This window comes from Talpa europaea, assembly GCF_964194135.1.
Source record: "Talpa europaea genome assembly, chromosome: 3".
In the NCBI taxonomy this organism is placed as follows: Eukaryota; Metazoa; Chordata; class Mammalia; order Eulipotyphla; family Talpidae; genus Talpa; species Talpa europaea.
In genome coordinates, this window is record NC_140069.1 from 108851959 (window position 1) to 109140316 (window position 288358).

The following is a 288358-nucleotide window of genomic DNA, read 5'->3' on the forward strand; positions in this document are numbered from 1 at the left end:
TGGTTTTCTTGCTGTCTTCCAAATGGTATTCCTAAAAGTTTAGTTCTTGTGTTTTCAAATGAAAGAGCATATAAGCAAATTATTAAATGGTAGTTAACTCCTTCTGGGTCAGAGAGAGAATATGCCTCTGTTTTGGATTGGGTTTTTTTTTTTTTTTAGCAAAGGAAAATTAGGGAAGAAAATCATTATTTCTTGGTGAATGGTATGAAATGAATAGAGAGAGACCTGAGAACCCCTGTAGGGGGTAAAGACTTCAGTACAGCAAGAGTGTTAAAAGGTAAGTGGAGTGAGTGTGAGACTGGAGGGTATGCTACCATGTGGGCAGAGTGGATCAGCTTTCAGTGATGGCAGACTGGAAATAACACCTGTGGGATGAGCTTATTGTAAAATTGTATTGGTCAACTTCCTGGCAGATCTGTCTATTGTTTATCTGTACTTAGCTTTTAATATTGGATAATTCACTAATTTCTTGGTGTTCTTGTAAACTCCCTCATTGAAGTGGACTGCCAATCACCATGAAAGCTAATTTATATCTAGGAGATATGGTGGTGCTGGCTGGCAGTGGCTTTGGAGAGCTGATTGTTAATTTGAAATGGTCCATTGTGGATTTTTTACTCCATGGAAATTGGTGAACACTGTAAGTCAGGAATCTCACTTTCCTTAGAGACCAATTGTTAAACAGTTTACCAACATGTAACTAAATAAATTATTTGGCCAAAAGTTCAAAACTTTATTACAGAAATGATGCCTAATTACTAATCTCTATCTGAATACTAGTTTCTATTTGAATATTTCCAGGGACATTTTGGCTCATTATTTACCATAATCTTCCATAGATAATGTTTCGTACATGAAACTCTACTAGGACTTTTCTACAAATTTCTAAAAGTAATTAAGTCACCATTATTACTAATGTTAAAAAAAGATACAATTTACTTTAAAAATGACTTTACTTATGTGGTGACTGGACATTTTTTAAACCAGTAGATTGTCTGAAATCATTCTGAATTTGCAATTATTTCACCATTAATATACTTATTATTATTTTTTTTGGAAGCTGTTAGTCTGGTCTTTGATATGTGACTTTTCCTTCATGTGGTAAAAGCAAGTTATTTTAAAAGTTACAACTTAATAGAGCTAAATAACTTACAAGCTCAGTTAATTCATAACATTAAACATGTTAATATTTACCCTATTACTACTCATTAAAGTACCGCTGAAGGCAGTTTTCTTCAGTGGCTTAGGTATTCTCTTGCTAATAATAGTTGCCATTTCTCATGTACTGATTCCGTGCTAAACATTATGCTTGGAGCTTTAACTCAGTCTCCCATTACAACCACCTTACAATTCTCTCAGAGAGCTACTGTTAGTGTTTCCATTGTACTGATGAGAACAATAAGAGTTAGAGTGGTGTAATAAGTTACCACAGATCATATAGCTAACATGTGGCAAATCTGGATTCAAAATACACATGTCTTATTCCAGAGCCTGCCTTTTACCCTCACTTAAACTGCCACTTGAACATGCCAGCCTGGAACAGCTTCCAAAGCCCCAGCTGGGGGACTCACAGCTCTGTTGGTGGACATCTTCAAGGGAGATTGTAAAAACTGTGCTTCAAGGATAAAAGAGGGAAGTGACCTACCAGCAGAGAAGGTGTAGCATTGACACAGTGGTTATATCCCCTTGTTCTGGAGAAGACAGGGTTATTGTGGTCTAGGTTCCTTGCCAGCCATGCCTGAGTGATGTCAAGACCGTGGGTGGTAAGTGATGCCCATAGACTAGACTCAGCAGTTGTGCTGTAATGATGTGCCCCAACAGCTGGGCCATATAACAAGAGAATATAAAAAAGTGGAACATAACAACTTCAAGTAGGTGAAGAATATTTAAGGCAATTGTTGTGTGGGGACATATTTTCCCCCAGATCTTGATGTCTCCAAATGAAGTTGGATCCAAAATTGGGCCTCAGCTGAAAATGTTATATAGTCTTCAGAATGTAACAGGGTAGCTTCCCTACTCTTAATAGAGGAGGCTTTCCCTCAGTAGTAGTTGTAAATTTCTCCGAAAATTGATAGGTAAGCTTTATTATAAATTTTTATTTTTAAAGAAATCATATAGAATCTGTTTGTAAGGCTCCTCTGAATGAAGTCAATGAGAAGACACATAACAGTTTTTGTTGCATTAGAACTCTGGAGTATATGTGAGCTTGAAGTGTATTATAGGGTTCAGGAAATGGGTTAGAGAGCTCTTACTAACTGACACTGGTCCCTGTTGTCCTCTTGCCTCTTCTGCTGTGGAAAACTCCTCAGTCTCTTGTAGTGCTGCTTTAGGCAGGCCATAGAGATTACCCCATAGCTCCTTCTTTTTTGGTAGCTCCAGGCTTAGCTACTGGGAACTTTGATGCTTTCTTCCAAGTCTGGGTGCTAAGAATCTTGTGTGTGCATATCACCCATAGTTTGAGGTCTTGGTGTCATTCAAGCACAGTGTGCATGAGCATGCCATTCCTGAACCACAACATTCCTGGTTTTCTCCTGGAACAAAGGGAGAATCCTGTACTAGTTATAACCCTTCTCCACTGATGGGTCACTGTTCTTGCACAAGCATTTGGAAAATCTTCCCTAATTCTTTGGGTCCCTGTGAAATTCTTTTTTTTTTTTTTCCTGTGAAATTCTTAAATCATCAAAAACAAGTTATTTTGGAATGGTTGCCTGCGTGGGATTCATTCATTCATTCATTCATTCATTCATTCATATTCTCTATCACACTCCTCTTTTCCCCATTTATTTTAAACCAAATCTTAAAAATAAAAGCCTGTCTTCCAGTAGTGGTGAGATAATTTCTTTACCTGTTTCCTCACATATTTACTAAGTCCATGACACCAATTACAACCATAACACATCATTTTCTAATTCATAATCGTTATTTAAGATATCTGTAATTCAGTTTGGTATGTTTATATCAAATTGGTTATAGTCTTGTGCGAATTGCTTAATCTTGAACTTTAATATTTATATTACTTCTAATATTTGGTTTTCTTGAATCAAAAGTTCTATGTTCAGATTAGAAACAAAAGTCCTTTCATACAAAAAAGATTTTTTTCCCTTAGATCTATTGTTATAACCTACATTTAATGGACCTTAAGGAATAAATAAATAATCCCAGTTTGAGTCAATAGCTTTTAATTCCATTTGGAAGTGTCAGAGGAAGGATTTTTATGGAAAAAGATGGTTTTAGCTTGGTGGGTGAGATATTTAAAAATCCATATCTTGGGATCATAGTACTTCCAAGTGTAGACTTTTCCCCAGTATTCAACACATTGTCTATTTAAATTGTGTTAGAAGAGTTGATACTGACATAGCAACCTGTGCATCAGCCAGTTGAATGGAATGGCACAGAATGAAGATTACAGTCATACATTAAGTCTGTTCTATAGACTACCATTCCCAAGAAACACTACCCATTTAGAAAAAAAGTGCATCAGGATTTTATGTGGTGAAATACTTGTGTGTTTGCAAAGTGATAAATGCTGTGACCCCTTCTTGGAGGTATACACTGCATATTTACATATAAATATCTCTGAGAAATATAACAGGTATTTATTTATATGTTGCTTGTTGTAGTTACATGCAGCCTGTTTTACCCAGAATTTCCCTATTATTTTTGATAATAGGATTTTTATCTAATGTGTAGTTGGAATCCTTGGGCTAATTTCTGCAGGTATTATTTTTGGAAACCACAGATTTAAACATATATACCTTGCTAATTTTGTAAATGTTTACATAATGTTACTTGTACTGTGACTTAACTAATTTCATATAGTCTGCTTGCTCTACAAGTTTAATTTGCGATGTTGCTGCTTTGGTATCCAGTTGAAGACCCCCACAATTGGTAGCTAAGTGTAGCATACACCTGAGATTAGCCCAAGATCTACAAATGACTTACATATTTAGGCAAAATATTGATCACAGCTATTTATTAATCTTAATTCATCGAACAAACATGGAGTGTTTCCTGTGTTCTTGACAATAGGGACAAACATAATAAAACAAAAGGTGCCTATTTTCCAGAACTTTCCTTTTAATGAGAGAGCAATCGGGTCAATATTTATAGGTGTAGTGGCAACGTAGGCAAACTGCATGATGGATATACATACCTCAGGTGTCCTCACCAAAGAGAGAGGGGATGACTTCTCATCAGAGGGTCTTATAGTGTAGCAGGTATAAGTTTGAAGTTCAGACTCATCAGTTACTAGCTAAATAACCTTGGAAAATTATCTGAGACTTGTCAGGTTCATGTGAGAAATTGTGTTCTAACTTAATTGAATCAGGATTAAATGCCATACTTAATGGGCCAATGTGTTAATTTTCTTAGCGTCTGTGAGGTGCATCCTGCAGGAAGAAGTTCTTTAACTCCATGATACAAAGTGGCATTGGAGGCATAGCAAACCTGGGCAGAGCTGCAAGGGGCACCACCTTGGGCTTTTCTGCGTTTTGCATGGCTGCTCTCAGGCAGGATGTGAAAATGGACGGAGATTCTAGCAGATCTTACAGGCTCTTATGTGTCATACCAGTAGCTCTTACCTGGAGACAGTCATTCATATGTGTTTGAAGGGCTTAAATGAGATAATAAATACAATCTATAATGCAAGAAATCACAATTGTGTAACAGTATAACTTCATAGTAATAATGAAAAGTCATAACAGTGAATCTTTACTTGCTATTGCCAGACACAGTTATAAATGCTTTCTATGAATTCACTCAAGTTCATTTAGTCATCCCAACAATCATTTAAAGTAGGTATTTTTATTACCTCACATAAATAAGTCCAAGGCAGAACTGGAATTTGAAACCTGGGTTCATGTTTTTAACCCTTCTAGTGTACCGCCTCTTTGGAATACACTATACTATATGCTGTGTCAGTGTTAGTCCCCTTCTTGAGTCATCCCTGCCCCTCACATTTATCTCCTGGAGAGTTAAGTGGATTATTTTTAAAAGATGACATCTAAAAGCTGACATATGTTGCTTGTGAAGCATTTTCATTGAATACTGATCCCTACAGATATTATTCCTAATTGTAAGTACTTTTCTGAAGGGTAAGAGGATAACATCGTGAATTTAGGGGCACATTTTGTAATTATAACTTACTATACAATGAGAGGTTGGTTAGTGTTTTTTTTCTATGCCTAACATGTTGAATTATAAAATTTTATAAATGAATTATAAAATAAAAACATTTTATTATTTAACATGTATTAGAAAAAAATTGCTGCCTTTTTTAACTTAAAAATTCGCACTTGGGGGCCTTCCCAGTGGCGCAGTGGTTGAGCGCTGGGTTGCGAAGCTGCCCGCAACGTCTGCAGCGCCTGTTCCATCCCCGACTGCTCCCCAACCACCAGAGGAGGGTCCCACATGGCACGCAGACCTCTCCTGTGCCCGCTGCTCCCCTCAGCAGTGTACTTCGGTCCTTCTGCCTGCTCTGCTCACCGCTCTGGCTCTGGTGAATTCTCTCACCCTCCCGCGCTTCTGACTGTACCCAGTGCTTGTATAAATAAATAAATAAATCTTAAAAAAAAATTTGCACTTGGGAATAGAGTTCTATTTCATTCTTCTGAAGAGCAGAGGATCTCTAATCCCCTCGTGATTCCCAAGAAAGCACTAGAACACGGGAACATTTGTTGACAGAAAAATTTTGGTGTTATCAGAGACTCATTGACCTCAGTGTTTCATTTCTGTATATAAAACACCGAGATCTAATCAGATTTGTAAGGCTATGCTTTTCAAATATTGATGCATTGAGTTCTAAATGGGAACAGTGTTGAAGTTAAATGTGCTCAGTAACACAGATGGTAGGTGAAAGGCAGGAACAAATGCGATTTAGAGAACAACTCAAATCAGGCTTTACATCAGTTGTAGTGTTTGATGGGAGCTGTGGCTGAGGGAACCTCTGAAAAAAAATGTTTTATAAGGAGATGAGAAAACTCAGCTCTCAGAACTACAGAATCAAGGACAGAGAGACTATCAGGATGTAGGGGGTGACTGACACTTTCTACTGAACAGGAAAAGTTCAGCATGATAAAGGATCAAAGTGTTAGGATATAATTGGAATTTGAGAAAACTGATTTCACAGATGCATTGTTCTGCTCTCTTAGGTGACCTCATCAAATACTCAGAACATTTTCCTTCCCCTGACCTTCGCTGTTATGTTTTTTATATAAACCTGTGTCATCCTTTGTGCACTCAACTGGAATTGGTTCCTACCCTATCAAACACTAAAGTCAAAATGCCACAATAGAATACATTTGTATTGTTTTTAAAGATGAAAACTACTTTAGTTAGCTTTTGCTTATCCTTTTGTCTGCTACGAATTAATGATTTTTGTAGTGGAGGATAAGGTGTGTGTGGGGGGACTGGCATTGATGTTCTGGCTCATCAGTTGAGAAGTATGGTGATGATCGTACTCTATACATCCTGATAGGGCTGTGTGGCATGAGGACCCATTCATTAGAAAGGTTGTAGGGGTAAAAATTAGTTTTCAGTGTAGAGATATTTTTAAATAACAGTGATTAGAGAGAATTAACCAAAATAGATTTGTATTAATATGTTCTTTTCTGTATCTTCTCTTTCACTTTTGTTTTTGTAAAATGAGAGGTGAAAATTACTTCTTTTCTCTGTCAAAGAATTTCATAAATGTGAACTTAAAAAAATCACTTCTCTGTGGCCTTCCACTTCATCCTTGAGCCTTAATGAAAAGTTAAAAATTGATTTTGATGGGATTGGGCTCTAAGAAATCAGTTCTAGTAATTTTATCTTTGACATTCCAGTTCTAGAAATTTATCTTTTATATATATTTTTTTCCTTATTGAGGTAACAGTGGCTTACAACACTGTACATGATTTAGGGGAGTAGGTCAGACTTTAGGTGTGTCTTACCACACCATACTCACCATCAATGCATTCATAGCCTTTTATGTCTTAATATAAATAAGGGGACATCAGCAGGGCATAGCCTGTTTTGGCATCCTCCTGTCTTGCTTTCATTTTTGTAAAATGAGAGTTCAAAATTATTTTTCCTTCTTAGAATTCCAGAAACAATTACTTAAAAGGATAGTGTTTGAGTTTTCTCATTACTAGCATTGGAAGAAGAAGAGGTAATTGAGATTTGCTGGTTTCTATATGATAGTTTCTTAGATCACATTTCCTATGTTCTTGTGTTTTCTATGAGAGGAATTATAAGCAATTGATGGTTATAATTATATGACAATGATAAGTGATTGGCTAAATTATTGATAAAGCTAAAATTTATCTTTTTTAAGGTCCACAGTATATGCATTATTTTCCCTGTTTGTACTGCCTTTAATATAAGTGACAGAAACAGTAGTTACAAGTTCCTATGCAGTCAATAACAATGTCTACAGCTTTAACCTAATTTTATTGCTCTCATTTTATCAAAATTTAGAAATTGAAGGAAAATTGATAATTGTCCTAAAGATGTATGTATATTTATTTATTTATTTATTTATTTATTTATTTATTTATTAAGATTTAGTTATTTATACAAGCACTGGGTAAAGTCAGAAGCGCGGGAGGGTGAGAGAATTCACCAGAGCCAGAGTGGGGAATTGAACAGGCAGAGTGACGAAATACACTGCTGAGGGGAGCAGCGGGTGTGGCAGGAGAGATCTGTTACGCCATGTGGGACCCTTGCCTGTGGCTGGAGATCGAACCGGCACTGCAGAGGCTGTGGGCAGCTTTGCAGCCCAGCGCTCAACCGCTGCGCCACCAGGGGAGGCCCGTATGTATTTTTATATAATTTTTAACAGTGTTAATTTTACAGTGAATTTAACTTAGTAAAATGTAAATTATATATATTTTTAGGAAGATGAGTCTAGATAGAATAGAAGCTCCAAGACAGTAGGGACTATTTCCATTTTATTCATCAAAATATTCTTGGTACCTTAGTGTTTGCCTACTAAATCCTAGGTCCTCAAAAAATATTTGTTAAGTGAATTAATTTAATATAGTGTGTTTCCCAGAAACTTACCAATACTGAGATTCCATAGTCTCATATACAACATCAATATCTTATTAAACGAGTACATCCAAAATCCTTTTACTACTACTAATTGTTGTGTGACATTTAGAAAATACATTTTAGTAATAAAGAACTTTGATTAAAATAGCAAAAATGGATGAATTATGAATAAATGTAATTGATAGCCATCATCTGTCTAAGCATGTAGTCTCTGGAGGAAAGGAAAACAAAATTAAGAGGCCCTTGTGGTGAAAAGATTAAAAATAGATGTTCTTTATTGTTAGGCATAAATCATAGATGATTATCAGCATATAAATGATTTAGTTCAGTAGCCATTACTTTGTACATTGTCCCAGGTGGTTGCATGATCATAGCAATGCTTTGAATTTCCTTGTCATTTTTTGCTATCAGAGAAGTTTACACAGCCTCTTGTAACACCATAGGCAATCCAATGAAGGAAGATTGGAAAGTGGCATTCTCACTGAAATGTGAATAAATGGTGGCACTGAGGATTAAGTAAATTTTCTCAGCTGCTTGCTGGTTGGAGACAAACTAATATAAAAACCTTTTTTTTCATATCTGATTTTTCATACCTACATATTTCAACCTTTATTGATCCAAAGAGGCAGAAATAAATTTAGAAAAGAAGAGGCATAGAGCTGAGAAAAATAACACTGAATTAAGCACATGACCTTGGTTTATACTTCAAGAGGTTAGGTTTTTAACCATCGCTCACTGGGTACTTAGGTGAACTATTGTAAAATCCCAGGTTAAACCTACTGTTTATACTATATATTCTTACCCAAATAAGGTCTTTCTGTTCTCATATCAGAACTTTGGAATTTGTTTATCTTTAGTTCCATTCACTGACTCTGAGGTTTGAGGTTGTTGAAAAAAAAGTATTGTTTTAGAAATGACCAAATGTTTACCTGAATATATTCAACTAACAGTTTCAACAGCTATTTACAATAATTGCCTATTGTCTACATCCTTCTTTTGTTAAGGGAGTCCTATGTTATATTCTATATAAAATCTAAAATAAAAAGAGTATAGTCCCTAAAGTGATGGTGGCAAAGATAGAATATGAAAAGAAAAGTTGGTCATTGATGATTGCCAAGAGGTCAGCAGTGCTAATTGTGTTGATACAACATGAAGTAAGTAAATTGTGTTTAACAAGAATGTGTGGCTTTTTTCTTCCTTTGATATGTCTCTAGAGCTTCCAGGATGGGAGAAAAGATTGAGGAGTAGCAAATGATAAAATAAAAAAAGCTTTAGACACTTTAGCTCTCCATTATTATATCCATCTGACTAATTTTGATTCATAATTATTCTGAAGAATAATTTAGTGGCAAATAATAATGATCAGTTTAGTGGCAAAATTCTTATTACCCAGATCCCTGAATTGTATTACTAATAATTGTAGCTTACATTAGTGGTATATTTTATGTCAGGCATATTGCTAAATGCTTTATATGTAATATCTATCCCCACAACCACTCATTGGGATATTATCTAATACCATCTTCCTTTTACAAATGAGGGACAGTGAGATGTGGAAGTTAGTAACTTACTAAAATGTTATTTGAAGGTGTGCTTTTGGTATGGTATGTTAAAAATTCACAAGAAATCTGAGGGTAAGGAATAGCTAATGCTTTATAATGGTCACAAATATTGTTTAATAGTTCAGGATAGGAAATGACAATGATATGAAATATAATAAATTTGGATAGAATTTCTTGCCTTTTTTTGTATTGATTATACGTAATTGTCTGAATCAGATGTTCACGGGTCACCTGGTTCGGAGTCAGACTTAAAAGTGAATATTGACTTTGCCATTGGCTAATTAGGTATCTTTTTATTTGGGATATTTAAATGTATTGTGCCTCAGTTTCCTCATTTGGTAAATGGGCATAGCATCCTTTTCCCCACAGGTCTATTATAAATATAGTTGATCTTCATTATTCATGGAATTCATATTTGAAATTTTGGACTCTTGGTAAAACTAATTTATAATCCCCAACTCAATACATATTATACTTTGATGGCCATTTGCAGATAAGTGCAAAGCAGTACAACTTTGAATCACTTGACCACATGCTCCCATCTGAACTCAAACAAGGTGACACAATGTCTTCTTATTTCTCTTATTGTCAACAGGTATCCTTTTCACAGTCTATTTAGTGCTATGTTGTCTGCATTTTTGTGGTAATTTTATTCTTTAAAATGGCACCCATAATGATGACTAGTGATCAAAGTTCAAGTAGACTGTGATGTACCTTTTGGATAAAATGAATGTGTTAAATAAGCTTAGTTCAGTTATGAGTTGTAGTGCTCTGGACCATGAGTTCGGTGGTATGGAATAAACAGTATATATTAAGATGTTCTTTTTTTTAAGATTTATTATTTATGCATACAAGAGCTAGGGTACAGGCCAGAGATGTGGGGGTTGATTTACCAGAGACAGAGTGGGGAACAGAACAGGCAGATAGACGGAAGTACACTGCTGAGGGGAGCAGCAGGTGAGTCAGGAGAGGTCTGCTGCGCCATGTGGGTTGCTCCCTGGCTGGCCGGGGATCGAACTCGTGCTGCAGAGGCTGCGGATTGCTTCATAGTGCGGTGCTTAACCCCTTGTGCCACCAGGGAGGCCCTATTAAGATGTTCTTAAATGGAAAAACACAAATCAAAACTATACATTGATCAGGAACCTTAATCTGCTAGTTTCCTTAGGAACAATGATTTAACTTTGGTTAATTTAGTGTTTGTAACAACTTTAGGTAATTACTATGAATACCAAGAATTGACTGTGAAATGTTGTTCAGTATACTCACTTTTAACTTAATCTCTCACATTTCCATCTGGTGTTACACAAGGAAATACTGCTGAAAGAATTAGGGATGTTATTAATGATTTTGATTGTAACAGATCTCTGAATACTCTGAAATACCATTATTCTATTTAGAAGACAAGTTTCACAAACTCACTTTTATTTTTTGCTTTGAGTCCCTTATAACAACTTATCACTTATTAATTTAAAAGTTCAATTTTGGACATAAAACTAATTTGTCTTCCAAAATAACTTTATGAGAAAGAAAGTATTTTCAAATTAGCAGGTGATGCAATCTCTGTCAAAACTATTCAACTCTGCCATTGTGGTATGAAAACAGCCCTCAGCTAAATGTAAAAGAATGGTGTGTTTGTGTAGCAATAAAACTTTGAGGGATTTGACCTGTGGACTGTAGTTTATTGACCCTCGATATAGTGTAATGTTGCCTCTTAGTTTATGATATTACTGATCATGTTAGGGAAATATGTCTGATTCCAAGTTTGCTAAAGATCTTTGAACCATAGAAATTAAACTTTTCCCATATCTGTGTCTGTTGGTAGTGCTGTAATGATAATAATAGCCTCTAGAAGCATTTGTTACATGCTAAGCATTGTGTTAACTACTTTTTCTATACTTTATCTTCTCAATGTAACCCCATGCAACAGTATGATGATCATTATTTCATTTTTCAAAGATAGAAACAGAGGCCCAGGTATATGAAGTAACCCACCAAAGAATTTAGAAAGTGGTATAACCTGGTCTCAGTATAGTTTTGAACTTGTAGTCACCCTGCAATATTCTTTGACTGACCTTTTCTAATTTTCTAATGATTTAATAATTTGGGAATATTGAATTCAAAGTTAAAAGTTCATTGTACAGCATCTTAAGTTTATCTAAGGAAAAACATTTCTTTAATGTATAAGTAGATAGGTGAGTGTGGGTTCTAGTTGTAATTCTTGAATTACTTTTCAAAGTTAGTTTGTTTTTATTTCTTGCTGAGTTTCCAATTGTATTGTAAAAGAGGAGTCTACCTAAATGTGAGATTTTGCTGCCTTGCACTCTGCTGGGAGATTTGTTTTTCTTCATCAGATAATTTGGAGGTTTTATTTTGTTCTTATTCCTTTAGTATCTTGATTAAAGGATTAGAAAGCCTTTTGCTATGCTTGAGTTGCTAATACCACCCTGAGCATAGAGGCACACACTTGGGGGACATAGATTTGAGTTGTTGAATGAACAATAACTTAGCAGCAAGACTGCCTTCTTTTCTGTAATTGTGTCAACTTTTCTTCACACTGCCTGTGCCTGCTGTCTCCAGGTACAGTTCTCAGAATCAACATAGAACTTGACATCATTAGTTAAGATGTAGGCTGCGGAAATTACTAGTTTTGAATTGCAAATATTGAACAAATGGGCGTATGATTTCAGAGTGGAGATGCTTATTAGGTATTATAGGAAAGCACTGCCCTCCTCTTACTCCCTTTATGTTTAGTTCCCACTCACTGGATCGACCTTTTATTTGGACTTAATATTTGCCAGATGCAAGTAATCCAAAAATAACGATCCTTATTTTCTGCAGGCTCAGTGTCAACTGGTGAGTGATACATACATACTGAACATACATACATGTACACACACACACATAGCAAGTGCTTTACTATGGGCATGATCAGAAGAGTATTCTGGGAGCTCAGAAGGGAGACACAACTGTCTAGTGTGGGCAGAAATGTCTATTATAAATAATTTTTGAGTTAGGAACAGGAGTTTTCCAGGTAGAGCTCTTCAGAGAAAGAAGACCACACAGCAAGAAAAGGCATAAAGTAGTTTGGGAATGATATAACTGTTGTTAAAATTGGAAGAGTGGGTCAAGGGATGAGCCTGGTAAAATCAGTGGGGGTCAGATTGTGAAATATGATTATTGATGAAACAAACTTTGGGAAGGTTGAATTAGAGTGTGTAGATCAGAGCTTTATAAGTATAATTCTGATGACAGTGTGAAGGAGAAGGAAATGATGGCCGAGTGTGGTGATGAGGTATACATTCTCTGCCTTCCAGCTTTCTCCTGTGCTTCTGGAGAATATCTAGAAATGAAGAACCAGGTTTGCAGTAAATGTGGAGAAGGTACCTACTCCTTGGGCAGTGGCATCAAATTTGATGAATGGGATGAATTACCAGCTGGATTTTCCAACATTGCAACTTTCATGGACACTGTGGTTGGCCCTTCTGACAGTAGGCCAGACGGCTGTAACAAGTAAGAATCCAAAGGGGTCTTTGAATCTTGACTGAAGGCTTTAGAAGGGTGTGTTGCTCTTTTCCAGAATGAAGTTGAGGATAATATGGGTATTGATTGGGATTATAAAGTAAATTGCAAAAAGTTATTTTTGGGACAGTCATTAGGAATAATGAGGCTGACTTTTTTTTTTTTTAGCACGTTTGAATGTAAAAGTCTTAGCCTTTAAACATTTTTCTATTAGCTAAAAGAAAAGAATTTGGCAAAAATCCCAGTGTTAATATCCATATCAGAGTTATATCTGAAGAGAAGGATATTAAGTTGTGCTAGTGTACAATTGGTTAGAATTTTTTTTTTTGCCTAAAATGTCAACATGCGACCTATGTGTTAATTCCATGAATTAGCTTATGGGATTTACAATTGATATCTTGTTCCCCAAGATATTTTCTTAAATTTTAAATTTTAATGTATTTTCCTAAATTTTAGCCCCATTTTTATATTTGGGTAAAATTCAACTCAGACTTCTACCTATATACATGAAATTGTAATATACATTTGATTTAGGTTTATTTAATTATTCCTATTTTAATTTTTATTGAAGTAACATTGATTTATAACATTATATAGGTTTCAAGTGTACAGCATTGTGATACAACTTTTGAATATGTTATATTATGACTGTCAACAAAAGTCTAGTTGCCGGTCACCATATTTAGGTACATTTAAAATGGACTTTTTCTAGGACTTTCTTCTCTTGTAGCAAAGAATCGCCTTTCTCCCCACTATATGTTCATGTTCATAAGTAAAACTTAAAATGTTGTTTGAAAGAATAATTGCACCTGGGCCTACTAAAAATCAGTGGTCGTCTATCTAGTGAACTAATTTTTGGTTTAAGTTTCATAGAAAATTATCACATAACTTTACCAAGATTTAAGAAGTCATGTGCCACATTAAACGAACTGTTCTGCAGAAATGATGTTGGCCTTTTAATTCCAGTAAATCTCTGGTCTACCCTGTGCTTTGCTTAATGGAATTACTTTTGAATCTGAGTTACATAACTTGTGAATAGAAAGGGATTTTGAATGTGAATGTTAAATGCCTCCTGGCTTTTGATTCCTCAGTTCTTCTTGGATCCCACGTGGAAATTACATAGAGTCAAATCGTGATGACTGCACCGTGTCTTTGATCTATGCAGTGCACCTGAAGAAGTCGGGTTATGTCTTCTTTGAGTACCAGTATGTCGACAACAACATCTTCTTTGAGTTTTTTGTAAGACCTTTCATATTCTGGAATTTACTTTTTAAGGCACATTCATGTAAAATTTCATGTGTCTCAGCTGTTCTTACTCCATTGTATGGCTCCTCTGTTTTTGTGTTAACTAAGCCTTTTGATATTAAAAGAAAACTATGTTTTCTATTAAACTTTATTTTCTTGTTAAGACTGTTTCTTTGTCTCTGAGCTCACACTTTATAGAGTAACTATTGAGCATTTGGTTGAGATTTTTTGTGTGACAAATATTTTACCCCAAGAGTCATTTTAATTTTTTTTATAGCTACAGATGCAATTTTGCATCTGTATGCAAAAAGTATGTTTTCACCAATTTCAGTTTTCATTGGAAGTTTTTTTTGTAGTTTTAAATACATATATTATTTATGTTTGTTTTTATGTAATATTTTGGAAGTAGAAGTGGCTATATATCTGATTCTGTCAATTTTATATGATCAAAAGAAATCAGTGGATGGCAACTTGATCTGTGATAGGGATTAAGTAGCATTATAAAACATAGACTAAACTAATAGTCTAATAAAATAGACTGTTAGCATTAAAATTATTTGACTATCTTATATAAACTGTATCTAAGATAGCAAGTATCTTTATGGCAGTTACTCAAATACGTGAGAAATTGTTTTCAGATTGACTTCTTATAACAAACAAAAACAAAAACAAAAACAAGTGTGATTGTGCAAGTAAGTGGGAAAACATCTTAAAGGACATTTCTGCGCTCCAGATCTCAGGAGCAAATATATTAACAATTCTCCAACAAATTTTTATTGCTTTTTATAGCAGAAATTTCTAAATCAAAAGTTGATCAGGAAGAGATGGTCTCCATGAAAGAATCCTGCTCTGTTTCTGTCTTTTCTGCTGCTAGCTGTGTATTCTTGGGTAACTAAGTTAACTTGCCACCCCTCAACATTCCTTTTTGTAAAGAGTATTGTGTGACAAGACCTTTGAAGGGGACTCCTATATCTATTATCCTTGTTGAAATTAAAATATTAAGCAACAGTCAAGCAGATTTGCTTTTAAGCTACATTTTGTTGCAAAACACTGCTCAGAGTGAATGATTTCCTAATCCATGGGATATTTTTGCAATATTACTAAAACTAAACAAAATTAAGCACCAAAGTAATTGTATAATTGTTAGAGTAAACATTTAATTTTGTATTGTCCATTAAGTTCTCAGGGAGTTGTCAAAAAGGTACTCCTAGAGGCCTGGCGTTCATTGCTTCCTTTCCTTTTTTTCTGGTTATAGACTGAAAAGGGATGGCAAGTTCCCATCCTTTCTTTGATGTTTCAGTTTTATGGTTGCAGTTTATTTACTCAAAGGGTCAGAACTTCATATGTATTAGGCTAATGGTTTTTTGGACAGGCAATATCTCAAGGCTAGAAGATGAGTTTGTATCTGTGGGTATTATATAATATAAAGCAATAAAGTATTTAATTTTAGAATTAAGTAGAACTTTGGTTCTGTTCTCTCCTATCTTTCTTTAAATGATGAATCTGAAACCTACAGAGAGTAAGTGATTGTATGAAGTTTATACCTTTACTAGTTTTAAAATTAATAACAGAACTCAGGCCTCCAGAATGCCAGTAGAATGTCAAGTAACGGACAGTATCTGATTGCCGCTGAAAAAATTTTCAGCTTATCAAACAGTACTCACCAAAGCTATTTCCCATCTCTGTTTTAAAATGGTTTAACACTTATGATGGTCATTATACTTATAAATAGAACAGTTAATTTCAATTAAAATAAATATCTTGAGTAGCTGATACTTTTTGACATTTGTAGGGTTAAAGAATCTATTTTTTTTAAGTCTTTAGGAAATACTTCTTTTGAACATTTTTTTTTATTTCAAGAAAGGATTATATGTATTTTTATTGGAGTGCATAATTTCTTTTTTTTTTTTATAAATTTTATTGTTATATTCCCCATACAATTGCAGCCCCCCCATTCTGACCCCAATCCCTCCCCTCCCGCCCCCGCCCCCGCCCCCCTAAAAGTGTCTCTGGTTCATAGTTTTTTGTTGATTTTGATTTTCACTTTCTTATAGTTATTCATTTTCCTGGTCCCTTATTTAAGTTTTCTAGATTCCTGCTATGAGTGAGACCATCCGGTATTTTTCTTTTTCTTTTTGGCTTATTTCGCTGAGCATGATCCCTTCCAGCGCCATCCATGTTGCTGCAAATTGCATGTGTTTATCTTTTTTGAATGCTGAGTAATATTCCATGGTATATATGTACCACATCTTCTTGATCCAGTCATCTATTTTTGGGCATTTGGGTTGTTTCCAAAGCTTAGCAATTGTAAACAGTGCTGCTATAAACATAGGGGTGCAGGTGTTGTTTGGAATTGATGTTTCTGTGTCCTTTGGGTAAATACCTAGGAGTGGAATTGCTGGATCATATGGAAGCTCTATGTTTAGTAGGTCCAGAAATCTCCACACAGCTTTCCACAGTGGTTGGACCAGTTTGCACTCCAACCAACAGTGCAGGAGAGTTCCTTTTTCTCCACACCCTCGCCAAAATTTGTTGTTGCTAGTTTTATTAATATGTGCCATTCTCACTGGTGTAAGATGGTATCTCATGGTAGTTTTGATTTGCATTTCCCTGATGACAAGTGATGTTGAACATTTTTTCATATGCCTGTTGGCCATTTGCATTTCCTCTTCAGAGAAGTTTCTTTTTAGCTCTTCTGCCCATTTTTTGACTGGATTATTTTCTTTGTTGTTGTTGAGTCTCATCAGCTCTTTGCAGATTTTTGTGATCAGTCCTTTATCATTAGTGTTGGGTGCAAAAATGTTCTCCCAGTTGGTGGGGTTTCTCTTTGTTTTTGTTATTGTCTCTTTTGCTGTGCAAAAGCTCTTTAATTTGATGTAGTCCCAGCTGTTTATCTTTGCCTTCACTATCACTGCTTTGGGTGATGTGTCTGTAAAGATGTCTTTGATGTGCAAATCACGTAGTGTTTCGCCTATATTTTCTTCTGTATATTTTATGGTTTCAGATCTTATGTCTAGTTCTTTAATCCATTTTGAGTTGATTTTTGTGTATGGTGTGAGGTAGTGGTCAAGCTTCATTCTTTTGCATGTAGCGACCCAGTTTTTCCAGCACCATTTATTGAACAAACTTTCTTTGCTCCAATGCATATTCTTTGCTCCTTTGTCAAAGATTAGTTGACCATAAATCTGTGGGTTTATTTCTGGATTTTCTATTTGATTCCATTGGTCTGTATGTCTGTTCTTGTTCCAATACCATGCAGTTTTGATGATTATGGCTTTGTAGTATAGTTTGAAGTCTGGGAGTGTGATGCCTCCATTCCCTTCTTTTTTTTTTCAGGAGAGCTTTGGCTATTCGGGGTTTTTTGTGATTCCATATGAATTTCATCAATAATTGTTCTATTTCTTTGAAGAATGACATTGAAATTTTGATTGGAATAGCATTGAATCTGTATATTGCTTTTGGAAGGATGGCCATTTTAATAATGTTTATTCTTCCAATCCATGAGCAGGGGATGTCTCTCCATTTCTTTGTGTCTTCTTCTATTTCTTTTAACAGTGTTTTATAGTTTTCTTTGTATAGGTCCTTTACCTCTTTTGTTAGATTTATTCCCAAATATTTGATTTTTTTTTGTTTCAATAACAGAAGGGATGGTTTTTTTGATTTCTTCTTCTTCAGATTTATTGTTTGTGTATAGGAAGGCTACTGACTTTCACGTGTTGATTTTGTATCCTGCCACTTTACTGAACTGATTGATGAGTTGAATTAGCTTTTCTGTGGAGTTTTTGGGGTTCTCTATGTATAATATCATATCGTCTGCAAATAGTGATAGTTTGACTTCTTCTTTTCCTATTTGGATTCCTTGGATGTCTTTCTCTTGTCTTATTGCCCTGGCTAGGACTTCCAGTATTATATTGAAAAGCAGTGGTGAGAGTGGACATCCTTGTCTTGTTCCAGATCTTAATGGAATTGCTTTCAGCTTTTCACCATTGAGAATGATACTGGCTGTTGGCTTGTCATAGATGGCCTTTATGATGTTGAGGTATGTTCCTTGTATCCCAAGAATTTCAAGGGCTTTTATCATGAATGGGTGTTGCACTTTGTCGAAAGCTTTCTCAGCATCTATTGATATTATCATATGGTTTTTATATTTCTTTTTGTTGATGTGTTGGATAACGTTGATTGATTTTCGGATGTTAAACCATCCTTGTGTCCCTGGAATGAATCCTACTTGGTCGTGGTGAATTATCTTATGGATACATTGTTGGATTCTGATAGCTAAAATTTTATTGAGGATTTTTGCATCAGTGTTCATTAGGGAGATTGGCCTGTAGTTTTCCTTTTTTGTGTTGTCCTTGTTTGGTTTTGGTATTAGTGTAATGTTGGCTTCATAAAACGTGTTTGGTATTGTCCCTTCCTTCTCAATTTTTTGGAAGAGATTGTGAAGGATAGGCACTAATTCGTCTCTGAATGTTTGGTAGAATTCATTTGTAAATCCATCAGGACCTGGGCTTTTGTATTTGGGGAGGTTTTTGATTACCATTTCAATTTCGCTAATTGTAATTGGTCTGTTTAGGTGTTCTATTTCTTCTTTATCTAGCTTTGGGTGATTGTAGAGTTGTAGGAATTTGTCCATCTCCTCTAGATTGTTAAACTTGTTTCCATATAACTGTTCATAGTAGTTACTGATTATTCTTTTGATTTCTGCTGTGTCCGTTGTGATTTCTCCTCTTTCATTGATGATCCTGTTTATTTGTGCTTTCTCCCTTTTTTCCTTTGTGAGCCTGGCTAGGGGTTTGTCTATTTTATTGATTTTTTCAAAGAACCAGCTCTTGGTTTCATTGATCTTTTGGATTGTTTTTTTAGTTTCAATTTCATTTATTTCTGCTTTGGTTTTTATTATTTCTTTTCTTCTACTGGTTTTGGGGTTTTTTTGTTGTTCTTTTTCTAGATCTTTGAGCTTCGAGATTAGGTTGTTTCTTTGCGTTCTTTCTTGTTTCTTGATGTGAGCTTCTATTGCTATATATTTTCCTCTTATTACTGCTTTTGCTGCATCCCATACATTTAGCATATAGGTGTCCTCCTTGTCGTTCAATTCAAAAAATTTTTTAATTTCTTCTTTGATCGCCTCATTAGTCCAATGGTCTTCCAGTAGTGTGGTTTTTAATCTCCATGAGGTAGGAAAGTTCCTTGCCTTCTTTTTATGGTTTATTTCTAGTTTGATGCCTTCATGGTCAGAAAAGATGGTTGATATGTTTTCAATCTTGGTGTATCTGTTGATGTTTGTCTTGTGCCCCAGTATGTGATCGATCCTGGAGAATGATCCATGTGCGCTTGAGAAAAATGTGTACTCCATTTTTTTGGGGTTTAGTGTTCTATAGATGTCTGTTAAGCCCAATTGCTTTAGGTCCTTATTTAGAGCTTTGGTTTCTTTACTTATTTTTTGTCTTGTTGATCTATCCATTGTTGATAGTGGTGTGTTGAAGTCTCCCACTACGTATGTGTTTTCTCTGATGTCTGTTTTCAGAGAGGACAACAGTTGTCTGATATATTTTGGTGCTCCTTCGTTTGGTGAGTATATGTTAATGAGTGTTATTTCTTCTTGAAGTATTGTCCCCTTGATCATAATGTAGTGACCATTGGGGTCTCTTTTTATCTTTTTGAGTTTGAAATCTGTTTTATCTGATATAAGTATAGCTGTTCCTGCTTTCTTTTTTGGTCCATTTGCTTGTAGCATTGTTTTCCATCCTTTGACTTTGAGCCTATTTTTATCTTTTGTAGCTAAATGTGTTTCCTGGAGACAGCAAAAGGTTGGGTTTTGTTTCTTAATCCAGGCTGCAACTCTGTGTCTTTTTATTGAAGAGTTTAGTCCATTTACATTTAGAGTTAATATTGATATGTTAACATCTGTATTTGCCATTGTGTTTGTCTTTCCTTTGATTTTATTTATTTATTCTTTTAATAACTTTTATTTTTTTGTCCTTCTTTCATTGTTATTCGTCCCTCTGAGTTTCTGGCTTTAGGACTCCTTGTAGTATTTTTTAGAGTGGGGGTTTAGTTGCAATGAAATTCCGGAGTTTCTGTTCGTCTGGGAAGGTCCATATTCTTTCTTCAAAGAGGAAGGAGAGCTTTGCGGGATAGAGTATTCTTGGTTGGCATCTGTTTTCTTGGAGTCTGTTGACTATGTCCCTCCACTCTCTCCTTGCCCGTAGTGTTTCTTCGGAGAAGTCTGATGTCATCCTGATTGGTTTTCCTTTGAATGTTATCTGTGTCTTCCCTCTTGCCAGCTTCATTATTTTTTCCTTGTCCTGGATTCTTGGGAGCTTTACTATTATGTGTCTTGCTGTATTTTTCCTTTCGTCGTGGAAGTTTGGTGTTCTTCTTGCTTCTTGTATATCAATTTTCAGCTCCTTCTTCACATTTGGGAAGTTCTCTTCAATTATCTCTTTGAATATTTTCTCTGTTCCTACATCTCTCTCCTCTCCTTCTGGTATTCCTATAACTCTTATATTTCCTTTCCTCATGGAGTCAGATAGTTCCCGAAGTCTTTCTTCGTTCTTTTTCCTTCGTACTTCTCTTTCCTTTTCTGTTTTGGTTCTTTTTATTTCTGTGTCTTCAAGATTACTTATTCATTCTTCCATTTCATCTATTCTGCTTTCATTGCTTTTCCCAGAATTCTTTAGTTCTTCCATTAATTCTTTGATCTCCTGCATTTCTTTTACTTCCCTCTTTAGGGACTCAGTTTCTTTCTTCTGACCATTGTTTTCCCTCTCTAGGGACTCAATTGCATTCTTCTGATCGTTGATTATTTTTCCCTTATCATTGTTTTCCTTTATGACTTCTGTCAGTTTTTTAATCACGGCAATTTTAAATTCTCTTTCTGGAAGGCTCAGAAATTCTTCCTAGTTATTGTCGTTGCAATCTGGGGGGGGGTTTTCTTTTTGTGGTGTGCTTTTTCTCTGGAGAGTTGCTAGGTTGCGTGTGGTTCTTCTCCTCCCTACTGTCTGTTTTCTAATTTGCCGTATGCGTTGGGACACTGTGTTGTTGGGACTGGCCAGCATCTTGGGTGGGCTTCTCTGTTCCCCTCTGGTTCCTCCAGGAGTCATCTGTCAGTTTCAAGCAGTCTTTACTGGAGAAAGGTCCCTGTTCTAAAATGCCGATGTGGGGACACACTCCCATGTGCGCCTGGTCTGCCTCGGCGGTGGGTTCCTGTTCCCCTCTGGGCTTGGACTGCAGGCCAGAGGGGGTCTGACGTGGGCGAACTTTCCCCCCGCTCACCTCTGGCTCCCGAGGAAGCCTTCTGCAGGTAGTCTTTACTGAAGAAATGTCCCTGTTCTAAAATGGTGATGTGGGACACACTCCCTGCGCGTCTGGTCTCAGGCACACTCTTCTGCGCACCTGGTCTGCCCCGGCTGTGGGTGCTCGCTCTCCCTGTGAGCTCAGACTACTTGTTCTGAATGGGCCCGGTGTGGGCTAACTCCCCAGCTGGCCACTAGCTCCTTCAGGAGCCTCTGCTGGCTTCAAGTCGCTAGGTGGCGCCAGAGATCTCTCCTAGAGCCCTTGGGGAGCTGATTTTCCACCCCGTGGGACAGGGAGCAGAGCGGGGATGGTAGGGTACACCTCAACGGCTTTGGGGTGCTGTGTCTGCCTTGTGCCCCACCGTCGTGGGAAACCCACGCCCCTAATTTCGTGCCCCGGTCTCAGTTCCAAAGCCCTCAGTTCCAGGACGCGGGCTGTAGCCCAGATCAGTGGCTTGGGAATGGCGCCTTTTGAATCCCACTTCCCTGCCTGGGCGCCTTGTTCCTGCTCACTCAGGGAGGGCCTCCGCGGTCTCCCCGCAAGCCTAGGTCACAGGCGCGGGGACCTGGGCAGCTGCGATCCGATCCGGATCCGCGTCTGCTTTTTCAGCGCGCCGCTTTCCGCGCAAGCTTACCGGGCAGCCGGGGCTGTGTGCTGGTGCTGGTCTCCTCCTGGGGGGCGGGGCTCTCTTTAATGGCGCCTGGAGCTCACCTCCGCGGCGGATCCTACAGGGTTCGCCTCAGCTCCCGTTCACGGGGTGTGGTGGCTGAAATAGTTCCTTTCCACTCACAGTCCCGCTTGCTGCGTCCTTTGTTCTTGTTGGCCGTTTTGGTTTGTTGTTTCCCTCCTCTCTGCCGGTCGGAGAGTGCCGACTTTGTGGGCGGGGGAGGGGTGCAGGGTTCTGCGCTTCCCTCCCTTCTGGTCCTCTTTTATGGCCACTTTCTTCTTCGGGCAGTTTGCTGGAGTCGTCTGTTTATCTTCCGTGTCCCAGTTCTCACTGGGACCTGCTGCTTTTCCTCCCTATTAACTTTTTTTAATGGGAGATCTTACTCGCAGCGTCTCCTCGCCGCCATGTTGCTCCGCCCCCTCGGCCTGGAGTGCCTCTTTTGAACATTTTAATGTTATTTGTAAACTGATCAGGAGGATGAATGAAGTAGCAATATGATTTAGCTAAGAAAGAAATATCCACTTGGGTGGAAAGCAGGTGATAGCTTTTATTTTAATCCCACTCTGCTAGCTGACTATCATGCAATATTATAAAGATGGCCTACTTCTTGTCATCTCTGTATTCTTCGTAGGCTTGGAAAAGTAGTGTCTTACTGTCTAGGCATTTTGTAATAATTGTCTGGAAAGTTCAAAATGTTTGGTGTGAATAATGTTATCTGCAGTCATTTGAATTGGCAAGGCAAATGATTAACATTTACTCCAAGTAAAAATGTGGAATTTTGATTTTGGCAATAGCCACTTACCTAAAAATTTGCATTAAGTCTGAGGGAACTGAAAAAGGTTTCATTTATTTGTAAGTTCAAATTTAATTGCTCCCAATATTATAAAATAAATATATTTTTTTACTATTGTGCCTACATGGTGAACATAAACTATTAACGTTTTGATAAATTGGGTGGATTTTTGCTATGATCTTTTCTTCTTTATGTGAATTTTCAGTGTTAACTGTTCTCTCCTTCTCTCCTTCCTTTTTCCTACTTATTTCTGGATTAACCTTTTTGTTAAAAAAATAAGGGTGGTTTACCTAGAACCATTGTCTTATGCAGCTACCATTTAGACGCCACAGGTTTTACTGTGTTTACTGGTCGAGAATTACTCATGGCCATTTCTTAGTATATATTGAGAGAAGTTCTTGTAGCCTTTCCTAATGAGCCATTATTCAAGAAACTTTACTGAGGTCCTTGTGTTTATTCCACAGATTCAAAATGATCAGTGCCAGGAGATGGACACCACAGCTGATAAGTGGGTGAAACTCACAGACAATGGAGAATGGGGCTCTCATTCTGTAAGTCGTCTTTGTTCTGCTTTCTCACCAACTCCACTCTTGTACTTCCTTTCCCAACCTTTACGTTTGTTTTTTTAAGAAAAGAAAATCAAATTATTTATTAATTTAGACCATTTCCAGCCAGGGGAAAAAGTTGTAACTTTCCAGATGTGCCTGTCACAGGGGAGAGAATCAGTGACTCTGCATGGGAAGGATCCTCGAGTTCCCTTCATTCAACTTTCTAGTCTGTGCAACAGATGATTTTCAAACTTGCTTGTTGGGAACTCTGCTGACTTCATTGTTAGACTGCTCTAATATTATCACAAAATTCATCCTTATTGGAGCCTAAACCCACATCTTACCTATTTGCCCTTATTGGTCAAAGTTCTAGACTCTCTGATCACGTTGAGTAAAATGTGACCTACTGCCTCGCCAAAGAACATTTCTTGATATTTGAAGGCAGTTTTGGGTATATTCAATGAATCTGTAGTATTTGAGGCACTGTCCCTTTGGAGTGAGATATGAATTTAAAATTTAATTCTGGCATGTAATAGTTTTGTTTCTTTAGGCAACTGGACTAATCTCTTTGAGCGTTATTTTTCATTTGAGAGATGGGAGTAATCTTGCAGGGTTAAATGAGATGACATAGGGAAGGACTTGTTACCATGTCTTGCAGTGTAGATTGAACTCTGTTTCAATAAGTGATCATCCATCCTTTGTGTTGTAGTGCGTGCCTCATCCTGGAGTGATGAATACAATGCACCCTTTTGGAGTTTTTTTTTTTAAAATCTGTCTGCCTAGAAATGATATTAGTACTGCTTTAGATCCATTCACCTAAGAATTCATTCAGATGAGCTTTGAAATTACAAGTAACCCTTGGCAACAAATATTCTTTCTTCAATTATAAACAAGGAGAAAGTACTTACGCACTACTTCTCTGACTCTCCAGCAGGGTGAACAAGTTGAATACATTTAATTTCATGCAGCTTGAATTTGGCCAGCCAGATACTGCACAGAAGAATATGAGTGGCAAATGAGAAAGCAAGCACCCCTTAAAATTAGTTTGCGTGTCTGAATTAGCATGAAATTTCCTTAGGAAAGTCATTTGACTTGTTAGAAAAATGTGCTGGTGGCAGAGGAAGCAGGTATTAGACATAGTGTCATTTAAGTCAGGTTATTCTGTTTTTCCCTTGTTGCTGTTACCTTTGTTGATTATCAAATAATTTTATTTTATTTTATTTTATTTTTTTTTATAGAGGCATGTTTTATTTATTTATTTGTTTGTTTCTTTGTTTCTTTGTTTATACATGCACTGGGTACAGTCAGAAGCATGGGAGGGTGAGAGAATTCACCAGAGCCAGAGTGGGGAGCAGAGCAGGCAGAAGGACGGAAGTACACTGCTGAGGGGAGCAGCGGGCGGCAGGAGAGTTCTGCGCGCCATGTGGGACCCTCCTCCGGTGGCCGGGGAGCAGCCGGCACCGCAGAGGTCGCCGGCAGCTTCGCAACCCAGCGCTCAACCGCTGCGCCACCGGGGAGGCCCTGATTATCAAATAATTTTAAAAGGAAGCAGACTCATTCTGTTTCCTATTTGCTTTCAGATGTCAAAGACCTACTTATAAATTGTGGCCGCATATAAATATACAAGTGGGCTGAGTGACTTTTGCCCTCTAAGATGAGCCCCTTTTAAATATAAATAAAGACTTTATGCAAATAGTCTGAAAGTCACCATATCATTTTGTTCAGACTTAAGGCTTTTTCTTCTTTCTTTACTACTATATTTCTTGGGTTGCCAACTTTTTTTTTTTTTTTTTTTAAGAACATATGAACTTCAGCAGACCTTAGGGCTGAATTAACAGTAGACTTAACCTTGTAGTTCCAAATTAGGGTGGTTCATAATAATACATTGAAAAAGCACATGAAGGATTCATTTATATGTGTTTGGAAGTACTATGGTTTATCTTATCAGCGTGTGTTGCATTTTTTTTTAACAGGTCATGCTTAAATCAGGTACAAACATACTGTACTGGAGAACTACAGGCATCCTTATGGGTTCTAAGGCGGTCAAGCCAGTGTTGGTAAAAAATATTACAATTGAAGGTATTTCATGGTAATATGTTTTAGTATTCATGTATTACATTTTCTATTGAATTAAATTGTTTGACTGGCTTAAGGGTAAATGTGAAAGGAATTAGCATATTAGGCTTTGTACATAGAAATATTCAGGGTCTAAAAACATTAGTTTTGTTTATGGCAGGTTGATGAGTTTCTTTTTTGTCTGTGTACATAAACTGAATTATTTAATCTGTGTGAAAAACAAACGTGATCACATTCGTATCTTTGAATAAAATGAAACAGTCTTTCTCAATAAGAGATTATTATTCATTCCAGAACTGTCTATTATGACAAGTATGGAGCTTACCCAGATCACTGATATATTCACAAAAATAGTAATTGTCCGATTATCTGCTAAACCTCTTATACTTCTCTGAATCAGCTGGGCCTTTTCTGGCCCAGGAGAGCGTGCATTAAACCCTGGCACTGTTCATACTCAATTAGGGCTGCTTTTAATTAAAGCAGGATTCTCCTTTATTTTAATTTGTTGCAAGTGTGCTTATTCCTGTCACTATCGCATTAATAATAGGGGCATCTGCTGGCAAAGGCTGGAATTACAAACCAGAATAAAACTGAAGCCATTTTCTTGGGCCTGTTAAGTCTTGCCTGTGACCAAATGAGCAATGAAGAAAAAGAGAATGGTAGCCACAGAGATAAGAGAATAGTAGACTTTTAGACTTGGAAGCATCCAAAGAGTTTATCCTTCTGAGTTAGCATGGTCAGTCACCTTTGACAACTCATTTGATATATTTTATTATACTTTCATCAAACCTTAGCCTCTTTAAGTGTTTGAGCTACTTGTTATGTATAACTCAGTATCTACCCTGGATTCTCCCACATACTTTTTTGGTGTTGAATTAATGAGATAAAGTGTTCAGAACGAACTTGCTGCTATTATTTTGCCCTCACTTCTGGGTGTAAGCAGCAGGAAGGTGCTGATGTGATTGTATTTGTTAGATCCTCTTCTGAGGCTGTTTTCCATTTCCACACAGGGGTGGCTTACACATCAGAATGCTTCCCGTGCAAGCCAGGCACCTTCAGCAACAAACCAGGTTCATTCAACTGCCAAGTTTGTCCCAGAAATACTTACTCTGAGAAAGGAGCCAAAGAATGCATAAAGTGTGCAGAGGATTCCCAATTTTCAGGTAAGACTTAGCCAATTTAAACACTGGGTTGTTTTCTTTCTAAATTTATCAAGTGTATATTCATAAGCCAGAAGTCACACACAAGGTGTGATGGGGACATTGGGCCAGAAATGAAAGTGCTGAAGTGGATCACCATTAAATGGCTCAAATATGAGTTATTATCCCTTTCTTCATGACTTTTCCTTTCCTATTTTTTTGTCTGTTCCACACCCCATAGGTAACTGCTTTGGATACATTTGTACTGATCCTAAATATTCTAATTTTACTTTTAGGTGATTCATACTTAGAATCGTTAAATTTGTTCCAGATTTCCAGTGCTCAGTGATAATGGCAGACATCTAATATTTTTTTTGGAAAAACTATGATATAACCCTTGTGTATCAGGGAAAATGTATTGTTCTTTGTGAAATAAAAATGTAGGCTTTTATTTTCTGTAGACCTAGCTAGTTCTATCTAAATTCCTTGAGTAAAGTTATTTTCACTTTTTAGTTGTCCTCTTTTTTGTTGTTGTTTTGATTTTTGCCTTTCTTAGAGTCACAAAGGAAACAATTCATTTCTGAAATATACTTTTATGTTACAGAAGAAGGATCCAGTGAGTGTATGGAGCGCCCTCCTTGTACCACCAAAGACTATTTCCAAATCCATACTCCATGTGATGAAGAAGGAAAGGTATTAGCAGCATTCAGTCAACTTTACCCCATATTTTAAGTGCTTTTCCTAATTTTAGCAAGTGCTAGTTTGTTCATGAGAGAATTAATGTGTTGATTTATAGCACAGGTATGGAGATAGTATAGGGGAAACTTAAGAATTTAGATTCTGAAGCTTGGTTTTCTGGCTTAGATTTGTTGAATGTGCTACTGTTTAGTGCTGTGGGCAAGTTATTTACTGTCTCTAAGATTCAATTTTTTCATTGGTAAAATGGGAATAATATCAGCACCACTTCATAAGGCTACTATGAGAATACAAGAGAGTCAGTGCATGGTTCCTGGCACAATGTGTGAGATAGGAAATTACTGCTGTTTCTAAGTTCTATTATTTCAGAAGCAGTATCAGAACAGCCTTAAAGTATGTATTGTGACTCATGGAAATATCGTTCTCTTTAATTATTTGGCTACTCAGTAGTTTTTGTCAATAAAAGCTATGCAGCCATAGGCTAATTCAGTTATAGCAGATTACTGTGTAATTGCATTTAGAAAATGTAAAGTAATTACCATATAAAAGGCACTTAACCAGAGGAAAAATGTGCATATGAACTCTGTGGTTGACCTGCCATTTTCTTAACTAAAGAGTTAGCCTATATAAGCCTATATGAGGAGAAACTAAGATTTAGGTGCCTGCGCTGTGGCATTCTTTCTATACATTTTAATCTTTGAAATAATAACATTTATCTTCTTGATCTAGTTTGGAAAATAAATATAGATGTCAGTATTCTTTTCTTTTAGATTTTTCTCACCAAACAATGCACCCAGCTAATTTTGTGTCTTTATTATTATTATTTTTTAATAGAGGCATGCTTTTATTTATTTATTTGTTTGTTTGTTTTGTTTATACATGCACTGGGTACAGTCAGAAGCACGGGAGGGTGGGAGAATTCACCAGAGCCAGAGCGGGGAGCAGAGCAGGCAGAAGGACCGAAGTACACTGCTGAGGGGAGCAGCGGGCGGCAGGAGAGGTCTGCGCGCCATGTGGGACCCTCCTCCGGTGGCCGGGGAGCAGCCGGGGATCAAACCGGCGCTGCAGAGGCCGCGGGCAGCTTCGCAACCCAGCGCTCAACCGCTGCGCCACTGGGGAGGCCCCGTGTCTTTATTTTTATATTTATATTTATTCTATAATTTTTATATCCAATGATTGTTAATCTTACCTTTTGTCCTTAATTATTTTTAAAGTAACATAGTTTTGAATACTTAAGCCCCCATATTCTAGTATTTAAAGTAAAGCAAACATTAGCTTAGAATAATTAGAGGAACAAGTCTGTTTAAATTGGTGGAAAACTTCAGTGATAAGAAGTAGAACTATGACTGTTAATAACTCTGCTAACTCTTTAGTAACTCAAACTAACAGCTCTTGAAAGACATAAGAAGTAAGATCTTGATGAACCTCCAGTAATGGCCAAGTAAGGGCTATTTCTATTAAGAAACTATGTATGTGGTGGGTGGGGGCACTGTTGGATTGAAAAATAACTTAGTATCATGTTTATTTAATTAAATTTTTCTTAGTTGAACTTGTATTATTAGTAAGGAAAAGTAAATTAGTTTATTCTGTGTGATAATCATTAATTCAGCATTACTGAAACTTGAGCAAATTAGGTCTAATATGCAATGGAATCTTGTCTTTGTTATAATGAAAATATTCCAAAGTACTGTTTTTACAATACCAATGAATAGAGGAAGGAAGTAAGGCTATATTTTAAGTGTAGAATGCACAGAATATACACATATGCACATGAACTAACACACATACGTACATATTTGCACATCCACCCACATATGTACAGTACGAACATGGTCACATATTATGTTTTACTGTTAAATCTGGGTAAACTCTGACCACACTTTCAGTAAAGAACAAAATTATATACTGGCAATTTATAAACTAAGTGATTCTTTGAAAATCATTTAAGACTTATTTCAAGATAAATGAAATTAAAAGGTTTCAGAAGTAAACAAAAAGCAATGGAAACTTAATGAAATAAATATATATTGAAGAAGCTTAGATTACACCTGAGAATTTGAGATCTTTGCTGTTGTTTGTTCCAGTATTTTCACTGGTTCTCTTTCTATTAAAAAGTGATTTTTGTTCTTGCTTGGAGTAGCTGGGAGATAAGCCATTGGTTTACTGATGTTTCACAGGATTGTAGGCAGTGTTTAGAAAACAAGATTGGATGGGAAGGACAAGAGAGGATATGAATAATCATGAGACTGCTAACTATCATCCTTCTGTCAGTAAGAGAAGATGTAAGTGAGTGATGGCAAGGGACCAGAGAGAAGAATGTGGATCAGAAAAATAAGTAGGAAGTAAATTTCACAAGATGATTAGCGCTAGATTGATTAGTGCTAGAGAGTGGGAGAGGAAGTGTTAAAGATGGGTAGGCAGAGGCATTATTTGCTGAGAAAGTTTGGAGACAGGAAAGTAAAAGCCTTGAGTATACTCAAAATAGGATGTATAAAATGTCACAAATGAGAAGACTTCTCCCAAAGTGGAGATATTGGAAAAGAAGTTTTGTGCAACCCTGGGCTGGATTTTTGTCTCTGAGAGTCATCAGTAAATAGATGTAATTGAAACCTTGAGCTTGGGTGAAATTTTGTAGTAGAGAACATAGAGTGGACCTAGAAAAGATGAACAAGGAGAGTATAGTGACTGAGAAAAGTGGCTGGAAAATCTAAGGGAGTGTAATATCAGATCATATTAACAGAGGTTGGATAGATTAAACTGATGTTGCTGAAGGGTCAACTTCAATGAGGACTGAAAATATTCTTTGGACTAAGTAAACTGAAGTCTGTAGTTAATTAATTAATGTTTTCTTAATTTTTTCTTATCAAGGTAATATTGGTATACAGTACTGTATATGATTTAGAGGTATAGGTTCATACCTCTTCAGGTGTATGTTACCACTCCATTACTCACCACCGAGGCCTGTAGTCATTAACTTAGTCCTCTAGGCTCCTTACCCCCTTTATGCTCTACCTACCCCTTCTGGTAGCCTGAGTTTTACAATAAGATTTCTAAAGTTTGATTCTGGTTTGGTTTTGTCTGACTCTTTCTTTCTCTATATTCTACATATAAACAAAATAATCCAGCATTTGTCTCTTTCCTTCCTTATTTTGCTTAGCATAATTGCTTCTAGTTCCATTTGTGTTGTCACAAATGGCAAGAGTTCGAGACAGCCATTTTAAAATAGAAACCAGACTGAAATAGGTAGAAGAGATACAAGGATTTAGTTTTCTAATGTGTACAGTAACGCAGCAACATTCCTTCATTCACTCACCAGTTATTTGTGGGACCTACTGTATATCAAGTATTGTGTATATCAGTGTCCCTATGTAGATGCAGAGATACACAAACCTGAAGAATTATGTTATTTTACTTATTTAGAAGTTTTATTTTTTTAGACTCAGAAAGATATTTTCTTTCATTACAAAAGTGGCTTCCTTGACTAGAGTTTAGTAGGTATGAAATAGGATGTATAAAATGGAAAAATTAAAGAATATTTACTTTTCAGCAAGCACTATAAAATTATTTTAAGTAGCGATTTAACTAAAAAATTTCATGTATGTTTTGGTTTCAAAAATTTCCTTAGGGCCCACTTTTTACATGCATTATAGTATTTAACCATAATACTGCATCAAACATTTACATAGATCCATTGCTTGAGATGTGATCTCAAAAGAATGTTGACCAGAGATGACTGGCAGGTAAGTACTCATCAAGAACTCTCAAAAAAAAAAAACCTAAATAAGGGGCTAGGAAAAAGACTAATTATAATAAAGTGAAAATCAAAATCAACAAGCAACTATAAGCCAGAGACACACTATGGTGGGTGGGAGGGTAGGAGGGTTCACGGTCAAAATAAGGGGGGGAGTGGGAATTGTATGGGGACTATAAACAAGATGAAAAAGCATACATTGTGTAAAAATGAAAAATGATGTAAAAAAATAAAAATATATAAAAAATAAGAACTCTAAAAAATTAAAAAAATAGAAATAAATGAAAAAAAAGAAAAGATATCTTCTGATGTTAGCAAGGTATGTGATAGTTTCACATGATACCCTTATGGGTAATATAAAGAATTGTGGACTAAATGATATTGTTAAGTGGATATGTGACTAATTGTAAATGTGAAAGGTTTGCTTTGAATGGATGTCATCATGAGGGTCCGGATTTAAAACTAGAAAGGGTCAAAGGCAGGGTAGCAAATCATAGCCTGCCTGTCTGAGAACATCTAGGCAAGAATGCCACAGGGCACAAGGCAGGTAGGTTGCAGTGGCAGTTTTAAACTATCTATAATTTGACTCTGGTGAATTCAGCCCATCTACAAAGTATGAGTGCATTTGTGCAGGGACATTTGGAGGAAGAAAGTTGGCAACCATGGATAAACCCACTTTCAAATTTTAAACCTGTCCTTATTTTTGAATTTTATTTTGACATAAGAACCAGCTTCCAATTGATACCTTCAGATGTTTTTTTAAAATGTGTTATATTGGGCCTCCCCGGTGGCTAAGCGGTTGAGCACTGGGTTGTGAAGCTGCCCGCAGCCTCCACAGCTCCTGTTCCATCCCGGGCCTCAGGTGAGGGTCCCGCATGGCGCCCAGATCTCTCCTGCCTCCCACTGCTCCCCTCAGCAGTGTACTTCTGTCCTTCTGCCTGTTCTGCTCCCTGCTCTGGCTCTGGTGAATTCTCTCACACTCCTGCACTTCTGACTGTACCAGGTGCTTGTATAAATAAATAAATAAACAAACAAATAAACAAACAAACAAACAAACAAATAAATAAATCTTCCAAAAAAAATAAAATGTGTTATATTCATGCCTAATATAAATATACTTGGGCATCAAAGTTCTTCTGTGATCTTAATGGAAATCTGATAACTTTTGTTTTATTTGCATTTTGTTTCATAAAATATTTTGTAGTTTTATCTCAATTTGTTATACAATGGATTGTTGGTTTTTCACCTGCACAGCAAGCCATCTGGGGCTAAGTATCATTAATATTAATTATTATCTTTTGCCAGTCAGCCAGACATGGAAGCATCTGTCCCCATTAGAAAAGAGAGGCACAGAATCAATCTGTCAAGTGAACCAAGTAGCTTTGTAAACAAAATTTTACTGCCGAGTATTGGAAATTTGACTTCTAAATGTTTAAATGTTGGTCCACATTTTCTAATTTTTAAACATTTACCATACCTGACTTAAAAATCATGTTGTTAGCTGACGTGTCAAAAATATATTTGCATATTTTGTGATTGTTACCCTTACCAAACTGAGTTTCCTTGATTAGTGCTACTTTACCATTTACTAACCAGGTGTGACTTTTGGGCAAGTTGTTAAACAGCTCTAATCCATACTTGCCTCCTTCATGAACTTTAAGGATAATGATCTTGCACTCTCAAAGTGATGAGACTTTGAGACCACCAGGATTGGTGGTCTGTATTCAGTCTTAGCACTGCCCCTCTCCCACATAGGAACCAACTATTTTCATCAATGCAGTAGCTCACTGTAACTCAGTAGTAATGTTAATTAATGTCAAAATGTTAATGTCAAAAATAATTCAGCAAATTTGTTAATTGACTAAGATTGGAAATTTGTTTTCTGTACTTAAGCCGGAATTAAAAAAAAGACAATCCCCCCTATGTAATGATGTTTCATTTGCTTCAGTTGTCTGAATTTTATATTATCTTGCTCGGGGGAGTTTAGAATTCCTTATGGGCATAGGATCTAATTTATTTTTTTAGTGATTTAGAAACTCCAGCAGGAAGAGTCATCATTTTACAGATGGTGAGAGAGGCAGGTGGGTGAAGTGGCTGGTTAAACTGAATGCCATAGGTCATAAAATAAATGCAGGGAGAGTTGTAAAAAGGAAAATAAAAAGTTACTTGTAATTCTGTTGTTCATGCATATTTAAATCATTTTCTTAAGCATCTTTCTTAAGATAAGGTAATTTAGACTTTCAAAAGTGAATAGCTGAGAATGAAATTGAGCGTCCTAAAGGGCTTACTAAATGTGACTTTCTATTAACTGAAGTAACTAGATAATTGCCTTTAATTTTGGTTCTCCAGCTTCAATATTAGCCTTATTATTGCAGAAATTGTTTTAAAGGAGAAAGAATACTATCAGCAAATTATATGCCTAATAAAGGAAACATGTAGTCTCTCTGTAAAACCTGTATTTGTTTATGAGAAAAATGTTTATCTTTCTCTCTGCATATAGAATATCTTTATTTTTCTATTGAGCATATCAATTTTGTTTTTGATATGACTCACCCATTGAATGTTTTTGGTTTCAAAATGATAGTAATTTTATTATCAAAATATTCTGGATGTGCTTGAGTTATAACTGTTTTGTTATGTTTTGTTTTGTGTGGGGGTGTTTACATGAGTGAGAATAAAAAGAGTTTCAAAGATTATTCTCCTTGCAGACAGAGTTCCCTTATTATTAATGTCCAGAGCACATGCAATAGAGCTTAGGAGACTCAGGATAAAATGTTTTAGCTATAGTTCTTGTAATCTAACATTAGGCTATTGGATAAGACTGACAGAAATGACTAGTATTTATGAAGTAACAGAACTGAAATAGATAATTCTTTAAAAAAAAAAAAGTTGACATTTTGTTGTGTCATCGCTATTTGCAAAGCCCGATAATATATGCTATGGGTGAGGGAAAGGAAGAGCGTAGTGGAAGTCAAAATGAAATAGTGTCAGCGCAGAAATCTGCATGAGTTATGGAATTGGGTGAATGAGTGGCTAGAGATAAAGGTCTAGAATCATGTATTCTGTGTTTTAAAGTGGTAGTTCATGAAGAGACACATGATATATATGAAGTAAGGCTGCCAGTAGCTTAGGGTTAAAGATTTGGAAATAATAATTTTTTCCACCAAAGTAGTTTTCTTTTGTCTCTTTTGTTACTATTTTACATTTTCTACAGCTGACCCTTTTATTCTGTCCCTGTTTGGAGTTTTTTAGGCTGTCAGTTTAACATTTTGTGACAAGATGTTTAAAGCAAATAAAGCGTGTTTGATAGCAAGTTTGTTTTCGTCTTTTTTTTAATTTCCCCCCCAGACACAGATAATGTACAAGTGGATAGAGCCAAAAATCTGTCGGGAAGAACTCACAGATGCTATTAGATTGCCCCCTTCTGGAGAGAAGAAGGATTGTCCACCTTGCAACCCTGGATTTTATAACAATGGATCTTCTTCTTGCCATCCCTGCCCTCCTGGAATGTTTTCAGATGGAACAAAGGGTAGGCTGTCATTTGGTCCAAGAACTGAACCTTTAGCAAAATAATTTTGTTACTTTGTTATACATTATTTTTATGAAAGAATTATTTAAATCACATAATTTTCTGAATTTTTCTGAACAAGAGTTGAGAAATACACTAATGGAATTGTGAGATGGCAGTGACTTCTTAATCATCAGGAAAGCTTTTTAATAGATTTTTGTGTGATACCTTCTTAATGGGATGATTTTCTGCCTCTGGATAAGATAATTATACCAAATTTGTGACTAAGAACAAGTACTACTTTTCTAGTGTGTGTGTACATTTATGGTTGCAGGTATACAATATTATTTTTTCTAATCAGCCTTGCAATAATAAATCACACTTTGTGCTATAACAATTGCAAAAATTGTTCATTTTGATGGTGTGGCAATTAAAAAGTTCCTAAATATATTGTTTCAAAGTGTGCATTTATGAATAATTTTGGTATTTACAAAATAATAAATAAAGTGGTTATAGAATTTGTTTTAGTTTTAGTAGACAATTATTACAAAACATTTTAGTTGCATATATCTATCTTACTTGAATGTATCCATACCATATGCTTAATATCCAGATTCCTGGGAAATTGGCATAAAAGAACTGGGGAGTCAAACTGACTTGGGTTTGAATCCACATCCTTCAGGCAACTAATATTGTGGTTTATCTAAGTTACGTAATGCTTTTTATCCTCAGTTTTTTCATATATAAAATTATGGATAGTAATGTCTGGCTTATCATCATAGAGTGTATTATAGAAAATGTCTCCTTAGTACTCTGGTACCAGGAAGTGTTTGCTCAATGAACATTTTCTCTCCCTACCCCTGCTCTTAATGATGTGATAATGGAAAGTGTCTTGGCTAAATTCAGAAATGGTTGTAAAAGTCCATCCTTTTCAGTGTTGCAGATAGTTAGATGAGCTTAATTTGTAAACCAAACTTTTCCCAGACTTCTCAATTCCCAGCATCACTTCCAACATAGGCAATGAGTTTAATTTCAAGTAAAATTAAAATTCATATTCAAATTAAATAGTATAATATTCTATTATGTTTAAGAGGCAATAGAAAGGGTAAGATGTTCCCTCCCTTGTGGTGAAGGGAAATGCTTTTAATATCACACATAAGAGAACTTGCTTCAGAATTTCTTTTCTTGTGAAGGGATAATTCAGTATTAGTTGTTATTCCCAGAAGTTAAGAAAAACTATTTAAAAGTATTTTATATTTATCCTTTTTCATGTTAGTCAATTATCAATGTATATGTTATCTCCAGAATCATTTTTCTTTTCACAAGTTACTCTTTTTTTAATTTTTTTTAAATAATGATGTCTTTTTTAAAAAAGATTTATTTATACAAGAACTGGGGTACAGGTCAGAGGCGCCAGAGGGTGAGGGAATTCACCAGAGACAGAACAGAGAACAAAACAGGCAGACAGACCAACGACACTGCTGAGGAGCGCAGCGGGCGAAGCAGGAGAGGTCTGCCGTGCCATGTGGGTATCTCCCTGGCCGGAGGTGGATCGAACCCACGCTGCAGAGGCTGCGGACAGTTTTATAGTGTAGTGCTCAACCCACTGTACCAACGGGGAGACCCAGAAGTTACTAATTCTTAAGGGAATTATTGGTTCAATATCTCTTCTTCCCATTTCCCTCTTTGCTAATTCAAATTTAGTAGTCCTTGGAAGAGAGGAAGAGAAAGTTGTTCAGATGTATTTTAAGTGTAACTGTTGGTCCCACTTCTCTCCTATAGAATGCAGATCATGTCCAGCAGGAACAGAACCTGCACTTGGCTTTGAATATAAATGGTGGAATGTTCTTCCTGGCAATATGAAAACTTCCTGTTTCAATGTTGGGAATTCAAAGTGTGATGGAATGAATGGTGAGTTTGGAATCAGCCTGCTTGATATATTTTTGGCAGCACTCTTGCACTCAACTCTTCAAAAAGCAAACCAAGGATGAGGAACTTTAGTTTTATCATTTGACCACTGACCTCAATTCCAGCCCTTACATAAAATAGTAAATGTGGTGTCATGGTCTGATCATTTACATATAAGAATATAATTTATTTTTGCGTTTTTTTGAGTTTTGGGTAGCTGGTGGCTGGACTTTATCACAGTAGTTCCGAGTTCAGGGTGGGAATCACTCATGGGCAGAAGCCTGCTCCATCATAGGACACACTCACACCCATGCTCATGCTCATTCAGACTGGGACAATTTAGACTTGCTAGTTAACCTGAGAGTGTCATCTTTGGGATGTGGGAGGAAACCTGAGTACCTGGAAAAATGGGGAGAACTTATAAGCTCCACATAGACAGTGGCCCTGGCAGGGAATTAATTTTTTTCTCATCAATGTTATACTGAAATGATGTTGGACAAAACAGTGCTATTTGCAGACCTGCTGTAGTCTAATATTCACCAATAAAGTAATCATTTTGAAAATTATGGTATACTAATTCGGTGAAAAGTTACACAATCATTAGAAATGGCAGTCATATTGGAGAACAGTTTGGTGGTGTTTTGACCATTTTGGATGTTCTCATACTCGAACTCCTTAATTTCACTTGTGATATAAAGAAAGAAATTATGCATTATTATGTTAATTTAGTGTTATTTATGAGTGAAAGCCTAGGAGAAATGTGTTTTCAATGATGGAATATGATTAAATAAAATAATGTATTGTGTATTATAGGATCATTAAAATTGGATGTAGAGGTAATTTTTAATTGGAAATTTTTTTTGCTGTAATGATAATTTAGGAAAATGAGAAGACAATGTAAATGGAAATATCAGAAAATAAAGTAGAGAATACAGCAAAAACTCTGGTATGTTTAAACAGGTGTGCACTAGGAAAAGTTGGAAAAGGAAAACAACAAAATTTGAAGAGATTATCACTTGGTTGTGGGAGGGTTTTAAGTTTGAATTACCATTCCATTTAGTTTAATACATTTTATTTTTAATTCAATATACACAATAAATATTCCTCATTGACTCCCATTGCTTTCAAAATCTGAAAAATGGTGCAAAATATTGGTTTAAAATATATGTACTTCACCCTAAAATTTTTTTATTGGGATTCTTTACTGGATAAATGCTGAAATATGGAAAAACTACGTCACAAAAATGTTCACTGCAGTGTCATCTATAGAAGCAAAAAGGCAGAATCAATCCAAATGGTTAAATTGATGTGTGGTCAGCAAGAGGCAATTACTGTAGGGTAGACAAATCAGTAAATTTTGGAAATAAATGACATCTGTTTACATGATATTTATTCAGTCAGTTATATGTTGGTACAGTATTTACTAATGAAAAATGCTTAGGAAATAATGTGAATTTCTAAATCTATGATAAAAAATGTTAATAGCAATAAGCTCTCAATCATATAAAAATTACTATGCATCAAAAGATAGTGGAAGAAACACCCAGAATGTTACCAGCATTTTTTTTCTGGGTGGTAAGATTATAAGGAATTTTAGTTTTCATCACTGATTTTTTTGGCTTTCAAAGTTTTATAATCAATATAAACTTATAAGAACATAAAATCTTAAAATATAAAATGTATATAGAAACATAGATTTGCTCTAAGGAAAAAAACAAAATACAAAATTGCATGCATCTGTGTAAAACTATGCATGTAGACAAAGCCTAGAGAGGAATGAATAAAAATAAAAATATCTGTTGGTATATTGAGTTGGTCTTTTTAAATTCACATTTTTATCAACACTATTCTATATAGTTTTTATAATTAAGAATGGATTAAAATGATGAGAGCTCAGTAAGTGGCAGTGTTCCTAGGTTTCTGCTAACATCAGTGATCCGTGCTTTCAGATGTCTGCCTTAATATCCTTGAGATGTGCTGTTCCACACAACGGCCATTAGCCACAATGTGTACTTGAAATGTGGCCAGTCTGAATTGAGATGTGCTGATAATGTAAATTGCACTCTAGCTTATCTAGATTTATTACGAAAAAGTAAAATGCCCAATAATTACAGTGATAATATAGTAAAAGGACATTTTAGGCATATTGGATTAAATAAAAGATATTAAAATTAATTCTACCTTTTTTTACTTTTTTTAATGTGACATTGGCACATTCAAACTGACATTTGTGGCTCACATATTTCTACTGGATGGTGATGGTCTGTGGCTTAAACCCCCATCTGCCCCAACCCTATTTTTCATTCTAGGCAAGTATTGTCCTTCTCTTCTTATTCAATAATTATCCTGGGTGTACCTTTCTACTTGCAGCTTTTCTCTCACATTAGCAATCTGGAATTCCCTGTCTGGAGTTATAAAGCTTTGGGTTCTCTTATTGTTTCTATTCTGTATCTTTTTTTGCTAAGAGTATTATGGATCTTAGTAGTTTCATTGTGGTGCAATCAGGCACCAAAAATGGGGTTATTTGAAAAGCAGGAATTGATTCTTTCACAGGTGTGGAGACTAGAAACAAAGTCCAAAATCCAAGTAAAGCCAAGGCAATGTTGCTTCCAAATCTTCTAGGGGAAGATCTTAGTGTGTGTCTGTCTTTCACATTCTGCAGACTCCTCAGTGTGGATGGACCTAATCTTGTCTTTCTATCCCTGTGCATATCATGATTTTTACACTCAATGAATGTCAGTGGATTGATTAGATAAGTGAGTGATTGCAGAACTGGAGTCACACTAGAAAACAATGCAGAGAAATATAAGAAAGAACTCTAGAAATCAAATATTTATTAAGTAATTTCTTGTATCTATTTCCCTTTTGTAACCTGAAAACTATAATTTTTCTAACTACAATAGAATGAATAAAGACCATCTGCTTTACTTAAGAAAATGATCATACTTGATTGAGAAAGCTGTTGTTTCATGTGACAATATGCATTACTTGATTCTTCCAGGGGAATCAAATAGAACATCTTTATTGGTATCTAGTTGCAATTGGCAACTATGGTTTAATAAGGGACGCTTTTGGAATATTTCTAACTTTGTACATAAACACAATAGTCCTTCTCTTTAAAAAAACTTATTTAAAAAGATTAATGGACATGATTAATGAAATATTACTAATAAAATTTACTTTTATCATTTCTAGGTTGGGAGGTGGCTGGAGATCATATCCAGAGTGGGGCTGGAGGTTCTGATAATGATTACCTGATCTTAAACTTGCACATCCCAGGATTTAAGTAAGGAAAATCAATTCTGATTCTCTTCTGTAAGAATTTTCATGCCTGTTTCCCAACAAAAAATTGATGAAGTGAGACTGCCATTGTAAAAATATATTAACGTTGTGATGTACTTAGAAAATTACAAGCTGTTATAGGATAATGTGTTATATTCAAAACATCTATGGAATCAGCGATTGAGAAACTGTAACTGTTAATTGTATATTACATGGCTGATGCTGAAAGATTTTAGCAATATCTATCCAAATGTTACAATAACCACGGTCTTACATGCTTAATGAAGAGGTCTTGTTCCAAGATATTTGCAAAAGTACCTTTTGATTTATGAATTAAGTTTTCTTTAAGTGTCTTTTTTTAAAGTGATTTGTTAAAAATTTTTATTTTTTAAAAATATTTATTTATTTATTTATTTTTGGTGGGACCCTCGCTGTTGGCTGGGGAGCGAACCAGCGCTGCAGAGGCCACGGGCAGCCTCGCAGCCCAGAGCTAAACCACTGCGCCACCAGGGGAGGCCCTATATTTTTTTTCATTTTTTTAAAGATTTATTTATTTATTTATACAAGCACTGGGTACAGTCAGAAGCATGGGAGGGTGAGAGAATTCACCAGAGCCAGAGTGGGGAGCAGAACAGGCAGACTGATAAAATACACTGCTGAGGGGAGCAGCGGGCATGGCAAGAGAGGTCTGTTGTGCCATGTGGGACCCTTGCTGGTGGCCGGGGATTGAACTGGCACTGCAGAGGCTGTGGGCAGCTTCGCAGCCCAGCGCTCAACTGTTGCGCCACCACGGGGGCCCTGTTAAAAATTTTTAGATCACATTTTGCCTTAGTCTTTCATGTTGAAATTTACCAGTAGGAGTGTTTTCTTGCTTTAGGATGAGCAATAACATTTACGCCGGGAGATTCAGGAATCTTTCCAATGTTGTGCAGACTCCATGTTAGAATGAAAGGTATGGTTTTGCAGAGATTGAATGAGGAAGGAGCTGGAGGAGCAATAGATTAGGGGAAGAGAAGAACATGATTTTTGACTTAATGAAAAAAAGTGACTAAATTTTGTTTAAGATTGTGTTTAGAGTATACTATAAATACCATCATTTAACTCTGTCAAATAGGCCACCAACATCTATGACTGGAGCCATGGGTTCTGAACTGGGAAGAATAACATTTGTCTTTGAGACCCTCTGTTCTGCAGACTGTGTTCTATACTTCATGGTGGTAAGTGAAAGAATGGTTTTCAAAGGCAGATTTTTAATCTTAGCATTATCTTTTAAGTATGAATTTATTATGCCAGTTGGGATAAAAATCTGATTTTTTCTTCCCATTTTAAGGTATTCCAAAAGCAGTAAAAATGTCTAGAGAAGTCACTAAGAATTGTGTAATAAACTTCACAACAAAGCATTCATTTCTATGGAGAGGACAGAGTGAGGAGGCTCGGGTAACTGACAGAAGCTGCAGAATATTTATCTTGTAGAAGCCACAGAATATTAATCTTGTAGAAAATTTCTTCATAAAATATGCTGCCAACAGAATGAAAATTCTCCCCTAATTCAGCAAGTCAAACTATTAGTAGGGAAAAAACATGTATTGATAAGTGAGGTCAGAAAATAATGGAGGTATAGAGCACTGGGAAGAATGAAAATGCTTCCTTGTTTTCCCCATTTTTTCCTAAATGTCATATAAATTTCAGGTATTAGCTTGAAAAAAAAATGCAACACAAAAATTATTAACACCTCATGTGGTGTTAGCAGGTATTGGCTAAGATATTAGTATTTACAGTTACGTAGCAACTTCATAGACATGCTTTGTTTTTGCTCTTTCCTTTTAGTATTAGTTAACACTAATAGTTTCCTCCATGCATGATCTGTATTCATGTGTACAGACCATGAACTCATATTCATTTATTATAGAAATAAACACCCAGTAAGAAAGTGTTTAATAAAGTACTACCTAGATATTATGAGCTACTTTTGGGAAGTGGTCTGTATGGTGATTTGGTTGTTTGGTAATGAGGGGTTTTCTGTTAACATGTGGCAAACACATTTTGTTTTATTTTATTTATTTATTTATTGCTGTGGCATGAATTCAAGATGCATCTCTTGATAGTATGTTTGATTACCTTATAACATATTTGACTTCTATGTTTATGGTGAAGAAAAGAAAGAAAGAGACTTGTCTTGGGCTCATGCCACTATACTTACAATATCCCTGCTAACTAATGGAAGCCCATCCAGATTCCTACATTATCTATGAAGTCTTTTTCAGGGAGGTCTAATTAGGAAATTCAGGGATAGGCTTAGTTTTCCTTTCAGATACATTAGATGTTTGTTACATATTTTAATTGACTTATTTTTACTTTCTAACCATGCTAATAATTAGCATATTGGTGGGGATATCATGCATTATATGATATATTAAACACCAATTTTAACTAAAGAAATAAGAAATAAACTATTACACATTTCATTCAACATATTGTAAAAAATATTCAAAAATATTACACTTTTTGAAGTTCAAATGTAAGCAAAAGAGTATTTCATAAACATAGAATAACATTCTGGTTAGCTGGTACTTGTGTCAGCCTAGAAGCTGCAAGTGTAATCCAGGGGAAACTAATAATACTTATGCAAGAGCTGCTAATCAGAATTTCTCAAGGAAAAAGATAAAATTGGAAACCTTGCTATTCTGTGAGAATCCTCGAAGTTTACTGTGATAAGTTTGAGAGATTGTTTCCCCTTCTAAATGTATTTCTTGCTTTCTTTCTCCCAGCCCCCACACAAACCTTTTAACTATTTTAAAAACTCTTTCAAGTTGTATTTACAGCATGGCTAACAGATTGTAATTTCTAAGCTAGTGAGTGCTTGAATGGAAATTTTGAGAATTCTAGTGTTTTGGGAGTTCCAGATATATATTCACAAGCCCTATGTGGTTTACTGTAAATGCAAACACATATTTATAATATATACATGTGTATATTAATGCTGTTTGTGTTTTTTGTATTTTTTATTTTATTTAAGGATATCAATAGAAAAAGTACCAATGTGGTGGAATCATGGGGTGGAACCAAGGAAAAGCAAGCTTACACCCATGTCATCTTTAAGAATGCAACATTTACATTTACCTGGGCATTCCAGAGAACCAATCAAGGTCAAGATGTAAGTTCCCAACACTTTTCTTTCTTTCTTTTTTTTTTTAAGATTTATTTATTTATTTATTTATTTATTATTATTTATTTATTTTATTTTATTCTGGGTACAGTCAGAAGCGCAGGAGGGTGAGAGAATTCACCAGAGCCAGAGCGGAGAGCAGAACAGGCAGAATGACAAAGTACACTGCTGAGGGGAGCAGCAGGTGGCAGGAGAGGTCTGCGCGCCATGTGGGACCCTTGCCGGTGGCCGGGGATCGAACCGGCGCTGCAGAGGCCGCGGGCAGCTTCGCAGCCCAGCGCTCAACCCCTGCGCCACCAGGGGAGGCCCACTTTTCTTTCTTTTTTAAAAAAAATTTATTTATTTATTTATACAAGCACTGGGTACAGTAGGAAGTGCGGGAGGGTGAGAGAATTCACCAGAGCCAGAGCAGGGAACAGAACAGGCAGATCGACGAAATACACTGCTCAGGGGAGCAGAGGGCGCTACAGGAGAGGTCTGCGCATCATGCGGGACCCTCCCCGGTAGCCAGGGATGGAACCGGCGCTGCAGAGGCTGCAAGCAGCTTCGCAGCCCAGCGCTCAACCGCTGCGCCACCAGGGGAGGCCCCCCAACACTTTTCTTTTTGTAGAGATTTATATAAAGTGATTGTTCAGACCTCTTGGTGAAAAAGATTTGTTATAATTGATGTTGAATCAGTCTTTTAGTTATGGAGTATATTGGTATGAAACAGTACATTTTCGAGTTAAAAAATGTGTGATGTGGAATGACATAATATGTCTGAGTTTCTGTGTACTCTGAACAAATATAGTTGCCAAACTTTTAAGAGCAAGATCTAATTTTGTGGTTATAAGGTTTGTGTAAAGCTTACTCTTAAAGTTTTCTGAGACTATAGGAAGGCCAGTGACTGACTTTGATCTGACTTTTGTTTCAGAGCCATTAACTGGTGTTGATTTGTTATTTCACTATAGTAATATCTCCTTTTATAGCTTGGAGAGTATGTATGTACTCGTGATTGGGTTATCACGCAGAATTATTTACTCTCTCTAACTTTCCTTGCTAGAATACAACTTAATCCTCCTCTAAGTAAATTTCATTGTATGTTTCAGTAGTAGAAGGACTGTTATTTTTGTGGATCTCCATAAATGTGACCTTCCCAAGGTGAGAACAAGGTAAATCACTTGTTCAGAAGCTGCCTTAAAGCTATGGTGGCAAATGGAACATTTCTTTTTCTGTTCAGGTTTTCAGTGGGGGACCATTCTCCAGATTTTACTTGACTCTGTTGTTCTTTATACTTGTTCAGATTACTGACATGTGCAGCTTGGACATATAATGGAATCCTACTTCTTCCTTGACTGCCTTTGTTTTTTTCCGAGACAAAAAGCTTTGTTTAAGCAGTTTAGGCCACGTGCCTTTCTGTACTGATAGAGTGGTGCCTACTACTTGGTTACAACTAGACTTCACTTAACTATGTCACAATAAGGGCAAGTATAGTAAGACCCCATGTTTTGTTCTCTACTTTATAACCTCTCAATAGAAATCAAAGTATGTTGGCTAGGGAAGGTACTAGAGTGGGAAAGGAAGGCATGGGGAAGTGGTGTAACCATCAATATTGCACATTGTTCGGGTAAGGACCAATTCCAAGTCTTCCAAGACTTTCTAAGCCATAGTCCAAGTTTTCCAGCCTGCCACACTGATACATCTTATTGTATCATTAGACTTAAGCTTCATTTAGTTCTTTTCTTTTTTACTTTTTTTGGAATAAACAATGAGAGATAAGTTGCTCCTTTATTAAATGAACTAGTTCTTCTAAATGCAAGTCTTATTATGTGCTCAAGTTTGTAGCAATTATGGCATATCTCAGGGTGATTGCAGCAAAACTCCCAGAGCTCCATTATTGTGGAAATCGGCTTGTAGTGATAAAAGAACTATCAAAAAGCAGGGGTACTAATCCTTTCTCAGTGACAAATAACTAGACTGCTTATTTTGGTGATAGCAACATAAACAATCTGGTTGTCAACCTAAATACTAAGGCAGAAGTCATTACTTTCTGCTCTCTTTTTAGAATAGACGGTTCATCAATGACATGGTGAAGATTTATTCTATTACTGCTACTAATGCAGTTGATGGGGTGGCGTCCTCATGCCGTGCCTGTGCCCTCGGTTCTGAACAGTCGGGCTCATCGTGTGTCCCCTGCCCCCCAGGCCACTACATTGAGAAAGAAACCAACCAGTGCAAGGAGTGTCCACCTGACACCTACCTGTCCATACATCAGGTCTATGGCAAGGAGGCTTGTGTTCCCTGTGGGCCTGCGAGTAGAAGCACTCAGGTAAGTACATCAGTTATCACCAGGAGAACATTGTATTAGAGGAAGGCAAAGATTATCCTACTGTTTCTCTAGGAGCTATGGAAGTTGATACGAAGTTGATGTTTTTATTTGCTAATGACTTGTATTTCCCTTTGATTTTTCTCCTCTTAAAAATTTTTAGCAATTAATATGTACCATCAAAGTGCTAGATCCTGTGACATAAAATTTTAGGAAAAGTACCCTATAATACTTTCTAAAAGCAGTAAAACTTATTTCTTGTGTATTGCATTAAAGTGGAGCAAATAAACTACTCTGTGGTTTGATTGTAGGAGTAAAGGGAGAGCAGCAGTATCTTAAGACATTTTAAGGGGAAAGGTTAATGCTATATTGTGGATGAAGGAGAATGTAGTTTTATTGAACTTTAAACTGGCATAACAAAATTTGGGCTATTTATTAAAATACCTTTTTATAAGAAGGTAACATGAGAATAACTTTACTCTTAAAAAAATTCTTAGTCTTAACTGTAGCTGGAAAAATTTAGTTGGCATTAGAAATTCTCTGTAGTAGCATGGTAAAATACATTATTCCTGAGACAGTATTACTTAATTTCTAGATTACTTTTGAAACACATTTTTCACAGAAGGTAATACTTTTTGTTCTGTAATCTTTTTTTTTTTAATATTTCTTTATCTTTAATCAAAGGACCACTCGGTTTGCTATAGCGACTGCTTTTTCTACCATGAAAAAGAAAATCAAAGTTTGCACTATGACTTCAGCAACCTCAGCAGTGTGGGCTCGTTAATGAATGGCCCTAGCTTTACCTCCAAAGGAACAAAATACTTCCACTTCTTCAATATCAGCTTATGTGGGCATGAGGTAAGTTCTGGATACCACAGCAAGATGGAGGTAGCATTTGGCTCTGAGTGACTTGATATTTTCAGTTGATGGCCCAATAAAATCGCCATGGGCGATTAACAAGAAGTATCAGAAACCAAACTTTGATACTTAAACCCTTTGTTGCCTCCTAGCATTTTGTCATCTTTCTACACCAAGGGCAACCTCTTCTGATTCTAATAAGAACTTCCCCAGTTAGTTGAACTCCAAAGCTTGGAGCTGTGGTATTATTGTTATGAGGATCTTTCATTTTTGTAAAAGTAGCTCAGACTTGTCAATCCCACCTGCTTTGTAGAAGGCAGTTATGGTTTGAGAAAGCTTTACTGTTGTTAATATTGTTAGTTTCATGTTTTAGAAAGCAGAAGTTGTTGGTCCAAAAATAAAATGCCCGTAATAAAGGACAGATGTCTATATCTGTACATTTCACATGTTATGACACTTGTCCTATTGTGCTTTCCCATGGGGCAATCCAACACACACCAGGCAAGTCTGGGATGAAAGGAGAAAAATCAATGTACAAATCAAGGTAATGGCTGCCATTGTCAACCTTCCCATGTGTCTCTCACCCATGTCTCTTCCAAGTGTCTCTACATGTCTCAACTCCGCTTGTCTTCTTCCATGTCCCCCAAGTCCCTGTTGGGTCCAAAGCTGAGAAGCAAGCACCACTTCTTCACGTCTCCAGTGCTTCCTCCAACTACTTTTCCAAGTCTTTTCCATGTCCTCTTCAGCTTCCCCTCATTGCTCATTTACCCTCATTAGGTGAAGCAGGGAAGATAGAACCCTCCCCTTTCTGGAGATTATACTGTAACATTTCCTCTCTCATTTTCTTTCATCATCTCTCCTCTTCCCTTTTGTTATCTTTGTCCCCCCTTTTTTATTCTCATTTCTTTCCCATTACCACTGTTTTCCTCGTTTATCTCTGTTGTTTTATATCATTTATTTCTTCTTGATGTTCCATTGCTTCTTTCACCTTCATTAATTCAATTTAAGCTTAGTGAAAATATATTGCATCTGTAATATAGCTACAAGGTTTGGTATAGGGAGAAAATTTACAGGTTTAGATTGCTAGCTACTTTAAGAAAAATATTTATTTTTTATTTATGCCCATCTGTGCATGCTGTATACCTCAGACTAATAAAATATTGTTCATTTATACATTTTTGTCAGAAATTATTCAGCAGTGGAATCACAGGATATTTAAGCATACTGTAAAGTCATAATTTTTATAGGTTATATCCTCCAGTTACTCTGAAATGATTAAAATTGTAAACCCCTATATTTATTTCAACTTACTGTGGTGTTGAGCAGGTACATATTATTAAATCTAACAGGAGGATGAGAAAGACACTTGATGTGACCAACCTTTTAGAATTTAGGTGTTGTCATAGGCATTTGCTGCAATATGGCTTTTATGCTTTCTCTTCCAGGCTTCATATAACCTTTCTGCCATAGGTGTATGAAGGAGAAAGAAGAGCATGTGTTTTTCCTTGGCATTTAAAACTTCACTAGCAGTTTTCTGGTATCTTTGTAGGCATTGTTAATGAATTGAAGGTTTCATAGGTGACTTTTCCCCCCTTAACTTTAGGTGGCTTTCATCCAGCACAAATGATGCTTATAGTAGGAAGAGCAGTTCAGCCTTGAATTACTGTATTCATTTTAACTTCAGGAACAACCAGCCCTGATTGAACATTGGAATTGCCTTTAGAATGTTTTAAAAATATCGGTATACCAATACTTTGACCTATACCAATATCATTTAAATCAGAATCTGTGTGGTAAAGAAAGAGCCACTGCTCACTAGAATCACTGACTAACTGGGATCCAATTTAGAGACTGACCTTCAATATAACTTTGCCTTTATGACTTTGTTTTCCTAGGGGAAGAAGATGGCTCTCTGTACCAACAATATAACAGACTTTACAGTAAAGGAAATGGTGTCAGGGTCAGATGATTACACAAATTTGGTAGGAGCATTTGTATGTCAGTCAACTATTATTCCTTCTGAAAGTAAAGGTTTCCGTGCAGCCTTATCATCACAATCTATCATTCTGGCAGACACATTTTTAGGTAAGCTTCATTTGGCCTATACATGCATGTGTGCATTTATTCTAAAATTATGCTATACTGATATCTTTTCATTGCCCTGGTGTTTACAATAGATGATTAAGACCTGCAGGTAATTCCGAACCATAACTTCATAAAATGGTTAAAAAGCCTCTACAAGAAAGGTCTATTATGGCCCTCTCTGCTGGTGCAGGAGTTAAAAACACAGCACTATCAATCTATCGCCAGTTGCTGCAACATTGAGTTTGATCCCCGGCCAGCAAGCTAACCCACATGGCACAACAGACCTCTCCTGTCTTGCCCGCTGCTCCTCTCAGCAGTGCATTTCAGTAGATATGCCTGTTCTGCTCCCCACTCTGTCTCTGGTGAGTCCCCTCAACCCTTGTATCTCCGGCCTATACCCTGGTTCTTGTATGCATAAATAAATAAATCTTTCTAAGAAAAGGTCTATTAGTCAATATCAGTGATTGCAAGAAGCTTCTGATTTTTTGGGTTAACTCATATGTGATTTGATTTCTGAGAATCAGCTAATAAATTTTCTGGGAATTTAAGAAGCAAAACAATTCTTAAAAGTAAAAACAAAATATGAGCAGTAACCAAACATAATATAAACCTAAATCATGATATCTGCCACCACTTTTGATTATTTTTCTCATTCCAGAAGTGAACTGGTAACAAGTAGCAAAAGAGAAAGTGTTGAACTTTATTCCCCATCTGCTCTTTCTCTCTGTGGTCTAGAAGATATAGGAAAGTTTTAAGAATTCAGATCCCTAATTAGTGATTCTTAAGGACCACGTTTATTAGGACATCTGGGGTAGGGATTAGAAATCTAACAAAGCATCTAACAATCTAACAATTTAGCAAGCTTCTGAGGTCATTCTCGTGTGAAGCCAGATTTTTTTTTAAGTTAGAATTATTTATTTTTTATTTTTATAATTTATTTTATATAATTCTTACATCATTTTTCATTTTTTTAAAGATTTATTTATGCATACAAGAGCTGGGGTACAGGCCAGAGATGCGGGGGGTGAGAGGATTCACAGAGACAGAGTGGGGAACAGAACAGGCACACTGACTGAAATACTCTGCTGAGGGGAGCAGCGGGCAAGACAGGAGAGGTCTGCTGCACCATGTGGGTTGCTCCCTGGCAGGCTGGGGATCGAACTTGTGCTGCAGAGGCTGCAATTGCTTCATAGTGCAGTGCTTAATTCCTTGTGCCACAAGGGAGGCTCATCATTTTTCATTTTTGCACAATGTATGCATTTTCATTTTGGCTATATTCCCCATATAATTCCCACCCCCCTTATTTTGACCCTAATCCCTCCTCTCCTTCCCCTGCCCTCTGCCCCCATAGTGTGTCTCTGGTTTATAGTTGCTTGTTGATTTTGATTTTGAGTGCAGTGCTGTGAAGCCACGAAGCCAGATTTGAGAACCATTGTCAGAGGTTCCAGAGGAATGCAGTTTTAATTTTCAGCACCAAGGCCAGTGCTGAGCTTGTGCTCTGCATAAGATAACGTTGCTGTTGTACTTTGCATATGCCATCATTTTGCCTACAAGAATAGAGAAAAATGGCTCACTTTTAGATTACTTTTAGATTAGGCATAATTTGGAGTTACTTTCTAGAAATTACTAGGACACAAAAACTTTTGTTTCCTCAAATATATCCTTGTTGAATGTTAGTGAAAAGTTGTATTCACAAAGTAGCTCAGCTCATTTGACAGAACTTGAGAATTTTAATAATAAATTGCTCAAATGTTAGAACTGAAAGGATTTTAGGGATCATCCAAATTATTTTGTGAACTTTACTGATTCAGCACATAGGACCCAGGGAAGTAAAGTGACTTAAGTAAAATTGCAAAGCTAGGGAGCAGAATCTTCTACTTTTTATTGTGGAGACTTTGAAAAGTTTCTTATTTTTACCATGAATGCATTAATTTAATTCAATCCAATATTTTTTTTTTTTTGTAAAATGACAGCATTACAGTAAAGCTACTTTCTGTTCAGATATGCAGAGACCAAATAGACCTAATTTTCCCACATTGCTTAGTAGTCTATTTTTTATTGTTCTCTAGGAGTAACCATTCAGAACACATTGCAAAATATTAATATTAAAGAAGACATGTTCCCAGTTTCACCCAGCCAAATACCAGATGTGCATTTCTTTTACAAGTAAGTGTAGATGCTATTTACCTAGATTGGTTTTCAGTCAAAAGGCTGTCACTTCTGTATGCCTTGAACAACAGCTTCTATTTACCCAATAATTAATAATTGGTTCTTAAATGAGAAACTTAGTGAAAAGCAGGAAACAGAAAATTTTGAAAACCTTATTTAATTTCTCTCACATACATCGTCTGTTAAATTTGGCCTTAAGGAGACTGTACTTCATTTTCTAGGTAGTTATTACACACATCAAATCATCTGTCTAAGTAGATATGACCTCTATTCCCTTTTTAAAAATTACATTTTTTGTGCTTTCCAATGCAATCAGTATTTATCATAGGAAATGTAAAGTGTGTAGTCATGAAGTATCTCCAAGTAGCAAAAAAACCATGATTGAGGGAGAAGCCAGAGCCATAATAAAATAAATCTTAATTACAATTTTCGTTATGATTATAGTGACTTCACTAACCACCTTGATGATAGCTTATCACTTTACCTTTGGAAGTAGTAAAATTTTCCTAGGGAGTAAAAGTCAGTGGACTCAATTTATATTAAAATTCTAAATCAGAGAACTTTGATACAGTTTTCATTTCTTCATGCAGCTTGGGTGCAATTATACATGGGATATTTTTGTCTTTGTAATCTTTGTCATATCTTTTAGTGAAATGTCATTTCCCTTTCAATAGATCTTCTACGACCACAACATCTTGCATTAATGGCCGATCAACTGCTGTGAAAATGAGGTGTAATCCTACTAAACCAGGAGCAGGACTGATTTCAGTCCCCAGGTATTTTCATTTCTTTATAATTGTTTCACATTGTGTTTATCATGAGGAAGAAAAACTCTATAGAATATTTTAAAACACACTCTATTCCTTTAAAACAGAAAGGTGACAAGAATCTCTAGATTTTTGCTGTCATGATGTGACAGATTCAGAGGAATCTGTCCCTGCCTATCTCAACACTGCTCAGTCACCTCAATTTCATAGTCTTCTCATGTTTGCCTGAGTATCTCATTCTCTTGAAGATTACTTATTATTATGTAGTTTGTATCCCTATTCTTATTATGTTCTAGTCTCAGTAACTTTCCTGGATCATAGTTCTCTATCAACAATCAGCTATTTGAGTGATACAGATCAAGCAGTCTATCCTCTAAGTCATGTTTTATTTTTCTGTGAGGAATAATGATAGATACTTAGATGCATTTCCAGCTGTTCAGTTTTCTGATTAATGGTGGTAGAATCTGACCTATAGAATGCATAATGCAATTCATTTAATTTACTGGCATTGAGAAAACAGCTCATCATGATCTAGATACTGATTAATATGGTATGCTTTGGGTAGGAACATCAGGAGAAAAACATCAGTTTCATGGACTGCTTTAATGGCACAAGAGACACTTAAATTGCTGTTGACTTATTTTTCATAGATATATGTTGTTCTGTAGATAGATTATTTTTAATCTTTTTAGTATTAAGGTGTCTTTGTATCAGTTTGATTTACAGAATTAAACCCACATGGTTCAGATGCTTGTTCTATTTACAGCAGCTGCCTGAGGTTCTATTTTGAACTTAGCAACATCTCTGGATTTCTGAGAAGTCTACCTGGATAGCTTTTGAAGAGTCCTCCAGATTTTAGACTGAAGCAGATAATGTTACTAAAGACTATGTCTGTCCTTTAGAAAATAAGTCACTAGCTCTCCCAAGGTAGATTCTAATGTTTAATTCAGCTAAAAAGAACAGTTTCATGACTTTTTTCCCTTGGAGAGTAAGAATTAAGTTTCTCCTTCAACTTTTCAGAAATTTTTTCTATTTAAGAAACAACTATTTTTGCCAGGTTTCTCGAGATCACCTCCAGCAGGACACCTTAGGGTGTCTACTTTAAAACCTATTTATGGACTTTCTCTAACACCTAAAGAATCTCTGAGTGTTGAATATGGGAATATTTTTAAAAATACAAAGCAAGTCTGATGCACATGAGAATTTGAGAACCATTGAGAAAAACATTTCCGAGATTTGGCTTGTTTACTTCTGAGACACATTCTTAACCTTTGTTCTGCATTTCAGCTTTCTAAAAATCTAGGTTAAAATGTCATGGTTTATAGGTGGAGTCTTTCATCCATGTCTCAATAAAACATTATTTATGATTATGAAGCACAGTGAAGTTTGAAGACTGCTTTGTGAAACTGCTTACACACCACAATCTAAATGTGCTGACTTTGAGTTCTTTCTTGAATCAATTTCCCGTCAGTGCACAAGAGGGAGCTCTGGGATAGGAACACAAGAAACAACAGTTTGGCCTGAAGTATATATATATTTTTAGCTGTAGAAATGAATAGAAATTTATTTACTAACTATAAAAAAAAGACCAGAGACAGATATCTTAGGATACTATAGTAGAGGACATTCTTTGCCCCCTTTTTTTTTTTTTGAGATCTTTATATAAGTTGCCTTATTATAAAGCTTTGAAACTTTAATATCTTTAGGGGAGCGATAAGAAGGTGCTCGCCAAGTATTTACATTGAGAAATCTCATATACTGACCACAGCATCTCAAAAGGGAGACGTAGGCAGCTCAAGACTGATGCAACCCACAGGTGTTCTCTCTTGGCCAGTAATCTTAGCAAATCAGCTTAAGCTCACTTTTTTTGGGAGCGACATAGGTAGCTGCTCTATCTGGGTGACCTGGGAAAGTGATAATGTCTTAATAGAAAGTTCATGGAGCAGGAAAAAGAAGGAATTGTATATTCTCTGTCTATCGCATCAGAAATTTAGAGGGAGCAGCAAATTCTTTGGGCCGCCTACTGCAATTGGATTTCCAATCTGCAATTGGAAACGCCAACCTGTCTGTTTGGTCTGGCATATGCAGTTGGTTTCTAATTCCAAAGAGTGTCTGGAAGGTGTGAGACATTTTAGATAAAAACTTAACAGCACGATATCTGCGGCAGATGAAATCTCAGAGCTGGAGTGGACTTTTGAGATTATCTAGTATAGTCTGTACCTTTAGTAGAGATGAAATTACTAAAACAAAACCCACTAATATCCCTAAATGTATCCCCCTACAGCCTTTGCCTAACAAGGCTTCCTAAAATTCTAATCATGATCCTAGGCACTTAGAGGAATTCAAGGTTCTCTTTCCATTAGGAAAACATTTAAAACTAAGCATTGTGTCCATAGTACTCCTTCAAAAACCTAAGAAATTCGTGATAGTGAAAGGTTGTATAAAAGCAAACTTTTATATAAGTTGCCTTATTATAAAGAAAACAGACAGAGGGAACCATCTTACTCTGCTAATGCAGAAGTTATAGTACATTAGAGATCCTTGTGTCAAACTCACTTACTTTACACAGTAGGAAATACCGAGGACCCAGGTTTCAGATTGGATACTGTACAGTGACAAGTAGATGGAAGAATTTCCTGACAATGTCTATTGACTTGTCATGCCAATAAGCTTTTTTCATCTTGCCATATCCCCTGCTCCAGTTCCTCCTAGACAGAGATTTATGAAGGAGCACACTAAGCAAAGAGGCAAATATCACTTTTATCCCCAGGGGGAATAACTCAACTGATTTGCAAGTTATTGGTGCTCCTTTTAAATGAGCCATATTTCCTCAAATAATGTCTTCTTTATTAATGTTCTAAATTAGAAAGAAAATCATCATTCATTCATTCTCTCTCTCTTTCTCTCTTTTCCTCTCTCTTTCTCTCGCAGACACATGACCATATTTAAATATTTGGATAGTTTATATATCAGCCTCAAATTGTTTTGCCAAAACCTCTTTCAAAACCCAAATTCTTCTTTTTTATAAGTGTGGCCTCTGAGAATATTGCATTTCACAAAAGGGATGCTTCATAATTCTGTCCTGTAGTGTTCAGAGGTCAAACCCACCAGGGGTTTATCCCACAGGCTCTGATCTAGTCTTTCTATCCAAGTTACTGGATCTATTAGACACTAGTGGAATGTTTTCTTCGGTCTTTGGGAAGGACTGTTCCATACATTTCAACTTGACAAGATGAGAGGAAAATTATTGGTTAACTGAATTCATCTTTTTCCTCCACACCATTTATAGACAGATAATACATACCTAAATCTGTATAAGTCAAAGTCAAAATGCAATAGAACTCAAAAGATTAAAACCAAATATCTTCTTAGAACATGAAAAAGCAAGGAGGCATATAAAAGCCCTATGAGCATAAGTAAAACAAAAGCTGTTATGTTGAAGAAATAGAAAAACTCTGTTACAGAATTGTTTAAATTACTTTCAAACATTAATGAATAATCTTAAGACATGACATAAAAATAGCACAAAGCAGTCATTAAGTCTTAGGGTAAATTTCGGAACAAGGGTGATAAAACTTTAACAGATTTTTTTTTTTCACTAAAGATGATGTAGAATCTATGGGTAAAAGGAACTCCATAGTGTCAGTTAATTTATTTGTCCAGTTCTTAATCAGATGCTGACTTTTGGTAATGAACCCAGAACAAAATCTTTTACAGGTTCTTAGAGGAGAATAATAGAACTTTATATCTTTAGATTTCAGAACTATGCATCAAAAATTTTATGTTCAAACATAGTTATAAGTGATTTATACTCTTCAGCCTCAAAGCAAACACAGTTGGAACAAGATGCAAGAGTATTTTATGGACCTCACACAAGAAGACTTTCTGTCAAGGCAGCTACAGCAGAGAAAGGCTGAGCTTCCTGTGATGCCTAAGCCAAGGGGAGTCACCAGCAGCAGGTCAGAGAACATCTCCCATGCCAGAGGGTGCCAGTCTGTATACCCATAGACCAGGCAACCCCAAGAAACACATAAAAGCCTTACATGAAAGAAGCTCAGCTCCAATAGTGTTCTGAGATCAAATGATAGATGTTCTGAACACACAGACTCCACTAATCCTGAGACTACTTCCAGAAGGGTCAGAAATGTTTTGAGAACATAAGTGAATTCATTTTGACTTTGAATTTTGAATGAAATTTAGACAAAAACATTTTACATGAATTTATTATCTAGTAAAACAATAAGAGGTTGAATATTAGGTCCTAAGAGTTCACTAGCAAAACAAGATACAAACCAAGTAGCTCCTGCATTAGGTAGGAGGATTAATTTAAAAGAGGATGTCAGTCTGTTTACCAATAGACCAGGCAACCCCACGAAACTAATAAAAGCCTTACATGACACTCATAACTCACAATTCAGTCCAGTTATCCCTTCAGGAAATATGTCTCATTGTAGAATGCAAGACATGTAACTCCTAAAAATACGTGTTTGAGTCTTTACACATTGTTAGTGCCCTCCTGATTCATTAGGCCATACTAGAAGCAAAATAAAGAAACCAGAAAGTCTGTTCCTCATTTGCCAGGAAAATCAAATTGAGGTCCACCTGGTTGTCCTTTGAATCAATAATGGTTTCTCTTCTTAGAATTCACACCACATTTGTCCTTCTGGAGAACTCTAGGCTCACATGCCTCAGCTACAGTTTCTTCAGCCATTTACTCATTGGTTTCTATGGTGATTTTGTAGATTCAAAGTTGAAAATTAATCACAATTAGCAACACCTTAAAAAACTGGTAGAAGGGAGATGGTGATGGCCCCAGTAAGACAAGGGTAAGGTATTTCAAGTATTTAGCAATAAAACATTTGTCTGCTTTGTTATTTGTTTTTTTGTTCTCTTGGTAGCAAAAGGTATTTTTTTTCTTTTGAATCTTTTTTTCTTTTCATATTTAGGCATTATTGAAATTATTATTGCTTCATGCATCCTTGATGTTTTGTGGGGAGGACCTGATTCAGACTGTGAAACTTATGTTTATAATAAAGAATCATATTAGGATGTGCTGCATTTTAAGTGATTCATTGGGTTAAAAGAATTAAAGAATTGTTTTAAACCTATAATCACAAAGAAGATACAATGGCATAAACCAACTTTATCTCAAAAAACATATTTGGAGAAAATGAATTAAGGAATTATTTCTAAACTAAGCTACTTTAAAAATTATTTTTATTGAAGTAACTCCCAATTTTATTGAAGTATATAGACAACATATACAACATTGTATATAAATTGGGGGTCAAGATTCTTCAGAGGTATGTTGTACCGTATCTTTACCAAAACACATAATCCTCTACCATCATCCATTGGGCCCCTTCTCCCTTTTGATCCTCTTCCTCTACCCTCCCCCTCTGGTAGCATCAATCCTACAATTAGATTTCTAGGGTTTGTTTTGATTTTCATTTTCTGTTCCTTTGTTATTTTCTCCATGTTCCACTTATGAATAAAGTCATCTGGTGTTTTGTCTTTCTGAATTTGACTTATTTTGATTGCCCCCTCCGCCATATTTCTGTAGATTTACAGTTCTTTAGAAAATTGAAACACATTAAAGGTCTTTTTTATTCTCAGTGCTTGAAACTTTTCCAAATTGTTTCTCATTTTATCCTTTGTAACTGCTCTATGCAGTCAATATAGCAGACATTCTGCTTTTGACAAATTACATAAATGAGACACAAGCCTTTGAAAGTCCAGTTAGAATTGTAACCCAAGTCTCAATAGAATTTTTTGCAACATTTGATTATTTTATTTTATCCTTTTTTTTTTCATTTTATTTGTAGTTCTTCTCAAATTTTAACTGACTTCTTTATCCTTTCCCAGGATAAACATGTTTTCACCTTTTAAAACTTCTCTGTGGTGGAGAGATAAAATAGAAAATTATTTGGGGAGGAGAGGTTTGAGCCAGAAAGCATGTTAGTAATTTGTGCTAAACAATCAGAAGTGTAATTAAAATTGAAAATCATTGTTGTACAAATAATAGTTGTGTTCCTGAAGAATTTTTCTAATTGGTTACCTAATTTTTTTCAATTAAGAGCTGTTTTTACTGATCTAGAATGTGGAAAGTAGGGAAATTTTTTAAATAACATGGTTTTCATTGTACTTAAAAAAAAACCTCTTTCTTAGTCTGAATATACTCACTATGTTCTTTTTACAGAGAAATTAAGGTAGATCAGAGTAAAGTAATTTTTCCTAAGTGTCATCATTCACTATTGTTTTCAATTGACAGCATTGGGCCTTTGTTTCTGAAACATGTTATAAAGAACTTTATTTTCATTTCACCTTTGTCTACAAGTCTAAAGCACTCTTTGGAAAGACAGGCATGTAAAATGTAGTCAACTTTTAGGCACATAGATAAAGGAGAGTGTGAAATTTTACTTTGCTGGTAGACTGAAAATTATAATTTTGGACTGTGTATCATCAGAAAGGTATTTGAAATTAAAACTTAAGGAGTGGTGTCTTATGGATTCTCCCTATTATGATATGTCCCTCTTTTTACTATTAGGTGTTTCAGGAAAACTGCATTCAGCACCAGCTAAGATCTAATGGAGTGGGGGTTTTTAGGGAAATGCTCTATGTTTACACAGTTCAACTTGAGGGAAGTGAAGTAGACAAATAAAGGGAGCAATCTTCTCTAACTTTAAATGATTTTATGAACAAAAATAGCCATCTCTATTTGAGTCTTCCCAAATAGCTTCTTGCTTCAATCAGTAAGGATTCTGTACACAGTAAGAGTTGGTAGATTTTTGAGACATGCTGTGGTTGTTCCCTAAATAAAAAGAAATATGTTATCATAAATAAATAGATGTATGTTATCATGCCCATCTACCACAAAGCAGAGTTTCAAAAAGTCTCTTTTTAGGTCCTTTTTGAGAAATTCCATTGTGCACCCCATTTATCATTTCCTAGTGGTGAGAGTAACCATTTCATTAAAGAAATTATCCTCAGCTGAGGAAACTGAGGATTGCAAAATCATTTGTAACATATAGAGCTATTTGTGGACCTATTGGTAGTTTTGTTTGTGTTTTCACTTTGGACAATTTTGTTTTCTCTCCCTTCCCATCTAAATGCAAGGACCTGTGCAACATTGAGTCCTTAAAACCTGTCACCTAAGTACATTACCTTATACAGAAAAGTAGAAATCATGCCTCCCTTTACTACCTAGTTTTTCTGGTATATTCGGTTGGCATGCCCGGTGCTCATTCACTGCTCTTGAAGTTCCTGGGACAGTGATCTGCTTGTAACTTTATTCTGATTCATCTATCACTTCATCCCTTTGTCAGGAATTCTCTTTCTTTCTTCAATTCTATTATGGGTAACACCTATTGGATATATTAGATTAGGTTTATATATCACTTCTATCCAGAATCGTCTGTCTTTCCTTTAAATTTTTTAAAGATGACATTATAGATATATAATTCACATACTGCATACTTCACCCACTTAAAATATACAATTCAACTGTATGCTAGTATATTCATATTAGTATATGTGCAGCCATTACTATGGTCAATTTTTGAACTTTTTTTCACCTTCAAAAAAAGTGCCATACATATTCTTTCACTTCCACTTCCCTGTACCCTTGCCTGCTTCGCTGCCTTAAACTACCACTAACGTACTTTCTGTTTCTATAGATTTTCCTATATGGACTTTCCTATCAATAGCATTATATAATATATGGAATTATTGGTTAACTTCTTTTACTTAGTGTAATATTTTTGAGATGCATTCTTATTGGGACTTACATAGTGTGTTCATTTTATAGCTAAGTAATATTCTCTTGTATGGCTAGACCACATTTGTTTATCCATTCGTCTGTTGATAGACATTTTGGACCGTTTCCATTTTTTGCCTATTACGAATAATGTAACTGTGAATATTTGTGTATTTTTGTGTATGGATGTATGTATGTTTCCATTTCCCTAGGAGTGGAATTACTGGATCATAAGATAACTCTGTGTCTACACTGCTAGACTCTTCCACAGCAACTGTACCATTTACATTGTTATAAGCAGAGTGTGAGGGTTTCAATTTCTCTGTAATATTTTATTCTGTTTATATTAGTAGGTATGAAATAGTGTGTCACTATGGTTTTGTCGTCTTCAGTTTTATTTTTCATGTGTGTTTTTTCAGAATACACACACTGCTTCCACATATATAATGGTCACTCATATATTAATTGGACTCTATTGAATGTGCTACAAGGGCTATCATTTTTTGTTGTTTTTCATTTTTTTAATTTCAGCAAGTGCCCAGCAGGCACCTGTGATGGATGCACATTCTACTTCCTGTGGGAGAGTGCAGAAGCCTGCCCTCTGTGCACAGAGCATGATTTCCATGAAATTGAGGGGGCCTGTAAGAGAGGATTTCAGGTAAGGGACCAAGCTACATAAGAAAAACTGGTCACTGAAGTTAGAATTGGTTAGTCTGGTATTATTTACATTAGAGAAACTCAGATTCAGGGACATGGCTAAAACTTACAGTTAATGTGACATTAATATGCCTTTAAAATCAAATTTAATAGCTAAAATCTCACATTTTGGTGTAGCTAAATATATACACTGGGCGTGTGGGAAATGAATTATTGCAAAGTAATTGTAGGTTGTGTATATGTACCTGGATAGGTATAACTGACTTACCACACAAGTATATCTAAAGAGTCAACCATATACATATATTTGAATCAAGATCTTACTCTATGTTTTTTCTATAATCATTTGTTTATTTAATGTTCATAAAATTATCTTTTTATGCTTCACAATGGAAATACTTTATTTTCACTATAGAATTGTTATAAACTTACAATCACCTTTTAGAGAAAATGAAAAAGTATGATTTTACAAAGTGAAAAGATCTTATATCAAAAATTCTTTAATATTTCTCTTCTGGAAAGTGATGATGATTAGATGTTTAAAACTGAGGTTGCAACAATTTCTCATTCAAACTGTCTTCACTGATAAATCTCTGTTTAATCTTTTATGAGAATGTGGGAACAAAGGATTGTGAAGTGGTTCTTTTAAATATTAATTTTTTCTTTATGAGTAATGTCATTTGGACACTTTTTTGTATTTGATGTGTTAAAATACCTAATTTCCCTCATATTCCAAATTAAATTTGAGAAATATCAAAAATCAGTTAAATATACCTTTCTCTTATCATTTAGATGTTAATTTTGAAAATATTTGTCAAATGATATAGAATTTCAATTAGAAAAAATGAATGCCATTTCTAAGTTCATATCACTGCTTATTACACTCTTAGCACATTGCAACAACTAAAAAAATGGTATATAATAAGAGGGTATGGACAACTCTAATCCCTGAATGAAATATTTCAAAAAGTCAGCTCTTCAGTGAGCCTTAATAACAGTGATAACTCTCACCATTTTCTATTATCTCTATGAACAGATGTGGATTTCTTTGGATGCCAAAGTTTCATGATAAGGAAAAAGTGATTCCAAAATGTTACTGTGATATCTTTTAATGTTTCAATAATCCCACTGTGTTTCTGCCCTATTTTCTGCTCTATTACTTACAATTTTTCACTTTATATTGACTGAGAAGGGACATCCCAATTCTATAAGTATATCTAATCCAAATGGATATGAAGTGAAATTTACATATTACAACAGATCTTCCATATGTAACTGATAAAAACTAAAAGAACTGTAGAACTTGTGATAAAACTGCTCTCATCAAATTGAATCTCAAAAATCTATATCTGGCTCTAAGAATGTATTAAGCATTATTTTTTTTTAATTAGTAGACACTGATTTTATTTATTTTTAAAGATTTATTTATTTATTTATTTATTTAATTTATTTATTTATACAAGCACTGGGTACAGTCAGAAGTGCAGGAGGGTGAGAGAATTCACCAGAGGCAGAGCGGGGAGCAGAGCAGGCAGAAGGACCGAAGTACACTGCTGAGGGGAACAGCGGGCGGCAGGAGAGGTCTGCGCGCCATGTGGGACCCTCCTCCGGATTTTTGGGAGCAGCCCGGGATTGATGGGGATTGAACCGGTGCCATAGTGGCCGCGGAGAGCTTCGCAACCCAGCGCTCAACCGCTGCGCCACCGGGGAGGCCCCTGTATTAAGCATTATTTCTAAATGTCATATAGTACTAAAGATTTGAGGAGATACTTTGTTATTACTAAGAGGAATGCTTTAAAATTTATCATCAAATTTATCTCACCCTATTCACAAAGTATCTCCAAATGCTGGAAAAATAAAAATTTCAGTTGCATTCTTAGTCATTTTCTTGCTTGCCAATGACTTCATTTGGTCACATGTCTTGAAGGGGCAGTTTAAGAAATTTGGCCAATCCTTTGGTCTCTTTCTTTAATAATTTGAAGAATTTATTGAAAAGTTAATTGTTCTGGGTTTGCAAGCAAGTCTCTTTAATTTTGAAGTTTTAAGATATTATGTACAAGACTGTCTTTAGATGTTAGAACTTGACAATTTTATTGGGTGTTGTGGATTTGGTAAAATTATATGAACTCTTGCATAGTCTTTTTTTTCTTGTTAGAATTCCCTTCAAATGAACTCAACATTTGCTGACAAGAGTTAATGTTTTTCTCTGTAATGTCATTTTTATACTTAGAGATACAGCAGTTGATCTTGAATATGTTTCTTCATTTTTACCTTATCATTCTTATAAAAATAATATGACCCATTTTAAAAGTAATTTATTTGCAGTGTTTAATGAAAATTTACAGTTATCACACACTGAAGCTTTTTCAATTTATAGTTTCTAAAAAACTATGCTAAATTTCTTACCCAAAAGATGGTCAAAGTTTTCTTCAATATAACTGTAATTCTCCTGCACAATAATTAGTTCATGACAAACTGCAAGAAAATGTGTTTGTGCCTCTAAATGGAATCAATTTTATTCAACCTCTTTAGCATGTAGCAAGTATTCTGATCTGACAATGAATGTTTCATTTGGTTTTGTTCAATTTTCATTATTTTTTTATATAGCCCCTTCTATATATTTTCCCCTCTCTGGAGGTTCTGTTAGATAAATACTTAATAATTTGCTATGCCTACTTTGAATAAAAAGTTAGCAAAATCCTTTTTCTGAACCTCATTTGTTATGTCACCTTCATGGTTTTTTTCCCCAAGGAAACCTTATATGTCTGGAATGAACCTAAGTGGTGCATTAAAGGGATTTCTTTGCCCGAGAAAAAGTTGTCAACCTGCGAAACAGTTGACTTTTGGCTGAAAGTGGGAGCAGGTGTGGGAGCATTCACAGCCGTTTTGCTGGTAGCTCTAACTTGCTACTTCTGGAAAAAAAATCAAAAGTAAGTTATGTCTTTGGAGTGACCATATGAGAACTGCAAGATCTCTTTTGTTGTGAATGATTTTAACTTAATTGTTGGATCCAACAAGTTTTTTCAGAGACACAAGAAATTTTTCCTAGTGAAGGAGTTAATAAGAAATGTATTTAGGTGAACAAATAGAAATGATTGTTTTTCTGATAATAGAGAGCTTATAGAGTATTAGAGATTATTGATTTAGACACACTTATAAAATAAAGAAAAACACAGTCCAGATCACTGAGATAAATGGAAATAGAGCTAGATTGGAAGGCAGATTCTATTCTGTTTTTGTTTTCATAGTATTATATTGTCTTTTTGGCCCACCATTTCATTTCATTTCTTGTGGGAAGATAATTTGCAAAGAAACAGACTAAATTTACCTTTATTTACTCCAGGATTTGAAAACTCTGGAGTTCACTATTGAGTCTAACTCCTTAATGTAAATTGATGTTACATGATTTGACTAACTATGGTTTACTGGTCAGTGGAGCTGTAATAAGAGTTCTATATTGTAATAATTAGGGACAAAGTAATATCTGGAATAGTAAACAAAGGAATGAATGATATAGAGAAAGAGTAAAGACTAAGTTACTTGCCTGTATCATCTTCTCATCTTCATGAACTTAATTTTGTAAAGCCATATAATGAATTAGCTTTTAAATATTGATAAATGAAGAAAATATAGTCACATATCCAGTTTCTCCTTGCTTTTCAAAAGGTCTCCATAATTGGACAATTAAGTCAATTAACTGTATTGTACCAATTCTCTGAAATCCTGTAAAACATTTGTGTGTACATGGTGGTAAATGAGAACACATAGCACTGTGGCATTAGGTGAGGGCAGTTTGTTGTAGAGCAACTATACTGCAAGGCAATTTTACAAGCTGATGTATGACCACTTTCTTTATTTACTACTATTAGACTGGAGTACAAATATTCCAAATTAGTAATGACAACTAATTCAAAAGAGTGTGAGCTCCCAGCTGCAGACAGTTGTGCTATCATGGAAGGAGAAGATAATGAAGAAGAAGTTGTATATTCTAATAAACAGTCATTACTGGGAAAACTGAAATCCTTGGCAACAAAGGTGAGAGCAGAATGTTTAACTTGGTATTACTATACATTTATAAATCAGGGGCATATTAACTTAACAGCAGCATTCATATAAGCCCTGTCACTCAGCTTGTCTGTATTTCCATGTGTTTTATACAACAAAAATACAAAGTTGTAAAAACAAAAGTATTGACTGCAGCATTGTTTTGCTGGTTAGCTAAGTTGAAACAACTTTAAACTGCATTAATAGGGCATTAGGTAAGAGATTTCCATATATTGAAGCAATGGAATACTGTGCAACTGTGTGGTTGTTAAAGATATCTGTGTGTACTAAAAAGTCAGTATGTCCCAGATAAGTAATGTGAAAACCACAGATATGTAGACTATCATATTGCTATTAAATCTGTATTTATGTTAATATTTATATAGCAAGCTATTAACAGTAGCTGCTGAAGTCTTGAACTAAGAGGTATTTTTAGCCTTGAAGCACAAAGAGTCTATTATTAGTTTACAAAATAAAATTTTGATTTAAGAAAAAATCTCTTATTCATAATTTTCCTTTTTGTTTTTATTTTATGATATGATAATTTCACATGGAGAAAAGTTATATAAACTTTTGTGGTATTAAAGGCCTCTTACTAGGTGCCATTATATTTGTCAGCTTTTAAATGATTCAAACAGAGAACGTCGAGCCTTAAATATCTTGTAAACACAGTTTTATTTTATTTTTATTTTTTTCTAATTTTATTGAGATATTATTGATAGGCATCACTATGTAAGTTTAAATTGTACAGTATTATGGACTGACTTACAAAAATTATGAAATGATTATTGCATTAAAGTTTAGTATCTATCATCTCATAGAGAAATAATAAAAAAAAGTTCTCTAATAAGAACTCTTAGAATTTACTCTTAAGAACTTACATGTATATTACATAGCAGTGTTAACTATAGTCATCAAGCTATATCTTACATCCCTAGTGCTTACATATCTTGTGACTTGAAGTTTGTACTTTTTGAAGACCTTCCTGTAACCTCCCCTCTCCACCTCTGGTAACCACAAATACAATCTTTGGTAACATATTTTATTGACATTCTTCATTGTTGACTTAAAAGATGAGCAATTACCAGCTTACCCACTCAGGATTAAAAATAGAATGTAACAGGAGAAAGAAAATGCATTTTAAATGATTTTCAACAGGAAGGACAAGTGGCAAAAAAAATTACATTTATTGAGAATATTTTAGTAATCATTTTCTTTTAACTTTCCTAATTTAGGCTCATAAATATATTATAAAAAACCTTTTAAAAAATGAATAAGTCATATTCCCCTTCGGATGGTTATTTCATTGTTCCCTTCTTAATATAATATTTTAGGGAGGATACTATTGCTATGGGATAACAAATAGACAGTGATTTTCAGTAACTGAGATTTTATCCAAGTCAGATTACCAAAGTTTCATGAACATTTTAGAGGACATCAATATCCTGGTCAGAGGCAAAGTACAGTTAGCCCTCAGAGCAGAAGCAGTAGCTGGAATATCAACATTTATACCAGTTGTGTGAATAGGAATAGATGTCTCTTGCATACACAGTGGGTTGCATTGTTACCAGAAAGGAACCCAAAGCTTTGGGAACCAGAATCTTTTAGAGTGGCAGTAAACATGCCTGTCTTTTGCTCCAAAGGGAGATATTATTGCTATTGTATTGGACAGGTAGTGTGTCTGTTTATTGCTACAGAGAGAGATGGTGTTTTCAAGACTGCAAGAAAACCTGCCCTTTGCTCTAGAAGGAGAAAATATCCTTTATCTTCCAAGACAGCTTTCTTTACAAATACACTGAAAGTCTAGAACAAAGAGAAATCAATGTCTTAGTCATAAGATGTGCAAAAATGTTAGTCTCCTAATAATAGCCAAATCTCCCTTCTATACCATCTTGACTTCTGATGAATTTTCCTACTAGCATAGCATTCCAGCACCTATTATGATTTATCAGATGACTAAGGCTGGAATCACATTGATTCATTTGGCCAATCTGATTCATACAGCACTGAAATAAAGTTGCTACCATCACAACATCAAATAGGAAGAGGAGACCAACCTTTGTTATTAGCCTCAACCATACACCCAGGGTCCCAGACCCAACTCGCTGGAAAAAAAAAAAAAAATCTCACAGATCATCAGGATCTACCTTTGGAAATGGAGTGGCTTTTTCTTTAATTCTTTGTATTGATCTTTCCACCCAACCTGAGAACTGAAGGTCACACTTGACACCTACATCCTTTTTCTGTAAGATTCAGGTAGAAGAGTGTCAAGCTCATTTCAAAAAAGCTAGAGATTTAACACATCACCATAAGGACCATGGGAGAGGAACTTGATGAGTAGGGTACTAAATCAAATGGCCATTATGATTTTGATCTAAGATGATGACAATCCAGTAAGACAACCCAGACACAGAAAGATATATTAGTTATTACAGAGACTTTGTCTTGGCCCTCAAGAGGAAGTATAGGGCAATTATATTGTCCATAACAATGTGCTGATAGTGAGTTGATGTTGACCTGAACACCTTGAAAAACTTGAATGGTACCATTCTCGACTTGAGCTAAAGTCAGAGACCATTTTTGTACCATCTTTTCTAATTGAATAACTGCCCATGAGGTGAATGTGAATAGTGAATCATTTATCCCTCTAGAAACCTGCTCTGAATAACCAAGGGTACTATTATTTTGGGATGATTCTTTCAGCGAAGGGTTACATGATTTATTGGGAATGTTTCCATAAATAGTGGAACTGTGGCCAGCTATGACCATTGCTAGCACTCAAGCGCAAGCCACCATGTTTTTAGGAGGGAAGCAAGTTAATGGTTGGCTTCTACTTATGTTTTACAGTCCTGGAAGTACACACGATACATCTGAAAAGAAACTCACATTTGCACTTGTTGAGCACGCCAAGTGGGATCTATATTAGTTAGGCATTAGTTAGGATCTACATTAGTGTAAGCTGATGGTAACTGTAATCTCCTTGCTGGTTAGTAAAATGTCAGAGTTCCCAGTTTACTTCAGATAATTGTGTTTCCTCTGTGTCACTGGAGAGACTGCTTGAGGTTAGTCTAATTTTTCCTGCTTGTGCCCACCACAGGTGTTTTTCTACTTTTGGTCTAAAACCATGACAACCCACAAAAACAATACAGGTGGTTAGACCAGAATTATGGTAGAATCACCTAGGCTCAATTCTTGTGAAACTAGCACCAAATATCCTAAAGGTTGCTGTTAGGGTAAATAACACATCATGCCCGGTATTTTCATATCAATGTATACAACCTTAGATAGGATGAATATATATATATACATATATATATATATGTATAATTTTCCTGATAAATATTCCATGAAGCAGCCAAGAGAAGGCGATTCATTTCTGGGATGGCCATGTTTAGTAACTCTCTCACTAAGATGTGTGAACTAGGAGGAGGTGAGGGAGTTCTCAGGTGTCTTTTCATGTCAGTTTTTGAGATTGCCATTCCAGTAACCATCATTACCATGTGCCTTCAGTGGTAGGATGCATGAAAGAATCTCTGAATATCTCTGCTTTCAGTTCATTTCTGGGTAGTTTTATGATAAAAGGTGACTATTGTCAGACTGAAAATGGTCCTTAAAGCCACAAATATTAAACATTTTTTCCAGGGATCACAGAGGTGTGCCTGGAGTTAGCTGATCAGACTGGATAGCAACTCCAAACCTGAATAGGCTTCAACAGTGGTGAGGGACCAGCTATAGCCCAAAGAGGTGATCAAATATATGATGAAATCAATTTTCCAGGGAAAATCTAGTCAACCTTTGGAATGAATTCCAAGTCTGGCAAGCTATGATAACCTGTGCATCTTCTGTTTTGTACCCATAGTTAATTCCCATATTGGGCAGGATGATGGATCCACGCAGCATTTGTGGAAGTCTGGTGCAGTTTGTATTAGTTACTTAATCCTATTTGGTTTTTCAAAGTAGGGGTCCTTGTTTGGACATATATGTGCATGGCCCAAGTTATTTGATCAGCAGTTAAAATTGTTTCTAGTTTGTTACCCTAAGAGGTAATTTTAGCATACAACAGTTGTAGTTTTCCAAGTGGCAGACTAAATAGCTTATTGACCTTTGGCAATAACTTAAGAATCATTAAAATTTAACAAGCTTATTCCAGGGAATTATTGGTCACAGCTATGAGAATGGCTTTGGGTTCTGCCCACTGGGCTGAACAGTCTTGTTGCTCTACAGTATGCATATTTGGTGCTGAGATTGGACAGCTGCAGCAGCCAGTAAACGCCATAGGGTTTCAGCTCAACCAGCTTAACAGTGAACTAGGCCCAGGCATACAGTAGAGCCCCAGTGAATCCACAGCCCATGAGCTAGTGGCTTTGTCTTAGGTGGTGGAGAAGGGAAAAAAGTTTCCCTCATGGCAATGTTGCCACATTATCAGGTGAGGATGAGATGTTGCTTGCCAGACCAGCTGTATTCTTGAATATACCATTTATATTTGACATGTGAATCATATTGGGTCCTACCCACCATGAATGGAACTATCAGGCTATAGAATCACAAGTTATGTGTGGGAATGGCATTTAGTTTTTACAGGAGCTCAGAAACAAGCTTAGTATCTCTTCTTAAAAGGGCTCTGCATGGTAGTCATATCAAGGAGGGACTGAATCTAAAATCCCAAAAGATGCTTCTTGGGGAAAACTGTTAGTGTCTAATTGGCAAATTATTAATCACAGAAAATTGTATCACAGTGTGGTCATTAGAGTTGTGAATTCACAAGTTAGAGGATGATTCAGCTTGCTGGTCAGATCTTTAACAGCCTGTTAGTTTGGGTCCAACTCAAAGAAAGCACTTTGTGGGTTAGCTGATATAAAAAGGCAAGTAAAATGCTTGCGTGATGCCATACTTTCTCTATTTGCAAAGAATCCACTAAAGTGCAGGGCTATTTTTACACTGATCAGTGGATAGATTAATTTAGCATTAGAAATATATCCAAATAGTCTCAAGGAACTTTACATAGGAGGTCTCAGAATTTATGGGGATTTATCAGCAACTGCTGATAGAAGTCTGACAATACAGTCAAGGGTGTTGGGACTGAAGCTGCTGACTTGACAACAGGGTAATAATATAGTGACAGCCTTTGGACTCAGAAGGTAGAAGAATTTGTGTGTAATACTGAGTCACACATTGGTTGCAAAGGACAGAGGAGTTAGGACCCTGGAGTATCCCATTAGCCTTCTTTATATGTGGCTGCTCTTGATCAGCCTCCTCTGGTACTTATGAGATGAGCAAATACAAGCATATACCATCAATTCCTGAAATACACTCACATGTAGACGCAACAACAACAGTATCTTCAATGGACAGTTTGAACCCCTCCCACAAGGACACTTTCTTGTCCCTTTCCCACTTTAAACTTTGCTTAAACCCCATCAGTTGAATTTGCATGTATGTTCCTCTCCTTCCACAATTTCAGGTTAAACAGTGACTCGTGTTCCTACAACCAATAGATTATAAATTTTTGAATTCCTCCCCTGCCCAAGGCTCCCTGGCAGACTAATGTGGTTGTATATGACCTGCAGTCCCTCTTACTAACAGATAAACTTTGTTCTTCCCCTAATCAATCATCTTTCTCCTTTAAACAGTTAAAGTCACGGAATGTAGGGGGATGCAAATAAAGAGCCTCTGTGCTAGCAAGAAGGTTTTATACTTGCTTTTATTTTTGAACAACACATAGTTGATTAACAAAATTTCAAATTATTTTTGGTCTACCCCAAGTCTTTTGTTAATTACAGAGGTATCATTATTGTCTTCATCTATTTCAGCTTTGGGGACCTCTTGACTCTGAAGTCTCTCTGGGTTTGGAGGATTTAGATCCTTCTGTTGATTTTGGCTTGACTTACATAAAGGAACACACTTTATTTCTTGATCATTTGTCCCAACATCTAAGTTTATGTGTGATTTGAACATAAGTGATAGAGGAAATCTCATTCTCTGGTCACCTTCTATTTGTAAATCCTACGCATGGTAGTAGGTGCCCCAATAGCAGTCACTAAGGTTTCCTATGGGAATTAGACTCAGGGCAATCAGCCAGAAAAAGCAAAGCTCTGTTGTCATCATGAGGACCAACCACAAAGTCTCTGAGACTTTTACTGTCATCTTTGAGTTGGATCTAAAGTTGTCATGATAAGCTGGAAGAGGTATTGAGTCCTAGGATGGCCCAGCTATTGTCAATGTTACTTAACAATAATTTAGTCCTGGTGTATCATCTCCAAAGTGAATCAATCCAAATTCTCACAATTCACCCACCTTTTGTCCATAAATGGCTTCCATATTTTCTTTAATGTTCATCAGTGCACATCTCTTTAATTGTTGTCTGAAAGGAGGTAACACCTACTTTTTCTCTCAGAATGAATTTTATACTAGTTATTATCATGGATTTCTCTCAAATCTTGTTAACCAGTATGTGAGGCTCTTGTCTTTCCTTTTCTGGAAAGATACCTCTCTGTCAATTTCCCATCCTTATCAGCAAAACAGTGAAGAGCTTTGAAGGTTATGAAATTGCACTCTACTCATTAGTCAACAAATTAGTCTGCTGTAGTTTCATGGACTCTTTGGGAGATACAAGTCTCCTGGATCAGAGACAAAACACAATTTATTACTCACAGCAATAGTAGTAGCCAAAATGACAGTGTGTTTTCTTTGGTTCTTCAAGCCCCACTTCTCACAGACTGAAGTGGACCAGATGACATCAGTATACATATGGAGTTAGATTATAGAAGAGGAACTCTTAGTTGGGGACCTGGATTTTTCATAAGAGGAAGTAAGCAAGTCTGCCATTTGCCTTCCAAGGGGAGATACTATCTCTGACATCCAGGACTGTAAGCAAACTTTTTATTTGTTCTGGATGGAGACATTATTTTCATCATCCAGGCTTTTTATAATATAAATATGTTTAAGAAGATTATCTAGAACAATAGACAAGCAGTGTCTTTCTCACAAGCCATGCATAAGCAGAACAGAGACTCATAGTGAATTATCTCCCATCATCAGTTTACTTATACTTCTTTTGCTTGCTATTTATTAATCTTGTGTTTCCATATCTACAAAGGCATGATCTTATAAAGAAGGAACTGTTTAGGTGCTAGGAAGATTTTCAAGAGAAAGTGAACTCTAAGGTGAGTGAAGGAATAAGTGGAAATTATTCAGGGGAAAGAGTAGGTTAAGTATTACATAAACTTTTAAGTGTTTCCTCAACAACTTTTAATTATTTTTTAAAAGATGTATTTATTTATTTATTTATACAAGCACTGAATACAGTCAGAAGCGCGGGAGGGTGAAAGAATTCACCAGAGTCAGAGCTGGGAACAGAGCAGGTAGACTGAGGAAGTACACTGCTGAGGGGAACAGCAGGTGGCAGGAGAGGTCTGCTTGCCATGTGGGACCCTCACCTGGTGGCTGGGGATCAAACCTGCACTGCAGAGGCTGTGGACAGCTTCACAACCCAGTGCTCAACCACTGCGCCATCTGGGAGGCCCATCAACAACTTTTAAGTACTGTTATTTTATAGCCAGAGAATTGAAACGAATAACTATAAGAAAGTGAAAATCAGAATCAACAAAAAACTATGAAACAGAGACACTTTTGGGAGGGTGGGGGGCGGGAGGGGAGGGATTAGGACCAGAATGGGGGGGGGGTTGCAATTGTATGGGGAATATAAAAATAAAATTTATTATTTAAAAAAATAAAAAAAATAAAATTGAATAAAAAAATAAATAAATAAATAAAATAAAAACAATATGGAGAATAGAGTTTTTCTCCCTGAAAAAATTCAATGTACCACGTTTTGTTTTGAATAGCAATTTTAGTAAACAATTTTTTTTTAAGTTTTTAAAATGAGAGATATCAATATTACAGAAAAGTTTAAAGAATTGTATAATGGTGCAACTTCATACACACCACCTAAATTTTACTGTATTTGCTTTATTACCTCTCCATATTTCTATCCCTTCATCCATTTATCAATACATCTTTTTTGGGGGATGCATTTCAAAGTAAGAGCATACTTCAATGCATTTTACCCCTAAATGCATCAGGAAAGTTGTAAGTGATGAAAAGATTCAATATTTTCAATTTTTTTTAACATTTTCAATTTTTAAGATAAAATGTTTACATAGAGTGAAATGCCCACATCACAAACGTGATTTGATGAATGTTGATATATGCATAGACCTGTGTAACTCTAAATGCTATCAAGATATAGAACATTAGCATCAACCCTGAAAGTAAACTTGGGTCCTTTTGCATGCAGTCAATCCCCTTCATCATCTCTTAAAGGAAATTGCTGTCAGGATCATTTTAATCTATGGATTAGTTTTATTTTAGAATTTCATATAATTGAAATTATACAATAGGTGTATAATTTGTGTAACTTTTCTTTCATTCAGGAAAATATTTTTGAGATTCAGCTACCTTGTTATGTTAATCATTATTTCAGGAACAATATTCTATAGTTTGGATATTTTATCCTACAAGATGTATTCACTCTTCTGTTGATACATACTTGTGCTATTTCTAGTGTCAAATTGTGAATGAAGCTGCTATGGATATTATTATTATACAAGTATTACTGTGTGTTCTATTTTTTAAATTTTGTTATACATGGTCTCATGGAGTGAAAATGTTTGCAAGTCTCTTACATATGTGTCATATAAGATTTGTGTATCTAATGTATCTTTATTTGTGTTCTAAAGGCTGGTATTTCCCTACCAGTGCCCTGGACTTGCAGGGTTTTATTTACAGATTTATCTTTCTTGACTTTCTCAGCAAATCAAAAAAGTTATTTTAGTTGATTTCTTTCATTGTTCCTTTTACTTGTGCACTTCACAATCATTTATGAAAGACTGTGTGTTAGATACTCTTTCGTGTGTGATATGTCAAGCTAGACAGTTATTTTTCTCAGAGACTAGTTTATTGGAGGAGGACATATGTACATTACACACACACACACACACACACACACCATCATCCATTATGGCAAGAAAATTAAGTAAATTCTCTTGGACACAGAGAGTGGAGTACAGGAAAGTGGGTAGTGATAAAGGGGAAACTTCTGGGAGAAATTGGCATTTGAGTAGATTCTTGAATTCAGAGCTTAAAATATCATTCTGGGTCCTCTCTGGTGGGATGGGGGTTAACAAACTCAGTGCCATATCTACAATGGCCTGAGTTCGATCCCCACCCAGGGTGCTAACCCACATGGCACAACAGACCTCTCCTGTCATATGCTGATCCCCTCAGCAGTGTATTTCAGTAGATCTGCCTGTTCTGCTCCCCACTTTGTCTCTGGTGAATCCTCTCACCTCCCACACCTCTGGCCTATACTCCAGTTCTTGTATGCATAAATAATCATTTTGCATGACATGTTTATTTAATGCACAAGTAAACTGACTTAGAGCAATTCATTATTTGTCCAAGAGGGGATTTAGATAAGAATTAGAAGAATTGAAATATCTCCTGAATTTCTTTCCACTGTTTTTCCTTCTACAATGAACTCTTTCACAACATTTTCATAACTTTGATTAAATCCTACCTTGTGCAAGGCCTTCATTCACATTTTATGAATTGAAGAAAATGAGTGAGACACAATTTCTTCTGTCAGGAAATTCCACACACACACACATACGATCAGCAATAGGAGCAAAGTCCCATACGAACACAAAGGACATAGCATCTAAAGCCCTATCTGAACCTAGCATTTTATAAAGTTTTCAGTGTTTTATCTTCAATATTACTTTAAAGATAAAGCAGGTCTTTGCTGCCCTTTCCTTAGGAACAGATTGAATCAAATCTTCTCAAGGAAAGGCCACATGAATCTCAGATCTCCTTTCTAGTTCATGGATGATACCCTAAAGCTCTTTCCTGTAATAGAATGTGACTCTTTGAGGGCTGACATTCTTACCCCTAAAGTTTAGTCCTGTTCCTGCAACATAACAGATGCTTAATAATATATGAATTATCAATGGTTATTTTTAAAAAAAATTAAGGCTTGTAAACATGAGACTTAGGCAAACTCTTTCAAAGCCAGTGAGAGTACTGAGGAGATCTGCAGTGTGCTCTCCCAGGGCCTTGTCATCTCAACAAAGGCAGGGAAAAGTGAAATGTTGGTGTTCACGCTGTGATTTTTTTCCTGTAATTCTGCTGCTGTGGCTCTAAAGCTTGTCTGAAGTCTTCAACTTCTATACTCAAATGAGAGAAAACACAAAAACAATCTTGTTTGTCCTGACAGATACTCACTGTCTACTTCCTATTATTTTCTCATTTTACTTCTCTTTTTTAGACATATATCCATTTGCACCTAGGATGTGTCTGCCTCCTCTTTCCTTTATTTTAAAAATAATCTTCGTTTTTTCATCTTGTCTTCAAAGCATAGTCTCCCCTACCCCCACCCCATTCCAGCAGACTTCAGAAAGCTTTTTCTAATTTTAACAATAAAAAGTCTGGGTGAAATCCTTCCTCTTATTTCTTTTTCTTCATTAAATAAGTCTGATTTATTTTAATAGGTTACATTTGGAATGTATTATATAACAAATACCAGCAATAATATATTTGCATTTAATTTTTCTATTTATTATCTAAGATAATTGTTTTTAATATCTTAAGTAGGCATGTACCCCAAATAATTTCCTAAAACACATCAGTGAACTTATGATCAAATGTCTTGCTGGTGCTCTTATTTGTTTCTACTGTCCTGTTATTACTTAGCCTATTTTATCTGAAGAAAATTTAGTTTCTTTCTGTGAGTCACATGGCAAGGTCATCTATTTTAGCACCCAGGTCAGCTGTCCCCTTGATAAGGGTCTCAGCGGTTTCTCCACAAGAATGACTGATACGTCTTTTGGTATCTATAGCAATTGTGTGTTTGCTTCTATTTTGGATTTTCTGTCTTATCTCCTGGACATCAGAAGCCTCCTTCAGGGTAGGCATGCTGTTTTATATCTGCCGTTCTCCTTTATAAGTAAAAGCCTAATTACAAGTGATAGGTACAGGGAATAAAACAATTTCTAGAACTTTCCTTCTGGTCATATAAGATTCTGAAATCTTACTGGAATTTTGGCAGTTGATTTTGTTTTTGTATTTCTTCATAGGATAAGGAAGACCATTTTGAATCAGTTCAACTGAAAACCTCAAGATCCCCAAATATATGAAAAGACCAGTGCTGTAGCCTTCAGACTAATGAGCAAAGGAACCTGCTTTCTGGTTTCACAAGACCGTAGTTTAGAGCCTGTCCTCATACCTGGCACATTGGTGATCTCACCATGGAGGGTCCTGCCACTGGAAAGGGATGGAGGTTGTAATGTTTGAATGCCTTATCACATGGTCAAATATCTTGCCAAAAATAGAAAAGCAAGTGATTTGGGTCTCAACTGAAGATGAAGCTAAACTCAGGAAGAGATTTATCTGTATATACATGTTACTGAAAACCAAGGTTAAGCCCACCAGTGCACTGCTGATGCATGCCGTATAATGAATGGGTAACTTTTGTTCTTTATAGTTTCAACATAAAAAGTGTGCTTTTGAAGGAAGATGTGAACATATGAATTGTGATTACATTTATGTCTTTTCTTTGTTTGTATTTAAGGGGAGATTTGAAAAAAATTTTAAAGGTATACTTATTTTTCCCATTATTTATTTTCCTGACCTTAAAACATCTTTTCTATTAAAACTGATGAACAAAGAAGGAATATATTTTTTCATTTTTTCCATATGATATCTTTCTTGATTTCAGAAACTGAAGTAAGCAGTAATTTTTTAGGAAGAGTCATCCTGTGCTGGGGTTTTGTAAATGTACATTGCCTGAGAGTCTACCTTTACTGGGACTGGTAAAAAGGACTTGACCGAAAATATTGAGGAATCTTAAAAAAAAAAAAGGCAAGGAGAAGCCTCAACTTTCCATGAGTGGAAAGAAGTTGACAGTATCCTAGAAATCAAATTGCTTAAAACAGTTTATGTAGTGCTTGAAATATAATTTAAAAAAAAAATGAGTGGGAAAGCTTGTTTGTCAAATTATTGTAAAATTATGAGGAAGCAAGTGGGGTGACTTGTGTGAGAGAACACAGATAACTTTCCAAAGATATTGGGGCAATTTCACGGTCACCAGAAAATAGCAGTGGAACATTTGCCCCAAAGGTTATATGGTCATTTTTCTGCTACAAGACTTTAAGGATAGTGACTTTCATGAAAAATTTTAAGTCAATAAGGAAGGAATTCAGTTTTGGAAAACTGCACATAATTGTTTCATAATGAGAATGTGGTTGTACCATAAACCGTTATGAAATAACTTTTCTTATACAAACGTGATTCTTATTGTTGAGATATTTCCTATGATGAGTGGGTTACTAATGTTAACATGATTGAATATTATTGGCTGAAAAAATTTAAATGAAGTTGGATTTGACTAATTTAGTGTGAGTCTTAATTATGTTAGAATTAGGAAAGAGTGGGGTTTCCTGGCCATTGATGATCTAAGGTGCTCTGGTTTGTTTCCAATAAAAAGTAATCTTAGCAGGTCTTAATTCAGATTTTTTACAATAGTGGTAATTGGCTAAGCAAGCTAGGGCATATGGGTAGGATTTGTTGAATGTTTTGCCACAAGTCTTTCAATGAGGAATGACTTGTAACTTTTGATTCATCAGGTAATGCCTTTATTTTTGTGGAAAATGGGTAAAAAATAAGTAATGTGTGTATTTGGCTGGTGGGTAAAACACTGGACTATTCCATTATTGTTGAATGAATGTTTATCTTGTATACATTTGTGTTATTGGGGTCATGAATATAGGTGAGGTTGCCATTATTTTACTGTTTGTGGTGAGTTTGGGTTGGGACATGAGTCAAAGTCATAACCCTTTACATATTTAATTTCTTTAATTTTGTTATAAAAGAAATTAATGCTCATTTTTATCCTGCTAACAGTGCTAATGAGCTTTCCCCCATCCTGATCAAAATTTAAATAGAAGAATGAGACTATATTTGAAATGCACTTTTAGAGGAAACTTGGCAAAGTTGTGCATACTGGACAGTCAGGCAGTTTCTACATAATCACCTGTCACCTCTCTCCATCTTTTACTGTGTTCCACATGCATGTTCTAAGCCATAAAGATAATTGGGACTTGCTCCCAGGTAGCTTCTGTCTTTTCCTGTCATAGCCTAAAATATCTGACATGTCAAAAGTGACTTAAATTTTAATGAACTCACTGAAAATGTTGTTGGTATTGTAGAATTTATTTATTTTATATCTAATTTTAGATATTAAATAGATTTTTGTCAGCTTAGTCCCATCTTTGGAAAAGAGCTACCATTTTCCTTTAGATTCTAGTGGCTTATAATTTTATTCCAAACACTGAAGAAATGTGACAGAAAGAATATTTTGAGGAAAACATTCAAACCAATCCTGGCTATGAAATTCACTTCAGTTTTTGTCTTGCCTTTGCAGTGTTCAGAGGAATGTTGAAAGTCATCAACAAATCAATCATGTTTCTGTGACTTCTAATTGACACCTGGTTTTCCTTCTCCCCTCCCCCGTTGAAGTAGAAGTTATTTTTTATCTTTCTAAAAGGCACAGTTTTGAAGCCTTTAAATACCTCATTAAGTCAACTGTTGCCTATAGTATCTCTTAGCACTCTGTCAAAATATGTTTAAATCAGTTTTCTACTGGTTGAGACCATGTCATCTATGGAGAAATTATATGATGCCATCCATTTAACAGTGCTGAGCAGTTTGATATGTGTTGATTTGGTTTAAAAGATTAAATTTTATTCCTGTTGACATCCCCCTCTTTGGCTACTAAGTAATCAAGTCCTTTCCAGGATTAAAAATGTTTTAATTTTTGTTATTTTTAATATATTTTCCCCCAAGGAGAAGATGTAGTTTAAATAGTTATACAGAAGAATTACTTGGGTCTAATCAAGTCTTCAGATTCCCAAGTGGTGGGTCATGATTGACTGTGGGTCTATAGAACTAATCTGGTCAATTGTTAATTCAGGTCTATCAATAGGGCTACTTCCTATGGCTCATTGTCATTTCTAATGGAAGCTAGTGTGCAGAACATTTCTCTCTTCTCATAAAAGTAACTTTCTTGGGAGTTGGGGTGGGAAGATTGCACAATGGGAAGTTTAAAGTCAGTATATGCTCACATTCACCTTCTCACAAAAAAGATTTGTAGAGTAAATCTTCAAAAAACCTAATATACCTTCATACCTGTGGCATTGTAACCATGAGTATTACTTCATATTTATAGGCCCAAATCTTAAATTAAGGTTACCCTAAAGAAACATTCCTGAAAGGAGTAAACTGTAAAATTTTTTTTAATCATTCCTTTAATATTGAAATGGAGTTTACTTTCACAGTAACTGGTCAGAGATTATGCTCTTATTGATTTTATTTCTTTCAGTTTAACATTTTCAAATGAGTTTTCATTTAGGATCATATATGAAGGAAGTAAAACTTCTAGATGGGGACAAATAATTGCAAGTGAACTGACAGTATTATTATAATTGTCCAGATCAGAGGCCAGCAACTTTTTCTGCATAGGGTCATATTTAGGTAGGACATATGGTGTCTGTTGCAACACCTTAGCTCTGCCACTGCAGTATGAAAGCAGCTACAGACAATATCTAAACAAATGGGTGTATTTGCATTCCAAAAGAGCTTTATATACACCATATTTTGAGTTTCATTTAAATTTCATTAGTCATGAAATATTTTTCTTTTGTTCCTCCCTCCCCTGCGATTATTTAGAAGCACAGAAACATTCTTCACTCACAAGGTCTATAAAAATAAAATTCTTGCTGGCCTATGTTTGACCTGGGAGCTGTGGTTTGCTGACCTCTGGTTTAGATCACTGTCATACACAAGCAAAATTATTCAGAAGAATCTGTTCAAACACTGATACATTGCATTTTAGGATCTTACTACCTTAATATTTTCTCAAGAATCTAGAATGTTTAAAAAGAAAATAAGCCTTCACATTCCTCTGATGATTTGATCACACACCCAAAGACATAGTCAAATACTCTTCTGAGTTCCATTTGCGGTTCTGGTACTTGATTATAGATATTGACAAGCAAATGATGAAACTAGAGTAATTGAATTGGTTCAGTGTAAGCGAGCAAGATTTATCTAAAAGCCTTTCTCTTTGGGGGTTTTAAAACAATTATGGCTAAGGTAATTGTATTTTAAGATAATATATCAATCTTAAATATAGACCCACTTAACAATATGAAAATAGGGGTTATATATGCTTAAAAGTAGTTTCAGCATAAATCCTGAGCTGCATCACAACGAAAAGTCCCTGCTGATTTGCATGCTTTCAAGGGGGCACACCTCAGTATATACACATTTACCAAATCCTGTGAACCCTTATCCCCTAAAATATATGCACTGTTGTAAACCAATGTCACCCCAATAAAATAATTTAAAATTAAGAGGACTTACTGAACAGCTGAAGACATTAAAATTTCTTGAATGATTGGTGTTTCGATAAACATCTCTAATTTCCTTAAATAGAGTGTCCCCAATAAGGTTTTTAATTTGCTGAAATTTTCCTTACCTTATTCATGATTCTTGGGAGAACTCATCTAAAATAGTTTGTGGATATTGGTAAGTTTGGTTTGGATGGGACCAATATTTTCTTAACTCAGACGACTGATATATTACCATTAGTTGGGTTAGGTAAACGTTAAGCTAGTAGGAATTAGGTGAATCTAAATTTGTCATAGAACAGGAATGGCAATTGCATACTCATGATTTTGGACCTTTGTCATTAGACATGTGGTTGTTGTAATCCACAATGGTGTTTCATCTTCGCAGCACCTCACTTTATTTTTTTACTTCTCCATCTATAGAGCCCTTTGCTGAACACTTCTGGGGCTCAAAGCTGTCAGAGTGAATAAATGAGTAAAGCAGGGGTACTTGTTGGAAGAAAACATGCAGCTGGAGATGGTAAAGGTACACCAGTATTACTTCTTTCTCAGCATTGCTCTTAATCTGTCCTCAGTGTGGTTTGCAAGCCAGCTAGCCTCATAACTTTTTATTTTACCATGATAAACCTGAGTGGGCAAGAGGAACTATTAATATTTGAACTACAGAGGACACAGAGCATTTCAGAAACTGCAAATACCTAGAAAACCAAAAATGATAATCAAGCATATTGTTAGGTTCTATGTATCGTTTTTATAAGTGGGATGCATCATTTGCCTGAGTTTCTTAAATTCAGGAAGTTTTAGCAAAAATGGATCAACTCAACCAGTTTTATGTTCTAGAAGGATAAAATGTTGTTCCTGGAGTTAAAAAAATCAAAACCTGTTTGTTTGAAATGGTTTATATATAAAAGATCTTATAACTGCTATTTTCCACATATACTCTGTTTTTAAAAAGATTATTTCTGGGGAATATGTTGGCACTTTCAAATCAGAAAGAAGACTTGTGGTGGGGAAGGAGAAAATGATGAGAGCAGTTGGTCTGTTAATGCATTTTCAGCAGGCAGGCAAGGTGTGAAGTGTAGTGGCCATAGATCAAAACCCAGCTCAAAAACTGTTTTCTCAAAATTTACCCACAGTCCCACTGTCTAGTTAAAAAAAAAAAAAAGCATGATAAATTCGATTGTTTTAGTCATCTGAGCAACTTTGTTTATGAGCAACCCATGTGCTATTGCTTCCTGAGACTGGCACATTCCACCAGTGTATTGAGCTTATTTTCTTTCCCATCAGCCTTGCCTCAGTCTTTTTTTTTTTTTTATTTGTTTTTTTTTTTTTAATAAATTTTATTGTTATATTCCCCATACAATTGCAGCCCCCCCATTCTGACCCCAATCCCTCCCCTCCTGCCCCCGCCCCCCTAAAAGTGTCTCTGGTTCATAGTTTTTTGTTGATTTTGATTTTCACTTTCTTATAGTTATTCATTTTCCTGGTCCCTTATTTAAGTTTTCTAGATTCCTGCTATGAGTGAGACCATCCGGTATTTTTCTTTTTCTTTTTGGCTTATTTCGCTGAGCATGATCCCTTCCAGCGCCATCCATGTTGCTGCAAATTGCATGTGTTTATCTTTTTTGAATGCTGAGTAATATTCCATGGTATATATGTACCACATCTTCTTGATCCAGTCATCTATTTTTGGGCATTTGGGTTGTTTCCAAAGTTATCTTGAGCAGATGCTCATCTGAGCACACAAATTTAGCACTCCTGCCAATGTCAGTCATAGCAGAATTTTTCTTTGTCATCTAGTGTTGTTGAATCTATCACCAATCTGCCCCTCCCACTCCTTAAATCCTAGGTTTGTATTTGAGTATGAGAATTCAGGGCCTGGTAGGCACTGTTATCTTTGACCATCTGGCGAGTTTTGGATGAATTGATTAAGTTGCTGATTCAGATGCATCCAGAAGGAAGCAGAGAATATTTAACATCTGACTCCTCACCTTATTTCCTTCAAGGCCAGTTCTGCAGGTTTTTGTGCATCTGCTCATTATTCTTTTAAGTGTTTTATGAGTTGTATAGGTAGGTCCTGATTAACAAAACTGGATTTTTAACCTGTGATGTGTTCCTCATTCCACTGATTTTCCACTTCCTTTTCTTTGTTTTCCTCAGTTACTCTTTATGTTTCTTAAAGGTCGGCATTACATCTTATTTATTTTTCTTTCTGTCATAGTCTGAATAGTGGACCGTCCGAAGATATATCGACATCCTAATCCCTAGAACCTGGTATTGTCACTTTATTTTGAAAAATGACCTTTGCAGATGTAATTAAGGATTTTGAAATCATCTTGTATTATGGTGGGTTGGGCGGTGGGGTGGTTGAGGGTTTGTCTAATGATGAGTGTCCTTGTGAGAGACATACTGAGGAATCTCACAGAGAAAGAGATTGGAGTGATGTCAATGCAAGTCATAGAAACTGGCAGCTACCAAAAGCCACAAGCATAGAGCACATTCTCCCCTAGAACTTCTGAGGGGCTATGGCCCTGGAGTACTTTGATATCAGACTTCTGGTCTCCAGAACTATGAGAGAATAAATTTCTATAATTTTAGCCACACAGTTTATGGTAAGTTGTTATATCAACCGCAGTATACTTTATTCACTGGAACTGAAGCAGGACCTGACAGGTAGTTAGGGTCTCAGTGAGTTTTTCAATGTTAGTAAATGATTAGCCACTGAAGCATTTACAAGGAGAAATAGGACAGTATTACTAAGAATAAGCCCATTTTCGCTTATCCATGCTTTCCCAGTTCACTTCTTTATTGAAGTTAGTAAAATATTCAAGTTAACTGACAAGCTTCTCTGCCTGAGCATTGTTACTGGGATATTGGAAAATAAGTTAGCCTGCATCTTTATTGCCTCATTCAGTTATGAACGGTGAGGGTGACTTCCCAATGAAAAAAACAAGATGATCTCCCAGGCTCCTTACTAGTAATTAAGTTGATTTTAGAAAGGAGAGCTTACAAACCTTACCTGGAGCACTGTGGTCTCTGCATTCAGAATGTTGAAACCCTCTCCTTCTTGCCTCAGAGCCCTATTTGGATAAATAACAGGCTGCTATATAGATGTGGCTTAAAAGTAACCAATATACATATGGTATTGTCTGTCAATTCCTAACCATTGTGATTTATGAAAAGTCTACATCTGCACACAGCTCTCTAGCAGGGTAAACACTTGTGTTTTAAGTGTATATAGATGAGAAGAGGTGCACAATTAGACATTTTTCAACATTAAAAGTAGAAATGATTCAAAGTCAATATACTGAAATTACCTGGAGTGATTCAAAAAGAACATACCATTATCCACCATGCTGGAAAACCTTGACGGTTTTATTTTCAATATTTTTACATTAATACAGATGCTTTTTATTTTTGTGCTGAGAAAAACAATCCGTTACACATTATGTAACTTTAATATACAACATAGAAACTCATCCTAAATTAGTTACAACAAGGACCTACAAAAAACTTCATAGGAAAAAAAGTTACCTAATATTGCCACCATATTTTTTAGTAGACTGACCCTGTCAGACCCTGTCACCAATGCTCAGCTCTGTAAACAATGGTTATTTCCATGTTCTGGGAATTATTAATAATAGGGGCACTAAAATCAGCCTAAAAATTCTAGCACATCACTACATACTGTACAGTCCTCAAAAATAATTTATTGTACTGTTTCTAAAAAAAGGTACTAGGGGTTTTCTTTTGCTTTGTTTCCATATTCTGGAGCTGCACGTGAGCTCTTTTGTCTAACAGTCTAAGAACACGAGAACTGAACCGCAATTCACAATCACAGAGATGAGGTGGTGGAGTCGAGGACCTCCCGCCCATTGCACACCGTTGGGACATACGTGCTGGCAGAGGCTGCAAAACAAAGCAGGACAGGAAATTCAGCATTAGTCAAATGGGTCACATAGGCAATGGCACAGATAATCTCACTATACTAGTTAAAATTAAGTTTAAAACTCATTTTTAACTCGGCATTGGAAGATGATAAGTGATTTAATGCTGTAGTAGGGAACATTTAAAATATATGTGCCTCAAAATTAGTTTGTGTCCTGGAAAATATCTCTACTAATGTCATATCTCATGGAGAGAGTTTATAAGCATAATTATTGTTGGAAGAAGTCACTTGTGGATTTAAAATCAGCTTTGGTAATCTATAAACTGGTTAAGACATAAATTTGCCCACTGCAAATTTCTTAAAGACTGTTAAATTAATTACTTTTTTCAATATCTTAATTAGCTTTTTCTCTCTGGGCAGGGATGACTCTTCTGTAGACCCACGAGTCATCTGTGAACTCCACTGCCTTAGAAAATGGTTTGCTATATTTTCATTGTTCAAATGGATAATCCCAGTGAAAACTCTAGTGAGACCCGGGGTGCTGAGTACTTGAAATTCATAGCAGTTTTCAGAAAGAAAGATGTAGCGTAAATGAAGTTGGGCAGCCTTTTACACCATTGGCCTCTGTGCGTATCACCTGCGGTCTTGATTGTGTTAAGGCAGAAGGCACGTGGCTGTGGGGCGTACGTGCCTGACTCTGGACACCTGTGTGCGCATGTGCACGTGTGCACACCTGCGCCTAGCAGTCAGGGATGTAAGGGCGGCGTTACTTGGTGACGGCGATGGCGGAGCAGCTACGAGAGAAAGAGACCACGGAGAGAATGCCAGAGAAAGCCCAGAGAAAAGCGTGTATAGAGATTCAAAGGGGGCTCAAGTTGCTGTCTCCCAGCTGGTGTGCTTCCCCTAGCCTGTAGGGATGGTGCCACGCGCTCCGACTTTCTCTTTCAAGTCTCTAGAACTGATGGTGAACCCACCCGGCCTGAGATGGTCGCAAAACAAGCTATTCCAAACGCATGATGCTGCTGCTGTTGACGGCAGGAGAACAACAGTGCCTGGTGTGAATACAATACGGTATGTATGCTTATTCTTTTTATGGAACTTGGTTTTCCCACATACGGTTCTTCGCTTTTGTGTTTCGGATGTTTTGTTTTAATGAGAAATCCAGGTACAGATAAGTTATATCTATTTTATCCGTAATGCTTTTTCTTTCCCCACACTGAATGAGGTCAAAAGTGACAAGCCCCATTCTCCATGAGATGATTCCACTCAGAGGTGGCCTTACAACACCTTTACGTCCTATCCCTTGGCCTGGTCATGAGGATATACCCTGGTCAGAGGGAGCTGATTCTTTTGGATACGTGATCGCAGCCCAGGTCAAACTGACCACTCAATGGTCCCAGGCTCTAAGGGCACATCTCTTGGTTAATAGTAAGTAAACTAATTTCATGCTAAAGTGTTTAGGCTTAATCATAAATATATTTTACCCCATAAAATTGCATCTTTCATGGAGTTTCTTTACAAAGAAGCAACTAATTCTGAAATTTGGGATTACATGGCATTTGGTAGGAAACATTCACCATACATGGAGCACTGAGGTCTTTTGCATGCTCACTAGAGAAACTACAACCCTTCAGTTTACATCCGTTACTTCATTAGGTATGTGAGAAATCTATGAAGTCTAGTCTGTGACATACTAACTCTTGGATACTTTTTTCTTTTTCTCATCTTTAGATCTGGTTCAGTTTTTCTTTACAATATGAGCACACTAAAAGCTATAATATCTTTGGGGCAAGGGTGACATAATTTACACTTTCTGAAATTCGAGAAGGGAGACTTTAATACTGATCTGAGATAAACACTTGATGGAAAGTGATAGTGATGATAGTTCTAAATGTGAGTACTTTATTTTATTCTTTGCAAAGTTTCTTCATATACTCTAAATCTGGCTTCACCAAAGGTCAGTAAAAAAGAGAAAAAAACAGGTGAAGGGAGTTCAAATCATCGCTCACTGGAAGCCTGGCAGAGCCCTCCAGGGTGTTCAGTATGTGCTCTTTCTGTAGCCTCCTGTATCCAATTATATTACCTTGACATCCCAAGGTGATATAATAAACATTTCAAATTCAAGTGACCAAAGCATACCCAGGCCTATTTAAGTCTTCCTTTCCTCAGTGGGTGTTCATACCATCTGGACAATTACCTAAACCAATAGTCTGACATTTATACTTCATTTCTCTTTTTGTCCTATTTTCCATGTCAAATTTTCCTTCAGGTCCAATAAACTCAATCTCTGCATCTAACTACTGCTGTCACTGAATCCACCATCTTGTATGAGAGCATCATTAGCTTTTTTTTGGTGACTGCAATAACTCCATGCTGGTATCTCTGTTTTACACTTGCTTCCTGCAATACATTCTCTGTACAGCAGAGAGTATCATTTTAAATGTAAATCACCTACACACTCCAGTGGCTTCCCTTTTTTGCACTTCTTACACTGGTATATAAACCCCAGGGTGATTTAGACCATGCCTATCCTTCAGAATTTACCTCATTCATGGTTTTTCACCCCTGCTTTTATGCTTTTGTCCTCAAACAGCTTATCTGTTTTGCAACTTGAGCTTTTTGCATCTATCTGGAAAGTTCTTCCCTCTTTAATCACATTACTGCATTTTAAAAGTCTAGCCCAGTTGTTGCTGCTTACTTTTATTTGTTTGTTTGTTTGTTTTTTGGTTAGTATCTTACCTCTTAAACCTTTGATTAGATAATATGCAAGGACTTTGTCATTTTTAATTATTTTGTCCCTATACTGGTCATAGAATAGACCCTCATATATTTCCTGGATGTTTGTGTAAGTGGTTGCATTCCCAAGAAAGTGAGAGAACCAATGGAAGTTTCAAAAAGGGAGTAATCTTTTAACATGAAGAAATACCAGCAAATGTGACACCCATGGTCAACCTTGTTTGGGCCAGGTAGGCTTCAGGCTTCTCCAGCCACACTGTAACAATGATCACCACCGTCCCTGCAAAGAGGATTGGCTCAGGCTGAGAACACCCTATAGCAGGTGTGTGGCTTTTGACATTTTGGCTAATCTCTTCATCTTTTCTAGGATCAAGTTTTATTATTTCTGTGCAGGTTTTTCATTTTCAGAGATTAAAGAGGAATGATATGTCATGGGGATAAGTCTAGGAGAACCATGGACTGGTAGGCTGATGCCCTTCTCTCTCTCCCTGGGATTAGTATAATACCCTTCTCTACGTGTATTTTTAAAAAGTGTATTAGAAACCTACTGTGATATTCCCTATATTACTGTGGAACTTGATGTAATGCTCTTCTTAAAAGTGAGGTTATGATCTGCTTGCTCTTTGCATTCAAATTGGATGTATTTGGACTAGGTAGGTAAGAAGTACAGGGTATACACAAAAGTAGCTACATGAAAAATCCGCAGGTTATAGTTTCAAGGAGCCTTCTATGTATACCCCGTGGACATCATTATGGAATTTCACAGCATAACTAAGTTGTCTACCTGCTTCATAAGGTTATTAAAAAGATCATCCCATGTAAGAATGCCTAAACTCTTTGAGAGAAATTTAAATTGTTACAAGGAATAACAATAGCAGAAATACTCACAAGGTACTTTCAGCAGTCATTTTTTCCCTAGTCACTTTTTAGTGTATTGAAGGGAACTATAACATGCGTTTTTCTGCTTCTCTTTTACTGTTTCATCTGTGACTTTTGCCAGTACATTTTATTATGTGAAAAATAGTCTCATTTTTGCACATGCTGCTGAATATAGTAGAGGAAATTATTGTTTTATGAGTTTGCTATCTCAATTACTTTGCCTTTCATAAATATTTTACATATGCCTCCAGTATTAGTCCATCTGTTATTCCCCAAGGTAGTAAAATATGTGGAAGAGCAAAGTACTATCATTTTTGCGTGTGTGTTTGTGATGAGCTTTTGCTATTATTCTAGTGAAATTCTCACGAGATTTTTAATGGTGTAGGTTCAGCCCATTTTCTTAAGTGCGGTTAAGCAGATTTCTGTAATCATCCTTTCTGTCAAAAATAAGTGTGCAGGCTTATTTTTTACTTCCCTGGGACTAGGGGGTGAGTAGCAACTGTTACTCTAGGCTAAGGTGGTGCTTTCTGCTACTCTAAGTGCAGATAGTTGAAAATGACCTAATAATTCCTACCATTGGTTACAGATGGGTTATTCACACCCATCAGAAGGCATATTTTGCTTCATAAACTTGATGAAGCATTGAAGATCAATGAATGCATCTAAGTGACAGCTCTATCTCACACAGTGAAATCCATTTCTCTTCCCCCAGTAATGCTCAGACTGGCCAAGCTTTGGAGAAAATGACTATTTTTTTCAGGTAACTGTGGCCTCAATCCATGCTAAGTATATTTATTTAATAGATTCTTATGGGTGCCTACTCTGTTGGTCAATTTAATGGCTCAGTTTTGGCTCCTGATATATTACACTATGTAATATATCAGACCCAGAAAAGAAAGAAAACACTTAAACAGAACAGACATTCCAGTTCGTTCCCATCTATTCCATTTCCTTACTCCTGGTGACCCCAAATAATTTTCCCAGCATGTTTAAATATTTTAATGCTGTGGTCATGGAATCAAATTTCCACCATATGTTTGTTGCCTTATCCTCCTGTTGTGTCATTGAACCTGTGTTCTTACTCATCTTAACTTGTGCCACGGGGGCATCCCTCAGTCCCACTCTTGAAGTTCATTTGCTGACTAATATATGCTACCTGGGCCAAAGACATTACTAGACACTGATTTGATAGCTGTGGAAGACAGAGAATATGTTATTAAGAAATGTGGGCTAGATTCTCAGGGGGTGTTTCCCCTTTATTACCCATGTAACAGTCTACAACTATTAAAGTGGATTTAAGATGAAATACTATTCATTATGATGTGGAATAAAAATAAGAATATACAAGATATAATTTCCAAATGTAGAATTAGAACTAAGGAAGCAAGGACTCCTTCTTTCAATGACTTATTTCTTATGATATAAGATTAGTGGAAAGAGAAAATACAGCATTGTACCTTTTTTATAACCCCACAATATAAGTTGGTTTTCTTATCAACAGAAATCCCACTTGGTTTTCAGCTAAATATCTCCATCTACTGCTGCCACATCATGCTGCCTTTCCAATCATGTTCTTTTATTTTTTTCTTCCACACAAAAAAGTACAAAAGTGGAAATATAATAATTTATAAGTGAAAAGGCACAATAATTATTTGTACATTTCTACTTGTTTTGCATTTTTCTTGCCTCCTCTTAGTTGCCCAGAATCTTAAGTTCTCATCTTTTCTCTCCAAATGTGTTTTCAGGCAAGAATCATAAGCTTATGATTCACCCCGAGGCTTGAGCAATTAAGAATTGTATGTACTACGGTGTCTAGTTGTCAAGGTATAAAGCCTAAAACTATTGTCAGGCTTTAGTCTTCTTTTCTAGGGGAGCTACACTTGATAGCTTCATTTTCAAGTTACATACAGGTTTTAAACACTTTATTGGCTTCCACTGGTACCATTCTGATATAAGCCACCGCCATTGGAACTATGCAGTAAGTTCCTCCTCAGTGATCTTTGCCCATTCCCTGCCTTATATTCTGCTCACACAATTAAAATGATGAAATGATCCTTTTAAAGTCAGGTCATGTAACACCACTGATGAAACCCTTCCACTGTTTTCCCACTTCTTTCAAAACACAAAAGTCCTTAATAGTGACCCTCAGAGTCTATGCTCTGTGACCTCTCTATCCTGTCTCCTCACACTTTCACCTTTTTCATTTCCCTCTAGTCACATTGACCTCTGTGATGTCCGACCAACTTTGGGCCTTTGCCTTTTCTGTTCTCTCTACCTGGAAAGTCCTTCCCCTAGATATTGGCATGTCTCTCTTCTTTCATTTCCTTCATGCCTCTGCTCAAATGTCACCTTATCAGAGAGGCCTTTCCAGGACACACTACAGAAAAAAAAAAATATATGAATACTCTATCCCCAGTAAGCCTTACATGTTTATGCCCCGTTTTACTTTCCTCATATCACTTAATCACATATGTTATCTATTATTGCTTTGTCTGTGCCTCCAGCTGAGCTAGGACCCAAACATTTCTTGAATGAATGACTGAATTGCTGATCAAATTGGTCACATTTCCTAGGTTAGTGGGCCCTCTCCAAGGCCTCTGAAATTACTCCAGGTAGAGTGGATGGCTTTAAAAACATTCCATCAAGGGCCTCCCTGGTGGCACAGGGGTTAAGACACAACCTATGAAGCTTTCTGCAACCACTGCATCACGAGTTCGATCCCCAGCCAGGCGCCACATGGCGCAGCAGACCTCTCCTGACTCGCCTGCTGCTGCCCTCAGCAATCCGCCTGTTCTGTACCCCACTCTGTCTCTGGTGAATCCTCTCACCCCCACACTTCTGGCCTGTACCCTTGTTCTTGTATGCATAAATAAATTAAAAAAAAATAACCAACATTCCCTCAGTAGGCCTTTTCTGCTATAGGCATAACAGATATCTCCATTTCTGGATGTTCTTTAGAGAATTTCATTTAAAATTAACAGCACATAGGAAAGAGGCATAGAGTATAATATCTTTTTTTTTTCTAAAGATAGATTTATTTGTTTGTTTGTTTATTTATTTATTTATTTATACAAGTACTGGGTACAGTCAGAAGCACGGGAGGGTGAGAGAATTCATCAGAGTCAGAGTTGAGAGCAGAACAGGCAGAAGGACCAAAGTACCCTGTTGAGGGAAGCAGCGGGCGGCAAGAGAGGTCTGCGCACCATGTGGGACCCTCACCTGGTAGCTGGGGATTGAACCAGAGCAGCAGAGGCCATGGGCAGCTTCCCAACCCAGCGCTCAACCGCTGTGCCACTGGGGAGGCCCTAGTATAATATCTTAACATCAAAATGATGTTAAATCTTGTGGTTGCTTTGTTGTAAGATATTGGTCATCTGAAATCAGGGTATAAGCAGTATTTTGTTTCATACATAGTTCTTTTTGTATGAACACATCTGCGTAGTTCTGAGGCTGGGAGCACCTTCACAAGAACATTAATAAATTTTAGGTTATGTGGAAATGCATGACTATAGAGATCTCTCATGCAATATTGAATTCTCTGGTTTAGGAAATCTCAAAGCTATTACATTCTATTCAGATGTTGAGAACAGAGTGGGAATTATACAGTGTAGTCTGAGAAAGTGATGCTTGGTTTTAAAGTCAGGCAATAGTCCTTTCTAGTGGAGTTAATCTTATTTAAACTAGAGATATAATATCTTTGACATAAAATTTTAACCGGTCACACTAACAATACTGCTTTATCTTCATCAAATCACATTTTCTAAGAAACTTTGTGATAATCTTCTGGAATATCACACCTTCTCTGTGTGTAACCTGGATACTAGAGATCACTGAAGTCTCAGACAGACAGCATTTATGCTGTTGAACAACCTGGTATGGATTTCAGAGAGGAAAACAAGTCTGCATATATGTGGATAGAACAAGATACCATCAGATTGATGCTGAAGGGAAAGCTTTTAGTTTACAAATATCATTAAATTAGATTCTCATTGTGAGAATAGACTCTGAGATGAATTTTCTACCTGAACTGAAACTGGCAATCCAGAGAGACCAGAGAAGCCACATGCAGCTTTTCAGAGTTTTATCTGTGACATCAGTTATCATATTCCTTAAAGTATTTAACAAAAGGAGCCTGGTTTTCTCATTTAGAAGTATAGTTATTAAATAAATGATCCTGGGCCTCCCTGGTGGTGCAAGGAGTTAAGTCTCAGCACTATCAAGCATGAGTTCGAGCCCCCACCAGAGAGCTAACCCACATGGCAAAGCAGAACTCTCCTGTCTCACCTGCTTCTCCCTTCAGCAGTATATTTCAATAGATCTGCCTGTTCTGCTCCCCACTCTGTCTCTGGTGAATCCTCTCACCCGCCACACCTCTGGCCTGCACCCCAGCTCTTGTATGCATAAATAAATAAATCTTTGAAAAAAATAATCCTTAGCTTCCATTTCAGTTCCAGCTTTTCTGGTCACTATTATTAAAGAAGATGGGCTTTATTTGCTTGGGGAAAACCTAGTAGTAGAGGTAAAGAGAAAATGAGTCAAAGATTGCAAATAGTGAGTGTGAGACAAATCCAATGGGAATATTGAGTAGAAGATGGGAGAGGTACTAAACATCAATTCCCTAATACATGTAGGGTTACCTATTACTGTTGGAGAGTCTATTCCCCCATTCTCATAACGAAAATGGATTGGCATCTATCAGATTTGGATGCACTAATTGTGTTCTGCCTAGAAGCAGATGGCTTAACTTGCTGAATACTCTAGGCTCCTCTTGCAGTGGCCAGTGAGGATTTATGTTTATAATATACTTATGCCTGTGGCAAAGAAGACTGTCAACTTAGTCTGTGTTGCCAAATAACTTGCTAATTTGCCTGGCTAGACTAGTACATAGTGTCATTATGGGACTCCCTGAACTGCAAGCTGCAACCATATTATTCTATTTTTCCAGACTTGTACTGTAGAGAAGAAACTTGGGCATAAAGGTGCTATTTCTTTTCTCTTATAAAGTCATATTCAGACTTGAGCAATGGTTTGCCCTCTGCTAAGTGGGATATCTTCAAAGGTTTGGCTCTTGAGAAGTGCAGTCTGGTCCTCAGGTGCTTGCTTTTTTGCCGTACCTCTGTGGAAAACTATATGGTGTGAAAATATATTGTAACAAAGAATAATTGCATTAATTGACCAGTTCCCACATTACTACCTAAACAAGTGACTTTCTGAATAAGGTTTTGGCAGAGGAAATTAATCTCCATATGCCTATGACTCCTTGGGGAGGCAAATTTGGGTGTCATTAGTTAGCAGAAGCCTCTTGGCTGATCTTTATGATAATGACATACATACATCTGAATGATCACCAGGAGCAAGAGAAATGCACAACCCCATAAGATCAAGTCTGGGTACATAATAGCTCCAAAGACTATTGGTCACACTCCATTTCTCACCTCTATCCCCAGTTTATACTGGTGCAAACCCATATTCATGTCAACAACACTCTGACCCATGTGGGTCCTCTAGAGTTTTATGCTATGTAACCTCACATGTACATCCAGTTTGTTGCATTGAAAATGATGCAGTTCCACTTACATTTGCAGCACGCGTTCTTGGTTGCCTGTCCTTGGGAAACAGCTCTGGAAAGTCCCTTTGCTTCTAAAGCTGAACAAAATAAAGAATGACCTCTTTTCTTTCTCATTCAAATACAAAAGCTGTTTGCTTATGTGTGTGTGGGTGTGGGAGCAGCATTACAAGTGCGGGTTTAGTATTTCAGGGTCTCTGAGAAACAGTGCTATTGGCAGGTACAGCCCATTTTCAGTGCATGTTTTCTGAGTAGCCAGGTGATTTTATGTCAGAAATGCCTTCTCTGGAAACTTCCAGAGGGAACTGGAGAAATAACTACATGGGTTGTGGTCACTGACTTTATGAGGCAAAGAATGGGAGTTCAGAATGCCTCTCCCTCGCCAAACCCAGTGCTGCTTCCTCTTTGAGGGTCTTTTCAGAGCACTATCCTGATCTTCACTGATATCTAGATGAGCAGACAATATGGTTTGGGTCAAGGTTCTCAAAATGTTTTGCTAGTACCACATCCAGTGAACTAGCTGTATATCTGTTTCAAATCCGATTTCTTGCCTTTGCCTAAATCATGTGAATCAGAATTTCTTTGGATGGGGATTGGGTATCTTCATCTCCAAGAGGTTTGTTTTTTTGTTTTTTTTGGGTTTTTTTTTTTTGATGCAAATATTGAGAACCTATGGTTACACCTAATGGAAAGAAATTAATGTCTCCTTTAGTTTTATAATTCTAACTCCCATTGTGTATAGTTAGTCAAATATAACTCAGATTGTTTTTGCATCTAGTAATTTGTAAACACTTCTCAAGCAGTTAGTTTTTCAAAATATCTAAGCAAAAATATCTTAGCTATGTCCTTTATTCCAGGACTGTTTCTGGCTTTGGTCATAAACTTTTTAGAGCAGATATTCATCTTTTAAAACTCAATTTTAATACTCTCTGCTATCACCCACCTTAGCTGTGTCAAGGGAGCTCACCTAGGCTCCAGAGTCTGAGATCTTTTCCCTACTCTCTTGCCTGAGAACTACTGGGAGTGAGTGTGGCTGTAGCCTTCTAGTCTAGGTGTCTTTTTAGTGTTACCTAGGATTAAATGAGATAAATTGTTGTAATCCCCCGTTAGAGTGTAGTACTGGATTAATTGAGGATTTAGAGACAGTCACGTCATAGAAATGGCCACAAATTCTTTGACAGGTAGGGTCTGTCATGCACTTGGGGATCGCATGTGGAGAGACTTCCTACTGAGCTGTCAAACAAAAAGTAAAAGCATTCTGCATCCTACAGATCAGCTCAGTCTTGTCTGAATAGAGAAGATGAACTGCTCAGTTGAACTTAGCTTGAATTCCTGACCGACAAAATTATGAGAAATAGTGAAAGGTTTGTTGTTTCAAAACACTAAATGAATTTGGGACTCTTATTGCGTGGGAATAGAGAATTAAATATGTTTGTGTGTGGGCGGGGGGAGTAAACCTTTTGCTATGCTAGCATGTTTTCATTCATTCATAAAGTTTTGCTTTTTACCTCTGAAAAAAATAAGTCAGAAAACCAGTAGCAATAAAAGGTAACAATAACTCAATAAATGAAATTCCTGTATAACGTTAATTGGAAGAATTACTTACAACTTAAATAAAACACACACTTTACCTACTGAACTCAGAGTAGTTTAAGAAATTTTTCCTGATTTATAAAACAACATATTTCCCAGTATTTAAGAAGGCAATGTGGATATAAATTGAGCGGAATATGTAATGGAGGAAACAGACACTGAAACATTAAACGAGTTGCTTAAATTCTCAATAAAGCGGGTTAGTAACATGTTAATTTATAGAGCTAGTCCTGTAGACCAGTGGCTTTCAAATTTTTTTGGTTACAACTCACAATTTGGTTGCAACTCACAAGAAATGTAATATTTCTTATGTAATAGAAATAGACCCAGTATCATACATATACTCTGGAGGAAATTGTATGAACCCTTATTATAGATGACATACTCTGTTATTTTAAAATTCTATTTCCTTTTTTAAAATGTTGGTCAAACACACTAAATAAATTTTAATGGGTTATACTCTACAGTATGAAAACCACTGCTCTAAGCACTAAGCTTTGTGGGACCTGAGATTCAGTCCGAGGCACCACTGTGTACAGTGCTTAGAAATTTCTGGTGGAGAGAAGGAACTCAAGCACTGCAAACATGAATGAATTTTGTAACAATAATTCTAGCTAAGTAAAATGGAAGGGATATAAATAACAAATCAGGAAATCCAGGGTCAACTCTGAACCATGTACATCCTTGAAAAGTAACTTTATTTCTCTATATTCTTACAAAATGGAACTTGTAATATTTTGATATCTGGACAAAATGAGTCCACTAATATAAAACTATTTTGCATAAAATATTTAGAATTATAAGTAAAACCAGTGTCTCTATTACTTATGTACTTTGATATATCTGGAAATGCAAAGAAAATGTCTTTGAAATGCCCTAAAGATGTCATATACACACTTTACTTTTTAAAATACTACTTCTTTAATTTGGATTAAACCACAGGAAAATTGCCCTAAAAATGAAGTCTAAATTTAGACATTTTTAAAGATAAAAATTTATTTAGAATTTCACTGAGTAGCAAACAATCCTAAAGTGTGTTCCGTAGCTGCCTCCTATGAAGTATTCTTTGGAGCACTAACAGATTCACATACTGAGTGACAGCTTAAGCCTGTCCCTTGTACTACATTGTTGTTGTGTCAATGGATATTTCCAAAAATGAGGAGAGACCTGATAGGGTAAAATGCTCCTATTATCCCTTTAGGAATTTAGTAATACCTGGTATATGTGTTTTAAATGTTCACCACTTCTAAATTACTGAGTCTAGATATATGAAATTTTAAACAAATATTTGTGGAGCAGTTAAAGCCTTTGCTAAAATTGTTCTAATAACAACCAAGAGCCCTATGCTCTCAACAAGACTGTTTTTGCCTGCATAAATCTTGATGTGTAGCCTAGGGTAAACCTTCCCTTTGTTCTCTTTGTAAATGCTACCAAGTATCTGGCTTTGTGGTAACTTTCTTAGCTTGCTTTCTGGGCAAAGCTGTACAACACCGGTTTGATGTTCTAGCCATGAAATCAGAGAAACACTTGAAACAGTGATTCTGCCACTCACAATATCTGTGTCCTGGCAGGTTTCTTTATTTCCAAGTTTTGAGCATTATATAAGTTGTAGTGCATGTGGACACACACAGAAAACATTTAGCCCAGCACCCAGCACATACAAAACAATATATAATAGTTCCTGTTAGCTGTTGTAATTATTTTTGTTTGTTTTATTGTCTGTTCTTTCTGTCTGGTCTAGATAGCTGTAACAGTTGGGTGGTTAGGAGAGATTTGTTTGCTTAAGAAATAGCAGGTTTCTTTAAAATCCAAGAAATATGATTTCACAGGTTTTACCGTGTCTTGACTCAAGAGCTATGAGGCCTGGAAACCTGGCTGAAAAAACAGCGAGGTCTTCACCCCCAGAGCAGTACACCTAGAGGGGTGACAAATACTGTCTCACTGAATCCTGCTCTGAACCACAGTCTTGCCTCTGTTTGCTGGGGGAAGGGCTGCCCTAAATTATGTACTTTGTTGGAAAAACTGGGGCACTAATGCAATTCGATTGCTCTCTCTGTGATGCCGAGCTATTTTGAAGTATCCTTTCTAATCGACTCCAGGCAAAATTGTGAAGTCGTCATTTGTCTCTGTCGCTTCCAGTCCTTCTCCCTCCTCTCATGACTGATTCCCCTTCCCTCTTCTGTGAGTGAATTTTTCCTACTTCATACCATAAATGAGCAGAAATGTCTAAAAAGGTTGTCCTCTTCAGGTATATTTGTACTTTAGATGACTGAAATGAAATCAGTGATTCTCTAAAGGGAGTGTTTCATATATCTGCAGGCCAGTAGGAGAGAGATGATTTGGGACTAGAGGTTATCCTGGAATCCTCAGTTCACACCGTTTTGTCAGTTGGCTCTCAGCTGAAAAAAAGGTCATTGCAGTAGGGGAAAAACTATTCCAACATTTTGCAAGGTGTGTTTCATGGGATCTGAGTTGGCTTTGCTATGGTCAGAAACTTTTAAGAACCTAGCAAAGTTAATTAAACAGGTTTCCTTGCTATAGAGGTTTTCAAGACCTTTAACATGCTCATGTTAAAGATGTTTTGAACTTCCAATGGGGTGTTTAGGATATAGCATTTTCTAATTTGCTTATCTTTTAATTTTTCAAGAAGCAACTTAAGCATCCAATACACTTTACATCCAATATATCTAGTCCAACATTCTAGAGCAATCTGTAAGCCAAGGCTAGAATGAGCCATTCATGGTCCCAAGATACTCTACTGAGCTGATTACAGATTCAGGACTAGCAACCACATACTTAGACTCCATATCATGGTCAAAAACCAACTCTCAATGCAGTTACAGATTTAATATCTGTCTTCCCTGATAGAATGTATGTACTGATAAGTGAAACTTTGAATCTTCTATTCACCAAAATGTCCCTAGCACCTGGCATATCACCTGGCACATGGTGATTGAGTCAGACGTTATTAAAATTGAATTGAGATTGTTCCTGGGTTGGATATATGTTTTCTGCTCCTGCTTATGTCCATTGCTTTCCCCTACCTGCCTACCACTCCAGTTCTAGGTATGAAGGGGTTAGTGCCAAATTCTGTACTTACACTGAGAATATGTGGTCCCAGTCCCGCTGACACTGAACCTGTTGAGATGCAGCCTGTGTGTGACCACATTCTTCTGGGGTTGAAATAGGATGATGTGCACCTTGGGTGCAAACAAACAACCCAGGACCACGAAGCCGCTCAGGCTAACGGAGATGCACATGGTTGTTGTCTGTACCTACAAGAAAAAGTTTTGTAAATTCAGTCAGGCGGCCAGCTAAAGCAGTGAACAATGCCCAAACTGAAAAACCCAGTATTTTCCACAGTTCTGCTCTTGTTGTAGCCAAACCCACACAGGGATTATATTAGATATTCTGAGTTTGGATTTTTAGGAGTTGTAAGCAACAAACACCCTTAGTGTTGGGTGCCTGAACACTTGCTAATATGTCACATGAATTGTCTTGTTTTATTTTCTTTATATCTGTATAGAGATTTTTCTGTAGAGCCTCTGAAGTCAGACTCTTAAATTGTAAGATATAAATATTCAATGATGGAATGACCAGATTAGTGATGGTTTTGGTCAGTCAACATAGTTTAAGGTTTGTGATATTATGAATAAAATTGCATCTTTTATGCTTTTCCATCTCTTGCTGGGATTCCTGCCTTATCAACTGTTGGTTTCAGTACTGGGAACACTTTCAACTTGCTTTTTGTGGGCTACTCTTTTAATTCATTTCTTGACATCTCTGTAGAATTTTGATAAATCAGGTATTCTCTGTGTAATCTTTTTGTGCCCTGGGATTCTATGCCCACTCTTGGCAGAGAATGTTAACTTCCTCCTTGCTTCCTCTGAAAGTATAGCTCAGAACTAGCTTCTGTCATCTCTTCGTTTTTGTTTTCTTGCTCTCAACCTCATCTCTGATCTCATCATTTATCCTGGCTTTAAGCCCTTAGATTTTTCTGGAAAATCACAAATTAGAGTCTGCGTATTTTATTTCAGTACTGAGAGACAGAAATTAGTCATTTCTTCTATCAATCTCAGAGTAGTTATGGTAATCCTAGAGTCACTTTTGTATTTCTTTTATCCTTGTCCCTCAAGCTAATCTATTACCAGATGGCATAACGTCTAATGCCCTAATGTGTCCCACTTCCTCTCTAATCAACAAAAGCTGAAGACTGAACAATTAACTGGAGAAGCCACATAACTTTAGAAAGTGTCATTTTGTTCTGGATTTAAAAAACAAATCAGACTATACTTGTAGGATAATTATTCAGACTCTTATTTTTCTTTAAATGCTAAAAGCACACTCCATCCTCCCTCTCTTCAAACTCTTGTTTCCCTCACCACTCCAAGGCTCTCCAACTTGGTCCCAAATTGCAACTTTCTTTCCCTTTTGTCAGCTTCTTCAAAAAGAGTCTATTGCCCTCAGATTGGAAAGGGAGTTGCCAACTCAGAACAGAGAATTATCAGCCAGTTCACTTAAAGGTCTACAAAAGCAAAAGGCCAGCCCATTACTTCTGAAGATCGCATGAAAATCCCTTCAGTCATCTTCCAATGGAAGTGTCTTTAATGACTCATTGGCTTAGAAGGCTATCTAGTCATATAAAAACATCTTTCTTTTTTCTTAGTGCTCTCTAGCCAGGGCTGAGGGGGAGAAAGAAGTCAGTGAATTCAGGTGTGTGAGCACGGAGAAGAGAGAAGCCCACCACTGCAGGCTCTTAGCCCAAGACTGGAGAGCCTTTAGTTGAAAATGATGCTTAATGTTGTCAAGATGGCTTTGATAATTACACAGGGCTAGACATTTTAATTTCCTGATGGAGACTGTTATCAATGGAAAATGATTATAGCACTTATGTTACCTAAGAGCACACAAATTCCTGGGCTTATCCAGGGTTGTGAATGTTTTCTTCCATTGATCCATTACAAGACTTGCATATGGTGAATGCTCAGTATTTGAATGTGTCCCCTGTTATTTCCATCCAGGGGAAAGGGATGATTACCCTCAGTAAATACTAAAGGGACAATGAGCGTTGGAAATAAAGTTGCATTTTTGATCATAGTTATGTAACCAATTTTAAATTTTATATCTATTATTTTTTTCTAAAAGCCAAGTATCACCTCACAGTTTCAGTTGTCTACTTACTTCAATGAGTCACACACTTAAGAGTCTGTATTTGCATATAATTCTTTGTTTTACCTCTATTTACACTACCAGTCCATATTTTATTTTTATCCTCCTCAAACTCCCAGTAACATATGACCTAGATAGTCACTTGGCTTCCTGAACTCATCGTCCCCTCACTGATTATACATTGTCTTAGTTATCTTTGTTGAATTTTAATTTTCTATCTGAACTTTAAGAACTGGAGTGTCCCAGACTTCAGTTTGGACCCTAGTCACCATTTCATCAAGTTCCATGGTTTAAATGTCTCCTATGTTGATGACATTCAAATATTTATTACTAGTTCCTACCTCTCACCTGGGCATTCAGACTTAGATATTCACCTGCCACCTTGACATTTTCTTTTGGCTATGTAATAGCATATCAGAATTTACAGGTAAATAAAACTTGATCTTTCCCCTAAACATCCCCATTTGCATAAGAGACATCAAAGCCATCTAATTGTGCAAACCAAAACCACTGATGTTGCCATTTCCCTTACATCCACACATCCATCAATCCAACAGAGTGTTCTGTTGGAAGAAAATTGTCTATGGTCCCTTGTGCTTCTACATGTCTTTCAAACAGAGGCTATAATTGCCTTTGTTCTGGAATTCTTTTTAGGATATTTGTATACCAGAGACCCTTAGAATATAGACTGCCTTCTGTGGAGCAAAGGGCCAGTGTATCATCCTAAAAGGCTGAAATTCCCTGATGTCATGGTTCCTACCCTGTAACGCCACCACTGACTGTGCAGTGGCACCTCTTTGTGGGTCCAGTGGGATGTGGCCCTCAGGGAACCAGAGCCACTGCTGCTCTCGGGCCACTACTATCCCTGTGAGTCATGCGCCCTCTTTTGCCTGCATCAAACAAAACAATGACAGGGTAACTTGTTGCCTAGAGTGAGAGCTCAGATTCTGTAGTTGACAGTTTTGGCAGTGAGATTGGAATTTTTCCCAAAGAGAAAGTATGAGGGCCTCATGGACTGGTGAATAAGATTTAAGAGAAACGTATGGGAATCAAAAATAAACCCATGGGAGCAAACCCGCTAATCAAATTGTAGCGCCAACAAACAATAAATAGTACTCCATTTTACTGAGGAGGGTTTGGGGACGAGGGCCGGAAGTTGAGTAGCAAGAAGGAGGTTCAGAGAGCTGTTGGACCAGGGAATAGTTGTAGCTAACTCTTCTCTGGGAGGAGAAATGGGTGGGGTCAGTTTCCTCCCCAGTCTGATTCAGGTCTATCTTATTATAACAGTGGGTACTAAAATTTGAGCTGTGCTTCCTTCCACATAAAATTTGCAGAGGTAAACACCTACACTGAGCATGGAAAGAGGGAACTTCAGAAGACAAATCTGGTGAATCATTCACGCTTTGCCTGGTTTGCTTTGCTTCAGAGATGAGGAAGCAGAGTACCTGATACATGTTAAAGAAGAAGGAAACAGCTGGGGCCTCTTAGGGCTCATCCCCTGCTATTCATGACAAACAGATCCACCCCAAGATGACAAAGGTCATAGTTTAGTTTTTTTTTTTTTTTTTTTTGCTGTGGCACCTGGCTGTGGAAAGGAAACTTTGGTCCTTTCTGCCAGATTTTTCCCGAGTCAAAAATTGCTCGGAGAAATCATAGATGAAACACTGAGCATTTGGGCTCTTATTGGCCCAAGTTGGGTTTAAAATGTGGACAAAGGTGCCAAACCAAAGAATGAAACTAACAGAAAAAAACCTTTATAAACTCTTGCAATTAACTGCAATACCAGAAAACTTTCCTAGCTCGTATATTAAAACCAGGCAAGATCTTAAGAGATTATTTCATGGTGAGATAGCGAATGATACCCTGAACTTAGGTGGACCCCTTACAAAAATGTTGCTGCTATACCAAAGCCAAGTTAGCCGAAGTGCACAGACCATGTGTCCCAAGCAGGAGGCTGTGTGATTCTGGCTTCTGTATGAAGGGATCCCAAAATAGAAACAGTGACAGAGCAAGGCAGGGCTGGGACTAGAATGCAGCAAGTGAGATAGTCTCCTGAGATGGAAATTTAAGGGGCACCAAATACTCAGAAATGAAGGCAAATAATATTTTTGGAAATTTTTAAAAATGAAAATTAATGTTAAATCCTATTCTTAATAAAATAACAATATTTAGTTAAAAATAGAATTAGTAATAGTACGGTGCTGTAGTATATTCAATCATAAGGCTGGAAGAAAAGTCAGTGGTACTGCTCCCATCCTGATGGTGGCTCATGCAGGAGTCACTCGCCCATTTGCACTGTCTGGTGGAAAATGGGATTTGGGAAACCTATGTAAATGCTGACGGTCTGGCTACGTGATGTTCCTGAGTAGTTAAGTCTTGATACTCAGTGTGTGCACCTTGGTCTAGCAGCATCTCTACCACCAGGGAACTTTGTTAAAAATCCACAATCTTAGGCCCCATTGCTTCTTCCTGAATCATAGTTATTTTAGCAGTATTCTCAGATAAGTTGTATACACATTAAATTCAAGAAGCGTTGAAATGGCATAACTTTCTTTTCTTCCATCGTGGCACTTACCACTGCATGAGTTACCCTGCATTTTCACTCCTCCGTTATTGACTCTCTGTCCTGCCCTCAACTACCCACTGATCTGTAAGTTATAAAGAAGGAGGGTCTTGTTTATATCAATGGTGGTATCATCAAGTCTCATAATAAATGCTTAAATATTTTTGAAAGACATGAGTGAACAAAACACTTTGTACTTACTATTAATTCCTTTACTTTCTACCCAAACATTGCCTGGTTTTTATTTACACTATTTAAATGATGTCATGGATCTGTGGTTACTTAATCTATCTGGGATGATTTTGTTGTGATAAAGAAGGAAGCTGGTTGGGTATTTCCTCAAAGATCCTTTGAATTTTTGGATTCTTACCAAAGTTCCCGCTTGCTCTACCTTGGATGCCTATAATAGTGCCAATGAATTCTGTTTGTTTTTAGCTCTGCTCCTTCAAATCTTCCATAGTAAAGACAGATAAGTTTGTTGTATAATATAAAAGGCATATCAGAGAAACTTGTATCAGAGAAAATTGTCCTACTATTTTTCAGTTGTGCCACCTGGGAAGTTAATTATCCTCTGAGTCTGTTTACTCATCTTTCCAATGGATAATAAAATTTGCTTTCCAGGGTGTTAATGAGGATAAGTGAGCTCATGTATGCAAAGCATTTAGCACAGTAATGGCTTAGAGTCACCCAGGCAGGGCTAGCTCTTTCCTTTCCTTCTTACCTTTCATCACGTTACTTTGTGCCTAAGCAAACACCCACCAAAAGAAAACAAAAATAAAAAAATTGGAAGATGTCCAGTCCTTTAAGCATTATTTGAATGAATTCCTCCATCTCGTATGATCTTACTTAGTGGTTAGTTTCTCACTAGACGCCTCCAATCCATCTTCCACTTGCGTGAGACCAATAGCACTGAGTCCTGTTTGGCACTGAGTTGTCTTGGCTCTAGAAATTCCCTATATGCCCTAAATTCTCAAGCTACCATATTTGTACTCTCCCCGCAAGTTACATGGTGAAATCTTACTACTTAAAAAGTATTCCTGGAAAGACCAAGCTTGAGCTCTTACTAATCCAGATCATCTTTGAAATCCATAGGCATTAAAGAGATTGCATAACCAATTTAATTATATACTATTTTGGGTTAATCTTGAGTTATTTCATGCTTGTTATTTCTTTCCCAGCTGGGCTATAAGTTTTTTAAGACTGAAATAGTGGTTTACATTTATTTATAACTCACAATGGGTGGTAAAGTGATGAGTCATAAACTGTTTGACTGTTTGATGCCCAAATTCCTCTTAGCTACCCTTAGTAGTGCTGCTAATTTTATCTGAGCCACATGGTGTCCCTCTGGGAAAATTTAGATCTCAGTTTTTCTCTGAAATTTCCTAAACAAGGGTCCCAAATTCAAATACTTTTAGGGTCCATGCAGATTCATAAATAAAGATAATCAGGTGTAAGAATTCAGGAATTGGTGGGAGTTTTGGCAATAGGAGTTATAAGTAATATGCCTTGTCCAGAAGCAGAAGCACTATGATCTAGTTTATTGTTGTTGAAGGAAATTAGGTACATGTATTTTATTGCATTAAGAGAAGTCAAGAATATGGCTATTTATATAAAATTTGTAAGCTTTCTAACTTTTACAAGTATTTCAAAGAATCTCAAAATAGTGCAGGCCAAACTAAAAATACCTGCGGGACAGAAAAAAACATGTGATTCATTGGAGCAGGGCTTTATAGTTTTGGTTGAAATTAGAGTTTCTTGGGGAGCTATGAAAAACCTTGATGTCCAGGCCACAGACCAGACCAATTAAATCTATTGGATAGGAGGTTGCATGTACCTTCTCATTTCTTTTATAAATTTAAGATTAACATTATTTGTATCCAATAAGTGAGGTCTCAGATGACCTCAGTGTGATTGGATGCCTTAATTAGTGTAGACTTTAAAACACTAAAATCTGCAACGTCTGCCCCATTTACCAGCTTATTCTGGCTATGTGATGAAACTTCTGGTATCTTCAGCTAATTCCAGTTAGTTACTTTATTGCTATTATGTTACAGGGGAAAAAAAGGCATTTTTTGTGTTTTAGAAATAAATGTTCATTTAATATAAATTTTATAATACCATTTGTTCTCTGTAATATTTTCTGTCAGTTATTTTGAGAATGAATAGTTTGAAATCAAATGTCCAGATCAAAATAATTACCACTGTAACTATTTTGCAGTCTCACTGCACCAAATCAGCTCTGCTAAGTATGGCTTACTAAGTAAGTAAGGACTTTTCCAAAATGCTGATTGATCGATAAAAGTGTCTGTGTCTATAAAGACAAAAGATCAAAATGGGGGAACTGGGCCTCCCGGGTGGCGCAGTGGTTGAGTGCTGGGTTGCGAAGCTGCCTGCAGCCTCTGCAACACCGGTTCGATCCCCGATCCCCAGCCACCGGACGAGGGTCCCACATGGCGCGCAGACCTCTCCTGCCGCCCGCTGCTCCCCTCAGCAGTGTATCATCAGTCTGCCTGTTCTGTTCCCAGCTCTGGCTCTGGTGAATTCTCTCACCCTCCCGCGCTTCTGACTGTACCCAGTGCTTGTATAAATAAATAAATAAATCTTTAAACAAACAAACAAAAAAAACCAAAATGGGGGAACTAAGATAGGTCAACTATAGTTCTTCATTTTAATCTCTATATTTTAATGTGTCAAATTCTCCTGTGATCAGATAATCTGATCTTTGGTTTTGCTGATCCAGCTCTGATGTATTCTCTTTGTACAGATTTTCAAAAATTTTTTATAAATTTTTAATAGTCTTAGAACCCCTGGCCATTACCCCAATATCATACTTTTCTTTATTTTTCTTGTTCATCCTCTAATGTACTGCATAGGTTTCAGTCATTTTATTATTAATAATTGAATAGGCTAAATGCATTAACTTTTGCTAGTCTCTTGACCCCAAACTTTAAGGAACTGTGTTCTTTTTGAGTTGTTATTTTCTAGGCTTTGTCAAGGTTGGAATTGCTAGTAAACAAGATTTGGTCCAGGGGTTAAAGCTCAGCACTATCAAGCTGTCACCAGTCACTACAGCACGAGTTCGATCCCCGTCCAGGGAGCTGATCCACATAGCACAGCAAACCTCTCCTCTCTCACCTGCTGCTCCCCTCAACAGTGTATTTCAGTAAATCTGCCTGTTCTGCTCCCCACCTATCTCTGGTGAATCCTCTCACCTCCCCATTACTTCTGGCCTACACCCCAGTTCTTGTATGCATACATAAATAAAATCTTTAAACAAAGATTTGGGGGCTGTTACAACCCACAGAGGTACTTCATTTTGTGAACTCATTATGTAACAAAGATACCAGTATACCTTTGAAAAACTTCAAGCTAGTGAGATCTTGAGAAACATAGGTAATAAAGACCAGTTGACTTATTGCAAGATATTAGATTCAGAATTATAAATGAAAAAGCAACTGATAGATGATCTCAACAATTTGAGAAGTTGATGGAATGAAGAACTGTTACTGAAGAGATGATAATTATATTGAAGTATAAAAATTAGAGCTATATATTACAAAAGACTATGAATAATGGCCCAATTAGGTTACTTAGGTATAACTAGTATAATGATTATGCATCTGCAGGAACTAAAGTTGTCAAAAAAGTGTAACAAACTCATATAGTATTTTAATCCATTTTAAAGAAGTAATGGTGCTTATCTGAAGCATGAGTGAGAGCTTTTAGATCTTTGAACCAATACAGCTTAATAATGCAAGTTTATTTTAATTTACAAATTGATCTGTGCGGCCAGGTCCTTTTGTGTTTGAAGTATTCTCATTAAGTTCTTAGTTTAAGTCTCTTGTCAATCACCTTATAAATTTAATAAAAAGTTCTATGTATTTATAATGCATATTATATTTTTCTGCCACTAAATTATAAATAGCTTGAATGACCATGTTATTTACATTTATCTTCCTCTCTGTGCCAAGTACAATACTTTGCAACCAGTAGGCACTAATTAAATGCTTTTAAGACATATTGAATAAGGGCCTCCCTGGTGGCACAGGCTTTTTGAGCACGGTGCTGTTGGAAGCTGTCCACGGCCTCTGCAGTGCCGATTCAATCCCCGCTGGTTCGATCCCCACCGGTTTGATCCCCGCCGGCTGGATCCCCACTGGCTGTGGAGATACCAACATGGCGAGCTGTCTCACCTGCTGCTCCCCTCAGCAGTGTATCTTGGTCGGTCTGCCTGTTCTGTTTCCCATTCTGTCTCTGGTGAATCCTCTCACCCTCCCGTACATCTGGCCTATACCCCAGTTCTTGTATAATTAAATAAATCTTAAAAAAAAAGACATATTGAATAAATTTACATATACATTTGGGTGGTTCATCATGTCATTTGTAATTATCTGCCTAGTAGCTTATAAGATATAAAGGAAGTATATTTTAAATCCTATACAACCGAACATTAGAAGGAAATAAAGAAGGAAAGAAGGAAAGAAAGGAAATAAAGAAGGAAATAAAGCTATTTTAAGACTTACTCTGTAGTCACTTGATGTCACATAAAATATAGGGAGGAAGGCCAACCAGATGATACACGTGGTATACATGGTAAAACCAATGAACTTGGCTTCGTTGAAATTTTCTGGGCACTTCCGCGTTTTGAAGGCGTACACAGTGCATAAGATCACCAGGACCACGTCGTAGGTAAGGGAGAGCAACATGCTGGAATCTCTCACGTTGCATTTTAAGATGACTGTTTCCCGCTTCTCCGGAAGGGTGTGCCGCCTGGTGCCTGGAGCCTCCAGGATGAGCCACACAGATACCACTACAATTTGCACCAATATCAGACCCAGGCAGATGAAAACCTGAGAACTTGGGCTGATGAATTTTGGCCTCTGAGCGCCATTCTTTACCCCGTCGAAGATGCGGGCGATGCAGTTTGTCTTGGTGAGCAGGGCTGAGTAACAGATAGCAAAGGAAGTCCCCAGCCCCAATCGGCGCAGGGCGCAGATGACTGGTGACGGCTTGGCAATGAAGAAGAACGTCATGCAGTATGACAAGCCAACCCCAAACAACAGGATGTAACACAGCTCTCGGCCGGATGCTTTGACCAAGGGTGTGTTGTTGTGCTTGATAAAAACAGTCACAACCATGCATGTACACATAAAACCCAGGCAGGCGATAGTGACTGGGCCAATGGCCCAGGCATCTTCCCACTTGATGTAGTCCTCAGGAAGGTCAAAGCAGCCAGATAGGTCTGCAGTGGGCCACTGTCCGGGGCCACAATCCATACAGGTAAACTCGTCCACCAGGTATTCATAGGGCTCACAGGGGATGCAGATCCAGCAGCAGACATCCCCTGGTTGCATATTCTTCATTTCATTGGGGGCACACGGGTCACTGCACTGGGAAGTGGGGATTGAGTTCCGGGACCAATGGATAGAGTCCACGTCTAATGATAAGGTTTCTGCCCAGTGACCAACTTTCAAGTAGGTGTACTTGCCACCTACGTACTGAAAATTGAACACGTTGTATCGTCCCATTCCATCTCCAAAGGCGTCAAACTTGACAATGCTATCTGCACCTTTATTTGGATTGAATGGAGCTGTGACATGTAAAGTGAAAGAAAGAAAAAAGAACACCGTTTAGGTATCTTAGGTGTGACCAGTCAATTACTTTATGTCATACACTTAGCAAGACTGAAAACATGACTGGAAATCTCTTTATTTCCAATTTTGTCAACAGGAAAAAGAGATACTGGATCTAAATTTTATAACTTATACCCGGATGACTACTGGAAGGATCAAAGTTTCACATATGAAAAATAAAGTGCAATTTTAGAAATTCAAATAAAGGGTAATTTGAAATTGGACTTGAAGTCTTTTTAAATTAGTACTGAAAATGGGCCTCTCTGCTGGCGCAGGGGGTTAAGCACCACACTGTGAAGCAATCCACAGCCTCTGCAGCACGAGTTCAATCCCGGCTGGCCGGCAAGAATCCCATATGGCACGGCAGACCTCTCCTGTCTCGCCCGCTGCTTCACTCCAGTGTATTTCAGTCAGTCTGCCTATTCTGTTCCCTGCTCTGACTCTGGTGAATCCTCTCACCCCCTGCATCTCTGGCCTGTACCCCAGCTCTTGCATGCATAAATAAATCTTTAAAAAAATAAATAAATTAGTACTGACAATGCAGAAAGCAGAAAATAAAACATTCAACCTAACTACATGTAATTAAAACAAATTCTAAATAACAGCCAACATAAATAATAGGACTGCAAATCACAGGCTAAGAAATAGTACAGGGCCTCCCCGGTGGCACAGCGGTTGAGCACTGGGTTGCGAAGCTGCCCGCGGCCTCTGCGGCGCCGGTTCGATCCCCGGCTGCTCCCCAGCCACCGGAGGAGGGTCCCGCATGGCGCGCAGACCTCTCCTGCCGCCCGCTGCTCCTCTCAGCAGTGTACTTCAGTCCTTCTACCTGCTCTGCTCCCCGCTCTGCTCTGGTGAATTCTCTCACCCTCCCGCGCTTCTGACTGTACCCAGTGCATGTAGAAACAAACAAACAAACAAACAAACAAATAAATAAAAAACATGCCTCTATTAAAAAAAAATTCAAAAAAAAAAAGAAATAGTACATACAATTAACATCACAGATAATAGGATAATTTCTATTGTAAAAGATTCTATTAACCCACTTGAAAAATGATCAAAGAATATGAAAAGTGCTTTCATTAAAAGGAAAAACAAATGGTTCTTAAACACATGAAAATATACTTAATATCAGTAAAATTAAAAATGCAAATTGTCACAGGCAGACCAGAGGTCCTTTAAAGATATTCCCTGGAAGGTAGAAATGGTAAAAAAAAAAAAAAAAGAGAGAGAGATGAGTGCACTCAGAAAGGAATGTATCCCTGCCAACACCTTACTTTTTAGCCCCATGAGATACAGTTTGGATCATTTTTGGATCTAACCTCCAGATCTATGAGATAATAGATTTTTATTGCACTAAGTGGTTAAGTTTATAATTAGTTTTTATGAAGGCAACAGAAAAGAATACACAAAGTGAGATCTATTTTGCATTTATACATATGTTCTGTTAATGAGGTTCCAGTGAAATAATAAACTCCCCTAAACTCCTCGTGGGTATATAAATTGTTAAACCTCCAATGGAGGGCAATTTCACAAAAAAATTTCAAAATTGCAAATGCGTGTAACTTTTGGTAACTCTGACTTGTGAAATGTATCCTACAGATATACTTGCATATAAATGATATAAATCTTTTGATAATGTTGTTTATTGCAAGTTTATAGTAAACATGAAAATTACTTAGTTGCTAATCAATAAGTTTCATTAATAATGAATATGTGCTACATAATATGGAGATATAAAGGCATCTAAAAATCACAGTTATAGGTTAAAAAAGCAATGTGTAATATGGTCCATTTAATGTAACATTTAATATACTATCTCTTACGTGCATGGGGAAAATAGATGAACCTATTTTTTCTTTTCTGTGCATAAAGGACTCTGAAAGGAAACCCGAGAATTTTGGTTATCAGTAGGCAAGAGATAGGAAATGAGCAGATGCATGGGGATGACAAGAAGGAAATTTTTAATGAGGTCTTTTATATCCCAGTTGCATTTTTGAAGCTTGTTAATGTATTACCTAGTCAAAAATTAAATAACAACAAAGATTCCTCAGACACTTGAATAAACTTCTAACCTGAAAGAGGAGAGATTAAAACAACCAGAAAAAGAACCTTGGTGTGCACAGAGACAATGCAGGGAGCAAAAGACAAAAGCTTTAAAACAACAATGTGCTCAGAGAGATAAAGATGATATTGCATCTATGAGATGAGTACTGTATATTCTTAGAGGAATAACTAGAAAATGATAAGTTTTTTGAAATAAAAGAGTAGAAATAGAAATTCCATATAAAGGCTGAAAAATAAATTTGAGAGAATTGTCAAAGTCTAAATGCTGAGGTGAAACATAGAAAACAGGAAAATTGGAGAATCATTCTGGAATTTCAGCCTTCAGTAGGAGTTCCTGAAAGAGAGAAAGAGGAAATAGGAGGCTGTTATTCACAAAGGCAAACTGAATATTTGTGGGGAGAGGACCTGGCCTGGGAAATGGTGATAGAAGAATTTTCTCTTCTTTTATAATCTTGTTGAATTCGTGTAAAAGTTTTGCACATGTATTTTGATAAGGATAAAGAATGAAGAGTCATTGAGCAAGGTCCGGGAGAACAGTTTGCAAAGTAAATGAATTATGAAGATGCTATTATTGCAAATATAAGTGCTTGGTAAGTGGGTGATGGACAAATGATACTATTGATGAGATTACTAAATTGGTGAAATCTATAACCGAGTATGGTCTAGTGTCTAAATAGTTTAAGTACATAGAGCACTTTAAAGTAACTTCAAATGAATACATCACAAATTCTAAACAAAAATCCATTGTTAGCAAATGTGCCTTGATCTTTAGTTGGGAATAAAGGGTTTCTGTGTCTATACTAGAGAAAGAATAAAAACAGAAACAAGAAGAAAAAGAGAAATGTCTGTCCAATATCCCACATGTGAGAATAGCCCAGTCTTGAGTGGTGGTTCCAAGCGTGATGCTGGCCTGCTGATAAGGAGGCAGGTGAGAACACCGAGCTCTTGTACAGATGCTGCTGCGGTGATTGTAAGTAATAGAGCACCTTCAAACCCAAGAGGATTCATCTGGTTGCTTTCCTGATGCCTTTAGAGTTGCTTCTAAGTCAAATGGCTCACCTGGGAAATGGTGAAGTCCAATGAACCAGAACCACGGTTCTCTGGAGATCAGTTGCATAGTTCTTTAGAGTGAGGAAGCCCTGGGGAGTTTCCTGTTTCTCAAGTTGAATTTCACCAAGGGGAACACGCATCATTTGAAATGGAAAAATAAATCACTTCTCCCTTTGTTGTTGTAACAGAATGAAAGAACACAAACTAAAGGAGGGAAAAGGAACTGGAAGAGTAGTGGATTATATTTTTTCCGAAAATCTAATTTCACGTCCCTCACTATTCAAGTGTTTCAAAATCATATTCTCATTTTTGAGAAGGAGCCTGGCCTGGCCTCTGGTCAGGAGAATGATTTCTCAGATTAGCTTATTATCCAATTAATTCTGACCCCAGTTTTGAATAGATTTATTTGAGTAGTTTAGTACCAAGGTGACCAGCTCTCTTAGGGCCCATTTGGTAGCAGCGAGACAAGTCTTAAAAATATCATATGCCTTAAAAATATCATAGGTCAATGGCAGGAGAAAATTAAATCGGTTATTTTTTCCTCTCAAGTTCAGTTTAGGTAAGACAATAATGTGGCTCTAAATAGGCTTTCTGTAATGGAAATATTACTGCCACTGCCTGGGTTCACATTCATAAATACTAATGAAGGTTGCAAAAGCTAATAGCAGTGACATAACTCCAACCTCACTGAGGTTTCTGGAAGCTTCATTTGATGAATCGGAATAAAGACAAAGATGAGAACACAGAAAATGGCATCTTCCTTATAAGATCTCTTTAGAGGTAAAGAAGTAAAGAAAGCAAAATCCTTTGATTGGAGCAAATAGAGTCTTTTACAAATATCACGCAGCTGGGAGTTAGGAAAGAATAAGAATGAACGCTTGGCTATCATTAATTAATTTACTTACCTATTAGTAACAAAATTTCTGAAGCATTTCTTCCCAGTTATTTATCAACAGAGAGTAGCTGCTGGGGCAAAGCACCACTAGATGTCTTAGGTATTCAATTTCACATGTGAAAATGCTTGGGAAGCTCCTAAAGTACACAGCGAATGTGCGTGTTCCAGAAAAGCTATGGGAAGAACATTGCTTTTAAGGGGTGTTAGGACTTTTGAAGAGAACTCTCAGCTTCTCCTGAGAAGTTAGCACAGCTCATGTTTCTAATGCTTCATTATATGTTTTACTGGTTTCCCTATGTAGAGTCTACATATTATTGCACAAACTGTGTAAGAACAGCACTCCAGCATTCAAAGAGTGGAGAAAGGAGCAATCAACTCTTAGCCTAAGAATGAAGAATGGAGAAGCAAAAAACAAAATTGTATTGAGTCCAGTGTGCTCCTCTCTCAATTCAGGAATCAAGTTTCAGGCCTCTCATGGGGCCACTGAATCTTTGCTTAAGAAAACTGTTTATAATGTGAATTCATGCTAATACCACATCTCTTTTCTACTCTCTCTACCCCAACTTCTGCCCTTCTTGACAGATAATTTGCTGCTTTATTGAATTCTCTGTGTTGAATGTTTAGATTTTTAATAACTTTTGGTTGACATATATGTACAGGAAAAGGGGAAAAATAAGTGATTTATCACAACATTTAACATTATAATTAGTCCCCTTGTTCTCATCCCTATCACTCTACACTTGCTTCTCCCTAAATGTAACCACCATTATTCTTTTGAATACCATGAAAAATTTTTGCAAGATACTGGACTTTATATTGACAGAATTGTAAATATTATGTTGTATTTAATACCTTTTGCTCAAAATTGGTGACATTCACTCAAGTAGTGATGAGACGCTACGGTTGGTTCATGTTAATTGATGTATAGTACTTTAGTATATGGATATGCCACAATTTATATAGTCATGCTTCTGTTGAACTTTTTTTTTCTTTCATTAAGTTTTAACTTATGTGAATACTGCTCCATTCTTTCTTTAGCTGGATCCCAGAAGCAAACTCAATGACTGGATTTGAGTTTGAGTAGTTGATTTAGGAGTATTTAAGGGAGTGGAAGAGTAAACTATAGACAGGAAATCATCCAGTATCAAGTGCACAGATGAGCACAGCAACTCTCATTCTCATTGGATTTCTTTGGAAGACAGCATAGAATAGGATTTGGGATGTAAAGTCCCAGCTTACTCCCTAGCTTCGAAGGGCAAGTTTGTCATTGGTTGTTGGCTGATCCAGGGTTTGTAACTCCATAGCTCTTTTCAGCCTTCTCTAGGTACAGGCTGAGCATGTTCCTATGGCCAGAAAAAACTCCCTGGCAGTAACAGATGCTTATATTAAGAAGCCACGTTGTGTGTGAGAATAGTGAGTGCTGAGAGCCTGGAGGCAAGACACAGAGAATATCAACCACATGCTGCTAGAACTGTTCCTATACATGTATGCATTTCTGTTGTGTGTTGTGTTGGTGTCAAGTGTATATACGTAAACAGCAGTGAAACTGTGATGTATGTGACTTCCAGTTGTGCACTTACATAGTGTTTCAGCCTTTTAATTTTAGCTGTGCTGGTGGATATGTACTGAGATCTCTAATATTGTGTCATTAGACTGCCAGTTTTTCTGTACTTTCATAATGTCCTGTACATTTAACTTTAAGGAGATTGACTACAACAGGTTGGAAAGTTTCCTTTGTATGTCCATTTCTTGCTAGATCCTAAATCTCTCTAGTGCAGGGACAATGTCTTTTTCATCTTTTAGTCTCATCATCTAAGGCAATGCTGAGTATGTAGTAGGCATTCATTCACTAATTGCTCCCTAAGTTGGTTAGACTTATTAGCTTTATCTCAAAAACTTAAAAACATGCTAGTGACTGAGCCATACCATGGACCAACTAAATATCACTCTTAGGAAATGGGCCTTCTTACTTGTGTTTTGATAGTTTACTATATTGTTATTGCAACCAAGGTTTAAAACCATCGATTTCCAGCCAGGTGTGATTTTGTCCCCTAGAAAATACTTGCCTGGAGATGTTTTTGGTTGTCATGACTCAGGATGGGGTTGATTACTAGCATCCAGTAGGTAGAGGCCAATAATGCTGGTAAATTTCCTATAATTCATATAACACTCTCTCTCAGCAAATGAATGTCTAATCCAAAATGTCAGTGGTCAACACTGATATACCCTGATTCTAGGGTAATAAAGGTTTGTATTTATAGAAATATTTTTTATGATCTGAAACCTCTTTATAATTGGAAAACTCCCATGCCAGATCAGTTCTTTAGGGTGCTCTCATATTGAGGTTGCTATTACCAGGTTTCCTTTTCTGCCGATAATCATTATCAGTTTACATGCTCCCTTCAGTGCTCTCTTTTGAAGTCTTCTCTCTTTCACATTCATCCACAGCTTTACAGAATGAGCTCTGTTCCCACTTGACCCCTACCTCTACGACATATCCCACTTACTATACAGATTTCCGGGATTTATCTTGCATCCCCTTTTAAAAAACCAGTCAACTCTGCTAGATATCTCCTGGTTATCAATCTCTTCCTATGAAAAAAGGGAATTCTTGTCTGTAGCAAGAGGTGTCACATACTCTTTAGAACAGAATCTCAGTAAGAAATACTATTAGTGGGGAGAGTTAAATGTGGTATCGGTGGGAATTTTCTCCTACTTAATGTGCTTCCTCCAGCCCAAACTTAAGAACACTGTAACTTTGCAAAACTCACTAAAGGTTTTCATTTTATTAAAAAAAAGTGAATTATGAAGACAAATTTAGTTTGACCTCATGTTTTTTAATGCAACCACATCAAGTAGAAGAGCATAGATTAAAAATTGTATATTTAAAGTCTTTCCCCAAAGAAAAGTTGTAGAGAATTATATAGCCATGATTTCTTAAAAAGGAAGGTGTCCGTTTCCCAGCATTCGGTCCTCTACCTGCTATGTGGCAGATCTAAGTGTCACACCAGAGTGAAATGCCACATGGACAGAAGGTGAAAATGGCTAAGAAAATCCCATTTAGAGAGTAAGCCAGCAGTGCAAACTATAAAAATGCTTTTGAAAAATGGTAACAGAGCCAATATTCTGAAGAATGTAATCGTAGTAAAAATAATACTTAATAAAATGAGCTCTCCATTTTTAAGCAAACAATATATGACTTTATATAAAAAGCAGAGTGGCAGAAATTTTATTCAGCCTTTGAGAATGAACTTTCCTAAGATAAGCACAGCAGGTAAGCACGAGGTAACTGAAATGTCTGTAGGGGAAGCAAATTAATTTTTATTCTCTTTTCTTACGCCTGCATGGACATGCATTTGACTCTGTGTAGTATCATGTAAAAAGAATACCAGAGAAAATAAATTGCTTCTCCTCCCAGCATGCAAGTCTGTTGTTAAGTTGTTTCATGTTTTCCTTAAGCCACTGGAGCACAGCCTAGTCCTCTGTCTTCCCAGAGAGGGCTGTAGTATTGAAGCACAAGATTTCGAGTGACCTTGTCAGGTCATCAAGCACATGCAAACGCTGTTAAGAAATTCCAAACCCACATCTTCCTCCAAGAATTTCTGTTCCTCTGGAAATAATTAAGCTGACAAGACAGAAATTAAGAGGTTATGTTTTTTCTCTTCAATTCGTATCATAATTTCTCTTTTGAATTATTCTGAAAACAAGGATATTAAGGATATCATAAATCTGGTTATTTTGTTCCTTCTTCGAAAGTATTCCTGAAGATTGATTAACTACAGAAATCATTTTGGTTGATATAATTTTACCTCTTGCCTTTTTTTTTTCAACTGTGTTAAATTTATTTATTTATTTTAAGATTTATTTAGCTGTGCTACAACTGCTGGGGTATAGGCTAGAGATGCGGGGGATGAGAGGACTCACCAGAGACAGAGTGGGGACCAGAACAGGCAGACTGACCAAAGTACACTGCTAGGGGAGCAGCAGGCGAGAAGGAGAGGTGTGCCACGCCATGTGGGTAGCTCTCTGGCCGGCCAGGGATCTAACTCATGCTGCAGAAGCTGTGGATTGCTTCATAGTGTTGTGCTTAACCCCTTGTGCCACCAGGGAGGCCCAACTGTGTTAAATTTATAAGATAGATAAAACTGGTGATAAAAAGGTGATATATCCTTATATTACATTTATGTAGATTATATCTAGTTATATAATTGATATCAATATAATTATATTCTATATTATATAATGTGTATTAACTATTTATATTTATATCATATAACAATTATACATTATATAATATGCAATTGTTATGCTTAAGGGATATGTTTAGGGTCCTAATGACAAGTTAATTTTAATTACTGTTGTATGTATGTAGTATTTTCTTGAATAAATTCCCACAATTTCTACATTTCCTATGTGGCATCCTACTGAAATTCGTAACATCCTAGACTTACCCCAAATCATCCTTGAAATTAGTGAAGAAAATGATAACATTTGCACTTCATTTCCAAGCAGATGTGTAATTTGGAGCTTGGCACAATTATCCTTGGGGTTCTTCCACTCCTTTTTCTCTTTCCCTCTTTTGTTCCACCATACCCTCTTATTCCCAGTACTGAATCTTCCTGTGCAACTCTAGCAAAACTTACTTCCATCAAAGTAACATATTCTATTTATGTTATGTCAGAGATGTGCATATTGTAAGAGGTCATAGTTAAGGGACAAAGCAAAAGGTGATCATGGTAAATTATGGAAAATAAAACCTAATATTTCAGTGGAGAATTTTGGGTAGGGGTAGGTTTGTTCACTTTTCCTAAAATGATATCCTTTGGAGAAAGGGAAAAATGCTTTTGTTCTCAAATCCTATTTTAGTCTCAGTATCAGGGCAAGCAGTTTCTGCTCCTCAGCTTCCATCCTTCCCATCTTATTTCCTTCATCCACAAAGGAGAACCTGCAGATCTGATTGGCAGAGTCAGACATTCACTGGACTCTCTTCATTGATAGTATCACAGTAATTAAGAGACAGGCAGGCTCTTGCCTACCTCTAGTAGAAGACAACTTAGATGGATGAATTTTTGAGGGCCTGCCTGAAATTATACCCACTTCCCTTCTCCAGGCTGTACACACTAGGTAGGGCTGGCAGCCCTGCCCCTCCTCCAGGCTTTCTGTTCTACCTGCTACAGGTGGGGAAGGAAGAAAGACCTGCCACAGACTACACATACCAAAGGTTATTTGGACAAACAGGTTTGGAATCTGCTCTGATGACCAATAATTTAGACAGTGGTGTGGAAAAACAAAACCGTTTTGGCTTCTGGCCTCTGCCAGGTGTTCTTGTTAGAATGTGAGAGAAGTCTTGTAGAAGGGAGGGGAGTGGAAGGGGAAGTCAACCATTTGCTCAGTTATTAACAACATTTGATATGTTTCCTCTCGGCTATTGATCCTCATATAGTTAGAAACCAGGAGAAGAATAGAAACAAGAATGTAGGATTTGGCACAGAATCCCATTCTAAAGCCCTAAAACCTCCCACAGATCTAACCACCCATTTTCCCTATTATTTGTAGTTTATAGCATATCTAGCAACAGCCAAAAAGGGCAGAGATCAATAAGAAGGAAATGAATCTCAGCTACTTAAAAATGATTTAATGGCAGCATTTGAATTCACATATCTATTATCTTTCAGTTGGAGTTACAGAGCGTGTACTAGTGCTAGGAGAAAAAGGCAGGGAAAGTAGGAAAAAGAGAGGGGCAAAGCAGTAGAGGAAGCTGAGAGGATGGAAGGAGGATGATGAATACTGACATCTCAATCTTTGTCCTGAAACTGGATGTTGATCGCTGTTTTTACCCTATACTGGCTCTCATGACAAAATATGCTGTACACGCAGCGGGGTCTGGCACACAGGGGGTGCTAGGTAACAGGAGGCTGCTGTTGCTACCGCAGACTGTTGTGGTAACCTCTTAGCTAATTTTCTGTATCTGGTCTCTCCCTATTGTTTCTGGTTCACGCTCTTCTTCAAATGTCTTTAAACCATCACAACCTGTTTCTTGTTACTTCATTGCATAAATGCCTGGGTGCCCTTCCTTTTGCCTCCAGCGACAAGAACTTAAATTTTTGTTGTTATTCAGGCCAAACAAAAATGTTCTAAGATAAAAAAATTTGTGATGAAAATAACAAAATTAAACAGGTTTCATTACTGGATGTAGGAGTTCGTTTTTTGAGCATCTAATTTGTGCATCTGCTTTGAGAGTCATCCATATCGATGTGGCATACTTTCCCCAAGTTTTGGAGAACCAAATGTTATTTTAATTTATTTACTTTATTTAAGGATGTCTAACATCTTGCGTCTGGATATGTCTTGGAACTGCACCCAACAGAATAAAGTATCACATGGATTTCACAGCCCTGCATAACGTGGCCCAGCTCATCAGTCACGCTTTTTATCCTTCCCAAGCCATAAAAAATTCTAACTGCTCCATGCCTCTTTGTCCAGAAGCAGCCTGCACTTTACCCACCTGTGTAGTTTACTTATTCCATGCCCTGTGCTTTATATATGCCCCTTCTTCCCCGAATGTCATAAACTTGTTCATATTCTTTAAGGCCAGCACAGACATTGCACCTGCTGCCTTTCACTGTATCACTGCTCAAAGTGTAACTCCTCTCTGTGATCCCCTGTATGATGATGTGTCTTTGGGGGGGGGGGCACTTGTCATCTTTTTCTTATATTATAATTTTTTCTGTGTCCCTCTTTTCATTACTGTCTTATTATCACTATGTTGTAAATTCCTCAAAGGCAGAAACCAAAGTTTATCATCTCCCCAACAGAAACTGCAACCTGGGATCTATAGGGTAAATTCAGCCTGAGAAATGTATTTTTAAAATATCTGAATTGGGGGCGCAGGGTGTTAAGATGCAACCTAAGAAGCTGTCTGCTGCCTCTGCAGCATGAGTTCAATCCCCCGCCAGGGAGCTAGCCACATGGCCCAGCAGACCTCTCCTGACTTGCCTGCTGCTCCCCTCAGCAGTGGATTTCAGTCAATCTGCCTGTTCTGTTCCCCACTCTGTTTCTGGTGAACCCTTTCACCCCCCACACCTCTGGCCTGTACCCCAGTTCTTGTATGCGTACATAAATAAATCTTTAAAAAAATAAAATATCTGAATTGGTGTTCTTCATTAAAATAGTGAAAGAAAAATGTAGATTTCTTTTTCTCTTGAAACATACGAAGACCTGGCTACCCTGTATTACAGACATGGTTGGCAGGGGTTCCAGTTTGCCTGCTCCCCACCTGGATCAGGGCAGCCTACTTGATAGTATACTTGAATTTCCACCCCCTTAACAATGTCTAATACAGGGCCTCCCTGGTGGCGCAGCGGTTGAGCGCTGGGTTGCGAAGCTGTCCGCAGCCTCTGCAGCGCCGGTTCGATCCCCAGCCGCCGGGCCAGGGTCCCACGTGGCGCGCAGACCTCTCCTGCCTCCCGCTGCTCCCCTCAGTAGTGTATTTCATCAGTCTGCCTGTTCTGTTCCCTGCTCTGGCTCTGGTGAATTCTCTCACCCTCCCGTGCTTCTGACTGTACCCAGTGCTTGTATAAATAAATAAATAAATCTTTAAAAAAAAAAAAAAAACAATGTCTAATACAGAATATATTCTCCAAAAACATTTGTTTAAGCCAGGTATAGACTACCTAAAATAATTGTCAATGTAAAGGAAAAGTGGGGTGGGAAATCCCACAATTTAGAAATATAGATTTTTAAATTTTGGAAATTATAGAGTTTTAAAGTTGATTTTCTTTTCAAAACGAGGAGAGAGGGAATATGTGTGGTGGTGGAAATAGCAAATAAACAAGTGATGCTCAACCATAAATGAACTCTCTTCTGAGTCTCAGAGCCTGTGTGTGTGTACACCTCTGCCAGAGTATGATTCATCCTCAATAAGTTGTCTATTTGTAGAGAGTCCCTGGTCTACACCAAGTGATCTTGAGAGCATAGGCTGTGTCATGCACCACTCTGCCCTGGAGTCTGACTGGAATCTCAGTTTCAACACTTACTGATCAGTTCACTTATTAGTGTCTCATTCACCCATACAATTACTGGGTATATTAAATTAAGGATACTTAGCACCATGACTAGCATATAGAAAGTGTTCTGTAACTCTTGGGTTGAATATTAGTGTCTGCTAATAGTCAATAAATGTTAGTTGAACGAATGAACGAGTTAGTGAGTGAATGAATCAGTGTCTACCATTGTGTAGCCACTGAGCTGTCAGCTTGGTTTTCTGAGCCTTGGTTACATGGCTTGGATCTGCTCCGAAAATTGTTATATGAACCATAATGTTTCTTTAGATTGCAGATTTCATTTTCCTAAATTAGATTAAAGCCACCTAAATGTTTATGATACCTCTTTTGAGTTAAAAAATTCTTTGCTCTTTATTCAACATGTTTCCATGGAATAAACTGTAATTTTGACTAATCCTGTTCCAACTTTTGCAAGTTGCTTATTCATGAACTGAGTTCCACCTTACGCTGAAATCTTCCTGAAGATCTCACACTCACGTATAAATCTAGAAATACTGAAGAACTGTTAGACTTCACCTGCAGGAAATAACTGTGGTTAGGAAAATGAGGAAGAAAGAACCTTTGACTATCTTTCTGTACCTGTCAGTATATCTGTGCTGAAAGGCAGAGGGGAGAATCCTGGGAGACTGGACACATTTGCTTAGGAGAGTTTGTTTTGGTCTGTAGAAACTTAGATCTGCTTTCCTATTTCTATACTTGGTCTCGGAACGTATAAGATTTTTCATAGTAGGGATTATGTCTCATTAACTGTTATAACCTTAGCACCTAGCACCTAAATAAGTCATTATTTTTGTATAATTAGTGGAATTAATGAGAATAGATACTTTTTTGGAAGGATGGGAAAAATTAAGGTCAAAAGGGAGTTTTTGTCATCTACACCTAGAATTTGGCAGATACCATTGTCTGTTTCTTCTATTCCTGCTTTATTTTGATTTCTGGGTACCTTATAAGAGTGGTAATGTGGTTTTTTTGTTTGTTTGGTTGGTTTTTGACTATTTTCTCTGTAGCAAATGCTTTCTGTGTCAGAACTAATGACAGACAACTTTAGAAGGCCATGGAGAGAGCTTGTGGTTTTGGCATTCATGGGTTAGAACAATATACATCTGGGATCAAATGCCTCTGAGTAACTGCACAGCAGAAATTGCTGTTTTGAGTCGAGTCCATTCTTTGGTGCTGAGTGTAGCCATTGTGGTGTGTTTGTTCCTCTTGGCCTGCAGAGCAGCATGGCATTAGCTTCAACCCAGCCTCTCTAGCGCCAATTGTTGCTGCTATAGTGGTCAGTTTTCAATACTTTTCCTAGAACAGTCCCCAAATTGTCCTTTAGCATTTCTTTTGTTGGCTTTTGGGTGTACAATCGTCCTTCTTGAATGCACTATATGTTAATTCTTTAGAATCAAAAGCAATAGCACTTGAGGTAGCAATTGGAATGAACGAAAAGTCCTTTTTTCAAAGCTGTTCTTGATCGTGTATGATTTAAGAAGGAAGAAATTTGCAAAAACTTTGTTGCAGGAACAAAGTGGAAAGGTGAAAAACTAATTTTTCCCCTTAGTTTTCTGCTTCCTGCCCATGCACAAAGACATACAAACAATGGCAGCTATTTCTTTCTTTTTTATTTTCCTCCTGTGAATTCAACAAATGGAATCAAGCATCTCTGACTGTGATAATTGCAGAGGAAAATAGTCTTTTAGTGGAGTATTTGGAGCTGTTTGAGCAGACTCAGAGGGTATATATTTTACAAGTGGATGCAGCTTACAAGGAGGAAGTCCAGAGAGAAGATTTAAGGTCACTGTGTGATTACTTGGGCAGATTCTCAGGCTTCTTTGCCTCATTGAGAAGAGACACTTGTGGTCAGCAGTGTACATCTGCAAGTGGCCTTCCTGGACCAGATCTTCTATTCCTAATCATTATATTTAGTTACTAAAATTTTAGGGGCTGCTGGAAATTGACTAAGGATGCATATATTTGCTGGACATAAAAGCAGTGCACATATATGCACCTTCTTTTATTGAATAATAAATGCCCTTGCTTTAGCTCACTGGAATCCTGTTGAGTAGTTCCTTCTCATAACCACATACAGAAGGAATGATGGACTATATTTATGACCCATATCGACCCATTTGAGTGTCAGCTATGTACCAGCCCTTCCACTTTACACATATCATCTGTTTTAATTTAACTCATGATTTATTGACAGTGTCCTGATTGTCCTTTAATAGATGATAGAATTGGATGTTGAGTAAGAGAAATTATCAGAACCAAACCCAGGTCCTTGGGACTCTAGCACTTTAATTTTTAACTATCATGTGCTCTATTCTACCTTATTCTGCTTCATGGGTCCCCCAGTCTAATTTACATTTTTGTTTGTGTCCTTCATCTAAATGAAGGACTTCATTTAGATGTGACTTCATCTACCATTGTCATTTTCACATACTGATTCAGTTGTTTCCAATGCAGAAACCATGACTTATTCATTCTTAATATTGGCTTAGCATAGCAAAAGGCACACAGTAAGCACTTTAGTAATTGCTTGTTGAATAAATGATTAAGAATGACAAACAGGGCTGGTCTCTCTGGAAAATAAATGAATACCTTCACAGTATGATTTGAAAATTTCTATAAATGGGTCATTTGAGAAGGAATATATTTTCCTGTTGTCACCATGGAAAGCTCTGATCCAGAGTAGAAGGAATACCCTGGCCTAAAATATGAGATAAGGAGCTAGGTCCAGGGCACACATGTATGTGCACGTGTGCACGTGTGTGTGTGTGTGTGTGTGTGTGTAGTGCATGATCTACTTCAGTAGATCCAAATTCTCTGACTTTAGCTGCATTCTAGACACTTTTGTGGCATAGTGGCTTCTAAGAGATTTAGTATCATTGTTTTGAGCATCTAATTTATTGATGACTTTTGAGACCATATATGTTATTTTTTTGAGGTCCTATTTGTGAGTTTTAATTGTTAACAATTAAAAGTCAATCTTTTTAATCAAGTTGAAGTGGGAAGTTGAGAAATTTTAAAGGCCCTAATTTTTCTCCATCTGTCCTGATTTACATGTTACTTCTTTTTTTTTTTTTTTAAAGATTTATTTTATTTATACAAGAACCAGGGTATAGGCCAGATGCGTGGGAGGGTGAGAGGATTCACCAGAGACAGAGCAGGGAACAGAGCAGGCAGACTGATGAAATACACTGCTGAGGGGATCAGCGGGCGAGACAGGAGAGGTATACTCGCCATATGGGTTGCTCCGAGGCTGGCGGGAATCGAACCGGCACTGCAGAGGCTGTGGACAGCTTCATAGCGCTGTGCTCAACCGCCATCAGGGAGGCCCCTACACGTTACTTCTTTTAATAGCAACCTCATGAAATGGGTTCCATCACTACCCCATTTACTAAAGCAGCTCAGAAGACTACATTTATATACTTCCAGAGAAGTAGATTTTTCATGCTAGTAACTGATCTTCCAGATTGTAATCGAGACCCTCCTCACTATCCTCCTACCTTCGTTTTCCATGCTTAAAGAGCAATAATCCTCATAAAATAGCATTTGGTAGGTTATGCTTTTGATCAAAATTTTCAATGGGCTTTACCATGATGAAAAATAATTCAAACTTCTCAGCAGGAAACTAGATACATGTAATTCCTTGCACGTGTAATTTCCTTTGTCTGAGCTCCTCTTTTATTTATGTTTCAAATCATGTATTATTTCTTGCTGACCTCACAAATTAGGATGCGTGACATTTCTTTATATGCCCACAGCATTCAATTATAATGATTTGTTCATTAATTTGCCTAGGCCCTAGTAGATGATAAGGCTAAATGAGTAAACAATAAGCCCATATCCTTGCCTCCATGGAGATTATACTACTAAGGTTAAAAATGAACAAATAATACAACTTCACACTGTGATCAGCAAGTGCTGTCATAAATATAAAAGAGGTAGCACAGTAGTGGTGGAGGTTGGAAGGATTCTGTACATAGGATGACCGGAGAAGGCTTCTTCAGGGAAGTATTTTTGAGCTGACCTTAAATTTAAGAAGGAACAAGTCATTTGAAGCTCTGGAGTAAGAATTCTAGATGAATGGACTAGTAAAGGAGCAGTAAAAAGAGAGTGTCTAAGGTTGGTATGATATTGGAGTGTTTGATGGAAAAAAAAAAAAAGAAAGCCAATGTGGTTTGTGTATAGAGAATAAGGGAAAAGTAGTACAGGCTATGAGCTTGAAGTGGCAGAGAGGCGAATGGATCTTACAGGGTCGTATGGAATCTGGTAATGTGTTTAGATTTTATTTGGTCATCAGTGAAAAGTGTCCAGGGCATATTATGTTTAGTTAGGTTTTCATAACTCTGGTTACTATATAGGGAATGAGTTCTAGGAGCATACAAATGGAAATAAAATCACTGAGTTGATGTTTCAGGAATCAAAGCTGTAGAGAGGGTTGGATGACTTGGTAGAGGATTAGAGATGACAAGACATGGTAAGGTTTAGGATGTTATCTTTTGAAGTGATACTTGTGAACTGAATGGTGGCAGTAGGGAAAAGATAGTCAATCTTTAACTATAGATTTTTATTTAAATAAGTGAATAATGGTGTCATTAATTGAGACTGATAGAACTGTTGTGTTGTTGTTTCAGGTACAGCAGGAGGGGTGAATATAAAAAATACCCAATAACATTGAATTGGATATGTTAAGCTTGAGATGTTTTCTAGATATGTAAGATGAGATGTCAAGAAGGCATAAAATACATAAATCTAGATACCAGCAGAAGGTCAGGCATGGAGATAAGAGATTTATGAGTCACAATTAAACAGAGATGTTCAATATTAGAGATCTGAAGAGATAAGTACAGAGAGAGTTGATAGGATAGAGACTTGGGTGTCCAAATAGTTAGAATCTATACATAGAATCAGCAGGAAAAGCCTGCAAGGGGACTAAGAAGGGGTGGTGACAGAGAGTGTGGACTCATGGAAGTCATAGTATAGTGTTGTAGAAGGAAAGAGAAGTCATAGATGACTAAAGATGAACAAATAAGGAAGTGAATGGTCAGTTGTGCCCAAAGTGGATTCGATTTCTCACACCGCATTGCAATGACCATTTCACTCATGTGTATTCTCCGATAGATTCTAACTTTCTTGCAGCTAGAGATTGACACCATTCTATTCTCAATGTATACTACAAGCCCTAACATGAATGGATGCTTGATAAGTATTCACAAATAGATACATGAATAAAAGAATTCTAAACCCTAACAATATGATAGCTGAATTCTGACAAGCTCTGAGATTCTGAAATATATTTGCTATTCCTTGCACTGACCTCCAGACCAAGGTGTACTTAAGACTGTCTGTCGTAGTTAATAATAATAAAAAAAAATGATTAAAAGCAGGCCCCAAACAGGCCATTGGATAACATTCATTTAAAAATGATGGACAGCATGGAACGATACACTATACAGGAGGGAGCTAGCAAGAATGACTGAGCTATATTTTGAGTTAATTTTATATTCATAAATGAGATTGGAATTTTAGCTCTGCTTTGATTCACCTCATCGAAAGCAAAAGGGAGTAGTGAGTATTTCCCCACAGGAAATTTAAAACTGAATATAGCATAGATGGTAATGCTGTTTTTGCTTAACTTTCAATAATGTATCATTTTATAAATTAATAACAATCCTAAGGAGATACATTAGAAAGGACACATAAAACATTTAAGGTTCCTTAGAGGAAGGTATTCATAATTTTAAAATCATTGTGATAATTATTGGATAATGAGGATTCTTAAAACTATATCTGATCTACACCTTGACAAGCTTCATTTCCTCTGATCTCTGCCTTTATTCCCAAATGAAAGAAAAGAATACATTTTTTTCCCTTTATTTTAATGTTATTAACCAACTGTTTCTATCCTCTGTTGTCACCACCTGTTTTCATCCTGCTTCTAAATATTGGAGTAACTCAGGACTCAGTACTATGCCTTTTTCTCTTTGTTCTCCACATCTTTAAGTGATCTATTATATTCATTGTGAATTTAAATATGCCAGTGATCCCCAAATTTATCTCTAATAGGAATGGCCTCTAAAATACAGATTCTCAAATACCACTGTTTACCAGGCTATATATTCAAAAGTTAGGGAATCAATGTCTATCTTATTCTTCAGAGAAAAAAGTGCTTGACACTTAGCTTCAAGAAATGCGCAGGCAGTTGAGGGCAGCCCTGTGAAGCTGTCTGCAGCTCTGCAGTGCCGGTTTGATCCCCGCTGGCCTTGGAGCAACCCACCTGGTGAGCAGACCTCTCCTGTCTTGCCTGCTGCTCCCCTCAGCAGTGTGCTTCAGACCTTCTGCCTGTTCTGCTCCCTGCTCTGTCTCTGGTGAATCCTCTCATCCTACCGCGCATCTGGCCTGTACCCAGGCTCTTGTATAAATAAAATAAATCTTTAAAAAAAAAAGGAAATGTTTGAAAATCTACATTGAATGCAATATTGAAAAGTGCTATTAACAGTGTGACTGGGCAGCAGTACACTTGGGTTTGACCATTTCTTTATTGAAAATCTCTGCCTTTGCTATTAGTATCGCTTTCTTCCCCCATCCCATCTCTCTTTCATTGCTCAAATCAATGCTGCCTTCTCCATGAAATAAATGGCGTATCCCCTCAGCTAGGTACTCATGAAACTTTTTCTGACCTTTCTTATGATACTTAACCATGGATGAATTAATGCATGAATAATAGAAACAGATAATCTCCACACTGAACATAATTGTCATGAAACCCCAAGTCTTTCTCCTTACTGCCCTACCTAGTCTGGAATTTTTTCGTTACATTGGATTATCTTGACCTTTTATTTTTGTTCTTCTCCATCATGAATTGGCAATGAATATAAACTGAGAGGTGGTTTCTGTTTGTGGGGAGATTTGGTTACCTATAAATAGAGAGACATATAATGAACTCAGGACATCCTGCTTGTTGTTCTGATGTAATTATTCAGTGTTTCCTATCACTCTCGGAAGTGTCTGTATTGAATGATAAAACATATCTCCACCCATTTCTAAGTGTTTTGTGTACAGAAAAAAAGAGAATAGTAATATGGAATTGAATATCATGTAAATAATTTCCACAGAATGGGCATTTGCATACGATCATGCAAACTTGACTCCTCTTATGTCTTTTTGAATAAAAAAGATGGGGGAGCACTATTTTTTTAAGGATCGATTTTGCTTATTAAATCCTGTAATGTTACATTTGGATAAGGAACATAGCTTAAAATCACACATACCAGCAACAGGTTATCTCTTAGAGGGTGTTAAAAAACCCATCAGAGGAGGTCACTGGTATTTCAAATGAGCTCCCATGAACATTTCAACTCCCTCATTAGTCTTGTCCTCATGGGGTTATTAAAGCATTTTGCTGTTAGGAGGGCAAGTGCCTGTAAGCATATACATATTTTGTCCAGTAGATGGCGCGTTTGCAGCAAACTGTTCTTTTCTCCATCCTCCCTCCTACACCGCCCCCCACCCCAAGAAAATAACCACCAGGTTTCTGCCAGAACCTGCTATATTCAGGGTGACATATGACGCTGTTAAAATGAAATATAAAGGTTAAAGAAAGATCAGTAATAAGTCCTAAACTGAACATAGATTTCAAAAAACCACCTCTAAAAGAGTCTAGAAGTTAATAGTCTATAATATGATGAAAAACCCCAGCTGACATCAAAGGAAACTCTTGCCTTCTTTTAAAGAATTCTGTTTAATGCATAATTCACTGAGTCCATGAAACATTCTGGGAAACTTTTGGATGGATATCAGCCTTTTAATTCAAAATTATGCACTCTGGGAAATGGCTGGCACTGAAGGTGGCAAGCCTACTAGGTAATTTACACCCGCAATCAAATTGCAATTACAAAGGAGATTAAAACATGACTTTAAACAGCCTAACTCCACCCTCCGGGCTACTAGCTGTTTGGTAAACATAGCAAGGGAGCCTGTAATGATAGGAAACCTGTAATTAAAAATGCCGACCCTCTTCGGCTTTGTTAGGGTGACACTATGAAATCCCAAGGGAAAAGAAAAATGCTTCATTTCAAGTAGTTTTTAGAGGGTAGCTTTATATGTTCAAGAGGATGTTGGCTGAAGCCAAAGACTGTTACAGATGTATTTCTTCTTATACTGTTTACTAGTTATTTCTTTGAAGTTAATATTTCTTTCGTTTTCAAAAGAGTAACTTTAACGCTTATTAATTCTGGAGCCTGAATAGAGAGGAGGTAAGTACCTATGACCTAGCCATAAAGTTTGAGGTGCTAACTCCAAGGCACAGGCTTTCTTTATAAAGAGAGTGTCACCTGTGCACATCCTTTGATTATGCTTAGATGAATGAAAGTCTACTTTCTTTTAAGAATTTTTTAAAAGCCAGCTCATCTGGATTTGGGGAAATGTTCAAGTAGAGCATGAGGGAAAATGATTTAGTGAGCAAAATGCCTGTACCTTTTTCCTCCCTCCTGGGTGCCAATCCTCTAGCCCCCCATCTCCTCATGTGTACCTCCAGGACCTTGCTCTCAGCAACATGTGCTCAGCTAGATTCAAGATGATAAAATGTCATGTCTCCTGGAAAGTTTGAATTGCCAAGCCATTTTCCTCTCTGGAGGAATGAAGTGAACATGTTGGCATGGCAGGCGATGCTATGGATGAGCCCTGGCCATCCATACATGAACTCCCCAACTTTGAGAGGGACCAAGGTGTGGCTGCTTAAGATGCAGGTTTGCGTGGCATTATATGCTTTCAAAGTGAAACTCACACTTACCTAATATGTTTGATTTCAGCCAAATCCATATATGATGCTGGCTCTGTTCTGATGTTAACAAAGCTTTAAAAATATGGTTAAAAACTCAATTGGCATTATCTAAACCCTGAGACAAATAATTGATTAAATGATGAAGATACTTAGGATTCATTTTAAAGACATTTAACTGCTTCTTGGTAGGAATTTGACTCTAAGAAGATTGAGAGATTAAGATATTTTGGATGATGCCCAAGATGTTTCATTTCTAAAGACCCAGGAAGCTGGAAAAGTGCTTTCAGAGACTCTCAGAAAAGTAATTAATTACTGAGTTAGGTCCTTAGAGACTGGAACTGCTTAAAGCCTGATATGGACTTTTTATCTAGTTAATTAGCTATATAGGGAGATTTTTGCACATTTAGCAGATGAATATAGATTTTATTATTTGAAACACAATACAATTTATTTTTATGTTGTACTTTTAAATTAGAAGGAAGATAATCTTGGAACTCTGAAATAACTGGAGGTTCTGATAATAATGAGGGACATCCTGATTAGATTTCATTCTCTCAGCTAAATTATATCTCCAAAGGCAAATAAAAATTTAACTATTTTGCCTTTCATATAGACCAGTTCCTTCAAGATAAGGGGCTTTTGGTGTTACTCAGAAGCTTCGTTGTTCATTGTCTATAGCAAACAGGTTCTCTACATATGAATGAACTTGGCTCCAAAAGCTGTAAAAATTCCTTTGGCCTCAAGTTCTAAGCAATTGAGGAAAGCTCATGCTTATCATCCCATTATTTCTATTAAACATAAACTGGTAAATTGAGCAGGGGCAAATTATTTTCTTCCCAAACAGACCAACTTTTCCAAATCAAAAAATCTTCTGGGATGGAATTATCCTGATGTTTCCTGTATATGCTCTGAGGAATTTCTCCTCAACTACATTCTCCTTCACAGCTCTGATGCTCATTGTGATTCTGTTTAGATTCAAATGGCTTGGAAAACACTGAACTAACTATCTGTGACCTGGAACCAAAGTTTCAACAGTAACACTTTTATGGAGAGAGAGTCAGTTTTAAGTTCTTGACCATGTTTTAACATCTTTTTGAATTAATGCAAGATTAGCAGGCAATGGAGGTAAATACCAATTCTGTAGTTATGTACTGCAAAACTTCCTCCCTTTTCTTGCTTGCTTCTCCTTGTGTTTTGATGTACAACTACATCACAGGTACCTAGGTTTGCCCCAACTTTTGAGTCTCTGTCACTGAAAAAATCAACAGAACTCTCCAATGCTTTATCTCATAACATATGTTTTACAAAATTGCTTATTTTTCTCAATACTAAAAAAAAATCTCACGCTTCTTTTCCCTTATAATCATACAGATCTTCTTACTAGTACTTCTAACATGCACACTATTTTTTTACCTTTCAAAACGGACAATTGGCATAAAAAAACACCTCAAGCTAACAAACTGCAATGGCCCCAAACACAACAACCACATTCTATTGCTCATACCCTCATTGACTAGAATCGCATTAAATGGAATTTTTGTTTTTGATCATAATTTTTAAACTGGATAAAAATTAGTAAATTTAAAATCTATAATTCTGTAACTCCTATTTTATATATTATATATCAATAGGTAATTATGTATCTACTGTAAAAACTTTCTATTATATTGATAGAAATATGTCCCTGGATTCCTCATCCAGCAATGAGTGTAATGGACTGAGGGGAAACAAAGGGATATCAGGCAATCTGGAAGGAATTGAAGGTTCCCAATACCTCCTAAATTTAGAATGATTCCATTTTTATCTGTTTTAAATATTTTTTTCTTAGTAAATGCAGTTTGAGAAGTATTTATGTTAAAATTTTTAAAAAGCTTTGATAAGGTAATCACAAAGCTTTTTAGCCATTTTGCCTAAAGGAGCATTTCAATGAGGACTCTTGGGAAACATTTTAGCTATGGGATCAAATAGGTGTAAAGCAGAATCAAGAACAAAGATCAGGGCTTGGGTGCTATTTGCCTTGCAGGCATCCGGTAGGTCAAAGGGTCTCACCCAAACCGCTGAATCTCCACTCTTCTACCTTCAATGGTTGGTCCCTGGACAGGACAACTTCTTGGGGGAGGGAGTGCGGGAGGGGACAATATTGGAAGGGAAAATCATAAACCTAAGATAGAACACAAAAATGGTTCATGAAGTGATTTAGTTGTTTTTATTAGTTCTTTCAGAACTAGGCTAAAAATGGCTTAAAGTTCAGAAGTTGACTCTTTATATTAACAATCTGGAAAAAGACAGAAATGCTATAAAGCTAAATGTTTTTTTCTAGCCCTTCAGCAGACTTTTACTGTTGTCCTTTCTCATGAACTTTTCCTCTAATGATGGTTTATGAAGCATTTGGATGGCACCTCATGTGCTATAAACAAAAAATTTATGGTTGAAATGAGTTGCTGTCAGTTCCTGCTTTCCGTTCCTTACTTCTTACCTGATGTTTCCCTTATAGACAAATTCACAGGAAAATAGACGTTCTGGGCAATTTCATTATGAGCTCCAAAAAACAGGGACGAATGACACTTTGGTCAATATCAATCAAAGATTCCCTCATAGAACAAGAAAAAATGTTGACTAGACGAAATTTTGATGAACTGGGAAAAATGATCCACTGTTTTAGTGCTGAAAGATTAAGTGAAGGAACTATTCTGCGAAGATTCTGTATTTGTATTTGTATGGGATGTGAATGTGTATATGTGTGTGTGTACCATTAGTGTTTTAATTACAAAATTCTAAGAAAAAAGAAGGTTTTTTTCTTTTTAAGAGAGAGTCCTATAGTTGATGTATGACACAATTGAAGCCAGAGGGACTGGCTTACTTGCTCAAGGCCTCAAGACCAGTTAAGGTCACAACTTGGGCCAGACTCACAGGTGATTTTCTTTCCAGTATATTTCATTTATATCACAATACTTAGTGGTATGCAAGTTACCTTAATTAGAGTTACCTTCTTTGACAAAGGTATTAAGCAAAGGGTAGTTTTAAGAAATAAGATATTTCCAAACTTCTCGAAAGGATATTTTCAATTAGTACTTTATAGAAGTAGTTTCTAATTTGGAAAAACTGAGTCAAAATACCTTATCATTCTTGACAAAGTAGAGCCATATGAAACTCCTAATGATATAGCTATTTCAACATTGTTTTTGAGGAAAGGTAAAAGTTCATGTATTCATGAATTTCTAGCAAAATGCCATTATTTCATTTTGACTTATACCCATGAGATTCTATTTTTCAAATATTTTTTATTAAGGGAATGTTTAAAGCACTGTATATAATTTTGAGGTATCTCTCCCCACATCACATACAGCAGTCTTCTTGAAAACAGCCTGTGGCTACTAGATACCCCCACAGTGTCAGTGAAGACCACAATCATATTGTTGCAGGACAACCCCAATAAGAAATGGGTTGGCCTGCATGTAGGTCCTCACCTGTGCACTTCAATGGACCTATAATGAGACTCTACTGCAGGCACACACAAAAAAGGTTAATGGAGGGTTTGCTTACAAAAAGGGAAGTGAAGAGAGAATAACCCAAGGAGAAAGAGAGATATAAACTGGTGAATGCATCCTACCAGTACCCCGGAGCTGGGACCCCAGCAACACGCTGAAAGCTGGCGAAAAAGCAAGCATCTCCAAGACCCACATATATAGTTATATACCAAGCCTGGCTGCTTAACTCCACCCTTAGTTCCCAGGCATTCTCCCTTCGGCAGTGATGACATTATGGGATTTGTAGTCCTTCTGTGTCTTGGATCTCTTTGGCCTGGAGTGGGGGTGGAGTCCATAAAACCTGAGTTTGTGGAGTTCGTTCAGGACATCCTTTCCTCCCAATGATATCAATCTTCTCAAAAGTTTCTTTCTTAAAAAATATTTACTAAAATTTCTAATACCATGAGCTTTTGACAAAGGATAAGGCTGAGTAAACCATTACAGGTAGAATCTATGCAGTTTTTCTTAGACTAGAAAATTCAAAGTCATCACAAACCAAAAAGCAAGAGATCTTCCCCCAAGTGATAAGTCAGTTGTTCTAGTTTAGGGGTCTTTCAAGTATCTTATGTATTAAATGTATGCAAATATTCACCTAATTTTAAAATCATTTATTCTTGGGGCCTTCCTGGCGGTGCAGAGGTTAAAGTCTCAGCAGCACTATCAAGCCATAATCAGCCAATGAGGATTAGTTTGATCCCTGACCAGGGAGCTAACCCATATGGCACAGCAGACCACTTCTGTCTCACCTGCTGCTCCCCTCAGCAGTGTATTTCAGTAGATCCCCCTGTTCTGCTCCCCACTCAGTCTCTAGTGAATCCGCTCACCCCCCACACCTCTGGCCTACATTCCAGTTCTTGCATGCATAGATGAAATAAAAATAAATCTTTTAAAAATAAATAAAATGATTTATTCTTCAAGTTCCTCTTGAAAGGCTTTCCTTGAGCTGCTTCTGTCCTTTTCTCAATCCCCAATTGGAATTTGCATTACCTTCAAATATCTTAAGAAGCAAGTATGTTTGCAAATGGTATAAAAATTGATGTACTACTGTACGGGCAAGTATATATTTAATATACTAAATAGGTGATTTACTGCAGTAGTTCTTTTGTTATAGTCCTGATGCACCTGGCCTCATGTTGTCTCAAGATAGATATGTGTATGTCCCAGTAAGTTAGTGATGCTTGAGAGTGGCGATCACATCTTTTTCTTTGTCCCCTTTCCAGTGTCTGATAGAAGAAAGATGCTTCAATAATTATTGCAGAAATGACATAATACTTGGGTTAATGAAGCCCATAACATTTTATGATGGTTCTTTCATTAATAATAAATTATTATGGGGATAGAAGTAGGTCACCTTACTATCACTATTATGCACAGGAAGTGCAATAGGCCATCACAATTTGAGCATGGCCGGAAGTCACACAATTGTATTAGGGCATTGTACTGTGGGGAAGAAAAGTTTACAAAGACAGAGACTATCTTATTATCACCATGACATCCAGAGCTAAGAAAGCATCACTGTGATTCTTTTCTTTTTGTGGAATATGATGAACAATTGTATGGTAGGAAGTCTGGAGAAAGAGTGTATGCATTTCTACAAAAACACATTATTACTTTGGTAAGCGCTTTTGTCTAGTTTTGGTTTTGGAGTATAAAAACTACCACTTAATAATACAAAAAGTAAATTCATCAATGCCTAAATTATAATGTACAATAGAGAGAATTGATTCTGGTTCTAGTTGACTATCTTGGATATCTTAATAAAAGGCTTATGCTTTAGAAATTAAAATGTCTACAAATCCTTCAAATTTATTGAAGAAATGTATTAGAATGTCAATAATGACAGACCTCTGGGTTTCTTTATTAGCTTTTTTGATGTATAGCCAGATTTTTAAAGTGTGCCTAATTGTAAATCTTCTGTATTGTTCCCGTCACTTCTTACTTAGAACCTCCTAATGGCCTCTAATCTAACTCAGAGTAAAAGCCAAATACTTAAAAACTCCTCCAGAATCTGGACTGCATAGAGATCTATCTCTTCTGTGCTAATTTGATCCAGCCACACTGGCCTCTTTGCTCCTTCTAGAAGACATTATGTATCTCAGGTCTTGTTTTCTTGCTGGGAATGCTTTCCCCCAAAATTCCATATGGCCTGCTCCCTTATTTCCTCCAGCCCTGCTCGTGTATGGAATTGTCAGTCAAATCACCCCTAGGCACCTTATATAAAACAGAAAACACACACACACACACACACACACATGCATGCATACCCTACACCTAGCCTCCTATAAAGGTAGGACCTTTGTTAAGTTTCGCTGCTTGATTCTTAGGGACTAGAACAGGGCTAATGTAGTAGTAAGTATTGAATGACTACATAAAATTTACCTGATTCATCCAACTCCACTTCTAATTCCATTTCCTTCAGGAAGACTTTCAAATGTGAGTAGAATGTGTGTTGCCATCCTCTTTACATCTAGAATTTCAATTCTCCCCCAAACAGGAATAACTTTGTCATATGAAAGGTAAGGAGGAAAATCACATATTTTGCTTTGCTAGTTCTGTTTGACACCAAGTATATCTGTAGTGTTTGCAAAGAAAAATCATGGTGTGGCTATGTGATTTACCCACGCTGCAGACCCAGGCAGTGGGATATCTAGAATGAATATGAATTTTGCTGATTCGTTCATGGTATCTTTTTTTTTTTAAAAGATTTTATTTATTTATACAAGTGCTGGGGTACAGGCCAGAGGCGTGGAAGGGTGAGTGGCTTCACCAGAGACAGAGCGGGGAACAGAACAGGCAGACAGACTGAAATACACTGCTGAGGGGAGCAGCAGGTGAGACAGGAGCGGTCTGCTGCACCACGTGGGTATCTCCCTGGCCAGCTGGAAATCGAACCAGAGGCTGCGGATAGCTTCACAGCACAGCGCTCAACCCGCTGTGCCACCAGGGAGGCCCAATTTATGGTTTCTTGATCTTATTCATGATTGTATTCTCTTAAGACTCCCCAATAGCAAACAAAACGAGGCTAGTTTTGACTTCAGTCATATTTTCCCCGCTCTGTTAGAGAGGAATTATTATATTGCGTATTAGTGTGGAAGTTGAGGGGACACATCACAGGATAATGAAGAGAAGACACGAATTCTTTCTCTTACTTTGGGTAGTGACTTCACCTCTCTCATCCTTTATTTTCCTATTTATAAAATGATAAATAACAACATCAGTTTCAACCTAGTTCAGGGTTAAGGCTCTAATAAGTATGTTGAAAAGTGATTTAAAATTATTAAATGTTAAGTGACATATATCTTCACAACTATTATTAGGACTTTAGGATTTAAAAATTTTGGTCACGTCTTTGTACAGCTTTTTGAATGAGTGAGCTCTTGTGATGACCCATCAAACACGAGGGACAAGAAAATAAATTTGACACACTGTGGCTTGAGATATGGTAAAGAACAGTGAGCCTGCATACTCAGGGAATTGTAAACATAGTGTAATATTTTCCAGGACTCTGCCTTTGGTATAGCAGGCAAGAGCCATCTTCACAGGCTCTATGATGCATGACGGGATCTCTGCCTGAAGGTAAAGCCAGTCTTTTCACATCTACCAAATGACCAAAGAGCCAGATGAAAAAAGATTTAACAGTGGGTACCCATATTTTGCATTTCTGTAGTGCATTCTTCAGCAAGAAAAAAAATTCAGTCCTGCACTGCCTGTCTTTAGCATCAGCATATTTTTTAGTCAGGAGAGCTTAGTACCAGAATCATCTCCTATCAAGAGTAATTACATTCTTAATATCAGTGGCTCGCTGTTACTACCTATATAAATATAAAATTGTGTTTATTGCAATAGCTCTCTGAGAGTAAACTCTGCTAGGCTGCTTTTTGAGTTAGAACCCTCACTTTGATTATCTAATAAATTCTCTTTTGAACTATTGTTGAGACTTTATTTTCAGTTAACAGGATCACATTAGTCAATTCAGTCCCAGCTCTGGAAGCTTGGATGACGAAATTTAAACTGTTGGTAAAAGGAAAAAGGAATGGAAGGTTAGGTTGTCAACTTCTTGTTTTCTCACTTTTGTTGTCAAGTTAAGTGATCTTATTTCACTTTTAAAAGTACCTGTCAGGGGCCTCCCCGGTGGCGCAGCGGTTGAGCGCTGGGTTGCGAAGCTGCCCACGGCCTCTGCGGCGCCGGTTCGATCCCCGGCTGCTCCCCGGCCATTGGAGGAGGGTCCCACATGGCGCGCAGACCTCTCCTGCCGCCCGCTGCTCCCCTCAGCAGTGTACTTCGGTCCTTCTGCCTGCTCTGCTCCCCGCTCTGGCTCTGGTGAATTCTCTCACCCTCCCGCGCTTCTGACTGTACCCAGTGCATGTATAAAAACAAAACAAACAAACAAACCAGCAAACAAATAAATAAAGCATGCGTCTATAAAAAAAAAAAATCTTAAAAAAAAAAAAGTACCTGTCAGAATCCTAAATATTTTATAGCAATTTAAATAAAATTATGATCCAATGTTCTGAAGAGAAATAAAATGAAATATACTTTCCTTTTCCTTTTTCACATTGCTTAGCTACTAGATCAGGTTAGCAGCTAAAGACCCTTGCAAGACACAAGGCAGAAAAAGAACTGTCTGAATTTTGAAACAAAAGGGAACAATTAAACTGAAGAGGAATTATCCAGAGGATACATTCATAGGGAGAATTTAGAAAGGCACAGCAGCGAAGGAACTTATCTTTGGTAGCTGGTATTCTTGCTTTGCTTTTAGAAATATTATAGTCTTTTTTTCTGTTTAATATTTCTGAAAATGACAGAGTTCTTAATGAATAAAAATGAAGAAGCTATAAATAACTGCATTACCCAAAGGCTTGCTTTTTGATGGTTGAGGAATGATAAGTTTTCTTTGTTTTCTGCATTTATTAAAATTGAGATAATCAAGGCTTGAGGGTTTCTTAGATTATAAACCATTTAGTAACAAAGAAGCTTAGTTTAACTACTCCAAGTAACTGGTATAATGTTACCATGTGTTTATTGGTGATCGGAGATACTGTAAACAAAACTTCCTGCTAGGAAATTCTTAAGTTCTAATTTATGAAAGTACCAATGGTATTTTAAATTTGGGGAGGGGGGGGAGAGAAAACTTTATTTGTGATGTGTACTATAAAATAAACAAATACTGCCTCTACACAAACTAGAAAAACTTTCAAATATACAAACAAACCAACCTACAAAATGATTATGATCTTGGGTGAAAATTCTGGAGGAGTTTTCAGACCCAGTGTTTGCCCCCTTTCTTTTATCAATTTACTTTTAATTAAATGTAGAGTATGATAATTAGAGTGAGAGAATGAGGTGACAGGGAAGAAAACTGCAGTCTTAAACAGTATTTAAGACATGATGACCTACAGCCCGATTACTGGTTTTGTTTTGTTTTTTTTTTCAATTTACAAATGATTCTCGGAAATTAGAGTATGATATTGCAAATATTGATCTAGTGCAATCTGATGCTCTCAGAGGAACGAGTGAAGTATATAATTGGAGGCCTTTGGTATGAGTCATTCTTTATTGAAGACACCATTATGGCAATTAATGAAAAAGTTAACAAATTCCTTTATGGATAATGAACATTTGCGGGGAATTGTTTACTATTACTGCAGCTGCATCTAATAAGCTGAGCCAAAGGACAATAAAACAGCTTCTTTTTCTAGGTATGAACTTATTTCTTTCTCCTTAGGAAGCAGTAGAGGAAAATAATTTGACATTAGGAAAAATAATATGAGATATGGAGGATACTTAACTTTGCAAAATTGAATCCTTTAACTCCTTTGAGCTTGATTTAAATCTATGAAATAGGGCAAATGGCATTGACTTAACCTGACGGTATTTTTTGTGAGAATTAGTGAATGGTATATATAAATTGGCTATTGTCAGTCAAGTAGCAATAGATAAATGCTGTTTTTTTTTTTTTTTTTTTTTTTTTGGTGGGACACTCGCTGGTGGCTGGGGATCAAACTGGCTCTGCAGAGGCTGCGGGCAGCTTCGCAACCCAGCGCTCAACCGCTGCGCCACCAGGGGAGGCCCTGGTTTTTTTTTCTTTTCTTCTTGAGATTAGAACTTCATTGGTTTTAGTAGAAGGGGACTAAAAATGTACATTTCAGATTTAATCTAAAAAGTCAGGCAATGCTCTACTGTTTAATTTTAGTTTCCAAAACAGTTATAAATTTTTTTTTAAAGATTTATTTATTTATTTATTTATACAAGCACTGGGTACAGTCAGAAGCACGGGAGAGTGAGAGAATTCACCAGAGCCAGAGCGGGGAGCAGAGCAGGCAGAAGGACCGAAGTACACTGCTGAGGGGAGCAGCGGGCGGCAGGAGAGGTTTGCGCACCATGTGGGACCCTCCTCCGGTGGCCGGGGAGCAGCTGGGGATCAAACCGGCGCTGCAGAGGCTACGGGCAGCTTCGCAACCCAGTGCTCAACCGCTGCGCCACTGGGGAGGCCCAAAACAGTTATAAATTTTAATGCAGGCTTAACAAAGATGATACATTCAAAAAATATTATTTTAATTTTTTAAAAAAGATTTTATTTATTTATTTATTTATACAAGCACTGGGTACACTCAGAAGTGCGGGAGGGTGAGAGAATTCACCAGAGCCAGAGCGGGGAGCAGAGCAGGCAGAAGGACCGAAGTACACTGCTGAGGGGAGCAGCGGGCGGCAGGAGAGGTCTGTGCGCCATGTGGGACCCTCCTCCGGTGACTGGGGAGCAACCCAGTGCTCAACCGCTGTGCCACCGGGGAGGCCCTCAAAAAATTTTAAACATGCCTGTGTGGAATGATCTTTTCACTTGGAAAATCTTTTTTCTTTTTCCTACTTCCAATGAAATCTTAGTAATATGTAATCTTAAGTCTTTTTTTAAAAATTTATTTATGCATACAAGAGCTGGGGTACAGGCCAGAGATTGGGGGGTGGGGTGAGAGGATTCACCAGAGACAGAGTGGGGAACAGAACAGGCAGACTGACTGAAATACACTGCTGAGGGGAGCAGTGGGCGAGACAGGAGAGGTCTGCTGTGCCATGTAGGTTTCTCCCTGGCAGGCCGGGGATTGAACTCATGCTACAGAGGCTGTGGATTGTTTCATGGTGCAATGCTTACCCCCTTGCGCCACCAGGGAGGCCCCTGTAATATTAAATCTTTTAGGAAGTCTTTACCAACCCCCTGCTCACTGTTGATATCCCCTTTGTACTTACAAACTATGGTACCTGTCCCTCTCTTAAGATGCCGAAGATGAAGTGCTTTTTAATATAAAAGTTATATTCCATACTGCTCTTACTAGTTGTGAAGCTATTTGAGGGCAGAAAGGACTTATATACTCATTTTTTTTTTCCATTTCTTGTAGCACTTGATCCTAATTCACACGGAATGCTAAAGAATCTCTGAAAAGTTTTATAATTACCTTACTCACAATATATCAACTAAATTATGATGGTACTATCTTCTTTTTGTGCATATGCCATCACTATCCACACATCTCTTCTACAGTTTATGTTTTTCTCCTGCAGTACTAGTTTTACAGCAATCAGCATTAAACTTATATAATACCAGGTTTACAATAGACAGATCCCCAAGTCCATGTTTGCTTTATGATGAAGAATAAGTTAAGTAAGAAGTTTGCTATGGTAAAGCATGAGACCTGAGTTGAGGCTAGTCAATCAGTTCACTACTGTAGAGAAAATGCAATCTTGTGTCAAAATGAAAGAACCTAAGTAACTTAGCCTAATGGTGCTCAAGCTATTCCTTTGCACTTGGGTACACTGTACAAATAAAACAGAAAAAAATGAATTGACTGCAGAAAAGAATTGAATTTCCTTAATTTTAAGTTTTTCTATTTTAAAAAATTGCTAATGTACTGTCAATCTTTTAGGAAGAATGAATAAATGGATAAGTAGCAGGTTAATATTAATTGCCAGAGACAGTCGTTAACAAAGAAATCACATGGTATTCATTAGGATTCTTGAAATAAAAATGAAACTGGAGGGCACTCTTTAAAGATGGTTACATAAGAGCTTACTGAACCCACCTCCTCCCACAGACACATCAATTGAGCAAATGAACAACCACACATGGACAATTCCCTCTGAAAGAAATCCAGAAACTAGCTGAGCAACAACTCAGAAGCTGAACAAGAAAATCCACATAACGAAATAGCAAAGAGAGGGAAACACGTTCAGGGAGGAACTTCTATCTACCTCCTAGATTCTCCCTGAGGAGTAAAGGGTTGGGACCCCATACCAATACCCCACCTTTTAAGACTCCCACCTGAAGGATAGGTTCCTTAAATATCTAGCTCTGAAAGTCAATGGGCTTGTTTCTACAAGACACACATGCTGTAGCAAACAAGGAGACATACACAACCACAGAGCTCACTGCAGAGGGATACCACCCACCACCCTACCTAGAAAGGGTATAACTACATTCAATGAAAAGGTAAAATTAGGAATGAATAAGGATACACTACAATGCCACTCAAAATACAAAGATAGCACAAAATATAAGGAACTACTATGAACAATTATTCACCAACAGATTGGACAACTTAGAAGAAATGAATAAATTCCTAGAAATATATAACTCACCAATATTAAATTATGAAAAAATTCAAAATCTGGACAGACTAAGTACTAGTATAGAGCTTGAATTAGTAATCGAAAACTTTCAAACAGAGAAAAGCCCAGAACCATATGGATTCACTGGTAAATTCTGTGAAACATTTCAAGAAGAATAAATACTAATCTTCTGAAGTGCTTCCAAAGAAATATAGAAGGAGAAAACACTTACAAACTCACTTTATGAGACCAGCATTATATTGATATCAAAGCCAGACAAGGACTCTATAAGAAAAGAAAATTACAGACCAGTATCTCTGAGGAGCATAGAGGTGAAAGTCCTTAACAAAATATTAGCAAGCCAGATTCAATACTACATTAAAAGAATCATATGCCATGATCAAGGGATATAAGTGGTTCAACACTTACAAATCAATCCATGTGACCCCTGACATTAACAAAATGAAGGATAAAAATAATACAATCATCTTAATAAGAGCAAAGAAGCATTTGATAAGATTCAGTATCCTTTTGTGATAAAAATCTCTTGTTAAAATGGGTATAGAAGGAGAGTTGTACCTATATACAATACAGGTCAGATATGATGAGTCCATAACTAACACCATATTCAATGGTGAAAAGCTGAAAGTTTCTCCTTTTAAGATCAGGAATAAGACATACAGCCCACTCTTACCATTTTTATTCAACATTGTATTTGAATTCTAGTGAAGATAACAGGTAAGAAAAATAAGTAAAAGGCATCTACACTGAAAAGGAAGAATTTTTTTTTTTTTTGCAGAAGACGTTATTATAGGTGCACATCTATAGACTGCAACAAAACCTGAACTAATCAATGTTTGGTGGTTACATAATAAAAATCAACAAAAATTAGCTAACAATGATCTATCAGAAAGAGAAATTAAGAAAAAAAATACCATTAAATAGCATCTACATGTAAAATACTTAGGAATAAATTTAACCAAGATGTAAGCTCTATACAGTGAAAACTAGAAGATATTTATGAAATAAATCAATGATTCAAATGGATAGAGAGAAATTCTATGCTAATGGGTTGGAAAAATTAATATTGTTAAAATATACATGCCACCCAAAGCAATCCACAGTCAGTGCCATTCCCATCAAAATCCAGTGTCATTTTTCACAAAAATATAGCAAACAATCCTAAAGTTTGTATGAAACCACAAAAGACAGAAAAATAAAGAAGAATGAAGCTGGACCCCTATTTTACAACACATGCAAAAGTCAACTCAGGATGGATTAAAGACTGGAACTTAAGACCTGATATCATAAACCTTTAGACAAATGTATCAGCTTCCTTACAATGGTCTTGGCAAAGCATTTTTTTTTTTTTTTGGATTTGACAGCAAAAGCAAAGACAGCAAAAGGAAAAATAGAAAAATGAGATGGCATCAAATTAAAATGATTCTGTAAGGCAAAGGAAATAATTGATGAAATGAAAAGGCAACCTATGAAACAGGAAAAAATATTTGCAAACCACCCACTTGATAAGGCGTGAATAAGCAAAATGTAGAAAAAGCTCAGTAGTAGTAAAAAAAGATAATAACTCGATTAAAAATGGGCAGAGGAAGAGAGGAGACACTTTTCCAAAGATCCCTAAATAGCCAACTGGTGCATGAAAAGGTACTCTACAACACTAATCAACAGGCAAAAGCAAATGCAAATAAAATTGTAGCAGGGTGGTGATGGCAGAACCTTTTTAGAGTAGGCAGGTTTGGGGTTCCTTGACTGCTCCTCATCCTGCCCTGTAACAAAATCATAGTGAGATATCAGGGTATATAGTTGCTATCTCCACTTTGCCCTGAGTGGGGAGTTGGAGGAGGCAGTCATTTTGCGTAATCTCTCTACTGGCTTTGAGAAGAATCTCTTCTGTATGGAGGCACAGATGAGCCAACGTAGCCTTCTTCACTGGCTTGGGCTACAGCCATTTCTATCTGGGAGCCACGAACTCATTCCAACAATCCCCACCTTACACAGACCCTATACTGGCCACCATCTTTAAGCTCCCTTATTTAGGTATCTCCTGGGTGCCTAGCTGCTAGGCAGCAGTATAGCATATACTTTGCAGGCCTTTGATCTGCTATTCTGGGGTGCTGTCATGGGTTTTTGCTCCCCTACTCCTACAGTTCTCCCGAGGCAGAACCACCCCCTGCCCTGTACATCTACACTGAAAAGGAAGATTTTTTTTTTTTTTTTTGCAGCAGACACCCTCTGGAGCACAGTCCTCAGGTTCTAAGTCCCCTATGTGGGTGTGAGTCCTTCAGTCAACAACAAGTTTCCTTATGGCAACTGCCTCTTTTCCTCGTGGAGTGAGCAGGCCTGGTCATGCTCCACATACAATTAAATTTCAGTTTTCTCTTCCTTTTCTGCTATATCATCCATCTTTATGCATACAGTGGTCATCTGATCGTCCTCCAGAGATCATTATTTTTATTTACATACAATTTTGTTGTAAATATGTGGAGGAGGCAAGCCTGGCGTCTTCACTCTCCTGAACAGACTAAAGCCCTCATCCGGTTCTTCAGCCCACCTCCTCTGGGCCTCTCCCTCAGGGTGTAACATCAGCATCCTTAATCTTCATAAACTGTGCTCACTGTGCAGGCAGTGAGGCATGTGAGGATTTCACTAGGCTCCTTAGAAAGGGTTACTAAACCCCACACTGAGAAGCATTTCCTATGATCTCTTGCTTCATGAGAATCTAATCTTTTTAAAATTCTTTAGGGAAAAGTTTTCTATTTCAGTAAATGATTGCCATCATGCTCAGCAATTTTTTCTGAACCCACTGAAAATACCTTATTTTTTATGTTGCCTTTCCAATATCTTGAGGAGAATCAGTACGAGCAGAAAGTTACATGGAAGTAAGAAAACATGTGTTTTCAAGTCAATTGTGACAGAATTTTCAGAGATTAGAAACATTTAGAAGACCAAGTTATTGCAGGATAATACCAGGTGTCCCCAAGAGAACATAAGCTAAACTTATTTTCAAATGTTAGCTATATTTAAAAAAATACTCAGAATATTTTCGTAAATTTCCACACAACTTTGCAAGTGATATTCCTGTAAGAATACCTGGGTCCCAAAAAAAGTCTGGAAATTTACAGGAAATGGTATGTTTACTGTACTTTTTTCCCTTCTAGTAAGGTAGTAAAATCCATTTCTTTCATACTTCACTAAGGATGATTACAGGATGACTTCTCAAATGAATTAAGTTAGATTAAGGACTGAGAAATAAAAATTGTACTAATAATAATTGTATATCGTAGTAATACCAACAAGCAGCAGCAGTAGCAGCAAAAATCACAGAACAAAGTGGAAAATGAGGTTTTCTAGAGGCCCCTGTTCTCCACTATGTGACCTTAGAATGGGAATCATTTCTCAAGCTTCTAAGACACCAAAGCACAGATGCACGGTGCATAAACAAATAAGTAACCACATAGTGGTGTCCTTTGGGGTTTAAATCTTATTCTTCTGACCCCAGGAAGCTGACCAGAGAGAAAAGGAAAGAAAGAATTACAGGATATTTATCTTTACGTTTTGGAAATGCTTTTGATCAGCAGAGTTGGAACAAGTTTCCATGCCTTTGTGGGAACTACAAATGTTCCAGGGGAGGAAGCAAGATCAAGAGCAGTTTGCTCTTTCAGGGACTTCAAAGCCCATTCATCTAAAGATGTGGCCATTACCATTTTGGCTTCCTAGCTGTGCCTTGGCTGGCCCTGTACTTTTCAAGAGGAGAGCCTTGCTGGGCTGGGGCCAGCTCAAATGTATTCCTTGGAGTGCGGTGTCCCAGAAAACCTGCCCTTTCTGGCCTGCGCTGTCATTACAGTCCCAACCAGGAGTGATTCTTGCAGCTAGAGGATGAGTCAGATGCAGAGGTGAGTGGGGCAGAGAAGCTGGATTACCCATTTTCTGCCTCTGCCCCTCTGTCATATGTGGAAAATTGTAAACATAAGATCAAGGTTGGACCATCTCTACTGGGCTACTTGTCTCTGATCTCAGTGGTCGGTCTCTTTGCTGATACCAATAGAAGAATGTCTCTCTCTCTCTCTCTCTCTCTCTCTCTCTCTCTCTCTCTCTCTCTCTCTCTTTCTCTCTCTCTCTCTCTCACACACACACACACACACACACACACACACACACACACACAGAGAGAGAGAGAGAGAGAGAAAAGAACCAAACAAACAAAACTATTATAGCTCTGTGTCCTATCTAGTCCTACATGATCACCAGCCCATCAGCTACAGGTAGTTATCCTCTTCACTTCTAAGTCAAACCCTGGGAGTTAAGATCTTTTTAGGGAGTTTAGATTTCCCCTGAGCATGAGCTATACAATAATTTTCCAATAAAAACAAAACAAAACAAAACAAAACAAAACAAAACAAAACAGAAAACCTAGGCAAGATCCTAATCTTGTAGCCCCCAACAATTGTTTCATGGAGGAGGGCATGTCTGTCCTGTTTATTGTTGTATCTCTATGTCCTTGCATAAAGTCTAAACCTCGCTGTGGGATAAATGACTAACTGGGACCTTAATGATTTGCTCTGTCACCCATTCATTATGTGATCCTTGAAACATTTCCTAACACATCAACTTTTCAGTTTCTCCATTCTCAAGCATTTTAGCCCATTCCTGTGAATCACGTGGAGGAATGTTATGAATGTTATTTCCCAGAGAATGCCTACTTGACAGTCGATAGCAGGAAACACCTCTGGTAGTTTGTTCGGAAAGTGGGAGCTCTTTCTTTTTTCTCTTGAATCGGTTGTATGCTGGTTACCATGCCATCCTGCCAGTTGAGTGCACTTTTATGTGTTTCAGTATGTGAAGATAATAATGCTGATACCCTGAATTTCTACAAACTCTGTCAAGTCAGGAGTTAGGGGCAAGCTTATCTTTGAGGAAGACCTTTTGTAACTCTATGCTTTTATTTGATTGCACTTTCTGGATGTAGTGTCAGAATAAAAAGTAAGTGATATCGTATTTTACTATGAACACATAAAATGACAGCAGCATTGCACTTGTTTAAATGTTTAATATTCTTCTCTGTTTCTTCTGTTTTTAATTGCCTTGATTAGCTTAAGTTTTCCTTTTATATGATAAGCTCATGGAATTTTATTCAAAGTAATTTTGAAGTCACATGATACCAAACATAATTCTTATTTAAATATTTATTTTAGAATGTTGGATGATGTGACTTTTTCCCATAGAAAAATTTTCCAAATGAAAAAATGCCTTGAATTTTCTTTTTTAATATTCTAAGCTTTAGATCTAAGATTCAGCTCCCAAAGTTTGGGTGTTTTATGACCTTCCTTAGCACCAACTGATTGAGGAAGTGACTCAGGGACATTAAGAGGATCATAAAAGGGGGGAAAGGAATCATATTTTGAACCTATTGATTGACTGTCTTTCATTCCTTCCAAAGTGATGAATTCCTTCAATTCTACTAATATGTAGTTTGTGTGTATCAGAAACTGTATTAGGTGGTTGGGATCAATGTCCCAGGGTCCTTTGGCCAGAAAATGACCTTGGGAAAATCACTTGTCTGGGGGCTTCATCAGCATCCATCAACAGTGATGGATGACTTCCGGTGCTAATGATATTTCATTTTAAGTTTATCTCACATACAAAGATAGAACACAACTAAATGAGAGTGGTTAGGTAAAAGCAAGTCATTCTAGAAGTCATATACATTTCTTTTTTGAAATTCATTTTTAATGAATAAGGCATATATATTCAATTTTCACAAAACAATCATAAATATACCATTTTTCTCAATCTCTGAGTGTTTCAGTAACCATTTATTTAACGCCCATGTATTCGGTATTTAAGATCAGAGATGAAGCATGTTTTCTGCCTTGAATAAAAACTCACAATCAAGTAGGGGAGATAAGGAAGGAAATATGAGTTAGGGTGTTAAGTGCTATAATCAACAAATATTTACAGAGTGCCCATTATGCTTGGGCAACACTGGTGAACAGTTTGATAATGACAAGTTTATACTCTATTGTGAAGATCACACAATAATGAATAAACATGAAAACATGGAATAAGAAAAGCTGAAAAGATCATGGTGTTCAAAAAAAGTAGAAAGATGAAAGGAAAAGAGGGGCACGTGTGGTGGGGGCTGGAGGCAGTGCATTGCAATTTTAAGAAGGATTGCCAAGGTGGGCCTGACCGAGAAGGTAACATTTAAGTAGCAGTTTGAAGGCAGTAAGAGAATTAATTAGTTCTGGGGGTATCTGGAGATATCTACTATCAGAGTCCAGACAGTGGAAAGTTCCGAAACAAGAGTAGCTGCAGTGAAGTGAGAAGGAGGGAGAGAAAAAGGTGTGACAGGAGAGCAGAAACAGGTAGGGAGGGGGCAGAAGGGGGAGGACTTCATAGGCCCTTCTAAGGATTTTGACTTTTATCAAGAGTGAAATGGAGAAACTCCCTAAGGGCTTTTGAGTAGAAGAGTAACTTGCTCTTTTGTGTTTTGAAAGAACATCCTGGCTGTTTGTTATCTAAGGAGTGAGTTGTGGAGGCTGAGTTGCTGGTGAGCAAGAAAAAATCAAGTAGCAAGTAGGAGATTATAGAAATGTAGGCTAGAGAGATTGGTGGCTTGGACGAGGGTGGCAGTTAAAATGATGGTAAATGGATTCTGACTCTTAAGTAGTAATAAAGCCATTGGTCCAACTTTTTGGTGGATTTAGATGAGGTATGAGGGAAAGCAAAATCCCAGAATGATATGGAAAACTAAGAGGAGTGTTTATCTCAGTTTGGGAAGTTCAAGGAATGCTTTCTAAAGGCGATATCAAAAAAGTTGAGTTTTACAATACAACAATATATAGGGCAGGTGAGGTGGGGTTAAGAGTATTCCAGTGATGGAAGCAGTATGTGTAGAATGAAGAAAAGATATGCAAAAATGTAGCCAGTAATTTTTGTGTTTATTTCAAGACTGGTTTTGGGGTTTGGATTCTAGAATAGGAATCACTGATCATGGGAGCCTCTCTGAATACTCCTAGTGATTTTTCAGGTCATTTGGTTTCCGAAAGATCATCTGTAACTGCGATGTGAGAAGTGCTTCTTGTTCCAATGATAGTATGGTTTGCACTTACAGACTTTCACATCTTAGATGATAAATCAATTGTAAGGACTATGTAGACCAGAATGATGCCCCGGTGGCATGGGAGATTATTAGCGATTTATGCAAATGAAAGCATTTTATCTTTGTGATATTTTTGCTATCAAACTCTGTGGTGTCCAATAAAACTATTTAATATGTTATGATGTGTTATCACATATACTTAATAAAGACTTTGCATTTTTTATAGGTTAGTAATGTAATAAAATGCAAAGCTATATTTAGAAATTAATGAAGAGGCAGCAAAAGTCACTTTGAATACACCTTTGCTTGTTCACTACTGTATCAGAATGACTTCCACCAATCTTAAATTTGCTTATATTCATACTCACAGTAAAACAGTTTCATTTTATAGCATAATTGAGAAAAAATCCTAAGCTCTTAATACTGTCATGGGAATGTTTCTGTGTAACAGGAAAAATAAACTTAAATGCCTGGAAATCACCATTGTCTGAGTATCTTTCCATTTCCTCCTCTAATTAGGCTCTGGGAAAACTGACTTTCTTCTCTCACCCACTGTGAAAGTTGTGAGATTATTTTGCTCAAATCACTCACAAGGCAGAGTTGGAAGTTCATGTTGCTTAGAGAGCTGCCATGTCTGCTACAAAAGATTAAATGCTCATATCGCAGGTGTCATATCATACAGCTGAATAAAAAAAAAAGGGGGGGGAGCAAATACAGTGTGGCCTGAATATAAGCAGCTACCACAGGCCAGTCTAGCCTAAGGGGAGCTTTTAATTTCATGATGTGAACCAGCCTAGATAGTAACTGAAAAAGACCATCTAAGAGCCACCCCACATTACATCTTGGAATATTTGTTTAACAGTTTGAGTCCCTTCGTGAAGCTCAAATAATGACTTCCAGGTGGGTGGCAGAAATATTTGATTCTACCTGTTTACATCATAGGAGAGGATTAAAACCCTTTTGCTTACCTGTGAAGTTAATTTTCAGCAAGTAATCCTTGTACAACTTCTTGCCATCCAGGATCTTCATAGCGTCGCAAAGCTTGGTGGTGTTGGGACAGAGTGTGCGCTGCATTTTGTGCAGGGCGTGGGCCATGGCATACACCGCGTTCACCACAAACATGATCTTGGATTCTTGCTCGTAGTTGCTGCTGTCGATGACCAGGTGCTTGTCGCAAGCTCGCCGGTGATTCCGCTTGTTCTGGAGGCTGCACTGGAACTTCTGCTCCCAGAAGTCCCGGAACCAGGGATTGCGGTGGTTGTTGTAAGGGTTGAGGCTCTGGAAGTAGCGATCGAACTGGCGGACGGGCTGCGAGGCAAGCTCCAGGGTGATGGCGCCGTAGGCCACATGTTCGCTGCCCTTGACAATGCTCTCCTGCGCGCCCCAGCCGTCGCTGGCCACCCAAGTGAAGGAGGCGTTGGCTCGACTGGCTGCAGCAATGAGCTCTCGCGAGTCATCTCCGCGCATGAAGAGGACCACGACGCGGGCGTTGGGCTTCTGCAGCAGCTCGCGGATCACGCTGTCGTAGGACTTGCGGATGTTGGAGCGCCCCACCTTCTCCGCCGTGGCAATGCAGATGTTGCGCAGGCGGGCTTCCTGCTCGAAGGCCTCGATCCCTGTCTCTCCATAGTCACCCTCCGAGGCAACTGTGGACACGTAGGTCCAGTTGAAGAAACGCAAGATCTCGGCCATGGCTTTGGCTTGATAGAAGTCGGGGGGCACGGTTCTGGCAAAGTAATCATAGCGTGACTTGTCGCTCAGTTTGGCGCTGGTGGATGCGTAGCTTATTTGAGGAATCTGGAAGAGCCTTAGCAGGTTTGCCACCTGGATGGGGGAGCAAGAAAGGGGAAGTACCTGGTTTAGAAACTCAGAAGTAAATGACTGGAGTTGAAAAAGGAGTAACATCAGACCTTTTTCTCAGCTGCTTTTCCACTGCTAGGTCACTAAACTTTCCTGGACCTTTTCCAGATGCTTCCTTGGACACTGTATCGTGGGTATTAAGAAGCAGCTTCAAAGCTGTTTGTTTATGCTTTGGGAAAGGACCTAATAGAGAAATAACACAGAAATCTCTCTCGCCTACACTCTGTCCAAAGCTGGGACTAGGATCCGTTTTGTTCACAAGTCCTCAGTGAGTTGCTGTTAAGTGTCTGGGGGTCTCGCTATGGTGCAATCAAATAATAAACCACAGCGAATAGGCCAAACTCGGTTTTTAGACAACTTGGCTGCAGTTGTATAGAAAGAGCCTGGGTGTTGTCTAATTCTCACTTCCCCCTCTTTTGCTAAAAATGGCAGTCTCTGAAAGAGTTTAATTTGGGAACTGTATGCCACATGGACAGTTCAAATTAGACATTTATTATCTAGGTTAAGCCAAAAAAAATCAGTTCTATTTGGTCCACTAAAAATTTTAGGCATATACTTTTCTAAACTTCTGAAAAGCTTAATTAACACTTGCTTTCTTCTTTTTTTTTTTTTTCTTTTTAAGAATTTGTTTCTGCTTTGGACTATATAAGAAAGCATACACATTTCTGTTAAGAAAGAATCACTGTTGAAAATGTTTAAATCTTGGGCCTCCCCGGTGGCACAGTGGTTGAGCACTGGGTTGCAAAGCTGCCCGCGGCCTCTGCGGCGCCGGTTCGATCCCTGGCTGCTCCCCGGCCACCAGAGGAGGGTCCCACATGGCGCGCAGACCTCTCCTGCGGCCCGCTGCTCCCCTCAGCAGTGTACTTCGGTCCTTCTGCCTGCTCTGCTCTCTGCTCTGGATCTGGTGAATTCTCTCACCCTCCCGCGCTTCTGAATGTACCCAGTGCATGTATAAACAAAAACAAACAAACAAACAAATAAATAAAACATGCCTCTATAAAAAAAAAAAAAAAGAAAATGTTTAAATCTTATTCTGAATGAAAAAAATTAAATTTCTTATAATTCACTTGTCAAAACTATTTCATTGCTTTTATCTATTGCAAAATAAAAAAGGAAAGTGACACTCGCTTATTGAAAATAATTAACTGCATCAATGTATGTTGAAAAATATCTACATAGATTATATGTGCATCTAATGATGCATTTGCTTTCATTTTTCCTTGTTACCTATATATTCCAAACGCATCAATCTCTATACTGATTTTAGTTACATAACATACTAAGTGGACTTCAATCAGAAACAACATTGAATATTCCAGTACACTCCATGAATACTTTGAAATTTTCCTACTGGAAATTGTGGTTTCAGGTTTATATTTGACATGTAGGAATCACAGCTTGAAAGAGGCAGCTGTTAGCAAAGAGCACAAGTAACATAAAGCAACTGACATCTGAGTCCTGATTAATCATCATTTCATTTGGCAAAGGAAACCAATAGCCAAGTTCATATACAGCTACACAGCATGTTTTTTGAGATCTAGCCTGCTATTAAAACCAACACTTGATATAGCCCAGAGCTAGCAAAAATGTTGTCTATATCTTTTCAAATCCTGAGGCCTCTCACTTAGCTACAAATAGAACAACTAGAAAACCTGACATTTAGCATGCAATACAATGCAAATGTAGAGCCCAGATCTTTATTGCGTTTGGTAAAGACATTTTTAACAAATATTCTAGGATATGGGTGAATAGAAATGAGTGGATGGGTGGGAGGATGGATGAAGGCTGGTCCACCATTTATTTGTTCTTTTATCAGAATCAGGAGACAAAATGTTCTATACTGATTTATTTGAACATACTGGTATTGCTTGTTTACTTAGCTGAAATAAGATGGCACTGAGCCCATACTGTCATTACTTCTAGACTGAGTACCTAGCTTCCTTTGAATTTTTGTACCACTGTGGCAGACGTGATGAGAGATCCCTGTCTGTGTGTAGGCTGCACTTGATTATGGACCTTCTGGGAAGCATCGAGAGGCCATCTCTTTTTGATGCTAGAGTTTTCTCATCTTCAAGTTCTATTTATCAAGACCTGATTCCCTCAGGGAGGCAGAGAATGAAAGATGCCCAGAGATATTATATTCTGGCAGCTAGGAACCACAATGAAAGGATCTTAAAATGGTGAAACTTTCTTCTCCCAGAGGGTACAAGTAATGAGAAGCTGCTTAAGAAAAAAGTTCTTGTCTTTTGACTGAGAGATTCTGTGGCTTCATGTCTTCCTCTCCAGGATGTCTGAGCACAACTTACAAACAAACAGGCCGTACAAAGAATGAGCTAGACAGAATAATGGCAATAATGAAAAGATTCCCTGCAATGGGAATGGGCACTAGGAGCTATAGAATGTTTGGGACAGTGGTGTGTTAAAATAAAACTCTAATTATTAAGGACAGTTACCTGTATGTGTGTAAGTTGGTATGTGTGTTTCATGAAGAGACTATATAACCTACTCTAACCAAAAGGGGCACTTTGATGAACTGAAGCATGAGGATTGAACACGAAAAAGGAGGTAAGTGTAATCTCAATTGTATCACCTATGTTGAATAGCATGGAATAATCATAAAGTTCAAGTTATGATGTTTGGAATTATGTTAAAAACACATGGAATGCAGATGAGTGATGTTAGAATACTTTTATCATGGTGAGTTGTTCCTTTTCAAATGAGTTTCCTCAGATTATAGGAGCAAAGATGATATAAAAAGTAGGCACCACAGAAATCAGTAGATTTTAAATCTCCCTCCCCTCTCCTCAACCACCCCACGCCCCAACCTGATTTCTAGAGAAGAGCATAGTTCAACATTTGGTGTATTCATTTTACAAATGTATTTATTCTGTGGTAAAACAAGTTACTAATGTAGTGGATGTCTCATTTTTTCTTTGATGTTCATGACCACCTGTTATGATGGATATTATCTCTGTTTTAAAGATACAAAAATTGAGTTCCATGATCATACCATCAGAGTATGGGGACAAAAATCAAGGTTTAAAATCAGGCCTTTTGACTTCAAGTTCCACAGCTGTCACCTTTAATCACTTCTGTTCTCTCCGAGGGTGTGGGAATTTTGAAGTACAGAAAGACATGCAGGTAGGCTGAAAGGAAGCTATAATGGCAGTGTGTGTGGTAGACACCATCGATTACCTAAGTGCTATGTCGGGACTTTCTTTTTAGCATAATACACCATTACGGTGAGGGGAGATTCAGAAAGTTATCAGCTGGACATTTCCGATCTCATTTGTCTAAAAACCGGGCACCTAAACAATTACTGACTTGCTCTGCTGGCTCTATGTCTTCTCTGACAAAGCATGAAGAACGAGGGGAGACTCCTTCACTGGACATCATATCTTAAATAATGAAAGAGCCATTTCATGATGGGGAAATAATGTGAAATATTACAGAAAAGTACTCATTTATATTATTAGTAGGAGTGGAGGAAGGAAATGCAGGACCTAGTTACATATGCTTTAGAAATAAATGTTTTAAAAGTAGAAATAGGCTTCTCATAGAGACTCTAAAAAGACATCTAGCTTCAGAAAGAAACACTTCACCAATAATGCAGATGATACAGAATAGCTGTAAGAAGACAGAAAAGACAAGCTTTCTAAATAACCCACTGGGTTGCTAAGCTACATTAGGGGATTCCAGTCTTAAAAGAAGCAGTGACAAGGGAAAGATTTTCGGGTCCCTGAACATTCCCATGGCCAACATAAAAGATCAGCAAGAGCCTGTGAGGATTAGGAAGACTTAAACACAAATGTGAAGATGGATGATTTTTGTTGTTGTTTTTAAATTATGTTTCTAAAGAAGATATGGCAAGGAGAGAACCACTGGTTCCAGATAACTGCCCAGTGCATATAGTTCCCTTATTCTTTCTCAGTGAGAATGTTTCCTAACCTAGAAATGCTAATGCAATCTCATGAAAAAGTTTTCTCATAACAGAGTAAGAGAGAAGACAAAAGAAAAAGTTTATTATTATAGTAATTGAATTTACCTACAGCTCTGAATTCTAGGAGAAAATCAGATTAAATTGTGGTCACCATCAGTAATTTTTGAGGAATCAGCAATGGGAGAACTGTCAGATGGTAAACAAGGAATAGAATGGGCAAATTCAGGCAATATAAATAAAGAATATACCAGAGTGGAGGAATGTACATTTCTGAGTTTAAGTTAAAATTATACAAGTGAAGAAAGGAGAACACTAGGAAAAGATGAGGTAACAAATGCAACACTAAATGTTGCAGAAATCGAACAGTGGCTAAAGTTAAAGAGGGATTATTAAGTGGTTTGCTGTCTTTAGATTCCAATTTAGATGCAGCTGTTAAAGATATATAATCTCCTTTGATCCACTTAAAAAGTGTATGAGGTAGATACTGCCATTCATTTTATAGATTGAGGAAATCAGGCACAGACACCCAGGGATCTTGCTGAAGAATTCATAAGTGATGCAGGTAGATTTTGGTCTCAGGCATTTTAACTCTATGCTCAGCTTCCCACATTATTCAATCTAGCCTGCTGCCCAAGCTCTTAGTGGCATCTCAGCATATGCCACTCCTTTCACTGTAATGTAGCATTGATATAATTCAAGTTATAACATGCTTGTCTTCTTTATCTTTGAAGGCATAACGTTCTTGAATGGAGGATGCTGAACAATCATTCCTTATTATCAAGTCTACTTTTCCTCTATTTTCATTTTATACATTGAGGTGACTCCATAAACATTTGTTCACTGATTGACCATCCACAGAATAATAACAGTTGTCTAAGACTCCACTGGGAAATATTAACTGGGAGGTTGAAAGTTGCAAACTGTAAGTACCATGATCAGATCTGGCTTTATGGTTTATGTGAGAAACAAAATAACCTTATGGTAGAGCCTATTGTTTCCTTGGGCCTGAAAGGCTGCTGTTCAACAGAAGCTTTTCCACATGAAGCATGTAATACAGCCATATAGTCAATGTGTGAACACACCTTGGAGTGTCGATTTGTGAGTGGTTTGAAATTATCCAGACAAAGATTTGTAATGTTTTCAGTGCAACTTATCAAGTTAATCCATTGCATTGACATATTTTTGGCTCAGGAAGAAGTGCTTAGGATGCCAGTCTTAACCAGGTGCTACTATGTTTTCCATTAGATTCTATGATTTAAAGTTAGTATATTTTTTAATGCAATTTTATTGAGGTAGATATGGATTACAGGTCTGTATATTATTTATGGTTACAGGTTCACATCTCTTCAGATGTATGTTACCACACCATGCCTACCCATAATCCTCCACCATAGTAGTCCACTGGACCCTATAATTTTGTCTGTTTTCTTTTTGTAGTTGTAAGAGGGAGTTATTTAGGATGGACTTTACCTGCAATAGTTGTTCAACAAGCCATTGTTACATATTGTTGAATGTCTATCACAATTGTCCCATTATTTTCCCCTTCAAAACAACTCTGTAGTTTTCTCAACTTACAGTGTTCTCAGATTTACGCCTTTGAATGTTATTCATTCTTCTTACAATGACTTTTACTATTTATCTGCTCAACTAATTCATTCAAGGATTCCTACTCTAGGAAACCTTTTGATGCCTCACATTCAAAGTATGTACCCATCTCTGAGACACTTACACTCCATTATGTATTTCCTTCAGGCACTAATCCACAGATATGGTGATTTCTAGATTGTTCACTAATTCCTTCAATGAGTGAGAACTCTTAAATATATATTTTAATCTCTGTTTCCTCAAGGAAAAAAAACAGGCCGCCACCACTAGGTAAAATGAAGCTATTCTCAAACACTACTGACAAGAAATTGTGCAATTCAGGTCTTTCATTAGTCAAATCCAATTTTTCACCAAAATGTGATGACACATAAGAGAAGGAATTGGATTAGGTTTTTAGGAATCTGAAAAAAGTTGTTTTTTTTTTTTTTTAAATACCATTAAGACCAATTTCTCCAGTCTAGAAAACCTAAATAAGGGGCCAGGAAAAAAGAATAACTATAGAAAAGAAAAAATCAAAATCAAAAACAACTATGAACCAGAGAGACACTGTGGAGGGGGTGGGGAAAGGAGAGATGGGGGTCAAAATAAGGGGGTTGCAATAGTATGGGGAATATAAAAATAAAATTTTAAAAAAGACCAATTTCTCCAAATTATTTTTGGTTAACTAAGAATGTATAAAAGGAAATCAATATTATACCAACTGGATCTGGTTATTATGCTATTTGCATTTATAATAAAAAATTGTATTTTTGTTCTGAGGAAACAAACTAAGGGCTTAGGTCAAGAAGCCATATTCCTCAAATTATATAAATCTAAAAGTAGGAGTCATAGAGAAGTTTATCAGGGCCTCCCTGGTGGCGCATGGGGTTAAGCACTGCGCTTTGAGGCAATCTGTAGCCTCTGCAGCACGAGTTCGATCCCCACGAGTTTGATCCCCTGCCGGCCAGGGAGAAACCCACATGGCGTAGCAGACCTCTCCTGTCTCGCCCGCTGCTCCCCTCAGCAGTGTATTTCAGTCTCTCTGCCTGCTCTGTTCCCCACTCTGTCTCTGGTGAATCCTCTCACTCCCCTGCATCTCTGTCCTGTACCCCAGCTCTTGTATGCATAAATAAATAAATCTTTAAAAAAAAGTATAGCAAAGGCAGGCTCACCAAATGAAATGCTATTAAGGTCCGCTGGTAAGGTAATGTTTTTCTGGAGTCAAAAGCGTTATATACAAGGTTGTTCAAAAGCAGACAAACACTCAGTTTGCTCATCTATCATTATTGCCTTGGTAATGTCTAAATCTTTACTTTTTCATAATAAATAATTGTGGAGATATTACTGTAGGTATCAAAACCATACTTATTAGCCACTGACAATTTTGAGTTAAAAACCAAACAGGAGCTTTACTTCTCCTGACATTTTTTAGCAAGTCCTGGAGACTCTTCCTTTTAGGATTCTAGGTATCATGCTTCGTTTCATTGATGCTCTGATCATGGATTCAGAGAGTATGAATTGTGTAAAAGAGGTCTGATAGTCTACCATTTTTTTTTTCCTGTTGTTAAGGAAGAGAAGATGAATTGGAAATTTCTGAGTCATCCATAAGCCCCTACTTCAGTCCTGTGATCTCTCTTCCCATTCAGGCTATCCCTGATATTCTCATTTCAAAATGAGCTTTGTGCCTGCTCTGGTGACACAGTGCCAGCTATTTTTCCAACAGGAGACAAGAGAAGTATGCAAGTTTAATGCCTAATATAAAGAACTTTCCACTGTAAGGGTTGTCTCTCCAGTTTCTTTTCAGAACTCTCATGGTTACTGGGTTTTGAGACTGCTAATACATTAAATAGAGCAATAGCAGCTGGCTTACATGCAGACCTATGCTTAGCTAAAAAAAAAATTATAGATGGCAAAGAGGCATCAAATACTTACTTGCAAAGAAAAGTGCTGTTGGTGGAGTTGAATTATATACATTTGAAAAAAATAAGACATTGCTGCTTTCCTGGGAACGTGGAGACTCAATAATAACTTCCATAGTGTTGCCTTTGCATTCTGTGCTGTTAATGTATTTCTTTGGGACTGTTTTCTAAGAATAAGCTAACACCTTTAATTGTTTTATCACACATGTGGTGTGGAACACCACATGTGTTTTGTTTCATTCTTTTAATTTAATGCTCATCTACAAGCCAGGAAGAGAAACTTAAGTGCTGCTATTTGAACTATCTGCTCCCTTATAACCAAAGTTACTACGTAAAGGAAGTTCTAAAAATTGTGGTTGTAAGAGCCCTCAGTGATCCTCCTATTCAGATTGATCAAGTTGTTTTTTTAGTGTACAAAATCCTAGATTGGCTTATATTTTAAACTGGAACTGGAGGTGGTATATAGTTGAAAAATTGCCTGATGAATTCAAGCTGTTCGCATCACATGAGTTATCTGCCCATAAAGGATGCCAATCATATTGTTATTGCAGAAAGGATTAGTTGCCTTTTTTTTTTTTTTTTTGGATCACACTACCTGCAGCACATCTGGGAATGTTTTCCATGAAAACAGTTGACAACAGCCCATGTGTGAAGGCCTGCGATTATTCTGAATTTAGGAAATCATATAATGGAGTGTAGCAAATGCCAGTTTATTCAGTACTCAGTGTCATCTGCAAAAGTCGCCAACTCTTATGTACTATTAGCACAAAAAACAGTTGAATAGTCATATTGCCATTCCCATTCAACTGTGTGACTCAGTCCTGTTGATTTTTTATGGTTATTACCAGGCAAGTGATTCCTTCATCATGGCAGATTTTCAAAAATGGCACAAAGATTTTCAAAAATGGCAAGTTATTTCCTAACCTCTCTTTTTTAATTTAAATATTTTATTTTATATAATTCTTACATCTTTTTTCATCTTTGCACAATGCATGCATTTTCAATTTGGTTATATTCCCCATACAATTGCACCTCCCCCCTTATTTTGACTCTAGTTTTTCCTTTCCCCTTCCCTCCCTCCCCCCTCCATAGTGTGTCTCTGGTTTATAGTTGCTTGTGATTTTGATTTTTACTTTGTATTGATTAGTCTTTTTCCTGGTCTCTTATTTAGGTTTTCTAAATTCCTGCTATGAGTGAGACCAACCGGTATTTTTCTTTTTCTTTCTGGCTTATTTCGCTGAGCATGGTCCCTTCCAGCTCCATCCATGTTGCTGCAGACTGCATGTGTTTATCTTTTTTGATTGCTGAGTAATATTCCATGGTGTATATGTACCACATCTTCTTGATCCAGTCATCTATTTTTGGGCATTTGGGTTGCTTCCATAGCTTAGCTATTGTAAATAGTGCTCCTATAAATATAGGGGTGCAGGTGCCCTTTGGAATTACTGTATCTGTGTCCTTTGGGTAAATACCTAGGAGTGGGATTGCTGGATCATATGGAAGCTCTATGTTTAGTAGTTCAAGAAATCTCCACACAGCTCTCCATAGTGCTAACCTCTCTTGAAGTCACATACTCAATACCTGTGGTTTGCAGCCCAGATTGTCGGCACTTTCATTTCCTTCATTTGCAACTAAGGGATTTATGAATAGCAAGGTTATCCATTTTGGCATTCACATAGCTCATCATGGAGGTTGAAATGATATGCAGACCACATAGTATTCCTTAAATCACATATTTTCAGGAAACTGCCTTTGTAAGACATGACAGTCTTCTCGCTATGACAATGCCATTTCATATTCAAGTATCTGCCTGGCTCCCTAAATGATAAGGCACTCTCTCTGGAATAATTTCATTCCACTTAGACTTAGCAAATACTAGAAGAGGATCGAGAAGGTATTTTGTCCACTGAATCTGTCTGCATTGACTTTTTGTGCCCTTTTCCCCTAGTGAAATATTGTCAAGAGAAGTCTGGGTGTCAGTCATGAATGATGGGATCAGAAGGTCTGTGTCATGTCTGCTCTGTAGCGCAGTGGTATTTGCCAGCAACACCTGCAAAGGCACGGCTCCCCGGGTGTGTAGGGCGTGTCACCAACAGTTCTTTAGTACCTTGGGTGTTGATTTTTGACAATACGTCTTAAGGATTTAACAGAAGCTCAAGTTGAACTATCCATATTTTCCTGTGGCTCCTGGTGTCATTTATATAGCAATAATATGCAAATATATATGATAAACATAATCTATCATTGTTAACCAGAGCTGTTGGATATGGCCAGGGTAAGATGAGGGCTGCAGTCTTGCGATATTTTAGATACTTGTATTTACTTCTGAGGTCTTATGGCAATAATTTAGGATAGAGGGCTGTGGCAAAAAAGAACTATGTCATTCATGGTTTTCTCTGTTAACTATTTATTACCTTATCAGAGTTGTAAACAAAGGCAGCAAATAAGTTAGTGGCTCAGTGCATAGGGTTAGAATCAGACAGTCCAGCATTGGAATCCTTTTCCCATTAACTGTGTAACCTTAGGCAAGTTATTATAATTTGTTTAATTTCAGTTTCCTCATCTGTAAAATGGGAATAATTGCAGTCTCTGGCTTATGTAGTTAAGTAAGAATTAAATAAGACATGTGAAACACTTATTGGCATATAGTTAAAACTGAAAAAGTGATTGATAGATATGATGACAATGTCTCATCTAGCAGTTAATTCATTCAGCAAACTTTGATGCACAATTCTAAAATGTAGATTTCTGCAGGTGAGAAATGCACCCCATTGTGGGAGCAATGGTGGGAGACAAAAAAAATCTATCTAGTGATCCATCAATCTATCTATTTATCTATCTATCTATCTATCTATCTATCTATCTATCTATCTATCTATCTATCTATCTATCTATCATCTATCTATACTTATACAAAACTCAGGTGAAAGAGCAACTCATTTCACTCATGGCAGGCTCCATGTTCAGGTGCTGTTTAAGCTTCTTGAAAAAGTGGCATTGTCTCAGGCAGAGAAAGCTAAAAGGAAGTTTTTAAGCAGAAGGAAGAACACAGAGATAGGAAAATGCATTTATTGTTGCATTGCTTTAAATTTTGTACAAATGATATTACTTAAATCATAGGTTATATGTACTTAAGTGCACATATATTTTTTATTTCAATGAAAAATTGTGAGATTTTTTTCAGAAAAATTCTGAAAAAATTGTAGATCATGTGTTCATTCTCCTCTGTTTTCCCCACTGGGAGCTTAATTGCCTGGTTTGCATTCTATGAGGCCTCATTGTGAACCTAAGGGCAGCTGCCCAAATTGGAGGCATGGTGCCTGGAAGGAACCAATGAGCCCCTGGAATGCATGCTGAAAATTCAGCCCAATCAACTGATGGCAAATGTCTCAAGATGCTTTGCTGTTCTTGACTGTTTAGCAAAGAAATCTGGTCTATATTTGGAATATAATTTTTGGAGGTGTTATTTCTATTGTATTCTTCCCTGTGTTGCAATTCCCTCTACTGGAATGTAATGCCAAATAGCTGGCAAGATTCAAGACTTTGTCACTAGTAACACAGGTATTTCCGTAATACACCAGGTGGTGATGTCAAAAATAGCGACATCACAATTTTAGTGTTCAAAGTCCCACTGATATACTGCTTAGAGTAACAACATTTGCTTAGAATTTAACTGCAGGTGCTTTTGGAACATTATTCTTAAATTCCCAAAGTCCACTAATTAGAAAAATACTCTGTGAGTTTTCAGCTGCATTTTTTCATAGACCAATAAAAGCTCTTTTACTATGTGAAATCGATGGCTTTCATTATTATGAAGTGCTGACAGTTGGTTCTTTCCTTATTGAAATATGGAGCTTTGGACATATCAGTCCATTAAAAAAGGCACATATACACTGGCAATTTGGAAAGAGAACTTTGTGTTGTAAAAACAAATTCATATCTTAAGTTGAACTGTGTCAGGAACCTTATTCCAATTAGCTTGCCTATTAATCTATTATCATAGTAAAATGCTTGTTAATATTTCAAGAATGTCTGTATTCCTTGCTTTTCATCCATGACCTCTGCCAGAGACACATGACCTGCAGTGTAAGCTGGTTCTCAGCCAGAGGCCATTCTACTGCCCTGAAGACAGTGGTCCTGATGGTAAGACCTTGTCTTTTCACATCGTATTCTCCAAATAAACATTTGACAGAAGGAGAATTAATTAAGAAATAAATTAACTGCAGAGCAAAGAAAAAAAGTAGTGCATCCTAGATAATTACCTCTGGTGAGAAATTTCTACAATGAAAAAATTGTTAACAAAAGCATTTTTTAAGTTGCTATTGCTGTTGACTTCCACCTGTGAAAAAGACCTGGGACAGAATTGCCCTTTTTTGGAGGAGGGGAAGCAGGAGCAGTGGAGGGAGGTCTCAAAAACAATCAGTTTTTTGAGATTGCTTTAGAATAAGAATGTCTGGGGAGGAAATAATTGAAAAGATTCTATTTGAGATAAGTTTTGAGTCAAGTTTTTCTGGTGCTTAGATTATGTGAAGGGTGATCAGGATAGCAATGTGGGAGGCAAGCTCACTGGTTTCTAATGTTAATTCCAGTACTTGTAATAATAGAAACTTGAACTTGGTACTTGTTCTGTATGAATCTCAATTCCTCTTACAACTGTTTCTCTTGGACTGGAGATGTTAAAATTTTAATTAAAAAAGGCAACACCCCCCCCCACACACACAAAAATCCAATCACTAACCTATCTACTAAAATTTAAAATGTTGAATACTTATTATGTTTGAGGTACTATTTTTACTGCCTTTCATGTGTTTTCCCATTGAATTATCAGTAACCCTGTGAGAGAGGTACTATTAATAGCTCTATCTTATATATGAGCAGAGAGACAATGAAGAGTTAAATAATTCTTGTCAGTGCATCGAGTTTTAATTGCTGCACTGAAATTTTGCAAGAACTAAAAACATATCATTGTAATGTATCCATGCAAATGTTGTATTCTCAATGTTAAATTCACTAAATGCAACTATCATTTATACCTTTGTAGTAACAGAGACACTAAAAATAGATTAAAAAATAGATTTCTAATGCTCACTCATTTCTTAAGGAAGGGTAATGCTTCCTTCCTTTTTTATGTTAGCAAGAAGCACAGTATTTGGCAGAAAGTCACAGCACTCTGCCTGTTCTTTATGTGGAGAGACTGCATGGGGCCAGGGTAAATAAGCCTGGGGCTCCAACTAAATCCAGAATGACTCTGGGTGCCCAGCAGTGTTGACTCTTGGGTAGTCTTCTCTGGAATAGTCAGGAAGAGCACAAAGGGAGCTCTACCCTAGATCTGCTTTCTAATCAAGGCCTCTTTTATAGCACATATATAGGCAGTGGAGGATGGGGGAATGGGGACACTTTTTTCTACATGCTTACCTTGCTACATCCCTTGTCTTCTGCCAATCTCAGTTTTTCATTGTTGGAAAATACTAACTTTTCATTTATGAACTTGAAACTGATCTGGAATAGGTAGGCTTTGGTTGTGATCGCCAATCCATGATTCATTTAGAGATTTTCAGCTTTCTGGACATGTAGCTGATTATCATCCTGTTAATTCTTTCAATTCAATCAAAAAACATGTACTCTGTATGTTTTTCTAGGAGCCCTCATACAAAGACAAAATGATGTGACTCAAACTCAAATGCTTATAGTACTCTTCAGGTAGATATGTAGGAGTGGAATAGCTGGGTCGTATGGTAAATCCATTTTTAATACTTTGTTTTCCATGGGGGCTGGACTAGTCTCATTCCCACCAACAGTATTCGAATGTTCCTTGTTCTCCACACCCTCACCAATACTCATTTGTTCTCTGGTCTTGTTGATAGGGATGGTTCTCATAGGTGTGAGATATCTTTTCATGGTTTTGATTTGCATTTTCCAGACAATAAGTGGTAATTAGCAATTTTTATGTACCTGTTGGTCATCTGTGTGTCTTCTTAGGATAAGTACCTGTTTAGCTCTTCTGCCCTTTCTACTAGCTCAGCTTTTGGGTGTCATCTTAACTAAATCCTCACTTATTCTGAGGTCACTTTAACACTCAGGGGCAGGGAGAACACTCAGGAAACATTCATGTTCCAACTAATAGGTATTCCAGGTAGGCAAGAAAGACTGAAGAAATGATACAACCTCTAAAAAGATTGAGGGGACATTTTTGGAACATCAAGGGGCATTTTTGACTGGACAACTTAGGAGGTCTAAAGTCGGACTACTTGGAAAAGAAGCACAGACACAAATATTGCTTCAAAATAACTACCAGGTAGACAGTTGCCTAGATCAAGGTAAGCGACCTGATTCTCTGCTTGAATAAATATTATTTTCCCTGAAGTGGGTGGATTTCAGGTTTATAGAGAAGAGCAGAATATATTCATAATAATGCTTTGAAGAAAAACTTATTCACCAGTAGGGGTAAGTAGACTGCATGTAACATTTGCTGATAAAGAAGTATTTTGAGCTTTCATTGATTACCAAATTAAGAAATCAATACTGCTGCTTTGCAAAAGGGACCACCACAGAGTGGTTTGTCTTACTTAATAAGAGCATTGGGAAATAATTATCCAGGTCTTCATCAATGGTAATACAGCTTAACTCAGCAAATCATTAAGAATTCTTCCCTTCATGCAGTTTTCACTAACTGCAAACACTGTCTATTGTATGAACTAACACAGCAGGGGTCTCTCCTCTGCCTCCTTGGAGGAGAATTCAGTCTTCTTGAGTGGGAAGATAATGAAAAAGGAAGCTGAGGGAAATCACTTCCTGAAGCAATTCTGCCAATAAAGCAATCCAGGCCCAGAAGGGGGAGATAGTAATATTTAAACTGACCTAACCACAGAAGGGAAGATGCACACACAGATATCATTTTCTAAAATTCTCTCTCTCAATAGGCAATTTTGTGACAGAAAATTGTGCTCTGGTTTGGGACTACAATTAAATAATAGGAAGTTTTAAAATTGTGTGGTGGTGAAGTTGTACCAGAACATTTCTTCTGCAGCTTCAGTTTCTGGTATTTCCCTGCTCAATTCCAAAAAAGACACTTTCTAGTAGATATTCAAGAAATTGAAGTTGGTTACAAAAGGGTGATGGTATTGACTGACAGGAAGCATCTCTATGGCTACCAGCTGCACATGTCACAACAGTTACCATTTTCCTGTTGTATAATCATGTATCAGGGTATATGATCTGAATCAGTCTAAGAGCAGCAGAAGGTGAGTGTCAGAAGTACCCAGAAAAATCCTTTCTCCCAAGATATATCCCTCACTAGTGTATAAGAATGCCTTAAATTCACTATTGGGAATGTACTGCTCAGACTACTGTTGTTTATTCTTTTTAGAATCTTATTAAAAAGGTAGAAATGATTCAAAAGGAAGACAAATTATTAGCTCTATAAGAGCTCCTAAGTTCTCTTTTCATTTATGATACCTAGCTGAAAACAAGGCCCTGTGGATAAGGGGTCCCAGGAAGGCTGTCCGGAGGTCACTGTATAGACAAATTGCTCCTCCACCCAGTTTACCATGGCTTGGACCAGGTCTAGTCAGAGCCAGCGCAGTCAGGACACCTCAGGGCTTTGGAGGAGGGAGAGAAGCCCTTTCCCTTGTCTAGCTCACCCCCTCATTCCTCTCAAGGCTTTTGTCCCCTTGCACATGAACATTTGCCACAACAGTCTGATCAGTCACCTCAGATCCAGCATGTCATCCACACTGTGGTCCACTTAGCTTTTCTCCAATGCAGCTTCATTCTGTCAGTCATATCAGACCTTTCTAAAGGTCATGCCTTAGCTTGAGTCACATGAGCATATTCTGAATTGTGTTTACTTTGATTTCATAGTAATATTGTACTCATAGCTGGATTTTAAGTTTCCTGAGGCCAGTGCTGCATTGTATATTATGTAGACGGTCTCGCTAACCCCCATCCTTGTCCAGATCACACAGAAGGAGATTTATATAGATTGGCTTCTGATGAATTGCATGGGGAACTGTAGAACTGCATGGCAACTGGGAGGGCCACAGAGTTGGTTTTAGACGTACTGGTTTTAGATGTGACTTTCCCTATAATTTTAGGGACATAATAGTTAACATACTGAATATGTTAGTTTTTTGAGTGGTACACTTCCCACAGTTTCTTTAATTTTATCCTCTCAGCAATTTTTTGAGTTAGATGCTGTTACCCTTATTTTGTAGGTAGGCTAGTAAATGCTGGAGTTGGCATTTAAGCCCAAGTTATTTTGATAACAAAATCTATTCCCTTTTCAGAATAGCATAATAGTTTTGGTTTATTTATACTATGCTGACACAAGCCATATTAGCATTTGTGATTTTGTGGTGATATGGATCAAATAAATGAAGTAACAAGCCAGGCCCTTTCCTGATTAGGAAGTCTTCCTCACTTGTGAGTAAGTACAGGGTTTTAATAGGCCATATCCCTTCCCCGCCAAATACAAAATCTCATCTCTTTTGAGGAGTACATATGTAGTAAAAGTGTAACTATATTAACAATAGCTGTTTTCCTGGCATAGTTTGTTAATTATTTTGGAATATATACCTGGTATGAGTGTTTTTTTACTTCATTGAGAAACTAAGGTCAGAAAGACCTGTATGTATGTATGTGTGTGTCTGTGTATATATATACACAGACACACACATACACACACAGAGTGTGTGTGTCTGTGTGTATAATCCCTTATTAATAGATATACTGTAGATATTTATAAAGTGACTGGCACTTAACTGGTGAAATTATATTGAAGAATGACATATATATTTTTACTTCTCTCTTCCCAAATAGCAAATTCCATTTCCCTGATTCAAGTACAGAAATAGTTGCAAAATTAACATGATATGCTTTGAGATGTGCAATATTTTCTATCCCTCTAAAGGAGTCAAAGGGTGTTTATGAAAAACCAATTACTCTAATTACTCATAATATGAGTGTATGTTCTGAAGAAAGAAAGAAATTTGAAATAGCTCATTTAGAGCGGCACAGAATTGTATGTAGAATTTTAAGTGCCATGAATCTGGGTTATAGAAATAAGGTTATTCCAATGCAAATAGAGTCAATTTAAGTGGTTTGTGTCATATAAGTCTACACAGTGCAATACGACTTCCTTCAGTGCTTAGCAGTTTCATTGTAGTAATTTGATAGGAGGCAAAGTATGTGACTCTTAGAATTATGAACTTTTGTTATTGTGACATTAAATCATTAGAAAATATACTCATCTTCTAATACATAGAAATCATATGGGATGGTTGAAAGTGCACAGACATATAAAAGACATACATCAGTTCTAGATCTTGTGCAACCTACCAATGGAAGTTTTCATGTAAACAGTCTTTCTGGGGCTTGGGAAATTAGACGGTTGAGTTAGACTTTTTTGTAGCTGTTTCCCATCTCTGTCTCTAAAATCCTATCTTGTTGCAAGTGGCATTATGAGAGTTTAAACAATATAATCATTTTTTCTCTTAACAAAAAGTTGAGTGCCAATTATGAGCTTTTTATTTTGTTTAAGTTGCATGTTATATATATATAGTATTCTTTTGCTTGCTGGCGGGGGTGGGGTCATAATTATTTGACTTCCCTTCATATTTTCAGGTTTATACCAGGAGAAATTTTTTGTAATTTATCTCTAAACAAAATGAAGCTTTAGTAAAAAGTGCTATGAAACAAAGAGATCAGAGATATTGTATCTTCTTGTGGCTGATTTTATGGATGGCTTTAAATCATTATTTTCCTTGGATCCACATTCTTTTGTGGTATGTTTGCAGCAGTTGTCTTGTGGGTGGGACATATTTCTCTATACCTTGACTCCTTGGCCCTGTGAGTTACTCTGATAAGGGAATGTTAGCAGATGTGATGGAGCAGAAGTTGGGTGGGGCTTGTGCAACTAGTTTGCGTTCTCTTGCATCTCTGCTCTCACTCTGAGAAGAACAAACATGGGCAAGGTCACGGATTCCATGTGGTGGATAAAAGACAATCGGGGGCATAGCCACCACCAGTGAACCCATCTTTGATCAGCTCACTCCAGCTGATCTTTAGATTTGTAAATCATGATAATAAATAATTAGGATTTTAATTCACTGAATTTTAGAATAGTTTGTTATGTTACAGTGGCTACCTGATATAATCCTGAACAATTTTTATCACCAGAGACAGAGAAATGTTCTTTCTACAGACCTATATGATCAAATGCCCATGTGTATGAACAATTACGCTGCTAATATCATCCATAGATGAAGTTATTAAGATAGTTTCCTTTTGATCTCCCAAGACATAAAACCAAAGAGACACAGGTTTTTAGCAATAGCGCTGGGTGATCTTACCTGTATGGAAACACTGCTGTAAGAACCACCAATGACCCCTGCAATGAGCAGTGGAATATTCTCTTGAATGGCGTAGGATCCATCAGGACACATATACTCAGCTTCATCCACTTTTGTCAAAGATGCCCTGACAAATTCCAGTGATTGCTCTAATGCATAAGTATCCCTGGAGCATGTATCCAAAATGTGAACACCCAGTTTCACTCCTGGTAGCAAATAATTGTCTTTGTTGATTTCATCAATAGCAAACAACATCGCTTCCAGGCGCTGGATTCCTCGATCTTCATTTATTCGCCCACATTCTTCAGCTCCAGTGCCTTTTTCATTAATAGGAAATAGGCCCCCCAAAACAAGGTCACCTTCTATTTTAATCTCCCTCCTCAAAAAGTTATGGTCCCCTAAACAAACTAAAAATCCCTTTGAAAACAAAGCTAAAGTAAGAACTTGGAGTCTTGTCAACATCTTCATGAATCCTGTTTCCGTACCTCCCGAAGATATGAATGGATGGAGCCAACGTAGCCCGTTAGTCCGCCTCTCTCATTTCCACACTGGGTGTTTGGCCTCTCCCAAACAAGGGAGGAACAGACTAACAGAGTCTGTCACCAAATTCCTAAAGAGATAAAAATTATATGAACAAATTGTTAAAGCAGCAGTGATTCATTGTTGGTCCCAATCAGAGACATTTGATAGGATAACGATTACCATTAACTACACATACCCTGCCCCACTGCACCAGGTGCTCTCCCATGAGTATTCTTGCTCAGCCCCCACAACACACCATGTTATTGATCTTAGTGGTCCTGTCTCCCAGAAATGGACACTGAAGACTAAAGAGGTACAGTGACCTGACGAAGTATAGTTAGAATGGACGTAGTGGTCAGGCCCTGGTTTTTCTAATGCCAAGTGAAGCGCTTTCTCTACCGAGTCATTTGCTTTGTAATAGTAGGGAACCAACTAGGACATGAGTCTTTTTCCAGCTACATATATAAGTCACCCCTTTTAATCCACTTATCCCTTCCCATGTGTCATCAACACAATTATAACTCTGTCATCGTTTTTTGCATTTCTACCACTGCATCCCTGTCCTCCCTTCATAGACGAGTTCTTCAAAAGAATTGTCTGCAGTATTTCCCCACTTCTCATGCCACTTGCTTGAAGTCCACTGCAATCAAGATACTTCCTCCCCTGCTCAAACAAAATGGCTCTGTAGAGACTGCTCTACTTGCTGTTTACTTTGCTTGCCTACCCTCTTTGCCCCTAGATGAGGTGCGTGTAATATTTTCAGAATCAGGTGAGAGGAAAGATGCAGGGAACTACTGGAGCATTGTCTCGCAGGGTATAGTTGAATTCCTCTGTGTGTGTGGTTGAGTGTACCTTTCTGCTCCCCTCCTTTTGCACATGCTTATATTTTGGTGGTTTAAGAAAGAAGGAAGCTTTCCTGGCTACTTCTTAACTGAGGATTCTTGAGATCCATACCTCCTAAGGCTCTCAGCTAAATTAGCAAATGTTCACAATCTAATTTGTGTCCCATTGAAGGAGATATCCTAATGTATAATCTTACTTGCCATTCAGAGAGAGTCATTGTCATTCTTTATCAATTTCCCCTTGCCTATGTGTCAAAGAATTTACTTCTTAGAAAGTTATTCTTAGATTCCACAGTCATTTCCCTCGTTAGCTGTCAAGTCTTACTGTTCACCATGCCTTCCGTCTCTAAACTTAGGTGTCAGCCATATTGAACTATATTCACTGCACAGGACACCTATGAGGTTGATGACCCCTGGCCTCCACTCATGTTGTTCCTTTTTGCCAGGAATACACTTCTCCATCAATCTCTTTGGTAAATACCCACTTACCATTTAAGACTCGTTTCAGTACCAAGTCACATCATGAATTCTTTCCCATCTTCCCTCCCCAGGTAAACCATTTACTTCCTGCTTTATATTCCTGTTGCAGCTAGTTCAAGAAATACTTGCTATTGCTATCATAATTCATACTTGTTTCCTTGTCAGCTACTTGGGAATAAATGAAATGTCACCACATTTAGGATTTTTAAGGTATGAAGAAAAAAATGAAACTCAGCAACAAAAAATAGAGACAGGAACTATCCCGTGTTTGCTTCAGTGTTTTTGACATTTCTCTGATGTCATGTTAGCAGTGCCCTTTAAGGCCCAGCTTTCTACATGCTTTCTGTTCCTTTCATGTGCAGCAAGTGATGGGTTGTTTTCTTGAGACACAATAGTCAGCTTGGTTTTGTTTTGTTTATTTATTTAGGTGTGAAACTTGGCAATGATGGCTCAGTGTTAACTCAATAAGCCTCTCTGGGGAATCTGCCACAGGGCATGGGAAAATCTAATAATAATAATTTTTTTAAAAGTTGATACTACAGTAGAATTTTTTGGTTTTATATCAATTTCTCATCTGTCTTTGATCTTTATGTGCAATTCCCTTTGAAGCAAAACTGCCATGGAAGGCAAAAGACACTATGATCATTATCGCTAATGATAAGCAGAAATTGCTCTATAATATAATTGTTTTATGTGCCTAGTAAAAGAGAATAGTTAATTAAAAGAAGGTCATCAACACAGTTTCACCGTGTATCTGTGAAAAAAATGTAGATATCTCTTGAAAATGAAGAAAGTTTGACTACTCAAAGAATGAAGATGACTTACAGTTTATGGAAAATTTAATTCTCCCTTGGGAACTGTGCTAAATCAAAGAAGTCTTCAAATGAAACATTACTTTACAGGGTCTCCGGTGGCCTAGTGGTTAAGTCTCAGTGCTATCACTACAATGGCCTGAGTTTGATTGCTGGCCAGGGAGCTAACCCACATATGGCACAGCAGACCTCTCTTGTCTTGCCCACTGCTCCCCTTAGCAGTGTATTTCAGTAAATCTGCCTGTTATGCTTCCCACTCTTTTCTGGTGGATATTCTCACTCCTTGCACCTCTGCCCTACACTCCAGTTCTTCTATGCACACAAAAAAGTCACTTAAAGTAGTATGTATTAACCTACTTGTCTTGCAAGTAGGGACTGTATTTTATTTATCAGTGTGTATCTGGGGCCTGGAATTGCATTTGCAACCTAGAAGATATCTTTTAAAAACAACAAGATCTTGTTTTATTTCATTACCTACCAAGTCATCCCAAGTGCTCTTACCTTGTTATACTCTTTGATAATAGGACTCCCAATAGGTAGAACTATAGGAATTCCTTTGTTTATACATAGGAGAAAATGCTGCCTTTGTAGTTAGAAGTTGCAGCTGATTTGAGTCACTATGAGACCAGGAGAGATATGACCCTTACATGTAGAGATATCAACCTACATTTACTTCCTTAGTTTACAGTCAGGAGAATACAAAATTAGGAACATGGATATGATTCTATTTCAAAACTTCAGAGATGTAGTTACTCATCAAACATTTATTGAATGCCTACAATGAGTGTGTGAGTCAAGAATAGGAAACCCAGAATATAAACTTCAGTTGCATATAATTTGTTTATAAAAATTAACATTATCACTATTATTAAATCACATCCTCAACGATTAGATATTTTTATATTTTATATATATATAGAAATCATTTAAAAGTACTCATTTCTGTTTCTACCAATTATATCAATCATTTGGAAACCAGAGGTTTCCTTTAACATATAATTGTTATTAAGTGCTTGACTTAATAAGTAATCCATTACATGCTGCATATATTATATATATTTAAAAATTAGACATACAGATCTTAAAAGTAAGTTGATTGACAATGGTATCATGTGAAATATTTTTCCTTTAAGTCCTCAAACAGGAATTATGTTACTCTTTAAGCAGCATTTAATGTAGTCTTTCAGAATGACAAATTAAAAATCAATTACAGTAATGTTTGAATATTAAATACACTTTCTTAATATTTTCTTATTTACCTTTCCTTAAAGCAGAATTTATAATGATTAAGGCTGTGGGCCATGCAGAGTTTTAAAATACTTAGCATTCTTTAAAATCAAGCCCTAAGAAACTGAAAGAAGAGGAAATGAAAATTTAACTTTGAAAAAAAAAAAAACAAACATGCTTAATTCAACGCAACTGTTTATCTCTGTGTAACAGCTTATGGGATTGTGGGAGAGGGCACCAACCACCTCTTTTCAGGTTCCTTTCATTATAAATCAGCCAGCAGCACATTCCCCAGATAAACAGGCTCCCTACTGCAGCCACATTCATATGCAGCCAGAGAATTGCAGCTCTGCAGTCAAAGTTCTCCATTCAGGGATGATGAGTGATGTGTCAACTATAAACAGGCATGTGTAGCTCTCTCCGTAGGCAACCTGCTCACCGATGTTTTATTAATAGGTGCATTAATAGAATCTAAGATGTTTGTTTTGAATATAACCCCTGGAATACTTGCGCAGGAAACATTTCTGTACTCTGCATATACTAATACATATTTTACTTCCTCTCATGTCTTGCCCAGGGATTTGGTGTTGGAAATGAATTCCAGTTCGACTCAATGAATTAATAGTTTACTGGGACAGACACAAAGCCAGAAGCCATGCTCACTCTTTCCTAAAAATGAACCCTTAAGTTGCTGAAGGAGCGCTCAATAACCGATGCCTCTGGAGGAAATTAGGATTAGTGCGAAGCATATGCAATTTGATGACAAATTTGATTATACATTTTTCAGCTGCTGGAATTATAGACAACAAAATGACATGACACTTGTTTTTAGGTTACCATTTTCAATTGGGTAAACAGAGTTGTAGCTACAATGGCATTTTTAATAGCAGTATGTGTTATTGTAAAATTCTAACTTCTTCACTAGGGAACAAAGGTATTTTTTCCAGAAGTCTGTAAGAAGCTATTGTGAGTGGATGACTTTTAAAACTCAGCCATATGAAGTGGAGGTTAAAATTTCTCCTCCTTGTAGCCTTCACATTATTCCAGCTGCAAGGAGGTTCCTCTATTTGCTAAATACCTGTATAGTTTCTGCTATATTTATCATGATTAGCATGTCTTGCTTTATATTTATTATAGTTTTTTTTTTTAATTGAAAATTGTTTTTCTCCTCACTAGATTATAAGTACAGTGCCTTAGACATTGTGTTTTCCACAGGGTCTCACATATAGTTATCAAATGTTAGTGAAATGATGAATTCCATGTAGCCTTTATGTTTTTCAGAGATTGATCTGGAGATTGAAAAAATAATTTAGAAATTCCAGTCAGACAATGAAAAACATTCTTGAGGAGTACTGTTCCTCCCCCAAATTACTCCAGTTTAAAGAGGTTTGAAGTGACTTAAAAAACTTAGGTTGAGTAGTAAGAATGAATTGATCAAATCTTTCTTATGACTTTATTTTATTTACACAAAAAATAAAAGAAGTCCAAGAACCCTAGGTGACTACACTGAAGAGGGGGCTTGGATGATGGAGCCAGGAAGATATATTGATGATGATGCCAAAAAAGGGAACTAAATGCCCACTTCATTATTTGGGCTTCAGCAGCTCTTCTCCCCCCAGTTCATATGTCTTCTTTCTTTTATCAGCTATATTTTTACAAATATTTCTAAATATTTCTTATTTAGAGGTATGGTATGGTAACATATTTTTATGAGGTAGGAAAAAAGAATTTACAATTTTGCTAAACTTTGGTCCTTAGTGTAATTGTTAGTAATTTATTTCCAATCAATAATGTTAACTTGGTTGGGTCCTTCAATATAGACTACATGAAAAATTTATTCCCTTCCCTTCAAAGTAAATATTTTCTTAAATACCACAGTGAACAGTATTTTCCACTCTCTGTGTGTATTTGTGTGTGTTGCCATTTCAGCTGTTTTTTCATCTGCAAGTTTCCTAACCTCATTACAAAGCCTCTGAATTGGACCCTTTCCAAACTCCCTGCAGTCTACCTCTGTCCTTTTCCTCTTAGAAGCTGCCAAGTCTAATAGAAGTTACAGTTTTGTCAGCATGAACAGAGAGAATAGAACCTGGGTTGATCAAAAACTTTCTCACTGAACTCTGAACAGAATGGTTAAAGGGGAAGAAATGGAGAAAAGTTGTTTATAGGAAAACACTTTAACCTATTGGCAATATTAAGTGACCATCAAGTGACCATTATTAATATTGTTCTGTGTGTATACAGACCATTTTCTTATGAGATGTCAAAGTATTTTGTATAGTGAATGAACTCACAGTTAATAACTCTAGTTCATGGTGAAATAAACCTACAGTCCTTGCTTTGGCAGCACATATGCTAAAATTATAGAGAAGATTAGCATGGCCCCTAAATCAGGATGGCATGCAAATTCTTGAGGTGTTACATATTTTGAAAATTGGTAAAAGGAATTAATCATGTGGTGAAGAATGGAGTTGGACTTTTAGTGTGGAACGTAAAGTATATATACAGATGTTGATATTGTTTAATGATACAGCCCCCCAAATCTATTTAAAATTATAATTCAATGTAATTTCAATAAAAATTAAAAATATTTAAGCCTAGCAAAACTAAAAATAGTTATTTAATTACCTGCTAGGACAACACTCAAAGCTCTTCAATGGAAATGATGTAATTGAGACTGCCTAGAATATAACTCAAAATAACTAGGATACTACAAAAGCTGTTTGACATATAAGAAAGCAGGAAAATGGGAGCCAGAGTAAAAAGAGAAAGCACTCATTAGAAATAGGCCCTGAAATGATCTACATTTTGACATTAGCAAACAATAACTTTAAATAGGCTATTATAAATATGCTCAAGGAAATAAATGACTAGATAATGAACCTCAGCAGACAATGGAAACTATTAAAAAATCAATAATCTTTTAGGAAATTTGAAAACTCAAAATTACAAAATGAAAATTTCACTGTGTGGGAGTTCTACAAAACAAACTTTTTAAAAAAATGTTTATTTTTATTTATTTATGCATACAAGAACTGGGGTGTAGGCCAGAGGTGTGGGGCATGAGAGGATTCACCAAAGACAGAGTAGGGAGCAGGACAGGCAGATCTACTGAAATAAACTGCTGAGGGGAGCAGCGGGCAAAACCGGAGTGGTCTGCTGTGCTGTGTGGGTTAGCTCTCTGGTCAGGGATCAAACTCATGCTGCAGTGACTGGTGATAACTTGATAATGCTGAGACTTTAACCCCTGAGCCACCAGGGAGGTCTCACAGTCAACAAACTTTAAGATAGTTGAAAAGAGATTATTCAGTCTGACTAGAGAGAAAAGACACTAAAAATACAGCCAAAGCTTCAGTATTGAGTAATACTCAGTGGCATAACATATGTGTAACTTGAATTTCAGGAAAGAGAGTGAAAGAAAAAAACATTACTGAAGAAAATAATGGCTGAAAATTCCCCAAATTTGGTGATAAATAAAACATTACAAAACTAAGAAACTCAGCAAATTCTCAGTGGGATAAATATGAATAAAACCATGTGCAGGTAAATCATAATCAAAATAATAAAACTGAAGAAAAGGGAAAACTTGGAAAACAGAATAAAATATCACATACATGCAGAGAACAACAGTATGAATGAGAGCCAGCTTTTTATCAGGAACAATTGCAATTATAAACTAAGGGAATGACACCTTCTAAGTTCTAAGGAAGAAATTGGCCAAGGATCCCAAATTCTATTTCTAGTTAAAATCTACTTCAAGCTGAAGGTGAAATAAAGACCTTTTTTTTTTTTCAGGCAACTGAAACAGATTTTGTTGCCAATAGACTTGCACTATGAGAAATGCTAAAGGAATTACTTAAAAGTAAGAGGAAATTACACCAGATGGAAAAATAAAATCTACAGGAAAGAATGAAGAGCTCTAGAAATGGAAAATATGTAGGTTAAAGTACAAGTATCTGTAAATAACTGTAAAATTAACTTAGGATGAGTTCATGAAAACTATATTTGTCATAAAAATGGTAAGAAAAGATGAGTTCTACTGCCATTTTGTCTATTTTATAGTTTGATTTGACTTCTTTCTGCATGTGTGTATATGTATGTGTGTGTGTATATATACACGCACACATACATACAGACATACATATATTTATCCAAGATCTTGTAAGTAGTTGGAAATAGTTTTTGTACATTCTGGAGTCATCCTACTAACAGAAGTATCCCATAATTCAAAGGCATTGCTTCTGAGTGTAACATAGCCTATAGCTATGTTACATTCTTTTTTATTAGATAGCTGCTCAAGACTCAGTCAAGGCTGAAACCTAGTTGATATGCCTGGTACAGCTGTACTATTGTTAAAATACTGGGCTATTGTCAAATGGTAGGTCAGTCCACCTACCATTTGGAATATTACTCTATTTTCCTGGCTGTTCTGGTTACTCTCTGGCATCCCACCTCACCATTTTTCTCATAACCCAGTAACTAATGTGTCAAATTTTGATGTAACAGGGTCTTTAGATTCTATTTTTTTTAAAGATTTATTTATTTATACAAGCACTGGGTACAGTCAGAAGTGTGGGAGGATGAGAGAATTTACCAGAGCCAGAGTGGGGAACAGAACAGGCAGAATGGTGAAATACACTGCTGAGGGGAGCAGCGGGCGTGGCAGGAGAGGTCTGTCGCACCATGTGGGACCTTCACCAGCGGCCGGGGATGTACCAGCACTGCAGAGACTGCAGGCAGCTTTGTAGGTAGCCCAGTGCTCAGCCACTGCACCACCAGGGGAGGCCCTTTAGATTCTATTTCTAAGAATATGGTTGTTGCCCATCTTAATATTTCAATACTAGTTGTTAAATCATTTGACTATCATCCCTGAATAAATAGTTGAAAATTTGGGAAAAGTTTTCATTTTAAACAAAATCTGCATCAGCTAATACAAAATTGAATTTTAACTTGTTTGATTGATTAACACCATTTCCAATTTTTCTAAAAATTAGATCACAGTTTTCCTTTGGAACAAACACCTATGTTCATAAGGCAAGGTGAATCTGTCCCTGGCTTGATATGTGGCTTGTGATCTAGGGACTAACCATGTCCCTGATCATAGTAACTGGTTCCAGGATAAGCCTGTAACTAAAGCATTGCCAGCCAGAATTAATTTGAAAACACTTTTAGAAGCACCAGGAGAAAAGCGTCTTCTTTCTGTTAGAGTGTTATAGAAGAATGAATATAAGCTCAGAGCTGCTAGCAGCCATCTCATGACCATGAGGTAAGTGCCTGTCTGAGATGCAGAGTTAGCAGACATAGAAATAGTAAGACCTGATGATATTATATATGATATTTAATCCAGTTAAGATTCACAGTTATATGAAATAATAAATTCCTCTGTTAAGTCAGTTTGGAATCTTCTTTTTGGCACTTGTCACAAAATAATTCCTGAAGTGAACTTTTTCTTTTTCCTCCTCTTTCTATTAATTATACTAAAATTAATTGAGCAACTACTCTGTGCAAGAAACTATTATGTGTCCTTTGTAGATCATTTTATTTAAATCCTGCAACATTCTTTCTGCCCAGGAATGCAGTTCTATAGATGCGTGATATTTTTCTGGTATGTATGTGTTCATGAGTGTATGTTCTGGGCTACAGTGTAAAATAATTTCTTACTGGGTCATTGTAAAAAAGAAAGTTTGAAAGTCACTGTTTTGTAATGTGGGCTTTTAGCCCAATGGACTATGGTAGAGGATTGTGGGCACTTTGATGGTGAGTGTTGTGTAGTAACATACATCTGAGGAGCAGTGAGCTTATACTCCTAAATCATTTCCCATTACTTCAGTAAAAATGGTACAATTGAAAAATAAAACAAATGTTTGAATCTATCAATACTTCATGACCTGGGCATATGGTCATTTCTCTATGTCTTGTTTTACAAATGTTTACAATGGAGACAATAAGTACCTATCTCATGAGGTTGTTTTTAGGATCAAATGAAATAATATACAACATGTACACAATGGCTCGATAGCCTCAAGAACTTCACTTCATTTATTAGTGTCCACTAGTTTTTAAAAGTATTTTGCTTTGTCCATTGTTCTACTATGTAAAAGTCTAATATTTTTCTTGTTGGTCTGACTTTTCTATGCACAATTCTCTCAAACGCCTTCCATTTTGTGGAAGGTGACAACTGTATCTTTCCTGATGACTAAATAAATATTCTGTTGTGTGGATGTACCCCATCTTCTTAATCCCTTTCAAGTGTACACTTATTTCCATGTTATTAAAATCCTTGCCAGTGAAGATAATTTGTCACTGGCTCCAATGAAATTAGGAGGTATTCTGGACTCTACATAACCACTTATAGGCAAAAGTCATTGTTATCATAGGGTTGGATAACTTAGTTATCTAGTTTTTATTTTCTCATTAAGTGAACAGTATCTTCTGATCTAGCATTCTGTCTTTCTCCTGGCTGGTGTTTGGGAGTTATGCTGTCTTGGACAATTGCTGGCTGTCTGAGTGATACAATGTAGGATATAAGTTCCAAGATGTCTAGTAAATTCTGGATTCTTCAGCATTTATGGGTATTAAAGACCATCAGATGCCAGGAGGAGATGGAAAGTGATCTCTGGGAAGAAAAATATGCAAATTGAATTACTCTGTTCCTCAGTAAGACAAGTTTCACCCATGCTACTTTGATCCTCTCCTGTCACGTTCAATTATATCAGGAGGGGGCTGGACACTTCTTGTTCTATTTAGTTTGGGCAAGGGCATTATCTAACTCCTGTGCCAAGAGCAGAATATTTACTAAAATGGTGTCAGCCAAATTGTCTTAATTTTCATTATCCCATGGCAATAGGGACCTTAGCTATAGAGGGCATTGGGCCCTTGTGGTTATAACAATATTAATCTTTAAACTCCATAGTAATGACCGTGTCTGTGCCAGCAAGTCCAGGTTACAGTCTGCCCTCTTATCCAGTCCTCCATGCCCTTCAGGGAGAATTCATCCCTCTGTCTAGTAGACATATATAGCTAACTGTAACATGAGGCGTAGATTTTCAACTAGCAGAACTAACATGTTTCTTGTATAGCTTGAGCTTCTAAACTGGTTCTCGCTTTATTTGTGTTTTTAAAAAGACCAAGTGGAACAAAAAGCCCTCATATAACACAGCCTCCGGGTTTGCTTTCTTTTCCTTGTATTATACCCAAGTTAGCAGTGTGAAGTTATAGCACTGTGATGTTACACAATGGTCCATTTCCCCAGGCTAGAGAGGGAGGGTGAGGCACAAAAGAGAGTGCTGCGTGCAGGATCTGCTGATTGAAAAACTAGAACCAAAAAAAGCCTTCCACGGTGTTGGAAGTCAGGATGGATTTCACTCTTGGGAATGTGGGAAGTTGGAAACTGAAGGACACATGGGCGTGACCCATGCGTGCTGGTAACTGTTCATTGATCTGGATTCTGTTTTCATAGGGGATGCTCACTTGGATGAAATTCATCAAACTGCACAATTATGATGTATGTGTTTCTCTGGATGTATATTACACTTCAGTGAAAATGCAAAGCAAAAAAGCAAGGTTAACGTGAGAAAGAATGGCTAGTGTGGCTATGTGGTTTTGAAAAATGATTTTATATGAACAAATTTGTCACAGGGGTATTAACATAAGCTTGCAACCATGGGTTTGTTGGAGACATGAACCTTGTGGGAAGAATCCCTGAACACCTGGTGTGAGGCCTGTTGTGAAATGAGGTGTCTTACCGCATTGCTAGTGAGCAATGGCTGTGCAGAGGCCTTTTTTCCATTATATGGGAAGGCAGCCACTTTGTTTTCCTTCCCGTATTGAAGCAGAAGCCAGGAAACTGAGTGTAAATGACAAATACATCAGTCCCACATAATCTGACAATCAGTACCTGTGACTTAACAGCTCAGGCTGGGTAGGGTGGAGGGGTGAAAAGTGAGCTCTGCTCTGAGGAGGGAGCTTCAGGCCAGTGCTGAAGTGAGGCCTGCTGCTTCACAGGTTGAGCTCTGAGTCATGAATGGAATCCAGCTTTGTCTTTATGATGTTTTGGGTTCACGAAATTTTCTTCAATAACTTAAAAAAATTGTTTACTACCTATGATGTGCCAAGCACTGCAGTAGGCTCTATGGGACCCAGGGCTGAGGATCTTTGCTGAATACAGTAAAAAATATGGCTACTTGGGTCTCTAACAACCACAAAAGCTAAATATGAAATGTAACCCAATTGATTTTGACAGAATGCTCCAGTGAGACAAGCCTGATAAGGCCCCAACACTGGCTTCTACTAAACTGGTGGGGATAGGCTTATCATTTCAAGGTAAGACAGGCAAGCCATTGGGGAGACTCAGGGGCTACAGCCATGCTGTTCTTTCTAGTTGCAGTTAACCTTTGAGGGGGACCATCCTGCCTCGGTGCCTTTGCCATTTTAGACAACTGGGGAACTGATTCTCACAAACTCAACTGGGCAGCCCAAGATCAAAATGTCAGTCCACAGGGGTACTGAGGATGCATCCCAGGCATTTGCGTCTGTTGTTTTTCTTTTTGCTTCATATTTCTGGTTACAGTGATTTCTTGTATTAAATGTGCTCACAAATAATTGTATACAAAGTTGATTTTTAACTACTCCTCCTAACCCAGTTTCTTAGGTACACGTTATTTCCTCTACAATCAAGTTTCCACCAAATCCTAGTCATTTTTTAGATCACATATCTCCAAAGATGGCTTTCCTTTCTCTGTTGCCACTGTGAGATAACATCAGTCTTCTACTGATCTTAGTTTCTGACGACTACAACCTTCCATTGGGATTTCACATACCTTTACTCTCTCCACTTCAGTCTGTTCAAGAACTGTCTAAACTTGTATTTTTTTTTTACCTGTGGTCACTTGAACAGATTCAAATATCTCTTGTCACTCTGAATTTAGTCATAGCATCACCTGTCTACCCATTCCTTTCTTTTCTCTTTTCTTTTACAACCTATTTTCTTTAGCTCCCAAGAAACACAAAGATAACATTTTAAGCTCTTCTTTTACATTCCCAACTAAGCATATTTTTCTAGGACTAGCTGAGTTAATTCAGTCGCTTGGCTCATGGTACTAATAAAGGTCACAATATTTGATTTGTCCAAGATGCAATATTCTAGAGAAAATGTGCGTTACATGTTTTGGATAGTTTTTTTTTTTAAAGATTAATTTATTCATGCATACAAGAGCTGGGGTACAGGCCAGAGGTGCAGGGGCTGAGAGGACCCACCAGAGACAGAGTGGGGAATGGAAGAGGCAAATGTACTGAAATACACTGCTGAGGGGAGCAGCGGGCAAGACAGGAGAGGTCTGCTGCATTGTATGGGTCAGCTCCCTGGCTGGGGATAGAACTTGCTCTGCAGTAGTTGCGGATAGCTTCATAGTGCTGATCCTTAACCCCTTGCACCATCAAGGAGGCCCTTATGGATAGTTTATTTTGCAGACATGTGCCATTGGTACTTACTACATGGAAAGCTTTGCTTAACTTGTAAGGAGCAGCTGATGTTAGGTTGCAGTGAGCTTTCTTAGTGATGGATAATGTGCTGCCACACAATATATAATAGATATATATTAAAACAAACAAACAAACAAAGCAAACAAACAAAAAACCCTCCCTTGTTTGTTAGTTTGTTAAATACTTTCTTCTCTGTTTCACAGTTTACAGTAAGTCCTAGTTTTCTTTTTCACTAGACCCTCATTTCTAAGTAGAAAAAAGTATTAATAGTGCTTGGGACTCATATGCAAGTTGAGCTCATTTAGTTTTTTCAGGATTTCTATTGCAAATAGATGAGTAAAACTGGCTTAAGGGCAACTGTTCTGCCACTGATTAATGTGACAGATTGGTCTGATTCCCATTGACCTTCCTTTTCTAAATCCTTGCCTCAGAGAATTGTGTACGAATGTACCAGAGGACTCTGAAAGACAGATAAAAAGAGCCTGACATGGAAGTGTCTTCTTTGTTTTGTGGTGCTTTTCCTTGAACACATTTGTGTTGGCTTTTTCTTAAATTCCCACAGTATTATTTCCTTAAAGATATTTGTCTCAATCTATACGGGCTCCAGTTTAGTTTCAGGAGACCCTCTCTTTTAGGCCATGACATTTGAAACTGATCCTAACCAAGGAGGGGAAGTTAAAACATGAATTTGTTTCCATACAGACATCCATTAGCCTTCATCTGAGAACCAATTCCAACCACTGGCCAGATGCTTCTTTAACTTGTGGTTTAGCATAAGACATTTACACCTTGCTGTTTAGCATACATATGGAGTAATAACCTCTGGGAATTTTGAAAGCCCTGAACTGCAATTCCTGTGAAATTGTAGGCAAAATTATCCCACTGGTGTGGATGCTGAACTAACCAAGCATCCCCCCTCCACAACCTGTCAGTGACCTATTTCACAACGGGAAGGATGCCATTTTATAGGATCTGTGTTGGGACACACAGATGTTACCCAAAGGATGCCATTTCCTAGGATACCAAGAGTAAAATGAACACCCAGGGAAAGTAGATTCTGTTTAAAAACATTATTCCTAAATTAGGTAGGAACCTTGTTGTGGTAGTCAGAAGTAGAAAATGGGCTCTGACTTTTTGGATAAGAATTATCACCTAGGTTTTAAACCAAACCTGTTTGAAGAATAAGCAAATGAATTTCCTTAAAAGTTGCTGGTTTTACCTAAATCCCTTACTAGAACGTTAATGTTGTTGTGTAAAATTGTGAGTGTGTTTATTGTTGGTGTGTTGGTCAAACTTAAACATTTGTCATTAACTCTCTTCTGGAAAGATTATTATTAGACCTTCGGAGACTTGACATATAGGATGTCAAGTGCAATGACACTATCTTTGACATGGGTAAGTTGAAAGGAGATGATAAAGATTGGGGGATTTGGGTTGATTTAATGCTAGCCAGTGAAGAACAGGACGGTAGCCTAACTCTAAGAAAAATATCAGAGTCTACCTCTATTGGACTAGTTCCACTGTTCCATTCTCCAAGCAGCCACTAACCCTTGCACCACAATTACATTTGTGTTCTTGTGTTTAAAATCTGAATATTTGTAGTATATAAAATACTTTAGAAAGAAGTATAGAAATTATCCAGTCTGAACCTTGATCCTCTCAATTTCTATAAGAACAATCTGAGACCCATCCATATTTTGGGGTCTTACTTATTGAAGGACCCTTATCCTGGATGAAATTTCATCTGGGGATGTCTGCGGATGCAATACACTATGCATGGTTCTTCAGATATATGTGCTTCTAGATAGAGAACTGTTACTTTCACGCAAGTGATTTAGAATTCCTGCTGATATTTTCCTTCCTTTAGACTATCTTGTCCCTTCCTGAGGGGATGGTTAGTAAAAAAGAGTCAGGGATACTGGCGTGGGTGAGCCCAGGCAGCAAAAGAGATGCCCTATTGTTTAATCACAGGGACTGTGGCCGCCAGCTGTAGGAAACACAAAGTGTGTGTTGGCCACATGCTGCTGTTCTCAGAACAATAGTGAAAAAGGAAGGTTAAAACAAAACAAAAGCAAAATAATAGGTGTATCCACAAGCTGTCTCCTGCCAGGTGAGGAGGAAAAAAGAATGAAGAAGGCAACTACTTTAGTCTACTGAGCTTTTGAAAAAGGAGAAGCTAACCACAGGCCGACAGGAGAAACAAAAGTGGCGAGGCCTGAATTGCAGCACGCTAGCTATTCCATGCACAGTCCCGCTCCAGGCTGTGCTGTTTAGTGGAGTGTGAAATCACAATTAACAGAGCAAGGGTTTTGTAAGTGGGCTGAAGCTGCTTCAAATTACATCTTGCTATTAGCTGCTTTTAGAACAAGCACATTGTACAACTCCATGTTTATTGAACTGTGATATGGTCTTGAAGAAATCATTAATAAAAACAGTTGATTATAGTTACAGTTACTCTGTTGATATTTTAGACCTTACCACTTAGGATGTTTACCAGCATGAGACACAGAAGCATTGAAATGGGTAGCATTGAACTTGGAAACCAGAGCTGATAGATTGAGGATATTCCAGCAGAATCTTCCTGCAGTTTTTATTTATTTAGCACTTCTGTTGAGATTATATCTGCACTTTGTTGAGTGTGGTTTCAGCTAAAACTCTTAAATACCAGTGCTATATACAAATGATTGGGAGTTCAGAGAACACACCTAGCCTTAAAGAGAAAAGATGCTGTGATTTATGTAGAAGATTTAGAATATTAGATATCACAATTGCCCTTGGAAAAATCTTTCTGTGAAATAAAATGGGATTTAAGAAAATGTGGCCTAAAATATAAAAAATAAATTTCTTGCCAGTTTTCTCCTAAAATGATGGCTTTGAGATACTTTTTAATCCTTAAAATAGTAGAGGTCCCACTAATATTTATGTTTTGATATTTAGTAGTAAAGGTTTAGGAACTATAATGGAGAGCACATTTTATGGATTAAAACATTGTTCTGTTTAGTAGACCGACATTGGGTTAAGCAGATATAGCAGCTATCTTTCAACCTCATGGCTCAAAGGTGGCCTGCTTAAGTTTTTCTCAGGATAAGTGCATATGTCATGGAATCATGGACACCTACACAGGGAACTGAATTTATAAAATGTCTTTCCAAGTCTTCTGGGGATTCAGAGCATTGAGTGACTTTGCCCACATTATTAAATCACTTGATAACAGGGTCAGTACTAAAACTAAGTTTGTGACTCCAGAGTTCTCTTTGTGCATGTTGTCTGCATTGAGAGGTGTCCAGAGTCTTTGTTATACTCAATTTGCAAAATCAGTACAGAGTAGACATTAGAATCTGAAGCCTGTACAGGGAACTTGGCTCCTTTCAATTTTTGTTGGGACGTTATTCAAAGAAGCTGATTCTAAATGCTTTGCGTTACTTGAGAATCACTAAAAGTTGCCTGGATTTCTGACTAGTATTCCTTTTGAGTAATGTAATAAACCCTGTGAAATCAGCTTTCCTGATTGTGGCATTAGAAATACATCAGGCTAGGAATTTATCTGGCTTCAGAAGGTGAAAGAAAGGTGAGTTATTTGGCCTTGGAAAATCTCTGAGCTTCAGTTTTCCAATCTGTAGAATAAAGGGGTTGAGTTGAATGATCTCTAAGGTATTCTCTAACTTGAAAAGTTTATTCCCTATCCTAAGTTGTGTTTTGACAAATATTTCTGAAATTTTTTCCATCTATTTAACTTCACAACTCTCCTGTCTCCTTTTGAACCCCAGCAAAGATTTCTGTTGAAGTCCTTTGAAGAATATATATTTTTCCAGACATGTGACATGGCTGACCTCCTATTAGTCATATGTTTGCTTTGGTTTACCAGTGTTTAGGTCCACCAGACCACTCCTTCTCACTTGTCTGCTCCTCTCCCCGCAAGGACAGAACACAAACAAATGAGTCACAAACTAAAGATTAGAAAGCCTTATGAGGAAAACATTATAAAAATATGTTCAAACTCAATGCCATTGAAAGCTATTTAAAGTTTCATGCTTACCTACAAGAAACATTGTATTTTGCCAAAATTTGAAGACAAGGAAGGGAGATAAAAAGGGGGTAAACCCCACTTATTGAGGGCCTATTTTGATTTAATTATGGGGCTAGACATATCCATATCGTTCAAATTTGGTCTTTTTGCTCATTCATTCATTTCAACTGTTATCAATCAGTATATTTACATACCAGGCGCTCTAGATACAGATGTGAATGGGATAGACAATCTTTTTTCTCAGTGATCTCACTTAATCAGCTAGACATTTTATCTTCAGTTTTAGAAAAAAGATGTTCTCATGCTTTTGTGAAACCACAAATTTCCTTTCAAAATTCTGGAAATGTGACCCTTATTTTACCAATTCCTCCTAATTATGAATGCAAAACAAATTTGGTATGTACATATTTTACTATAATGATGTAGCATTTTAGCTGAAAAAATTCTTCAAAGGTCTAATTTCTTGGTCTCCTAAGTTCTTGATGAGCAGCTATATAGGAAGGTATTCATGTCATGTTGGCATTGGAGGCATAGCAAGTTTATGAGACTTCAAAGGCACAGCTTGAGGTGTCAATGAGCATGGAATCTAAGGTGTCTTTAGGTGTCTTATTATATGGTTTTCATCTTTCTGATTCCTTAGTCAGATTTTTTTGGTGTCTGCGTTTCTAGGTTTGGAGAGTGGTGTTTGAACCCTATACTTGGATTTTACAAGGTGGGTCAGTGCTAAAATGAGGGGAGCCTCTCTACCCCTGGGCCACTACCCCATGCCACCTAGCACCACAGCTGGGAATAATTAGATAAAGCATGCATCCCACTGCCCTCAGGGGCATTGGGCACCCTGCCAAGTCAAACACACTTTATCTCAGTTAAGCACTGCTTGCCCCTCTGTTGTGGCCAAATGCCCAGACATTTTGCTTCTCTTTAACAAAGCCAACTAGAGAAGAAAATGACCCAAATGCCAGCACTGGGAGAGTTATAAGAAGGAAGGGAAATTTCCATACAGTAAAATGTGCAAATAAGAAAGTCTGGCTTTCCTTCTCATCATAAATCAGTCACTTATCACATTGGGTCATGAAATACCAAGACAGCCACGGTACCCAGATTTGGGTGCAGCAAAGGGACCCACCTTGGGCAGTTGGCTATGAGTCTGAGAGCCCAGGCATGAGTATTAAAGCAGAACCCATTTCTGCTTCTGCCATTGGCCATTCCATCCGCTTTCAAGAGTGCTGTCCTCATCTCTTTTGTAAAGCACCCTTGCTTTGGTCATCATGCTGGAGATGTTATACATTCCTTAGGTGCATCATTGGCTCCTTATTCATCTGTTCCTGCACCAGAATGTTGACATACATAGCAGTAGCTTGACATTCACCTGGGAGATGGGGTGCTCATCCACACCCTCACATAGTAGTCATGGGAAGAGAGTTTGGAAACTTCTCTGTGGAAACCCACAGCAAGTGCTCTATTAAGGAGTCTTTACTATTCCTTTTTCTGAGCCTCATGCTCCTCTGGGCACTATTACCTCTTGGTGGGGCCTAGTAATGAGTTCTTCAAGATCTATATTGTGGAGTGGAATCAATAACATAGCCTTCTGCACTTGTTTTCTGGACCCCAAAAGGTCTAGGAGTGATACCTGTTTTATTAGGCTGCTATGGAGAGCCAGAATGTTTGGCACTGCAGGCCTGCTTTCTCACTTCTTGAAGCATTCTCTAACACAGTGGTAGGTCAGCCTCAGTCACAAACACCTCTTAGTAGGGGATGTGAGTTGTGCTGCTGGTGAGGCATAGGCGGGAAATGCCCATAAAAGTGGGTGCAGGGCTTTTGTAGTAGACTTGTAGGGAGAGAAGTTAGGTTGGGAGTGCTATCATTGTCAAGTTCCTTGAGGACTTGAATAGCTCTTTGTATCTCAGTTTTCTTATCTGCAAGATGATGCTAATAACAACTATTTCAGAATGTTGTTTATGAACTGAAGTGAGATATTGCTCATGAATGTGCTCTGTAAATTATATAATGCCATATAGTGGTATATCTTACTATCACTTTCTCATCCTTCTCTTTTCTTGAGGAATTACATATGGAAGCGGTTTGAGTCAGACTTGCAATCAGTCAGTGCACTAGTATATATATATGTGATGGATTTAGAGGAAGTGCTGAAAACTCCTTTCAAGCACTCAGTAGTCCTGGTCCCTACCCTCTTACCTGGCCTGCACTCCTACTACTAGATTTTTCTTTATATCCACTATTCTCTTAGACTATAAGTTCCAGGGCCTCCCTGGTGGCGCAAGGGGTTAAGATGCAACCTATGAAGCTGTCTGCAGCCACTGCAGCATGCGTTCCATCCCTGACCAGAGAGCTGCCCACATGGTGCAGCAGACCTCTGCTATCTCGCCCACTGCTCCTCTCAGTAGTGTATTTCAGTCATGTCTCCTTTCTGTTCCCCACTCTGTCTCTGGTGAATCCTCTCACTTCCCCCACCCCCACCCCCTGCCACCCTGCACGTCTGGTCTGTGCCCCAGTTCTTGTATGCATAAATAAATAAATCTTTAAAAAAAGAAGAATATAAATTCCACTGGCAAGAATAATATCACAAACTTTTTTTCCTCAATCAATAGAGGACATTTTAGATGCTCACTGGTGAATGGTGGCTATAAAAATTATAAAAACAAACACTGTCAAGCAACAAATTTGTCCCTGGTCACAGGTTTGAATGGGGTGGGGTCAGAGTGGCAGATTGAATCTCAGAATAAGAAATATGTGCAACTTCAAAATGAAGATATATGAGATGTGAACATTGTTTTTGATAAAAAGGGAAGAACGAAGGACCATAAACCCTCTGCAAATTCTTCCAATTTTGAATATTCAGAGAATTTGCTTTCCCAAGTGTGTGCCTCTGCATGTGGCTAGGGAGAGGATGTGGCTCAGATGGTGCTATCATGGGATATCTCTCCTGCTTTTCCACCTTTTCTTAAAACATTCTTTTCCAAACCCAAAGCAGAAAATTTTATTTAAATCTTTCTGTTTCTTCATTTTCCATTATCTGACATCAAAACATATATAAAGAGGGATTACTACATTATTTTTTTTACATGAACTATATGATGTTATAGATTTTTATTTTTATTTTTATTTTTTATTTTTCTTGAAGATTTATTTATTTTTATACAAGAACTGGGGTATAGGCCAGATGCGCAGGAGGGTGAGAGGATTCACCGGAGCAGAGCAGGAAACAGAACAGGCAGACTGAAAAAATACACTGCTGAGGGGAGCAGTGGGCAAGACAGGAGAGGTCTGCTGTGCCATGATGTGGGATTCTTGCTGTCTGGCTGGGATTGAACCCACGCTGCAGAGTCTGTGGACAGCTTCACAGTGTGGTGCTCAACTGCCTGCGGCACCAGGGAGGCCCTAGATTTTTTTTTTTAAGATTTAGTTATTTATGCATACAAGAGCTGGGGTATAAGCCAGAGATGCAGGGGGTGAGAGGATCCACCAGAAACAGAGTGGGGAACAGAACAGGTAGACTGACTGAAATACATTGCTGAGGGGAGCAGCCAGCGGGAGAGACAGGAGAGAAAGTTATGTAACGTTTCCAAGTTTCAGTGTCCTTATCTATAAAGTGGAAATAATATGTTGACCTCTGTTTGTTCTTGTGATATTAAAATAAATAATACATTCAAAATGTCCAGAATACAGCATATCCCCCAATGTGTCCCTGTTGTTTTGTTTTAAGTTAGAGCCACAGAAATTCTGAGAGATCATAGGGAAGAAACCTGAAGAGGTGGAATCCCATATTCCTGAATCAGATATAATTTATAAACCAATGTTACCTTAATTAAAAAATATATATATTTTTAAGATTTATTTATACAAGCACTGGGTACAGTCAGAAACTCCGGAGGGTGAGAGAATTCACCAGAGCCAGAGCGGGGAGCAGAGCAGGCAGACTGAGGAAGTACACTGCTGAGGGGAGCAGCGGGCGGCAGGAGAGGTCTGCGCGCCATGCAGGACCCTCCTCCGGTGACTGGGGAGCAGCCAGGGATTGAACCAGCGCTGCAGAGGCTGCGGACAGCTTCGCAGCCCAGCGCTCAACTGCTGCGCCACCGGGGAGGCCCTAATTAAAAAAATATTAAAAGATCCCCACTTTCTCTAAAACATTTTGCAAAGCTCACCCTTATTTGTAAGATATATTTTTTATCTGGATGGAATTCAATAGAAATCCTTTGCTCAAAGAAATCTTTGTGTAAAGCCCTTCAGTGGTTCAATTTCCAACCTAAACATGTCTGAACTCCTGCCTGATTTTCAAGTTCTTTTAGATTCGTTATATTGTACCCATCCAGACTAATTTCCTACTACCCTCCATTATTGTCCCATGTATAACATCTATTTTATTCATTGGTATGACAGAATATATTTCCCCAAAATATTCCTGATCCCATCTGCTCTTCCGGAAACTCACCACTGTCCTCAAGAAGGGAGGTCTGGGACCTCCCCAGTGGCGCAGCAGGTTGAGTGCAGCTCTGTGAAGCTGTCCGCAGCCTCTGCAGCACCGGTTCTATTCCCGGCCCGCCAGGGAGATTCCCACATGGTGAGGCAGATCTCTCCTGTCTCGGCCGCTGCTCCCCTCAGCAGTGCTTTCTGTCCGTCTGCCTATTCTGCTCCCCTCTCTGTCTCTGGTGGAATCCTCTCACCCTCCCATGACTCTGGCCTGTACCCCAGCTCTTGTACAAATAAAAAAAAAAAATCTTTAAAAAAAAAAGAAGTGAGTTCTGTTTTCCCTTTCCTTATTCTTTTCTTCCTCATGAATGAAAAGTGGCAGTGCCAGTTCCCGAGTGACTTAGATCCATCACTAAGTACTGTTCTTGCAGCTGTGTCTTTCTGGGATGCTCACCTTAGAACCCAGATACCTTGCTGTGAAGAAGCTAAGCAGACAGATGTAAGAATACCAGCTGATTTAAGAGTTCTAGCACTTAGTTGAGGTCCCAGTGGCCATCCAGTATCAGCCACCAGACAATGGTGAACACATCTTCCTTCGGGTGATTGCATTCCCCAGTTTTGGGCTGCCCCACACATGAGTGGAGGAGTGTGATGAGTTATCTCGACTAAGTGCTGCCTAAATTGAAGATTTATAAAAAATATTAATGTTATCACTTTAAGTCATTAAGTTTTGGGGTGAAATGTTACTCCACAATAGATAACAGAATAACTGGGGAGTATTACTTCCCACTTATATTTAAAGTTTTTTGTGTAGGTCTTTCCTTTAATGGGATGACAAATCAATGATGGGGATACAACATATACAACAAAAAAAATGGTCATCTAATCCAGTAAATCACAAAACATTGCAGAGCTGACTTTTTAAAAATTAGATATTCTATACCCAATTTCTGTGATTCTGAAGAACAAGATCAGAGGTGGTAAATATAGTTAAAATCCTTCTGATGATTACCTAGATTTGGAAAAGGCTGATATAGTTTTTTCTTCTAAACTTACATATGCAGATATAGACCCAGAGGCAGGCATATTAAACTTGTCTTAGGTAACAAAAGCAAATGTGCAGAACTGAAACTGGAACTCAGTTCTCTTTCTTATGTTGGTTCATTTTCTAAAATACTTCCTTCATAGCTAACTCTACACAGTTGGCTAGGATTATTAACTGCACCACCTGTTCCTCACAGTAACTGTAGTATATTTATTTCTGCCCCAAAACCCAGACTATTTTTTGAGTGAATGAAATGTTTCTATGCTTTCATAAGGTCTTTGTGGAAAAGGCTAGGAAAATACTGTAGGAGGGGCAAATGGTGGCATAGAGATGCCAGTTTTCTCTTTGCCTTCCTGTCAAGGTCAGTCCACACGTACACATATGTTTCTCCCTTCATCTGCCTACAGTGGTTGAATTAGACATGAACTGTACAGTTGATCTCGACATCTCCAGCTGGCATGTTCACAGTGTACTAAAGAACAGAGCGCCACAGGGAAAAATGGATGAGATGAAAATCATTTCTATTGCTCCGGGAGAAAGATGGACAGATCAATCAAGGCAGGTTCTGAATGAATGAAATCGACGAGTTGGAAGTCCTTGCAAAGGATTTTCTGCTTTTTCAAGTCTTTAGTTAGTTATCAGATTGGTTTTGGAAAAGATTCAAGGGTTTTTAAGTGTTTTGTGTCACTGAAATCACCTCTCAGCCTGCCTCTGCCATAATTTGACTTTTAAATCAGGAATTATTTCTTGAATTTTTCTTTATGAACTTTTTTTTTCATAATTCAGATGGGTTTGGGGATTAAAAATCTTCCTCTGAAACTTGATTTTGAATAGGTAGAGATAGTTATCTTTTTATTCTGGTTGGATCCTATTTTACATTTTCCACTGGCAGCAAAGCTTTCTGTTAGAAAACATTTCTTTTTTAAAAATAATCTTTCTTTTTAAATAGACGTGGTTGCCATTTTTGAACTAGGAGAGTGTTACTGTGGGGTATTTTATCTCATCTTCTGTCCCCCAGTCTTAATTTTCAGATTAAAGAAGCATGAGTTGCCTCTGGAATGAGTTACTCTAAGGGCAGGCTGCCTTCCCTTTTTCTCTCCAATATGGAAGCTGAACTAATGGATTGGTCACCAGGGATCATGAACCACCTGGCCTGTGGTTATTTCACAAAGGGAAAATTTTCTTTACTTTTCTGGCTTGTAAAGTTTCTCATCTTTGGTTTGTCATTCTTCCTAATATATATTTGGTTGCTTTTTCTCATGCGTTTTAAATTTTCTCATTTAAATTTGGTTTACTCAAACTCGACTGCCCTTGTGGGCATTTTCTTGAGGTTTGTTATGTTTGGGTTTTGGCATTAATTTGAACTTTAAATAACAATAACCAATTATTTTTGAAAGCATACAATTGCGTCAGGCATATTTTATAAATAGAAGCAACAATTTCATTTAGATCTCACAATCTTAGTGAACTAGATGGTGTTGTTACTCCCATTTTAGAGACTGAGGAAACTGAAGGGAAAAAAAAAAGGGAAGAAATGAGAATTGCTAAAGAACACTAGAAAGTGCTTGATCGTTTGCTGTTATGCTCTTCTAAATTTTCCCGTCTAGGAGGAGTACTTTTGACTTTGATTTTGCTTTTAAGTTCAAAAGGCACAGGCAGGTTATCTTAGTTCAATTATTATTTAATGAAGATAATCAGAATCACCTGGGAGACTTGTTAAGACACAAATTGCCAGACTCCACCCACAGAGTTTCTATTCAAGGCTACTTGGAGTGGGCTCCTGAATTTGCATTTTCAACACGTTCCTACTGCTGTGAAGGTTGCTCCCCTGGGACAGCACTCGGAGGGAGACCCACCTGTTTAGTTCATTCCCTTCAGGTAAAGTGAAGCCCCTTCTACTTATCCAATTACACCCAAATGTGACAAGTTAATATGTAAAATCAATCATTGAAGGAATTATTTTCCTTCTTTTTTCCCCCTTTCCTAGGAGAGACAGAAATATGCATGCTTTAGGGTTTTTCTTCTAGCTTTCTGAAAACTTGTGGTGTCATCTCAGACAGGCCATGCTTGCTTCCTCAAGTGTAAGTGATGCCCTAGGCAGGAATGGCCCCACTAAGGCCTCTCTCAGGCCTGAGAGTGTGTATGCTACTTGTCTGCACTGCACGCAAAGCCATCACTGCAAGGAAGTTTCTAATCCTGAATGGGTCAAGAGCTAGAGCATGCAGCTCTCTAGACTTAACCATTTTTAGCTTTCATTGTGGCCTGTGGTTCCGACAGGCATTTTTGAGTAGCACGGGTCTGATTTCACTTGGAAGTGAGAAACCTTTGCAGTCTTTGTTTCAGCTCATTGACCAGTCTCATCTTGTTTTGGCAGTCACCTTTAATCAGAGCCAGCTATTCTTGGCTTACTGTTCCATTTGGTGTGTTTGTAGCATCTTGGGTTGATGTCACTTGAATGGTTTATTACATGAAGTGGTCAGGAAAGCTATGAGAGGACCAGGGAGAGGAGTAGATATGAGAGTTCCACTACCTGTGTGTGGATAGGAACAGCAACGCTGGTATACAAAGAGGGCAAAGATTTCCAAGTGCATCTTAGAATGAAAAGGCCTGATGTAGCTGTCAAAGGAACATTACTGCCTTTAACTTATAACTCCACCATCTCATAAATGTGGGGTCAGGAAATGGTGATTTGATTTTAACTGCAGCACTGAGGGATTTCCTGATTTTCTATGGGACTTTTAGTATCACAAATTGGGCAATTATTAGGCATTTGAGTTGGCAAGTTCAAAAAACTTTCGAAGTACCTTAATGCCTGCCGCATAATGAGTAAAAATGGTGCTTATAAAGTATGTGATCTGGGCAAATAATTTAACTTTTCAAGGTGTCAGTTTCCTCATCCGTCAAATCAGGAAAAAACCAGCTTCAGAGGAAAGCAGTGCAGATGAAATAAAGTTAAGTGAGACAGTAATGAGAGAGCGTTTGGCTTTACATGTGACTTTCAAATTGTGCCATTTCTGACATTCACAATTAAGCATTGTATCTCACATCCTAAAAAGTGACTGTAGGGTAAGGTAAAAAGTATCAGGCTTTTCTGCCCTCCCGCCATCAGGATAGATGACGGATCCGTGCGTCCTGAATGCATGCCTGATGGCGGGCACCTGGAGTAGGGTGTGGGCATAGGTAGATGGGATTCACCTGAGCTAAGACTGGGCTTTTAAGGGCGGCATCAGAGGGACGCCAGTAGCAGCTGAAAGAGCAGCTGAAAGAGAAGCCGAGAGAGAAGCAAAGAAGCAGAAGCAGAGATCACTGGAGAGCCCAGACAGAATGAAGACTTGTTGGGGGCTGGGAGGACTGCCAGCCTTCTGGCCCTCCAGCACCCTGCCTGCTGTGTACCGGGTAAATCTCAGTAAAAGACCTGCAAAAGCCACTGAGGACTCTGACTCCTCCTTTACCCGGTCTGCTGGATCAGAAAACCTGCACTGTGTCCTGTCCTGCCCTCTACAGTGACTCTGCCCTGTGTTTAGCTGGTTTCGTCACAGTGCCCTGGACATACTATTCTGTTGTACATTTTGCTGAGAGCTTCCGTGGACAGACTTTCTGAGTTCAAATGTGCGGATTTGGTGTCTCCCAGTATACTTTATTTTCTATTCTTTCTGGGGACAGGGGGAATGACAGCAGATAGTCAGTGTTGAATCACTCCACCACGTGTCCCAAACCCTCCGCTCTGTCCATCCCTGCGGTGGCTAGTGAGTGTTCCGTAGAAAGAAATACCTGGCTCCTTCCTGCCCTTATCTCCTTGCCATTCCACCATGTGCTAATTGCTCTACCACACTGTCGCTTATGAAATGTTCTCAGTAGAAAGAAAATTCTAAATCTAGGAAATGCTCTTTGTCAAATATGAACAAAAGAGCTTCTAAATGGTGGGGCGAATGAGCACTATAGATTTTATATAGAAGTGGGGTATTGCTGAAATCATAATGAGAGTACTTTTCCTTCCCAACTGCCCATTTATAGATTGATAGATAGGCCAATGCTGTTTTATTATGGATTTGCTGTTATATTTCATCCACTTTTCTCCTATAACTGCTTTAAAGATCATATTTATTTTGTATTATGGCCTGCCCTGCAGAAGCTGTTTGAACCCGTATTAACTATTAGCAAAGCTTCCCCTTGATATGTATCAGGAGATCTCTGTGACCAAAATGAATGTGTCATAAAGAATATTTTCATTGGATTCTTCTAGTATATGTTTTTTGAAGGTGGACAAAATAAACTAGGGTAGGCTAAAACTCCTGTGAGAAAGCATTTACTGTTCAATAATAACTGTAACAAATCAAATCCTTCATTATGTGCCTGGCACTGTGTTGTATGTTTTATATCTGCTCATTTACTGTTTGCAGCAAATCTGTGAGGTACATGTGAAGTAGACACTGGTCAGAGAGGTTCAGTAAGTACTGAGGAGCACAGAATTGGAATCTCAGCTTGAAGTCTGCGCCAAGTTTTGCATCCTGTCATGTGCTTGAGCCACTGAAGCAAGCTCTAAACTTGTTTTGTCATCCTTAAAATCCACTCTCAAAGTGTTGCTGTGAAAGTTAATTAAGATAATGTATGTGAAGTGCTAAGCTTTGGACTTGGTCCTTAGAAAGTACTTATTAAATGTTGGTGCCACCAATAAGAACCGCAGTCAGGATTTAGATCTGAAGCTTCCTTTTCCTAAGTCCATCCTTTTGAACCCAAGGCTGTGCTTATTTCTCTTTTTCATGCCGAATTAAAACCTTGCCAAGCAGAGGCTTTTGGCTATTAATGAAGGAACAACAGCAGTGATCATTTTTGAATAACAATAGGGTGATTTCTATTCCTTGTTGGCCTCAGTCATAGGATTGTAGGACTTCTGGCTCAATAGTAAAAGTAAGTTCATTTTCCTGACTAGCCTCTAAGAGGCATTTCTTTAGATGTGGATTTAATTTTAAAGAAACACAGACATGCAACTTTTGGTTTACAAAAGCAAGCAATATGTATAGTTTGGGGAGAGTATGGCAGATTTCATCAAATGTAGTTTCTCCTCTTCTTGAGTGCACAGTCGAATTGTATTTCCTAGTCCCCTGTGACTGAATTTAGTCAATGGAAGAAAAAATTATGGCTTATGTGAATCTCCCCATGGGATAGTCTCTATGCTCTTTTTCCTTTCTGACTTAACATAAGCACGAGGACCTTGGAAGTCATCTGCAGAATGTGGCAGAAGCAGATAGCAAGTACCTGGGTTTTTCGGGGTTGTGCTGGAGGAATGCCGCATTCCATCAGAAATACCGAAGCAGAAATTACCTGAGCAAAATACTTTATTTTGTGTCTGGACATGACTCCTTTTGGGATTTGTTACATCAATCTAATAAAGAAATACTTTGCAAACTCTGGCAAGAGTGCCAACCAGACTGCCTAAGAACTCCTTGTATTTACCCCTTTGATTCAGTGAATTAAGTCTCACCACCTGCAAGAAGAATGAAACAGCACATAGCACCTGGAGAGCACCTTGATCTCTTCCTCCTTCACCTCCCCTTGACCTTTGCACACTTCCCCCAAGAATCATTATGTATCCATCAGCTTTTCTTCCTCAGTCTCATCTCCTCAGTACTATGCACATGTCTTCTGTATTAAACATCACATCATCTATTGTATAGCGTATCTCATATCACTTAGTACCACTCAGACCGAATATGAAACTTAATTTAGCTCAGAGATGCTTCATACATAATGGAAAAAGTAAGGTGAGAAGACCTGGGAATTAGTTCTGGTACTACTACTTAATGACCAGGTAGCCTTGGGCAAGCTTACATTTCTCTGAAGATCAGTTTCCTTGTTTGTAAAATGTGACTGTTTCCTGTGCTGCTTCTGTGAGATGTTTGGAAGATGGACATATGGTTTATAAAAGTATTTTTTTTAAGATTTATTTATTTATTTATGCATACAAGAGCTGGGGTACAGGGCAGAGATGCCGGGTGAGAGGATTCACCAGAGACAGAGCAGGGAACAGAACAGGTAAACTGACCCGAAACACACTTCTGAGGGGAGCAGCGGGTGAGACAGGAGAGGTCTGCTGTGCCATATGGGTTGCTCCCTGGCCGGCCTGGAATCAAACTGGTGCTTCAGGGGCTATGGATTGCTTCCTAGTGCGGTGCTTAACCCCTTGCGCCACCAGGGAGGCCCAGGTTTATAAAAGTATTTTTAAGAATTATAAAATGTCCTGCAGGGCACTGTCAAGAGCATTTACAGGAAAATGGTAATTGCTTAGTCCCATTACCAAAGGTGTCTTTTTATTTGGAAAAAGCAGTCTTGGCATGAAATAGATCAATGACTTTATTTGAAGCTTACATCCATCACTTACTAGTCATATGAACTCAACTCATTGAATTGTAGCTCCATGACTTGGTTTCTTTGTGTTGAAGTTTTGGATAATTATGCCTATTTTGCAGAGTGTTGTGAAAACCCAATGAGTGATTGCATGTTAAGCCATGACAAATACAGTGGCAAATAATTTGAAAGATTGGCTACAGATTAGGTATTTCCAGCATTTGTTTTGTTTGCATATGGAACCATATATTTAACAAAGGCGATTAGGCAGACAAGCAATATTGAAATATTAGAAGTCACAGTCAGTTGGAGGTCAGGTGAAGCATCTTAGAAAATATAATGCCAACCAGTGAGTTGTTCTTTGTCTGACTTAGAAAATTTCTAATTATAACTATAATTAGAAAAATTCTAATTGTTACAGTGCTATCTGTAACAACAAATGTTTTGCACAGAGAGTTTACTTGTATTGAGGAATGCAGCAATTTATAGCCAGGTGTGTCTGCTCTTAATTGAGGATTGAAGCCTGAAGAAGCAGCAGCATCATAATGGAGAGATCATGTCATTATCAACCACGTCTAGTGGCTTTCCATTCCAGCTATTTTAATAGTTTCTCTTCAAATCCCTGTGGTCTTTTGTAGATTAAGCTTAACTATCACATTTAAATTTTTATCCAGTTTCAGATGTGACTAGAAAAAGCCTATCTTCCCTGCTCCATTAATTCCCTCCCCTCCAACCATTTTAAGAAAATGTGATCATTACTGATAGTAATAATGGTAAACTTTCACACATTTTAAATTTGAGAAAAAAACTTATGTAATATTAACATGAATGTTCCACTAAATATAAAAAAGAAATCTGAGCATGTGTATTAAAGAAAGAATTGTGGCCCCATTTGAGCTAGTGTGTGATGGGAAAATGTGAAGGGAGGAGAGGATGTAGAAGTGGAAATAAAATAGAAATGAGAGGTGAAGAAAATACACACAAGAAATGGAAAAGAGGCATTTTATCAGGTATCCCAAACTAGTAGGGAATGAAAGTATGTCTGTCGGTGTGTACCTTTGTCTGTGGGGGACATTTGTGTGGCTAGAAGGCTTTGTTTTAGAATGAAGTTGCCTGCAGAGAGATTGTATGACATTTACAGGAATAGATAAGATATTTTTCCTTTTATAAATATTTGCGTTATCTAACCCTAACATGTCTGTGAAGAAATTTATGGCTTATGACTAATTCCATGTTATTTATGGACACAAAGAGGAAAGAAATGGAATCCAGAAGTAAATCTCCAAATTTCATTTTAATCCAAAGCTTCAAATGGCAGAACTGTTCACAAGTAACAGAATCAATAGATTTAGTGCCTCCCACCTGTCTGGCACATCTCCCAGAAAAGAAACTAATTCATTTATGAAATGGCCCAAATAACTGAACAATTGGGATAAGGGGGGATTGAAGAACTGAGAAATATACACACAATTAATGCTGAACTAATTTTCATCCTATCCTTTTATCATTCTGAGACAATTAGGGTTAGAGGTAGAGGAAAATGCCTCCTTATTGTCTAAGCACTATATATGGCAGCTTTTACTTTACCAGTTACTGAGTGGAGTCTCCAATTGGCCATGGTTTTTCTTTCCTACTCTCCTCAGCTACTTTCCCAAATAAATACTTTGCCTCAGCAAAACTGGATTGATCCCTATTTCATTGCTTCGTAGCTTCTCCTCCTCACCCTGGCCTTTATAAGTCTTTCTGTTTCTTCAATATCCAAGTCAACTCTTCCCTTCATTTAAAAATACCCAGATTTGAAAGAATATGTAGAAAGCACAGTCAGACTAGGAACAGAGCGAGAACATCCAGAAAAGTGGTATCATAGTAGCAAGTTCATTGAATTCTAGTGATGAATGACCCTATCAAGTTGTCTTGGGTGATTCAGTAAAGATGAGGTCAGAGAAAAGTCATCTTGTGAGTATTGTGCAATGAGGGTGTCATAGTGACCCTCCATTGCTTGCTCATTAGATTTTTCTCTGGGTGGCAATTTTGATAGCAGACAGATTGCGAAGAGTTAGAGAATACATGATGAAAACCAGAGGCAGTAAGAATAGGCTGCCAGAAGAAGTGACCCTTTATAAGATCTAGGAGTGTAAAACTGTTGGAAGAAATTTGGTCTGACCAATATATTGTTTAATTATTCTGAAAGTTATTTTGGGAAGTTTCTTTACACACACACACACACACACGCACACTCAGGAAAGATTAATGGTTCTGTCCTTTCTGTCAAATTTTGCAGAAATTAGTTGAAGATTTCTAAAGTTAGTAAGGGAGAGATAGAGATATGATTTTTTAAAAGTTACTTTTCATGGGTCTCCCTGGTGGCGCAGTATATTGAGTGCAGTGCTGTGAAGCTGTCCGCAGCCTCTGCAGTGCAGGTTCGATTATCGGCTGTCCAGGGAGATACCTACATGGCGCAGCATACCACCCCTGCCTCGCCTGCTGCTCCCCAGCAGTGTCTTCATCCATCTGCCTGTTCTGCGCCCTGCTCTGTCTCTGGTGAATCCTCTCACTCTCCTGCGCCTCTTGTATAAAAATAAATAAATCTTTAAAAAAAAAAAAAGAAAGTTACTTTTCTTTATCAAGGTGCACAGAATAAATGAAATGTTCTAACAAGAGTAATACTAAAAAAATAGAAAAAGGTCTCCTGGAAGATATGAATACTAGTGCATTCCTTTCCAGAGAAGCCCATCATACTTTTTAATTGATTTCTACTATGTAAATAAGTTGTATTATCTTTTTCACTAATTTGGATATGCTGGCTTATTGAAATAATACTGTTGATCTTAAGCAATCAAAACAATAGGAGGACTATAATGAGAAAGGCTTTTTCCATGTGAATTGTGGCAATATTTCTGTTACTCTATGGTAATAGATATAAACAACTTGCTAGTTTCTGTTAGAAAAATGTATATATATATGAAATTAGTTTTTCTTTATATTATAACAAAATATGAGCTATAAGTGAATTGCTCTATCACTAATAAAAAAAGGGTAAAATGAACAATTTTGAAAATTCAGCTTTTCTTCATGTCAGAAAAAAATGTGTTTGGAATCTGAGCCATGAGGCAACATTTTGTTCAAAACAATTTTTCTGCCATTAATAGGATAAGGGCCTTTTATACTGAATAATAGTTAGCACAAGGATACTCTCAAAAGTATAGATGGGTCTATAGTGATTAAATCATATTATTGTCACATATTATATGCCAGGCTCTAGTCTAAAAATGTGAGACTACATACATTAACTCCATCCTTCTGACATCCTTAGACAGTAAGCACTATCACCATCCTTTTATAGATGAAGAGACATAGGTACAGAAATGGGAAAAATTTACTTTGTTAGAGGCCAGTAGAGCTGGCATTTGAACCCAAGCAGTCCAACATACAAACAGACACTTTTAACCAATACAGTATGCTTATAAATGTCATCATCTTTCTTCCACTAAAAAAAAAAAAAAATCTGCTTTGAAGATCTCACAACAGGAAACTAGCTGAAAATCATCTTGGGTGATGGCCTCTCGATTTACTCCATGAAGGAGAAGTCAGAGCAGATACAAGTGCCACTTTCTTTGGGGATAAATTGAGCGTGGCAACTGTAAACTCCTTGTCTTGGGAGATACTTTTTCTACACTGGGAAGGGAGAGTATATCAACAAATATTCTGGAAATGAAGGACTTGGTTTTCTTTAGACTCTGTGTATTACTACGAACCCTACAATGATAATTGTGTGTTTCCACCACTACATTTTGCTGTGGGAAGCTTGGACTTTATTGCAGTTACCAGTTCCATTGCCTGCTCATTAGCTAAATGATAAAAATCCCAACCAATAGAACAGATGTGGACATAGATGCCCTGCTCTGTGTGTGGCAAATGAAGGACAGAAACATATGGGGCAAGTCACACCTGAGTACTCACAGTGATAGGACTGGTGGAAACCTGCCGAGGAGAGGGAAGAAGATGATGTCCGGGGCTGTGAACTCAGTGGTAGGACAGAATGCAGGAGTCAGGGCTTTGAAACACTTCAAATCTGATCACTGACTTTCATTTACTGATTGACTCAACAGTCCAGTGCCTGGGGAAGAACAGGATGAGCCTCGCAATGCTCTAGCCTAATTCCTTAAGACAGTCTATTTTATTCAGGCTTTCTGGAAGCAGATTGAGAAGATGGTAGGTTAAAATTGTGACTAGTCCAAATATATTTGACTTTCATTAATGTTTTTTCTCACATTTCATGGGAATTGCCTCATCACATTTTCTCCTTGATCATCTGTGTAGTTTGCATAAAGCAGAGGGGGTGCTGATGTTCCGGCTAGCTACATTTTCTGTTTTAATTATGAGTTCCTAGAAAGCAGAGTCTATATCCTTTGACATGTTATTATAAGTGTCTGTCATAAGAGATTGGCTAAGTGATAGGGCTGACAGGTGTGGCGAGGGCCTTGGTAAGAACCTGGCAAGAAAAAGTAGAATGTATTTGGAGGGACATTCATAGAGGAAAGGGGAAAAAAAAAAAAGGTCTTTTTGGAATAATTTTAAATTATTTCCAGGATATAAGGTGTCACTTTGAGACATTATACTTAATTGTTCTAAATATCATGAGTTGACCAACTTTTTGCTAAAGGGCTAGATAGACATATTCCAGGTTTTGCAGGTCTTATAGTTTCTATTGCAATATCTTAACTCGGCAGTGGTAGTGGGCAGGAAGCCACTGATGAGAGCTAAGTAAAAGGGTACAGCTATGTCACAATAAAACCAGGAACAAAAACAGATTGAGTGTACAGGCCAAGTTTGTAGATGGCTGGTTTAGCTTGTTACATGCTTACACTTGTGCATTTACATATGCAGACCAAAAAACAATAATTTGTCATTGATTTTTTAAAAATGCTGCTTATTTTGATCATATTTCTGATCCGATCTTCGTTTCTCATTTATGTGTTAAATATCAGTTTGGTCAGTGCTACAACATGTTAAACGATATAAAAAACATACAGGGATAAGGAGGCAAAGGGTAGTTTTATTCTTCAAGAACCTCACTGGTGAGGAAGGTTGATGCACCAAGGTAAATACAAATGTAATATGTGCTGTGACCACTTCACGTGTAATAGAGCGCAGAGAACCAGTAACTAACTCTTTGTTATGATAAAGTGATGTCTGAAGGGAATCTTTGTGTATTGGTGGAATTTACGAGGAGCCAGAGAAAGAAGGGAATGGAACATAAGTGAATGGGAGGAGAGGCTTCTTGGAGAGGAGTTACTGTTGGGAAGTGGATCACAATAGACTTGATGTGTCTTTATGAAGAGCTTGCTTTTTTTTGGAGTCATAGAGTCTTGTTGGGTTGAAATGACATGTCTTCCCTAAAAACCTTCCATAAATTTCCTGTGAATCTGTCTTTCTTATGCTATATCACCTTCTGTCTTGTGTTATAATTATCTTACGCTTCTCTTGTGCTTGCCTATTTTATTTAAATTTCCTAGAAAAGAGAACTATCAAACTCAGTTTACTCTTTTCTGGTCTATAGGTTCTATTCATGACTGAGACCTGCCCACTGCTTAATTTTATTCCCACTCAGGTCTTTGTTCTACCTGAATCAATACTGGCTGCAACTTTGAAAAGGACACTTTGTTATCCATTCAATTTTGTTCCTTGGTCCCAATACTCAGATCTGGCCCTTTGCCCATAGTTATGGCTCTCGAGTGATGGATATATATCAGTTTCATTAAAAAAAGTGGTATAAGAAGAAATAACTATATCAAAATGTAGTGCAGTCCAAGATTAGGTGTATAGAGAATATAAGCAGTTAATTGGAACAGGAATTCTGAGATTTGTCTTTAAAGGGGCTCTTAATGTTTTCATTTTTAATTATGTCTTTGAAAAATAGATGAGATGAAGAAGGAAGAGTAGAAGGTGGTACTTTCAGAGTTGTGTTCTATATTGTTCTGGGTAATGTGAATAGAATGTTTAATGTTCAGCTGGGGGAGGTCCAAGGAAAGGGTTAAATGATGATAAACTAAATTCAGAAAAGAATGTGGGGAGGAAAGGAAATTGCTTGTATACACAAAAAATGGAGTTGCATTTCTGCAGCATTATTGAGCGCCAATTCTATGATCTCTATACTGCAATGTAATTCCAATCTGGAAACTGGAGGCAAATCAAGGAGCTGGGGAGCAGTTCCAAGAGGTGAGACTGTCTTTAGTCTCTTGAGGAAGAGCTGTCTTTTATTTTGGAAATATCTCTTTATCTCCTGAAAGATCCCTTGGCTGAAGGAAATGATCCTTGTTTACACTTTGGGGTAAGGGTCAACTCATTTCTGATTACATGTAGTTCTGCTTGTGAACTCGAAACTGCTGGAGACATCGTTAGACTAAGAGAGAATGAGAGATGCGGTTAGTAGAAGATGAAACAACAATCTCTGAAGACCTGGGGCTGAATTTTTGCCTGGCAAGGTCAGAGATGCAAATGTCACAATAGCATAAGTATTTGGTAGGTTTCTAGCACACAAAAAATAGAGAGATAATTGTTTCCCTACCGTGGAAGACTTCATTTTTTCAATATGGCTTGCTCTCCCACCTGTATCTCTACAAGGAGACTTCACTACTGTCTCACTGATAGGTGGATCTGATTCTCCTACCCTTTATAGTGGGAATTAATAGAACATGGTAGAAATGATGCTGCATGACCTTTGAGGCTGGCTCACGAGAGGAGAAGCAGCTTCTGCCTGCCTGCCTCATTGTGACTTGCTTGCTTGGAGTTCAGGGGTGCCACGTCAGAAGTCTGACTACCCTGAGGCTGCCTTAAACCAGTAAAATTCCTGATGCCCAGTATCCATGGCATCCTGTAAATGTCACTAAATTTGGTGTGTTTGTTGTTATTCAGCAATAGTAATTGAATGGTTGCTAAATGTCAGGCACTGTGTTTAGGTTTTTATATAGCTTCACTCAATCCTCAGAGCAATCCTTAAAGATTAATATTGCTAGCTCAGTATCCTCCATAAGAAAATAAAGGTGGAAAGGTATTAAGAGAGAGCACTGAGTCCCAAAAGCTAGACCACCAGGCATCAACAGGAGAGAAATAAGGAAACTTTCCCAAAGTTAAAGCTTTTAAGTGGAAGAATCAGGATTCACATCTAAGTCCAGCCACCCAATGCCTGTAATGCTATGAAGCTTTTCCCAAGTCCATAGATAAGAATCAACTTGGTAGATGATTATGTCTAGGTTCCATCTTAATTCTACTGCAGTATGGATACTTGATGCAATCACCTCTGGAGTTTTTTAATCAATGGGGAAATTTTGTAACCCATGAATGGAGTTAAATTGTCTAAATAATATTGCAGCTTTTTAGTGATGGATCTATGGAAGGCCACACCCAGCATAGTGTTTAGCAGACAATAAGTGCTCATTAATTTAGTGCTAAATTAAATTGCTTTTGCAAATGATCTAACACTAGCCACTGAAGAGTGTGTTCCATGAACCAACCGCAGAGACATTTACTGGGATATTATTAGAAACACAGGCTCAGAGGCCCCATCTCGGGCCTATTGAATCAGAATCTGCATATTTAAGAACATCCCCAGGTGTTTTAAATGTAGATTAGAAATGGAGGAACACTGATTCAACAGAGTTTGGTACTTATCTAGGAAAACTTCCCAGCAATTGGCTTGTTGAACTACTTGCCACTGAGTTCTCTGATGTGTTTCAGTGAAGAAACTTGAAGAGCTACCAAGAAAACGATTCTATAACATGGAAATTGTGTCTTAAAGTACATCTTCCAGGAAGCTATAAAGATACACTATATGAGCTCTGAAACCTTGTGGCTACATTCTATACTAATGAAAGCTATAATCTGCTATTAGTGCCTTGCCTGGAAAATGATTTCCTAACTCTTTTCCAGACATTCCTACTGAGCATTTTCTCAGGAAGAAAGCAGTGTTTTATATGCAGGAATTGTAAAGGAAGTCAAGCATCATTCTGCTAATTTAGTTTTAAGAAAGGTAGGAGGAATCTATTTCATCTATTTATCTATGGTAAAATTGTACTTGTTTCAGAGAGATGACTTATTGACGCCTGTAAAATGATGACCAAAACTTTTCCAGACTTCAAGGAATTCTGGGGAAAAAATGCATTTTATCCTTAGATTTACCGCATTAATAATTAATGAGCCTGCAGGGCCTATTTGTAATTGTAAAATTCATTCATTACCACACACTCTGTCTTTGACACAAGTCTTACATTATGCACCAGCCAGGAGTCAACAATCTAGTATACCAGTGGAGCTCAGTATAATTTATGCCTCAAAAGTCTCTAACAACTTTGGATTTCTGTGCTCTCAGATACCTTTTGTCCCAGAGTCCTAGTTCTCCACAAGGAAGGGTCTTGACTTCAGGAGCTTTACGTTCCCTTGGCCACTATTTCTGAAGCCCATGCTTTTCTCTGGTTCTCCAAGGTGCGCGGTGATCTCACACTGCAGTGTAGCCTTTCTGATTTTCTTCTATGGTATCACCAGCTACATCTGTTCTTCCTGGAGAGTGCCTTCCAGCATTGGCCCACTCTTTCTCCTCTGCTTCAAGATGCATCTGTTCTGTTATCCCCTTGGCAAGGTAAAGGTCCACTTAATAAATGGCCTCAAGGAGGTGGTGGCTGAATCCAGAAGTGGACATTCAATCTTTTCGGTTCACTGGTAGAGAGATTTTGTATAGTTTCTCTAGTATCCTATGGGATTATGTTGTACTCAAATCCAAGTACATCTATATTTTTTCACACTTAATTTTAGGTTTAATACAGTGGCCTAAGTTTAAAATTTGAATTGCCATGTGGGAATTCCAGAACAATTATGAATTTATCTATTTTAAGGTTCAAGGAGATTCTTCAGAGAGGAGGATACATGTTACATGGAAACATTTAGATCTTTAATCAGATTCATTTTTTAGTTGTGGCAGGGGATGGGCAGAACTTTCCAGGTTTTAGGGTCAAATATATCCCTCCTAGATACTTCCCATACTTGGTATTTCATCCAAGCAGCTATGAGGAAGAAATTAAAAACTCATCAACAAGCCAGCATGAAGGCTGGGATGCTGGAAGCTTTCATCTGTTAAATGCTGTGCTCCTGTATAACCCCTTTTGAACTCTTCTTCTGCTCAGTAGATTGATTTGCTGCCAATTTGGTCCTGAGCGACAGGGATTCTTGGGAAGACAGCTGTCTACAAGGCAATGAGCAAGAATGTGAGTGTGTAAGCAAGCTGTGTGTCAGTGACCCAGAGAGTTGATCTGGTAGCGCATTTGTTGCCCATTGGGACCTGAGTCAAGCAAAGGCATGACCAAACTACCTACATTGGCATCCTTTCTGTTCCTTAAATCTTGCTTATTTCTCTCATAGGGCTTGTTTATTTGTGTGTGTCATTCCTTCTACCACAAGGTAAATGCTAAGAGGCTGGGTTTTGCTGATTTGTTTATTTCTATTATTTAAAATAATACTTGCCACATAATAGCTACTCAGTATTTGTTGAGTGAATGAACATTTTCACGTAAATCCTATTTCACGTAAGTCCTACCCGTGTAGATGGGTCATTTTAGGTATTGAACACTTGTGATAGACACAGCGATGCACTGGGTTACTTGAAGCACTTGATTTGCCGCTGAGCATGGCTCTGTTGTGGCTCTTGTTGGCAGAATGTAAATGGAGGAGGGACTAGTTCAGAGGGCAGGCTGGGCTCTGTCATCCAGATCTCAGGGCAGAGTCAAGGTTTCCAGACTGTTGCCTCTCTGACTTTCTTTTATTTCGAGGTTCTGTAGCAGTGTGGTGTGTATGTGTATGTGTTTTACATTTTCAGTATTCAGACTCCCTCTCCTTGATCCTGTGACTTCATTTGTTATCTCTGTTCTATTATCCATTCATCTTCTGATGCCAAAAGCTATTTCAACCACCTGTTGAATGGCACCCTCCCTTGGGTGCCTCCCTGGTAGCACAAATATAACATGTTCAATAGGTTACTCTTGGTATTGCTGCCTTCTAAATGAATTCAGAAATGCCTTCAATTCTGTCTTGCCAGCCAGCTAGCCACTGATATTCATGCCCAAAGCAGTGGTGACTCCATCAGTCTCATCTGAGAACAGAGGCCTCAACTCTTCAGTCCGTGAGATCCTGACAGACCAGACCAAATTCTATTTAATGGTAGAGAAAAACCTTTCATAATTTATCTCTGAAGAGAAATTGACCACTAGTCCAAGAAAATTTGTTCTTTTAACTAATGAAGGAAGTTTTTTCATCTTGCTTAAGAACACTATTGCTATTAATATTTGTTTTTCTTTAAGCCAATTCAATAGACATTTCTTACACATTAATTTCCACAATAACGTCTGGTGTTGGAATATCATTACATAGAGATAATATATACCTATAGTCATACATAAGCACGCACACAGACTGACGTAGCTTTCATCACAAAGTGTTAAAACACAGAAAAGTTTAGGATTGTGTGGTTCTTTTCGTAATGGTCACTCTAACTTCTTTTATTTAATATTGGACACCAAGGCCTTGAGGAGTTAAGTGAGTTGCCCTTGGTCACAAACTAAATTATAGCATCTATGCTGCTGGCACTAGGTTGTGTCATAATTTCCAGTTCTGCATTCCCTTTCACTGTGTCTCCTGGCTGTGTAGACATGACTTCCCAGAGGCTAGTGTTGGCTGTGGGAGAATGTCAGAACAACTGTCCTCAACACTAGTGTTGTTGAAATTATACTCCACTCTTCTCCTAGCAAACCTGTAGTTAGTCTTAAGTGCTTGGACACAAAACTGGCTGTTTCTAGTAGAAATGACATGTGAGATTTATCAGGATATACAGTATTGTTCTTTCAAATCCTCCCTTTAGTCTCTCTCTCTCTCTCTCTTTCTCTTTCTCTCTCTCTCTCTTTCTCTCTCTCTCTCTCCCCCCCCCACCACATATCATTCTTATTCAAAGGGTCAGATTGTCATAAATCTGAAAGCAAACAGTGTCCTGTTTGTTTTCCAGTGTTTGTTTAATTGACTAGGTCTTTACATTCCAATATTATTTGATGGTAAATTAAGATAAAATATGATGTGTCATTTATGCGTGGACAAGAATGCTTGCTTTACAACACCAAGATAATACTGCACTGAAATAATGACTTAGGGTCAGGTAGGCTGAAGAATGTAAATGATAGCAGATTCACATTTCCATTTTTACTAGGAAAAAAAAGCTCTGCTAATATGGCATATATAAATCCTAAAATATCACACTCAGCAATGAAGACATTAATTTTGCTTAAACAACACTATTCACACTTGTAGAATTCTGACAGTTTGAGGAACCCATGAGAATTAAGAGGTCTGCAGCAAATGAATGCACATCAATAAATTACCCTTAGTGAGGAGTTTTTTTTAATGAAAAGCTGATCCCATATTTTCTACTTAGTTACTGACTGTGAAGAGGGTATGTGCAGTGTTTTACAATGACTTTTTGATGTTTTCTTCCTGTTCTGAATATTCCCTTTGTGCTTTGGAAATCAATAGTACTGCAGAGTTTTACCTGTTCTTTAATATTTCAAAAGCCCTGTCCTTAGTGCTCATCTCTTCATACCTAGAGTTTAGTAAGCCTTGACAAAAACCTTAAATTCCATGTGTGCAAAACATAGAGAGTTCCCTACTGCTTCAGCTTGCTTTTAAAACATGAGACATTTAAAAATGGGTAACCAGAGACCGTGTCCTCATCATTTCTAGAGAACTTGATGCTTTTTTTGGGTTCATAGTATTTTAAATGAATGATAAAAGCTTCAAAATACCTTGATAATAGTTTCATAAGTTTATATCAATGATGTAAGGCCAAAGTTCTCATTTGTAAGGAGAGACAGTGAAGGAAAGTAGACAGGAGAATAATTAAAGATCAATTGAGCCACTCATTGATTATTATTCTGCTATCTGTCTGTATCCATCATCTTGCAGGTAGTAAATACCATTATGAATTTAAATAAAAGTCATTGCTCACACATATACTTGAATGGAAATATTGGCATATTTCACTGTGGGGACATGGTGTTTAAAAGCAATCAAGTTCATCTCTTTGGCAGTGACATCCCTTCTTGATCAAAACTAAAACAAATATCTATTTTGTAGTGGGTAACAAGACTTCATAGGTGTTAGTAAAATCCATTAATAAGAGAACTAGAGTTAAAAACTAAGGAACTGGTGTATTTTATAATAAGAATAATAGATAATTTTTATTTTGCACTTGCTATGTATTTGAGCATGTATTGACTCATTTAATCTTCACTGAAACCCTCTGAAATCCATACTACTTCTGTCCATTTTACAGGTAAGGTGATGGAGGCAGGCAATACCAAATACCTAACCCAAGGACATGTATTTAATAAGCAATGGCGCAAGAATTTGAACCCTGGTAGTTCAACTCTAGAGTCTATGTTCTAATGTTGACCTACACTGGAGAAAATCTTTAATTTACTAATCTGGAATAATCATTGATTCCTTCAGCAGTGGTGGGGATATTAAAGGTGGAATCAAATGTTTCATTTTTCCAGGCTAGGATAGCTCACACTTGCCCAACAGGGAAACTGGAGACTGTTTATTCTAATTATTTTATGCAAATTATATGCCTAACATTAGGCAAATGAGCAAGTAGAAACTATTTTTGTGTATAGTATCTGAAGAGTGGCCAGTCAGAGGTTACACCACAGGTCTCATTACTCTGTAGACCTGTGGACAAGGGTCAATCTTGTTTTTAGAATTAAAAAAACTTGTTTTCAATCTCAGCTTCTTCATGTAGTAGGCATTTGATTTGTACAAATTCCTTGATCTTTCTCTGCCTAAATTTTCTTATAATAATATCCAAACCAAGAATTGCTTTCAGAATTAAGTGAAATAATGCATATGATATACTTAGAAAAATTAAGTACATAGTAATTGTTCTCTTTTCTCTGTTTCTCTCTTTACCTTTTCTCACCCTCTCTTTGTCATACTCCACCACTGAATTGATTGTTTCTTTCTATCTTACTATCCAAAAAGTTCAGTGCAATAGGTGTCTGGACCTTTACCCTGAGTGTTACTGAGTTTCTTGTAAAACACTAGGAATATATTTGAGGGTCCCTAGCTCCACTATTCAGCTGTCAAGTGGTATCAGTATTCCTCATTTACATGCAAAGAGACTTTGTAAATAGTTGATTCAGAGCTTTAAAGATGAAAATTGCCATGTAACTGATTGCTACTATAATACATGAATCTGTGCTTTGAATGAATTCTTTTCAAAGATGAAATCAGCATCTCTTTCATATATTGACTATTTTCTCTTTTTTTATAATCTCCCCAGCTTTCCCATTGTCATACCCTGCATTACCCCTAATCTTCAGGCCTTTTTTTGTTTAAATGCCTTTGCAAGGTGACAAATCAAAAATTTTTCATTGTATTCTAAATTTATGTGCATTGGCTTTTTAAAGTAAGCTGACATTTTGGAATTAGATGCAAGAGTTATTAGGATTGCCTTTGTGAATCATGGCCAAAGGTAGATTTAGTCTGGAAGATCACCCTGTGCAAATTTTCATCTGGAGAGTTCACTGTCTAGTTCACAAACCATTTATTCATTTCTTACACAAACAATTAAGCTTCTGTTCCTCCCAAGCATTGTGTTAGGTGCTGAGGATATAGAACCTGGAAGTGGGTCTGAAAGGAGCCAATAGCCTGCAGGGGAGGTGGACTTGTGGCAGTAATAAGAGATGTAACATGGGCCATGGACAAACATAGGATGGCACTTGCTGGATGTAGACATGTGCCTGAGTCTTCTGTTCTGATTAGCTCTTTCTGACTGATATACTTATCAAGGTCCTAGAAGAGCACAGCTCATTTGAGATAATACTTATAAATCAAGGCAAAGTTTTACTGTGGAGGAGGAAATTTTTATCTGAGCATTATTTTCTAGTGATAGTCAAGTGGTAAAACAACAGTCAGCAGTTTAGAATTTTTTTGAAGTGGAACCCTAGCTTAAATAAGACTCTACTTTAAAAATTTTTCCTTCTTCAAGGAGTGAACAGTGTTTTTTATTATCATGGTCTCTTGCCTGGCACATAGTTGTCACTCAACATATTTGTTCAATAAAGAACGAAAAGAATGTCTGTAGTAGTATAATGTGTTCCTGAATCATAACGTGTACTGCCCTGCTCATCCTATACTGTTTGGTAATTTAGGGCGCACTTTGAGAATAGCCACATAAAGTGTAAGGTGAGGCAATGTAATTTTTTGAATGGGTGCAAAAATTGCAGACATAATTGTATTTGACTTAATAGGCCAATTGCTTAAGTAGCACCCTATAATATTTAGAAAGACTGTGCTCTGGACTTGAGCCAGACCTTAACCCATATCTGTCTTTTATGATGTAGGTGATTTTGGGGTATTATTTAACCTCTGTTAGTCTCTTATCTTTTAAGATGAAAATATTATATCTTCCTCATGTGGCTGAATGAGAGAATTCATTCACAATATAAGGGTATTTGTTATATTTGAACTGGTTGTTAAAGCAGAGATCAAGGCAAGGTTTCCACACAGCATAGGGTATAAAAGGAAAGTACAGTAAAAACGTGTAGTTGAGTCAAATATAAAGTTGATCAGTCCTAGCCCTCTGAGAGCAGAGGCCAAATGGGATTAAGTGCACAAGAATCATTGTCAAATTTATGAAAAACTCATAGTATTGTGATATTTTTATTAATAAGAAACACTTGTAGTTTTTAATATTTAGAACTTAAATTGCACAATGAGAATTTTAAGCATTTTCTGTATATAATTATGACATTATTGTCACAAAGATATTCATTTTATGTGCCAGAAGACTTAAAAATCTTCCTGTAAAAATGTCAATATAGTGTGACAATAACTACATTTGCTAGGTAGAGAGGAATAGGGCTTTGTTTATGACCCTATTGGAAAACTTTAAAGACTACTTGGAGGTACTGGAAATCCTGGGTTTAACAAAAGTAAGTTGTAACATAAACATTATATAGTTCAGATGCTAATACCTGTGTGAAAAAGAATGGGGAGAGAGCAGGACAAAGCTGAAGAGTCATCAAACTGATATCATTTGGCTTGCAGTGAAGGAGAGAAGGGCTGACTGCAGGGGCCCTGGAAGCTGTGTGAAGTCAAAGTCTCAGTGAGGCTGTCAGAGAGACCCTGGGTCAAAGTTGCCTGTCAAAGGGATTTCCTGTCTCCCAGGAATGGCCCAGCATGGGCATCCCTTCCACATTCTGTCATGGGGTGGTTGATCCCCTTCCTCTTCACCACATTTGACACAGGATAAAGTCTGCCTCCTGCTTGAGTTCTTGTACCTGGAGACAAAAATTTGTTGTGACCATCTTCGTGTCTCCCACATCTTTCAGCAAAGTAGTTCTGTGTTCATAGAAAAATATCTAGGTATTGAATTAATACCTAGATATTAATTAATTAATTGTTCTGTGAGAACAATGAGACAAGACCTCTCAGACGTCCAAACACAGAGATGATAATTGACCAAGGTTTCCACCTACTGGGGTCTGGACAACAGACTGTATTTGCTCTGAGCCTATAACTGGAGAGTTCAAAGAAAAGAAATAAGTGAACCATATCACTTTTAAATTGGTTATATTTGCATTATGAAAAAATGAAAATATAATTAAATTAAGTAGCCAGGATGACAAAAGAAGATAGAAGCTGCATTAACAGCCTGTCCTTTTTTCTCATAAACAGAAGGTCTTGATTACTGTGTGACTGTGGGTATAAGATCATAATCAAAATTGGCTTTAAGAGAGAAGAAAATGTTCATTTTTAATTGCAGAATATTATGAAATGCTAGTTCCATATTTAAATAACATTTTAATGCAATGTGGGTTCTTCAAATAGGTTATTCCCATGAAGTCAACCCCAATGAGGGCAAATGTTATTTTCCTCAAGCCATCCAAAGATAATTCAAACTTCTTGCATGCTTCCTCCCACCCTGTGTCTCCATCTCCACTAAGTCTTAAAATACCCTTTTCGATACAATCTGTTACAGGTAATACTGATGGTAAAATTCATGTGTATCCTAATTTAAAAAAAATCAGTATTCCCAGCTCTTTAGAACTTATTTTGCTTTGATATCATTTCGAGGTCTAAAGAGATCCCTCAGGAAAATGCAAGACATGTCTGACAGGTGTGAGCTGACTGCAGAGTCTGAGGTGGGCTTCTTTGGTGAGGGGTGGGAGGAGAGGTGCCTCCATTTGGTCCACCTGTGAAGGTTCTCCAGGTTTGGGACTGATGGCAAACGTGTATCTCAACAGAGGTTAGCAGAAAGTAAAATTCATATAGGTTACCACCTAGAGGACTGGAAGCAGTCTCTTAGAGGATCAGTGATTAGGTGCTCTGATAAGGGGGTGGGGGGCTGTGAAATAGTGAGTTAAGATAGTTGGGAAACATGGATATCTGGGGTGAATGTTTGAGCATTGTGCTTGGATTAGGGGAGAATGAGATCATTACAATTATAGGGCCTGGAAGGAAGGCCGAGAATTGAAACAGCTGAGAAACTAGAATTTAATGGACCCTGGGGATTTTAGGATTCAGGGTCTGAAATGTGAGTGCAGGACCAAACTTAGCCCTCATTGCTAACTAAATGCATTTAGACTGCAGCACACGGGAAGTCTAAATTTGGGATTGCGCTGAATATAGCACTTAGATTATAATTATGGTACTGAAATAAGATAACCTTTGTAGTTTCTTCAAAAGATGAAAAATTTTCTTCGAGAGTTGTGTATATGTGTGTATGTGATGTATGTTGGGGAGGGAATTGAGATTTGAGCTACTTAGTTAATTGTTATGGTACTTGCCTACTCTTTGCTAATTTGGAGTCAAACTCTTTCATTAAACCAAACCAATGATCAGTATTTTAAACTCTGCAGGTATACTCAGACTAGATCCTATCCAGCTTTAGTTATGTTCTGGTCAGGAGACCTCCCTAATAATGCATAATTAGGAGTTATGCCCTCATTACCTTGAAACTGATTTGCTTCTGGATGAATTTCTTTAGCTCTATTCTTCCATTAGCGGCCTTGGCAAGCTCTTGCATAGTACTGAGAGGAAATGTGTTTAAATCCAGCTCTGGGTTGGATTAGTTGATGTGGCGCCCCTCTGATCCTTTGCCAGATGTCTATCCCCAGCTGGCAAAGCTCTCCTCCTCCTTTTCAGTGGTTGTTGTCAATGTTGAGCTTCCTGCCAGCAGGAGCTGGTCTCTCCTCAATAGAGGGCAACATGCCCTCAATCAGGATTTCGATTCTTGTGTGAAGATATTCATGGGTAAAACTCCCCACTGCTTCTCATCTGCCTTATGTTTCTGGAATTTCCCAGACATCTCTTGAGCTTCTGTGTGTGGCCACTATGGAGTGTGCAGTTTGGGGAGGGGGGAAATGTTACCAATACAAACTAGAAAGTCTACCAGGATGGAGCCTGAATGTTGACAGACATTGTTCCCATAGATCTCAAGTGTAATATGGGGCACATAGTGTTTGGCATGTGGCCCAGAGGACTACATGGGGAAAGAGACCATGGGTTAAATATTTTCCTTTTAGGAAATAACATAGTGCCATGATTAAGGATGTAGAATCTTGAGCTAGAGAGCCTGCGTTAGAATGCTGGGTCTATCAGCTGTTAGCACTGGGTTGACTCATTGATACGGTGTCTCTCTGTGACACTGAGCTAATTACATAACCTCAGTATGCTTCACTCTTCTAATTTAATAAAGTGGAAAAAACAACCTACTTCACAGGATTCTTGTGAAAATTAAATAAAGTGCTTGCAACAATGTGTACCACTTGGTAAATATTCATAATTATTTAAGTTAGGTACACGTCCCTCAGATTTGTGAATGAAAGCGAACATTGATTATTAGAGATGATAAAAGTATTATTGAATACTTGAAAATAATATCTACAGTTACCACTTGTTGGCTGTTTCCCATGATATAAATAGTATGCTGAACTGTTTTACTCATCATAAATAGTTCATAACAATAGCATGTGCTAGGCTTAATTCCAAACCATTTATCTACTTAACTCCTTTGTTCTTTATAGCAACTCAGACAGGAGTAGTAGATGCTGTCATTATGATCACCCCCATTGCACTGATGAGAAAACTGAGATCAGATGTTGGATAACTTGCCCAAGATTCCATAGATATGAGCAGAATAAAATTTTTAATTGAGGCAGAATGATCTCAGAGTCTGTGCTTTGAACCACAATCTACACTATCTCATGGCAACCCTCCTTAATTTATCACAGCAATCTTATGAGGAGGTTTTGCTCTTACTCTCACTTATAAAGAATGGGCTTAAGGCCTATAGAGGTTAAGCAAGTTGCCTAAATTCACACTCCAAGTAAATTGGATTCAAGCCAACTTATTCAAAATACAAAATAAATCAAGAAAGTCTGACAAATCTGTGTACTGAATGTGAGGGGGCGGTGAGGGAGAAGAGGACAATAGAACAACATATTTTTAATCAGTGCTGCTTTGGGAAATCCAAGATGTAAAATACGTACCATATGCCTAAGGACCTTCCAGAGAAGTATATTTATAAAAATTCATCAAGAACTAATTTCTGTTTTTAGCTAATCTCACTAAGACAAAATTCTTTTCAGTGCCTGCTTTTAATCTCGTAAGTGACTGTTATAGGTCTAATTCTGTCTTAGGGAAATGTATTTCCTCAAAGAACAGTTTGAAAAACAGCAAAGATATGTTCGATGTTATAATGTTCAGTGAAAAAATCTGAGTGCAAAATTACATGACAACTTCTAGGTAAAAATATTCAACCATATGGGCAAATCCCTGGAAGGGAATACAAAGTAATGAAGATTCTTGTTTTGTTCAGGTGGTGAAATTGTGATGTATAAAATAGTTTTATTTTAATATTACTATTATTTGATATTTGAAGAAGATAATTTTTAAAATTCAGTCCATATTGTCAATAGTGATGTGTTGTCAGGGCTTCTAGTTCAAGAGCGTGTATCTAGAGTACGTGCTTCTCCCCCTCGTTGAACTCCTGTGTCAGATCCATATAACCCATGTGAATTTTGCACTTTGACTCTACTTTTTGATTGGTGTCATCAACTTGGTTTGTAGTATCTTATATTTTACTATTTGCATATCGCTTTCTGCTTTCTATAAATGCTTCCATACAGTTGTCTTTGACCAAAACCAGCTGGAAGTGATCTCCCTTAGTCTGGACTCATCTTATCAGTAACATTTGATCATGTGGCCTATAATGTGCCCATCTTTTCTGTTCTTTTAGATTGTAGGCTTCTTGAAATCATGGTCTCCGCTAGATTCTTCTTTGCATCTTGCTTAATAGCTAACAAATGGCAGAGAATTACTTAGATACAACTTTGTTGATAGAGATATCAATGAGTTATAAAAAAGGCTCTGTTCTCTTTACTTTAAAGCTTAAAGGATATTTCTAGCATTACATTGTGTCTTCTCCTTGGGGGATAAGAGAATTTTTCAAAACATAAGAATGTCAGAATTGAAAATTTTCTAACACATTACTAATTGCTAATTATGTCTCATAGTAATATTCATCTTATGCTTAGAAATATAGTGCATAAAAATTTGTTCAAGTCATCTGTGAATCTGAATAAGCAAAAGGTGAGTTTCATCATCTGAAGTAGATGACCTTCAGGTGGGCTCAAGTCCAGTGCTGCACTTATATTGCTTGGCCACATTTTTGTTTGCATTAGTCTTTTGTAGAATCACCTTCCAATGTTATATTTTAACAAACGTTCTTGGCATAATCATGCCTTGTGAGCTTTAAAAATAATGTAGAAAGTCAAGATTTAGAGACAGAATTTTCCAAAGGGAGAGATGAGATCCATTAGACCATGTTTACGTCTTGTGCAATTGGTTTTTAAGATTATTAGGGAGCCTTAAGAACAAAAATTAAAACAACTAAATAATTTCTATTGATTGCATTTTTTCTCTTTCTCTTGTTTTTAGCATTTTGTCCAAACAAGTGTTTCTCAAAATGATGTGTGCAAATCAAAGGCAAATCAAAGACTCTGGTGCTCTTTGTATAGTCAAATCTGATACTATAAGCATTCACACATATGTTAGTATATATATAATTTTTAAGCTTCTAGAACTGCCTACTTTCTCACATTTCAGCGTATAAAGGACCTGCCCATGCTGCCAGTTCATTTTTAGCTTGCTCTTTCAACAAAACGACCGTTTGATTTTCGAATCATTTATCCTTTGTGAAGACTCTGTCTCAAAGATGGGAAATAGAGATGACTCTCTGAGTTCCTCAATGAGGGCACCTATATGTTGGTGCCAATTGACCAGCGCTTCACTTCTCTGAGATGTAATGAAAGCCATTCTTTGTGTTTCACTTTAATGGGAAAATAAATGGTCCAAAGATTGAAAAATAAATGACATTGAAAGAAAAAGGCAAGGCAATTTAAAAGAAAGAAGGAAGAAGATAAGAATGAACAGAGCAGTTGTTGGGAATATCTAATTGGAATGGTTTATAATGTTCACTGATATTTCAGTACTGCCTAGCAGATTCCATATACATCAAAATATATATCTGTGTTTTGCTTAAGTTCCCTTATTAAATCTCTATAATTTCTGAAAGACATTGCAGATATGGAGGGAAGAGCCACACGTTTAGGAAACACCTGTGTTAGGTTAGTTTCGATATATTTAACCTCATTCTCAGTACTGAAGGAATTAGTTCATAGTTAACATTGATTCAAATTGTCCTTACCTTCTTGCCTTTTGTACACTTAAGTTTTCTCTAAACTTCAAACCTTTGAGAACATAGAAAAAAGGAAACTATATTAATGGATGTTTGATATGTCTGTACTGAATGAGGGAAGGTAATCGCTAAAGAAATTTCAAAGGAATGGGAGAAAAGAATGTTAATTTCCATGTAAATATATTCCGAAGTCTAGGCTTTTCAGTCTTCCAAGGTGTAAGAATTAATTATCAGTTTTCAAGAGCACAATTTATTCATGGTAAGAGCTATAGCAATCAGAATCCTTTAGGTGAAAAATTTATGAAATTAATATTGAGCTGAGTAGAGTTGAGTAAATCACAATTATTAACTTCTGTGTTGCAAACTATCAAATATTTGGTGTCCTTTGGCATGTTTTGAACAGTATTTAAGATTACCATCTGTCTTTGAAATAATGAAGGAAGAAAATGTATTCTGTTTCACAGTAAAAACACATTGGAAAGGGTTATTTCTTTATGTGGCTCAATATTTTTCTCTGAATCTTTAAAAAACTTATCAGTTGATAATGAATTAATATCAATGTTGCTATCATTGGCAATTATGACTATATCCTTACAAATTAATTATGATAATATTTACTCAGTAAAACCCCAAAAGATCTAATCACATACCCAGAATAATTGTACTGCTTTTTTATCATTATTAGTAAAAATGCTTACTTTCAATGTGTTTTAATGCCCATAAAGGAATGAAGAAACTGAGTAATTTTTATTAATATGTAGTATGGAAATATTTGGGTTACTCATTAAATAGGGCTGCCATGTGAAATATGAGCAAGGTCAGAATTGATAGGCTAAGGGGATACATAATATCTGCAGTTATCACTTGAGGTACAAAACTAATTTAAACAGGAAGGGAGATAAAAATGGGATTAAATTTTATAAACAGAGCAAATTAGGTTGGGGTTGTTGGCAGGGGCAGTGGAGCATTTCATAAAAATCTCAACCTTTAGTTTATTATAAAGGGCATATCTATGTAAATGATTGCTTTATTAATAAAACTCAAGGGAAAAAAATGTAACTGAACCTGCGTCTCTTATGTCCTTTAGCACAGGTGAAGGCTGGAAAGGACCTTCTAAAATGATGACACAATGTAATGTTCATTTATCTGCTTGGGTTAAAGGGGACCGATGATGTCGCCATGTGTTTCAGTGGAGCACATTCAGTGGAACTGATTTTCTGACTGTGCTGTCAACTTTCCATGTGTTTCCTGATGAATCATTCACTTGGCTGAGTCAAAGTTTAGTTTAGTCAAACGTGCATGGTAATGAACAAATGAATGTACATTCCTAGAGAACGAAGTGAAAATTTCTCTTCTCATTCTTCTGGCAATTGCAACACAGACTGTGGGCATTTAGATAAGTCTCAAATGACATTTCACTACTTGTAGCAGAGGTGTGAAGCTGGCAAGAGGTCTTGTCTTTTCTCAAGTGAGGCTTTTTATTAAATCATCATGTTATCTTTAAGGGGCAAGAGGCTCTCTGTGCCACATTAAAGTTACAGTTTGAGGAGACCGCTCAGATACTTCATTTGTGAAAGGAGAAATTGGAGTAGAGGCGGGTAAAAGAATGTGGGAAGAGGTTTAACGTTTGAAAATAATTTTTGTAGGATGATTATTGAACCCAGCTGAGCAATTTTCAGATAACTGCTTAAGCCTGGCTCTCCGAAGGGCTGGACCTTCCCCAGTTATGTAACCATATGGATTTAAGGCTAGGTCTTACTTAGGCACTGGCACATTTTTCCTATTTATTTAACTGACCTTTGGATGCAAGCTACTTCTAGTTTAATCACAGTTCTGTCAACTAAGTTGCTCTTTTCAAGAGTGTTCTCTTAGAGATAGTCCTCAGAGTGTGTTGAAATCCCTTGAGACTTTCATACTGCAATGTCATACAGATCGGATTCTCCCACCTCTTTGAGGGAGTGGAGTATTTGGAGATATTGGTGAGTGGCATATTTTGTGAAGTGGTTTAAACCAAAACTTTGTCTTTCTTGAAATGGAATTTCTGTGGAATGACTAAGGAATGACTAAGCTTTGACATAAAGTTTGGTCTGATGATTACAAAATTTAGTTTATATTTGATCAAATCATTGACATAGGACATGTTCAGATTCCAGAAAAATCTTTTTAATACATTCAGCTGGGAAAAATATCTTATTGTTAAGGTTTCCCAGAGCGAAAAACCACAGGTAATTATTATGATGTATTCCTAAAATAGTAAAACAAAAGTTCATCTCCAAGATTGTGTAACTAAGGAAAGTTTATATAGCTTGTGGGAAATCATCTTCTAGGAAATTGTTCCCTTTTATGTTTGTTCCCTCTCAAGAGTAACTGTAATGGCCCTACCATCAGCTACCTCTTTGCACATAGTCTCATTGTTGACCAGAAATTATATTATTTCTCTTGATTTAGAGAAATGTGTATAAGTGCTAGAGCTGTCTGATACCTAAGTGTTTGCCAGGCTAAGTTCTAAAACACAACAAAATCCCCCACCAAAGCCCCTTAGAGAGTGAGTAAGATAGTGATGACTTTGTTAACTTTTTTATTATAACATTTAATTTTAAAGAAATTTTTTAAATAACACTAAAAGATATTAAAATTATTTTTGTTTTAATGTCATGCTCATTCTCATCATCAAAATGTATAAAATGAAGTCTTACATATAAAATATAACATAATCAAAGTGAAATATAAATGTTATATTTATATCATCATTATGTTTGAGGATTTAGGAAAAATTAGTTGGCTTCACTTTTATTCTTGCGAATTATATCCAATTTTCATTTTATTATTACATTTACTTTTGCCTAGTCTTGCATTTACAGCATAGAAAGCATTGAATTTTGTAAAGAATAACAGCAAAAGAAGAATTTCACCCCTTAGAGGGTCTAAACCTAAGCCTCAGCTCATAGTTCTGATCTTTTTAGAACCTCATTGAAATATGAATCATACACACTTAAGCACTATTCATTTCAAAAATCTTTAGAGTCTTGAAAATACGATAGCCATGGATATGCAACTACTTATAAAAGCCTGACTTAAGAAAGTCTGCTTCCACCTGAGCACCTTGTATGCTGTCCCCAGGAGAGTGTCCACCTGTAGTCAGTCAGGCTTTGCCAGTCAGTTTAATCAACCCTTTTGGTGACAGGGCTAGAAAGGACCCAGGCAAAGAGTAAATCAAAGAATTGAGACAATTTTCCAGGTAATTGAGGCAGGACTTTGTATCTTTTTCCTGTTCAGTTGTTTAATGACCTTATACTTGTCGCCTCAAAGGGGCCACAGTGTTGGAAGGGGTGCGGGATGAGGGAAAGATTACTCAAAGTCCGTGTGGATCAATGAGAAGCCTAGAGGGGCTATACCAGATATATCGTGCAGCCCCATCCAAAGACAGTCTTGTATTTATTAACATTGAGTACAAAGGTGGGGCAAGTATGTAGGGAATGTACTTGCTTTGGGGGGGAGCAGTGATTGAATATATATAGTATATATATAGTGAGTGGGTCATTCCCACTAGTGTGGAGTGACCAGGGGCTATTACTTGGGGGGTCCATTGTTACTGCTGATCAGAGCACATTGTCTCTATTACCTGCCTTCTGTTTTCAGCAGGTATTGGTTTCCCAGTACATTCCTCACACTAGGACTTTTGCCCTTGGTGAGAGGTTCTCTGCATGACCCTATACCTAGCTGACAAGCTGGAGCTCTGGGCACCAAGACAATAATCCTGAGAACAAGAGGGGCTGGGGGATCCCACATGTACTAATTTGCACTCAGATAAGCTTGGTGTGTTCTGCTTGATTAGAATAACAACTGTAAGAAGGACTTTTCTGAAGACATTGAACCAGTTGTGACTCTTTTAAATATTCCCTAGAAGTGTGATCTTGGATAAGGCCCTGACCACTCTGTTCCTCATTGTCTCCTTAGTATCTGGATGCATATGCTTACCTCACAGTCTCGTTGGGAAGGTCCAGTGACAGTCACATGTACAGGAAAGTCATACAAATATGAGATTGTGTGTCCATTTTGTTTAAAATGCATAGTTCTTTTAATTCCGGGAAGTTCACTCTAGCCAACATACCCTTAAAACCAATGACCATTCTTGGAAATTCAGTAACATTTATAGATGTATAGATTTTTGTTTCTCTGGCCTTCCTGGTGGCCTAGGGGTTAAATATCAGCACTATTGAATCACAGGGCAAGTGAAGAGCTTGTAGGGTCAGAATGCAATAGGAAAAACCTGAAAAGAATAAGGAAGTCTCCAGAGATAAGGGTAACAAACTTCACAGGGGACTAATCAAATACCCTAGGCCCAGGACATTCCAGAAAAAGGACAACAAAGTAAAAGAACTCTAAGATAAGGGCTGGGACACAGAGCCTTAATTCTGGCCACAGAGACATTAAGGCAGAGTGAGTGAGACCACCAAGAACTAACCAATCACAGAGAGACTGATGGGGCTTTAGAATAATGAGGGAAAGAAGGTGTATATTCCCGGAGGCACGACTCCACTTTGGCTTTCCTGCCCCTCCCTGGCCTGGTTTTATAGTCCTGGGAGTACCACTTTATTTCTGTCCCTTTTCTCCTTAATAAGCTTTTTCTTTCTCTAAACAAATCTGCCTCTTTTCGCTTGCTTGCCCAGCGTCAGCGAAGTTCCGGCTGTGGCTTCGTGAGACACTGACCTGTGGTGGTCTTGTTGCTGGGATCCATTCCTGGCTGTGAGACTAGGCCTGAAGACCTGAAATTATGGTATCATTATCACCACTAAGGCCTTAGTTTGATCCCTGGCCAGGAAGTCAACCCACGTGGCACAGCAGACCTCTCATGTCTCACCCACTACTCCCCTCAGCAGTGTATTTCAGTAGATCTGCCTGTTCTGTTCCCCACTCTGTCTCTGGTGAATCCTCTCACCCCCTCACCTCTGGCCTACCCCCTGCTTCTTCTACACAGAAATAAATAAGATTTTTGTTCCCCATAAGAGTTTTTCATTTGAGTTGAAAATTTGAAGGTCAGTAAATAAGTTTGAGTAGTTATGGGTAGATATCTTTCTACTTGGAATAAAGTGAACTTAGCAAAAGTACAAGAAGATAAAGCAGTTGGGCAAATTATGGGTAATTCAAAATTAGCTCTTTTAATTTAATATATAATAAAATCAAAAGAAACATACCATTTAGAAAAATAAAGAGAAGCTGTCTTAGCAACACTGTCATAAAACTGTACCTCAACTACCTTAACCTTAGTCAGATTTCCTCAAAATTTTCATTACCAGTATCTCTACCAGTCAGAATTTATCTCATCCAAAATAAAAAAAAAATATGGCTTTTAACTTTAATCTCTGAATTCTGAGTTCTGAGGCCCTTAAATTAATTCTTCTGAATCACTTTTGAAGTATAGTAAAATTAATTTTACCCAGGAGATGGGCAAATTATTCTTCTATTGTATTACAAATTATAATACCACAATATCTAATTAACACATAGCTATTCTTGGCCATTAGCTATTATGTATGACATTTAAAAATACCAGAATATTATAAAAATGCATGTAAATTGGACATTGTCCTTTTTCTGATTATATCTAGCTTTACAAGGTCTCAGGTTATTTTGATGAAAAACTGTTAGTGAAAACCTGTTTTTTCCAGTTTAATTCTGGATAACAGAATGTAGTCATTTAAATAGTAACACTTTACTAATTTGTGTTGTTTCTGGAATGACAAAAATTCAAAAGAATAGACCATTTAAATTTAAATGATATTTTATTGCTTTTACTATTAATTTCAGTTAATCTCAGCTCGAAATCGTATGTTCCAGTGGAATCATCTATTTCACTCATAAACTAGTGACCCTGATTTTATTGACATATGTCAAATACTTTTTTGTAATTCAGAACATGAGTGTTTGTTTTTCTAGCCATCAAAAGGACATATAACAGTAGAAAAAAATTCTTTCGAGTGATCCGTCACATTGCTTTATTACAGAAATGTCTAGTATCCTCTGAAAACATCAAAAAATGATCCCCATTGCACAGCACTCCATTTTCTAGCTGCCTTAATTGTGTATTGTGTCAAGATATTGGGACATAAATAAGATAACTGTCTGCCTTCACTAAATAGTGTGAGGCAATTTTTGTTCAGGCTGAGAAAGGCAGAAAACACTTTCCAAGGCAACTTCAGGGTTGTTAATTAAAACACAGTGCAAATTAGAGTGAAAAATTAAAGTTGAGGTTGGTAGTTGGGGACTGACATGAGATTTCTCCAAAGAATATGAAAATAAGGTTGTAGGCTCTAGTTTCACTTTATAATTAAAGATCAGCACAGAAATCACCCACATTGGCCACTTCAGCAGAAACCAAGGGGTTCTGAAAGCTGTTGGAAAATTGACTTTTAATGAATCCCTTTAGTTTTAACTAACTCTCTTAGTTTTGAATTCATGCTACTCAAATTATTTTCTGATTGTGAATTGGCTTCCTGTTTAGGTTTGTATAAAAGTAGCACTTGGTGGGCCTCCCCGGTGGCACAGCGGTTGAGCGCTGGGTTGTGAAGCTGCCCGCAGCATCTGCGGCGCCGGTTCGATCCCCCTGCTGCTCCCCGGCCACCGGAGGAGGGTCCCACATGGCGCGCAGACCTCTCCTGCCGCCCGCTGCTCCCCTCAGCAGTGTACTTCGGTCCTTCTGCCTGCTCTGCTCCCCGCTCTGGCTCTGGTGAATTATCTCACCCTCCCGTGCTTCTGACTGTACCCAGTGCATGTATAAAACAAAAACAAACAAACAAACAAACAAATAAATAAATAAATAAGCATGCCTCTATTAAAAAAAAAAAAAAAAAGTAGCACTTGGGCTAGTTTTATGAAGTTGGTATCCAGGTACTCCTGTTTCTAAAAGCATTGCTTCTTATTGCAAAATAATAAAATGGCATTTGGACTTTTATCTATCAGTTTCATGAGCTTATTTAATAGAAAACACATGTAATGGATCTTCTGTCAATGTGTGGGAGATAGCTGGAAGATACTGCTGGCCTATGAACTGTAAATTCATAGTAAATTTTCATAGTAAAAATTCATAGTGAATTTTCCAAGTTCACCATGAATATGCTATGAAACCAACACTCATAACTACTCATCAAAGACTTTTGCAGAACAGACATTCATCAAGACCTCTCAAAAATAACAATATAGATCAGGTCAAGCTTTTCTTGCTACCAAACAATAATGTATAATTTCAACACCTTCCCACTCCTACCGTACACCATTTGGAAAATACTAATTTTCCTCATGTCATCACAGAACTACTTCTCTACACTGAAATTTGCCCTTGACTAAAATAGCCCCAAAAACTCCGTTATTCATTTTTGACTAAATGTGACATTGTACTGAGATCTCTGTATTTCACTAAGGACTGTATAATTTACATTCATGTTAAGAAAATAACTTTCAGATACTTAGGTTGTTTGCATAACTTGGCTATTGTAAATAGTTCTGCAATAAACAAAGGGGTGCTTACATCCCTTTGAGTGAGCTTTTCTGCATTTTTTTTTTTTTTTGGTAGATACCTAGGAGTAGAATTGCTGGTTCATATGATACATAATCTTTAATATTTCGAGAAACCTAACCTCTCTACTGTTTTCCAGAAGGTCTGGAAAAATCTACATGAGTGGATAGGAATATGTGGTATATATGTAAAGTGGAATACTACTCAACTGTGAAAAAAGATGAACTCTTATCATTTGCAATAACATGGATTAGATAGAGGGGGGATAGTGCTAATCAAAATAACTCAGAAGAAGAAAGACAAATATTGTATGGCTTCGAAGCAAAGAAAGGGAGAAACAAAACAAAGGGGCAGTCAAAACCAAGCCGATGGACTATGGTGGAGACTATGGATGACTTGGTGGTGGATGTGGAGCATAGCATATATCTGAAGAGGTGTGATCGTATACCTCTGAATTATATGTAGTATTGTAAATCAATTTTACCTCAGTTTAGAAAAAAAGGATTCAGAAATGCCAATCAATAAGGTCAAACTAATATATTAATTAAAGTCTTCTAATGAACAAATAATTTAAAGGCAGTGAATTAGAGGGTTGTTTATTATGTGGTCATAGAGCCTGCTCACGTCAAATAGTTTTTTTTTTCATTTTTTTATTATTTTTTATGTTATAAATTTTTTCCATCATTTTTCACTTTTGCACAATGTATGCATTTTCATCTTGGTTATAGTCCCCATACAATTCCCACCCCCCTCAAATAGCTTTTGAGTATGCATTATATCCCAGAACACCAACTGAGAATTGTAATGATCACTTTAAGTAACTCAGTGACCAATAGATTCTGTTTAGGACTAAAAAGCACTACAAAAAAACTTTGGAAAGATTGTGAACAAATAAAATAAGGAAATTTGAAGTAAAAACTTTTCTTTCTGATTAAATAAATGATCATGTCCAAAAATTAGAAATCAAAGGAAAATAAAAAGTACAATTTCTCTGTAATGTCACATTAATGGATACTCTGATTTTTTTTAAAACTTGCTTCTTTTCATGATTGATACTAAATTTGTTGTTTTCTATCACAGTTTTGTCATCCCTGGCAGATACAGTGATTTTAGGGAGGGAGATGGTGTTTTAGGAATGGAGCCATTGAGAGTTCTAGCTGCTCAGTTATTAAACTACTAGAATAAATGACAAAAGATCCATTCAGAATTATGTCCAGGTCAGACCTGTAATACTCCATAATAGGTGGAAAACTAAAGATTTTAGCTGAATAGGTATTGTTTCTAATTATCCTATCCTGTCTGGTAGGTTTTAGCCTCCACTAATCAAGTGAATTGAAAGAAAATTCCATTTATTCTATTAAGGTGGCTGATGTGATTTGAGTGGGTTTTCTCTTTCTGAATCTCTCTCATAATTAATAAGCAGCTCAAGGGTCACTTTTGTGAAGCAATCAAATGATTTCCCCCATGCATTTCTCTTTTATGGTTGAAGTCTCATCTTTGACTTAAAAATCCATAGTTTTATGCATGTTGTTTAAATTCTCCTGAGGCTTGTAAAGAATTCTTTACTGCCCTCTTTCTGTGTAAGTCCTCAACACAGGTATATAACCGAACAGCTTTCTAGCAAAGAAACATACCTTTAGGAGCTTTGTGTTTCCTTAACCTCAAATCAAGACATGTGGTTTGAGAAAGGAGCCAGGATAGGCTGTGAAATGGAATTATGACACTCAGGAGCCAAGGATGCGATTAATTTGTCAGCCGTGTCCCTTTGCTGGAGAAGTGTGCCCCAGGGCTTTTGGGCTCACATGAGTAACCAGTCTTATTCTTTGTCTTGATTGTGTATCAATGAACACTTCAGCAGGTATTCACCAGATTTTCCAGCTTTGGAAGAGAAAATTGGATTGGAGAAGTAGGCATATGTGCTTTAGACTTCCAGTTATTTTTAGATTGAAAAATTTTGAAAGTTTTAGGCAAGAAGCTGCCATGCCACATGAAAGAACTAGAAAAGGAGCGGATGTGTTTCTGTGTTTTCTCTGAAAGACTATTTTGTGGAATACTTTGCTCTGAAACTGTTAACAGTAGATTATGATGTAGGCACAATGGATTTATCACAGAAATGTACTTGGTTCAAGATGTGGGGATGTGGAAACACTGGTAAATCCCCTAGATCAATTATTTCTTATAAGTAATCAAAATGTTTTTCCAACTATAGAAAATCGGTAGAAAACATAAATTATAGCTAACATGTTTCAGCTTAATTCTCTGTCACTAAATGACAGTTTATAAGCTCAGACATAGTTTTTCTACTTAATACCTGTAAGACTGGCTAAGTTACTGAAATCTTTTATACATCTGTAAGGTGGAAGTAATAAAATTATCCTGTAGTATCCAGAGGATTAATGGGAGACATGAAGTATTGAGCAGAGTTTGGATTAGTTCCCTGGCTTTTCTGTCCCTAAATATTTTCTAAACCATAGATGAGATTTGGTGTCTTAGAAGAATGTTGCCATTTCATGGAAGTAGTTATTGCCTCTCAGAGATGAGTAAAGACTAGGTAATACACTGGGCATAGTTGGTAAAAGTCCACCAGCAAGGGATTTCAGTTTTTGTAGGGAAGTAAGGGAATTACTTCAAATTTAAGTAATATTTATTACTCTTTAATTGTGAGTGTAAAATAAAAACCAGGAGTAGTTATTGAATTAATATAGGCATTTCTTAAATTATTCTCACTTTAAGATGAATTGTGAACTTAAACTTTTAGGAAAGTTATGTAGAAGAAAGTGAAAGTTAAAAACAAGAAGTCTCTCTCATTTTCTCACAGCCCCCTCTCCAGAATGAACAAAGGCTTTGCATCCTCTAACAAGTCAGTTTTAAACTTCAGACAATTAAGCTTCTCTTAAAACTGAGCCCAACTTTGTTGGGTAATCATTTTCTAGCCGTTCCTAAATCAAAATTGCCTCTTGAGCAGGCTGGCCTTTCTGCTGGTTCTGCTTAAAAATCATATCTATTCTTATCTTTAAAGTTTTCTTTTGGTTTGTTTTTGCCTAATCTTACGCAATGAATGTCCTTACTTCTAAGTTGTTTCCAACTTTCAAAGCCCCTCTATGTGAGTTTGTTCAGTAATAGTTTCAAAATTTTTTTTCCCCTGCTCTTCCTATTATTTCTCTACTCCTTGCTTTCTTTAGATATTTCTTTAAGATAGCTTAATTGTTTACACATGGTCATGGTTCTTTTAAAAACCTCCCTCTGAAGAAATGTGAGAAATAGGCATTTTCTCCCATTGGGATGGGGATCTAAGAGTAAGGAAGAGAAGATGGAATAGACCAGAACAGTAGTTTTGCATCAATTAGTCTGGGATGCAATCCTGGTTTTAGTTGTCTTGTCTGTAAAATGGGATTAGTTGAGGCTCCCTCATAACACAGCAAGGGTCAGATGTCCAACTCAGAGCCTAGCACAGGTCAGGAGTTCTATAAATACATCACGGTTCCTATGTTCACCACTATTAATACAAAAAAGTCAAAAGGAAAGAACACACTTTAATTTTATAAAACAAATGAGCTATCAGTATACATTGATGTTGTACTGGTTTCTGATTACCACTGTAACAGAGTACCACACAGCCAGGGGCCTAAATTCTCATGTAGTTCTGGAAGTCAGAAGTATGAACTGAGTGTTAAAGGTCTAAAATCTAGTGGTGGCAGGGCGGTGTTCTTTTCTAAAGCCTCTAGGGGAAAAACTCACTCTCTCTCTGCCAGCTTCTAAAGGCTCGGACAATCCTTGGCTTGTGACCTTGACACTCCAATCTCTGTTGTGGGTTGTCACATTACTTTTTCCTCCCTCCCTCTCCACTCCCTGAGGTCCTCTTATAAGGACCCTTCTAATTTTATTGGACCCACCTAGATAATCTAATCATATCTGAAGTCCTTTTTATTATATGTATTAATTTTCACAAATTCTGGGAATTAAGAGAAGGACATTTTGGGAAGAGTTGTGGTTGAAGTAGGCTACCTCGGACAGACTGAGCACTTCGGTGCAGAGGTGGCAAGGTAGCTTGCCCTTTAGGTAGAAGAGTAGCAAGTGTTTAGAGAAAGAATTGATCAGCTTTGACTGACAGCAAAATTAAAAAAAAAAAAAAAAAAAAAAACAAAAACCTCCAACAAGTGTATTTGCTATTTATAAATGGAAGTTAAGATAGCATGTATTTTTTCTAGGGAAATACATTTTTATATAAAAAACTATCCACTTACAGTTATCAGTGCATATCACTTGAATATCAGTGGGTGGTATCACTTTTCTCTTAGGAGTTTCACTTGCTTTTCTACATCATGAAAAGGCACTGTGGGACCTGCTTCAGATTCAGATGCTGTATGTTCTGGGAAAGGGACGTCTTTTTGGAACACCTAATAAGTGTGACAAATGATCTATATCACCTCCTTTAAATCTCTTTGTAGTTTTTGGAGGTTGGCATTCTTAGTCCCATTTTTCTGTTGGAGAACCTAAAGTGTAGAAACCTTAAGTAACTTGTTAATAGTTTCATACTATGTAAATGACAGTTCATGATTTGAAGCCATGTCTAACTCCAAAGCTCAGCTTTCCTTCCTTTTATAGGTTGCCTTCCTAGAGGAAATGACTAAATTCACCTTTGCAGATCAAGTTGCTAGATCAGCAAGAGCAGAGCTAAGATCTAAGTCTCTTTGTCTCAGCCTTACATTGAGCCCCTTCTCTAGAAATAATTCTGTTGTCAAGCACTATAAATTCAGAATTGTATTGTATTTCATACAGTTCTACCTAGTAGTAGTACTGTTTTTATTGTCTTTTATTGTAAAAATTACCTATGCTGCTCGAGGGCAGGGTCTGGGTCCTATGCGTCTGTCCCTTTTTACTCTTTTCAGAATTTAGCATGGTGCTATCATATTAACATGGTATGTTCAGAACTGAACAGGGTGGAAGGATTTTAATTCCAGGCCTTATGTAATTTTAATTTTCAGAATTGAACCAAAATCTGCTCAGGCAGCTATCAGATCAAATAGTCTCTTTATAATGAACACCTTTCCAAAATCTTTCATCTATTTATAGGACAAAGGAAATAGATCATTTTCCATGACAACTTCTCTATTTTTAATCTACCCCCAAGTTCATTGTCTCTCGTGTCTACAGTTCAATGAACTTCAGTTGGAGAAAGAAAGGGATGAATAAATCAGCAAGGTAATTGAAGTACATTTACGGACTCCTTTATTTTAGGTGATTTGTCCAGGAATCAAGCAAATGAATACTTTTAAGGACTTGATAAGCATTGGTACAAGCCACTATTGCAAGTGTTCTCTGATTGCAGTAATTAACTTTGTAGTCATGAAAAGGAACCCTTGATCTTCTTTCATTACCCAACACAAATACTCTGAAAAGAATTAACATGAAAGCATCTTGTGAACAAACATAATGTGTGAGGAAGTGAAGATACCAGTTATTTCCCCTTCACACCACAGATGACCAGTGATTGTGGATTTCATCAAACAACAAGCACTGTCTGAGAATTAGCAATTTTCCTCAGGGAAACAGCAGAACCTAAGGAAAGACCTAACTTTCATAACAAGATAAAAGTCACTTCTTAAGTGAGATCAGATATTTTAAAATGGCACTTTTAATACTTTTTATAAAATCCCCTCATTTTAAGCAGTGCCATTTTTTTTCTTTTTAAGCAGCTAAGAGAAGGCACAACTAGGCTCAGTTTTCTTTCTCCTTGTGACTTTTGGGGTTTGTATAAAACATAGATTTTCATGTGGAGGGTCTTATTTTTAAGGAAGATTTCATACTTTATTTTGGAGGTAATTATTTGGTTCATTGTTAGAGGTAAATGCCATATTATTTTCAAAATTGTATGCATGGACTGGTATTAATTCAAATAAAAAAATAACTTCTTCCATAGCCCATATTGGTTTAATGACCATTACTATCATCCTGCCATCTTCTATAACTGAGTGATAATGAAAACTTCTGGAATTCATAATGTGGAAGTAACACTGGCTTAAAACATTTGTGTTTTAAAGGTTTAGGATCTCCCCATTCAGGTGTTGTTACCATACCACACCCAAAAATACTAAATGAAGTGCTTCTCAAGTTTGAAGCTCAGCTGTGGTTAAGGAACTATATAGTTAAGGTTAAAAATCATCAGAGGAGATGGTTTTTACTTCTTTGATATGGCCAAATCCAGCATGATATTCCGTGAAGAGTAGGAGAGCAAATTTTTAGTAGTGAAATAAATTCTTAAAACAGTCTAACTTCCTAGATCATTTTCTTCCCCCTGAGATCAGCTCTTTGCTCTCTGAGTTATGCCACAAGACACTCTAGGGCCAGTCCTTTCCGTGACCTCTTGCTTTGCTCACTGTGATCAAGCCCTTATTTCTCATTAGAATTTAGGGTCCTGTCTTATTTTTCTAAGAGTTGGCCATTTTCCATGGCCCTGATAACTTTGGTGGCTATTATCCTGCCCTGTTTGTATCACTGAGCCTACTGAGTTCTTCTACTGAATCCTATTCAGTGGTAACTGTTTCTGCAATCTGCTGGTGGTTTCCTCATGGTAAAGCATTCCTACTTGAGTACCTCTCCTGGTGTATGTGGGGTGGGAAGGTGGTGTTGAGTATAAAGATACTGATCAGTATAAAGATCAGTATAAAGATCAATATAGAATGCATGGACTTCAAACTCATACCTGCCCTAAAGCAGGCTCTGCCGCTTACTAGTTGCATGGCACTTGTGCTCCTGGAGCCTCCATTTCCTTATTTACAAATCAATAATGAGATCATTCACTCTCAAAGAGTCTTGATAGGGATTACATGAGATAACATGGGCAAAGTGTCTAGTACAGTGCCTCACACAAGTGTGCTTTCAGTGAATGACAGAGCTCTGCCCCCCAAATTATCCTTAATCCATGTCTTCTCCTCTGTGATATCCATCAGCAATGGATTACAAGACAGTATTTGCTGAGAACAAAAGCCCACCTGTCTGGCTTTGCTCATATCACCAGCCTTGAGAGCTGCCTTGATTTCCTGCCATCTCATGATGGATTTTTAAGTGTGCAGGTCTGTGTGACATGCACCCCCATCCCCTTCAGAGAACAAGAAATCTTTCCATATCCTGATCCTATGTATGACATCTCCTTTACTGTTGCTTTCTGCAATTCCTTACTTCATTTTTCTTGGTCTCTTTTGAAACGTGAAGCAATATTTTTAAAAATATTTGTTCACTTGAGACAATACCACTGTCTGTGCACTTCATTCATTACTTTAAAAAAATCATGTGCCTATTATATATAGTATCTAATATAGGCACTGTTGGTACATTTAGACCCCTTTCATCCACCCCCACCTCTGGCAACCACTATTACATTCCATATATAAGTGAGATCATATGGTATTTGTCTTTCACTGATAGATTTCATTTAGAGTAATACATGCAAAGTCTATTCATGGTGTCACAAATGACTTAGATGTCATTGTTTTTTTCCTTTGGTGAATAATATTCCATTGTGCGTTTTTATGTACACCAATGACAATTGTTTATCTTGATCCTTTAGTGAGACCCTGATTATCCTATTTAAATTGCAACTCTCCCTCTGTGAGTAGTTATATTTACTTCTCTCCTCTGACCTGTTGTTTTTCTGTTTCCATGGCATTTATCACCTTTAGTTTTCTGCTTAAGGTATTATGTTTATAATTCTCACTAGAATGTTTTTAAAGATTTATTTTTATTTATTTATGCATTCAAGAACTGGGGTATAGGCCAGAAGTGAGAGGGTGAGAGTATTCACCAGAGATAGAGTAGGGTGCAGAACAGGTGGATCTACTGAAATAAGAAAGACAACAGATGTCTGCTGTGCCACCTTTGTTAGCTACCTGGTCGGGGATCAAACTCCTGGTGCAGGGGCTGGTGATAGCTTAAAAGCACTGAGACTAACCCCTGGAATAGTTTTTGAATCAGCATTTTACTTTTACCCCTAATTCTGGCAGATCAATTTTTGAGAATTAAGGATTTTTGAAAGAACTTGTTATTGTTTTAATGTCCATTTCTTTCCCAACTTTTGATTCAGAGCTCTCGGATGGGAGAAAAATGAAAATGCTTAACTTTTTCAGGCTCCAAGCATAAGAAAAGACTGTAATCATCCGGAAATAAGGAAAAATATAGATAAGAATGTCAGGCAAATACTGCTTCCACAGGGAAGTTTAATTTTCACAATATCTTCAACACTTTAAATTGGGGGCGGGGCCCCAGTGGACCATGGTGGGGACTGTGGGTGCCTTTGTGGTGGGTGTGGTGTGATTACACACATTTGAAGAGGTGTGATCTTACAGCTCTGAATCCTGTGCAATATTGTCAGCCAATGTTACCTCAATAAAAACACACACACAAAGAAACTTTAGAACTTCATGGGAGGCAGTTTCCCTCTGAGGTCCGTGAGCAATGAAGAAAATCCCCATTCAAATCTATGCTGATATGCAGATACAGTTGTCTTATTACAAGACATAATTCTCTGAATTTGTATATTCTGTCCATGTCCTTTATACATTCAAACAAAAAATGTTGCTGAATATTAGGACATTCTTACAGTCTTATTTTTATCCTTTTCTTTAAGGTTTAATCCCTTTTCTAGAGTAATGATAATCCTTTCTCCTGAAAGAGATTTAACATCTTTTTCCTTGTTCTTTGAAAAATTTGCGATAACCCACCAAAGCCTTCTGTGTTTCACATCAGGGCAAAACATTCAATTTAAGGACAGAATCGGACCAAGTCTTCTGAAATCGCCAGAATGATTTCTTATATATGCAAGTTAAAGTCTTTAAGCTTCCCTCCCAAGCCCTCTCCTTCTTAAATTCACTATTTGTCACTAAATTTTAAGTTTAACATGTCCACCTTAAGAATCTTAATTTTCACTGTGCAAACGTGTTCTTTCCTTTCCTTTCCCCACCTCTCACCTTCTCAACCACAGTGAATGCTACTACTAGCTATTTAGCTGTCTCAAGGCAAAGCTTTGCTGTTCATCCTCATTTCTTCACCATTGTACAAGACGGAGATGTGGATTGAATCTCCTCACCAAATCTGTATCTTGAATCTATTGACTCTGCTTCATTTTCGAGGTGAAACTCACTGCAGTCCCCTCTACCCCTCCCTCACGGGTGTCCTTTCAGTTCTGTGACAGCCTTTTTGCTACCTCAGGCCCGATCCCTCTGCTTGGGACACTCTTTACTCTTCTCATTTAAATGTCAACACTTCAGTGAAGGTCCCTCTGGCTCATCTGTCTGAAACAGGTCCTCTTGTTGTTCTTTTGTGTCACAGAAACCTCTCCCCCCACCCCTTTACTTTGTACTTCCCTACTCCATTGCTTGCAAAGTCCTGCTGGTTCACGTTTTTATCCCAGTATTTAACTCAGCCCTGAAACATGAAAGATATTCACTGGTAATTTTTGAGTAAATGGATGATGAATTTACAAGGTCCGGGTCTCTTAGATAATTAAAAAATGTTTTCTTTGGAACAATGTAAGGGCTACACAATAGAATACTACTCAGCGACCAAAGAAGACAAACTCATGCCATTCACAGCAACATGGGTGGAACTGGAAGGGATTGTTTCAAGAGAAGTAAGCCAGAAGGAGAAAGAAAAATACTGGATGGTTTCACTTATATGTGGAATCTAGAGAAAGCAAACAAAGGATAAGACAAAGACAAACTGTAAGACTAACCCTTGAAAGCAGATCATAGATCTGAGACACTCAGAGGGGAGACAGAAGGGAGAAGGGAGGGGGTGAAGAGAAGAGGTTGGCAATGGAAAGCAGGAGATACAGGGGGAGGGGACAAGGGGAAGGTGAATGCAGTGGAGTGTGGTGGAGGACTGTGGGCACTTTGGTGGTATGAAAACTATGGTGATTGTACCTTGGGGCGAAATCCTATATTGTGAAAAAATAAACAAGGATGTTTAAAATATATAAATCAAATAAAACTAATAGGTAAATGATAGGGGGTGCTAAATAAGTTTATGCTTCAGATTTCCTAATTTATGTTCTTTTTTCAAGATTTACTTATTTATGCACACAAGAGCTGGGGCACAGGCCAGAGATGTAGGGGTGAGAGGATTCACCAGAGACATAGTGGGGAACAGAACAGGCAGATTGACTGAAATACACTGCTGAGGGGAGCAGCAGGCAAGACAGGAGAGGTCTGCTGTGCCATGTGGGTAGCTCCCTGGTGGGGGAGCTAACTCGTGCTGCAGAGGCTGCGGGCAGCTTCATAGATTGTCTTTAACCCCTTGTGCCACCAGGGAGGCCCAAGATTTCCTAATTTATGTTGTAGGAACCCAGTTCATCAAAAGGCCTCCAGGCACATGAATTCTCACTGCTATTAAAATTTGTAAAATCAGAATTTTCACTTTAATTGCAAAAGCTGCGTCTTTTGTTTACTTAGTCATTTTTTCCCAGTTCCTCAGATCTTCTTCAACTTCTATTTGTATTTCTATTTGTCAGAAATGTCTGCTCTGAAAACTTGCAAAGTATTAGCCTTATGTTATACTAGTAGTTAATTTGGTCCCAAATTTTCAAAGTTAAGAGTTAATGTGGCAAGCAACTGTCTTCTTGAGGGAAAAAAAAAGAATATTTTTCCACTGTAAATTTATCCTTAGTCTCTTACTATTTATGATTCATTTTTCTGCTTCATTTCATTCATGTATTCAATCATTCAATTGTATAATAGGATAGGATTTGTCTGAAAATGGGACTAATTTTAAGATATATTAATTATGTATTTATTGCCTCTCTTTTTAAAAAATCAATAAACTATTTTTATGAACAATTTTAGGTTTATAGCAAAACTAAGCAGAAAACACAGGGTTCCCATATACTTTCTCCCACACACTTTTTTTTAACCTTAAAAGGTTAATAGTTTGCGGTAACTTTCTGTGTGGTATAGCTGAAATACTCAAGTTGGGATGGAGGATAATAGAGTTGACTTTGAATTATTTCCCAAGAACTCATGGTCTTGAGCGGACATATACATAAGTTTCATTGACCAAAACGGTCTTGGCACACCAGAACCTTGGAAAGTCAGACTTACATTTTCTTTTTATTCCTTAACATTTTATGGACCTATAAGACAGAATTCTCATTTTACATTAAAAAAAATTACTCTACAATTATTGGGTTTAGTGTTCCATAAGTCAAATTAAGTCAGGTTACTTAATAATAATGATCTAACCTTCTACATGCTTAATTGTTTTTTTGTATTTTTTTAAAAAATTAGTGAAATAAGTGGGTTAAAGTCTTCCTTATGATTGTGGGTTTGTATTTTATGTCTATAATTCTGTTAGCCTTTGCCTTATATATCTGAAGTTTGTGCTCTTAGGTATTTACAAATTAGCAATTTCGTAGCTTACTCCAGACTTGACCATTTTCTTGCATTGAAATAAACATATTTTTGTCTTGTAATTCTACTTGAGATCTTTGTCGAATATTAATATAACCATATCATTTTATTTGGTTAATATTTATAGGGTAGATTTATTTTTAACTTTTATTTTCAAATTATATGTGTCCACTCATTTAAATTGTTTCTTTTATAAATATGATATGCTGTGTTTTATATCTACTCTGACAAATTTTGTAATGTAATTGAAGATTTGAGTCCATTTACATTATCTTTAATCACTAATTTTCTCCTTTAATTTTATAATTTTGCTATCCATAATATTTATCATATTGCTTATTTAGTCTTTATTTCTCCTGTTTTGGCTTTCTTTGGGCCTATCAATTCATCATTCATCTAGTATTCCATTTTTAAGTTCCTCTAATATTTTCACTTTTTTACATTCTTTGTTACTCTTTAAGTGGTTACATTATTGATTATAATACACTTTAACATCTTCCTGAGCATGCAGAACACAACCATTTAATTCCACTTCTTCCCTTCAACCTTTTGTGCGAATCTTGCCATATAGTTCCCTTATAGAGATTCTTATATTTTGTAAATTCCACAAGAAACTATATATTTTTGTTGTAATAGTTAATATGCATTCATTTTTACTCATAAACACATTATTTCTTTTATACTGTTGCTGAAGTTTTGTATTTCTATGAGATCATTTTCCCTGAGTTTGAAGAATTCCTTTTAGAGGTTCTTACAGCATAGGTCTGCTGGGGAAAAGGAAAAAAGAAATGGACAAAACCCATACCTCTGTTTTTGTCCTTTTAAAAATATATTCATTAAAAAAAAATGATTTTACTGAATACAGAATTCTAGGTCAACAATATTTTTTCTTTTAGCACTTTTAATATGTCTGTCCATTGTCTTCTAGGTTTACATTTTCTATTGAAGAGTCAGCTGTCAATCTTAGTTTTTTTTCTTTCTGATGATAACTTGTGCCCATGCACCAAGGTACTTTACCAATGTACTTTTTGCTTTGGTTTTTGGCAGTGTTACTGCAATTGCCTAAGTGTGGCTTTATTCATATTTAACCTGCTTAGTGTTTAATAATTTTAAATCTTAAGTATGTGAAATTAGATGTTTTTAATCAATTTTGGAAAGTTTCTGGCCAGTTTTTTTCAAATGTTTATATTATATGCTTCTGTTTCTTCTCTTATTTTTTCACTGATTATATGAATGTCAGATCTTTTTCACTGGGCCTGACATTTCCCTTATAACTTCTTCTAATTTATGTTCTGTTTTCTTTTATAGGCATTAATCTAGGCACTTCTAATTGACATGGCTTCAGCTCAGTAAATATTCTGTCATTTCTAATCTATGATTGAGTTCATCTATTAATTCTTTATTTTAATTATTGTATTTTCAACTATAGAATTCCAGTTTGATTTTTATGAAATTCAGTTTTCTGCTGAAATTTTCTATCCTCCCCTTTATTTATTTGAATATATTAAACATGGCTATTTAAAAAAATCCCTGTCAGGTAGCTTTATTTCTATTCATATGCTTCTATTCCTTGTGATTCTTTTGGTTTCTGGTGAATTTTTGTGTTGAGCAAGCTTTGCATGTTTTGAATGAATATGGAATATTACAGGTATCACATATCCTTTTGTCAGTCTGATGCAAATATAACAGGTTACCTTAATCTTTAGACTAGATCTTATTTATTTAAGTCCTTATTGCTAGGTGATTCTTTATGTTTTCAACTCAAAACTTGAGGTATTATAGAATCCTTTATTGGAAGGTACTTGAACACACTCATCTCTGTTTAGCACCAGACATATCCGGAATATCTGCCCTGGGTTTTAGCTACATCTGTTTGTTTGTGTTAATTTTCTGGGTGTTTTTTTCCTAGTTTACCCCTTGATAAAAATTTGGAACCATATTTTAAAGTTCACTCTTCTGGGCCCCTTTCTGGATTTTACCTTAATTTTCATCTTCCCTGATATCTCTGAACTCTGATATTTGTCTCTCTAGTATATCAAGACTCTTTTTCCTGACTCAACTACTACTAACTATTCAAAGTAGGTTGTGCATAGAGAAAAATGTCCATCCAAAATACTCTTCCGCTCCTCAGTTTTCTGCTTGCTGTAGTTGCTCTTCAGGAACTTCAAATGGTTGTTTTACATATTTGTTCAGGACTTTGTTTACATTATGAGGGCTAGCCTGACATAACTAATCACTCTTGGTCATTAATGAAACTGAGGGTTATTATTGTTAAACTGCACATATTATCCATTCATTATTTACCAGGTATGGTACCAAGGGATTTAATTATATGATCTCATTTAATATTCACATTGCTCTTAGAAGTACTTATTTTCACTTTAATTTTTCCCCAAATTATGTTGATTTTGATAACATCAGTTTGCATCACTGTATCTTTGGGGAATTATAGACTTAAAAGTCTACTACTGTTTATTTTCACACCATGCCCACCACCAGTGTCCCAATAACCCTCCACAGTGTTTGATTTGTTGCCCTCCATCCCCCCCCCACCCCATCATCCTCTCCTCCTAGTTGCTTCATGTCAACAATCACTTATTGAGAGTTTATTATTGGCTTGGTTTTGACAGATCTATTGTTATGTTTCTCTATATTTCACACATAAGAGAAACCATGTGGTATTTGTCTTCACTATTATAGACAAAGAAACAGATAATTAGCTCAAACCAGATCCCATAGTGAGTTACCTATCTGTATCTGTCTGACACAGAAGACAGTGGACGGCAGAGGTACCAGGTTTATTTCAGGCCCTTACTAAGAACACCAGGATGCTTTTCACTTTTCTGACAGATGATGTCTTGTCTCCATAATTTTACTTATTTCTGGTTAGAAACCGAGTTCTATAGTCTTTACTGTTAATATGAAACAGCAGCAAGAAAAAAAGAAAACTTGTTTATTATGTTCTTAAGGCCTTATTTAAAAACACTTTTCAGGAAACAATATATGTCACACCAACTGTCTTTGCTGTTTTAATTGGAACTTGAAAAATCTTGAGAAAATTCAACAAATCTTTTTAAAAAAGGTTTATTTTTAGTTATGCATAGAAGAATTGGGGTGTACATAGAAGGTACGGAGGGTGAGAGGATTCACCAGAGACAGCTTGGTGAGCAGAACAGTCAGATCTACTGCTGAGGGTTGCAGTGGGTGAGACAGGAGAGGTCTGCTGTGTCATGTGGGTTAGCTCCCTGGATGGGGATGCACTCCTGCCAAGGCTGGTGAAAGACTGATAGTGCTGAGATTTTAACCCTCGCACCACCAGGGAGGCCTAAATTCAGCAGATTTTAAGTAATTTTGTATTTTATTCTTCATAGTTCATTAATTGAGGCTAGAAGATACATTGCAAATATAAGAAAATTTGAATGTTTTTAAAAATGGAAAATCGCAGTTAGCAATAATTTTGAATATAAAAAAGTAACAAAATCTGAATACATGCATAAGAAATAAATGGTAACATCTAGTTCATGCTTACTTTGTGCCAGTGCTCACAGCACTTTATACATTTAACCCTCATACCACCCCTCTGACAAGGTTATCTTCTTGTTGCCATTTAGTAAATAAGAAAATGGAGGCAGAGAAAGGCCTAATAAATTGCCCAAGGTCATTAAACTAGAAAGTGGCAGAGGTGGGATTTAAAACTTGGCTGTCTGACCCTTAACTCTATCATACAGTAAGGCAAATAGTCAGCAGAATCTTGATGAACTAGAATTCTAGAAGAATAGGATATTATTAATCATTTATTGTCTAGTTAGGTTAAACGTCATTTCTAACTATTATAGTATTAAAATAGAAAATATGGTAATGTCTTCTATTTTAATATTAGCTATAACTTTTGCTAAAAGAAATAAGTTCCTTCTCACTATATTTTTCAGCTGCTGCTAAGGAGAAAGAGTAGTAGCTGGAGGCAAATAGCCTAGGAATTTTAAGTAAAATTTTGAGGGAAAAGAGGGAAATTATGAAGAAATAAAAGCTATATAGGTTGTAAATATTTCAAAAATTATAAAAAAATCTGAAAGATAATCATTAATTCATTTATTCATCCTTTCTGAAGGCATTTATTTATTATACACTGTAGTATAAGGGAATTAACCTATTATTGAATATTTACCACATGCCAAATAATATACTAGGTAGTTCTGGAAACATTATCACACTTAATACTTACAACCACTCTCTGGGGCATATATTATTCCTACTTTCAGTCGAGGAAATGGTGGCTCTGTGTGCATTAATAATTTGTGTACTGTCAGGGAACTAATGACTGTGCAAATGTTTAAGATGGACTTTGAGCTCAGGTCTGAATGAGCCCAAGGTCAAGTATATAATATTTCAGGGTGTGGGTCCAGGTAATAGGAGAGGGGATAGCAGTCCTCGGAGGTTAAGATAGTTTGGGACCACAAATAGTTTTATGTTCTGGTATAAGAGATAAGAAAACAACAAATATATATCTAAATAGTAAAGAGAATGTATTATTTATCGTAATTCAGATGCAATATTTCTCAAGTGGGAGAAATTAACAAATATCTGAAAAAAAGTAAGTAAAGACCTGAAGACAATTATTAATCTATAGACAATAGTCATGTGTTCATACAATAACCACTGTAATTCAACTTCTGGGCTTAAAATGGAAGAAGTTGCTCCCTACTCTGAGCTCCTAAGCACATGTATCTGAACCTTTTTAAAAAGCAACTGTCATTTTCAGTCTCACATTGTACCCAAATATGCACATTTTTTTTTGTAGTCCCCTTCAAGGCAGAGACTTATTCTTCATGTAGAACCACACTGTTTGTCATGGTGCCGGGAAGACTGTAGGTGCTTTCCAAACCCCCTCTCTCGTGAAGTCAATGTCATGTTCTTCTGACTTCTGATCTGTTGCGACTCTACTGAGGCTCCCTAGGCATGAAAGTGTTGTCCTTCCTGTTCCATCTCACAGAGCACCTGTTTAATCTCACTCTTCAGTGATACTTCATGTGCTGATGTCTCCCAGTTCAACAGTTATCTCATTCCAGTTGGAATAGTTTGTACAACTAACTTCTGGTAATACAGCTCCCTCTGTGAGCCCCTTTGGCACTCCATTCCAACAAATCTCAAGCTTTACTTGTTTTCTCCCCCTCTTGAGGACCTCAAATTCTTTCTGCCTGTACCATCTCAGTGAACATTAATGACAAGACCATGCAGATACTGGTTTACCTGACCCCTGCCTCTTCTCTTCTTTCCCCTTATCTACATCTTCTGAGGCATGAAGTTCCTTCATAGTTGATATTTCCTCAATCTCTTTGCTGTAATAGTTTCCCTGGTTGTTTGAGTTCAAAGCCCATCTTTTCTTATCTACCTTACTTCAGAGTCTCCCTGACATCAGGCCTGCTAACTTGTGATCTGTTTTTCCCAAACTGCTGCTTAGAATGATTTTTTTTTAATGAAAATTTGAAAATGCCATCTCCTTTAATATATTGGCCCTTCAGAGCCTGTAGGATAAAAATTAAACCCCTCAGCATGGCAAATAAGGACAAAACCATTCTCTACTTTATCCCTTGCTTATCTCTGCCTCAAACCGACGTTTTGTCCATATTGAATCACACTTCCCTGCATCTTTCACACTAGCCCCTCATTCCACCTGAAATATTGATTTCTTTTTTAAACCATCCTATTTTCCTTACTTTCTGTGAATATTTTGAGAGAACAAACCTCAATTTTTATCTCTATCCTACAATGACCACCTCACTTTCTGGCACTTTGCAAGTGCTCAATAAATAGTTATTGAATGAATGGATAAAGAATGTTTAATGAGTCAGTATATAAATTACATAAAATAAAATCTGCAAATGAAGAGTTCACCACTTAATAGGAAGATTGAACTTGGTTCAGTTTTTGGGCATGCTGTGTGCTTTTCTGCTTCCTGGCAATATGCCTTTGATTTCCTAATCCTTGTCACTGCTGCACCAGAGTTCTCCCAACAGAAAAATATTATAAGTGTAAACTAAAACAATGCAACACCAAGGATAATAAGCAGAATATCCCTTAAGTATGCATTAACCTGAATCAAATGGTCATTGCTTTCTTTGTAATTTATTTTATCTTGTGTACATAGACTTGCAAATCACACAAGCTGTGGATTATTTAATATTGTGATGGCATTCATGTTAAATACAAATGTTATATGTATATGATTTGACATGCATTATATTTTAGTTCTATTAAGATTTTTGCTTTTTTGTGATTTCAGATATATGTATATGAAATATCTCTGCATTATCTTTATCTATCTATGCATCTCATATATATCAGTATCTAAAGTCACAAAAAAGCAAAAAATTTAACAGAACTAAAATATAATGCATACATATAAAATATATGATATATGTATAACTATATGTCTACCTGCCTACCTATCTATAAGTTGACATTGTACTCCCTGCTCTGTAAATGCATTACTTAAGAGTAAGAAATACTTAACTACTTTATGTGGTTAAAAAAAATTCTTTGTCTTTCAAAGACACTGGAGTTTGATGTTAGAATTAATAAGGTAACCACTGAAACTGAACTCATTGGTGTGGGGTGTAAACTTTAGGCAATGTCACTAATCTACATTGCTTGCTTTGTCAGTTAAGTGTGATTCTTCGCTTCTGACACAGGCTTGTGACTGTTATACACCACCCACTTATCACAAGATTGCTTTTTCTCAGAATACAACCCAAGTTTATGCTTTTTAAGTGGGTTATTCTTTGAGATGCAGGGCTAGTTCTACATTTTGTTTACCTTTGTCACTATTTCTATGCTTATTGAAATCATGGAGATAAAATGTAAGAGTTATGAAGAGAAGCTAGACTTCAAACCAGGAAAACCCAGAGGTAAGATGTTATCCCAGAATTTAAATATATACCAGAGAATTTATAATATTTCCTGAGGCATATGTTAGATGTTGGACTATTGCCCCATTTGTTCGTGCTTGCCAGCTGCTGTTGCTATGAATTCCCTGCCCCACTTTAACCCTAGACACCAAGTACTTTCCTAAATTACAGTTGGAATTTTTGATAAATAATGTAGAACACATAAATAAAGAGTATATGCACTCCTAATAGATGGTAGGAAACATTCATGTCTTGATTTTTTCTATGTAATTTCACGAAAGTAACACAATATAGAAATATCTAGAAAAAAAGAAAAAATGCAAATAAGATATAGTATTTTTCAATCTTAGGATATTAACATTAATCTAGGTGGCTCAACCCTCTTGACCAGTGTGGAGATCCCCTCTGACATAACACATTGTGGGTACCATAACTTTGGGTACCATAACTTCAGCTGAAAAACTTTCTTCATGGGGGGTTTATTGTATCTGTTTTGTGGCAGCTCTAATATTGAAAGATACTGTGAGAAAAAAAAAAATCATCCTATTTTCCAGGTAGGTGGGTAATTCCTGCTATACAAATGTGATGATAATTGTGCTGCCTGGAGACATAGTTTTCATATTGGACCCGTGTCGCTGATTGAGGCAGAGACAGTCTAGCTAATGAGAAGAGAGGCTTCATTTCTTTTGATCTGGGTTGCCAAGGGGAATGGTATATTAGTGCCACTGTCTGTAGGCACACTAGGATTTAGGCATTGTGGGGAGTCAAAGAGAGCTATGAAGCTGTTAGGTTTTGGTGGCTAAAGTGTAGCTAATACCTGAGAGTAAGTGGAATAAGATGGGACTGAGAATTCTAACAGGTCAGCTTCATTTGCCCAGAATCTTGAGCTTCTTGTGTATGTAGGTCTCAGCAATCATTTAGTAGTTAATAAAGTCTTATTGAAAACTTTAATTTGTCTGAATTATTCTATAGGTACAAAGAAAGAAGGATTTTTTCTAATAACGTGTTTTTGTTAAAGTGGCCTATATTAAATTGAAAAGAGTCCACCCCTGGCTTCCATGAGAGCAGTTAGGAACAAGAGTAAAGAATTTTAGTGGAAGATGCAACTTAGGGGGCAGAGGTAATACTGCTTTGTTAGTTGTCTTACCATCCTTAAATTTATGCATTTAGGAGTGAAATATTGGAGGTTTGTGTTTTGTGTTATTAAGGTTGGCCATATTGTCTGAAGATTGTTCTTTAAAGCTCTCACATGTTTTGTTCATGAAGACTTTCATTTTTTGGAGATATTCTGAAGAAGCACTAAGTAAATCTTAAAATGTGTTAGTCCAATTATAGTATTCTTCCTAAATCATTTCTCCCCAAATGATCACGATTTCTTCAGCAATCCTCATGCTTTGTAGTTTCTTTATCCTCATGATTACTTGTTTCTAAAATCTCATATGCTTTTCAAGATGTAGCATGCAGAACTGCTTAAAACAGTGGGACACTGTAGAGCAGAGTGGGGCCCCTGCCTGGCTGGTTCTGCACACTCAAATTCTGTTAGTGAAGCCCATTTTTGGAAAATGGCTTATTTTTTAAATGTTGTGATTATTTTACTCTGTGCAAAGAGAAATGTCACAATGAATATATTTTGTTTTGTTCATTTGAGTAAATGATTTGGAAATAAATACGTCTTTACTAGTTCCCTTGATCTAGCCACCAAAATATTATGATTCCTGTTCTTAGGTAACTTTGCCTTCCTTGGTAAAATAAGTCAGATAAGTCAGTTAAATGATTAAATAGGAAACTTTCTGGGCATGTTTTAGGAAAATTAAGCCAATAAAGTACAATCCATAGGCCAGGCAACCCAGGAGTGTCTGGGAGCAATAAAGGGATGGGTTGAAGGGGAGAGAGAGAAGCAAGGTGGCAGGAACAATGGGGGGGGGGGGAACAACACTGTGGTGGCAACATCATTATTTCCTTGTATTTTCTTTCTACTTTACCTTAAACAATAAAAATTATAATTCTTCTATTTTAAAACATTGGGCGTTCAGTGTATCCAATTTTATTTACCCTTGTGGGTAAAGTAGGATTTGATAGTGTCTGTCGCTGTTCCCTCCTGCCTGTGATTCTTCTGGACAGCTCAGTGTTATCATCTAACATCTCGATCATACTGTGGGTTATATTGAACTTGCAGATAACTAGAGATTTTTGATCTTTTGCATGGGAAATGCTAGTAAGGAAGTTCCTTTATCCTGTGTTTTTCTACCTACTTTTTAAAGTATTTACTTGTATATGTGTATATACTGTTAGCTTTGTCATGTAACTTATCAAAATATTTTATAATATAATATAAATGTCTTTCCTTCTACAAATTAGCATCGATAGATATTATATGCCTGTCATCTACATATTTATCATCCTAATCATGTAAAATGGTCAGTCAAAAGATAAAACTCCCTGGGAAATCACCATAGAGGGTGAACTCAGGGTTACATGAGGCATTTATCAACATGATGTGAGCCATTTATCCAACCAGTAGTGGTTACTTGTAGCCTATTATTTTCTAGTCAACACTGATCTTTCTTGCCTACAGTGATAATAAGAAATTTCCAAATGCCACGTTAAATCAAGGAAACCATTGTTTATCATGGAATTTCAGAATAAGAAAGAAGTTGGGAGTCATGTAACTTGTTTGTCTCACCTTGGAGAAAATATTGATGTATGAGCCACATTTTGCACTTAACTACACTTGCCTTACAGTGCTAGCATTCTGATTGAAGAGCTCCGAGTCACCTTCTAAGTGATTAAAATCTCCTTAAAGATTCAATCTAGAAAATAATGTTAGGATTATTACAGACAGTTTCACAATGTCTCTATAAAGGACATGATTTATGTCCTTTTTGAAAAGTGAATAAATATTTGTCCACTTCCATACTTCTTTCTTATCACTCTTAATTGCTACGATTCCTCAGAGATGATATCTGGGACATCATGATTATATCTGTACATTTCTCCCAGATTGCAAAATTCCTTGAGCTTGGAAACGGGAAATCATTTAACATAGTTTAGGTGCTTCCTTACTATATTCTTAGCTCCTATACTTCCCATTTCCTCCCTCCTCCTTAGCCATGTGCTGTCCTTCCAATGGGATGATTTGCTTTGACAAAGAAAGAGAGGCAATGTTAACATAACCCTCTCTGTTTGGGGGAATGGATAGAGTCCATTTTTTCTTCTTGTTATAAACATAACTTTCAAAATTCTTTTCATCTTCCTTAGCATTATTCATAAGCCTGAGTTATTCTGCATTCCTGACACTGTTCTTAAAGGTTTGTACTGTTCTCTTGTATTCCATTTGTAGTTGTGTGTGCTGTCTTCTAACTTTTGTACATGACCTTTAAAATGTTTCTTTCCTGTTTATAAAGGACTCTTTACTGAAGAAAATTTGAAAAGCAGAGGCTAGTATAGAGAATAACATAAAGAATAAAAATTAACTGAAATTCTACCGTCCTGAGATAATAGTTCATATTTTAATATTCTCCATATTTATGAATATACATTCTTTCATAATGAACATATTCATATTTCTATCCTGCTTTTTTAATTTATATTTTTCCATGCAATATTTATATGTAATATATTTTAATTGTTTCAAAAATTTTATTACATTAGAATTAACTTACAAGTTTCCTTTTTGGGAAATGTCAGCTCTTTTAATATTTTGCTCTCACTAAATAATCTTATGCTTTAAAAATCTCGCCATATTGGACAGTTCCCTAGTCAGTGGCAGTAATTTATTTCAATGATTTTTATTTTTTTTTATGTGACCATTTAAAATTGTACAGTCATAATTTAATATTAGAGTTTTCTCATCTCCTATGAGGTTTTTTTCATCTAAAAGTCTCTGCTATTTCTCAGGAATTTCAGAATTATTCTTTCCTAGCTTAGAGTGTATTTTCTGGTTAGATGACATATTTACCTGCTTCAGAACCACTCATTAATATCCCAGTCAGTTCTTCCTTCTCAGCTAGCCTTATAATCTGAAATCTTAGAGTTGGTAAAGATCTTAGAAATTTCCTTTTATGATATGCCTGTTTTTTGACAAATGTCATTTTTTCTGTGGTCTTTTGAAAGAGTGAGTTCAGAGAAGATTGACACATCTTGTACAGGCTTGGTGATAAACATGCTTGACCTCAGCAGGCCACTGGAACGAGAAAAGAATCTGAAGCTAAAAAGCATGATTTGGCCAGATGAGGGGAAGTAAGTCTCCAGATAATGGTACTTAAGCAGGACATTAGTTGGTAACTGAAACTCTGGAATTCTAACTTCTTCCAAAAGTTGTAGTTTGCAAGGAGTCAAGGTGCCACAGGTCTAGTGTGTAAGCTAGGAATTTTGTCCCAGTTGGGGCCTTGAATCAGAGACTAAGTGCAAGTGAAGTCATACAAATGGGGATGTGCACAAAGAGTTGGGGAGAACTCAGGGCTAATACGCAGGCAAAAGGATCCCTATGACTCTAGCCAGGTCCTATTCTTAGGGCCACTGCTGGCTTTGAGTTTCATATATATGTTCTGCTCCAGTGAAGATTAGTTTATGAATGTGTGGGACTGATAACACAGGTTGAAAGTTTTAATACCTATTGCTGTGGAGAACTATACTGGAGAATAGGCAGGAGTGGCAAATCCAAGGCAAGGCTGTATTAGGTATCATTATGTCAGATTATAACTGATTAGATATATCAGATTTCCAGCAGATGAAAATTATACACTATCTCTGCCATCACTTCACCTCTGCTGGAGAATCTCTTAGAAAAGCTTTGTTTATATACTTAATCTAAATATATGGCCTACATTGTTGGATACCTCCCATTAGCATTTCTGCCTCCTTTCTTCTATTCTTATCCAAATAAATTTTTCTTCTCTTTTATCATGATCATTATGTCTGAATTTTAGTGATTATCTACATCTCCTTTAAAGAGAAACTAATCTCTGATCCAGTTCAATATTTTGTGACAAGTTATATCTTTTTTATTTATGTACTGTCATCATTAGTTATACCATTGAAATTAGTATAGACTTATGAGATTAGATAATATCTCAAAACAAAATGTATTATGTTTATTACATTTATTCTCTCTACTGGTATATTGATTTGAGGCTGTATTTTTCACACTCCCTACATCCTGCTGTTTTTTTTTTTTTTAAAGAGAAAATTACTTGGTATTCCTGTTAGTTTTTCTGTTATCATATCTTTTATTGTCTAAGCTATTCAGTCTTGTACTTTTATCAGAATGGTTTCTTTCTCTTCATATTTTAATCTAAAATCTTCTTCATCAGATCAGCAGCTCTTCTAACAGATATTTTTTCCAGGTCCTCGTGAGATGTGCTTTATCCCTTGCCAGAAGCTACATCAGATACTTGGGTAATCTTTACAGAATTTCTTGGCTTGGAATCATATAAACATATTGATAAAATTTATGTAGCTTCTGCTGAGAGCTTTAGCTTGAAAATAAAAAACCCTAAGGTTTCAGAGTTTTGGCTTTATGTTTTTATTTTTTCCAAATGGGACAATACAGCATCTAATGCAGTTGTGCCCTTCTTTGGCTGTTTGAGATGTTATTTATTGCTACTTCTGTTTTCTAGTACTAATCTCTTACATCTTTTTCACTACTGAAAGGATTAAAAGAATAAATATAGTTTTTCATCAAAGAGAATTTAAATATATTATCTAAAAATTCTATTTTGTGAATTACTTTTGGTATCTTTATTCCTTGAATGTAATTCAGAGGAAAAAATGAGAATTTCAATCTCCATAAAAAATTTAAATGCTTCCTTTTGTAAGAATAATCTGTTTCCTCATTTTTTAAGATTTAAATCTCCACCCAGAAAATGAGAAAATCAAACTTTACTAGGAATCAGTATTATCGTTCTATTTAGAGTATAATTCCTTAGGCTAATGGCTTCAGAATGTTGATTACAGCAGTTCACTTCCATGCTTTATCGCATTTGCCAAGTCCACCAAGGACATGGTAAACTCAGGTCAGGCTGCTCATTGTTACTGCCGCTCTTCTAGGGCCACTGCTAGAATTTTAGCTCTTAGAAACCTGGGATTGAGTTTCTGGTTCTCAGCCTGGAATTATTTGAGTTTTACCTTCTGATTATCTTGAAGTTACCAAATCTGGCAGAGACAGATGTTCTGGAAGTAGAAATATGGTAATTTTCTTAAAAATTTGTAACTGAGCATAGTTTACCACTTCTGCTAAATATAGTAGTCTTGCTCTATAAATAATGCTTAAAGATGGTGTTTTTCTAGAAAGGATTTATCTATCCAGAAAATGTCAGACCTTCTTGATTATGCTCTTGGTGTTCCAAGAAGCATCAAGGATAAAATATGTTACTAAAACAGAGATATCTGCTAAAATTTTAGGAACAGTTACAGCAGTTAGTATTATTCTATATATACAGAGATATAAGATAAGGCACATGTTACCCTCAGTGAGACTGTAGTCTATTTATGTAAAGAAAATCTGCTTAAGTCCTAATAGTGAATATAATAACTTAGTTACAAAGAACAGGAAATTTTATGCAGAAAGTGTAGCCCGAGACAAGTCTTCACATCAATAAACAACAGTGTGTATAGGGAGCAAAAAGAAATTTAGTGTTTTTAGAAGATATTATATAAAAGTGGAGTGATTGTAATTGAAGTTGCAAGCATACCCTGGGTCAGATCCTTGAGAGTATTGCAATTGTGCAATGAAACTCTGTAACTTGTGGGTGGTAGATTTTAAGTAGGTGAGATGACGTTGATAGATTGATGGCTTTTATAGATTTTTTTTGAAATTTTTGGGAGGCTGACAGTGATGCTTTCAAAAGGTGTTTAAAAGTTCTTTGATGATCCTTCTTTCAAAAGGTAAAGCCCAATTTCTCTTCCCTTAAATGTGGATTACATGTAATATATCACTTTTAACAAAATAAGGTGGAATTAATGGTGTATTATTTAAGAGAATAGGTCATAAAAGTTATGGCAAATTCTTCCTTTCTCTCTCTTTCTTTTGGATCACTGGTTCTGGGGAAGTAAGCTGCCGTGTTTAAGGATGCTCACAAAGCCTGTGGAAAGGCCCGTATAACATGGAACTAGGCTTCCTGCCAGAAGCAATGTGAGGAAACTATCTTGGAAGTAGATCTTCCAGTCCTGGGCAAACCTTCTATGACTGCAGACACAGCTCACAACTTGACTGCAATCTCTGGAGAGAACCTAAGTCAGATCTACCTAGTTAAGCTGCTCCCAAATTCCTGACCTTCAGAAACTGTGAAATAAGTAAAGGTTGTTTCAAGTGCCTTCCTTTGGACAAAACTTGTTATACAGAATATTACTGTTGTTAAAGCACTGTTTTTTGAGGGAGACAGGACTTCAATACAGGTTGACAAGTTAGAAGACTTTTATAGTTGACCAGGTCAGAAATGATAAAGGTCTAGTTCAAAGGAGGTAAAAATGGGTTAGAAGGGAATAGATATAAAAGTATTAGCTGTTAAAATCTTTTGGTCATAGAGGACGATTAAATGTGGAGATAGAGGCAGGAGTCAAGATGAAATCACACAATTTGTGGTTGGGTGACCAGGTAGATGGTGATGCTATGACATAGGGAATGAGCATGTTTTTGGAGAGAGAATAGACTCAGCTTTGGACACTGAGTTTGAAGTGCCTGTGAAATGTTCAGATAGAATATATGAAAAAAGACCTATTAGCATACTGGAGGTAGTTGAAATGATAAACACAAATATGACTCTTCAAGAAATGTGCATAGCGTGGGGCAAACAGTTGTCCGAGGAAGCAACTTGGAAGAAGTTGGCATGTAAAAGACATCTCAGCTGAGGATACAGGATATCTGAAGAGGCTGGGAAATCTTGAGAATGTCGATGGTTTAGTTTCCAAAATTAGATAGGAAAACTAATTCTTTGGCACTGAGGAAAAGAATGCAAGAATAGGTTTGCATTTTAGGTAATTTTTAATATAGTTGGACAATTGAGAAGAATTATACTTGGTGCAAGTTTTCCAGATGAAGTAGGAGGCATGATCACCTGCTTTGAGTAAAGGTGATAAGAGTTGAGGTAGGAGAATAAGATTTGGAATAGTGGGAAAATTAAGATCAAGGTGAGCAATGAAAGGAACAGATGGATTATGTTGAGTACTCAGTTGATGATTGGAGGCCATATATTTGAAGTAATACCAGTAGGGCAATATGACAATGTATACTGTTGGGGCTCTTTTTATTTCGTTCAGCTGGAGCCCTAAAGTCTGTAACAATACCTTACCTATGCAAGACATGTTGAAAGATTATGAAATTGGTTTTGTAACCCTTAGTTCATCACCTTTCTTGAATATACGAGAAGTCAATATTTCTTGAAGAGATACTGAAGAAGAGTTACCCTGTTGGAGAGTGTTGTTTTTTGCTATGTTCACCACTCTCAAGACTCCCAGAGAGGTGGAGTGATTTTGCATGTTTTAATCCAAGTGAAAGAAAGGTATTGAGAAAACAATTAGTAACCTTGACCTGAGTTCCTTAGAGTGTAGATGACAGAGTCAAAAGATAAGGTATTGACTGGAGCTGGCAAAACAAGATAAGAGGATCCTTTAGGGGCTTGTATTTCCCTATCAGTGAGATCATTTAGGTTTTCTGTTTACCAAATGGGCTCTTCAACAAGGGAGCCAGCTCATAACCTCTCTTAAAGGAAGCCTGCCCCAAGCAACCATTGGGGGTGAAGTGACAACTTCTATGAAACTGTAGAAGTCTCTAGAGTGAAGTCAAAGGAAGGGCGACAAGAGAGCAGTCTTCAGTGGGAGCTACCAATGGGCATCATTAGTCATCTTTGGATGTGTGTTACAAACAGAAGAATCTTACACCAAATCACAAATGCATCTGATAAGCTAGACTTTTATTGCCCATTTATTGCCTTATTTCCAACCTCTATCCAGTTGTGGAGAGAACAATACCTCAGTGGACTGGGGGTTGGGGGAGAGAAGCAGAGTGTGAGAGAAAAGATGCTATTGTTATATTGCTATCCCTCCTCTGTCGCAATCCACACAAGTGTCAACAATCCTGAACTAGAACAAGGAAGAAGCTTTATATTTGCCTTATTGATTTTACATCGGGTTGTATGCCCTTTAAAATGGACTAGAAATTTTATTACATAATATGGATTAGAAATTCTATGCTACCTGGTTGAGATTTTATGCAGGGGTAGGAAAAAGCATATAAAAAAACCCACATTTTGCAGCAGTGGGGAAATTAGGCCTTCATTCTAAATAAAGCACACTTGTTTATAGAGAGGTTTTGGTTGGTTGGTTGGTTGGTTTCCAGTAGTCCTGTGTTACTCGTGAGCTTTTTTGTGTGTGTGTGGTGAGATAAGTAAATGGTAGAGGATATGAACAGAATCAAGGGTAACACTAGAAAAATGGTTCAGATGATTAACTTTAACATTCAAATCAAGTTGAGAAAGAAACAGAGTAGGGTTAAGGAAGGGTTAACAGTCTGAAAGAAGTGGAGCAAGGTTTGGAATTTTCAGGAAGCTGATGAGCATTTGACATGGAAATCACAAAGTGAAAGAGTTGAAAGGATTGGAGACTGTACTGACAGACACCTAGACTAAAGTGTTTCCCAATGTTGACACATTCTAAGTTTTCGCAAATAACCTAAATAATTCAATTTGTTATATCAGATCTTACTTAATATGTGATAAAATGGAGTCTACTTTCAGATAACGTGTGTGTATAGAGGGCAGGAAATAGGAAAATCTGAATATGAATGTTAATAGAAATAAAAAATTATGAACACAGAATTAGATAATTGAGAGACACTTAGTATTGTATACTTACTATCTACTAAATAGTGAATTAACTTAAGGGGATAAAATGACAAAAGAGAAATGCTATTATTCATCTTTGAGTATTGAAGATCTGGTAAGTTATATATGAGAACACATTGGAACTATACAATAAAGTAAATGCCATAAAATTTGTTACAGGAACATTGTCAGAGAGAGTGTCTAGGAAGCCAAGGAAGTGGAAAAAAACTTACTTTGCAATGGGTGACTTTAGATATAAGTGGTAGAGGATGAACATGCCTTTTGATTTTCTTTCTTTTTGGTCAGGAAATAGAAGAAGAAGAAAGATAGTTCATATTTCAGAGGTTTGAACATATTTCTTAAAGGATGCTTTTGAAAGAAACTTCATAGGAATAGTAGGATTTTCGAAGGAAGTAATGGGACAGTGTATACTTTATTCTGAACATAACATAAACAACATCTAGAGGTCAGAAAAACACATCTTTTGAGAATGGAGATGAACATGGGGATATAAATTAGGACCACCCACTAAAAACTTGAATATGTGGATAATTGAAAATGGGGAGCCAATGAAAATTTTAAGCAGGGACCAAAATATAATTGGAGCAGAAACTTAGGAAGCTTGGTTTGAGAGATGGGTGTAAGATGACGAATGGGAAAAACTGAAGGGAACCTGATAAATTAGAGATGATAGTAATATGATACTTTTGAGGAAATATAGCTCTAAAGCAGGATGATGAATGAGAGGATGGTAAAGAGATACAGATTCAAGTGGCCATTTGAACATCAAACCAACTAGATTTCTTGACTCAAGATAGGAGTATCTTGAGAATAGTCCCTTAGGTTTCCACGGCCATATAACTGGGCATCTGAGAATATGAGATTTCCATTAGAAGACAGAAAAATCTTGAGGACGTGCTGGTGGATTAGGTAGGATATGATGGATTTGAGAGACTAGTTGTATTTCCTGTAGAACCGAAGTTAGGAAATAAGAATCTGGAGTGTGGGAAGATTAAAGGTAGAATGCCAGAAGCTATCTGCTTAGAAGATATGATGGTTGTATCACAGAAGTAGACAAGATTCCTGACTTTATTATAATTTATTACCCTATTTGAGTTATGAAATTCTTGGAGAATAAGATGAAAGCCACAAATCTCCTTGCTAACAAAATATACAATCACATGGATACAAAATTTTGTAAACCTTAGTGTATTTCTTGATATTTCAAGAAAAGAGAAGACAGCCAGGGAAGGAAATTTGTAAACTACCTTTGCAAAGAAAACTGAATAAGGTAAAGATGACACAAACCAGGGTTATCAGAATGTTTTAAAGGCTGCACTATAGGATTAGAATTACAGAATGTTTCAACAGTCTCAGAATTGAGGAGAAGTTGTTGGATTTGTCATCATTGTATTAAGATTACATTGTGGATATAGGAGGAGGAAAAAATCATTCAATAGAGTGGGGGGGACAGAGCCAAACTGCAGAGAGCTAAGGAATAACTGGATTATGAACCTATATTTAGATATAAAGAGAGATGCAAAGAGAGAAACTAAGTATACTTTGCTGTTATATTGTTTAATTGTACAACTTTTACCTTAAAGGACAATCCTTTAAAACTCCTACAAGAACTTCTTACATAATTTTTTTAAAAAAATTGGGCTTTTCTTTAGGCAGGGAAGTATCAGTTTAGATGGAGAAGATAAAAGGAAAAATTGGATGATCACTAAGAAATTTCAGCAAATATTATTTTTAAAATGTTCATAGTTATTGCTAGCTATGCTTATATCTTTGGAAGACAAAATAATGCTCACTCCACAGTGATGGTAGTAACCACTCATAGACATGTAAACTTTGAAAAACACAACTGTTTAAAAAAAAAAGAGGGGTAGCCAAGCTCGTAGACTTATTCTAGATCTGGCACAAGTGTTTCAATAAAAGTGATAGGTAACCCAGAGTGGTACTGAATAGAGGTCCTCTGAGCAACAGAAGCTAACCTGTGGTGTCTCAATGTTCTTTCCATTTGTTCTTCCCCTAGTTTGCAATGCCATTTTCTTAGCCTTGGCTGTCCATTGCAATAATGCAAGGAGGTTAGAAAAGCATGGAAGCCTCAATTTCAGTATTTCTGATTTTAGTGGTCTCGGATGAGGTATAGTGTGGTATGAATACGGAGAGTTTTAAGATGTGACATCAATATGCAGCAGAGATAGAGATTTGCTACATTAGCTTATTCAATTTGACTTTAATTTCTTCATCAGGGATAATATATTCCTAGATATTCCATATCTAGGTTTTTTTTTTAAGATTTATTTATGCATAAAAGAACTGGGGGTTAGGCCAGAGATGTAGGGAGCGAGAGGATCCACCAGAGACAGAGTGGGGAACAGAACAGGCAGACTGACTGAAACACACTGCTGAGGGGAGCAGCGGGCAAGACAGGAGAGGTCTGCCTCACCATGTGGGTTGCTGGTGATCAACTGGTGATCAAACTGGTGCTGCAGAGGCTGTGGATTGCTTCACAGTGTGGAGCTTAACCCCTGCGCCACCAGGGAGGCCCCATCTAGGTATTTTTGAAAAGTTACTTGAGGCAGGCATGGATGCCTATAAATCTTAGAAGGCTCATGGAGAAATATTCATTTTCCATGGGGCAGTAACACAGGGATTTTTTTCCATATTTCTCCTTTTACTAAACTTAATCAAGTCTTTTTACCCATAGTTGGAAAGAAGCAAGCACTTGTGATAGCTTATTCTTTGGATATTTGAGAAAGCATGTTCAAGGAGAATCTAATGGATAAGACGAGTATCCCAGGAGGAAGATTTCCTCCCTTCCTAAAAATCACCACTTGGTGAGCAACATGGTTATAGAAGAATAAGGGTAATTTGCTCTAGGTCCAGAGTAGATAGTCTGGATAGGGCAGGTAGGAATATGTCTCCTTTTCAATCTAGAACAGGAACAATTAGCCACACAAATCTATTTTCAGAGTGGGTCTATGCTACGACAGTAATTCACTTCTTTCTCCCCCTCCTCTCTTCCAAGATGCACTGCTATTTAAAGAAGAGGTCATTAGAAAGTGTGAGAACTGCTCAAGGATTATATGAAGTTGTGGCCACTGAAGTGAATGACTCATTAGCATGTGAGAGAAAGCCCAAACAACACCATCAAAGGGTGTTAAACCCATCCAACCAACCAATTGGGGTGGGGAAAGGGTGGTTGGAATTAATTTAAATCACTTTAAAGCCAACATGAATGAAAGAAGAATTATTTCCTTGATAGTTACTTAGTGTGCATGAAGGAAGGTGTGTACATTTTCGTATGAATACACATGTGCTCATTACTTAAATATATTCATGATTGATAGTCTACATAATAAAAACAAAATTAAAAATATTTTGACTTTTCAGCCTTTCATTGGAAACCAGAAGAATCCTTAGAAAATGCTTGCCAAAATAACTTGCCAGGAGAATAGCAAGCAGCATATTATAATATGCTGTTACTAGCATGACAGGCAACTGAAGTAATCAGGACATACAAAAACAGATCAACAATCTAATAGGTAGATTAAGTTAAGAATCTAATGAAGTCACTTAAATTTCATTTCTATCAATAAACTGTGCAAAAGTTTCTCACCAAACAGGGTCTGGCATGGAGAGTTGGAGGAATGAAGTGGGGGTGGTGGTGGTGTGTGTATACAGGGTAAGGAAAGCAGGAATGACAAAAACAAGGGTGGGGGGATCTGATGAGCTACCTAAATTTCTCTTCAAACCAATAGCTTAGCTTTCTCCAGTGTCTGCATAAAGATCCTGTTTGTTGATTGGGTGAAAGTGACAGGAAGGCTTAGTGGATAGTTGCTACAATTTGCAATAGAAAAATAAAGGCCAGCTGGCATTAAAGGACTTCATAAGTTTTTGCCCCAGTTGACCTGTTCCTGAGAGGTCAGGAACAGAGACTTGAGGTGCTGAAAGATTTTCAAAGTTTCCTGGAAATTTGAGCCTAATCAGATGTGATATTAATATAGAATATAGGGCCAAAATACATGAGTGATTGGTAGCCCATTGCTTGAGCTAGCTCAGTTTTACCTCAGGTGTCAATTTCTACTCCAGGGAGTTATCTTTTGAGAGGAGAATAAAGCAATATGAGCCTCCAGTCCCTAAAAGTGGCTGAAATGTTATGCTTTGCTCTACTGAAAAAATGACACAGATAAATAACATGATTGTTAAATTTCTGTATATTGGAATAACCTTTCTCTACTGGATAAAATCAGAAAAAACGTAGGTAGCACAACAGAACAATACTAAAGTATAAATTGAGATTTACTGTGACAAGCATCTGTATTCCTTAACTAAAAGCAAGGCAGTCACTACCTGATATGTATTTCAAACCACAGGTATTACCCCTCTCCCTGTTTTAGGATCTAGTTGAATCATCCTCTATTCTCTGCCCTTAATTCTGTAACAATCCGGGCCAGTAGGCACGCTACTATTCAGGTCAGATGTGAAAATACTGCATTGCTAGTTACTTGGTATATGTAGAACATCCGTCATTTCACAAAACAATTTTGAGGGATTTTGACATTTGCAATGGAGAAGATCCATAAGTCTTTGATTTGATAAGTTGCTTCCTGCTGCCTCCTTCCTGTCAGAGGTACTGAGCTTGAAAATGAGATCAAACTTCCGGAAAGAAATATGCTTTATATAAATGTTCCTACTCATATTATTTCATAGTCTCCTATGACAACCTTAGCGTCAAAGATTTATTCTGGGTAGTTAAGTTATACAACAAAATATCTGATGTGAATTTTGGCAAGAAAATCACTAAGTGGATAACTTGCCAGGAACAGGTATCCATATGGAATAAACAGAAGTAATGAGAATAGGTAAGAGCACGCTCATCAGGGTGCTGCATCTCTGAATTAGTTTGCTAATTTGCCCTGATAAAATATCATTAAGCTCATTAGTGCCTCAATCTATCTTTTTGGTAAAATGTACTTCATAAACAAGCTAATTTTCTCATTTTAAAAAAAAAAACAATAGCTGGTTTGAATACTGCAAGTCATTAGGAAAAAGGGAGTTCTGAAACTTGAAAACCTATTTGGAGAATGTGAATAAGAAAGAAAAAAATTAGCTTCAAAAGGTCCAGCTCTGTCTTCCAGAAAGGGATATTCATTTCTCAATTAAAAAAAAAAAACCCAGCAACTCCTCATTTAACATTACTCAGGGTTTTAGAGGAAAAAACAGTATCATAAACATATCAATTATCACACAAATTAGCTCTAAGGAGATTATTTTAATTTTCTTAAGCTTAAATGTGTTAAGCTGAGAGATGATGTTTTGTGAATGGTGTCTTGTTTTTGGCTGTAAAGAAGCAGTGTGATTTCTTAAAGCATCTTTCCATTTGCTTCTATGAGTAAGATATTTTCTGAGTTAATACAGAGAAAAGGAAAGCTAATCGGATCATGTTCTGTGCTGTGAAAGATGCAAGATTCTTTCTCTCTATAAAATGGGTTATTATTTCCCCCAATTTTACTTTGGATTCCTCTGCCTATTAAGTGAAGTTTAAAACCTCAAAGGGATTATTTGATTTTCAATATCTCATGCTTTTGTTAAAATACATTTCAACTTGCTTCTGTAATTAACATCAAGTTCTTGTATCTAACTTCAAGACTCTTAGAAAGCAGACTACAATATAATTAAGATAAAAATGATTAGAGGGCAAGAGTCTTCACAAACTGAATGGTGGAAAATATATCTAACAGCCTACGTTATTGTGTAGTCCTCAAACTTGTTCTTAAGATTTTTTCGAATGTAAGTAAATGTCTGACACTCTAGTTTAACATTTAAAAATACGCATTAGTTTCATAATCACTGCAGTGCTAAAGGTATTAAAGCTACAGCATTTCAATATGAAAGAAACCAGAAAATATTCTACTTCCTTCCCCAAATGAAAATTTATATAAAATCTTGATTTTTCTTATCGTAGATCACACATACTATCTTCATAAACATAGGACTTATATGGTTTATAGAAAAGACTATAAAATTCATAATGGGATTTGTCAAGAAAATTGCAAAAAAGAAAAGTAGAAATCATTTCACTAGAGAACTTATTTAATTAATATCTATATGGGGTTATCAATAGAATTGAATTTGATAGTGGGACATTATCACTATTAGAATGAAGATTAACAAACAAATTAGTAGATAAATTGTTTCAGGTGTAGACTTGTCTCTGCCTTGATAGATTTAGCAAATATTTAATAAGCACCTACTAAGTACCAGATATGATCAGATATTTTTATATTTGTTCCTTTTCTCTGTCAGTAAAAGAATTGGGATCCAGAGTGTGTTCTTCCAACATCAAGTATGGTGCTCATTTTCCACACTATGTTTTCTTTCTCAAATATATTCAGTTGGGTAACAGTAAAAGAACACAACTGAAAAAACAGATTTCCTCATGTATCAGGTAATTGTTTACCTAATGAAAAATATGTCGTTGTAAGCAGACTTCTACAGCTAACAGAATCAATGGTGATACTGAGAATAAATTCTTGTAAGACTTGCATTACATTTATTTTGAAGTCTTATTTTTAGCTATTCCAATTTGTTGAAGGAAATAAGAGAAAATATCTTTATAACATTTTAAAAGCAGTTGTTTGAATGATTCTGGCTATGCCTTTCCAAGGTGAAGGCCATCACTACCCCTTGGTCCTATGAGGATCAATTAAGACTGAAATGAATGGCATGCATGACTTTGGTTTACTAGAACTCATGTGTCCGAAGAAGGTGATATGAAGTTAAATTTTGTGGTTATATTGATGAATCATCCCCTATGAGTTTCTCAGCCAACAACTTTCATCTGCTTGCACCACAGTTGTGCAGGCTGTGCTGGGTAGAGATGATTTTGTCATCCGTTTTGGAAGAGTCCAGTGTAGTGTCTGAATGCACTGTTTGTTCCAAAATCCCTAGGACACAATGGATATTCATCAACAAAGACTTATTTCTTTTTTAGTGTGTCAAAAACAATTGAAATAAACAATGTTGCAAATCTGATCTCTATTTCTAATGCAAACATAATTTCGAGCTTTGTATAAAAGGAATGATATATTGATGTCAAAGTAGGTACTCTGTAAATGCTTATTGATTCTTCAATTGATTCATTATAAATGTCCTAAACTACTGTATAAACAACACAATATCTAATATCCACAACCCGTAAGTCACTAAGTGCTTTCAATTTTTTACTATTTTTTTCTTTAAATCATCCATTCTCATCATTTTAACATCTGCCAGCTCTACCCAAACGACCATCATTTGTGTTATGCACAATTACAAAAGTCCCGGAACTGGTCTACTTGTATCAGTTCTGACCTCTCAACCCTCATCCATTTTCTGGTAAGATTTTGTTTTTATGAAATAAGAGAATGAATAACCCCACTCCTGCTGTAAGTACTTGAATGATTTGTTACTATTCTTGGCATAAGGATCACCCTTAACATATACAGCACTGCTCACTATTCCCAATATTCCATTCGCATTGACTTTTTAGATCCTCGTAGGTGTCATATTGTCTCCTTTCACAGGATCTGTGTTTCTGCCCAGCCCACAGAATACAACTTGATTTTGTAGCTTTGTTGCTTTATCATCTTCTACTTGTCGTTTTTCTTTCATGGAATAATAGCTTTCTCTCATATCAAACCCTCTTATTATATGTTCTCACACGCTGTTTATTTCTTTTTTTTTACCATGCATTGCAGTTTGATTTTCTGTTTCTTTGAGACATTTGATTACTTCCTCTCTCCCCACTAGGAAAGCTCCAAGGGGGTTGAACTTTAATGGACTACCATTACTTTAAGTCTAAAATCTTAACAACAAAATTCTTAACAAGGTCTAAAGGTCTTTTGATCTGGCACTTAGGCAACTTCTTCAACCTCATCTCCAAGGAATTATGATAGATAATTCAGTTGAATTTCAGAAACACGGATTTTCTTTTGACCCTTGTTCCTTTCCAGCTTCCATTCCATTTCTTTGCCTACTGTTACTTCTGAACTACTCAAGTGAGGAGCAGTCACTGCTTCCATTTCCCCAAATCCATCTTTCAAATCAGTTCCCTTGAACAGTTTTCTATTTTCCTCCTCTGTGGTATGTTGTAGTGATTTTTGGATTCTTAAATACAACAATCTTGTTAATTTTTAGGAGCAAGGTGCTAGAGCATTGATCCCATAAATTTCCTCAGCTAACTTGTGTCCATTGTAGCAGCAGTACAATTTATACCTTATGCTGGGAAAATTCACTTCTTTTTGTGTCCATGATAACCATCTCTTAGATTGCCTTTACCTTCAATGGTCACTACTTACCTGTATCTTTGGTAACTCTCTTTTTAGTGTGTCTCCATATTCTAGTAAGATTTTGTTTTTTTAAATAGAAGAGTAAATGACCCCACTGATAATGGTATTTTTCAGAGCAAGGTAATTTTGGATTTTGAAAGTAGATGAAATAAGGGAGTTTGACATTCTATTTGTAGCAACATGTAAAGCATTTAGAAGTAAATTTGGTTAAGATATTTCAATTACTATGAAACATGCAGTTTGTAAGACAGGAAGTTAGTATGCTGTCAACTATTTTATTTCCCTAATTCTGACACCATTCAGTATAAGATTCACCGTGAATATAAGAGTAAGTTTTTAGAAATACATATAAATTGTGCACATAAATGAAATTATTTCTCAATTATACAAACAATAAACTGTGAAAGGAATGTGCGTATTATGCTTTATTGAGGGCTTATAGTAGATAGTTCTAAATTTGGTTGACTTATTGATTATATTAATAATTGTTGGTAAGTTGCTTAAAAGCACATACCTCGGAACATTATCAGCAAAAGTGCTTTTTGATTCTATAAAATTTGAATTGATCCCATGTCCATTTTCTAGTGCCATTTACGTCACTTAAAAAAATTGTCCAAGAACACTGTGACTCCATAATTATATCAAGTTCCTTCTAATCTTCAGGAAAAAAGGAATTTTAGAAAATAGGGTTCATTGAGCCTACATTCTATATTGAGTACTTCTTAAATTGAGTACTTCTGAGTACTTCTTGAATTTTTAAAAATCCTGAGCACATGGTCTTAATAAGTTAAAGCCTGCATATGTGATGCATTTTCCATGGACCATGAGATACTTGAAATCAAATCTACAGATCCTAAGAATCTACCACAGTGTTCAAAATACACAGAAGATGCTCAAAGTTTATGGGAAGAATAAATGAATATACTAGCTGAAAATAACTGGAGGCATTTTTATATGTGCTAAGATGTTAAGAATCTATACAGAGGAATCCTCCTATCATCAACCCCTGGTAGCTTTGTATTTTACATCACATCATTTTTTTCTTTTAAAAGAATTAGGTATTAGGTAAATCATGTTACTAAGATAAAAATGAAAGATGCTTTGGGGGTGACTCTTTAAGCCTCAGAGCATTGTTTCAAGGATGTCCAAGGAAGCTGCTCCATTCCCCAGTGAACTTGGCTGACTCATTTATTCCTGAAAACTAGGTAAAGGACCATGTTGCCACTTCCACTTTTTTAAAATCTAGAGTTTTAAAATACAAATAAAGATCTTTGAGGTCAGGGACCTTTTTGTTTTGTTTTATTTTTGCTTGCCAGCACCTAATATTGTAGCAGATTTGATATATGTGATTAACAGCTGCTGAGTGGTGAATAAAGAAATGTCATGATTAAATTAAAGAAGTGGCCAATGGGGCTGCCCCTGTGGCACAGGGGTTAAAGTCTCAGTGCTATCACGTTGTCGCTTTCAAAACACTGCAGCATGAGTTTGATCAGCAGCCAGGGAGCTAACCCACATGGCACAGCAGAACTCTCCTGTCTCACCTGGTGCTCCCCTCAGCAGTGTATTTCAGTAGATCCATCTGTTCTGCTCCTGGCCTACACTCCAATTCTTGTAGGCATACATAAATAAAAATAAATCTTAAAAAAAAATAAAGTGGCCAACAATATAACATAAGGCCAGTATTAATCAGTTAACTGAAATGGTATGTATCTACATGGAAATATCCAATTTGAATAAGTCAGAATTCCAGTGCTTTAATTTGTATTATCAAAATAAATATTTGGCAGTGTTGCTATTTACTGGTAAAAGTTAAAATCTCTTTGCTAAAGCTGCTCAGACTTGTTGATATGCAAAATTGACAGTTTCCAGTACTTTTTAATATTTATTATACCTTAAAAAATGTCAATTAGTGGTCTTTAATGCTTACCATAGTTAAATGTTTGTATTCTCACTAAATGATTTTATAACCAAGACAACTAATGAAGTAAAACTTCAGGTAAACCACTAGTCTCATACATCTTTTTTTTTTTTTAATTTTTTTATTTTTTTTTTATAAATTTTATTGTTATATTCCCCATACAATTGCAGCCCCCCATTCTGACCCCAATCCCTCCCCTCCCGCCCCCGCCCCCCTAAAAGTGTCTCTGGTTCATAGTTTTTTGTTGATTTTGATTTTCACTTTCTTATAGTTATTCATTTTCCTGGTCCCTTATTTAAGTTTTCTAGATTCCTGCTATGAGTGAGACCATCCGGTATTTTTCTTTTTCTTTTTGGCTTATTTCGCTGAGCATGATCCCTTCCAGCGCCATCCATGTTGCAGCAAATTGCATGTGTTTATCTTTTTTGAATGCTGAGTAATATTCCATGGTATATATGTACCACATCTTCTTGATCCAGTCATCTATTTTTGGGCATTTGGGTTGTTTCCAAAGCTTAGTCTCATACATCTTTACTGATGAACAAGATTGGATTTTGTAGTCAGACTTCTGATGTTGCCAAAGGGTTTTCTTTGGGATTCAAAAGCAAGTTATCAAGATAAAGATTTTCAAGCATTCTATTTTCTTTAGCTTGTGGATATTTTGTTCACCTTTCCTCTTTGTTTGTTTTGGGAATTAGGGCTTTCCAATGAGCCCATGTGGTGTTAAGAACTATCTCTAGATATTGAGTTTACATTACAAACAAGTAAAAATTCCCAGTCTGTCAGAGATCTTCTCCTAGGATACAAGGAAAAGCAAAGTTCAGCTAAACTGCACAATTAATTCACAATCACTTCTGAATAGAGAGAAAAGGTTGCTTTAAGCTGTTCTGTTCTCCAACTAGGGATTTAAGGTCAGTTTCAAGAAGCAAAATTACTATTCTTTCATAGTTGTCTTTCTTGATTTGTATTCCTGAAATTAACTCCTCCGGACCTCTCCTTTTTTAAACTTGTAAACTCAGCTTAATAAATCAATTCAAGGATTAGATACATGTAAATATACCTGCTCTGAGAGCTGATGGGCAGGAGGAGGAATAAGCTAAGACAAGTTCCCTTCCTGACTGATGTAACAATCATTGCTATATTGTTATAAAGGAATTTAAGACTTTTTTCTCAAAAAATAAGGAAATGATTTTTTGCTTTAAATACTCTTTAAATTTAAAAATGAAAAATGATTGTCATTCTGCCCTGTCAACCAGTGAACGAATTCAGAAGATCAAAAGAAAAATTGTAAAGAATTAAGTTTCTGAATATAGTTCTTTTCATTGCAACTGACTCTCAAGCTACTGAAATTAAAAGGCTTTTAGTGGGAATAAAACAAACTGTTAAACATTCTGTTCAATAATGCCAGCAAATTGAACCAATATTTGACTATGCCACCAATTTTTATTTTCAACAAAGAACAAAATGTCACTAGTTGAGTTTTTCATTTACAAATAAAGGAGTACAACATAGTTATTCCAGTTTTTTTAAACGTATTTTTATATATTTTGCACTTTAGTTTTGGGATGATTTCACAAGAGAGCCAGAGTTACCAACTGGTCAATTTCATGAGCTATAACTGTAAAAGTAAAACAAATAACCCTATTAAATATGTGCAGAAGAGCTAAGTAGACACTTCTACAAAGATGACACATAGTTGCCTAACAAGCACAGGAAAAGTGCTCATTATCATGTATTAGGGACATGCAAATCAAAATCACAGTGAGACACCACCTCATATGCTTGAGAATGGCCCACATCAAAAAGATCAGAAACTGTTAGTGAGAATGTGGAGAAAAAGGAACTCTCCTACACTGTTGGTGGGAATGTAGACTGGTCCAGACCCTGTGGAAAATAGTATGGAGGTTTCCCAAGATGTTAAAAATAGATCTATCATATAATGCAGCATTCCTGCTTCCAGGCATCTATCTGAAGAAATCAAAAATCCTAATTCAAAGGAGTATATGCACTGCTATGTTCATTGCAGCGCAATTTACAATATCCAAGCTGTGGAAACAACCTAAGTGCCCAACAACAGAAGAGTGGATTAAGATGTGATGTGTGTGTGTATTTGCATACACACACATACACTATATATGTGTACCCCCACCCCCCACACAATGGAATACTAATCAGCTGTAAAAAACGGTGAACTCTAGTCACTTGCAACAACATGGATGGGGCTGGAGGTATACTAAATAAAATAAATCTGAAGGAGAAAGGCAAATACTGGATGATTTCATTCGTATGTAGAATATAAAGAAACCGAACCAAAGGACCTGACATGAAAGTTGGGGGCGGAGAGGGCCCAGTGGACTATGGTGAAGGATTTATGGTTGCTTAGGTGGAGGGTGTGGTATTGTAACATACATTTTAAGATGTATGAACCTACACTCCTAAATCTTAGACAGTATTGTAAACCACTGTTGCTTCAGCAGCAACAAAATAATAAAATAAAAACAACAAATAATATAATAAAAAAAATCCTGCCAGGTCCAAATCCTAATTATACCCCTACTACATAAACTTGTATTTTATGCCTCAATTTCCTCCTGGAAATGGAAATAACAGTAGTAGCAGGGCTACTTCATAGGGCTGTTGTGAGGATTAAATGAGTTAAGATAGATAAAGTAGATGAGGAATACCTGGCACATAGTAAGTAGTCAATGAAAAATTCTGTTATTGAATATATCCTTATTCTACCAAAAAATGCTGTATAGAAAATGTGTGAGCCACTTTTATTTTGAGAAGTATTGTGACAGAGATTGCATGAAATGGAACACCTTGAGGTGTTATTGCTGGCACAGGTGGGAATTAGTATTATCAAATGGAATTTATGAATCTTTTATGAAAATGTCTGAAATGTGTTTCCACTTGTGGGAATTTTGAAGAGGAGGAAATCTGTTAGGCAGCTGACTTGCTTGGGAAGATTACTCGCCTCTCACTTTTTAAGGTTATCTTCTTCTAAATCCTTGCTCATATCTCACTGCTACTGGCCACTGTTGATAATAGGATACTGATTCTGATTTAGGATGCTGAATTATGTCTTCGTTACTTATAAAGTTTATTTACTTAAACTATATGACTAAAAGGAATCTTAAAGCTCAAGTCCCAATTTGAAAGATGGGAAAATGAGTTCTAGATAACTTCACCACTCTTCCATTCACTCAATAAATATTTATTGATCTTTTATGTGCTACTTCCTCCTATGGCTACTAGTGATACAACTATGATAAGCAGTTAGCATGGTCTTTTTTTGTTGTTGTTAGCACTTAGACAATATTGTGCAGTTATAATAAAACATGATGAAGGGATGTGCAGGTTGCTTTGGGGCAGCATAGCAGGAAGAACTAATCTACTATAGGGGGCCAGAGTGGTATGGAATTCTAATTGAGTCCTAAAAAATTCTAGTTGAGTGAGCCAGTGTTGTGAGAAGTTGCCCACTCCGCGGAAAGGACTCGGGGGGAGAGGACAAGACCTGCAAATTGTCGAGTTTCACTGGCAGAAGCATGAATTGAAAGGAATGAGATACAGACCTGGAGACATGTGCATATCATAGTGGGCCAGAAAACATTTTTTGATTACCCCAAGAGCAACAGAAACTTTTGGGGAATTTTAAGCAGAGAGGAACATGTTAAGATTTGTATTTTCTGAAGCTAATTCTGGTGCTAGCCTGGTGGATGGCTGTAGAGAGGTAAGACAAGAGGCAGTGAGGCTACTGGGTAGCTCTTGCAGAGGCCTGTGGAGAGACCTTGTGACTTAACCTACTGTCTGCAGATTATTGATATAAATCATAATCACATAAGAACTTTTTATTTCATTTCTGCCTGTCAGAGGGTACTCTATTACATTTCCTTTTGACCCACATTCCTAAAAGTTAGGCTTTTTTACTTTCCCCGTTCCCTTTATTAAATCAGAGCTTTGAAAATAGCATACGCTTTTCTCCTAGAGAGGAGGAAAATGATTAGCATAATTGTTTTGGCTGGTGTTTTTCATCCAGCAGCTAATTCTTACCTAGCAGGTGCTATTTGTCTTTGTGTCTGTGGGTTCATTCTGTGCCCTCTATTCCCACTGCTACTGCTCTAGTTTAGACCATCGTCACCTCTCACCTGAACCATCGCCATAATGTACTAACTCATCTCCCTGACTCCCAAGCCTTTACTTCCTCATATTTATCTTCACATTGTGCTTAAGGATTCCCTAGCTCTAGCTCTAACCTCTTTCAGAGGTTTCCCTCTGCCTTTAGGAGGAATATTAGCAATTGTATCAACTCTTCGAGCTTTACTTTCTACGCTGCCTCCCATACACTCTACTCTTGAACCAAGCTAGTTGATAAACTGCTCCCCAAATATATTCCACATACTCTCTCTCTACCTTTGCGTAGGTCCAGAATAGTTTTCTTCACTTTTTGTTACCTTAGTCATTTCTTATGGTCCAGGACAGAAGCAACTTTTTTACATGATACCTTTTACTGTTACACCAAATACCAGTACTAATTACCCACACAGGGACCTCACAAGTGAGCTCCTGAAACTTCCTACTGCACTTACACATGTCTGTATTTCATCTCTCCTATAAGATTATAACTTCTTCGGGGGATTCAGTGGCTTTTTCTTCTCTACATCTTCTTCAGTACCTTGTCTAGCATCTTGAAATAGCAGACAATCAATACTTACTAAATTTGATTGATGTGATTTTTCTTGCCAATGTAAAAAAAGTTTTGTATGGAGTTATTTTAAGAGCCACAATATCCATAAAATGGTATTATATATGGATTAAAATTAAGATTGTAACAATTCTTTCTTTTAAAGTATAACAGATGAAGGAGAGAAATAAATTGTTAATATTTCAGTGAAGGAGATGACCAGTGAGTAAATATAAAATTTAAAGGAGTGTTCCTTCACTCATTAAATGTGTGTTGTACACATCATATGTTCCATTCATTATTCTAGACTACTGAAAAAGACAGGTAAGATCTTTGTCCTTTTGGAACTAATTCTGGGCAAGAAGACAGATGGGTGTTATAATCACATCTTAAGTTACTTCACAGACATTGATTTTTGTAAATCTTTATAAAGGTAGCCCCATAATTTTTTCTGGATTATATAAAAAGTGATAATCTGCTTTAATTGTACACAATATAATTATAAACTCCACAAACATCAATTGGTATATTAGTAACTGGGCACTTTACTAAATCCAGGTATTTATAGCTAAGTGGGAAACAACATACACATAAGCAAGTGAATTTATTCCATTCCATTATGTCAAAGTAGGCTTGTAAGGGAGGGAGGATCAGGAAATGTGTCTGCACCTAAGCTCATAGCATCATGAAATGGGCTAGGTCTGCCTCTGAACCGGGAGTTACAGAGGGAGGGAGGGAGGAGGAGGGCCAGGTGCTTAGATGCTTTGGTATCTAAGAGATATTGCTGCATTAGGTCTGATCCACATGCCTAGGATTTTTCTGGCAACAAAGTGGGCATATTTTCATGTCCCAAAAGCCTTGAGAGAGTCCCAGGGCAAGAGAAAAGAGTGGAGGGACAATGAGGACCCCATTGTGAGCACCTGTGTGGGATATATTTCTATGAGACACATACTGAGAAGTTGTGGTCAAACAGTAAAAAAATGTGTGCAGAAAACTGAGGTGAGGGACCCCAGCAGTGGGGAAAAAGTCTCAGAATGTGTGCACAAACACACATGTGCACACACACCCGTGCACATGCATAGGCGTGCTCACAAAAACTGCATTGAGAGTCAGCCTTAAAAAAACTGGAGACTCAGAGGGTTTCACACTCAGGTAAGAGCCTCTTGTTTCCTATAACTCTTCTGCCTACATCCTTTCATTCACTCTTCTCCCTCAAGGAAGAGTCAGTCAGAACTTGAGTCGGTGTGAGGGACAGGAAGGGTGAGGGAGAGCCTTGGGAGGGTGGGAGTTTCTTTCTTAACTTCCACTGGAAATAGCCTCCTGCTGGGGACAGAGCTTCAACTTTAAAGTTCAAGCTTTTAATTACTATGTTGGTCTAGGCATACTAATTTTTGAACAAAGACTGTTTGTAATTAAGATTTATTGCTTTATTACATCAGAGTGTGGTATGCTTTTGCTGAATGCATTTTAAAGGGGTAATAAGAAATGAAAATGAATTTGTGATCTGACTCCACGAATTATTGTTCTGCACACATATGACTCAGGTCAAAACAATATTTCACTATTCATGCCCACATGTGATGGGGATTGCATAAATGCTTTGGATAAAAATTGCTTCGGTTGGAAAGATGAAAACATCATTAGTATGGGCTTAGATGAGGTGGAATTTGAAATTGGCTGCAAAATACAGGTTTGCAGAATGAAAAGAAAGTGCATTCTAAATGAAGTGTGACTATAAAGATGCTCAAATGCCTATTTTATGTACAAACAAAATCTGGCTAGAGGAGAGGCATGGATTAAGAAAGAGTTTGGAAAGATATGTTGAGGACCTATTTGTAAACAATACTCATGGGCAAGCTAAGAGGTTAAAAGTTCCTTTTTAAGGGATGAATTATTGCCTTTTATACAGAGGAATGGAATAAGGAGTCAGTTATTTCCCAGGATTCATCTTATAGGATATTATCTTTTCCCACTCTCCTCTCCCCATTTTTTTTTTTTTTTACACCATACCATTATACCTCACAGCACTGTAGCTTGCTTTATTGTCTGAATCTCACTATTTAGTGTATACTGAATGAGAACAAATACCCTTCTAAATTGTTGCTGACTGCTATTATACTCTGGAACAGTAATTGAAGACATAGTAAGCCCTCATTATTTATCTGATAAGTCAATAATAAATGAAGAGGGAGAGACTGGAGGAGGGAAATTGTTGAAAATTAAAGACAATGATGATATCCTAGGCTAAGGTCTTAAGAATAGTGGGAGGGGCAAGAAGATATGGCATGACATGAGTTATGAGGGAGGAATCAATAGAGGACCAAACAGAAGGGAAATGTGTAGGCAATTCCAAGATTTCGACTTATTTTCTGGAGAAATGATGGTTCCATTCCCAGAATCTGGAAATAAGAAGACAAGAGCTGTTTTGGGGTGGTGATGGGCTCAGCACTTCTGATGGAGAGAGCCTGGAATCTAAGGGGAGGGTCAGCTGGAGGGGCTTTGATCAGGTATAAGCACTGTGACCTTCACAGAGGTTAAGGAAGGCAGGAAATGCCAGACACAATGTTACTTTCAACAGTTTTACCTGCATGTGCCTGAAATAACCTAAGTTTTTAAAATTCAGGTTTTTTTTTTTTAATTTTGGGAGAGTGGGGGATAGTGTCTATTTTTTGGCGCATTTCTCTTTGTAAAGTTGATTATTAAGTATGGAACACAAATAACACAAAGAAGTTGCAAGACCTCCTAGGAGGGAAAGTTGGTGGCCTAGTCTAAGCCTCCTCCATTCTCTCTGCAGCATTTTTCCCATGTGGCTCTGAACTCTGCTTAGGAAACTATCTTTGGCAGTATTTGTGAGGATTGCCAGCTTCAGCCAAGCAACCATTCACTTGAACGAAGGAGAAGCCCAGTGGAGAATGTGTAAGTTGCCAAATGAGGTTTTTTCTCCTGTTCTGCAGATCCGGAGGGCAGAGGGGAGAATTGTGACAAAACAATGTTTTCCCACACCCCTTGTTCACAAGGATATAGCTATAAAGATAATTTGAATTTTAAGCCTGCAGTTATCCAAATCTAGAAGTATTTCTTTTCTGAGAGATAGAAATGTTTTCACTGATGAAAATCACTGTTAATTTTCATTCAGTCACTAGTAACTTTCCTTTGTAATAATGTACCATTGCAATTATAAAAAATAGCAGAAGAGATCAAAAACAGGAATGTTTTCTATTAAGAATATACAAAAGATATATATTGTATGTATTTGTGGATCTTAATGGAATTTACTAAAGATAATAGAAGAAAAAAATCCTTTGCAATGAAAACAATGAGTTATCCAGAAAATGAATCTATTCACACAACTTAGAAAGTGTGCTTTATTGGTTGTGCTTAATTAATTCATTAATTTATACTCAGGGTCACAGAATTTTAGACAACTGATCAATCCAGTTAGAGTGAATTCACTGTGAGGAATCATTTCATGCAAGTGATTCCCTGAGTGTCCTTTGTATGGCTATCATTCAGTGTGCAACTGCCGGCTGAGTTAATGTCCACTCCCTCTCTCCAAGTTCATGTATTGAAGCTTTAAGCTCATGTGATAGTATTTGGAGATGGGACCTTTGGGAGGTAATTAGACTGAGGTCACGAGGGTGGTTCCTCCCTAATGGGATGAATATCTTTGTGAGAATAGAGAGATCTGAGCACCCCTACTCTACCTCCTCAAGACTCAGGCTTTATCAGAAACTAAGTCTGCTGGCACTTCAACCTTGAACTTCATAGCCTCCAATCTGAAAAAATAAATGTCCTTGGTATTTTATTACAGCAGCTGAAGAAGGTAATGTTTCTTAAACTTTAGAGTGCATAAGAATAATTGGAAGGTTGTATTTAATATGTAAATTCTTGCACTACAACCTAAAGAGAATTAGTCCCAGTATTCTTAGAACTCAGAAAATATTTGTTGAATTAAATGAAATCCAGCTTAAAACACAAATTGGAAAACAATAAAGCTTAGTTGTAAATAAAACAAATTTTGAAGTGATTCTGGTACAGTTTCTCCTGGCAATTATTTGATGAACATCATTTATAGCAGAGGTGAGCAGATAATGTTTTATGCAGCAGATGGAGAGATGGGAAACAAAGGGAATGACAAGTTGCTTTCACTTAGTCCTTCAACTGTCTCTCTCCTCTCTCCTTCATATTTCCAAACTTCTCCATCTGAGTAGCACACGGTAAGACTGCCAGACTTCTCAACTACATCCCATGGTAAGGAATACATATTTAGGATTTTAGAAGGAAAGAAAGTGGAGAGGCTCAGTACACTTTAGCCTGTCAGCCTTACTCTTACCAGAGTTTCATCTGCTCAATAAGTATAAAGATGTTCTATTTCCTCTCAAATTATTGCATTTTGCATGTTCATGACATTGTAGCCAAGGAAAGGCTTTGAGCAGACAAGATTGTGAAAAAGGCAAAAATTATAACTGTTTACTCTGCCACTCCCCATCAAATTGCATGAAGTCAGCTTTCCTGAAAAAATTAACCTATAAATCCAGTGTGTTGAAAGTTAGTGTGCTATGTAATCTAGACATATGTGGTCTTTTGTACTACTTAGACGGAAAACTTTAGGATAAAATTCAGATAATTTAAGTAGTTTTTTTTTTTTTTCTTGTGTTGGGGAAGAGGGAGAAAGTGGGCCTTTTGCCATTCTTCAAAACATTTTTTCCCAAAGGTAGACTTTGAGCAAAGTCTATGGAGTGATGTGTTAGGAATATAAGTCCCATGTCTTGGCTCCTTGGTAATTCTGAAGTAAGGTATTGCCTGGTCACTAATATATCTGGATTTGACAGAAATCATTGGAATTATCTTATCAGCATTTAGAGGGTCTTTACTATTTTAGGAAAAATAAGATGCTTCAAAATAGAAACAGATAATTATATTCTCCAGATCTGTTTTTCTCCTTGAGGCAGATACAAATTCCAACTGTTTCTGACCTTATAGTGCCATCTCTAAATTGGCATGCATTTTGACATATTTTGTGAAAGCAGTTTCCATTATGTTACATTCACTAACACATGGTGTTAAGCAAAATACAAAATATTACTAATAATTTATCTGCTATGTATTATTAATAATCAAAAGAAATAGCCTCCACCAGATGGAGGGACAGATCTGTGATAATCATTCACTTTTTTATTTCCATAAAGTACTCTAGCACAAATCAGAGAAAGACTTTCAAAACTCACATTTCAAATCTTTGATTGAGTGAGATGAAACATCCACTAAGACTGTAAGACTCCCATCTGTGGAGAACACCCAAGTCAAAGAATCATGAGATGTGTCTTTCCAGAGCAGCCCTACTGACTGATTCTTCAGGATCACCAAGTCACATGGCTTTGCTTGCCCCTAGCGTGTTTAAAACTGGAACCCCTGAGCCTATCATTTTTCATGTTGTTGCTTTAAGATGAATGAACACCAAGTGTATAAAATGCTGAGTCTCTTACATACAAATGATTGACAGCTTTAGCCAGGTAATTTCAGAATTTGACTAGACTATGGAACATTTTTACGAGTTTGTTTTCTTGGTGGGAAGTAGTTGGTTCGAGGAGAGAAACATCAACATTTTAGTTCTGACGAGCAGAAATGCTCTTCACCTCCATGCTGAGTATTTGTGAGATGATTCCTGTGCTTAATTTTGAAGTCGTGGTGATCATTGAATTCAGGTGGGAGGAAATACATTTCCCTCCCATTTTCATACTTAGTGTTTATCTCTCAACTGGTTAATAAACTTACCACCTTCATAGACTTTTCTGATTCTCAGTTCTAGTTCATTGTAAATACTTTTTTACTTATTTCTTCAGTTGGCATTTCTCTGCCCTTGGAGGAAGCTGTCTGGGGATCGAGTAAGACTGAGCCTGTGCAACCCTATTCTAGGCTCCCTGTCCTTGGTTTCCTTCTTTATCAAAGCATGTTGCTTGATTTGGAGCTCAGACAATATTTGTTGAATGAAATGAAGTCAAGCATAAAACATAAACTAGAGACAGTATAGCTTAACAGTAAACAAAATAGGACTTAGGAATAAGAAAGTAAGGATTGAATTATAGCTCTTACATTCTTAACTACCTGAAACGGGGAAAAATTTCTTTCTGGGCTCACATTTCCTTGTTTCTGAAATGGGATCATAGTACCTACATCCTATGGTTCTAGTATTAAATCATGTAATTCATGTAATGTTTTAGCAGAACTCTTAGCAGATGACAATTGGTCAATGCTTATCTATTATGTCATTAGCTTTGTTACCTCACAGAAGTCAGTGCAGTGTCTCCATTGAGTGTCAGGATAGCTTATTTATATTTTTAAATCTGAATACATCGGTTAAATGGAGGAATAAATTTTATCACTTAGGTTGATAATTCCGCTACCCTCTTCTCTACAAGTTTGATTTTTGAAATGTTTTTAACCTTACTCATGTTTGTCAAATTGTGTATGTGTGTTAAATTTTTTTGTGTCCCCATTTCATATTTTGAATCTTATGTTGGTGATAATAGGTGTACCTAATAGTGTCTATTGAATGATTATTTCCTATCCCCTACCTTTCCTTTCTGATAGTAAGCTCTTTTTAAGAGGAGTGTTCTCAAATTATTATTCTCTTATAACTCTCATGCAACATAGAGTTTCTAGTTTTTTCCAAACATGTGTCTAGCCCCATGGCTTTGTTTGGTGGATACCTATTCTCCTCCAACTGAATTTACTCAAATGTGTCTCTGCGTATATGCAGTGTGTGCACAGGCAATGATTTTTCTGTCTTGTTCTTAAAGTAGATTGTACAATTTGCGTTCCATAAAAAGATTGCTCAGTTGGTGGGGAGATACTCTATTCTGTATAGACACACACTTCTTAGAATATTTCTGTCCCAGGGAGAAGTCACAAAGAAATTAATGGCCTACTTTTCCTATACCAAGAACATTGATTTCCCCTTTGTTTCTAAGGAAAATCATTGAGGGTGCTCACCACTGTGTGATGAATGGCACTATAAAAACACTTTGGGGTTTCAGGAGAGAGAACACTGGTTAAAAAATTATTTATTCCAAGCAGTCAAATTTTATTTGCTGAAAAACATATTTAGTTTTGGAATGCCATCTATTCTCACTTTCCTTAACTTAATCCACATGAATGTTTTAATGTGCCATCTAAAACTCAGTAAGCAGTAAAGAAGATAGCATAAAATTGTTTTTAGTTGCTAATTTACTTTACTCTTAGTCCTATATTGTGGATTTGCCAAGTGTTCCTAGGTACTTCTTTCCAGAATTATATAATTTACTCCTCTACTGTCTAGCATAACTTGCATTTCAATGTCTGGGACTTGAAGAAACAATTGAGTGGGATGGTGAGTCTACCAAGATAATTGCCAAAAAATTTTAAAGAAGCCTCCACATGGATGTCTTGGAATTAGATTTAAAGTGAACAAAGTGAAAACCTGTTTCTCTCTTGTGGTTAATTCAGGTCTTTCTATTTTTAAAGTAACCTTCACATATGTTACCTCCATATAGAGCTAAATATATTCCATATTGATCTATGCATGATTTGAACTTACTTTTCAGTGTACAACATAGGGTAAATTCCAACTTAATTCCAATGACTTTTCAGTTTGTTTTAGTATAAAGGGCTACTGTGTTCTAATAGAATTGCTATATTGTGTTAATGTATGCATCCAAATTATATACATTATTATATTCTTGGCACATACTATTAATTATGGAAATCACTTTCATTTTAATAGTGGAATTTACATGACAACAACGTCTGGGATTCAGTGGAGCATCAAACCAGCATGTCACAGAATTCTCTTGTAGTGTGTGCGTTGACAGGGTTTTGTTGATATGAAATTTGCACTAAAAATATCTCATAAATGTGCACCCACATAGAACATTACTTAGAAGGGATCATCTCAGTATTCATATAGGTCATTAATGTCAGTAAAGGAAATTTCCCTCACACTTACATTCATGAAATAAATTATGAGGAACATATAATCATATAATATTTATAAATGATCTAGAAGTTGCTTTAAACATTTAGAAAAGATTTACAGATATTAAGCTACTATCTTCGTGTTCTCTCATGGCTGTGTAAAGTTTGTCTTCTAATAAAGTCCTATATAAATGTTGGATAAAGACTTTAAATCCTGCAAGTGAATGGACTGGGTGAGAGAGGTTGTAATAGACAATAACACGAGAAAAAACAGAACCTGAGAAAGGTAGACAATATCAAGCAAAGTTCTTAATAGGGAAAACTATTTGACTGTAAAGTCCTACTTCAAATGTGCTGGAAGTAGTCATTGCTTGAGTCATTTAAAGTCACACTGGACTGAAGTATTCCAAAATACAATATGCCATGGGCCCAAAACTATGTAAGACATGGAAGGAGGGGGTGACCTAATAGTTTCGACAGTCCCCATGATTGCTATGATTGTACTCATTTTATGTGTTCAGTCTTGGTGGATAATCTTCTATCATTTTATGCTACTTCTTGGGAAAAATTTTCACAAATTCATCTAATGCACAATTGAGTACATTTAACAAAAGAATCTCAGAAGAGATGAAATTGTACTATAAACTCAGACTAAAATAGCAAAGCCTGTGAGGCACCTGTGAGCAACAATGACTCCTTTTTTGGGAGTTACCCCTGGAGCAAACAATTCTCATCCTAGACCTCTGACCATATTTGGACATGCATAAATGCATCCAGTCCTCATGGTTTTCAATGGTAATTAGGTATTATTTTTCTTTTCTTTAATGCTATCTTGGGATGATGTTGAGTGCAGGACAACATACTGTAAAATTTCATCCCCAGGCCAATGGGGTATATTTTGGCAGGAGTTAGCCAGGACTCTGGGGAAAAAAAAAATCATGCACCATTTTGTAAATGATACCTATTAGAGGAATGGACAGAAAGGACAAAATAGTTTAATTTGAAAAAAAAAAAGTTTGCCATAAAACTGGAAAAAGAAATGGTTACCCAGGGAAGTTGTAAAAATGTTATTGCTGGGAATCTTTTGTTTTTTTAAGACAAACTTCAATCATCTTCCATGAAGTAAAGAAGTGAGGCATGTCACCTTTTGACAATTATCCTAGTTCTTTCATTTAAAAACAATATTAATTTAAACTTTATTACAAATAAAGATCACTTAATATTATGTCATCTTTGCATTTCTGCAACTTTTAAATCATAGTGACAAAGGCAGAGATGGGCTCACTATTTTGATGTTTGGAAATTATTGGGTGATTCACCTGATTCCCATTCATTTCTTTACAAGTGTAAACCATAACTTAAAAAAAATAGATCTCACTCATAAAAGAGTGGTCCATAGAATATATTTCCATTATTTATACTATCTTCTGTTGCTGTAGCTCTTCATATATTTCCTCAGCTAATTACATTCCTGAATTGTGAAATATATTCCTAAATTGTGAAAAATACCATTCAATTTAAATAGAGAGGTGCTTCTCTTCCCTTAGTTCCCAGATTTAACCTAGTTCTTTGTTGGCATAATTTTCTATTTATGTTTCTCATTTCATTGGCAAGGAACTAGCTGATTAGAAAGAGGTTTTATATCTAGATGTGAGGGGTTGACAGTGGGAACTTAATTCAGAAAGATACCCTTACCACTTATTCTCTTTAGTCAAAGGATGTAGCCAATGTGAAATTTTCATTATTTTACTGGTGAAAATACAAGTTTCAGGACTTTTCAGTACCCATCCTGAGCACCTTGTTACTCAAACCTCAAGGCTACCTTAGGGTGTGCCCATAAAAAAAGTCGTGTATTCTTGCTGGGCAATCAGAATATGAAAGGCTAGACAGCTGGAACCTACAGGTGTGAGAATTCTTTGTAAATACAAGACAGTGCCATTATGAAAGGGATAAATATCACTTTATTAGGGTCCCATGTAGAACAGCTTCCAAAATCTATTCAAATTTTGGGGGTTGTTTTGAGAGAAAACATGTATGACACTATAAAATCACTAATAGAGTGTCCTAAACATCTTTAGTACAAAATGTACTATCCACAGTTTAGTGTAACAGCAATCTAATTGTTTTTAGTCACATCTATATTAAATACATTTGCACAAACAGTTCAGGCTGCAGCCATAAAAATATGTGATCAGATCAACCAAAGCACCCCTAGATTTAGGTAAATGAATGTTATTTTGTCTCTGAATCCTTGTTTCCTTTTTCTCCCAAAGAAACACAATCCAATTGTATTGAATGGTTCCATGAGCAAGTAGCACAAGTAAATTTAAGCAAAGAAACTATTTAAGCAAAGATCTATTGTTGAGGTCCATAGTTCCCACTCACAATTAGCCTCAACTTTGAATTTATGATATCTAACTATCTCTATTATACCTCAAACATTGCACTGTTCAAATAACTGGGAATATTTTATTAGGGAATTAGCTGAGCACTTCCCCATAAATCATCATAAGTGTACACTTTTATAACTTACTATCGAAATTTATCTTGCTTTAAAATATTTAGAGGGCAGGGGCATGCCCCTGGAACATATCTACCTGAAAGTGCACGTTTGTTAGCCCAGGGAAGGAACTAGAAGGGAATCTAAATGAAATCCTTACGAAACAAAGCTTATTGGATAGATCACCTAGTCTATTTCTGGATCGCGATTCTCCCGCCCTCTCTGAGTTATCTCACTGTCAGATAAGAAAATGGAACAGGATCGATGAAGAGATATGCTCCCAGTCTGGCTTTTCGATTTTTTGTTCAAGCCAAAAGGAGCAAAGGGCATCGAGTTAGGGCTCCCTTCCAAGCGTGCTTGCAGGAGAGTGAAGCTCTGGCTGCCTTTGGTTTGCGAGCTCATCCCGGCTGCACCAGGGATCAGGTCCCTCTGACCGCAGCCCACCTCGCCCCGCAACCTCCACACCCACATGAAACCACCAGTGTGGCAGTCAGTCAGCACACGGTGGTCTGTGCACAAAACCGAAGAAGCTTCGGAATAGAAACTAATCGTGAGCCCAGAGCAGCATTGGAGGTGGCTGACCACGGAGATAGCCTTTCGGCGGGTCTACCAGCGCTGGTCCCTCCACCTCTCGCACCCTGACCGCAGATCTGTGCCCTAAAACCTGCCTCCCTCCGGGAGACAGACGTGCGTACACACACACAAACTCTCACGCACACCCACACCACCTCTGCCCGCCCGCCCTCCCCGCCCCGGGGCAGAGCTGTGGGGACTGGTCCGTGGTCTGCCTCAACTTTCCCTGCTGCCTCTGCCCCACGCGGTACCTAAGCCTCCACGCCCTCGCTGGCCTCTCTCCAGAGGTGCGCGTCCTCCTCCGGGGCCCTTACCTCGCATCCACAACTCCTGGCAGGGACTGGAGCTGCCCGAGGTGGCAGCCGCGGCGGCTGAGCCTGCACCCGGGCTCTGGCTCATGGTTGGTCCTCCTCATCCGACACAAAAGATGTAGCTTGCTGGCTTTGTCTTTTCCAGATCCAAGGGAGAACTTATTTTGCCCCCGAAATGGCCAACTTGTGCGCGCCGCTTCCTGTCACAGTGCCCCCTGCACCCGCCCCCTCCCGACTGCGCGCTGGACCGCGGCCCGGCTGTGGAGCCTCCAGGCCTCCGAGTCAGTGGGGAGTGGGGAAAAGGAGGCTGGGAGGAGGAGAAAAGGGGGAGGGTGGGAAAGAGGGGACCCTGTGGTCTTCCACGAAGGGGAGGGGAGCGGCTCCCAGACGAGTACCTCTCCTCTCCTCTGCCTTCTGGGCAAACCCACTTCCCAGGCGCGGCAGCAACTTTCCTTCACCTTGGCCAGGCTGGAACCGTAGCATCTACCTGGGAGGCTCTGGGCAGAGGCACGGACCTTCTGGCATTCTCGCCTCCTCCTTCCCTCTCTCGCCTTTCTTTCCTCCCTCTCTCGTTCTCCCTTCCCCGTCCCCCCTCCCTTTAGAGGGGTGTATCTGCAGAGTCTTTAGCGAGCCAGGGTACCTAGGCAAGAGGATTATTATATGGAAAGCCAGGGCGATTTTGCAGGCAGCTTCGCCTTACTGGTTGAGATCCTGAAGCAATGCATGCAATGCTTGGTGATTTGGGAGGGGTAGGTGAAGGGGCGCTAACTTTGAGGCTCTGCTAGAGCTCTTCGCCTGCGGGAGAGCGGGGACTAGTAGTCCTGAAAGAACTCTCCTGTCGTCCGGGAGCAAGGGACTGACCGCAGCCTGGTGGAGGAAGGGAGAGCAGGAGCAGAGAGGGACGAGCCAGCCTAGGAGGCCGGTGTGCGGCTCTGCCCCACACACCGCTCAACTGCACATTGCGAGCCCCTGGAGAGGGTTTGTGCAGAGCAATCTCTGGGTCAGGAGGGAGGGAGACGCTCCTGTTTCCTAGCAACCCTCATCAATCTTCTGGGGATAGCTCCCTCTGAAGGAATTCGATTGGACGGCCCCCAGAGGGAGGCCACGCCCCTTCAAGAATGCTGGGCTGCTGCTTTTTCGCATTCTTCCAAATTTCTTGGGTGGAATAAGATTAGAAGGGAGTGCTGAATTGTCTTCTTTCTTATCCTCCTATGCTGCCACACCGACTCCCCCCTCCCCTTACAGCGACCCTCCCTTCCACCCCCACTATAGTCCTTCTGGTGGTTAGCAGACACTGGCAATGTTCTTTACAGAATCTCTTCTTTCTTCATAAAATTAAATAAATAAATACAACCCTTAAATCGGTGACGTAGGCACAAAAGAGAAAAAGGCACAGGGAAATAGCTTTAATAGGCTCTGAGCTACAGATAAAATCCTAAAGGTAAAATTCCAGGCTTATTTCTATGTTTAGAAACACATTGTGTTTCATTGCAAAATCGAAACTTCACTGTCATTAATTTTTCCACCCTGATATACTACTTCGTGTTAACCAAGGACTGAGTTATTTGTAGTCAGAGACTATTAAGCTTAATGCTTTAATACTACATTTTTCTTAAATATTTAATGTTAAGTTGCTTAACAATTGCCTTCATTTGTAACCTAGCCAGAACATTTACACCACAGAAACAATTGTACCACTGGTTCTTTTAGAAGACATGTGGACATGTATATTCTATTGTGAATGCAACTAAAACCAGAAACTCGAGTATATTATTGAACATTAAAATCTTATTAAATAGTGAAAATCTAAAAGCGCTAGGAGTTCCCCTTCCAACACCAATCTTACTGGGATGCAATAGCATTGTCAAAATAAAAGCAAAACCACTCTTCCTTTGTACTTCATTACTATTATCTAATGTGTACTCTCACCACCAATACACCAGGCTTTCATGAGAGAGAATTTTCATAGCATCTGCCCAGTAGACAGCTGTACACGATGGAACACTGACACAACACATTGAAGGCTGCAAGGGCTTCAGATACTCATGTAGCCATGTTGGCATCTGTTGGTTCTTTCAGAATGTTCCAGGAGGTTTCTTTTGCTCTTCCATAGCTTTTATCAAAATCAGGTGAGACTGGGAGAAGTACATGAGCTCTCATGTTTTCATCTCATTAAAAAAGCTGTGTTTGCACAAAAGCTAGCGGTGATGTGTCGGCCGAATAGTATGATCCTAGTCTGTATCCAGACTCTCTGACACAGTAAGGATGGTGAAATACAGAAGCACATGATCAATCTGTTACCAGATTTGGCTTTATGGGACATATTTTCTTTTTTCCCCTACCACACCCATTCAAAGAAATGATGAAGATAAGAGCTGTTCATCCAGTGGAAGCATATTGCCTGGACTTAAATAATTATCTTTCATCACTCCTTACTATCTCTCAGTTTATAAAATGAGAATACTTGCTTATCATCTATAAAATGAGAATACTTGCTTATCCCCCAGAGTTATTTTGACGATTACAAAGTACCATGTAAACAACATCAAAGGATTCATTACTACTGTTAGCGTCTAGTTAGCCAATAGTGTTTTCATTATTGATACATATATTTAATTGAAGGTAATTAATCTTGGATTTTAATTCTTTCCTTTGGATTTAAATTCAATTCATCGTTGACTGGAAACATAGCTTTAACATGCATAATTGTTGTTCATGTGTACTTGGATGTTTTCAAGTTCATATTTATCTTTGTCAAATTTTTTTTCCAGTCAAACACTAGGTATTTGAACACTTAGGCCATCTTTTTAGTTCTTAATTTTTATTAGTTTAATCAAATTGTATGACCCCATTCATATTTATTTGTGTAATTAATTGATATTTCTTCTTAGGGAGCTTTATAGTTAGTGCCCTCACTTTATAGTGGTATAATGCTGTTTTAGTACGTCTCATAAAGCAGGCCTCCTTCACTGAGAGTTGCTGTGCTGTCGCCATTAATTACAAATAAAATGTCTTACTTGTCCCCATTCTGAGTTTATTCTCACTAGCATTCCCTTTGGGACAAATCCTCATTGGCTACATTCAGGAATCAGTTTCTTTGCTGATTTCTCCTACCAATCACCATTTTGCACTTACTTTTCTTATGTGTAGGGTGATCAGGCTTTTTGTCGGGAGTAGTTCTCATTTACATTTATTGTCTCATTTTATTCACAGTGCTCATTTTATTTCTTAGAAATGTCAGGTTTGGGCATTAAAATATATGATCATTTGAAACCTCTAATCATCTGGCCAGTATCTCTTGCTGACCATTCCTAGCTCTAACTACTAAGTTCCTCTGTTTCACCCTTTTTCCAGGAGAGGAATGATCATTTCTGCAGGCCTAGTATGTCTTTGTAACTATATAATATGCATATAAAATGATAAATTTTATCTTTATTTATAGTTATCCCCTTGTTACTTTCAACTTTTTTTCGAAATATGTTTCTCCTTGAATCATCTGTGAAGTCAAACTTTAATTTGTTTCACAATATAAAAATAGAAATATTCGGGTCTTAATTTCAGTGAAGCTTTAAGACAAGAAGGCCAACTACTCCATATTCCAAAGTGAAAATTGCCAGACCTCTGTGCTGAATTTGCGTGGAGTATCTCTAAGCTTAGTGAATTATGCAAGAGTGAAAGTCCTAGATGCTTAGAGAGGTAGGAAATTAGGGTTTAGAGAGTTTTTGATGTGCTCTAAGTATTCAGGACCAGAAAGGGGTGTGTGTGCTTTCTCCTCATTTCCACTCAAGTGAGGGGTGTTGCTGCTACAAGGTAAGGATTGCTGTGTTTCCCTGGATTTAGGGGGTATAGGATGTAATAGAATGCTTTCTAGTTCACAGCATGTATACATATCACAAAGTGTATGTATACTGTGCATATCTGTCCCCTTTAAGCCTGAAGTTAAAGTGCAGAACTTCAGGGACCTGAGGTAGGATAGCAATTGTCCAGTCAGGAAAGTGTCACCAGAATCAGGGCAGTTTGCAATGAGCAAATATATAAAAGGCAAGAACTCTGTGTAGACATTTGAATGAACAGAAGAGTGAACTTATTAGGTAACTAAGGCTCCATCTATGGCAGGTAAAAGGGGCTGATTTCCTATGCAAGGGTGTGAGTACAGAACAGAGGCATTTTCTCTCATCCTAAGGAGAAAGGCTCAGTGGAGAAATACTGGATCCACAGAGGGCAGTCTGTGGGGGTCTCAGGACTTCAGTAACTGACTGTGCAGATTGTGCTCTGGGCAAAGGCATGGAGCTGAAGGTGAGAAGGTGCTGCTTGGCTGGGGCTCCTGGGCCCGCTCACAACAGCCTGGTGGGAGGGTGCCTTTCAGTAATTCATCAAAGTGGAGGGGGCAGCTTTTTAAATTTGCTTCCAGGGAGCTAGCAATAGAGATCCCCAGAACCCAAAGGTCTTCAAAAAATGACTAACTTGGCATCAGGATCAACTTTGAAAACCATTAAGCCCAGGGAAAAGCAATGCCCAATCAGTCCTGATCAAATAAGCCTTTTCTTGTCTCCACAAACCCTTTATCTCTGACCTCTTCAATTTGGAGGGACCAAAAGCTCTACCTGCTGTTGAGGGCCAGGGAGGATGAGGATGAGGAGCTAGGTGAGCAGAGAAGGACTTGCCAGTCCCATTGCAGGCTTCCCGTCTGCTGCCCACCCAGGTTAGGGGAGGGAAGAAGCTGTAATTTACACAGACAATGGAATTTTCATCATTTCTCTGCATTGTACCCAATTGTCCTCTCTACCTCCCCCCCTCCCCCGCCATGTATGTGTGTATTTTGGCTACAGTGGAGGGAGGAATTTTCATCTGGGAACAATATGAAAGGCACAGGCTTCGAATTACATCAAAGGGGATAGAAAAGAGCAATAAACTCTTGTCCTGCATATTGCACAGTTACACCTGAATTAAGGCTGGTTCTAAACTTGAATGTTCAAATATAAAATTACCTATCACTAACATATGGCCTCTTTGGAAGAATTTACTTCCCAGTCTTTAAAATAAACATCAGTGAAGATAAATAAAATATAAAAATTAATAGTAGAGGCCTCCCTGGTGGTGCAGGGGTTAAAGTCTCACCATTATCAAACTATCACCAGCCACTGAGGCATGAGTTTGAACCCTGGTCAGGGAGTTCTACCTACATGGCACAGCAATGCCTCACCTGCTGCTCCCCTCAGCAGTGTATTTCAGTAGATCCGCCTGTCCTGCTCCCCAATCTGTCTCTGGTGAATCCTCTCATGCCCCTGCACCTTTGGCCTGTACCCCAGTTCTTGTATGTGTAAATAAATAAAAATAAATCTTTAAAAAAATAAGCAGTGATAGAATTTTTAAGTTCTATTTTTTTTTAAGGATTTATTTATTTATACAAGAACTGGGGTACAGGTCAGAGGTGTGGAAGGTTGAGAGGATTCCCCAGAGACAGAGCAGGGAGCAGAACAGGCAGACTGACTGAAGACACTGCTGATGGGAGCAGCCGGCAAGGCAGGAGAGGTCTGCCACACCATGTGTTGCTCTCTGGCCGGCTGGGAATCGAATCCATGCTGCAGAACCTGCAGACAACTTCACAGCACAGTGCTTGACCTGCTGTGCCACTGGAGAGGCCCAGAATTTGTAAGTTCCATGAAAATACTCATCATAAGAAATTGAAATACTTCTTTGTCTTCCCCATTAGACTGAAAGTTTCATGAGGACAGGCACTTTGACTCTTATGCTTACCATCATTTCTGATACTTATTAAAATGATATAGGTGTGTTTTGGGGGGAAGGGGATAGGAGGAGAAAACTTGCTCAGTAGACATTTGATGAGTGAAGGAATTAACCTTTAAAGATGAAAGACCCTATTGATCTATAGTTTTGTGAGTCAACTGACTCCTGGATACCTGTGATTCCACTTGTCTACAATGGAGGAATTTGGAGTTGTTACTCTGGTTACCTACTTCATGAGGGGAGTGGGTGTTGGTGCTATCACTTTTCTGTCTCCAGTGCCTGAAACTTCCTTAGAGTATTCTAAGACCTTCCAAGGGATTTTCTCAATTTTTTTTTTTTTTCATAAAAAGCAATCATCTTGGTTTTAGGTATTTGAAAGTTTTTTTTTTTTGTGGGGGATGGAAATAACAGGATCTGATGAAGGTTATGAGCATTATAGAAGACATAAGGCCTTTGGGCACAGCTTCTGCTTGGTGGAATTAGTTTGTGTACATAATGTATAGTAGAATCACTGCTATTTATCTGGACATGTGCTGCTATTCTGAATGAATATGAATAACACAGACAAAAGAAAGTTCAGAAGAAGGGAAAATCTGTCAACTGAATTTGCCTTTCTACCTATAAAATTGTTCCTTAGAGAATTTGGTAAATATTTATAGTGTGTATATTGTGATATAACATAAGTTGATGTTATTTATTTGGGTCTTATGTTGATTATTTCCTTTCTGAAAATTCAAATCCATTTTTTTTGTACATGGACATGATGGCATATTGATTGGGTTATCCCTAAATCAGCCATTCAGTTCAGAGAAAGTTCCTATTAACTTATGTATGTATTGTGGATGCAGTCACTTTTGAGTCACTTTTGTGCAAAGTACTATCCCAAGTACCTAGGATACCAAGAAGATAAAGTGGGGTCCTGCCTTTTGAGATTCTTTTTTGATAACAGTGAGCAGAAATGTCAACAAATCATTAAAAATACAATATAATGAAGATGAGAAGTAATTTTGGAGGAAGAGTTGTCTAGTGGAAGTGACCACTGTACATTATTCAAGATAAAAATCCTGATTTTAAATGGATTTGACATTGAATATGATGGTTAAGGCAAGGGAAACCTGCTGTTCCACGAGTACCCCACTTCAGCACTACACTTTGAAATACACCGGTGTGAGAAAGGGGAAGCATATCACTTAGAATTGTTTTTAGGCTGCAATGACAGCTCAAATGAATAGTGATTTCCTAGATTGGTTATTTTCACATAGCAAGTCTATGGAGACCGGTGATCTTTGTTATTGGTTCAGTCACTCAGTGTTGTCTTTTTTCTCTTCTTGCAATGTTGCTGCTTTGCCTCCAGTTAATCACATCACTCACTTAGTGGTAGGGAAAAGAAGGAACAGCCCTGCTAAGCAATATTTACCCTGTGTATCAAGAATGTATAATTTTTTTTCCAAACCACATAGAATAGTATCATTGATATTTCACTGTACACACCTGTTCACATGACTGCTCCTAGCTACAAATTAGATTGGAAACATGTCTCTTTAGTGTACGGCATCAAGAATGGGTGAACAGGATTGACTGTTGGGTCTGTCAGCCCATCATGTTTGACTTGGGGAGCAATCTCCCTGCTTCCCTAGCCTTAAGCCTTTCCTATACTTGAAATACTTTTCCTACCCATAATGTAAGTGTTGACTTGAAAATGTGGTGAATTTTCATCACATGAATACATCTTTTATGAAAGGGACAATGTTTGTAGTTGAGTACAAGAGAACTTTTTTTTTTTTCAAAGTCAACTATTGTAGTAACTGTACTTAATTACATTAGTACCTGGCTCTTTATCAAAAATCAATAAATATTTCCATTATAGGATCTAGAACTTGTTTTCAACAGGCAGCACAATTTCACATTGGGCTTAATAAACTTAACCGGTCTTGACTGTTTATATGAATTTTCTCTTAAAATTCCTTTTAGATAAAAGAAGTTACAGCCTTAGTTTTTATATGGATTGTCTTAGTCTTTATAGCATGAACAAATTGCTTTTTCTACTTTACGCCTAAAAGCATGCCTACTCATTGTTATAGATAAAGGCACATTCAAGGACCTGGTGAAAATGACCACCAAAAGCAAATTAATAACAGAAATATGGAGCCTGAAGGAGTCACAGGGTCAGTTCTTAGGACCTAAAAATTATGCACCCTTTTAAAGAAAGTCCTGTTGCAATGCAAACTACTTGTGTTGATGTGACATATAAATTCCAAACACATATATGCCACTAGAGCCACTTGGGAGAATGTCCAATAAATATTAAATGTATTTTAAGTATGTAAAAGAAATGTGCTGACTCTTGAAGCATGAATGTGGCACACTGAGATACATCTAGTGGTCTGTTCTCAGGGATTCATTGAAAAATAAATATTCATTGAGGGTCATCTCCATGCCAGGTATTGTGCTATGTGCTGAGTATGCAAGATAGATTAATTCAATAAAGTTCTTGGTGTTGTGGAGCCCATAGCCAGTGAAATGCTTTCAATCAATATGGGACTTTATTTTTAGGAATGTTCCAACCGTAAACCTTATGGCTGGGAGATGTCATAAGCTCTCAGTAGTACACCAGGTTTTGTTTCTCTAATTTACAATATTCTGTTTTTTAATTTATTTTTATCTTGCTACAAAACAAACAAGAAGTTTTATTTCTGATCTCTATTTTTTTAAGATTTATTTATTTATGCATATAAGAATTGGGGTACAGGCCAGAGGTGTGTGGGGTGAAAGGATTCACCAGAGACAGAGTGGGGAACAGAACAGGCAGACTGACTGAAATACACTGCTGAAGGGAGCAGCAGGCAAGACAAGGGAGGTCTGCTGCACCATGTGGGTAGCTCCCTGGCCGGGGATATAACTTGTGCTGCAGTGGCTGCAGATATCTTCATAGGTTGTGTCTTAACCCCTTGTGCCACCAGGGAGGCCCTGATATCAACTTTTAATCTTTCATATGTTTGAACAATATTTTGTGAGTTCTTCAGTTTTCATAAGCAAATCTGTTTTTTTAGTGTGAATGGCATTGTGCCTGCTAGCGAAAAGTTTGCTAAAAGAAAAGCCAAGATCCTGAACAATAAAGAAATTGTTTAAATGAAGGGGAAACAATTAGAAGAGGAAATAATTTGAGTGAAATAATCATATAAATATAAATGTAAATATTAAAATTTGTTGTCATTTCTAGGCCAGAATTAATAAAATAAGTTCAGGATTTCAGGAAGGTTTTTTCTAAGATAAAACATGTTGTGCTTGAATTATCTTAGCAAATTGAGACAGAACCTTAATTAGGCAATTGTTTCTGTTCTCTGGTTTAGTTTGGTAGTGGAGATTTAGTCATTGAGGGCATGATACTTCAATTAAATATAGTGCCAAATTAGTTATACCTCATACAAATTACAAATACATCTATAATGCTCAAATTAGGCTATTTCAGATGGCAAAGAATGATTAGATTAAAGTTTTGGGGTAATTCTTATTAAAATTATGTGTCAGTTATAATTTTTGAGGGTTTATTATTTTACCTAAAGCATAATTCTTTTGATTCTAAAAGCTGTAGGACTGATATACTTCTATATTTGCAATGATTAGAGTGTA

General features: G+C 37.2%; 2 protein-coding genes across 2 annotated transcripts; one reads left to right on the top strand and one right to left on the bottom strand.

Annotated features, from left to right (window-relative positions):
- Window positions 1-12921: 12921 nt before the first annotated feature.
- ELAPOR2 (endosome-lysosome associated apoptosis and autophagy regulator family member 2) lies at window positions 12922-75017 on the top strand (the record flags this gene model as incomplete). Its single annotated transcript, XM_084229699.1, has 20 exons — window positions 12922-13100; window positions 14201-14348; window positions 23575-23661; window positions 25632-25737; window positions 26745-26897; window positions 27478-27566; window positions 34669-34849; window positions 36611-36739; window positions 39932-40022; window positions 41133-41235; window positions 43035-43172; window positions 45229-45492; window positions 46174-46347; window positions 48243-48432; window positions 50502-50598; window positions 51276-51377; window positions 59656-59782; window positions 62533-62711; window positions 63651-63816; window positions 74958-75017. The coding sequence occupies exons 1-20, from the start codon at window positions 12937-12939 to the stop codon at window positions 75015-75017; spliced, it is 2748 nt and encodes a 915-aa protein (XP_084085825.1). The 5' UTR covers window positions 12922-12936.
- An 8107-nt stretch (window positions 75018-83124) lies between these two features.
- GRM3 (glutamate metabotropic receptor 3) lies at window positions 83125-167530 on the bottom strand (the record flags this gene model as incomplete). The annotated part of the gene is made up of 5 exons (XM_084230359.1): window positions 83125-83198; window positions 97053-97227; window positions 106208-107274; window positions 148379-149234; window positions 167063-167530. 5 exons carry the CDS (start codon window positions 167528-167530, stop codon window positions 83125-83127), a joined length of 2640 nt encoding a protein of 879 aa, XP_084086485.1.
- Between the last annotated feature and the right edge of the window lie 120828 nt (window positions 167531-288358).